The sequence below is a fragment of the Tursiops truncatus genome, chromosome 6, assembly GCF_011762595.2.
Source record: "Tursiops truncatus isolate mTurTru1 chromosome 6, mTurTru1.mat.Y, whole genome shotgun sequence".
Classification (NCBI taxonomy): domain Eukaryota; kingdom Metazoa; phylum Chordata; class Mammalia; order Artiodactyla; family Delphinidae; genus Tursiops; species Tursiops truncatus.
In genome coordinates this window covers 7,427,083-7,689,772 of record NC_047039.1, presented here as the reverse complement: position 1 = coordinate 7,689,772, position 262,690 = coordinate 7,427,083, and the positions used below count along the sequence as shown (strand labels likewise).

The following is a 262,690-nucleotide window of genomic DNA, read 5'->3' as shown; positions in this document are numbered from 1 at the left end:
TGAAAGCTAAAAAGCAAAAGACAGACTGGCTAGAGACCTCTAGACTTGAGGAATGGCAACAAGGTGAGTTCCCTGGGTTTTCTTTTAATTGCTCTCAGATATCCCAAATTGGGTGCTGGAGAGGTCTTTAACACCGAATCACCAGCAGGCGTAGACAAAAACAAACAAACAAAAAGCCTCAAGAATAGTTTTCTTTCTCTGTTCACATGACAGAGAATGGAAAAGCTCAACAGAGAACCAGTAAGGTGCTCCAGCATCTGCTCTTGAGCCAAGACACATGTGGATTGATTCACCCAGAGCAGCAACCTCAAAGACTTGTAGGCCAACCCAAAACACACTCCACAATCAGTGCACTGGTGGGCTGTTCAATCCGCCTACATTGGCAATATAAAATCCCTGGCAGGCCAGCCTAACACTGATTCAATATCTAGGTAACTAACTACCTGATCTGCCTTCAGAGGCAGCAACAAAATCCCAACAATTTGACCCATCCTCAGCTCAACACTAGGGCAGGGAATGGAACCCTATATTGAACATAGCAGTATCATTCATAAAGCCTGATATAGCCCACCCCTTCACCAAATGACATAGGAGACACAGCCTATTGGCTTCTGTTTCTCACATCTCCAGATATGAATATGGACCAGTGACACCAGTTAAATCCAGAACGTTAGAGTAGATCAAGCAGAAGAAAGGACCACTCAGCTCAAAGATGGGTCATTGATAATTATTCAGTTAAAGTAGAAAAAAAGAATAAAAAAGCAAGCAGCTTATAGGACACCGACAAGAAGACCAGTATACACATGATGGAAGTCATATAAAGAGAGAGAAAAAAAGAGAGAGAAAGGACCAGATAGCTTATTTTAAAAAAAAATAATGGCTGAAAATTTCCCAAATCTGAAAAAAGAAATGGGCATCCACATGCACAAAGCCCAAAATGTCTCAAATGAGATGAATCCAAAGAAACCCAGATGAAGACTCATTAAAACTGTGAAAAGTCAGAGACAAGAAATTCTGAAAGTGGCAAGAGAAAACAACATGTCACATACAAAAGAACCACCATAAAACTGTGAGTAGATTTTTCAGCAGAAATCTTGCAAGTCTGGAGGAAGTGGGATGATGTAGTTAAAATGCTGAAAGAAAAAACTATCAACTAAGAATGCTATACCTGGCAAAACAGTCTTTCAAAAAATAAAGAAGACATAAGGACATCACTAAACAAACAAAAGCTGAAGGAGTTTATCACTGTAAACTGTAATAAACTGTAAGGCACTGTAAGTGCTAATGAGATTTTTTAAAGTTGAAAGGATGCTAAACAGCAACATGATAGTGTAAGAAAGTATGAAATATACGTACATATATATTATATAAACATATAAATGTAAACTCATCTATAGATAAAACCAGAATACATTATAACTTTAATTGTGATGGGTAAATTACTTTTAATTTTAGTATCAAAGTCAATGATGAAAGTATTAAAAATAACTAAAACTGAAAAACATGTTAAAGAATACACAGTAAAAATTGAAATATAAGTTGTGACAACAACAACATAAAGTGTGAGCTAAAGAGAAGTTAAGTGTAGAGTTTTTGTATGCAATTGAACTTAAGTTGTTATCAGCTTAACATAGACTACGTTAACTATGATATTTTATGTAAGCCCCAAGGTAACCACAAAAAATATACTTATAGAAGTTACACAAAAGAAAAAGAGAAAGGAATTAATGCATATAAAATACAAAAAAATTCAAAACACAATGGAAGGCAACAAGAGAGGAAAAAAGACATATAAGAGAACAAAAAAGATTGATAGAAAACAAAGGACAAAATGATAATATTAGATCATTCCTTACCAATAATAACTTTAAACATAAATGGATTAAACTCTCCAATTAAAAGACATAGAGTGGCTGAATGGATGTAAAAAAATAAGACTCAATTATATGTTGTCTAGAAAAAATCCTCACTTTAGATGTAAGGAAACACATAGGCTATAAGTGAAGATTGGAAAAAGATATTCCCTATAAATGGTAACCAAAAGAGCAGAAATGACTAGACATATCAGACGGAATAAACTTTAGGTCAAAAACTGTCAAAAGAGATAAAGAATAACATTATATAATGATAAATGGATTAATCCACCAAGAAAGTATAGGAAATATATATACGCACCCAACATCAGAGCAATATAAATATATAAAGCAAACATTGACAGAACTGAAGGGAGAAATAGACAACAATTCCATAAAAGTAGACTTCAATACCCCACTTTCAACAAAGGATAGAACATCTAGACTGAATATCAACAAGGAAATAAAGGATTTTATAGCATTATAGACCAAATCAATCTAAAAGACATATACATAATATCCCACCCAACAGCAGCAGAATACAGTTTCTCAAGATTCCATGGATGTCTCTTCAAAATAGATCACATAGCTACAAAACAAATCTTAATAAACTTAAAGATATAGAAATCATACCAGGTATCTTTTGTGATTACAATTAAATGAAACTAGAAATCAAAGGCAAAGGGAAAAATGGAAAATTTACAAATAGGTTGAGATTTAAAATCATACTGCTAACAACATTGAATCAAAGAAGAAATCAAAAGAGAAACTAAAAAATGCCTTGAGACAAAAATGAAAATGCACATACTGTAACTTATGGGATGCAGCAAAAGCAGTACTAGAAGGGAAGTTTATCATGATAGATGCCTACCTCATGAAACAAGAAAAAATCTCAAACAGCTTCACATTCCACCTAAAAGAACTGGAGAAGAGCACACTAAGCCTAGAACTAGTAGAAAGAGAGAGATAACAAAGATCAGAGTGGAAATAAATAGAAACTAAAAATACAGTACAGATAGCTTATTTTTTGAATAAAAAATAAATAAAATAAAAATATGTGATACACAGACACGCACATCCATTTTCTTGATCCATTCAGCCATCAATGGACACTTAGACTATTCCATGCCTTGGCTATTGTAAATAATGCTGTAGTGAATATGAGAGTGAAGATCTTTTTGGTATAGTGATTTTGTTTTCTTTGAATAAATACCCAATAGAATTACTGGATTATGTAGTTCTATTTTGAATTTTTTGAGGAAACTTCAGGTTGTTTTCCATAGTGGCTATACCAATTTACATTCCTACTAAAGTATACAAGGGTCCCCTTTTCTCCACATCTTTGCCAATACTTGTTATTGCTTGTGTTTTTGATAATAGCCATTCTGACAGGTGTGAGGTTTTGTGGTTTTGATTTGTGTCTCCCTAATGATTACCGATGTTGAGGACCTTTTCATGTATGTGTTGGCCATTTGTATGTCTTCTTTGGAATAAATGTCTATTCACTTCCCACGCTCATTTTTAAATTGGGTTTTTTTTTTAATTGAGGTGTATGAGTTTTATATATATATTGTATATTAACCACTTATCAGATATATGATTTGCAAATATATTCTCCCATTTGGTAGGGTGCCTTTTCATTTTGTTGGTCTCCTTTGATGTACAGAAACTTTTTGGTTTGATGCAGTCCCACTAATTTATGTTTGCTTTTATTGTCTTTCCTTTTGGTGTCAAATCCAAAAAGTTATTGCCGAGATTGATGTCTAGGAGCTTACCCCCTGTGATTTCTTTTAGGAGTTTGATGGTTCAGGTCTTACATTCAAGTCTTTAATCCAATTTGAGTTGATTTTGTTTATGGTAAAAGATTGTGGTCCAGCTTCATTCTTTTGCATGTGGCTGTCCAGTTTTTCTAACACCATTTATTAAAGAGACTGTTCTTTCCCCATTGTGTTTTTTTTTTTTTTTTCTTGCGGTATGCGGGCCTCTCACTGCCGTGGCCTCTCCCGTTGCGGAGCACAGGCTCCGGATGTGCAGGCCCAGCGGCCATGGCTCACGGGCCCAGCCGCTCCGCGGCATGCGGGATCCCCCCAGACCGGGACATGAACCCGCATCCCCTGCATCAGCAGGCGGACTCCCAACCACTGCGCCACCAGGGAAGCCCCCATTGTGTTCTTGAAAACTATGACTATGACTTTGTAATATAGTTTAAATCAGGAGGTTTGATGCCTCCAGCTCTTTTGTTTTTCTCAAGATTGCTTTGGTTATTGTGGGTCTTTTGTGGTTCCATAAAAAATATAGGATTTGTACTATTTTTGTGAAAAATGCCATTGGAATTTTTATTGGAATTGCATCAACTCTCTAGATCATTTTACCTGGTGTGGACATTTTAACAATTTAATTCTTCCAATCCATAAGCATAAAATACCTTCCTATTTCTTTTTTGTCTTTTTCAGTTTCTTTCATCAATGTCTTTATAGTTTTCAGTGTACAGGTCTTTCATCTCCTTTGTTAAATTTATTCCTAGGTATTTTATTCTTTTTGATGTAATTGGAAATGAGATTTTCTTAATTTCTCTATCACAAGTTAATTATTAGTGTATAGAAATGCAACAAATTTTTGTGTATTGATTTTGTATCCTGCAAATTTACTTATTAGTTCTAACAATTTTTGGTGGAGTCTTTAGGATTTTTTACATATATCATCTGCAAATATGATAGTTTTGTTAGTTTTATTTTTTCCTTTCTTATTTGGATGCCTTTTATTTCTTTTCTTGCTTAATTGCTCCGGCTAAGACTTCTGGTACTGTGTTGAATGCAAGTGGCAAGACTGGACATCCTTGTCTTGTTCCTGATCTTAGAGAAAATGCTTTTAGTTTTCAGCTTTTTACCTTTGAGTGTGATAAGAGCTGTGAGCTTGTCATATATGACCTTTATTGTGTTGAAGTGTGTTCTTTCTATACCTAATTTGTTGAGAGTTTTTATCATACATAGATGTTGAATTTTGTCAAATGATTCTTTCCATCTATTAAGTTGATCGTATGAGTTTTATTCTTCATTTTGTTAATGTGGTGTAAAACACTAATTAATTTGTGTATATTGAATCATCCTTGCATCCCAGAAATAAATCCTACTTGATCGTGGTGTATGATCCATTTAGTGTATTGCCAAATTCAATTTGTAAATATTTTGTTGAGGATTTTTACATCTATCTTAATCAGGGATATTGGCCTATAGGTCTAATGTGTCGTTTTAAGTCCAGTGCTTCTTTTTTGATTTTCTGTTTGGATAATCCACCCATTGATAAAAGTGCGGTATTGAAGTCCTCTACTATTTTTGTATTGCTGTCCTTTTCTCCCTTTAGGTCTGTTAATATTTGCTTTATAGATTTATATGCATGCATAAATATTTACAAATTTATATCCTCTTTCAATTGAAGCAAAGTTTCTGTAGGCTAAGTAGTCTTATTTATACCCATGACTAGGAGACAGTGTTACAAAGTAGGCATCAGTCTGAAGCATTATTGCTAGGTTCAAATACCAGGACTTATTCTTACTAGATATGTTGATTAAATTCTCATGGAGTTGGTTTCTTTTCTTGTAAAATGGAAATGAAATGTATATCTTCTGGGATGGTTTTGGTGGTTAAATGAGATAACCCAGGTTAAATATTAGGGACAATGCCTACCATATTAAATGTTTGATAAATAATAGTTTTATTATTTTTAAATAAAACCAACAAATGATTTCACAAGTTTCTAGTTAATTCTGTCTACAAACTATTCTTTCTTTTATACTGAACAGGAAATAACTTTCTAAACAAATGGATTTTCATTAAAGAGTCTGTTTGAAGCAGCGTTTCTGTGTGTGATTCTGTATCTTTAGAAACATCTGCACCTTAATACTTTGTTTCTTTTTCAGCAAGCAAGAAAAACAGAAAATACACACTATGAATTTCCAGCTTTTTCTAAGCCTTTAAGGTAATTTTTGTCATCAATTTTCCTCTAACATTTTATCTTCTGTTTTGTTCACTTCTCTGTTTTTCAGGAGCACAGGATTTTGCATAACAAACTGGAGAGTCACTTCCTTTTTCCTTTGAAATGGATACTTTTCCTGGCTCCTTTAATTTTGGCATAAGTACAAGAGGTATGAAAACTCTTTCAGATTTAATAATGTAAAACAAAATCTTTCTGAGAACATTTGAGTTGAACAGTTTTAAAAGGGAAAACTGCATAGTTTAAAGTCATTTCCCCTGTCTCATTGTGAGGTATTTTCCTTTCAGCTCATCTTTAACAAAAGATCCATTTAGTTAATTCTATATTTCTTAGCCTTGGAGGCATGAACATATGAAATGGGCAAGACAGCTATGATATTTTAATAGTATTTAAAAAAAAAAACGGCTTTTTAGAACAGTTTTAGATTTACAGAAAAACTGCAGATATAGTACAGAGTTCCCATATATGCTCATGCCCATTCTTTCCCCATAAGGAACATTTTACATTAAATGGTACACTTTTCACTGCTGAACCAATATTCACACATTATTAAGGTCCATGTTTATTTCAGATTTCCTTAATTTTTACCTAATGTCTGTTTTTAGTTCTAAGACCCCATCTAGGACACCATGTTATGATAAGACATCATGTCTTCTTAGGTTCCTCTGGCTGTGGCATTGTTGTTTTTGATGACCTTGACAGTTTTGAGGAGTACTGGGCAGATGTTTTGCAGAATACCCCTCAATTGAGGCTTATCTGAGTTTTTAAATGATTAGATTGAGATTATAAGTTTTTGTAAGGAAGGCCACAGAGGTGAAGTTCCATTTCATCACATCATATCAAGTGTGCCTCCTGTCAACTTGATATCACTGTTGATGGTGGTCATCTAGCTTGTTCGTGTTTGTCCAACTTCTCCACTGTACAGTTACTCTTTTTTTCCCTTTTTTCATATTGTACTCTTTGGAAGGACGTCACTTTGCACAGCCCACATCTAAGGAATGGGGAATTATGCACTTCCTCTAAATTCCTAACACCCACTAGTTCTTTTATTGTTTTTTTACTGCCTTTTGCAGAATGTCATATAACTGAAATCATATATTAGGTAGATTTTTCAGATTTTCTTTCACTTAGTAGTATGTACTTAAGGTTCATCCATGTCTTTTTGTTGCTTCATTTCTTTTTATTACTGAATGCTATCCCTTGTGTTGATAAAACCAGTATGTTTATTCATTCACATATTGAAGGTCATTTTGGTTTCTTTCAGTTTTTGGTGATTGTGAATAAAGCTGCTATAAACATTCATGTTCTGGTTTTTGTACGAACATAAGTTTTCAAATTACTTGCATAAATACTGAGGAGTACGATTGTTGGATTTTATGGCAAAACTATGTTTAACTTTGCAAGAAACTTACAAACTGTCTTCCAAAGTGTTTGTACCATTGTGCTTCTACCAGTAATGAATGAGAGTTCCTCTTGCTCTGTGTCCTTACCAGCAATTTGTATTGTCTGCTTTTTGGGTTTTACTCATTCTAACAGGTATGTAGGGGTATTTCATTGTTTTAATTTGCAATTTCCTCATGACAAATGATGTTGAGAATCCCCTCCTCTGCTTATTTGCCATCTGTACATTTTCTCTGAGTGTTTGTTCAGATTTTTTTCCCATTTCTAAATTGGGTTGTTTGTATTATTATTGTTGAGTTTTTAGTGTGATTTGTATTTGGGTCAAATCCTCTATCATATATATGTTTTGTTATAATTTCTCCCATCTGTGACTAACTTTTAAAATTCTCTTTACTGTGTTTTCCACAGAGCAGAATTTTTAACTGTAATAAAATCCAATATGTCATTTTTATTCTTTTATGAATCATGCTATTGGTGTTATATCTAAAAATTTGTTGTCAAAGCATCCAGACATTTATGTTTTCTTCTGGAAGTTTTATAGTTTCGTGTTTTATATGTATGTTTATGATCCATTTTGAGTTAATACTTACGGAAGTTGTAAGGTTTGTGTCTTTGGATGTTCAATATTCTCAACAACATTTGTCAAAAGATGATCTTTCTCCATTGATTTGACTTTATTACTGCAACAAAAATCAGTAGACTATATTTGTGTGGGTTTGTTTCTAGGCTCTCTGTTTTGTTTCATTAATGTGCACATTCTTTCACCAATACCATGTGCTTTTTTTTTTTTAACTATAGCTTTATAAAGTGAGCCAGATAGCATAGTCCTCCAACTTTGTTGTTCTTTAAAATTATGTGGGTTATTCTAAGTCTTTGGCCTTTTTTAAAAACTTTAGAATCTGTTTACAAATATCTACAAAATAACTTCTTGGGTTTTTGATTGTAATTGCGTTGAATGTATAGATCAATTTGGGAAGAATGGACATTTTAATAATATTTAGTTTTTTCAATCCATAAACATGAAATACTTCTCTTTTTACATAGATGTTCTTTGATCTTTTTAATCAGAGTCTTTTAGTTTTTCACACTTAGATCCTGCACATATTTTGTTATACTTAAACCTAAGTGTTTTTTTTTCATCTTTTTGAGCTATTGGCAAATTTTTAAATCTCCAAATATTTGGAAATTTCCCAGCTAATTTTCTATTTTGTTTATTTATTTATTTATTTATTTATTTTTTGCGGTGCGCGGGCCTCTCACTGCTGTGGCCTGTCCCGTTGCAGAGCACAGGCTCCTGACGCACAGGCTCAGCGGCCACGGCTCACGGGCCCAGCCGCTCCGCGGCATGTGGGATCTTCCCGGACCGGGGCACGAACCCGTGTCCTCTGCATCGGCAGGCGGACTCTCAACCACTGCGCCACCAGGGAAGCCCTCTATTTTATTTTTTATTTCTAGCTTAACTCTGTAGTGGTCTGAAAACATACTTTATATGAGAAGTTGATAGTCACAGAAATAGTAAAGACATAGAAAATATGAATGACCCTGATGGACATTGATCTGACACTGATGGAACACTATGCCCTATCTGTGTAAAACACATATTCTTTTCAAGTGTGCATGGAACATTCAGTAAGATATACCATCTATAGGACCATAAACTGAGACTCAATCAATTTCAAAATTTTGAAATAGTTAAAGTATGTTATCTACTATAACAATCAAATTAGAAGTTAATACTAAGATATCTAGAAAAGCCTTTAACATTTGCAAACTGAGCAATACACTCCCATATAATCTATGTGTCAATAAAGAAATCTCAAGAGAAATTCAAAAGCTGTTTCAAACTGAATGGTAATGAATAATAAAACATCTAAATTATGTAGTTTGCAGCTAAAGCAATGCTATTATTAGGAAATACTAGACACATGCTATTAGAAAACACTAGAAAATGCTATTATTAGAAAATAATAAGAAAGACTCAATCAGGGAAGAAAAAGAGTAAATTAAACCTAAAGCAGGCAGAAGGAAGGAAATAATAAAGAGTAGAAACCGAGGAGACAGAAAATTAGCAAAGCCAAATTTTCTTCATTGGAAAAACTAATAAAAATGCTACGCCTCTAGTGAGGATAATCAAGAAATAAAAGAGAAAACATACAGTACCAATTTCAAGAAAGAAACAGGTGATATCACTTCAGACCCTACAGGCATTAAAGGGATAAAAGGGATATTATGAATAACTTCATGAAATGAATAATTTCCTTGGAAACATACAATTTATCAAAAGTAATTTAAGATTACATAGAAAATCTCAATTGCTATTGATCTGTCAAAGAAATTGAATTTATCAAAAGCTTCTGCTCGAAGAAAATTTCATGCACAGAGCATATAAAAAAGTTTCACAGTGGGGTTCAAGACAGCAATGCAAGAAGATGCTGAACTCACCTCCTCTGACAGACACACTGAATATACAGCTACATATGGAACAACATCCTCTGGAAAAAACCTAAAAACTGACTGAGTAGCTCCTAAACATACATACAGAAGACGAACAAATGGCCAACAGGCACGTGGAAAGGTACTCAACATCACTCATCATGGGGCAAGGCAAATTAAAACCACAATGAGATATCACCTCACACTTGTTACAGTGGCTGTTATCAAAAAGATAAAAAATAACAAGTGTTGGCAAGGATGTGAAGAAAAGGGATCCCTTGTGCATTGTTGGTGGGAATGTAAATTGGTCCAGCCGCTATGGAAAATAGTTTGGAGGTTACTCAAAAAACAAAAAATACAGCTACCATATGATCCAGCAATTCCACTTCTGAAGAAAACGAAAACACTAACTCAAAAAGTAGATTCACTCCCATGTTCATGAAGCATTATTTAAGTAGCCAAGAAATGAAAATAACCTAATTGTTCATTGATGGATGAATGGATAAAGAAAATGCAAATAAAGAAGTGTGTGTGTGTGTGTGTGTGTGTGTGTGTGTGTGTGTGTATGCTAAGTGAACTGTCAGCCAGATAAAGATAAACACTACATGATTTTACTTATATGTGCAAGGTAAAATAACAACAAAAATACAGAGGAAAAAAAAAGCTCACATAAAGACAACCGATAGGTGTTTGCCAAAGGCAGAGGGTGAGGGATGAATGAAATCGGTGAAGTGAGTCAAACGGTTCAAACTTCCAGTTACAAAATAAATCATGGGGATGTAATATACAGCATTGTTGCTGTAGTTAATAATACCATATTGCATATTTGAAAGATGGTGAGAATAGATGTTAAAAGGTCTTATTGCGGGACTTCCTTAGTGATGCAGTGGTTAAGGATCTGCCTGCCAATGCAGGGGACACGGGTTCGAGCCCTGGTCCAGGAGGATCCCACATGCTGCAGAGCAACTAAGCCCGTGCGCCACAACTACTGAGCCTGTGCTCTAGAGCCCGCGAGCCACAAGCACTGAGCCTGTGCACCACAACTACTGAAGCCCGTGCACCTAGAGCCCGTGCTCCGCAACAAGAGAAGCCACCGCAATGAGAAGCCCGCACACCACAACGAAGAGTAGCCCCCACTCACCGCAACTAGAGAAAGCCCGCGCGGAGCAACAGAGACCCAACACAGCCAAAAATAAATAAATAAATTGATTTTAAAAAAAGTTCTTATTGCAAGAAAAAAAATTACAGCTATGTATGGTGACCAATGTTAACTAGTTTTATTGTGGTGATCATTTTGCAGGGTTAGATCACTATTTTGTATACCTGAAACTAATGTTTTATATTGACTATACCTCAATTAAAAAAAAATAGTAAAATTTGCCTTGGGTTTCCCTGGTGGTGGAGTGGTTAAGAATCCGCCTGTCAAAGCAGGGGACACGGGTTTGAGCCCTGGTCTTGGAAGATCCCACATGCCTCAGAGCAACTAAGCCTGTGCGCCACAACTACTGAGCCTGTGCTCTAGAGCCCATGAGCCACAAGTACTGAGCCCGTGTGCCACAACTACTGAAGCCCACGCACCTAGAGCTCGTGCTCCACAATGAGAAGCCACCGCAATGAGAAGCCCGTGCACCGCAACAAAGAGTAGCCCCCGCTTGCCGCGACTAGAGAAAGCCCGTGTGCAGCAACGAAGACCCAATGCAGTCAAAAATAAATACATAAAGTAGATTAAAAAAAAATAAAAATAACCTTTAAAAATAAAATAAAATTTGCCTTAATAAAAAAAAGAATATCAAGAATAGAAAATTGAAAGTATTTGAGTATGACAGTACAAAGTGTGTGCTGGGTCTAGGAGATTTCAGGCTAGAGAATGAGTCAAAGGAACACTTGGGGAGAGCCTTGGTTGCTCTGTGGCTTACATTAGTTTCTAATAAATAATTACTAAAACCACAACAACTACTCCTGCAGGAACATGTATGCAGTTAGTATAATACATAGTCGTTTTTGTAACTTTTTCTTTTGATGTCGCTCTATATATATCTTTTAGTACTCTGTCGAAAAGCACCATATAACATATTAATATGAAAAAAAGGTACTACAGTTAAGTGTATAACAATATTACACTATGTAGAAGAGAATTTTAAGGACCATTAACCATTTCTGTTTAAAGTGGCTTCTGGGAGTTAAATATCCTATATTTGAAAATGATATCACATTATCAAATATGCTCTTCACCTTTTTTAGTCTTATTTTAACCTCATTCTTCACAATTTCATTTTGAGCAATGCTATATATTTACCTTTGAAATCACTGCTACTGTTAAAAAAATAGGTTTCTTTCCAGAGCATTCTCATATATAAATCTTGTCTTCAAAGGAAATACAAATCTTCCTTGCTTACAGTGGGGTTATGTCCTGATAAACCCACTGTGAATTGGAAACATCTTAAGTCAAAAATGCATTTAACAGACCTAACCTACCCAACATCATAGCTTAGCCCAGCCTGCTTTAAACATGCTCAGAACACTTACATTAGCCGACTGTTGAGGAAAACCGTCTAACACAATGCCCATTTGCTGAATATCTCATGTAATTTATTGAATCCTGCGCTGAGGGTGAAAAACAGCATGGTTGTGTGGGTAGAGAATGGTGGTGAGTAGGTTTCGGTTAGCTTACCCTCGTGATCACGTGGGTGATGGGTAGCTGTGGCTGCCACTGCCCAGCATCACAAGAGAGGATCAGACCAAATATTGAAAAAAGTTCAAACCTCAGAATTCAAATACAGTTTCTATTGAATTTGTATGGCTTTCTCACTATAGTAAAGTCAAAAAATCATAAGTCAAACCATCATATATTGGGAACCGTCTGTACTTCCTTGCTGGGTTTCATTCATTCTCAGATTACTTTAGTAATATTAAAAATGCCAGAGAGATTTGTAGGGATTCAAACATCTTCTCCTCAAATCATATAGATTCACCCTCAAAAGCCACTATTATATCTAAAGTGGCTGTATTTTCAACTACTACCTACCTGTCCAACTGAGTGACATTTTTAGATAAGAGTTGGTGGCTTTGTCTAGTTGCCCTTGGCTAGCCTCTGAACCATAGCATATAGAATTCATCCTATTTCTGGTTGTTTTGTAAAGCATGAAATGAAGAGGCTTGAGCAGAGAAGAAAAATCCAAAATTCCCCTTAGGTGATTAGGATTTTGGTCCTAAAATCCAGGTCCAGATTATCTCACTCTTGAATTCATTTAACTAAGTCTTTCTGAGAGTGGAAATTGATGAGCTAAAATGGATGCTGGGTGATGTCCTCAGCTACTATCCTTAAGGCGGCATCTTTAACAAGGAAACACATCCCTATTCAGTTTTTGGATAATAATTTGGATTATAGCCAGTAGGCTTTTGTATTCCCAACTCAATATCAGTTGCTGGGGAGCACTCAACGATTTTTTATTAAAATGCCCTCATGGGTTTGTCCAGAAGTATTTTAAATTTTGGGTACCACTCATTAACAACAGGCAATGAAATTTGCTTCCTCACTAACGTTGATTGAATACAGTGGCCAATTTATCCTAGATGTGTGGGTAATATATATCATGTAAAAATTTTCAGGATTTTCTCTGAGGTCACAAGCAGCCACTCTAAGTGTGGAAAGAGTTATTTCCACATAATAAATGGCTTTTTCTTACTCTGGACCAAAGGCTGGCATCATACAGTATTTCATGATATTCTCTTTGAACTTCTCCAAAGTCATGGTCTCTTTTAGCATTGTGAGGTTTGGGATCTTGGTGGTGACTGCCTGTTTGGCACAATGATCGACAAGGTCATTTCCTTTTGCTTAGATATCTCTCTTTGAATGGGCTTCTATCTTGAAAATAGCCAACTCCTTAAAAAAAATTATAGCTATTAAAGTGTCCCGGGAGGGTGGGAGGGAGGGAGACGTAAGAGGGAAGAGATATGGGAACATATGTTCATGTATAACTGATTCACTTTTTTATAACACACCATTGTAAAGCAATTATACTCCAATAAAGATGTTAAAAAAAAAATGTCCCTAATATGCTGGCCATTCTAAACTAGGGTTCCTACTTAGGTTAAGCAGCTTTATTTTTCTCTAAAGCTTTCAGAAATAATAGACTATTTCCAAAGTATTTCTACTATTAGTGTGTGTATAAAACCCTATTCTTTTTATTTAGCCAGGAAGCTATTGGGATCGCAACAAGTTCTGTCATCTGGGAAGATTTTGCCTCTGGAAAGGAGTCATATTCTAGTGGTGAGTTGAGATCTGCTATAATATATTCAGCCTGATATTTTCTGGCTCTGTTATTAAGAGATGACTGAAGAGCAAGATTAAATCTAGATTTCTAGGGATGTTTTAATAAACTTATTAGGAGTGTTTTGATAAATCTATTAGATATTTGAAAAACAGCAATTAGGGAGTCATGAACTTCCCTTCTGTGGAAGAAGAGAAGTAGAATTTAAAGTATTACAAGGATGAATGGAAATGCAGTAAGAAATATGACTTGATAGGAAATAAGCCTTCTTACTGGTAAATATTGCATTGTTTCAGTGGGTGGCAAAGTTTGGCAACTTAAACCATTAGGTTTAAGACAGACTCTAAAAGAAATTATGTTAGCAGAAGTCTCCACCATGTTGGCAATCAGCTTTAAATGAGGAGGACCTTGATACTGGGCTAATACTAGAAAAACAGTTGCCTGGTATTGATCTGTGATGATTCCATAAAGTTGAGTCAGAACACCAAGGGCTTGTCCAAATCTCTTATGTACAAATAGGTAGCGAGATTTATGACAAGGTAGGCCCATAGTGAGAGGCTGTTGAAGAGCTGATTTTTTAAAGCACAAACTGCCTATTCATGCTTAAATTCCCAGGTAAGAGATTTGGTTAACAAAGACATGGTTAAGTCTTACAGTATTGGAGCAATTCCTGTAAATTGGTGTGGTAGGCAGAATGCTTAAAATAGCCCCTCCCCCAGATTCGCTGATGTTCACACCCTGGTATAGTCCTTCCCACTTACATGTAGGTAGGGCCTGTGAACATGATAAATGGCACTTGTGTGACTAGATTTTGTTATATGGCAAAGGGGACAATATTTTACAGGTGTAATTGAGATCCCTAATTAGTTGACTGAGTGATTCAAAAGGGACATTATTCTGGGTGGGACTGACCTAATCAGGTGAAAGCCATAAAAGCAAGAGGCTCTTCCTCAAAGAGAAAGAAACAACCAGGTTGGAAGCTGCCAGTGGAGGGTGCCAACCTCTAGAGCTGAGGACATCAATGCTATAACCACAAGGAACTAAATCCTATCAATAGCCTAACGAGCTTGGAAGAGGCCTTCCAGCTCCAGACAAGAACAGCAGTGTGGCCGATACCTTGATTTCAGCTTGTAAGACCCTGGGCAGGGGGCCCATCTAAACTGTGCCTGGATTCCTAATCCATGGGCATTGTGATATTATAAATGTATGTTGGTTACTAACCAGGAAAAATTCTGAATCGTTACAATTTTTCAGAATTGAGAAATTTGCCTCCTCAACATAAATTACGACCCAAGAAATATACTTTACTTTGACGGAAATTTTACTTCTCTTCAGGAAGTGTATAGCCTAATAGAGAAGAAACAATAAATAGATAGATGGAATCAGTTTTAGAGCTCAGCTGAACTTGAGTCCAAAAAAGATGACCAATATATGAGATAAAAATATAAGGAATGTAACTCAGGTCTTGGTTGAGGACTTTATTGATTTTCCGAAGAGAGAGCAAAGAAATAACTAAATAAAAAAGATGTTAAAGAACAGAAAACAGATTTATAGCTATAACATATGCACCAAAATAAGAGAATATTTGGATTTGGTACTATAAGGAAGTAGGAAATGATTATTAGATTTATACTCCTGAGATTTTGAACGCATCTGTATCCCTGCCCTTTGGATTATTTTTTCCTTTCCTTTTTTAACTTAGAGAATAGAAGTATTACAAAGAATGATACAAGGGTTAATGATTCATTTCTCTGTTAGGTTTTTATCTTTTTGATTTTAGTACTTCTTTTGGTTCTGGTTTTAGAGGGTATGGTCCAAACCTGGGGAGATATTTGGAGAGTTTAGTCTGATAGGTTCAGCTCAAATAATGTTGGAAAATCAGCATAATTTATGCCCAGAAGTATGATTATTCCTTAGACATTTAATTTCTATTAAGAGTACAGGGAAACCAATGTTTAAATTATCTATGACCTGATTATGATCTAGGAGTCCTCATGAATGTCCAAGAATAGGCCATCAGGAGAGCATCTATTTTAAAGTAAATCCTTCATCTCACTCCATTTAGTTAGTGGGTGTGATGTCACAAAGGAGGAAAGAATTTTCTCTCTTGAAGGTCTGAGGTTGACAAGCTGGGCCAGGCAAAGTGTTTGAAGGGTATTGAAAGTACCTAGCACATGATAGCTGTTGGTTCCCTGTGAGAGGCTGGAGAAGAGTTTCAGGAAATATGACAGATGTCATACAACCTATCAGTCAAAAATTTGCAAGATTTTTCTTTAGTATTTAGAGAAATTGGCCCTTGAAATAAAAGGAAATTGGTCACTTGATTCCCCCTTGGAGAAACTTCATTAATTGCCCCACTTTATTTTTTTTTTCCTTTTGTATCTTAGCTAAAAAAACGGTGCAGCTATTTTTCCAATACCCTTTCTGTTCAAAGTGTACACATTTGAGGAGTTAAGGAAGAGTCTTTAAGAAAGAATTTTCAAGGGCAGTCTCCTGCCTTTGCTAAGCAGGATTTAATACAGTTTTACTGTCAAATTCTAGCTTCACTCTTTTTCTATATGAAATTTCACATTTTATTCTTCACTTTTTCTCACCAGAAACGATCTCTCTCTTGCCTCTCTCTCAGCTATATTCCACTTTTATTTTTACTCAAATCTTGTGAGTATGGTAGCTGGTTGCTGGGGCAGGGGGGTGGGCAGGAAGGTCCATTCTCTGAAGTTCTCCTTAAGCTGCAGTCCTAAGCAGGTACTATAAACAGTGGGACCCAGATCTGAGGTCTTCATGAGTGATCCTGGCCCTTCTCGAGAGGTAATGCTGGGCTTAGTATGAGTTCACCCTTCACAAGGGGTAGGGTTTTTTTTCTCCTCGTTTTTCTGTAACTATAGTGGGTTCCCATCTGTGTCCTTGGGCATCAGGTTTTGAGGACCTTGCATATTAAGGCTTTGTTTCCATAGGACAGATAAGAAAGATGAGATGGGTGGACATTAGGTATTTGGTATTTGCATATTGGTATTTCCTGTTTCACTCCCCAGACAGCACCTGGAGGGAAACTTTCTTAGGATTTTTTTCCAGTCTTCCCTGTGAGTACCTGTGGGGTTCCTGGAGGGGAAGTTTGCAGAAGGGTGCAAACTTAATTTGCTCGTGTCGCTCTCAGGCTCACCTATCCTCAGACTTGAGCAATTAGTTAAAATCTGGTTGATTCTTCTTACCAGCTTATATGCCACTCAGCATCTTATGTCTCAACTAAGCAAATTGCTGGATCCTGCGTCTCCCCGAGAGTGCTTTTCACATTCCTGATTTTAGTTAAAATGTTTTCCATTGAAATTTTTATTATCTAATTGAAAAAATTATTAATTTCCATTTTTCAAGGTTTTTTCTTATTGTAAGGGGGGGAACACTATCTATTTCTCCGCATCTCTGAGAAGACATCAGAACCTAGCAGCAGCTGGTTTTTATGCAATTTTCCTACCATTTTGGTTGAATCTAAAGTATTTTCTAGTACTGTGTCTTAAACAAAGCCATTTTCTCTGGAAAGTCAGCTGATCACTAGCTGTGTAGAGTGGTTAGGAGATTATAATAAATCATAGAGTAAATTAGCAAGTAGTGCTAAATTCTAAGCTCCTGTTTTCATTTTTGCATGATTATTGTAATCAATTTTTATGAAGAGATTGCTTATACATCAAAAAATGAACTTGCTTTTTTATTAATTATATGACTCAACACTAATTTAAAAACCAATGAATTTGTTTAGATGGAACCAGAAATAATAATTTTATACTTTAATTCTTCATTCCATATTTGGTAGTGGGTAATTTGTTAACAGTGGCTCTATTTATGAGACTACAAGTCCATATAATAAGTCAATTTTTAAAATTAATATCGCTGTAAAACTGAGAGTTTGACTAAAATCCTAGCCTCAATAATTCATGTTAATATCAGAGGGGAAAATGTCATTTCAGATTAAAATCATTGGTAAGACACTGAGAGATAATTCCCACTGATTCTACCAGTGGGTTTTATTTACATATACATTCGTATCTATATATAAATATCTGTAGCTCTATATGTCAGTTTCTACATATCTATCTGGGTCTTTTTTATGGGTTATTCTCAGGTTAAACACAGTAATTCAAATAGGTTTATATTTCCCTTTTCTTAAATAATTTGAAGTGTAAGAAGTCCTCAGAGGAACTAAAATCTGTCATTTCATTTCTCAAACTCAACTAGCCCACAGGCTTAACTAAAAAGTCAAGGGGAAACAGAAAGGGTGTGTGTGTGTGCGTTTGTGTGTGTGTGTGTGCATGAGATCACCTTTATTAAATCATCAAACCATGTGCAATGTTGGTTTGTGAAGCTGGGGAATGTTTAAGAGGCCAAATATTTTAGTTAACACGGCTATGATACTAAAAAATAGGGTTTACACAAAGTCCCTTCCTTGTTATAATATTTGACCCAGAGTGACACTGAGTATAATGAGCAGTACGGGTTATTTACCTGCATGTGATGTGTTATCCAACTAAATTTTAACAAATCCACATTTAAATTCTAGATGAAAGATACTGGATTTCTTTCTTGTTAAAAATTCACCAGGGCTTCCCTGGTGGCGCAGTGGTTGAGAGTCCGCCTGCTGATGCAGGGGACGCGGGTTCGTGCCCCAGTCCGGGAAGATCCCACATGCCACGGAGCGGCTAGGCCCGTGAGCCATGGCCGCTGAGCCTGCGCGTCCGGAGCCTGTGCTCCGCAACGGGAGAGGCCACAGCTGTGAGAGGCCCGCGTACCGCAAAAAAAAAAAAAAAACCACAAAAGAAACCCCACAAATAACAAATGCTGGCAAGGGACTTCCCTGGTGTCGCAGTGGTTAAGAATCCTGCCAATTCAGGGGACATGCATTCAATCCATGGTCCGGGACGATCCCACATGCCATGGAGCAACTAAGCTTGTGCGCCACAACTACTGAACCTGTGCTCTAGAGCCCATGAGCCCTTGCTCTGCAGCAAGAGAAGCCACCACAATGAGAAACCAGTTCTCTGCAACAGAGAGTAGCCCCTGCTCACCACAACTAGAAAAAGCCTGCGTGCACCAACAAAGACCGAACACAGCCATAAAATAAATTTTAAAAATAAATAAATAAAAATTTAAAAAACAGACAAAAAAACAAATGTTGTTGAAGATGTGGAGAAAAGGGAACCCCTCTACCCTGTTGGTGGGAATGTAAATTGGTGCAGCTACTGTGGAAAACAGTATGGAGGTTTCTCAGAAAACTAAAAATAGAACTACTGTACAACCCAGCAGTTCCACTCCTTGGTATATATTGAAAGAATACAAAAACACTAATTCAAAAAGATACATGGACCCTAATGTTTACAGCATTATTTACAATTGCCAAGATATGGAAGCAACCTAAGTGTCCATCAACAGATGAATGGATAAAGAAGATGTGGTGTGTGTGTATGTATATATATATAATGGAATATTACTCAGCCATAAAAAAAGAATCAAATGTTGCCATTTGCAACAACATGGATGACTTGGAGGGTGTTATGCTAAGTGAAACAAGTCAGAGAAAGACAAATACTCTATGATATCACTTATATGTGGAATCTAAAAGATACAACAAACTAGTGAATATAACAAAAAAGAAACAGACTCACAGATATAGAGAATGAACTAGTGTTTACCAGTGGGGAGAGGTAGGTGGGAAGAAAAATATAGGGGTAGGGGAATAAGAAGTACGAACTATTATGTATAAAATAATCTGTAAGGATATATTGTACAACATAGGGAACATAGCCAATATTTTATAATAACTACAAATGGAGTATAACTTTTAAAAATTGTGAATCACTATATTGTATACCTGTAACATATAATATTGTACATCAACTATACTTCAATAAAAGAAGTTATACCATGAAAAAATAATAAATAAATAGAAGTTAATTACAGGTTTCTTGTGTTGAAATCAAATAATTATAAATTTATAATATGAAAGAGTAGCATCTATTGACACATTATAATCTATTTAAAATTTTCTTATTCTTACCTTTAATTTATTAATTGTAGCTGTTCAATAATTTATGAGGTATTGCAGAGTAATAACTTCTGTCATTTATAATTTCATGTGTAAGCAAAGATAAATAAACTTTCAAAATGTAAAATGAGCTTACAAAATGTGCAGAGAAATGTAAAACATTTCAAGTTTATCATTTTATTTTTGTCACCATTAGTAATTATTTACAAGGTCTAATTCAAAAGAGTTATATGTTACAGCTATGCTTTCTAATCTATAAGAATTTTCGATGAATAATTTCTTAAACATACTTTGAATAAGCTGAGCTTTATCATATGATAAAGTACAGTTATTATTTACCTAAAGCAGTTATTTTATGTTAAGTTTTTGAGAGTCTTACATAATTCTTCTAAATAAATTTCCCATCAATAGGAAATACATTTTCTCCACTTTTATGAGAAAATCACTCTATACAAGTTTATAAGAAAACATTACAAAATAAACTCTACATTTTTGCAACCATACTAGTCAAAATAAACCAATCACAGCACTATAATTAAATTGCAAAAACAAAATTCTGCCTTAAGCAGCCTTCAGTAATTAATGTGGCATTTAGCTTGCATCTGCTGAAATAACTTCCTAGGCCCAGGATGGAACCACCTCTGCCAGAGGTACTGCATCAGCAAACCAAAACTTAGATAACTTTCATGTCCCTGTGAATGCCCCACTTGACCAGAAATGCAGCATATCCATCAGTCAATCCCCAAACATCAAGTTGTAACTTCACCTGTTACATTATTATTATATATTTACATGTGATGACTACAGACAACTTAGTAGTGAGTTGTTATATCCTTTGATATTTAGTCAAGGTTTTGAAAAATTCCACTGCTATTGAACTATAACTAAATCCTCATGATTACTACAATAGGCATGAAAATCTACGTACACTGAGATCAAAGCTCCTTATGACAGGCTAGAAGAGGCCTTCACAAGTCCAGAAGGAGTAATCAAACTGGTAAATGAAGTTGATACTGAAAGCAGGAAACACAGTCAAGAAGCAGTTTCAACAGGCTAAAGTATTGATTATAGAAACTGGAAGAAAACAAAAAAGGATATCAGACAGCATTTTGTGGGGAAATTATAGGGGAGAAAAAATAACAGTGAATCCTCAGAGTAGATCCAGAAAACAGAGAGCTTCAATGATGACCCCAAGTGTGAAGAATGAACAATCATTAGAGGGTGTGAAGAATGAACAATCATGAGAGGGACAAGAAACACGGGTGCCTCATTTGGCATAAAGGGGACCCCCATGAATTGAATATCTGAGCACCTGATGAGCAAAAGTAGTCTGAAATCAGAAGGACTTCTAAAGAAAGCTGTTAACATAATTTTATTCTTCAAATTTGAATGTGAAAGCATTTCTTTGATCTCTTCAGGTTTGTGAATAAAGACTATGTATAAAATATATTTGATTGCCATGTGTAAAGAACCAAGTCTATTGTTGTATTTTACATGGAGTAAGAATGATAGATTACGTAGTCTTTCACTTTCTTTAAACTTGATATTTAACCTTAATATTTGGGGACATAAAAAGAATTAAGAGATGCATGTCAGATTGTTCAGAGCAGAAATAAGGTGAAACAGTATAGTAATGAAATTGTCAATACTATCGCATGCTATAGTCTGCCCAATTATTTTCACCTGTCTTAGCTGAGGCTATTATTAAATACAACGGAGATTTATTTCTCACAGTTCTGGAGGCTGGAAATTCCAAGATCAAGGTGCTGGCAGATTTAGTGTCTGTGAGGACCCAATTCCTGGTTCACAGACAGCTGTCCTCTCTCTGCACCCTCACATGGCAGAAGGGGCCAAGGGAGCTCTCTGGAATCTCTCTGTAAGGGCCCTAATCCCATTCATGAAGGCTCCACACTCATGACCTAGGCATCTCCCAAAGCCTCTACCACCATATCACTGGGGGTTAGGATTTAAATACATGAATTTAGGAGAGACACAAACATTCAGTCTATAGCAACTTCTAAATGACAAAATTGTAGTTTCATAAATCTATACTGCTAGCAGTCATCTAGAATCAACACAGTTACAAGGAATTATATCAAATAACATTATTTCTATGATCTATCACAGAAGGTATATCTATATTTCCTGCTTACATCCTAGAAGGCTAAAAATGAGTGTGACCTTTACACAACACACACACAGATACACACACACTTTCTCCATTCTGCTTTCATTGCTACCACCTACTAATCAAAAATTAGGAACAGGGCTTCCCTGGTGGCGCAGTGGTTGAGAGTCTGCCTGCCGATGCAGGGGACACAGGTTCGTGCCCTGGTTCGGGAAGATCCTACATGCTGCGGAGCGGCTGGGCCCGTGAGCCATGGCCGCTGAGCTGGCGGGTCCGGAGCCTGTGCTCCGCAACGGGAGAGGCCACAATAGTGAGAGGCCGCGTACCGCAAAAAAAAAAAAAAAAAAATTAGGAACAAAAGGGAAGCTAACAGAGTTCAACGTGAAAAATTGAAGTAAATTGCTTCTCAAAAACTGAATAATTTTGTTTGGAGGTCAGTATATGCAGGGAGAAAGACCATTTCCCTTTATTAGAGGATGCTAAATAAACAAATGTCTGCAGCTTTTTCATGTACTACTAGGGCATTTTGCTATGAAGGAAAGAAACTCTGTTATAACTAGGATAGACTGAATAATGTCTCTCTGAAGATGTCCACATTCTAATCCATGGAAAACCTGTGAATGTTACTTTATATTGTAAAAAGGATTGCTGGTGTGTTTAAGGATCTTGATATTGGGAGACCAGCCTGGATTATCTGGGTGGGTCCAGTGTAGTCATAAGGGTCCTTGTAAAAAATAGCAGTTGGTCAGAGAGAACAGAAAATGCTGCGCAGCTGCCTTGACAATGGGGGAAGGAACCACCAGCAGCCTCTAGAAGCTGAAAGAGGCAAGGACAAGTGTCCTACCCTGGAGCCTCCGGAAGGAAACAGCTCTGCTGACATCTTGATTTTATCCTTGTAAGACTCTTTTCAGGAATACTAATTATGTGTTTTGTTCATGATAGAACAACTTAAACCTGATGGTGACTGGGAGTGACACTAATACCAAATTTTTGGTCAATCTCTCATGTATGAGAAAATGACCAAAAAGGAAGAATTGTTAAATTAATTAAACAAGGAGGCCATTAAACTGAGGCGGCTCTAATACGTTGGTGGCTTTTGTGAGTAAACCAAAATCTAAGCCTGTAAATGCCTCAAGATTACGGAATCAAAACTTAAGGACAACCAATCACAACCAAGGAGGCTTTAAGCTAGAGCCAATTAAATAATTTCTTTGCTTCCACATTTTCCTCTAAGTCATTCCCAACTCCTGTCGATGGCATGCTCCTAACCACTTCTGGTTTGGCACTGCACAATTTGAATTGATTTTCTGCTCAAATAAACTCTTCTTTTTTTTTTTTTTTTTTTTTGCGGTACGCGGGCCCCTCACTGTTGTGGCCTCTCCCATTGCGGAGCACAGGCTCCGGACGCGCAGGCTCAGCGGCCATGGCTCACGGGCCCAGCCGCTCCGCGGCATGTGGGATCTTCCCGGACCGGGGCACGAATCCGTGTCCCCTGCATCGGCAGGCAGACTCTCAACCACTGCGCCACCAGGGAAGCCCCCAAAATAGCTATTAATGAAAATATATAATGCCTTTTCGTATACATTTGTGTTATTTATTTTCATTGATATATAAATAAAGAAATGCACCCTAATGCAGTGATAAATGATTTTTACTTACAAGATGATCAAGTGTAACACAATTCTGTATCTTACTGAGTTGCTATTTGTTGCATTTGTGGATTTTTAGCCTAACATCTCATACCACAAAATATTTTATTTATGAACCATGTGATCACTGTTTCACTGAGAAGATTCACAACAGCTAGGTTTTGAAAGATTTCTTTTTTAAACAAAACCCTTGAAAGATAATGGTTCCAGTCAAATGATTTGACATTAGCAAAGTTCCTAACTTTGAAGAAATGTCCAAGTTAATATACTTCCAACTACAATATTTAATATTAAACAGTGTTTGGTATTCAGTGACATTAATTCTGTGATGACTGTTTATTTCTCAATTTGTTTTTTTATAGACTTTCACAGGAACAAGGGAAGTGGTTGAATGTGGTTGTTTCAGCTCTTCAGTGAGTTTTTGTCTATAAACAAATGCATTGATATCCAAGTAACTGAAGGAGAGCACTGAAAGATCACCAACCAAAATATTCTGTAATTTAATCAAAATAAAAAGCAGTTTTTGATACACAAAATACTGTTCCAGTTATGATATTCAATAGTGTTTTGTAGAGTAACATTATATAATAATTGTAGTGTGCTTTTTTCAAAATTAATAAAAATATATTTGAATTAAAATTGTAAAATATAAATAATATATATTAGATAAAAACAGAAATTGCATTGTGTACAGAGAATACTAATCAAATAACTAGATAAAAAATAAAAATATTTAAAATGTTTCAGTTTTTAAAAAAGATACAGTCTCAGAATAAAATCCATAAAATTCACAAGAAATATAGCAAGCCAGGCAGCCAATTAGTTATAATTTAAAAATATTAAATTTTCCTGAGTTCTTAAATTCCAGTGAATAGACAAAACTGTTAAGAAACAAAAATAAAAAATGCATCAGTTTCCTTTAACCTTTTTACACTATGTGTTATGCTTGAAGGGAGATGTTATAATGTATTCTGTGTTCCCATGGGAAAAAAGTCATCAGAAATCCACAGAATTAAACACACTGTGTTTAGCAAGTCTCCAAGTACACAGTGAATGTTCACTAAATGGCACATAATAATCACCACAACAGTGATCATACTGAATAATATCTCAGCCTGATACATGTTTATAGGATACATTTACATGCTAATTTAAATGCATTTAAATTGGAAACTAGAACTTTCTTGTTTTGGGAATGAAATACTACCTTAGCAGTTGCTCATTAGTGGAACTTTAATAAAGATTATAGTCTTGACCTATGATTAAATCTTTGTTTTGTATTGAGTATGGTTTAGTGTTGATGCCAAACAATTGTTACATAATAGGAACACTTTTCAGAAATTGTTTTAACTCCCAAATCCCTGTAATTTTTCAAAGCTCTCAATGTTTGTCTCTATACTTTGTCAAAATGTGAGATAACTTTAAAATATAGACACATGCAAAGATATTAACAGTATTTGTATGTTTGGTATAAAGAAGATCAAACAACTGGGTAAGCATCTGCATTTCTTTTCTTTTTTTTTTTTGCGGTACGCGGGCCTCTCACTGTTGTGGTCTCTCCCATTGCGGAGCACAGGCTCCGGACGCGCAGGCTCAGCAGCCATGGCTCACGGGCCCAGCCGCTCCGCGGCATGTGGGATCTTCCCGGACCGGGGCACGAACCCGTGTCCCCTGTATCGGCAGGCGGACTCTCAACCACTGCGCCACCAGGGAAGCCCGCATCCTCATTTTTTAATTTCGTTTTCTGCTGATATTTTATGTCACTTGGATATAATGATTATAAATTGTTCAGCTAATGTGATTGAGGTCACCGTCTCCATCTATGTATATATATGTGGCACTTAGGAGAGAGTATAAAATAGTGGTAAACCAATTAGTACCACCAGGTTTGGTATGATTATGTTTCCTTTCTTTATAGTATTTCTCTTAATGTACATTTACTATTGTCTACATAATAACTATGACACATTTTACAAACTTACTTAACTAATTTCATACTTTCATACTGAGTTATTTCAAGTCTTATGACCTTTCCAAAAATTTCATATTGTTCCTTTTCTGGGAATGTGATATGGTGATTGCTACCCTATGGGGTCTGTTAAATGTAAAAGCAGCAAATCAAGTTATTTGCACTTAATACATCTTCATATGGACCTTAATATGCACCAGGTACTCTTTTACAGGCATTGAAGATATTATCTCATTTGATCCTTACAATAACCCTGAGAGGTAGATCCTACAATCCACATTTTATAGACAAGGAATGAGAGGTTAAGTAATTTTCCCCAGGTGAGACACTACAAGTAGGTCCCCTACATACAAACGAGTTCTGTTCCTAGAGCAGGTTCGTTGAGAACAATTTGTTCGTTAAGTCCAACAGAGTTAGCCTAGGTACCTAACTAACACAATCGGCTATATAGTACTATACTATATTGTACTGTACTAGATTTATAATACTTTTCACACAAATAATACATAAAAAACAAAGGCAAAAAATAAAACATTTTTAATCTTACAGTACAATACCTTGAAAAGTACAGTAGTACAATACAACAGCTGGCATACAGGGGCTGGCATCAAGTGAACAGGCAAGAAGAGTTACTGACTGGAGGAGGGAGGGGAGGTGGGAGATGGTAGAGCTGAAGGATGGTCAGCAATAGAAGATGGAGGGCAGGCTGCAATTTCACTCACGCTTGACATTGATGGCACAGGTTCTGGTTCTTTGCTGGATTCAATGCTGTCTAACCTCTTGAAAAAAACAATCTAGTGATGTCTGGGTAGTAGCTCTTTTTTTCTTGTTGAAGATGGAATGGTAGCACTGGATTGCATTCTGAACGGCTGCTGCAACCTTCGTGTACCATTCTATGTTCAGGTCCTGTGCCTTAGAAACTAACAGTGCCTCCTCAAATCAAGAAAATCCCATGCCATTTCCTGCGTCGTGAATCTCTTCGGTTCTTCAGTTACTTCTTCCTCCTCTTGTCTCTCTTCGTCCTTTCTCTGTGCAAGTTTGCATCTTTGAAAGTTTGTAAGTAGGGGACTTACTGTAATAGGTGCTTAACCTGGCATTAGGAACCAGGAAGATGGACTCTAGAGATGGTACCCTCCCGCAGTTTGCTGGGCCTGATGTGAGAACCACACCCAACCCACAAACCCCATTCCCACCATCCATGATGTACTTACCTTGTATACGTTTGAATCATCTGTTAAAAAACAAACAGCTGAGATAGGGACCTAGAATAAATAATGAGGGAAAATTATTTTTTTTTGAAAAGATTTTTTTTAGTAACTTTTTAAAATCCCCCTCCTACTTTCCAGTTTGCACCTGCTTATCTGAGTATTAGAGAAATAGTCTACATTTTATTCATTGGAGGATACTTTAAATGGCCTAAATATTCAAGCATCAAATACATACTCCAGTATGTACTTTTACTTAAACAATTTCATCTCTTTTTAGTTCCCAGTTTTTCCTCTTTTCTCACTGAAGTCAACAAAGCTGTTTATTTTCTCTGAACTTTACAAACCCATCTGTTCCTTCATGAATTATGTATTTCCTCTTGTGAATGTCTTCTCTCGCAATACTTCCTGTTCAATTCTACACTGCCTGCCATTGCATCTATAAAAGCTCAGCTATAGGAATTCTTACCTGAGACACAGCAAAACAAGTTATATATATATATGTATTTATATATATATATATATGTGTGTATATATATATATATGTTCTTGCTTATATCTGTGTTTCTGCCTAGTTGTATTACAGAGAGGGAGAAATTTTTTTCCAAATTGTTTTCTTTGTTTTTAATATAATTATGTATACATATATACACTATATATAAACATATATGATAGATACACATATGTTATATATACATAGCACAGATAAACATATAATATGCATATTATATATACATGTATATATTTATAACACACTCATATAAACACACACACAGATACACACAGTTTAACAATCTGTTCACAATATTTCTGAAAATGTTAACAGTCAGCTCTTGCAAGCCAAGATGAGGCTGCCCAAGCACACCACTGATTCTACTACTCTGTTTCCAGTGAGTTGCTGCCACCCGGGGCTCAGATTCCCTGGGCACCTCCATTTGATAGAGATCAGAAATCCCTTTCCAAAGGCAAACCCTCCGTCCAGCATGCCCAGACTCTTAAGGATGGTGAGTAAAGTACTTTCTAAAGATAGTGATGCTTCATCCTACTTTTTTATCCTTGGTGAAGTAAGAAAAATCTGCATATAATACATGTAGCGGATAGTGAATTAGAAGCTATGAGAGAGACTCCATATATTTAATATTCAACAATTCTGAGCTTACAGGATACCTCAGGTATTTAACGTGATGTGGTCTGATTGAATTATTAGCTGGAAACTCAGAATTTTGTTTTTGTTTTGTTTTATTTTATTTTGCGATGTCTTGCATCAGCATCTCACTTTCCAAAGGACAATTTATTTTATATAGCATGCTGACTATTAGGGACAGATAAGTTAATTTTTCTCTGTCATATGTGTCGTTTCTATTTTTAAAAAGCCATTGATATGGTCAAAAGTAGTGAACTATGTTTAAGACAATCTGGTTCTCCCACTGACTCGCTGTGTTACCTTATAGCAAGTCACCTGAAGCAATATTACTCCAATTATCACCAGGCAGGAGATTTCGTGGGGGAAGTCAAGGATTACAGTGTATTCCTTAAATATTCCTTTCTTACTTCTTATAGGTGATAGCAATCTTTAAAGATAAAAAGATAGGTACTCTAAAAGTAAATTTTTATGAAAATGCAAGCAAAGTTTAAAAAACCAAACATAAAAATAGAGCATAGAATGGAAATTATATGTTTAAATTAATACAAATAAAGTATTATATATTTACTTCTAAAATTAGAGCAAATAAAATAACGCCAGGTTTTCTTTGAAATGTGTATCACAGATGAGAAGGCAAAATAGTTTCCTTGAAACAAGAAGTTGACATTTTTATCTCAGACTCCTAGTTAAGCATAAGAGTAAAAAAAAAAAAAATTGCACTCATTATACAGGAAAATGCTGGCAATTAAAATATAAAATAGATCTTCAAACATTATTACTTTAGATACATATGAGTAAAAAGAAAATGTATGTAAACAGAAACCAGGTATTTCATATGCTCATAAAGACCACCACGAAGAAATGTCCCAATGGTTTTGATTATGATCATGATCTTGGTCCATTCAGGCTGTCATAGCAAATTACCATAGACTGGGAAGTTTATAAACAACAGAATTTTATTTCTCATGGTTTTGGAGGCTGGAAGTCCAAGACAAGGAGCCAATATGGTCATAGTCTGGTGAGCACCCTCTGCCTGATTCACCGTGAATGCCTTCTGACTGTGTCCTCATATGGTGGAAGGGGCTAGGTACTTCTCTGGAGCCTCTTTTACGAGGCGCCAGTCGCATCCAGAGGGCTTTGCCCTAATAACTTAAACACCTCCCAAAGGCCCCACCTCTAACAACGTCATCTTTGAGGGTTAGGATTTCAACATATGAATTTTAGGGGGACACAAGCATTTCAGACTATAGCAATCATATTAATTTTAAAAAGATTTCCCATAAATAGAAAAGCACTTAAAATATCTGACACACACACACACACACACACACACACACACACACACATACACACACACACACCAATACAGACTGCCAGACTCATTTTGGTTAATTTAAGCAGAAAATTTTGTAACACTTTGTTTATTGGCAAGAACATTATAAATATTTGTTAAATGAATGACATGTGCACCCATCGTTTTCTATTTCTGCATAACAAATTACCATAAATTCAGTGTTCTCTGCTCAGGGTCCCCACAGACTGACAACAAGCTGTTTGCCAGGACTGGGTTCTTAGCAGGATCTAGGGGTTCTTGTCCAAACTCATTCAGATGTTGGTAGAATTTATTTCCTTGCAGTTGCAGGATTGAGTTTCCTTTTTCTTCCTTGCTGTTGGCCCGGGGTTGCTCTTAGTTTGTAGATGCTGCCTTCAGGTGTTCCGTAGGCCTGCTCATACTTCAGTCTCTCTGAATTCAGGAAATTCTCAGTCCCTTTTAAGGACTCACCTGAACAGATCAAGTCCACCCAGATAATCTCTCTTTTGATTAACTCAAAGTCCACTGATAAGAACCTGATCACAAGAGTGAAATCACATCATATTCACAGGTTCTCCCACACTCAAGGGGAGGGAATTATATAAGAATGCATGCACCAGGGGGAAGGAATCTTGGGGACCAACTTGGAATTCTGGCTACCACAAAGTCTATTGTTAATAATGTGTTCTGCAACACTAATGTCTATAGAGAAATACCGCTCTTGACAAAGCAGGTTTACCTCCCTTTCAGAAATTTTATTAATGGAGTTTGAAAGGCAAATCAGGTCCTTAGGTTGAAGGATCCTGATTCCACAATAAATATGTACAGGAGATAGTCTCCCAGTCTTTCCCTAAGTGACCTCCATCCAATATGCAAAGTAATTGTATATTGTAGAAAGAAGAATTTGAAGATCTTCCTAGAGCCGTTGGAAATAAAGTCTGAGCTAAGTTCAGCCAAAGAAAAACAAAACATTATCATAACTCACCTGTTAAAGTGGGTTGAGGGCATAGACGCCAGATGTTGCATGCCTGGATCCAGTTCATGTACAGTAGTAGATCAGCAGACCCTCTGTGGTCGTCCTCCTGGCTCCTGAGTGTGCTGACATCAATATGCTAAGCAGTTGAGAGAACCCTCATATTGGTTCCCTGTTCTGTGTGTGGGACTGAAACCGAGCAGGACGCTGTGGGGCTCCTGGGCACAGAAGCCTTTCCATGTACCCCGTTTTTTGTAGGGAACAGACTCCAGCCACCATGACCTTCCTTGAGTTCCAAAGGGCAGATTCAAACAGTTGCTAGTCCAGGAAGGGAGGGGATGCAGAGACAAGGGAGGAGCAGCCAAGAAACAATAGTGCAGCCTCGGGGCAGGTCCTGGTTCCACCTCAAGGGACACACATAACAATGTCTTTAAGCTTTCTGTAGAATTAAAACCCAGCAAAAGGAAGATAGATGTCAGCATTGTTCATACCAGAGACGACCACCTGAAGCCAGACTAAAGGAACCAGAGAGGCTCATCAAGATTACTTGAGGACTTCTCTGGTTGTGCAGTGGTTAAGAATCTGCCGGATAATGCAGGGGACATGGGTTTGAGCCCTGGTCCAGGAAGATCCCACATGATGCGGAGCAGCTAAGCCTGTGTGCCACAACTACTGAGCCTGTGCTCTAGAGCCCACGAGCCACAACTACTGAAGCCCATGTGCCTACAGCCCATGCTCCGCAACAAGAGAAGCCACTGCAATGAGAAGCCTGCGTGCCCCCGCTCACCATAACTAGAGAAAGCCTGCCCGCAGCAACAAAGACCCAACAAAGCCAAAAATAAATAAATTTATTAAAAAAAAAAATTACCTGAGGCCAGATTAAAGGAACCACAGAAACTCATCAGGTTACTGGAGACCAGATTAGAGGTGCAGGCCCTGCACACACTCTAATTCTTATCAGCAACCCCACCCTTGAACCATTGCCATAAAACTCAGCAAACTCCCTTGGGTTGGGACACATAGTTTTTGAGGGCAGGAGCCTGCTGGCTGTGTCCCCCTTTGCCTGGGAAATCAATAAAGCTGTTCTTTTCTACTTCACCCAAAACTCTGTCTCCGAGATTCGATTTGGCACTGGTGTACAGAGGCTGAGCTTTCGGCATCAGAATGAGGACCATTATGAAAGAAAAGAATAAGCAGAAATCTTTGATACTGTTTCTTCCTCCTTGTCAGGCTAGTAAATGAGAAGCACAACTGCATTTCAAGTCAAATGGTAGAAATTAATGCCAAACTCAAAAGACTAAAAAATTAAGTTTTGTGATCCTCATTTATATCCTCATTGAATTCAACAATAGCCACATACAAGAAAATTCACATAGGTCATGGCAGGTGACAGTGGAGTTTCACACGTTTAACCAAGAGATAGACCCATTCTCACAGCTGCTGTGCCAGATGTGGTATATTTCCTAGAACAGAGCAACATAGATTCTGCCCTTGATTTTTAGCTGTGGGAAACAAAATAAGGACCCCACAAAGATGTCTGTGTCCCCAGAACCTGTGAATATGTTAGGTTACCTGGCAAAGGAGAGTTAAGTTTGCTAAGCAGCAGATCTTAAAATAGGGAGATTATCTGAGTAACCCAATGTAATTGCAAGGGTCCTTAAAAGTAGAAGAGCAAAGATGAAGACAGAATCACAGAGATGGCAGAGTGAGAAGAACTTGGCCCAACATTGCTGGATCTAAAATGTGGAAGGGGGGAGCCACGTGCCAAGGAAAATGGGCAGAATATAGAAACAGGAAAAGACAAGGTAAAGGAATTTCCTCTACTGCCTCCAGAAAGGAATGCCCTCCACCTGACACCTTAATCTCAGCTCAGTGACATCTGTGTCAGATTTCTGATCTACAGATGACAATTTCTGTTGTTTCAAGCCACTAAGTTTGTGGTAATTAGTCATAGCAGCAATGGAAAATTAATACAGTAGCTATTCATCTACATAATCTGCATTTCATTTCATTCCCCATCAGGAAAGAAAACAGTCCTGCTCTAGACTGTGTTAACTCTGCTGCATTCTGTCAGTATAGTCTGAAGGGGTCTCAATTACCTGAACATTCTGTGGGACATCTCTCTGATTCTTTGTTGAGGACTTAGTAAGCAAGAAGTAGTAAATACTCTGTATGACTTGGTAAGTTGAGGGCTTGCGAGACACATTCATAAAACATTCATAAAACTTTTGAAGTTTTATGCCACATTCGTAAAACTTTTGAAGGATCTGATGATCTGGTACATGCCAAGACATTGGAACTTTCTGCCACTAAGAAAGAGTCACTGTGCTTGGTAGATATTTTTGGATTTTTGGAAGAGCATATACCATACTTAGGAATATTGCTCTAATTCATTTATAGGGTGACTTAGAAGGCTGCCAATTTCAAGTGGGGTACAGAGCAGAAGGTGCTGCATCAGATGTAGGCAACAGCAGGGGGCCCCAACCACCAGGCTGTGGACCAGTGCCAGGGGTTGGGGAACCAAGCCACACAGCAGGAGGTGAGCAGCGGGCGAGTAGGCAAAGCTTCATCTGCCGCTCCCCATTGCTCCCCATCACTTGCATTACTGCCTGAGACATCCCCCCCACACCCCCACCCCCGTCCGTGGAAAAATTGTCTTCTATGAAACCAGTCCCTGGTGCCAAAAATGTTGGAGACCACTAGGCTACAGTACAAAGAGCTCTACCACTTGGGTCATGTGATCTAGTGGATTCGATGATGTTATAGAGCAGGAGTCAGCAAACTGTTTCTGCAAATGGCCAGATGGTAAATATTTTAGGCTTTGAGGGCCATTGGGTCTCTATGACCACTACTAAATTCTGCTGATGTGCAGCTATTTAACCCTGTTATTGTACCAGAACTACTTTACTCCATGGTTGTAGTCCAGATGCAGCCACAGATAATACATAAATGATAGGGCTGTGTTCCAATAAAATTTTAATTATAAAATCAGTCCCTGAGTCAGATTTGGCCCATGGGCTAGAGTATGCTGACCCCTGCTATAGAAAAGAATATTGCATAGAGTCTTTGGAATAATTGAATAAGAGAGTCACAGCACAGACCACTAGGGTTGTGGAATCTGACCTTCCCATGTTCAGCAGGGAACTGCATACCACTTGTGTACAACCTCTGGATTGGGGGCCTTGTTGGAGGCTGAGTGTCTGATTGTGAAACATCAAATGACTATGTGGTTGAAACTGTCCAGCATGTATTGATTATTGTTAGACCCATCACGTCATATGTTTTTGCAGTATTAGCGACAAACCACCATAAGTAGTGAAGAGTAGCAGAATATTCCACCCCAAAGTATGCCTCTTTGGCACAAGGATTATTTTTAGATTATCATGTTTGAGAAACTGCAGACACAAGAGAAGCTCTAAAAACAAGAATAGAAGTTGCCGTTTTGTAAGGGAAATTTACATTTATGAAGGAATCTCCATTTCTGAGGGTGTCTCCCTCTCTGTACCAGGAGAAGAATTAACTCTGTAACACCTGAAGCTCTTTATCAATGGAGAAGCAAATGACTTAACTGCATAACAAACGTTAGCCTTGTTTACCTTGCTTTTCCTTGTAACCTCCCATAGCCCCCCCAAACACACACACCTTTCTTTCGTCTTTAGTTAAAGACTGTATTTAAGTGGATGGCTTGGGCCATCTCAGGGACTTATGCACTTTCCCTGAGTATCTCCTGTGTATGCATGAGTTATACATGTTAATAAACTTCTGTTTGCTTTTCTCTGTTAATCTCTTTTATTACAAGGGGTCTCAGTCAAGAGCTCAGAAGGGCAGAGGGAAAATTATTTCTCCTCCTCTACTCAAGATATGAGCTTTGAACTCCAGAGAGCAAAGAGAAAATGGAAGGAGAAGGTTATAAAAGTAAGAATGGAATTGACCTGCTGTCGATTTCTTTTCTTCCTCTTATCCCTCCTTCCTTCCTGCCTTTGTTTCTTCACTTATACTTTTTTATATCCACTCTTCAATATTAATTAGCTATGGTCAAATAACAAAAAAATTTTTAGAAATTGTTACAGAACTGAACTTGGTCCAGATTTGGCAGCAAAGCCAATCTACTGACACCAGTTGTGGTGAAGGAAAGTACAGCATTTATTTGCAGGGCACCAAGCCAGGAGAATGGGTAGTTAATGCTCAAAAGACCAGAACTTCCAAATGGCTTTCGGGGAAGGGTTTGGAGTGAGGGTTGCAGCATGTGTGATCAGCTCATGGACATTCTTCTGATTGCTTGGTGGTAAGGTAATAGGGTGATGTTTAGAGAATATTAATCATTGACTTTCTGGTTCCAACCAGTCTGGGGTCTACATGTTTGTGGTCTGCATGTAGTCATCATCCTCCACTGGGTGAGGGTCTTAGTCTCACAGAACAACTCAAAGAGATGCATCAGATTGTTATTTATATCCCTTCAGGAGGAACTAGGAGTCCTGTGACTATTGTTCAAGCTATTATTACTTCTCTTGCTGGACTGCTTTCCTTCATTTCTGCCTTTTCCACTTCTCTAATCATGTATTGCTTGAGTCTGCCCTTTGGGACTTGGGGAAAGCCAAACAAGCAGTGGAGGACATGGAGGGGCTTGTACCCAGGAAGACCCCACAAGGTCCTGCTCAGTTTCATAATGAGCTTGATGTCCTTTATTCAAGGGAAAACCCATGGATTGGATGAGTACAGTGCCTCACAAGCAGTGGAGCATTCCCAAGGGATGTGTTAACCAAAATTTCAGAAACAGAGACCTGATTGAAATTAAAAGGTGTTTATTTGAGGCTTGTTAGGATTGCAGTATGGCAGACACAGATTCAAGAAGCACTTGAATTATGTTCCTTCGGACTACAAAATGGGAGAGGCTTATAAAGGCAAAAAACTGCAAGGTTACAGAGAGTTACATGAGTTGTTTACCAAGAATTATAATTGGACCTGGCAAGAAGTGGGGATGCTGGATAAGAAAGAATTGGTTGGGGTCCGAAAAGCTTCCATAGTTATAAGGGGAGACCTTGAGACCACAAGGTTGCAGCTGGCAGGTGTTCTGAATACAGCTGGTGGTGTCCTTGAACGTGGTACAGTTCAGAGAAAGTTCAAGTTCTCAGTGGTGCAGAGGCGTGTCTGAGACCAGATCCTCAATGGCTGCCTGACTCTATTTTTGTCCGCCTGAACTGTGATCACTCCTTCATAATTTAAATTTGACATTGGATGTATAGGAAGAGTGAGTTTTGTAAAGTGTTGGAAGTAGTATGCAGAAACAGGGCGTGAATGGCTAGGAGGTCAGGGGTTTCCTTAAAAGCTAGCAGGCCAGTCAGGAAATAAGAGAGTATTTGGTTTCAGTTGGTTGGCTGGGGTTGCATATCTGACCTTATTTAGAACCAGGAAATCATTACAGATTTTTGGCAGTTGGGAATCGGCTGCCTGGTTACACGCACTGCATTTCTAGTCAAGGGGAGCATTTACAGGGACACTAGAGTTACCTACGTTTCAGTCTTCTGACACAGCACCCCGGGTAGGAGCAGCTCTATCTTGGGCTTAGAAATCTATTTCAACACTACGTTCTGAGTATATATGGAGTGTCTCTCAGTGAGTGAAACAGACGTTAAGTATCAAAACAGTTAAATATAGTATTATAAATTGTCCTAAGTGGTATTAAAAGAAAACAACACTACTGAGAGAAAAGTATCAAAACAGTCAAATATATTATTATAAATTGTCATAAGTGGTATTAAAGAAAACAATAGTACTAAGAGACAAATGTGAAAACCACTTTAAAAGCAGGTTTCTCTGCAAAAGTATCATTTAAGAAAATGCTAAGAAATATTATGAAAAATTAGAGGAAGGCAGCAGTGCATCCTGAAATTGAGTTTTCAAGGGGAAAAAAAAGAAGCCAGGAAAAAAATTCTTAAGGTTCAGAAGAGCTTGGTATGTTCAAGGAATTGAAAAAAGGCTAAAATAAATGATCAGTATGCAGGGACAGGAGGGAAATTTGAGGTAAGAGAGATGAACAGGAGGCAGATGCATTTTACTATCATTTATGGCATGTGTTCTCAACCAGGGCAACAGTGCCCCCAAGGGGACAAAAATTGGTTCTGGGTTGGGAAGGAGGTGAATCTTACTCTGTAAAGCACAGTGACATACACATATAGTAAGTAAACAGATACAGATTATATCTATGGTGTTAAAATTTAATGCAGAGGCTGTGATTAGAAAAAAAAGTCTAAAAAAAAGCTTTCTACGGGCTGAAAATGAAAATAAGTTTGAGAATCACCAACTTAGGGTAACACTAGTCCTGTAAGAAATAAATCTCCAATTTCAGTGGCTTAACATAATAGAACTGCATTTCTCACAAATTTATTCATGTGGCTCTTTCTTCCACTTGACGATTCAGGCACTCAGACTGCTTCTAAATTTTGGCTCAGACAGTCTGCTCTGGGCTCAAAATCCAGGATCTTGCTATCAGGTATAATCATGTACCCTTATCCCCTCACCCATCCACTATACAGCTACAGAGCAAGGACAAGAGATCCATTATATGGAAAAAAACACCTGGACATTCAGAGAAGGGAATCCTGTGGGAAGGCACCACAAAGACCTGCCCTGATAGAGGTGGAAATTTTACTTGATTAGATCACAATTCTGCTCTTGGAAACTAATGACCCAGAACTTTGTTCTCTATGAACCTTGACTATGTTCTGCACAGTTTTTCCTTCTTCATTTTTCTGTAGAGTCACAGGTAGGGTGAATGTTACTTATATACTCCATGCTGGTAACTTTGGCAGACTGCTTTCTGCTTTGGTAAGTTTTGGGATCTGGTGGCAGTTTAAGGAACAAATGTCGAAGGCTTTCTATGCTGGGATTTGGTTTCTTCGGCGATAAAATTCCCTATGACTTGGGAAGGTTTTTGCTTCTAGCCAGTTCAGAGTACCAGGAACCATGCCAAAATTCTTTCTTAGAAATCGTTCTCAAGCCTGTCTTTTCTTGGTTCCTCTCCCCACACCCTTTACTCTATGGAACTTTAGGCCTTGACATTACAGCTTATATAACCTGGCAGATGAGTAAACAGAATCACTCCTTCGGGTGCCTACTAAAATGGAATGCCTTAAGCACTCATCAGTGCTGGTTTCCACAAGTATTTTCAGGAGTCCACATGTGTGTACTGTCCAGCCACTCACATTTGTCAGTCTGTCATTTTTTGGTCAAATTAATGCACACCTCCCACCACTATCACAAATAAATCCCAATATTTCAGTGAGTTAGTATACTAAAAAATCATTTCTCTCTTATCTAACAGAACAACCAATTTTTCCTGTTATCCTGGGGGCTGTCTTTCATGAAGTGATTGAGAGAAACAGTTCCTTTCATTGCATTCTTCTGCCTAATAGAGGTTAAAAAAAAGGGGGGGGGGGCGGGGGGAGAGAACATGCATACAATTTTCTCCTCTGTCTTGGCCCAGAAGTGACACATATCACCTTGTTGAGAACTATGAAAGGTCTGAGTTTTCCCTACTTGTAACTTCACAGCTTAGACTGCCACAACTTCATGGATACAGACAGAAAGCACAAAATTCCTGAGTCAGAAATGATGGACAGTCTATTACTTACCCCGAGGCAGGTAAAGGGTCTGGAGCCATCCTCTGCAGTTTTCAGTAGAATTATCAACGAGATTGATGATCAGATTGTGTTTGTCACCTGGTGATGATTTGTAGACCTAGCAGTCTATAAAATTTTTCGAGCTGCATTGCATGCAGGATCTTAGTTCCCTGGCCAGGGATGGAACCTGTGCCCCCTGCAGTGGAAGATTGGAGTCCTAACCACTGGACCGCCAGGGAATTCCCAGCAGTCAATAAAATTTAAGATGCTAGCAACAGTCTGTGAGAACAAGTGTTAGGGTTCTCTAAAGAAACAGAACCAACTGGATATATAGAGAGATATAAGAAGAGATTTATTATGAGAAATTGGCTTACATGATTATAGAGGCTGCAAAGTCCCACAGTCTGCCATCACCAACCTGGAAGCCCAGGAAAACCAGGGGTTTACTTCCAGTCCAAGCCTGGAGGCCTGAGATCCAGGGAAGCCAGTGGTGACACCCTTGTCCAAGTCTGAAGGCCTGAACCCCTGAGAACCAGGAACACTGATGTCCAAGGAGAGGAAAAGATGGTGTCTCAGCACAAGCAAGGATAGTGAACTTGCTCTTCATCCCCTTTTGTTCTTCTCAGATGCTCATCCAATTGGATGGTGCCCACCACGTGTGCAGGGAATCTCCTTTGTTCAGTCTGCTGGCTCACATGGTAATCTCTCCCAGAGACGCCTCCACAGACACATCCAGGAGTAATGTCTTACCAAGCTGTCTGAGCATCCCCTGACCCAGTCAGGTTGACACATACAACTAACCATCACAGAGCATATCAAGGCATTTTTCTTCATAAGAAAAGTTCCTTGGGTTGTCAGAAAGATAAAAAAATAATAATGTCCTTTTTTCTCCCTCCCTCTTGGGGTCTGTGTTGTTCCTTCCAAAAACGCTGAGGCTTTCCTTCCTTCATCACCCTTGTATTAGGTTTCTATGCTGTATAACAAATTTTTACAAATTTAGCAGCTTAAAACAACTACCACTTATTATTTCACAATTTCTGTAGGTCAGGAGTCTGGGCATGGCTTAACTGATCCTCTGCTCAGGGTTTCATCAACTGAAGTTCAGGTATTGGTCAGGGCTGTGGTATTATCAGAGGCTTGACTGAGGGAAAGTCTGCACCCAAGATTCCTCAAATAATTAGAAGAATTTATTTCTTTGTGGCTGTAGGACTAGGACTTTAGTTTCTTACTGGCGACTACCTCAGCAACTAGAGCTTACCCACAGCTCTTGAAACCACCGTTCCTGGGAATTCCCTGGTGGTCCAGTGGTTAAGATTTCATGCTTCCACTGCAGGGAGCCCTGGTTCAATTCCTGGTCAGGGAACTAAGATCCCACGAGCTGTGGCATGGCCAAAAACAAACAAACAAAAAAAACCCCCACTGTTCCTTGCTACACAGTAGCTCACTTCTTCTTCAAGGCCAGCAACATGTGGATATCACAATATAATCACAGGAGTGATATCTCATCACCTTTGCCATATAAGGTTGTAAAATAATCATGGGATGACATCACCTTTGCTGTCACAATGCCCATGATTAATGGAAAGAGATTATACAGGGGAATGTACACCAAGAGGAAGGAATTATTGAGTGAGCGTCATCCTGTAGTCTGTGCTCCCAGAGTCTGTTTTCTGCCCCTCAGTGATTTGTGTCCCTCCTTACATGCAGCATACATTCAGTGCCTCAAGGTTGTTATTCATCCAGCAGACCCAAAGTCCAAAATCTCATCGTCTAAATAAGGTCCAGGTGCAGAGGAGACTCCTGGTTGTAATGTGAGGTAATTCTTTGTTCCTAGGGCATAATTCTTCTCCATCTGTGCACCTGCAAAACTAGAGACAAGCCGTCAACATCCACAACACCAATATAAAATGGTGAGAATAACATAGAATAAGAGCTAAAGACTGTGTGAAAGGGAAAAAATAATTTTTTCTCTACTCTTTTTGGTTCTGAGACATCCCTCCCCCATAATAAAAGACAGATTAACAAGAGAAAAAATAAATAGAAGTTTTATTAGCATGTATACTTCATGTATACATGGGAGATACCCAGGAAAACTAATTCCCTGAATTGGCCCAAGCCACCAGCTTAAATATCATCTTCAGCTAAAGACAAAAGAAAGAAAAAGGGGAGGGGAGAGGAAATTCACGGGAAGGCCAGTGCAGAAAATGTTTGATAAACAAAGGTTGCCCTGCCCTGCAGATAAGTCTCTCAGGTGAAAAAATTATCTCTGTTAATAGCTGTCTTCCTGATGCCAAAAACTCTGTGCACCGATACCAAATCGAATCTTGGAGACCAAGTTTTGGGTGAAGTAGAAAAGAATAACTTTATTGCTTTGTCAAACAAAAGGGGACACAGTGGGCTCCTGCCCTCAGAAACTGTGTGTCCCAACCTGGGGGGATTTGATGAGGAGTTCTATAGCAATGGTTCAAGGGTGGCGTTGCTGTTAAGGATTAGGGCATGGGCAGGGCCTGCACTTCTTTAATCTGGCCTCAGGTGGTCTTCTCTGGAATGAAGAATGCTAACATCTTCCATTTGGTGGGGATTTTAGTTCTGCAGAAGAGCTCAAAGATACTGTTACGTGTGTATCCCTTGAGGCAGAACCAAGACCTGCCCCAAGGTGCACTATTGTTTCTTGACTGCTCCTCCCTTGTCTCTGCCACCCCTCCCTTCCCTGATTAGCAACTGTTTGAATCTGCCCTTTGGAACTCAGAGAAGGCCGTGGAGACTGGAGTCTGTTCCCTAAAAACAAGAAATGGGGGACACAGACAGGCTTCCATGCCCAGGAGCCCCACAGGGTCCTGCTCGGTTTCATTCCTAGTACAGAACCCCTTTCTAATGTAAAAATTGTTTATAAATGTAGATTTCCTTTAGTAAAGGGTAACCTCTCTGTTTTCAGAGTTTCTCCTGTGTCTGCAGTTATTCAAATGAGTCAGGTCAAAATGATCCTTATGCCAGAAAGTCATGTTTTGGGGTGGCATATTCTGCTATGCATCAACAGTCAAAAAGGAGGGACACTGGGAGGTACAAAGGGGCCAATGGTTCAGCAGTTCTGAAATACAGCTGGGCAAATGTTTCTGCATTTCTTTTTTTTTTTTTTTTTTTTGCAGTGTGCTGGCCTCTCACTGCTATGGCCTCTTCCGTTGCGGCACACAGGCTCTGGACGCGCAGGCTCAGCGGCCATGGCTCACGGGCCCAGCCGCTCTGCGGCATGTGGGATCTTCCCGGACCGGGGCACGAACCTGTGTCCCCTGCATCGGCAGGCGGACTCTCAACCACTGCGCCACCAGGTAAGCCCTGCATTTCTTGATTAGTTTTCAAAATCTGGGGTTAAACCTCCCTGTCATTCAGCTCCACTCTTTGATTTCCTCCTTTTTGATAGAAGGTTGCACACTTCTCAAGCTGAATTATTTTATCAGTCTGCTTCCTGCCAGCAGAATTTTGGAGATCTGACAACTTCTTTTCATCTTACACTCTCTCTGCCCCTTTCAGTCCAATGATCAGTGGGTTTTTGTTTTTTGAAATAAACTTCTTAAAAACTTTGTAGGACTTCCCTGGACTTCAATGGAGTTAACTCCATTTGACAAAATCCATCTCTACAGATCTTTCCAAATTGTTGCCTTCTCTGTTTTACCTTCCTGTGGAGACGGATAAGGGTCAGTGCCCTTAAGCCTCCTGGAGGTTTGATTAAGAGGATCTAAGAGGCACACCCTTAATCTTTTCAAGGGTTTTTTGTGTGAGAATAGATACTTTTTTGCTGAAGTTTTAGCAGAAGTTTATGTAGTCACCATCCTTGGCTTTTTCCCTATGCCAAGATTTCAGAAGTGATGCCTGAACTGCAGCATCGTTTGCCATCTGAACATGTGAGGATTTCCAAATTCATCAAGTCCTCGATCCTTTTTGTTGACCAGTTTACCCTCAATTTCTCTCACTTGTAGTTTTATTATAAGCAGAAGGAAGAAACCAGGTGGCACATTTACCACTTTGCTTGGAAATCTCCTCTGCTAAACAAACAAGTTCATCACTTACAAGTTCTGCTTTCTGCTAACATTGGTAGACAACTTTGCTAAGCTTTCTGTCACCACATACATAAAGAGGCGGAGTTGCTGGGGATCTGTCTGCTACAGTATCTGTCTGCTACAACACAAATCCCTTTCCAGTACCTATAACTGCATCTTTTTTTTTTTTTTTTTTTACCCAGCCATTGCCTACTCACACCCAAACCTTTTGTCTGGAAAACTTAGGTACAAGAGGTACAAGGGAATTTTTATGAAACCTAAAGAAACCCACTGCATTGTCCAAAAGTGCACACATGGGCCACTAAAGAGGAACTTTGCAAGCAGTGTACTCAAGCAAGTAATCATTTCATTATGTTCTATGACCATGTTAATCCAATAAGATAACCGAAGTAGCTAAATCAGAACTAAGTTTGCATCACCTAGGTCCTCTTTTCACTGGATTGCTACCAAGAGGGTACACAAACAAGGCCAGACTAAGGTTCTTGCTAGGGGGGAAAATAGAAGCAGCATACCCAGGAATGGTCAGGGCAGAATCCTGAATTTTCAAAACCGGTCTATATAACCCCCATCACTTTCATCCTGATCATTACCCAGGAAACACCCAAGAGGAAATGATGCATCTCTGGAGACTAAGTCACTGACTAACGTGGTTTTCTAAAGCATGTGTTTCAAGAGGAAGGAAAGAATATAGACTCAAAAAAATTTTTGAGTAAATTTTTGAAGAGTTTATTCCGAAGTTCAGTAATACCAGATGCTTGTGGATAGTAGGGAGTGTGAAAAGTCCATCAAATACCTTGTCTATGAGCCCATTGTTCATTGTAGTTGGTATTAGAAAACAGGCCCTTACCATGAACACTTATAGGGGCAAACTGGAGAGTTTGAACAGCAACTGCAATTTGTTTCTATAGCCTGTAATACCAAAGAAAGGTGTCTTTAATCTGCCAGCTTGCAATGTTTAAAATGGCATGCCTAACAGCTAGGTCACTTGCAACAGTTCACAATCCAGAAAAAATATAGAAAACAATTTACTAAGGCGGGTATTGGCCAGAGATATGAGAATAGCCTTTGTTTCTGCCTGCTGAGTGGAGTGACACCAGTGCTTTTGGTTCTGCATAGTCAGGGCTGAAGTTGAACAGTCCAGTATGCCAGTGGCTACTGTCGACTAAAACATTATTCACAACCTAAAAGTTGAGAGTTAAGTTTTATTTGGTGGGAATTTTTAGGACTTCAGGCTCCAGAGGCAGCATCTCAAGTAACCCTTAGAGAATTGCTCGACGGAGGAGAGGGTGGGGAGAGGGTGGGGGGAGCCAGGATATGTAGGAGTTTTGCAACCAAGGGCGGGTAGTGTGAAAGTCAAAAGATTATTGTTAATTAAAGAAAACCAGATATGTCAAGTTAAGGAATTTAGTGCTTTTCTGTGTATGGGAAGGTGCAAGAGCCTGGGCTCACTGAAATCATTCCTTTGATATGCACCTCAGCTCTCTGAGGGCAGTATCCTGTGTTTTCACATCCTGAGTTTTCTCAGGGCTCACTGTGGGGAGTGGCTGCAGTCTGATGGCTGCTAGATGGTAGGTATTCTTTCCTTCCTGAGTTCCCTCAGGGCTCACCAGCTCACCTCAGGCTGGGGCTACAATCACTGATGACTGTGACGTCCTTTGTTTACTGATATGGCAGGCAATATTCCATTTATCAATACCTTAGTGATTCAGAACCAGGCCTTTAGGGAAACTTTTGTGAATGGTGGGCCCCACTGAGCTAGCAGTTTTGCTTTAGGCTGTAGAGTGGGATATAATGTTTACCCCAAAGGGACAGCTGCCACCTTTTCACATAAAGCAGAGATTCCACTGGAACAAGGCTGGCTGCACGCTTGAATGTGTCACTTCTACTTAACAAGTGAGGCTTGATAGTTACTTCCCACCTTGTTGATCATCAAGGCTGAGTTGAACCACCCCAAAATGGGAATATCAGACTGGAGAGTCACAGTGTAACTGAGCAGGACCCTATGGGGCCTTCCCAGGACAGACCCTTTCCCCATATCCTCCCTGCTTTAGCTCCTCCCTGAAGTACCTAGATAATAGTATTTGATGCACATTTCCTGAGTTGTTTTACAGATGTGAAACCCCCCCACCAAATGGAAGGTGTTAACTACTTGATGTCCATGAGCACATAGCCCCAGGCCTCTAGGAGCCTAAGGAATGATCATGTTAAACCCTGTGATACCACCCTGTTACCTCACCATCAGCCAATCAGAGACCTGTGCACAAGCTGACCACGTACCCTGTGACCCCCATCCCTCACCTGGCTTTTAAAAATGATGTTCTGAAACCCTTTGGGGAGCTCAGGGGTTTGATTTTTGAGCCACCTGTCTCCTTGCCTGGCCCTGCAATAAACCTTTCTCTGCTCCAAACTCTGACGTTTTGGTTTGTTGGCCTTGCTGTGCATTCGGCATAGGAACTTGGCACTAACAACAGTGACTGTATAAGTCAGGAGTTTAGCTTCGACAAAAGCCCGGTACCAAGCTCATAGCTGCTTTTCAAAGGATCTATTCCTGATAGGCACATCAGGCAGGTGATGAATCCAAACCCCCAACTGGCCACTCTAGGTGGAAACCAGAGCCTACGTATTAGTTCCCTAGGACTATCATAAAGTACCACAAACTAGGTGGCTTAAAACAAGAGGAATTTCTTCCCTCACAGCTCTGGAGGCTGGAAGTCCAAAATCAGGGTGTCAGCAGGGCTATGTCTCCTCAGAAGTCTCTAGAGAAAGGTGCTTCCTTGCCCCTTCCTACCTTCTGGAAGCTTCCGGAAATACTTGGCATTCCCTGGCTTCCTGCTGACTCACTCCACTCTCAGCCTCCATCACTGCAAGGTCTTCTTCCCTGTGTGTCTTATACCTTCACATGGTGTCCCCTTTGTATGTGTCTGTCCAAATGTATTTTTTCTTGCAAGGACACCAGACATTGTATTAAGCCCAACTGAATTCCCTGTGCTCTCATCCTAACGTGATGATATCTGCAAAGACCTTATTTCCAAGTAAGATCACATTCACAAGTATTGGTGGTTGGAACATCAGCATATTTTTTTATGAGGATACAATTCAACCCACAGTAGGCTCCAATTGCAAAATCATCAGTCACTGAAATTCAAAGAGCTAGGGTTGCAGTACTCCAGAGGTAGAAGCAACTTTTCTACAGCAACTCCTAGGAGAACCCCCCTGACACTATTGGGATGGGAAGTACATGCATGTAATATACCCGTTCCTACTATACATGAGATGTAGAAGCAGCCAAAAAAAGTACATTGAGTTGGTCCAAACTTCTCTCACCTACTGTGACCCCTATGAACCCTAGCCTAACTGTGTTAGCTATATTTGGACACCTCCTCGCCCCATGGAAGCGAGAAGGTTGGCACTTTGGGTGCCAGATCCAATAGAGTTATAAAAGTTTAAAACCCTCTCCATCCCATAGTTCAGAGTGTATATGGCCTTTGGTTCTCCTTGGGACCAGAGAGATCTGGGCCTTACCACAAATCCTCCTTATCCTTAAAGCAGATGAAATTGGAATAGAAGGAAGATGAGAGTCCAGTGGGAGAAGAGGGAGAACACAGCTTCACATTGGTAAGCATGGCACATTTGTTTTCAGTTTCAGCTGTCGATCACTCAGGGCTCAACCGAATGAACTTTTTTTTTTTTTTATACAGCAGATTCTTATTAGTCATCAATTTTATACACATCAGTGTATACATGTCAATCCCAATCGCCCAGTTCCTCACACCACCACCCCAAGCCCCCCGCCCCCCGCCGCTTTCCCCCCTTGGTGTCCATACATTTGTGCTCTACATCTGTGTCTCAATTTCTGCCCTGCAAACCGGTTCATCTGTACCATTTTTCTAGGTTCCACATACATGCGTTAATATACGATATTTGTTTTTCTCTTTCTGACTTACTTCACTCTGTATGACAGTCTCTAGATCCATCCACGTCTCAACAAATTACCTAATTTCGTTCCTTTTTATAGCTGAGTAATATTCCATTGTATATATGTACCACATCTTTTTTATCCATTTGTCAGTTGATGGGCATTTAGCTTGCTTCCATGACCTGGCTATTGTAAAGAGTGCTGCAATGAACGTTGGGGTGCATGTGTCTTTTTGAATTATGGTTTTCTCTGCGTATATGCCCAGTAGTGGGATTGCTGGATCATATGGTAATTCTATTTTTAGTTTTTTAAGGAACCTCCATACTGTTCTCCATAGTGGCTCTATCAATTTACATTCCCACCAACAGTGCAAGAGGGTTCCCTTTTCTCCACACCCTCTCCAGCATTTGTTGTTTGTAGATTTTCTGATGATGCCCATTCTAACTGGTGTGAGGTGATACCTCATTGTAGTTTTGATTTGCATTTCTCTAATAATTAGTGATGTTGAGCAGCTTTTCTTGTGCTTTTTGGCCATCTGCTTGTCTTCTTTGGAGAAATGTCTGTTGAGGTCTTCTGCCCATTTTTGGATTGGGTTTGTTTTTTTAATATTGAACTGCATGAGCTATTTATATATTTTGGAGATTAATCCTTTGTCCGTTGATTTGTTTGCAAATATTTTCTCCCATTCTGAGGGTTGTCTTTCCCTCTTGTTTATGGTTTCCTTTGCTGTGCAAAGCTTTTAAGTTTCATTAGGTCCCATTTGTTTATTTTTGTTTTTATTTCCATTACTCTAGGAGGTGGATCGAAAAAGATCTTGCTGTGATTTATGTCAAAGAGTGTTCTTCGTATGTTTTCCTCTTTGAGTTTTATAGTGTCCTGTCTTACATTTAGGTCTCTAATCCATTTTGAGTTTATTTTGGGATATGGTGTTAGGGAGTGTTCTAATTTCATTCTTTTATATGTAGCTGTCCAGTTTTTCCAGCACCACTTATTGAAGAGACTGTCTTTTCTCCATTGTATATCCTTGCTTCCTTTCTCATAGATTAGTTGACCATAGGTGCGTGGGTTTATCTCTGGGCTTTCTATCTTGTTCCATTAACCTATGTTTCTGTTTTTGTGCCAGTACCATATTGTCTTGATTACTGTAGCTTTGTAGTATAGTCTGAAGTCAGGGAGTTTGACTCCTCCAGCTCTGTTTTATTCCCTCAAGACTGCTTTGGCTATTTGGGGTCTTTTGTGACTCCATACAAATTTTAAGATTTTTTGTTCTAGTTCTGTAAAAAATGCCATTGGTAATTTGATAGGGATTGCATTGAATCTGTAGATTGCTTTGGGGAGTATAGTCATTTTCACAATATCGATTCTTCTAATCCAAGAACATGGTATACCTCTCCATTTGTTGGTATCATCTTTTGTGTGTGTGTGTGTGGTACACGGGCCTCTAACTGTTGTAGCCTCTCCCGTTGCGGAGCACAGGCTCCGGACGTGCAGGCTCAGAGGCCATGGCTCACGGGCCCAGCCGCTCCATGGCATGTGGGATCTTCCCGGACTGGGGCATGAACCCATGTCCCTTGCATCGGGAGACGGACTCTCAACCAGTGTGCCACCAGGGAAGCCCTGTTGGTATCATCTTTAATTTCTTTCATCAGTGTCTTATTGTTTTCTGCATACAGGGCTTTTGTCTCCCTAGGTAGGTTTATTCCTAGGTATTTTATTCTTTTTGTTGCAATGGTAAGTGGGAGTGTTTCCTTAATTTCTCTTTCAGATTTTTCATCATTAGTGTATAGGAATGCAAGAGATTTCTGTGCATTAATTTTGTATCCTGCAACTTTACCAAATTCATGGATTAGCTTTAGTAGTTTTCTGGTGGCATCTTCAGGATTCTCTATGTATAGTATCATATCATCTGCAAACAGTGACAGTTTTACTTCTTCTTTTCCAATTTGTATTCCTTTTATTTCTTTTTCTTCTCTGATTACCATGGCTAGGACTTCCAAAACTATGTTGAATAATAGTGGCGAGAGTGGACATCCTTGTCTTGTTCCTGATCCTAGAGGAAATGCTTTCAGTTTTTCATAACTGAGAATGGTGTTTGCTATGGGTTTGTCATATAAGGCCTTTATTATGTTGAGGTAGGTTCCCTCTATGCCCACTTTCTGGAGAGTTTTTCTCATAAATGGGTGTTGAATTTTGTCAAAAGCTTTTCCTGCATCTATTGAGATGATCATATGGTTTTTATTCTTCAATTTATTAATATGTTGTATCACATTGATTGATTTGTGTAAAATGAAGAATCCTTGCATCCCTGGGATAAACCCCACTTGGTCATGGTGTATGATCCTTTTAATGTGTGGTTGGATTCTGTTTGCTAGTTTTTTGTTGAGGATTTTTACATCTATATTCATCAGTGATATTGGTCTATAATTTTCTTTTTTTCTAGTATCTTTGTCTGGTTTTTGTATCAGGGTGATGGTTGCCTCGTAGAATGAGTTTGGGAGTGTTCCTTCCTCTGCAGTTTTTTGGAAGAGTTTGAGAAGGATGGGTGTTAGCTCTTCTCTAAATGTTTGATAGAATTCACCTGTGAAGCCATCTGGTCCTGCACTTTTGTTTGTTGGAAGATTTTTAATCACAGTTTCAATTTCATTACTTGTGATTGGTCTGTTCATATTATCGATTTCTTCCTGGTTCAGTCTTGGGAGGTTATACCTTTCTAAGAATTTGTCCATTTCTTCCAGGTTGTCCATTTTATTGGCATAGAGTTGCTTGTAGTAGTCTCTTAGCTTGCTTTGTATTTCTGCGGTGTCTGTTGTAACTTCTCCCTTTTTATTTCTAATTTTATTGATTTGAGTCCTCTCCCTCTTTTTCTTGATGAGTCTGGCTAATGGTTTATCAATTTTGTTTATCTTCTCAAAGAACCAGCTTTTAGTTTTATTGATCTTTGCTATTGTTTTCTTTGTTTCTATTTCATTTATTTCTGCTCTGATCTTTATGATTTCTTTCCTCCTGCTAACTTTGGGTTTTCTTTGTTCTTCTTTCTCTGGTTCCTTTTGGTGTAAGGTTAGATTGTTTATTTGAGATTTTTCTTGTTTCTTGAGGTAGGCTTGTATAGCTATAAACTTCCCTATTAGAACTGCTTTTGCTGCATCCCATAGGTTTTGGATGGTCGTGTTTTCATTGTCATTTGTCTCTAGGTATTTTTTGATTTCTTTGATTTCTTCAGTGGTCTCTTTGTTATTTAGTAACGTATTGTTTAGCCTCCATATCTTTGTGTTTTTTACGTTTTTTTTCCCTGTAATTGATTTCTAATCTCAGTGTTGTGGTCAGAAAAGATGCTTGATATGATTTCAGTTTTCTTAAATTTACTGAGCCTTATTTGTGACCCAAGATGTGATCTATCCTGGAGAATGTTCCGTGCGCACTTGAGAAGAAAGTGTGATCTGCTGTTTTTCAATGGAATGTCCTATAAATCTATCTGGTCTGTTGTGTCATTTAAAACTTGTGTTTCCTTATTAATTTTCTGTTTGCATGATCTGTCCGTTAGTGAAAGTGAGGTGTTAAAGTCCCCCACTATTATTGTGTTACTGTTGATTTCCTCTTTTATAGCTGTTAGCAGTTTCCTTATGTATTGAGGTGCTCCTATGTTGGGTGCATATATATTTATAATTGTTATATCTTTTCTTGGATTGATCCCTTGATCCTTATGTAGTGTCCTTCCTTGTCTCTTGTAACATTCTTTATTTTAAAGTCTGTTTTATCTGATATGAGTATTGCTACTCCAGCTTTCTTTTGATTTCCATTTGCATGGAATATCTTTTTCCTTCCCCTCACTTTCAGTCTGTATGCATCACTAGGTCTGAAATGGGTCTGTTGTAGATAGCATATATATGGGTCTTGTTTTTGTGTGCATTTAGCGAGCCTGTGTCTTTTGGTTGGAGCATTTAATCCATTCACGTTTAAGGTAATTATCAATATGTATGTTCCTGTGACCATTTTGTTAATTGTTTTGGGTTTGTTTTTGTAGGTTCCTTTCTTCTCTTGTGTTTCCCACTTAGAGAAGCTCCTTTAGCATTTGTTGTAGAGCTGGTTTGGTGGTTCTGAATTCTCTTAGCTTTTGCTTGTCTGTAAAGCTTTTGATTTCTCCATCGAATCTGAATGAGATCCTTGCTGGGTAGAGTAATCTTGGTTGTAGGTTCTTCCCTTTCATCACTTTAAGTATATCATGCCACTCCCTTATGGCTTGCAGAGTTTCAGCTGAGAAATCAGCTTTTAACCTTATGGGAGTTCCCTTGTATGTTATTTGTCGTTTTTCCCTTGCTGCTTTCAATAATTTTTCTTTGTTTTTAATCTTTGTCAATTTGTTTACTATATGTCTCGGCTTGTTTCTCCTTGGGTTTATCCTGTATGGGACTCTCTGTGCCTCCTGGACTTGGGTGGCTATTTCCTTTCCCATGTTAGGGAAGTTTTCGACTATAATCTCTTCAGATATTTTCTTGGGCCCTTTCTCTCTCTCTTCTCCTTCTGGGACACCTATAATGCGAATGTTGTTGCGTTTAATGTTGTCCCAGAGGTCTCTTAGGCTGTCTTCATTTCTTTTCATTCTTTTTTCCTTATTCTGTTCTCCAGCAGTGAATTCCAACATTCTGTCTTCCAGGTCATTTATCCGTTCTTCTGCCTCAGTTATTCTGCTATTGATTCCTTCAGTGTAGTTTTCATTTCAGTTATTGTATTGTTCATCTCTGTTTGTTTGTTCTTTAATTCTTCTAGGTCTTTGTTAAAGATTTCTTGCATCTTCTCGATCTTTTCCTCCATTCTTTTTCCGAGGTCCTGGATCATCTTGACTATCATTATTCTGAATTCTTTTTCTGGAAGGTTGCCTATCTCCACCTCATTTAGTTGTTTTTCTGTGGTTTTATCTTGTTCCTTCATCTGGTACATAGCCCTCTGCCTTTCCATCTTGTCTATCTTTCTGTGAATGTGGTTTTTGATCCACAGGCTGCAGGATTGTAGGTCTTCTTGCTTCTGCTGTCTGCCCTCTGGTGGATGAGGCTATCTAAGAAGCTGGAACAAGTTTCCTGATGGGAGGGACTGGTGGTGGGTAGAGCTGGGTGTTGCTCTGGTGGGCAGAGCTCAATAAAACTTTAATCTGCTTGTCTGCTGATGGGTGGGGCTGTTTTCCCTCCTTGTTGGTTTTTTGGCCTGAGGCAACCCAACACTGGAGCCTGCCCAGGCTCTTTGGCAGGGCTAATGGCATATTCTGGGAGGGCTCATGCCAAGGAGTACTTCTCACAACTTCTGCTGTCAGTGTCTTTGTCCTCATGGTGAGCCACAGCCATCCCCCACCTCTGCAGGAGACCCTCCAACACTAGCATGTAGGTCTGGTTCAGTCTCCCCTGGGGTCACTGCTCCTTCCCCTGGGTCCCGATGCACACACTACTTTGTGTGTGCCCTCCAAGAGTGGAGTCTCTGTTTCTCCCAGTCCTGTCAGAGTCCTGCAATCAAATCCCACTAGCCTTCAAAGTCTGACTCCCTAGGAATTCCTCCTCCTGTTGCCGGACCCCCAGGTTGGGAAGCCTGACGTGGGGCTCAGAACCTTCACTCCAGTGGGTGGACTTCTGTGGTATAAGTGTTCTCCAGTTTGTGAGTCACCCACCCAGCAGTTATGGGATTTGATTTGATTGTGATTGCACCCCTCCTACCGTCTTATTGTGGCTTCTCCTTTGTCTTTGGATGTGGGGTATCTTTTTTAGTGAGTTCCAGTGTCTGCCTGTCAATGATTGTTTAGCAGTTAGTTGTGATTCTGGTGTTCTCGCAAGAGGGAGTGAGAGCACGGTCTTCTACTTGGCCATCTTCCAATCTCTTCCATCCTTCTACTCAACCAGATGAACTTCTAACGCTTTCAGTACATGCACACTTCCATACTGTAGAGCAAACTCCTCATTGCCAACATTATTTCAGCTTAGGAGTTCCCTGGCTCAGTAGCCACAATGGTATTACCTTTCATATGGGACTGTGGAGATGGCCACCCCATCTTCCTGATAATACCTCTTCCTCCACTCACCCAGATAAGATGAAAATGACCAAGGCACCATCTGACCAATTTTTTTCAGTCATATATCTCACCACTCAGCCTCTAAACTTTTTTTTAACAGGGAGGGCACTGCTGTCCCTTAGTCCTCCCCACATTGAACACGTGGGTGACAACACTCTCTACTGAATTCCAGGTAATCATATCACTGATCTCAGAGTGTGAGGTCATTGTCCTTCCTCTTTCAGCAGCCCTCCTCCATAGACAAAACCATCAAGAACTGTGAACAGTTTGAGATTTTACCCTACCTGCTGGTTAATCAGAGAAGGGGACCAGAATATGCAACCCTAAAACATGTCACTTTGGCGTAAGGATTAATTTGAGCTAAAGACAACAGAGGAACAGCAGACACAGGAAAAGCTCTAAAAACAGAGCAAACACTTTCTTTTTGTAAAGGAAATTTACATTTATAAAGGAAATTTAAATTTGTAAACATGTCTCCTTCTCCTGTGCCAGGAAGAGGAAAACATCCTGGGGACACAATCATCTGAGATGGTGCTAGATTCTTATGCGTCCAGACTTTCCAATGTGAGGAAATTCTCTCAAGGCTCTTGGCAGGTGAAATGGTACATTCTACTTCTAACCAATTAGATTTAAGATTTTTAGTTTCAAAAAATCATTTACAAAAACATGAAAATATTCTTACTTTTATATTCTCAATTTATTGATAATATTTCATGATGTCCATGTATCATATGTAGATTATACTGAGGTACTATCATTTATCTTGAAACTTTATCATGGTAAACATAATGGTTAGCTATATATTATTAAAACTCAATTATTTATTATTTAAAGTAAAATTAAAATTGTTTCATGAAGTCATTTGAACTACTACCATATTCTAGGACACCAGCTTTTGCTATTTTTTTTCTGTTTTTGGTTATGGACTCACACTAATCCTCAGAGCTCCTTGAAACCAATTAAATATGTCTGTGAATGGCTAGCAAAACACCAACTTGAAATGAAAATTTGTTAGCAGCATAGTTCTTATAGCCTGACTAACCAGCTATAGATTATCATAAACATTGACTATAATTTTAAAACAGAAAAATCAATTACACCTTTCATGACTCTAAAATATATTCATAGGTAAGGCAGTATACCCTGTCTAAAGCAACAAGAAATCAAGTCATCTTCCTCAGCCTTCCATTCAGAGGTGGGTAAGATTTAATTAACATTAAATCTTAATGTTGGTGAGATGTAGGTAAGAACATAGCCTTTGGAGTCAGGCAGCCATAGGGATGAGTCATATCTGCTCTCGCTGTTTGGCCATGAACAAGTTACATAATCTCTCTGTTAAAAAAAACGCAAACATTCAGCTGAGTAAATTTTAAAGATTTTATTGGCTTTATTCAGTGATTCATGAATGGGGCAGCATCTAATCTGGCTGATAGAAAGGGGGGCCAAGGAGCTGTATAAAGTGAAAGACTTTTATGGGCAGAATGGAGCAGGAACAAGGAAGTTATAATAAGCAAAAAGCAGGTTGGTTATTGCAAGGGTACTTTCCTTTGGAGGTTGGCAGGGGTCTATCAGGCAGATTAACTAACTAGTGTTGATCAGGTGATTTCTGATTGACTGGTTTTAAGATTCTATTGAAGCAGAAACTGTAATTAGGTTAAGTCTTAACTTGGTGACACAGGGTTTAGCATAAGCAACTCCATTCTGGGTCTGCTGTCTTGTTTTTAACATCTCTAAGTCTTGCTTTCTTCTTCTATATTATGGAAATAATACTGGCAACTCCTTCATGGGTTCTTGATAGAGTAAATGAGATAAAGTATGTGAAATTTTAACTCAGTCCCTGAAATATAGTACACACACAATTAATGTTTGCTTTTTTAAAAATAGTTTATCAAGTATGTGTTAAGATTATGATGCTTCCCACCATAATGCAAATGTCCTAATTTTATATTAGCTAGGTTCACGTGTCTTTGGAATAAACCCTAAAAAGTAGAGATTTCTTAATTTTTAAAAACCTTCTAGAGAAAAAGTTTAAAGTCAGGCACACAGGGCATCAGTGGATTAAGCAGCTAGGATTCAAAGGGAGTTCTAATGTAGACATCCTAGATGAAGATTCATGCAAAAAAATACTGGAAGAACATGGGAACACAGTATGCATACTATGTCAGTCTCCTTGGGTTAATGTAACAAAATACCACAGACTAGGTAGTTTAAGCAACAGACATTTGTTTCTCACAGTTTTGAAGGCTGAGAAGTCCAAAATGAAGGTGTTGGCAAATTCAGTTCCTGGCGAAGACCCTCTTTCTGGCTACTACATAGCTTCCTTCTTGCTGTGTCCTTACGTGGTGCAATGTGAGAGTTCTGATCTTTCTTCCTCTTCTTATAAGGGCGCTAATCCCAGCATGGGACGCCATCCTCACGACTTCATCTAAACCTAATTACCTCCCCAAAGCCCCACCTCCAAAACCATCACACTAGGGAGCTAGAGCTTCAGCATATGAATTTTGGTTGTGGGGAGAGGAATAGAAACATTTAGTCCAAACACACAGTCTGGTAACTCACATTTTTCTATTTAACGAAGTGTCATGAACATTTAATAAATGTTCTCTGAAAACATGAAAAAAAATTCTGGAAGAAGACATGGCTCAGGGAGTGGGGTAAAAGTCTGGAAGCATTTAGTCAAATTTGTTACAGAGGGGTGCATGAATTAGGGCTGGATTTCAAGTGGTTTGAGAAATTCAGCTGGTTTGAAGTTTGTGATCAAGTTGTTGTTTTAACAAGACATGACACTGGTAGCCAAGATCAAGAGGCAGAAAGTCCATCAAGCAGGCAGGACACCTACTGTGTAGTTCAGGTACAATAACTAAAGCCCAGTGCTTGTGTGAACACATTTTGGGGCTACAGTTATCCCAAACACAGGTCTTGGGAGTGGTAGACTTTGAGCAGTAAAGGTCCATTAAGAGGAAGGAGACCGTGGCTTGCTGCTATGCAGTGCTGTAGAATTGCCATGCATGTAGTCTGAGAATTGGGTATGTTGAAACCTCCACTTGAGCCAAGGACTCTCAGACAGACAGCACTCCTGCTGTGAAAATATGATCTGTCCAAACTTCCAACTCCAGGAACATGGCATACAGGTCATGATTTCCAGTTTGTGGTGTATATTTCTTTTTGGATCCATGACTTTCTGTTGATTGAGGAGGAAAAAAATAAAATTTCTTTCAGTTTGTTAAGGAAGCAGTTGTTACTGTAAATGACAATGCATCACAATCTTCAGGCTAAAACAGTTCTGATATGAGACATGATCACTTATTTAAATTTATATTGTGACTGTCTGTTGTCCTAAAAGATGTGGCTATGCACATAAATAGTAATTCATTTATTCTTTTGATAGTTATACTGTCTTATCCTCATAGGCATAATATTATGCTACTATATTTGCTCTAAAAGTTGAAAGCATTTTTATATATATATATATATATATATATATATATATATATTTTTGAGGAAAAATTAAAGAAGGCTAAAGATTCATGTTTTAATGTGAGCATAGTTGAAAGGAAAGTAAGTATTCATGTATCTGCTATATATAATTTATGAGATCTTTTTGAGCAAGAAATATTAGTTTATAGGTCCTGCCTTATAGATTTATAAATATCATTCTTACTTTCTAGATATAAAATCCCTATTCTCACAGACAGTTTTACAGGAATGTAAAATACATAATGTCATAAATTGGAGAAAATCCAACAATAACTATAATATGCACCTGTTTTACCTAGAGCAACATTGGGAAAAAGAAAATGAGTGAAAAATAAAAGGTATCCTCTTTGTGTTTGACCCTCAAATCTCATCTCTAATTTCAGAAATACCCTTTAGCTATTTCTTTTTTTTTTTTTTTTTTTTGCGGTACGCGGGCCTCTCACTGTTGTGGCTTCTCCCGTTGCGGAGCACAGGCTCTGGACGCGCAGGCTTAGCGGCCACGGCTCACGGGCCCAGCCGCTCCGTGGCATGTGGGATCTTCCCGGACCAGGGCATGAACCTGTGTCCCCTGCATCGGCAGGCGGACTCTCAACCACTGTGCCACCAGGGAAGCCCCCCTTTAGCTATTTCTAAATTGAATTTCCTCTTAGATAAATGTCAAGATTTAACAATAAATTTGATTTTAGGCTTCATCTATAAACATAAAACATAATTTTACCTGAAACTGTTTTAAGGTTTTGTCAGCTCCTAGGTCTTCTAAGAAAATATGAAATTTTTTTTTTTTTTTTTTTTTGAAAATATGAAATTTTAATACTATCTAGGTGCAAGGTATAAGACTTGGATGAAAAATTATGGTTCAACATCATGTGATCCTAGGCCTTGAAAGTAATGCATGGTCTTCAAATACTGTTGAAGTGATTCTCTGTTGAAGTGATTCTCTGTAGAGAGAAATGGTAGATCACATTAACTATATTAAAGTCACTGTAAGAAAGAATATATTCTATATGATATAGATTAGTGTAAGACACAAGAAAACTCACAACCTTACTCACCACAGGTATTTCCACAAAGTAAGGAACAAAAATTTAAGAGCAATGACCACGGTAGCATCTACTCAACATTTATTTGTGAAACTCTGTGACCAAGCTGAAACCCTTTTCTCACAATTGTGAAAAACTGGCATACAAAACCTAAGTAACCACTAGTGGTCTATTGTTTAGGAGTGGAGACAAGAGCAATGCCCACATTCATAGCCAATACTGGGTTGCTAGAAATTTCACTTTGTGCTACAGAAAAGATGACACTCAAATAAAGTGTTTGTATGTGCTTTACCCTGGGGGGAATTTACATAGCATGACTGGGATATGAGAACATTTGGAAAAGTGAGTTAATAATACTTGTCATGATGTTTTTCTACATTAGGTTGCAGAGAACGTGGCTTTGAACTTAAGGCACTCGAAAAAAACAATTTAATTATTCTAAATATCTACTTTTCCCCTAACTTATATGGCTAAAAAAAGAGAACAATTACTTGTTTTAGATTTTTATATTCTCTTGTGTACAGAAAATCCTTAGAGATAGGTGGTGTTTTTTTTTTTTTTTTGGTGTCCTGATTTCTTTCTCAAAGGGACAAATAAATAAAATTAATTATTTGCAGAAGGAAACCTTTATTTCTTAGACCTCATTTGACAATACGAAAAGATTAAAAACAAGTCTGCAAAGTAAAGTTTCTCTGGTACTGTATGTTCTTATTTATTCTTCAGGAAATCCAGCCTCCCCCAGTTTCTTCTTAGATAATTTTGAGAGATTCCTGAAAGTGTCATACTCAGTGCTCCAAGAATTGAGTTGTCTCCATGACTACTGCATGTATTTTAGCACTTTCTCTTTCTTCTTTTGCTCACTGCATATCTCAGTTGTTGCTATCCCCCAAGTGTCAACTGTGCTACCAATACCTACTGGAGACTCAACTGCATCTGCTGCTGCACAGATTCAAATGTCTGGCCCCAGGAGCTGACCTTGGTGCTGACATTTGCACCAACTACTGATGACTTATAATGTTGAGGACCCACAGCCTAGGCCAGGAATACTCCCAAATTTGCTATTTTTCACCTTGGTCTTCATCAATCAGCATAAATGTTGTCTCTGATCTGACTTCTCAAATTTTCATATCTCACATTATAGAAAAACACCTATTTCCCTTCTCTGTTATCTGTCTCTCTTTTTCATTCTCTCTTTCTTGCATCTTAGGACACAGGAAATGCAGATTGGAAGTCAAGGAGGGTATTTACCTCTTGGACCTTACCTTAGGGGAGGAGAGACAGAGAATAAAAAAAAAAATAATAATAAATAAATAATCATCACCTGTGAGGTACATAAAATGGGTGATGTAATAGAAAGTTATAGATATAGCGCCTGCTTTACACAGGCTGGTCAGGAAGGTCTTCCTTGGTGATTATTCAACTTGAGGCATGAAGGACAAGAGGAGTCAATAATGCAGAGAGGAACTATTCAATTTAGAGGCAAGAACAAATTTAAATTCTTTAAGCAAGAGAGAGTTAAGTATATATAAGTATACTGAGGAACTGAAACGAGGCTAATTTATCATTGAATTTACATGACTTGACTCTACTTTAAAATAAGTTTTCCCCCTTAGTATTCACTTATACATGTACATAGACCCCACTGCCTACTTGAAATGCTCTAAATATGCCTGCATCTTAAAATGAATATGATTTAGTCTCAAGCAAAGTCTTCTTTACAGACCAGAATATGCAGTAATTAAAAAAGACAAGAAATCCCCAAAGCTGTGAAAAATCCCAAAAAATTAAGATCAGGTCAGGCTTTTAAAATACTTTAAGACTATCAGAAACTTCAGGTTTCTGGTCCAGCAGAAGTTGCCACTCATCCTAACAAGTACAAAGGTAAGCAAAGTGAAAAATCAACACTCTGCCTAAATTCATAAGAGAGAAGTGAGGTCACAGGGCACACCAGTGCCCCCAAACCCACCCAGAGATAAACCCACGCACATATGTTCACCTTATCTTTGATAAAGGAGGCAAGAATGTACAACAGTGAAAAGACAGCCTCTTCAATAAGTGGTGCTGGGAAAACTGGACAGCTACATGTAAAAGAATGAAATTAGAACACTCCCTAACACCATACACAAAAATAAACTTAAAATGGGTTAAAGACCTAAATGTAAGGCCAGACACTATAGAACTCTTAGAGGAAAACATAGGCAGAACAATCTATGACATAAATCACAGCAAGATCCTTTTTGACCCTCCTCCTAGAGAAATGGAAATAAAACCAAAAATAAACAAGTGGGACCTAATGAAACTTAAAAGCTTTTGCACAGTAAAGGAAACCATAAGCAAGATGAAAAGACGACTGTCAGAATGGGAGAAAATATTTGCAAACGGAGCAACTGACAAAGGATTAATCTCCAAAATATACAAGCAGCTCATGCAGCTCAATAGCAAACAACCAACCAACCCAATCCAAAGATGGGCAGAAGAGCTAAATAGACATTTCTTGAAAGAAAACATACAGACTGCAAACAAACACATGAAAGAATGCTCAACATCATTAATCATCAGAGAAATGCAAATCAAAGCTACAATGAGATATCATCTCACACCAGTCAGAATGGCCATCATCAAAAAATCTAGAAACAATAAATGCGGGAGAGGGTGTGGAGAAAAGGGAACCCTCTTGCACTGTTGGTGGGAATGTAAATTGATACAGCCACTATGGAGAACAGTATGGAGGTTCCTTAAAAAAGTAAAAATAGAACTACCATATGACCCAGCAACCCCATTACTGGGTGTATAACCTGAGAAAACCATAATTCGAAAAGAGTCATGTACCACAATGTTCATCACAGTTCTATTTACAATAGCCAGGACATTGAAGCAACCTACGTGTCCATCGATAGATAAATGGATAAAGAAGATGTGGCACATGTAAACATTGGAATATTACTCAGCCATAAAAAATGAAATTGAGTTATTTGTAGTGAGGTGGATGGACCTATAGACTGTCATACAGAGTGAAGTATGTCAGAAAGAGAGAAACAAATACTGTATTCTAACACATATATATGGAATCTAAAAAAACCCACAATGGTTCTGAAGAGCCTAGGGGCAGGACAGGAGTAAAGATGCAGAAGTAGGGAATGAACTTGAGGACCTGTGGTGAGGGAAGGGTAAGCTGGAATGAAGTGAGAGAGTTGTATTGACACATATACTCTACCAAATGTAAAATAGATAGCTAGTGGGAAGCAGCTGCATATCACAGGGAGATCAGCTCGGTGCTTTGTGTCCAGCTAGAGGGGTAGGATAGGGAGGGTGGGAGGGAGACGCAAGAGGGAGGAGATATGGGGATATATGTATATGTATAGCTGATTCACTTTGTTATAAAGCAGAAACTAACACACAATTGTAAAGCAATTATACTCCAATAAAGATGTTAAAAAAAAATACAGTTGAAGACCCCTTGGTTGGTATTCCACTCACATAATATCTGGTCCCTTCCCTACATAGAAGTAATCATGGTACTCAAGTTGTTATTTATCATTCCCATGTAAACTTTTATTACATATAACTGCATTATTAAATGAATCATTTTCTTTTTTGACTTTAAATTTTGTAACACTATATATATTCTTCTGCAACTTGTTTCTTGTTTTTTATTGAAATATAATTGACTTAAAATATTATGTTAGTTTCAGGTGTACAGCATAGTTGATTTCTGGTCTCGTAGTATTGTGGTCGGGGGGCATGCTTGATATGATTTCAGTTTTCTTAAATTTGTTGAGACTTGTTTTGTGGCCTAGTATGTGGTCTATCCTGGGGCATGTTCCATGTTACTTGAAGGGAGTGTGTATTCTGCACCTTTTGGACAGAATGTTCTATCTATCTATCTATCTATCTATCTATCTATCTAACTGATGATTGACAGGGCCAGATCCTGGGGTAGAGCTTATTTCTTTGTGTACAAGCTGGTACAGAGAGCTCCAGTTCATACACTTAACATTGTGTATAATATTTTATTATTTAAAAAGTACAATTCATTTTCCTATTGATGGACACAAGTTTTCTCTATTTTGTGGGGCTTAAAATAGTGTTGTAATGAATATCATTTCATTGCCTGCATGTGTTAGAGTTTCTCTAGGTTGTATAGTTAGTAGACTAATTCGGGGGTCAAATTGTACATGCATAGTTAGTTTTGATAGATATTACCAAATTGCTCTTCTATGTGATTATTTGAATTTTCTTTCTCACAAGCGATGAATGCCACTGCTTAGTAATGCTAAGGATGTTAATTGTTGCTAGTATATTTGAGGTCAGTAATATTTCATTTTTTATTTTCATTGGAATTCCATAATTACTACTGAAGTTGACCATCTACTAAAATTGAACACCTGTAGAAAAAAACAAAAAAAAACCAAAAAAAACTCCAGAGGACCCAGGATCATGTGAGTGGGTCCCACACTTCTGTGAGTTTTACATCCTGGAGCTCTACCAGGTTCTCAGGGTGAATAGCAGAGAAAATTTCCTCTCATACTTCCAGCAGGAAGATGAGAAAGAAGCCTTTTTTTAAAGACACCAGAGCATTCTGTTCTTCTTTACAAGGTTTGTCCTCAGGAGAAACCATTTAACTACCGCCTAATTTAAACTGCTTGGGTTTTATCAGAGCCTAACTGACCTGAGGGAAGAGAATACCCAACTCCAGACCATTCTAGCCATCTTGTACTGCCTAAGGGGTAAAAAAAAGAAACAACTGAGAAGCATTGGTGAAGTTTACCACCCAGAGGGCATAAGCTTATTAAAAGACTGAGAACTAAGCATAGGAATGTGTAACGCGCCTGCACCTCACCATGGCATTACTACAATCTTTTCACACCAGTTCCACTACTGCAACTGAATCCACTATCAGAATTGGAGATTTCAACACACCTCTATCAGAGATGAATAGATTCAGCAGGGAGAAAATCAGTAAGGACATAACTGAACTAACAACCCCATTAATCAACTGCATATATGGACATCTACAGTCTATCTCCTCTAACGTCAGCAAAATACACATTTTTCTCAAGTTCACATCAAGCAATTCCCAAAATAGCCCACATTTTGGGCCATAAAACACTCCTTAACATATAATAGAAATCATATAATATCTCTTCTCATACCACCATGGAATTAAAATAGAAATCAATAACAGAGAGATAATGGAAAATCCCAAGATACATGAAGAATAAACAACATACTTCTAAATGACCCATAGGTCAAAAAGAAATCTCAAGAGAAATTAAAAATATTTTGAACTAAATGGAAATAAAAACACAGTTTATCAGAATTTGTGAGATGCAGCAAAAGCGGTGTTTATAGGGAAAGTTATAACACTGAAAGAATATATTAGAAAAGAAGAAAGATCTAAAATCAATACTCTTAAGTTTCCACTTTAGCAAACTAAAAAGAAGAGCAAATTAAACCCACAGTAAGCAAAACAAAAGCAATAATAAAAATTGGAGAAGAAATAAATGGAATTGAAACAGTAGGTGAATGGATAAACTATGGTATATCCAGGCAATGGAATATTATTCAGTATTAAAAAGAAATAAGCTATCAAGCCATTAAAAGACATGGAGGGGGACTTCCCTGGCAGTTCAGTGGTTAAGACTTCGCCTTCCAATGTGGGGGATGTGGGTTTGATCCCTGGTTGGGTAGCTAAGATCCCACATGCCTCGTGGCCAAAAAACCAAAACATGAAACAGAAGCAATATTGTAACAAATTCAATAAAGACTTAAAAAAATGGTCCACATCAAAAAAAAATCTTAAAAAAAAAAGACATGGAGGAAACCTAAATGAATATTACTAAGTGAAAGAAGCCAGTCAGAAGTACATGATTCTACCCATATGAATTTCTTGAAAAAGCAAAATTATAGACAGAGGTCAGTGATTGCCCGGGGTTTGGAGGCAGGAAGGGAGGAATGAACAGGTGGAGCACAGAGGATTTTTAGGGCAGTGAAGCTATTCTGTATAATACTATAAGGTACATGTCCTTATACATTTGTCCAAGCGCATAGAACGTGATACAGCAAGAGTAAACCTTAATGTAAACTACGGACTTTGGGTGATAATGATGTTCAGATGTGGGCTCATCAATTATAACAAATGTACTAGTCTGGGGATGTTGATGATGGGGAGGCTATGCATGAGTAGGTGCAGGGAGAAAATGCAAAATCTCTGTGTCTTCTGTTCTCGTTTGCTGTGAACATAAAGCTGTTTTAAAAAAATAAAGTCTATTAGATAAAAACAAAATAGAACCATAAGTACTTATGTTTGCTAGACATCAAACTAATTTAGGATATCAGGGTCAATGTATTACAACAAATCTGAAAAACATTATGCAATGAAAGAAATTAGTCACAAAAGCACACATCTTGTATGATTCCATTTATATGAAATGTCCAGTATAGGTCAGTTTATGGAGACAGAAAGTAGATTCGTGGTTCCCAAGGGCAGAAGACAGGGAAAATAGGAAGTGATTATTAATAGGTATGGGTTTTTGTTTTGTTTTGTTTTGAGTGGTTAAAATGTTCTAAAATCAGATACTGGGAATGGTTGCATAGTTATATGAATAAACTTAGTTACCACTGAAATGCACATGGAGGAATGTGCATTTTAAAAGGTAATTTTAAAGAGTGAATTTGTATAATGTGAATGTAAATTATATTTCAATAAAGCTACTATTTTATTTTTTATTTTTTTAAAGATTTTTTTATGTGGACCATTTTTAACGTCTTTATTGAGTATGTTACAATATTGCTCCTGTTTTATGTTTTGGTTTTTTGGCCGCAAGGCATGTGGCATTTTAGCCACCCCACCAGTGATGGAACCCTCACTCACTGCATTGGAAGGTGAAGTCTTAACCACTGGACTGCCAGGGAAGCCCCAAAGCTATTATTTTAAAAGTTAATAAAATAGAAATATCTTTATACATTAAAATGTTTTTTAAGTAGATAAAACCAAATAGGAATATAGAGTAACAAACTTTTCAGTTAATAATTATGGAAGTTTCAAGAGAAATTCTAAAGAAGTCAGACTTATTTGGAGAAACTGAAGAGGAAAGGAAAATATATAAAATATCATAACTTTAATTTTATAATAAGTAACTAAAGCTAAGTTAGAACAAGGATTTCATCCAAAATAACAAGGAGGTTAAGTGACAATTCTGGGACCTGAATTCAGACCAGTTATATCCAATGCTAAAAATCTTTTTTGGTCTTGAAGTTTCCTTAAAATTCCAGTGTCTCAGCAAATAAATATCTTTCTCACATTAAATTATATTTCTAGAACGCAAATAATGAAAAATCTACAAGGTGTTAAAAATTAATCCTTTCAAAATATTTACACTTCTCACAGATTTCCTCCAGGGCATAAGAAAGGGAAAGTGCATATTAAGTATTTCAGATACTTAGCATTTCAAACATGTCCAGAAAATGACTAATAAAAATTTTTTGCACACAAATAGAATACTAACCATCATGACCACAGATTTGAAACTACAACTGTGAAACATTTGTTTGTATATGTGGCATCAGCTCTGTTTCATTTGTTTTGGGTACCTAATTGAGGAACATCTGTTTCAGTAGTATCTGTTTAATATGAAAAATATCCTTTGGTATGAAAACAGGCTGAATTGGTATGTAGACCATTTATTAGTTCTGTTACTATTAAATGAGGGCAAATCAATCACTCTGGCTAAAAATTCCAACTTAACTAAGAGATGCTACATCAGTTGTTAATAAAAATACACACTTTACTCATTCATTCATTCTAAACATTTGTTTAGCCTGTATTCTGTGTCAGGTATGTAAGTAAGTTTCAAGGCTGTGATGTAGACCAAAGACAATATTATCCTTAAAGGAACTCCCAGTTCAGTTGAAGAAGCAAGCATGTAAATAAAAATTTAAAATATAATAAATTCTATAATTGATATAAGCATACAGTATAGAGGAGGGATATCTAAATCTATTAAGTGGGTAGATGGATGGAGGTGTTAAAGTTTGTCAATTAAGAAGAATTCGTTTTCCGAAATAAATTTGTGACAATTATTAAAGCTGCAACTGTTTCAGTTTTGAAGTAAAAAGCAAGCCCCAGTACATGACAAGGTGCTCAACATCACTAATCTCCAGAGATTTGCAAATCAGAACCACAATGAGGTATCACCTCACACAGGCTAGAATTGCTATTATCAAAAAGACAAGAAATAAAAAGTTGTGGCGAGGATGTGGAAAAATGGAACCCTCATGCAGTGTTGGTGGTAACGTAAATTGGTGCAGCCACTATGTAAAGCAGTGTGGAGGTTCCTCAAGAAATTAAAAATAGAGCTACCATATGATCCAGCAATTATACTTCTGGGTAAGTATCTGAAGAAAATGAAAACACTACTTTGAAGAGATATCTGCAACCCACATGTTCATAGCAGCATTATTTCCAATAGCTAAGATATGGAAGCAACCTAATTGTGCATAGATAGACTAATTGGTAAAGAAAGTGTTTTTTATATATATATATATATATATATATATATAATCATACATAATATAAAATACATATATACACATACAAAGGAATGTTTTTCAGCCATAAAAAGGACACTCTGCCATTTGAAATGACATGGATGAACCTTGAGGTCATTATGCTAAGTGAAATAAGTTGGACAGAAGAAAGACAAATACTGTATGATCTCTCTAGGAATCTAAAAACAAACAAACAAACAAAACAAAACAAAACTCATAGATACAGAGAACAGATTGGTGGTTGCCAAAAGTGGAGGTTGGGAGGTGGGTGAAATGGGTGAAGGGGTCAAAATATGCAAACTTCCAATTATAAAATAAATCCTGGGGATACAAAGTATGGCATGGTGACTAATTTAAAAGAAAAAAAAAGCAACCCTCAGCTACAACCTAACTACTGTGCTCAGGAAAATAAATCAGTATAGTTTCAGATAAGTAAGAGCACAAAATTATGCATGAGTGTAATGAATCACATTATCCCCTGAACAGATCATATATTATGTATAAAACAGAACACTTAAGAGATTGGAACTCATTTGAAGTTTTGCAAAGCAAATTATCATAATTCTTCTGATATTATAGTTTTCACCTAATACACTAGTTAATACATTTGAAGAAGTTAGGCATGTAGGAAAATTCTATTTTAAGATAGAAAAAAACAAATTATTAACTGGAAAATATAATCTGACTGGAGAAAATCTTTTGTAATGAAATTATGATAAAATGCTTTGCCTAAAAGCAAAATTATGAATGCCAAAATAAAGCATAAATGATATCATAATACGAAAAATTATTTCAAAAAGGAAATATATAGTATACATAATCTTATTAAGATAAATGTTTTATAACATCTTTAAGTAAGAGTACTTCTATGTTTAAATTGGTATTATAAAGACAACAAGCATGATATTCTGAGAATAATTCAAATATTGAGGATGAAAGAGTTAAGTACGTAATAGCTGTTTATTAATTCCAAAAATAATAAGGACAACTCACAGGACTTAACAAGTTTTGTTCTCTTATAACTCTCTTCTTCATTTTCCTAAACACTACATAGAATGAGGTGAAGTTAATATTAACAAATCAAAATTTCTAATGGTAACCCATAAAACACATAAAATATCATATTGTTTCTTAGCCACAGAATTAATATCATAAACATTATATATGTGATACAGTAACAAATTTTCAAACAGCAATGTTCTGTGTGACATAGTAAGTATTAAATTTTCAAGCACCAATAAACATGAGGGAACAAAACTGACAAAACTGTACATGTGGCAAAAACTAATTTGATTGGCTGATGTCAACAGATTTTTCATAATTTGAAGAAAATGAGAAAAACTCTCTGTTAGTAACTGACAAGGAAACGGGCCTAAAAATGTTTAATTCAGTTATAGTTCCTCAAAACAAACTCAAGTGATTGGGATACACTTGAGTTTCCTTAAGTGTTTGTGTTATTTGTTCAAGTGGCTTTCTGTCTCTTACAGCAACTCTGCTTTGCTGGCATGAAATGTGTTTGTACTGACTGGATCTTCCTCCCTCTGGCTGTTAGAATCCCTTAGATGGTTTGTTATTTTCTTTATTAGCCCTTAGATCTGGTGGTAGAAGTAAACAAGTGGAGCTTGTTTCTGCAACACTGAGCTAGCTGCGCGGGGCAGAGGGGCTGCAGGTCCCCCGCTGAGTAGCAGGCTAAAGCTTCCCTGTTTCCAGGTCTCCAAGTTTATTCTCAACTTCAGGAGCAGAGGACCTAGTCCAGCTCCCCCATAGTCCCTAAGGTCACACTTATTGGACAAACTTTCATCAATGTCAAAATTTCCTCTAAGAATCTCTGTGCCAGGTTTTTCCAAGATTGTGGTTAACTTTACTCTATCCCAAGGAAGAAAGAGTCTGTACCAGTTCTCTCCATCAAGATCTCCTCTGAGCCTAAACCTTCACCTGTTCCCAGATATAGATCAATTTCAACACCAATTTGACTTGGAAAAGACAGGTAGTCAGGAATTTGGAGAAAAGATGTAGAGAGCCATATTATTAATTTGGTAGGGCTACCATAGAAGTGTAATGCAAATAGGGTGGCTTAAACAACCGAAATTTACAGTCTTACAGTTCTGGAGTGTAGGAGTCCAAAATCAAGGTGTTGGCAGAGTTGGTTTTTTCTGAAGGCTGACAGAGAAAGATTGGTTCCAGGTCTCTTTCCTCGGATTGTTAGATGGTCATCTTCTCCCTCTGTCTCTTTACATCATCTTCCCTCTAAGCCTGTCTATCTCTGTGTCCAAATTTCTCCTTTCTATAAGGACACCAGTCATATTGCATTAGAACCCAAACTAATGAATGATTCATTTTAACTTGATCATCTCTATAAAGACCCTATCTCCAAATAAGGTCACATTTTGAAGTACTGGGGGTTAGGACTTCAAACATATCTCTTTTCAGGGGATATGGTTCAACCCACAACAGCCATATTTAAGTCAACTGTCTATCCCTGAGACTCTACTGAATATATTAATTAAGCTCTAGATTGGTGATGACCTCAGATGCCGTTAAGGTAGGCGTATTGCAACACAAAATTCTTCAGGTAGATAGAATGATAAAAGGATTCTAGTCCAAAAGACCTGAGGGGATCATGAGAGCCAAGAGACAATTATCATAAGAAACTAAAATTTCAAATGTTCATCGTACATATTACCAGCTGAAAAATAAATGAGTATTTATAAAAACACTCAAAGGCATTATTGTTACTACAAACTCTCTTATCTATAAACCACCTTTTGGGTAATTTATTTGCATTTTCACTTGAGTGAACAATAAAGCATAAAATATTGCCTTTGCAATACATTTTTTTTTAAAGCAGAAAAGTAACTAGTGGGCGTAAGAACTTGTCATTGTTTAAGTCTAATCACTTTATTTAAGTGTCAAGTGGGACCCTCTCTAGTAAAACAACTCATAGCCTACATTTCAATTAAGTTTAGTGAAAGGCAGGGAAAATTACAGAAAGTAAAAGAAGCTTTAGTTTGAAGACTCAAGAGTAAAAGAATCAGTGAATCATTTTAAACAATGTCACTTTTTGTTAAATAGGATAGTTACTAACTTCTTAGCTAAGTAGACTTTAAAAAAGAAATATTCTTTGATTCACTTTGCTGTACAGCAGAAACTAACACAACATTGTAAAACAACTGTACTCCAATAAAAATTTTTTAAAAAGAAATATTCTAAAATATGCCACTCAAAATAATTTTTTAGACAATTTTAATTTAAAAGGAGAAAATAGACAATTTCCTTTTGCAAACAAAATACACAACGTGCTCACAACCGTTAGATTAATTGGTATAATATCATGTATATTTTCATTAACACTGTATAACTTCTACATTGATCCACATTCTTGGGACAATTGGTATTATGATTAAACTTAACTTTGCCCATCTTTTGGCTCTAAAATTGTGTCTCATTTAATTTGCATTCCTTAACTACAAATAAAGTTTAACATCTTTAACTTTATAAATGACCTAATTCTTTTTTTTTTTAATTCCTCTTCCTGAAATCTTTCCATATTTGTTTTCTATTGGGTTGTCAGTCTTTATTCTTCTTGATTTTTTAAGAAATGCTCTGCCTACCAGTACTTGACTAATATATTATTATTAAATTTGTGAAATATAAAATTCAAAACCAACATTTTGCTTTCCTGATCATCTATTTCATATTTGTTTTCCATTAAATTATTTTTGTTCTTATGTTTCTTATTCTTTATTTCTACATTTATGAGATTCATTCATTTGTTCATTCCAACATCATAAGTTGTATCTTATTAATTTTCAGCCTTTATTTTATGACCATTTAAGGCTATACATTTCTAATTAATCACAGGTTTATCTTCTTTTAATATGTAGTATTTTTATTTTAAAATTTCAATTATTTATATCATTGCTTATATCCACAAGTTTCTTAATGCATGTTTATTCATTTTAATTTTATTGAATTCCAGTCATGGGTTCATTTTCTGAGATGATAACCACTTCTTTAAATTAGTTGAAACTTATCTATAGCCCACATTATTATGTTCAATTTTTATAGATGTTCAATGCATGTCTAAAAAGAATGCTTATTACAAAATGTTGGGATGTAATATTGTATAACTATTCATTAGAACGAATTTGTTAATTACATATATATTATATATAAAGCATTGAAAAGAATTTTTTCAAAATTCATATCTAGATTTTCTTGTAAGGTTGGTCCAACAGCTACTGAATAGTATATTAAACTATCCCATTATAGTGGTGGATTTTGTTTTTTTTGCTCTACAGTTTTGAAGCTGTATTATTCATTTTTAAGTGCATACAAATTTAGTTTTCATAGCTATTTGGTGAAACTTTTTTCATTATGTAAAGACCCTCTTTCTCTGTACATAAGTAATTTCCTTTAATTTTGTCTAAAATTAGTGGGCTACACCAGCTTTGTTTTTTTTTGGTTCGCAGTTACCTGATGTACTTTCCCCCCTCCTTTTAGTTTTACCCTTCCAGATAGCCTTTAGCTTATTCCTGATTCTTATAAACTATATATAGCTGTTAGTCTTTATTTTCATTTTTAAAAAATAATCTGTCTTTTCTCTGTAGTGGATTTTGAGACCTTCTATTTGTCTTTAGTAATACATAGTTGTATTGACAAAATTTTCTCAGCCTCCCCTGCACTCTTTTCCAACTTGGCCTGACTTTTGGCTTCTGTGTTCATCTATGCATTGTCCACTTTTAGCAAGAATTCTGCTAAGTCATTTTAATCAGAATCCCCTCCCCGCTCCAATATCTGATGACCATTGATAATCTCATCAAGTTCCTCATCCTCCACCAGCCCCAAGGTGGGCTGACCTGCCCCATAGCAAGAATCCTGTTAGGTTGGTTTAGCCAGAATCTTCCCTTACCCCTGTTTCCTCTTAGTAATATTCTAGCCACCCACCCCCACCATGCTCCTTGGCTATAAATTACCACTCGCCCATGCTGTACTTGAAGTTGAGTTTAATCTGTCTCCCCCACTGCAAAATTCCATCTCAGTGGGCTTCTACCTATTGTGATAGTCCCCTTGCCCCCTTGAATAAAGTCCTCCTTACTGTGCTTTAACAATTGGTATTGAATATTTTTTCTTTAACAGTATTAAGATGACTTTAGTTGTAGTTTTCTCTCCACCTGTCCTACTGGGACACTTTGCACTTCTATATTGTGAGAATTCGTGTTTAATCATTCTGATAAAATTTCCAGTTATTATTTTTTCATATTTTACTTACACTCCGTTTAATTTACACATCTTTCTTTTGGGGGGAACACAAATCTAATGTTTGTAAGAAATTATGAATCTCTTTGCTGTGTCTTTAAACCTGTTTTGAATATCTTTTACTCTGCATGATTCATACTGTGTAAATTTTTGGATCTATTTTCTAACCCACTAATTATATTTCATCATATTAAATCCACTGTTTCAGCTATCAAATGCTTTTTTAATTTCAGCTATTGTAACTTTTACTTTTAGATACTCTCTTGGCTATCTTTCACAACTACCTGGCCAATTTTATAGTCCTAGTCATATTTTTGTTCTTTTCACATATTAAACGCACTTATTTTATATTCTGTAGCCATTTATTCAAATGCCTACAGTCTTTGCACTTGTAATTCTGTTTTAACTGCTTTGTTGACTATAACTCATGGTGATTGTCTATTCATGTGTTTTGTTTTTTGATATTGAGCATATGTTCTTTGGACTTTTATCTAAGGAAATTTTTTCAGACTTGGTCCTAAGATATATTCCTCTAGGAAGTAACTATAGTTGTTTCTGCCAGTTTTCTAAGGATATTACATTGACAGCACCAATTAAATACACATTTGTAACTTGCATTTATGTGACCACATGTGGTGTTAATTCTGGCTCAAAACTGTGTGTGAGCTAGTTTTTGGCAAATAACTCTTCAATGAGATTTTTTTCCTCCATTCCAAGCTAAAGCTGGGACAGACAAGTTTCTTTCTCAGAATCCTTTGGGATGTGTATAGTTTTTATCAATTGCTTCTTGTGGTTATCAATTCCAGGGATTTCTGGTTAAAAAAAAGCAAGTCTTTTAGGTCTTTGAGTTCTAGTTCTTGTCTCCAATTCAGTGGGCAACTGGTAAACACTGAAACTCCAGTCCAAGAGGGATCAGCTTGTTACTACTGGAATCTTTTCAGTTTTAGTTCTCATTTGCATTTTTAGCTTCCTGATTTTTCATCAGTTTGGGCCTCTGATTTCTATGCAATCTCAGCTTGCCACTTAGGTTTTTTAAACAAGTATTTTCTTCATACTTTAGGTATTTGGGGGATGAGCTTTTTTTTCTTCGTACTTTAGGTATTTGGGGAATGGGCTTTTTTTGTTTTTAGTTTGTCAAAAATACTAAAAATAAGTCATTAAGAAAATCTTAAAGAAATTTTGGAGAAAGTTGGGAGTGATAATTTTCCTGTAAAATACATATAAATTTGTTCGTTTTCAGAAATTAGAAATTAATAGTCAAAATCATAGAATATTTATTAGTTATATCAATTCATGGATGATAATTGTTTCTATAGAGGTAAATTATTAATTTTTATAGCATATCATTACATATTCTGATAATTGTATATGCACCCTAATTATCTTCTTACTTTATTTCTGACAAAAACTGTAGATGAATATATGCCTTATTATGTATTATCCACCAATAATAGAATTGCAATATTTAGACTTCAAATCACAAGTAATTAAAGTTTAGTAGTAGTACGTGTCCTGTGGCTGACCTATGAATGAAGAAAATAATATTATTTTAGTGATAATCAACAAGAATATATAAAGTATGATAAGGCTAAGGGATTGCTGAAATTTTCAGTTTTTTTCTAACCTGGATATTTAACAATATATATGAATATTCTTCATTTTCACATTAAATCAGAGTTTTGGAGAAAATATTCTATTGGATTTGTTTGGAAGTAGTGTTGTTACTCATTTTGAAAATAACATATTGCAATATATTCCAATCTGTAGTTGACTGCCATAATCAATTTAGCATATCATGACACATATATGATACTGAGAATGAGTATCATACTCATAATTCATCTCAGGTGAAAAATGAAAACATCAGTTAAGGTTCTGGTGTTTGGGGTTTTGTTTGTTTTAAAGCTTTTTATATTTCTTATATTTATATAAGAGGCCTGTGATGAAAAAAATCTACATGATGAGAAAACCTCCTCAGGAGTGTAAGTATGAAATGGAGGTTTTATTGGTTGGTGTATTAACAAGTGGGTGAAGGTATCTCCTTACATTACAACCACATTTACATGTTGTCAACTAACCAGAAAACTTAGCAACAATTTTTAAATTTGTTCATTATTTGACCCAGTATTTACAGTCCTCCATGATACGCCTCTAACTTATTTACCACTATTTTCCTTCAGTCATCCTTTTTTTTCATACCAATAGTATAAATTGTTCAGAAGTTAGATAGTATAAATTGTTTAGAAGTTAGATAAAACTTGGTCATTTCTGCCTTAAAATAATAATAGTGTGATATTGGAAAAGCTTCTTAAAATCATGGGAACTCAGTTTCCTCATTATTAAAACATGGTCAGAAATATGTATACCTTAGAATCTTGAGAGCAGAAATTAAGATAAGACGTAAAATATCCAATACAGTAGTTAACTGCACAAATATTGTTACTGAAATCCTATTTGCCCCACTTTTTTCTGCTTCTAAGCTTTTGAAGATTTTTTTTACCCTCCTACAAAGTTTTTCTGCTATAGTTTCCACTCATTCAAATTCTAAAAATGAACCATGAACTGGTTTCAAAGCTTTGTTGAATATTCCCCACTCTATCAACATTTTCTAATCTACTCGTGCTTTCTATTTTGAAGTAATGCATTTGAATTCCCATAGCATTTCTCTTTGCTTCTTTCAATACTTAACATTCTATGAGATACTATGAATATTCACGTACACCTTACACACTATGTATTATAGTTCCTCTAGGACAAGATTTGTTTCCCATTCACATGTATATCTCAGGAAGCTCCCAAGATGCTGCATATTATAAACCTTATATTTGTTGGTGAAGAAACTGTTTAAGGAAATAATTTGGAAGTACTTTTACAAGTCGTGCCTACTTGAGACCAAATATTCAGAGAAAGAACAAAATATCCAGTTAATTAAGCGCTTCAAATATCCCACTATTTGAAGTCATTTAGGGAATTATGGCAGATTTTCACTGCAGTTCGGAGAAAAGATGACAGTCTGAGAGTTAAAAAAGTAAATATCATAATAGAGTGTATTATATTAATCTTATTTATAAATAAGGCACTCTCAGAGTGAACTGAAGACCCACATATAAACTCAAAGATTACTTTTAGATGGCTAAGGAATATATCTGGCCTGGAGAGAACACTATAATCTAAACAATTTTATGAAGAAAGAATAGGTTAAAAGAGATTAGTAAGAATGGAATCTTGAAAAGAAAGAACTAAAGAGCAGAGAAAGTTTCTGCATTTGTTCATTCAACAAATATTTCTTGCTCATTTACCACCTGCCAGACATGTGCCAGGCATAAGGATGCACATTTCCCCTGCCTTTCAGGAGTATTCAAACAAAGACAAATTCTAGTTTGATTTCTGCAGGAAATAAATCCTAATATAAAGGTTTAGGGGAAATCTTGTTGAAAGAAAGGAAGAGAGAGATTTATACTGTGAGTTAATGGCTGAAAGAGACTAGACATAAGAAGCACAGAGGACGAAAGTTTGAAGTAGAGAAATCATGAGATAAGAAACAGCTCATGTGACTGGTGCATTATGGGGGAAAAGCACACTAGAAAGGGCTGAGGAGATTGTCAGTGGAAAATCATTTAGAGCCAGCTGTGAAGAGGAATGTGGATTTCAATCTGTTGCAATGGAAAGGCATTGAACAGTCTTAGGAATAGAAGTGACATCATTCGGTATACTAAAACTAACAAAGAACAAACAAAAACCCCTTAATATTCACAGTGGAGGGTTAATCAAGGGGAATAAGAGAGCAAGCAAGAGAAAAAATTAGGAGACTTTTGCTGAGATCCATGTGAAAAATTTTGTAGCCTGGAAAAAAAAGAAAAAAAGGAGATAAATCATTGGATATTTCTGCTATTATTTCAAAAAAGGAGGGTCACCTGATCAGCTAACATGTCATTATTATTGTAGTCTGTTCAGTATGTAGATCCCTATGCAAAAGACAAATTCACTAGGCACACATACTTGGTGATGATATCTATCACTGCCATAGGATTAATTCTCCTCTACCTAATTTGTATTAAACATGTGACTTCCTGATTGATTTTTAAATTAAAGCTTTTTTTTTTTTTTTTTTTTTTTTGCGGTACGCGGGCCTCTCACTGTTGTGGCTTCTCCCGTTGCGGAGCACAGGCTCCGGACGTGCAGGCTCAGCGGCCATGGCTCACGGGCCCAGCCGCTCCGCGGCATGTGGGATCTTCCCGGACTGGGGCACAAACCCGTGTCCCCTGTGTCGGCAGGCGGACTCTCAACCACTGCGCCACCAGGGAAGCCCTAAATTAAAGCTTTGTTTCAATCTTCCTAGAGTGTTAATTCAAAGATGTGACTATTCTAATTATTCCAAAAGTGACATTGCCTTTTATAAGTTTTAAAACTGACATTTTGACTCATACACAAGCTTTTGATGAGATGACTAGAATGACCCAGTGCTACTGAATCTGATCGATTCTCAGTAAATAGTTATTAACCCGATACTACATTAACTTCAAAAAAGTAAGTAAAATTTTCACTAAATAACAAATCATTTTAGCAGTATGTACAAAATATTACATATGTTTAGCTCATTGGTAGTAACAATTGAGCATATGAAAAAAGCTTTATCTTTACATTGAAATTGATCTACTTTTCTGTAGCTTAAGTAATATGCATATATCTTGAAACAATAGTGAAAATACACCATTAAAGATAGCTCTGTGGTAGTATACAAAATACTGGACAATGCACCTGAAGCACCAAATTCAGTTTTGATATCTTCAGCTTGCTGAATATGAAGGTTAGTAACCATCACTTAACCACTTTGGGCTACAATTCCTTCCTTGTAAAAGGAAACTATTAAATATGAGGAAGATTAATATCTCATTTAGCTCAGAAGTGCCATGTCTTGTCCAATGTGAAAAATAATCTATTAGTACAAGAAGGAAATAATAAAGGCCTGAAGAAGAAGAGCAGAGATTTGGCTATATCAGAATCCAGCTTAATTTTACATGAATGCTAGTCAGATGCTCATCAGCCATAAAATGGTCTTTTTTCCCAAAAACACATTCATTCACCTACCATACAATCAGGACAATTATTCTCCAAAGAGTAAAATTTACAAGAATGGCTACCACAATATGTAGTTGCATAAAATTTATTTTGACTTTATAGAAATTAAGAATAAACAACATAAACAACATAGACAAGAAGCACTGGGAAATTAATCATCAAATGTTAAAAGAAACAAGACAGTATGACGCACTTTGATTCATTTCTAATTATTTGATCAAAGTTAATCTAGTACCCCACACACTGTAACAAATTCATTCGTTTACTAATTTAAAAATAATCATATTTCTAGTATGATCATTGACACATTCAACAAACATTGATTATCTACTGTATGCTAGCTGCTGTGCTAAATAACAGCCATTATTTCACTCTGGTGGAAAAGTCAAACAAATAAATGAGGGGAATGGTAGCTTGCCATAAGTAATTTGAAGGAAATAATCATGATGCTATGAAAAACAAGTAATATGGGGAGAATTCTCTGGCGGTCCAGTGGTTAGGATGCCACGCTTCCACTGCAGGGGCACGGGTTCATTCTGCGGTTTGGGAACTACTAAAATTCCTCATGCCTCAGGGCGCAGTCAAAAAAAAAAAAAAAAAGCAAGAAATAGAAAAACAAGTAATATGGGGATTCCAGCCATCCTCTTATATGACATTATATTCAATAAACTGATTGACTATATAAATTTGATAAAGTCTAACGTTCCTATGTTTTCGTGTTAATGATGAGATGAAACAGCTAAAATTATCCTGCCTTTTAAGCTATCATGTAACATAATTATCCAGATTAATGTAAACACAGAGCTTTAAATATTATCCACTGATTTGCTCACTTAAACATTCACTGGCTCTCTCCTTTGGGCCAGAGTATAAATCTCAGAAGTCATTTCATTCAGTTCCCTCAATAAATATATATTTTTAAAGATATATTAAGTAAAAGTATTTTAAAAAATGTATTACTTTTCCAAAGATAGTTAGTGATGAAGCAAGGCAAGGAACCCAGGTCTTCTTGAAATATAGTAAGTTTTGTTTTTTGATTGTGTGTGGTTTTTAAAACAATTACTGCTATTAAAAGAATGACCAACTAAAAAGCATTTGCACTTAGAAAGCTTTCCAAAGATTCACTGAAAAACAGCGTTAATTAAAATTATATGACACTTCTCAAGATAGAAACATTCATGGGCAGAATCAACTATATTCCTTAAGAGGCTTCTGGAAGTTTGTGATTTAAGTCAGAAAACCAAATGTGAAAAGAGGCAGGTTTAATAATAATGTCTGGAAATAAATCCAAAATTTCTTTATTTACACGGAATATAAATAAGCTTGTCTACCTAAGAGTAAAGAGAAAGATTTTTTTTTTTCACCGTGCCCTCATTTGGAGGGTAAAAATTAGTGACATACTTTTCCAGTTAAACAGAGAATTATGGGATAATTGATATGTCAATTGCTCTTGGATTTAATTAAGAAGAAAACGTTTGTGAGAAAGGAAAGACATTCTTGGCATGTAGTTTGGTCATTGAGAAAAGTAAGAGATTAAAGTAGGGCTTTCAGAGTAAATACCTGAGGGAGTTTTGGGAAAAAGCTAAGATTCAAGGAGTGAATATTTTGATCCTAGTTGATAGTAAATAAAAGCCACTTAAAGATCTAATAGCCTAAGTTTTAATGATTAAAAATTCCATTATTTTGAGGTGCATGAAGAAGCATAGAAACGTGTGCATGATCTCTCTCTCTCTCTCTCTCTCTCTCTCTCTCTCTCACACACACACACACACACACACACACACACACACACACACACACACGCGCGCGCGCGCGCGCACTCACTTTCCCTTTCCAGTCTTCCAATCCAAGTCCCCATATAAATGGTTAGGGAGGGGTGGGCGAGGGGGAGAGTTGGATGGCAGAAGAAAAGATGAACCATATGACCTAGTTGTCGTTCTCCCTGGAGCTTAATGTTAAGATATGGAAAACGCCTAAGAAAAAACGGGTGTGTGTGTAGCGTTGTCCCCTCAGAAGCCATCTCTTTAGATTTCCCACCTTCATCTTTTTAGAACCCGTATTGTCACTGAAGGAAACTCAATTGACTCTAGTCAACAACGTTTCCCGGCCAGAAGCCGGCCAGGGTTGTGAGACGATTCTAGAAGCAGCTGATTCTCCTCTTCCGCTGGTTTTCAGCACCACATTCTCTGCTCTTCCCTAGACCTCTCCAAGGGTCTGGGTTTACTGTTGACTCTTGCATTTTGATGTAAGGTCAGAGACAGGGTCACATCCGAAAAGACCTTTTATTACTAAATTGCGCCTTCTCCCGGAAGGGAACAATGGAGGGTCCCTCTAGCGCGATTCTGCTACCTAATCCATAAATGCTGCTGACTCCCCCAGTTCTTAGCGCAGAGGCTTCCCCTCACCCAGTTCCTTCCAGTTGCGGTTTAGGCTCTGCACCAGTTACTCAACGCCTTTTTTTTCTTTCTTTTTCTTTTTTTTTTTAAAAGCCTGGCTAGCTAAGCACCGCCTACCGTCGTGAGTGGCCTGTCACTCTGCCCCGCTGTGCGGTTGTGATTGGCTGGCAAGACCGTGTCGTCTGGCCCCGCCCCCGCTTCCCTCTGCCACGCTAGTGGCCCGGGGTTTACCCAAAGGTGGACAGTGGGATTCGGGCGGGCGGCGCTTGGAGCAGGTGCAGACGCATCCTTGCTCCCGCTGTTGCTCTTTCTCCAGTCGTGGGTCTGAGTCAGGAAAGGACTAGCATTCTTCTTTTGCCGCTAGAGCTCCCGTGAACTGCTGCCCAGAACCTAGGCACCTCAGACTTCTCATCTCATCCGTTATTCCGCTGTCACTGTATAAATCACCTGCACATGTGTAATCCTGTGAATCTCCCTTCAGCTCCTGCTCAGAGAAGGGGTCGAAAGGGAATTTCAAGTGTTTGAAAGAGAGGGTCTCCGCGGATCGCGGGGAGCTGTCTCAGGTGCTGAAGCTTTCCAGGCGTTGCTCTCCACCAACACCACACGCAGTTAGACTGCACACTCTCATTCCCGGCTTTCTCCTTCCCCATGCCTTGGCTAAGACTCATTTCAGAGTCGTGAATCTTTCCCTCCGTATCATGGCCTACGTGAGACACTTTCGGACATTAGTTTCGGGATTTTACTTCTGGGAAGCAGCACTGCTACTCAGGTGAGTCCACTTGTATTTAACAGTTGGAGAACTCATTCAAGCCTTGCAACTACTTGTCATGGATGAAACCAAGAATGCAACTCGAAGTTGACTTGTTGAAAGTGTCCCTTAAATCGTATTGTTTTCTATCTAAAGGTATCTAGCAGTCTATCTCTTGAGACCTCTACAACATATAACTTTGCTCTGTTTTCACTAATTAATGTATTTTAGTAACTGGCATCTTATATTATTTGCAGCTGAGGTTACCCTAGCAAAAAAATATTTCCAAAGCCTAGGTCTTCCTTCTCAAATTGCTTTAAGTGTTTCTTTTTTCTAAGTGAATTATAAATTCTGGGTGTTACTCTCTTTTGTGAAAGTTACAAAACATTTAGTAATTAGAAATGGAACATTACTTACTTTTTAAAAGACAAAAAAAAATCTAGAGCATAAACATTTAGTTATCAGAGATATTCTGAACATTGTTGATATATCTAGAGGTTAAGTTCAAATGAATAGAATAATAAAGGCCTTGCAAGTACTATTTTCTAAAGAGCCTGGTTCATGGAGGCAAAATAATAAATAAATCACCAGATATGTTCTATGCCAAGAATAATTATTTTGGAGAAAGTAATAAGAAACCTATTGAATGGTAAAATTGTTCTATGATGTGTCATTTTCTTATCATATCCAGTCATATTTGGTAGGCTTTCTTTTTTTTTCTTTTTAATTAAAAGAGAAGAGAGACTAAACACAGATCAAGTAATTTAACCCCCATTCTTCATCAAACAATGTATAAGCAAGATACTGCTCATGGATTTTTGAACCAACAATATAAATTTTACTTTACTATTATAATTACCTTAAAATTTCCATTTTTTGGCTCACAAGACTTTCAAGAAGATTGAAATCAAATAATGAGAGTAACTAAGTTATTTGTATAATGGTTTCCATTTGAAGTATGTAAATATTCTTTTCTGGGTTGCTATGTCAAGTTTTTATCGTTAGGCACATTAGAAAAACATAGCATATCCCATAATAACTACCTTTAGTAACAGGAACTAGTTGTGAAGGTTATTATATTTCTGAAATTATCCATTTTTTCTGAAGTGAGGTGTTGAAACCATTGTAAATCAGAATATTTTCAGTGAAAAATATTTTAATGACAGTAAATTTTTGTAACTTTACAATTGTTACAAGTTTCATACGTAGTGACCAAAGCAAAGAATGTAGAGCTTTTACATTTATGTAAATTGTATGGAAAGGAGTACAAAATTCATGTCATAAGATAAATTATTTTACCATAATTATTTCTTAATATCTTAGATAATACACATATTTATTTTTTTCAAAGAAATCAGAAGAGCTTAGTTGATAGATACTTAGGTTTAGAAAGTTTAATGTTAATAACTAAAATATTTTGATCGATGAGGTCAAATTTGTATAATGGTAAATCACCATGATATTTGTTATGATATATTCTTAGAATTTATCTTCATTAATATTAAATAATTTAGTTTAAAATGCTTTTTATGAATAGTCTAAAAATGTAATCACTTGAAAAAGACATACCCAATATAGAAGTTTTGGTGATACATATATTCTTCATCAAGTTTTTCTGTTTTCGTTCACAAATCGAAAAAAAGTTTTCTCTATCTTAGACTGGTCTTAGTAGCCATCACTCTATGAAGAACTTTAATCATACATAAAAAAATTAAGTATTTTTATTTTTTAGTGATGGTCCTTGAAGGAAAATTTTCTATAGAAATTTCCTTTAGAAAGTGAAGCTCCCTCTACTGGAAATATCTTGCAAAATACAGTTTCTTTATGGAGACCATTTTTTGTTCGCTAAGCCTATTCGTGAGGTATTGAGCAAAAAAGGAAACATGTAAAGGAAAAACTAAAGTCAAAAAAGTATTTTGTTTAAATTCATAAATATATCTTTTTAATTGAAAAATATTATTTCCAGGGAAATTTGGAAGTAAGAACAACAACCAGAAACCATATATGAAGTTTTAATTAAATAACATACTAGTAGAAGCGTTTTTTTCCCATAGGTTTAAGGTTTTAAAAATTTTTATTGAGATATAAATGCACAAAGAAAAATGTGCAAACAACAGAGTTCCAAATAAAGTGGCACAAAGGTAACACCATGTCAAGAGACCACGGATCAAGAAGTAGAATTGTCAGCATCACACGAGCATTCACCATGCCCCCTCTTACCACCATATCTTTTCCCAAGCACTACTTTGCTGCAAAATCATCTCTATCCTGACTTATGGGACAATAAAACTTTTTCCTGCTTTTGAACTTTATATACTTATTTGAGTCTGCTTTATTTTTATGAAACATATGTGATTTATCTGTGTTATAGCATGTAGCAGTAGCTTGTTTATTCTCATTTCTGTATGGTATTCCATTATATGAAGACATCACAATCTACCCATTGTCCTACTGAGGAATATTTGGGTATTTTTTTGGGTTTTGGCTAGTGCTGCTATGAACCTCCTTGATCATGCCTTTTTTTGGTGAATACATGTGAATACGTGCATTTTGGGGACTATATGAGTTGGGTCCAAGAGTTTCACTAGGCAGAGGAATTGCTAGAATATAGGGTGGATATGAGTATGGTTAGCTTTAGTAGATACTGCAAGTTTTCTAAGGTAGTTTTACCTAGTTAAACTCCTATCAGTAATATATGAGAGTTCCTGTTGCTATTACTAGTACAAAATTTGATCAGTGCAACATTACTATAAAAATTTATAGTGCTTTCGTAGACTATTATTGCAAGTCCACAGATAATATTTTAGTTTCTATCTTGGCATAATTTCTACATTTTAGTAAATGAGTTTTTTTTTTTTTTAATTAGAAAGCTTCTCTCCCCACAGAGATTCTACAAGTCAGTACCACTTTATTTTTTTTAATTAATTAATTTATTTATTTTTGGCTGCATTGGGTCTTCATTGCTGCGCGTGGGCTTTCTCTAGTTGAGGCGAGCAGGGGCTACCCTTCATTGTAGTATGCAAGCTTCTCATTGCGGTGGCCTCTCTTGTTGCAGAGCTCGGGCTCTAGGCGCGTGGGCTTCAGTAGTTGTGGCACACAGGCTCAGTACTTGTGGCGCATGGGCTTAGTTGCACCGCGGCATGTGGGATCTTCCTGGACCAGGGCTCGAACCTGTGTCCCCTACATTGGCAGGCAGATTCTTAACCACTGCGCCACAAGGGAAACCCCAGTAAATGAGTTTTATTAAGGCAAAAACAGCAAAACAAAAACATTTACTGCTATACTATAATTAGGAGTATTCATTATCAGAATACATCAGGTATTAGAAATGTAATATTTAAAGGGAACTTATTAAAGAGGTGAATTCTTTTAATAAATACAAGTCAGACACAGACATAAAAAATCTACCTTTCCTAGTAGTGAAGTTTTTAAAATTTTCACATTTTGCTCAGATATTGCTGTTTTTTGAAAAAATTTTCCTATGGCTTTTGGATTCTACTTCTCATACTAATAAAATAAAGAACAAAACACCAGTGTTCAGCTTTCTTTGAAATGTAAATAAGTGATGATTATGAAGAGCTTACAGAACAAATTCCAAAAGCAGGAGAACTGCCAAAAATATTTCATCTAAATTAATTATTTTCACAACATACAATTTTGTTTTTCATCTTTATAGTTTGATACCAACACAGACTTGCTATTTGAATAAATTATGGTATATTGTGTCAAAACACTGAATGTATGAATTTCATACTTTATGATAATCACAAACAAAATGTTTTCTTGATTTACTTCAAAGCCTAAGAAAAACATTTTGGCATAGAATTTCTTATTTTTTGCTTTTGGTACGTTTTGGAGGATGGGGAAAATTCTTTTTAATGTTGGGTCTATTTTCTTATGTAAGATTTTGAAGAAAATGTACTTCAGGGGATAAAGTCATTATTATGATGATTTCTTGTATGTAGGTACTGTAGCAGGATTCTACATAGTGTTTTTAAATTATGCTACACATAATATATGCTTCTTCCCTTTGTATCTATAAATAATCATATGCTTTCCTAAGTGTAGAAGGATCGTGGCCCAGTTCTCTAGTCAATGCCTCAAGCAGTTTGCTCTGCAGATTCAGGAAACAGCTTTTAAATATTTCCTCTTGTATGTAATTTTTCTCTCCCTTGATCACACAACTATGTACTGAGGCAAGTCAATCACCAAATATGTGTTTAACGTGTAATGTTAAGCAATTCAACAAGATTTCCTCATCACATTCTGTGCACACATGTTTGTGCTAGGTACAGTTTGGCTAGGGATGATTGGGAAATTATCCCCTTTCCCATCATGGAACTTAGAGTCTAGCAGGAAAGAAAATACAAAGGTCCAGTGACAAAAGACAAACAGAAACAGCAATGTTTTAGGCAATGTGAAATAGGGAAGTTCCCCAGAGGGTTGGTACTTGTGCTGGATCTTATAAGATGCTTGTTCAATGGGCAGAAATGAGATATAAAGAAAATATTCTATGCAATAGGAATGATACAAGCCTATCATGTACTAAGGGAATGGTGATGGTCAAATTCAGTTGAAAGATTTCCAATTTATGGTTTAAAATCATATTCTGCTAGCAACAACTATTGAGCTGACTACAATAATAAACCAGCCAAAATGTGGAGTTGCAGCTTCCTTTCATAATGGAATATGGATGAAATTTAGAAGCAAATCATTTAATTATAACTGGATAGTTATCATTATAGGAATGGTCTGGTAACTGGGCTCAAAATATCTCTATAAATCCCTTTCTTTCAGAGGTGAGTTTACCTCAAAATTACAATTAATCATAAGATTGCTAATAATCATCAGTAATAGTAAAAAACTATGTAAACAGACAACAATGACAAGACTACTAGAAGAAAAGGACAACCTGCTTGTTTTAGAGTTTGGAGATCATGTTTGAATTTTTCATCAAAATATGATCTCTTTAAAGAAAGAAAATCAGGTAGAGGATTTGGATTGTTGGAAGAAAAGGGGACAGTGAACTTGGTTTTGAGTTTGAGATGGTAGCAGTAGATCTGGGTATCCTGCTGTCAGCTGAGAAGACAGAGACAATGCTTGAACTGTAGACTGAACAGTTAAACTGTTACAAAGGTGATCACACTGTGTGCAAAGAACAAGAAACAGAAAAAATATTTATATGAGATGAAGGTAGAATATTTAGAGCAGGGCACAGAGACGTACTCAGAGAGAGTCCTGAGCTAAACTATGGAGGTGCGACTGGTCATAAATAAGTGACAAAGTCATAGATTTATCATAATTTTATACTGTCGATCCCAAGGACTTGCTCTTATCAATAGCATATGTCTATCCCTTTTCTATAGAGCCTTTGAATGCTCTAATTTCAACTAATCTCATAAACTAGTCCACAGTCACAGATGATTAAAAACTTAAGTTTTCTCAGGAGACTTTTAGGGAATTATTTTGGAGAAGATGCATCTTTAACTTTTACTTACTACATGAAGCATATTGGATGAATCCTCCTTGATTTTCCCACCAAACCTGTCTCTTAAACTCTTCGCCAAATGATTAGCATTATACTTGGATTAACTGTATTTATTGAAAATGAACTCCTGTGTATGCAGATGTCCATTTTGAAACATGGGTGGTTTGTCTTTCTCCACTAGAAGAAAGCTGTAGCTTTGTCTTGTTGGAAAAATGCATCAAGAAGAGAGATAAGCAAGTTAGCTTCGAGAACTGGTTCTGGAGTGAAGGCAGGCATTCTAAGACAGGACCAACTGTTTAGTAACAAACAGAGTGTGTGAATAGAATGAGCTCTTTCATCCCAGAAAATGAAGCTATTCAAACAACTGCATGGCAACCACACACATTTTAAGAACAGAGTTTGAAATCCTCAGATATTGTCAGAAGAGGAAGCAATAGCAAAAAATAAAATAAAATAAAAAAAGCAGCTCCGTTACAGTGTATTTCTGAAATTCTTTCAGAATCTCCATACTAGAGATATTTTTAGGAGGAAGTATTGCCAGTACCTCTCAGACAATTTGATGCACAGAAGCAGTAACCTCAGTGGTACAATTAAGAATAGCATAAAGTGGAAAGGTTATTAACATCCTCTGAGATAGTTTATTGCATGGAATAACTTCCAATGCAAACGATGAAGCATTCTCTAGGAGTGCATGCAAAATTTACACACTGACAAAAATAACCAATTAGGATTTATAGACCCTGAGATATTTCTGATACTACTTTACAAACATTGCCAATATAGGTTGGTTGGGCTTACATTGGAGGTAACTAGTCCATCCAATATTGTACCTAAATTTGAAAATCTCTCAAAAATATCTATAACAGGGACTTGCCTCGTGGTCCAGTGGGTAAGACTCTGCGCTCCCAATGCACGGGGCCTGGGTTCGATCCCTGGTCTGGGAGCTAGATCCCACATGCCGCAACTAAGAAGCCCGCGTGCCGCAACTAAGACCCGTTGCAGCCTAAATATTAAAAAAAAAATCTATAACAGGTAGTCATCCTGTAAACGTTAAAATTTCCAGCAATAAGGACCTTTTTACCTGAAAAGGAAAATGTTTATCAAATAATTTTAATGAATAAAAAACAAAATGTCATTCTGTTTTCTCCTGGACATAGGAAACTTCCTTTGGGCACATGTGCTCCCTCTCCCCAAATATTTGTTTCTGTATTTTTTCCCTTTTTTTTCATGCTTGCTTCTTCACTTAAAATGACCATCCTGCTTGTGGAGAGTGTGTTTTTTATTTGAGACACAGTTTGAATTGATAATATTTTCCATGTGGTTGCTCCATGCATGAAGCTTGTATACTCCAGTTGCAGGGTGCCTGTAGCAGTCTACCTGAATCTCTTTGTAACTTTATAAAAGTCTATGGAGCAATGACTGCATTTCCAGGCAGTGTGCAATGTGCTAGAGATGCAGAATCTCAACTTTCTATAATATGCCACCGTAGAGGGGGGGACGTGACATCACCTTCAAATGTGTGTTTTAGATTTTCATGCAAGTCTTGTCTCTCCTTCTTGATTGTAACTCCCATGAGGATAGGATTGTTTCTGATCTTGTTTTACTGCCATAATATTTAATTCAATGTCATGCGTGGAGTAGATGCTTGATAAAACAACAGATCCGCACTGAGATGACACCTACCTACCTGTCATCTCTGTTTATCTGTCTATAACTCTAGATTTGAATTTTATTTCAACCTGTGTTATTATTTGGAGTGGAAAGAGAATCTTGTGTTCAAGATACCATAAAGGCTATAAGATCAAATAAATTGCCTCAGAAGATGTTACCAGCTCTGAGAAGTTGTAAAACAGACATAAATTGGCAGCTCCCAGTGGAAAAGTGATAGATTTGCTTCTCCTTATCACCATGAGAAATTGAGATTTCTATTGTATAATGCATTATTTCTCAACTTATTTTCCCCATCATTGCCTCCTAAGGAGCCCTTTAAAGATATTTTTAGACTTTTTTTTCTAATTGCCTGCATGAAATTGTAATATCACAGTACATTGTATATTTGCTCATGTGTAGTATATAGCCATAGATACATAGAGATAGAGATAGATTTGTGCTTTATATGTAAGAAGAATAAGATTTTTCACCCCCAAGATAAAACTCACCCACCCTCCTTGGGTTGATAACACCCCTCTTGAGAATGCATGGTGTAAAGGTTGCTACTTTTTATGATACTTAGACTATGGTTGTATAGTTTCATTGTTTGGAGTCATGACCTAGAAGTAAAGCAATCATTTATCTGTTGACACCGTTTAAGATAATTTAATCCTAAAAGCATTAGGAAACTTTAGTGACATCTTTTTCTGTAAGTACATAAAGTTCCCAGAAGCCACTAGGCTTCCATCAATAAATTTCAAATCACAGTTGCCTCTACCAACATCACTGTTCAATGACTTTCATAATTTCATGAAACTATTTTTTAAAAAACAAAATCTTGGAGATAATATCATTTACAGTTTATTTTTCTATGATTTAGACTCTGTTGACTTTCTTTTGTTTTCAAAGTAAGATAAATGAAAAAGTTCAAATTCCTTTTTAAAGTTAAATTTATAGTTGTTATAGAAAGGATCTCAACAGTTAGTACTGACATAAGGTCTGGATATTCTTCAATTCAGGAGTTCAGGGATATGTACAAAAAGCTGAGAGTAATGTTACCATTAAAATAAAAACTGATTGGGACTTCCCTGGCGGTCCAGTGGTTGAGACTTCACCTTCCAATGCAGGGAGTGCAGGTTCGATCCTTGGTCGGAGAGTTAAGATCCCACATGCCTCACGACCAGAAAACCCAAACATAAAACAGAAGCAATATTGTAACAAATTCAATAAAGACTTTAAAAAAATGGTCCACATAAAACAAAAAAACTGATTGAAAGAAAATAGAGTAACAAGTAAAATGCTACTAATAGAAAAGAAAGTAGGAATGATTATTAATTGGCAGTAAGGTGTCAGCAAATCATCAGAAAACGATGTTTATTTTGCTGTTTGGTTTTGTTTTGCTTTGGTTTGTTTTGCTTTGGTTTGGTTCATACTGGCCATACAATACTTAAGGTGGGGAATTGGGGGAAGATAAATGATGTGAACGTTGATGAAACAACCACTCAAATACCATCCATCAAATGCCTGGGAGGACCATATGCATTCTATCTGTCTGGCTAATTTCTACTCAACTCACTTTACCTTCTTGAAGAATCCTTCTCTGAGCTCCCCCAAGTCTAGGTGAGGATACCTCCTCTGTGCTTCCAGGAATACAGTACCTTTATTATTGCATATGTCCCAGGGCTGTGGTAATGGCCTGAATACTGCCTCTAGTTCAAACTGTGAAGCCCTGGACGGCAGCGACAGTAACATATTTCTAGTTCTATCACCAGGGCTTAAAAGAGTGTCTTGCACACTGACAGGGCTCACTCATTTCTGAAATGAAACACTTCTCCCCACCCCCCCCAAAGCAGATTTACAATTTCAAATAAATAATTCTAGGCATAAATAAAAATACTATGCTGTCTTTCTTTCCTTCTAGCATTTAGGAGGAAAATTAGTGAGAGATTTGGTGCTTTGTTTTTTCTCTTTATTCCCAATTTTATTTGTCTGTGGTAATATATTTACCCACTTGCCTCTTATCTCTCTTTTCTTTCACAGAAAATATTCTACGTTTTTCCATTTCCTCACTACTTACTTATGTCTCACTTGTTCCTATCTGGGATCTATCCCCACCTCTACAAAATGAAGCAGTACTGAGCTTCCATGTCATGATAGCTTCTTCTTTTAAACATTGGAAAAAGGGAATAGCACTTAATATAAAAATGGTTGTAGCAAATAACTATTTCATGTATATATAAAATACATATATACGTATATAAAATATATTTTAAAGCAACATATAATTTTTAATTATCTACTTTTTGTAAGATCTCTGCAGTGAAAAAAGAAGACATAATTAAACGACCATTCTAAATAATAATCAAATAAATAATGCATATTCTCAATGCATAATGTTTGAATTTCTATTATGGCACCTCTCACAGTTCTGGGATCAGAATCACTGACACGTTTCCAATTCCCTAGATAAACTGAGAACCATTGATATCACAGAATATTTATTTTTGCCTTTAATCTGTTTACTCACATACATTTAATGTTTTAAGCCCAAGAGACTCTATAAAGGGTGGTTGATTGACAATTTCTTTTTTGCTGGCAATTGTTGAAAATGTAATCATGAACAACTACCCAAAATAGTAACAATTATAAATACTGGGAAAAGAAAATATCTTTTTTGGAATGCAGAGGAGTATAAAATTTTTATAAAGAGGCAGAGAATTTAAATGGACCGTGAACAGTTGATGGAATGTGAGTGGGCAAGAAAGAGGGAAGAGTGTTTCAGACAGAAAAAGCATCCTTAGAAAAGACAACGGGCCAGTCTCCATGTGAAATGGAGGATACGGCAAACTTGATAGTAACATCTCAACCATGGGCCCCCCAAGTTTTCCTGTCTAATAAATTCATGCTTTATGTTGTTTTAGAACTAACTTCCTGGGGAAAATCTATATGACTATTGTAGCGTGTTAGAAAACATCCACAAATATTTATTCCAATAATAGTTTTCTCTAAACAAAATATTTCATTGTTATCACTTGCTTATGAGGGAAGAGAATATTCACATAAGCTACTTTGTATTCACTAGTTCTGTTGATATCACTATACATATATTTTTTTAATTTGTATCATTTAAATGTGTATCCGAAGTCTGAGTACTGAAACTTAATTATTAGTAGATCAAATAAAACAAAAATCCAAGAAAAGGAGAGAGTTATGACTTTTCATAGTTTTATAAACAATTACATTCCTGACAAGGGAAAGAAGAATGACACATGATAAAATCGTAATGAAAAACTTAAAAGCAATCTATCTCTATAAATTCCTTTCTTATTATAATAAAACACTAATATACATTAAATGATATTTTCCACCAGTTCTTAAATTGCTCCTATTTAAGAAGAGAATTACCTTTAGTCTATTAAAACACTAAGGGACCCAACTTTGTATAGTACTGCCTAGTAAGAAGAAATGCACCTTCCGTGTTTTTCTCTTGCCTCTTGTTTTATTTATTGGGAAGAATAGAGGTAGCAGAGGATTATATGGATAAAACCATTAGAAATCTCCCTTCTGCCTCATGTTGCTTCTTTCTAAAAACTTTAAAACCCTTTAAAAGATTATGAAATCTTTTTTTCCCCTCTTAAATTCCTGAAATTGGGCTTATCTCTTTCTTCCTACAAATCTTAAATACGGTACGTATCATCAAAGACACAGAATCTACTGCAGACCTCAGTTGGTGCCTACTGAGATTATATAGAGAATTAGGTTTTATGTGTAGCCTAACTATCTCCCCCTAAATAATAATATGTAAACTTAAAATTTTGCTCTACTTCAAAAGGCCAAAGTGTATGACATTCTTTGTGTGCTTTTGTACGGTTATATACGTCAACTTACAGCAAAAATTACATCGGAAAATCTTAATCAGTATGAAAAAAATTCAAATTCCTGGAACATATGAAAATTCAAGCTCAAAAATACAGTAGTAAAAGAAGATGAGATTTATACCTCTACAGGAAAGAGCTAGTTTATTTTAGATGGTTTCTAAACTAACTTTTCTTGCCTCAGTCTTCTCTGTGCATGCACTTGTGTGCACATGTGAAAACAAGAAGGAATTTAGAGAAAGACGACTCAGGGTCAGATCTCAGCTCTGTCTTTGAAGGACTGGGTGGCTTTTCTATACACTGAGTGATTGTACTTAACATGCTACTTTAAAAATGTAATGGGTAAAGCTGTATCCATCTATGGAATACATTTTTTTTTTTAAACGAACACAGTCAGAAACGCACTAATCACTCCTTAAGAGAAAATATGTACTTAGGATTACAGCTCTAATTTCTCACTTCACCTAATATCAGTAGCCTTTATTCAAAGAAGCTATTTTTTTTCCTAAAATCCATTGTAGTGGTAGATGTGAAAGATGTTGAGTGGCAGGAAAATAAACAAGGGATAAACAGACTAGCCCTTTATAGCTGTGTTAGTTCAGATTAGGTTCATTTGTGACTGACAGAAAGTGCACAATAATATTGGTTTAAGAAAGATTTGTTTTTCTTTCAAAAAAAAAGGAAAAGAAAAACCATGGAAGCAACCAGACCACATCTGGAATGGGAGTTCACTGATCTTTCTATCTTCTTGTTTTGTCATTCTTAACGTAGGATTTCTTCCTTGAGATCCAAGATAGATGCTCTGATTTCAGAAATCATAGCTGCTTTCCAGCTATCAGAAAAGAAGAAGAGGCTTATCTTTAAAGGCATTTCCAAGAAGTTAAAGATTTCTCAGTTTCACTCTTAGCTTTGAGTGTCCATGTGGCCAAGTTCCGGCCACTAAGTTGCAAATGGAAGTGGCATGTTTGGCTTTTTGGAAGTGCATGTGAAGGGAGGTCCAGAGGCTCCAGCTCATATTTTACGTTCACCGTTATGGAACTCAGTCTTTCAAGTGAAGCCAAAGGGAATTATTGCAAGTAGGAAAGGAGCATGATCAGACTGTGTCTCAGAAATATCACTAAAGAAGTAATATGGATAAGATACAAGGATGTAATGTACAGCACAGGGAATAGAGCCAATATTTGATAATAACTACAAATGAAGTACAATCTATAAAAATATTGAATCACTATGTTTTAAAAAATAAAAATTGATAAAAATAAAATAAGGCTCAGGCAAATTTGATATATAGATTACTAGTAATATGCATATATATGAGTAAAATATTGTCAAGGAACATATTTATCAATACGTATACATGCAAGCATATACGTAATAATGTATACATTTATTGGAAGTGCATGTTTGGATATTTTTGAAGTTTCGGAGTGGGCAATTATAGAAGTTTGGAGAGCACTTGTCTAGACGAGAGATACACAGGAAAGTGATAATACGTGTGTGTGTGTGTGTGTGTGTGTGTGTGTGTGAGAGAGAGAGAGAGAGAGAGAGAGAGAGAGAGAGAGAGAGAGAGAGAGAACTGCTTTAATGAGAACATAGGATTCACTAAGCGCACAAGAGGGCACATAATTGTTAGTGGGGGGGTGCAGCGTGGAGGTAGGACAACTTTTCAAAAGATGTGGTCCTTGAATTGAATTGTCAAAGTGAGAAGCAAAGGTGATCTGGGCAGAATCAACTGCCTGTGCAAAGATGTATGCACAAACCAGCATTAAAAATGTAGGAACCACAGCTGGTTCAGTGTGACTGGAAGCTACATTATATGTCAGGCGCGGGATGACAGACAAGGCTGGAGGGGATGTAGGTCATATTTTTTATATAATTTTCCAGAATAAAGGGAAGTTTCCATTTTATTTTATTTTTTTGCCACACCACGCAGCTGGTGGGATCTTAGTTCCCCAACCAGGGATTGAACCCGGGGCCACAGCAGTGAAAGCACCGAGCCCTAACGACTGGACCACCAGGGAAGTCCCAAGAAGTTTCCATTTTAAAATGTTTCTCAAAATGTTTCAACTATACCACCTTTTACTTTTTGCCAAAATTAATTGTTTTTCAAACATTAATTTTTAAAATTGGGGTTGTATATCTTTTTTATAATATGAATCATTTCCAAATTATTATATAGAAAAAAGGGAACACTTTGATAATTTTGCAGGTTAGTTAAAGTTACTGCAAACACTGAAGAAAACTTAAGACCTCTGAAAATCTCCAAAACTTTTTCAAATGTTTCTAAACATCAGCTTATTCTAAATAGTAGATATCATGGTTGACTCTTCTAATTTTCAGTGTTTAGCATTATTTTTATTTTTACCCTCTTTTTCTTATTTTTTCAATCCTAATATTTGTAGAAAAATGCACAACTTGAGATCATTACCTTGATTTTTTCTCAAGAGAAAGGGGAAATTTATTATTTTTCTACAACACATTATGCTGCTTATATTCAAGCAGAATGGTTGAATGTTTGTGATAAGAATAAATATTCCAGTATACAAATAAAGTATAACTATTATCCAAAAAAAGGAAGCAATATGGAGAACTTAACAGAAAGTATGTTCACAGTGGGGAAGGGAAAAACTGGCCTCAGGGAGAGTAGAAAATGGTTAATGCAATAGGACATCCTAAAAATGGAGAGAAAGAAGCAATATGAGAAATGACCAAAAAAAAAAAAAAAAAGTCTTGTCCGCTGCTTGGACGTGGAGGATCAGAGAGAATGGTCTAGGATAAGCCTCATATTTATACCTTTAGTAACTGGGTGAAAAATAGTGCCACGGCAAGAATAGGGCATAAAAGAAGAGGCATAGCCATGTAGAAAAGTATCATAAGTTAAGTTCCAGATATGTATGGTGAATGTAATGCCTATGAGATATCCAGTTGATGGAAAACTTCAGCACAGAGGTGAGAACACAAGACCTGGGACTAGATAAGATTGGATGGCTAGAATTCTGGGGCAAGGTTTTCCTACATTTTTTAATACTTGAGCACACATGGATGTTTCATCTCATTGTACAAACAAATAAGCCTGGTGACTCTCAGTCCTCAAGCCTGGCTCTAGCTGCACCATCTCACACACTGCAGGCTGAGCTGTGGCTAACACAGCACACCTGTAATCCACTGGGGCTTGCAGATGTCAAAAAGTCCTTCCCTGCCGAGGGCACTGCTGCTCAAAATGTGGTCCTTTAACCAGAAGAATAACCATCACCTGAGAGGCTGTTAGACCTGCAAACTCACCACGACTTACTGAGTCAGAATCTGCATTTTATCCAGCCCGGCAGATGAGTCATAAAGCACATTCAGATTTGAAAAGCACTGTCTTAAAAACACCAGCTTCTAAGGGATGAGCAGAAGGAGAGGTACTGGCAAAAAAAAAAAAAAAAAAAAAAAAGGATGGGGATTATGATAAGAGAAAAATGAGAACTAACACGGAGTGCGTCAGACAACCAAAAAGAAAAGTTTTGGAAATAAAAGAATGATCAATAACACAATAATATCAAATGCCATAAAAACCAAAAGAAATGTGGAAGATTATAAATAGCCTTTTGATACAAAAATACATGTACCGCTATGTTAGAAGATTGAATTGTGCGTTAAAGAAAAATATAGATTCCCTTTTTTAGAAGAGGCTATACTGTATGAGGAAGTAACAGTGGACACAGATGTGGCAGGCACTTCTTCATTTGCTTGTTTAATTTTGCTTTTACAATGAAAGGAGATTTGAGCTTGCTCACATCCTGGAAGAAAGAAGTCAGTAGATTAGGAAATGCTTAGGAAAACACAAGAGAGGTTCAGAAGAGAAAGGGCAAAGTCACTGATGAGGTGAAAAGGAAGAGTTTTAAGAGCAGTCGTTGAGGGGTAGCTTTTGAACCAGAAGTCTTAAGTCTTTCTCTGGGACCGGAGGCAGAAAGTGACAGGTGGTAGAGACGGGAATTGTGATTTTGTTATTCAGTTGCATGCTCAGTTATCTCTTTGAAGTAGGAGACAAGGTCATTAGTCGAGATAAAGATGAACAACGAAGCAGACAGGTTTAGGCTGATTTAACGGTTACAAAACACAGAATATAGCTGAGTCCACATTACCTCTGGTACTGGACAGGCTGTGCTCCCAGCTTTCTTGGAAGAGTCGGTCCAGCCCCGTGAGAGCAAAAGCCCCCATCACTCTGCAGAGGAGCGGGATGAAGCCTAGGACATGATCTTTATTCAGGCCTCGCTCATTTAGGTGGCAAAGTCAGAGGTAGAGCCCACATCACCTAATTCAAATTAACTGCTTATTTTTCCAAAAGAGCACAGTGATTTAGGCTCTTCTACACTAGAAAAAGGAATGATCACATCATTCTTTAAAAGGTGAAATGTGGCTCATTCAGCTAGAATCACAGTAAGTTTTTTTTAATGAATAGTTTCATCAAAAAATATAAGAATGAGACCCACTTTCAAACTTTTTGCTCTTCTCAGGGTTCTATACATGAACACCATGTGTGGCAGTGTAGGTGTGTCCACTCACATCTCTGACCCGTTTCTTTTCAATCTTGAAAATAGGTAGTCTTTTCCTAGGAGGCATTACCTCCAGAGATTTTGTTATGCTTGATTAAAGGAAAACATGTTCTTACAGGAAGAGGAAATAACTTCTATAATCTAGAAGCTTTTACAATCCTTTTGTTTCCTGGGAAACTGTAAATGTCTTGCCCAAAATAGTTTAGGCACCTAAGTAGAAGGAAGGTGGAAACGGGAAGAAAGAATGGAGGTGAGGCAGAGGGAGAAGGGTGTATATAACCTCAGATGAATATTAGCTTTAAGTATGATGTACAGTCACTGATTGTATCTTGCTAAGCTCTTCTCACTCTTAATTTTTAAAAAGAATATAATCCAATAAAAACCTTGATGTGTAGTCTAATTTTCGCTAGAGGGAAATTGAACAACACTATACTCACTGCTATATTTACCTTTCCTTACCACTTCCAATTATAAACTCCTTTTTGCTTTATTGTTTGATTCCCTTCTTTTTTCTGTGCCATTCCTCTCTCCTTAAAGGAATGTAACGAACAGACAAATGTAGGGCTTCCTGCACCACAGGAAGAGAAATGTCCAATAACTCAAATATGCTTAAGTCAGAACACATTCCATTGAAAGGTGACATTAACATAAACATTTGTAGTCACACAAAAGGGAATATCTACCATAATCTGAATAAGTCGGTGCTCTGCTGGTTCAATATTATTACAGAAAACAACCTTAGCATGGCTCCACTTTAATATTCTTTTCAGGTTCAGAGACTCAGAGACTGGTGCTTTAAAAATATCATGGTTTTATGCCCTCAATCTTATTGATTTGGGGATTTATAAAAATGCATTTTATTAGTAAGCATTCATGCAAGCACAATTAGATCAAAATAAAGCAGTACTACTTCTGCTGTATTGTTTCCTTTGTAAATATAACTCAGTTAAACATCTCAAGTAAAAGGATGATTTCTGTATCACTCATTTCTGGCTTGTGGGATTACGGTGCTTTTTTCCCCTTATTTTACTGTATTTTTATGAAATACAGTAGATTAATAGATTAAAATGAAATTTAGAGAATGTGTTTTTTTTGTTGTTGTTGTTGTTTTTGTTTTTCTGCAGTATGCGGGCCTCTCACCGTTGTGGCCTCTCCCATTGCGGAGCACAGGCTCCGGACGCGCAGGCTCAGCGGCCATGGCTCACGGGCCCAGCCGCTCCGCGGCATGTGGGACCCTCCCGGACCGGGGCACGAACCCGTGTCCCCCACATCAGCAGGCGGACTCTCAACAACTGAGCCACCAGGGAAGCCCGAGAATGTGTTTTTTAAAAAGTTTTATGCACATTTTAAAGGTCTAAGTGGTGTTTTGTCAAATAAGATTCAGGAGAGCAGCACAATTCTTTTTTTTTTTTTTTTTTTTTCGCGGTACGCGGGCCTCTCACTGTTTTGGCCTCTCCCGTTGCAGAGCACAGGCTCCGGACACGCAGGCTCAGCGGCCATGGCTCACGGGCCCAGCCGCTCTGCGGCATGTGGGATCTTCCCGGACCGGGGCACGAACCCGTGTTCCCTGCATTGGCAGGCGGACTCTCAACCACTGTGCCACCAGGGAAGCCCTATCCGTCTCATGATATATTTCAAGTACTATTTTTACTCCTCTATTCCAAAAATACTTATATAATATTTCAGTGGTTTTATATAATGTCTCAGTATATTTATATAATATCTCAATCAGTGTTCCAGGATTTGGGGGTATAATAGTAAATAAGCAAAAATCCCTGCTCTTAAGAAGTTATCTTCCAGTAGAGGAAAACATAAAAATAAATAAGTGAATGAATAGTATTTTATCTAATAATATGTTTTATGGAGAAAAGTAAAGCAGAAACAGATAGGGAAGAGAGAAAATGTGAGAAGGGAAGACATTTTCTTTTTTTTAATTAATTTTTATTGGAGTATAGTTGATTTACAATGTTGTGTTAGTTTCTGCTTTATATCAAAGGGAGTCAGTTGTACATATACATATATCCATTCTTTTTTAGATTCTTTTCCCATGTAGGTCATTACAGTGTATTGAGTAGAGTTCCCTGTGCTATACAGTCAGTCCTTATTAGTTATCTGTTTTATATATAGCAGTGTGTATATGCAGAAGGGAAGACATTTTCAAGGAGACCTTTTGAGTGAAGACTTGAAGGTGACGAGGGAGCCATACAGTGGGATCTAGAGGAGATTGGTTTAGGTAGAAGGGGTGGCAAGTGTGATGGCCCTTAGGTGCCAGCATACTTACTAAAAGTTTTCAAAGAAACCATCCAGTAAAATATCATTGCAAATTTCTGTTTTTCAATATAGATAGCCTATGATATTGGATATGTGTCTCTTAGATGTTTTAAAACCATGCTTTAATTCAACAGGTCCAAAATTGAACACATTATCGTAACTCTCAAAGCTGGTCCCCCTTTTCCCGCTGTCCTATATCAGTGAATGATGTTTCCATCCATACAGTTGCTCTAGCCAGAAAGCTGGGTCGACATCACTTAACTACTGCTGTATAACACATTATCCTGAAATTTAGTGCGTTAAAACAACAATGAATGTTCATTGCATGGGTCAGAAATTCAGGAACAGCTTAAGTAGATGTTCTAGCTCAGAATCTTTCGTCAGGTTACTGTCAAGATGTCAGCCATGGTTGCAGCCACGTGAAGGCTTGACTGGTGAAGAGAATCTGATTTCAAGTTGGCTCAGTCAAATGACTGGCAAGTTCGTGAATCCTATTGGTAGAAGCTTTCATTTTCTTCCATGTAGCTACTTGAGTGGCTGAGGGAAGAGTGAATGACCCAGAAGAGAGCTGGGTGGAAGTAGCAATGCATTTTATGATCAAACTACAGAATTCATGTCATCAAGAATTTACATTGTGTAGGCAGCATTCAAGAGGAGGAAAATTAGGCTCCACCCTTTGAAGGGAGGTGTGTCAAAAAATTTAAATAAGCATTTTTAAAATCATTGCAATCACGCTTGAAACATTTTCCTCATTCCCAACCAGTACCAAACCATCACTAAATTTTATGGATTTTATCAGTGATATATATATCTCTTAGATTATTCTACTCTCTCCAACCCCACTGCGATCAAAATTACTCACACTATCCTCAGCTCTCACTTTGACCGCAGGAGTTGTTTCCAAATGGGAGCTGTAAAGACAGAAGTCCAAAATGTGATCCATGAGGCACTGCATGATTAGGTACCTACAGCCGTCTCCAGCCTCATTTGTTATTACGTTGACACTTTCTGTCTCTATTCCAGACACACTAACAATTCCTTTAGTCTCTGTCCTTCCCATGACACCACAGGTTCTAAGATATTTTCTCTTGTATGTCTATTCAGTCTTTTTCTGCCTGAAATTCTGGACTACTATTTCAGCAGCCCCTCCTCCTAGAAGTGTTCACTGAATTTATACCAATTGATAGACTTCTTTTGATTATTTAAAATCTTGCTAGAATACCAGAACTGAAATAAAACTATTAAACTAAAGACAATATAAAACCAGAATTGCTTTAAATATTCATTCAGTAGTTGATTTCTGAAAACTAAATGTCCTGAATAAGAAGTTATTTAAGGAAGAGTGGTAAACAAGTGTGTCAGTTAGGGGCCCTATAATTATACATTTGCAATATGACTTTGAACTTCTCTTACTAAGGTGCCTTCAACCATGAATTGAATTCATAAGCTAGGATGGGTCCATCAGATTTTTTCTTTATGGTGCTCAGTATTTCCTGAGTTTGTTGGTATTTTCTACACTTGGATTTCATGAGATACTATTATACCATTCAGGGCCCTTTTACATTAATTAGCTTGAGTGAATTTCTCTTTATTTCAATTAAAAATATCCCTGACCAAAAGAGTCATGCTATCAAAGGCAAAATCCAAACATTGGCTTAAGAATTTGACATTTTTTGAAACATATGTGTAGAATATGTCATTTGTTTTACTGCAATTTTCTGTGAAAAATGTGTACCACTTTTAAGTCTCCATTTTTATACTGGTTAAAGAATATCTGGCTTGCCCAGCGTGAAGCAACTAGTTAATGACAAAACTAGAACAAAATGTAAGCCTCCTGGCTGTCCATCTGGAGCTTCAGCCATTCTACTATGATGATTTTCATTTAATTATCTTGGGCACTGGACACATAATAGAACTATTGAGTCTATTCTAAGTAATTTTCAATGTTTCTGAAATGCTTAATTAGTTTTCTTTAAAATAAACAAGTCATTAAGAAGCTACAAATCAATGAGTTAATTAGCTGTGTTATGGCCTTTTAGATTTTTCAGTTGAAATAAGCTGATGTCAAAACTATAAAGAAGTAAACTACTACCCATGAGAATAGACAGTTTCCATAGAAGTTATAACAATTAGCATGAGTTTTGAGCACAGCATTTTGAAAGCATTTAGTAAAACTGAGTGACTTTATGATAAAAATAAATTTTGTAGATGAAACGAACAAACTTGTATAACGATGAGAGTTAAGAAACCTCAGATGACTACACTGTCTATCCCTGTCATCTACTTTTTTTTTTTACATCTTTATTGGAGTATAATTGCTTTACAATGGTGTGTTAGTTTCTGCTTTATAACAAACTGAATCAGTTATACATATGCATATGTCCCCATATCTCTTCCCTCTTGCATCTCCCTCCTTCCCACCCTCCCTATCCCACCCCTCTAGGTGGTCACAAAGCACCGAGCTGATATCCCTGTGCTATGCGGCTGCTTCCCACTAGCTATCTGTTTTACGTTTGGTAGTGTATATATGTCCATGCCATTCTCTCACTTCGTCCCAGATTACCCTTCCCCCTCCCCATATCCTCAAGTCCATTCTTTAGTAGGTCTGTGTCTTTATTCCCGTCTTGCCCCTAGGTTCTTCATGACATTTTTTTCCTTAAATTCCATATATATGTGTTAGCATATGATATTTGTCTTTCTCTTTCTGACTTACTTCACTCTGCCTGTCATCTACTTTCACTGGAGTCCTCCTTCTCCACCTGTCCTATCCCTCCACCTCCTGTCCCACACCTATAACCCTGTATTAACCCTTCATATACAAACACGCAAACAATATGTAACTTACCACTGACAACTAGCAAGCATTGAACAGACGTACCTACTAAGTCCTAATTTATGTAAGCACTGAACGTAGACACCACTGCAATCAGGTCTGGCTAAAAAAGCACCCATCACATTCTAATTGACAATTCTCCAGTTCCACCATTAAATGACGATTTTCAGACATATAACTTTGCTTTAATTTTCTCTTTCAGATTTCTATATCCTGATTTTCCCGTTTCTAAATATTTGTTCTAGGTTCTTCCCTGATTATTCATAAGCATCACTCCTAACTTGGGCAGAAGGACAGAAGGATGAAAATGTTGGACTCTCTCTGGTGTATAATGTTTGACCTCTCCATCACTATATTTAGTTAATTCATTTCAAAAATACTTATCCAGTTATTTACTGTGGGTGCTCTGGATTACTTCTGGGGCTATTAAAACACATGCAACAGTCATGAGTTTTGCTTAAATATAAGATCCTATAAAGTCAGAGATAGACATTGATTGATTAATCTTATTAAAAATACAATTACATGGGCTTCCCTGGTGGCGCAGTGGTTGAGAGTCTGCCTGCCGATGCAGAGGACACGGGTTCGTGTCCCGGTCCGGGAGGATCCCACATGCCGCAGAGCGGCTGGGTCCGTGAGCCATGGCCGCTGAGCCTGCGCGTCTGGAGCCTGTGCGGGAGAGGCGGCAACAGTGAGAGGCCCGTGTACCGCAAAAAAAAAAATACAATTGTAACAAGTGCTGTTAATGAGATACAAATTTGATAAATATTGTAACAGGATTTTGCAGAATGAGATAGAATAGGTAAGGCTTCCTGAGGAAATGATGCTTAAACCAAGATCACAAAGATAAGTAGAATTTAATTAAATGAATAGAAGACCAATGAGTATTCCAAAGGTAATGCCTAGCAGTAGGTTGTACCAGAGGAGCTGAAGAGGATATGGTGAGATGTGGTTGGATTATGGATAAAATTATAAGGTAGGACCAACTGGAAGGATATGATATGTGGAATACAAGAGGAGTCAAGAGTTATCAAAAATTTTCCAGCTGAGAAATGTAAAGATTTTGTTACCATTAACCAAGTTTGAAAAGAATGGAAGAGAAACAAGCTTGTGTGGGAATAGCAGGAGTTTAATGTATGTTTGCTTTTATCAGAGAGCTAGGTTGCTAGCAATCTGTGATTATTTTATTCCAGTTTCAGAAATGGAGACAATTCCAAGCTATGCTTAGCTTCCTGCTAAGACTTCTGTATTTGTTTCATTCTTACTCAGCAGCTGTAATTCTTTGCGATCTCAGACCACCTCATAGGAGTTCACGCCTTTTTGTCCCCCTAAAATCCATAAAGCTTTCAAAACTTGTATACAGATTGTTAACCTCTCAGCTGGTACTCTGAAGTTTATTGCCATCCTTAAGGGAAACTCACTTCTGTAAGTTTCCTTGTCTTAGATCTTAGCCATGTGACTTTTCACTGTGTTTTTAGCTCTCTGATGCACAGTTTTTTCTTTTTAACCTTGTCTAGTGTTTTCAGTGGGAAGTTTAATTTGATTTAAAATATTGGCTTATAGGGACTTCCCTGGTGGTGTAGTGGTTAAGAATCCACCTGCCAATGCAGGTGACACGGGTTCTAGCCCTGGTCCGGGAAGATGCCACATGCCGTGGAGCAAATAAGCCCGTGCACCACAACTAATGAGCCTGTACTCTAGAGCCCGCACGCCACAACTACTGAGTCCGCGTGCCACTACTACTGAAGCCCACGTGCCTAGAGCCCGTGCTCCGCAACAAGGGAAGCCACCGCAATGAGAAGACCACACACCACAATGAAGAGTAGCCCCTGCTTGCTGCAACAAGAGAAAGCCCACACACAGCTACGAAGACCCAATGCAGCCAAAAATTAATTAATTAATTAATTAAAAAAATAGAATAAATAAGATAAAAAAATAAAAATAAAATATTGGCTTATAAATTTAATATCTGAGTGGCCTGGGAAAAAACCTCTTTACCTTAGTGTCTTCATCTGTAATACATAGGTAATAATGTCTAACTAGAAAAGTTGTTATGAGAATAAAATGATATCATATATATACATGAATTCTGTGCCTGAGAGATCAGGAAGCAGCTACCATTTTTATTGTTAGGTGAATTTAAAATAACCCAAGCCTCATCAAACTGCAGAGAGAAATGAAATCGCTTTAAAATGATAATCATATTTCACTGGCACATGGCTCACAGTGGGAAGAATCAAGATCCCAGTACCCTTTTAATTTTAAGTTATTTCTCTGAGCCTCCAAGGGTATTCTAGAATAGTCCTTTTATATTCTTCCACTTTGGCCTCCTTTTAAAATAATTAATATTAAACAATCAACTTAAAGCCTGCTTCACTGCCTGTGTCATCATGGTAAACAATCTGTCCTCTTCTAAGGCAGGATGCTTTAGCGTGAAATGCTCAAAACATCACGTATTCTCAGATGTTTCAGTTTCTCTTTAGTTCTCCCATAAAGAGACTAAAGCCATAAAGAATTGGAAAGAATGTTCATCTCTTCAATTCTGGGTTTTATTTTTCAAACTGTGGGCTTGAAATATCAATTGCTTGTGTCTGCAGCTCAGAAAGTTCCAAATAATAGTAACTGTGACAATTTTTTTTTCACTAAGTGTTGTAACCCCATAGGACTGGTTTATAAAGCTAGAGAATACATAGTCAACTGTCTTTCCCCCTTATACCCCAAACCTTCTCTGCCTCAAGAGTCTGGGCACTGATTTATTCCCCATAAGTCACTGTGCTTCTGTGCAAATCAACTCATGAAAATAGATGCACAGAGATTTGTGGCCCTCGTGCCAAGACTCATCTCAAACCCATATTACGTTTCCTAGCTACAGCTTTCATATTTTCTCTCAATTTTAAGGTGCATTTAGCGGAGTGAAATAAGTATGGACAATTATATTAAATCCATCTTTACAGCATCTCTATTTAGCAGTTATTTCTGCCCTCCAAAAGTGGATATATTTTACTTTCTTGTCTCATTAAAGAGGAAGGGAGGGGATAGAAGGGGAGGGGGAGAGACTTATCTTTTTGATGGATTTTGGTATTTGATTTTAATGCTTAAAAAATATAGGCTTCTGCCAGTCTCTCAGAAATTGAAGTCTCTGAACTTTCAAGTGACAAGTCATTATAAAAATAAGAATATATAAGATTCTTAAGTGAAAAATGTGTAAATTGATGGGAATGTGTATGAGCCCACCTAGAGTTTCCAAGAAAGTTAATAGTAAATTCAGTACTTGGCACAGCATAGAAAAGACAAGCCAAGTGTGGGAGCCAGGCAAATTTGTGCAGAGATTGTTTTGAGATTTTCATAAATAAAAGACTTCTAAAATATCCAAAGATGCTTCCTTCAAAAATACTGATCATGAGTCATTTGCTAACAACTTAGTAACTTGCTATAAATATGTTGAAAGACAAGGTTTAGACAAAAAAAAAAATGGACTTCATAATAAAGTTTCTTATCCAAAATCCATTCTAGGGACTTCCCTGGTGGTCCAGTAGTTAAGACTTCTCCTTCCACTGCAGGGGGATGTGGGTTCGATCCCTGGTCTGGGAGCTAAGATCCCACAAGCCTCAGGGCCAAAAAACCAAAACATAAAACAGAAGCAACACTGTAACAAATTGAATAAAGACTTTAAAAATGGTCCACATCAAAAAAAAAAATCTTAAAACAAAACAAAAACCCCCAAAATCTACTCTAAATGCAACTTAGATTTCTTCTTACTGCCTCCCCCTAACCTGAGTTTTTTTTCCTTTTAAGAATTTTTTTTTTTTATACTGGAGTATAGTTGATTTACAATGTTGTGTTAGTTTCAGGTGTACAGCAAAGTAATTCAGTTATGCGTATACATATATCTATACTTTTTCAAATTATTTCCCGTTTAGGTTATTACAGAATATTGAGTAGAGTTCCCTGTGCTACACAGTAGGTCCTTGTTGGTTGTCTATCTTATATATTGTAGTGTGTGTATGTTCATCCCAAGCTCCTGATTTATCCCTCCCCCTCCCCCTTTCCCCTTTGGTAACCATAAGTTTGTTTTCTAAGTCTGTGAGTCCATTTTTGTTTTGTAAATAAGTTCATTTGTATCATTTTTTAAAGTATTCCGCATGTAAGTGATATCATATGATATTTGTCTTTCTCTGTCTGACTTACTTCATTTAGTGTGATAATCTCCAGGTCCACCAATGTTACTGCAAATGGCATTATTTCATTATTTTTAATGACTGAGTAATATTCCATTGTATATACATGCCACATCTTTATCCATTCATCTGTCGATGGGTTCCTTACTTGTCTTGGCTGTTGTAAACAGTGCTGCAATGAACATTGGGGTGCATGTATCCTTTCGAACCATGTTTTTGTCTGGATATATGCTCAGGAGTGGGATTGCTGCATCATATGGTAGCTCCCCCCACCCTGAGTTTTAACAACTTAAGAAAAATGTTTTTGAATATGTAAGTATAGATGATATTGACTATTTAAAGATTAGAGTAAGATCTCAGATTGGTCACACAGAGCCTCATACTGTGTATGTATGTATTTATTACTATAAGCTCTCTTAAATGATTACAGTTGTCTGAAGACAGTCTACCATTTTTCCTACAGTGCTAGTCTCCATGGTGCTAGATATTACTGTAATAGGAAGAAAGTTCTAGGAGAAATATACCAGAGCAAGAGTTGTAGGTGATTAGAAGTCTCCCCATATGCACAGACTCCACCATTTTCAGAAGCGAAGGGATAGCCTGTGTAGAAATGCTTTTTAGCCAAATACCCAATGTAATTTTGCCAACAGTAATTCCTTTTGAGTCAAAACTGTGAATCTTTAGAAATAAAATCAATTGTCCATAAGTCACTGAATGGCTCTCGTGTCACTGAAAGAAATATAACTAGTAAAGAAATCTGGACTATTTCTCTGCTCAGAATTTTCTCATTTATTAATAGGTATTATCATGCAGAGCTTGGTTGTGAATCCGTTATAAAACATGAAGGTTTTGCTCGAAGTGGCAGGAACAAAGGAGCCAGCCTATCATTCTCCTCACTATAATCTCACTTCCCAGCTTCTGTGCTCTGAGCCTTCCCAAGGATTCTCTGTAGAACCCAGATGGGCCCAGACAGAGTAATCTACTGAACTGTGAACACTACAGATTCAAGTTTGTGTTATACATACTTACCATTCCTAACAGAGTGCTTTGCACCTAACAAATTGTATGAGAACTCAGAATTCATTGTTTCAACATTTAACAGATATTTAAATACATTTTGGCATGAGAAGGTATATCTTTACAATTTTATTGTTATAAGTTGCTTTAATTGTATTGTTAGTAAACCTCTCAGCTTATACAAGTCTTTAAAAAGTTTATGTATTATAATTTTAAAATAATTTATCATCTCTTACCTACCTTCACTCCATCTCAGTCCAATGTGTATTTCATGTATTCTTCTCAAAGCTCATTAATCAAATTATATTAGGGATTTTATTAATTTTTAAGTATAACATCAAAAGAATGTCTCTTAATAGAATATTTACTGGTATTTAGTCAATTACAAGTGTTGACTATTTGTTATGGGGAAACCCAGAAGGTAAACTCTGTATCTTTTCTTTTAAAAGCAAATCTTTACATTACTTATGAGAAAAGATTTTTTTTTAGAGTCTTACAAAATAGTATTATGAGAGTTAGCTGTTACCACAGGAGTGACTACAATTATCCAGAGAGAAAGATGGATGGAGCTGCGAGGAGTGTGGCTCTTTAAAACACAAATACAATAAAAACAAATATAAAAAGAAATCTAGGAACACACTGTCAGATCAGTGATAACAAAATTAGTGGAATACCGACCTCTGTAAATTCCCTTCTTCGTAAAAGCAGTGAGAAAACTGTCAAAAAAAGTGACAACTTGTTCAGAACTCTGGTAATTAATCAGAGATGTGCAGTAATCCACGAATTAGTTTAATCAAGAAAAACATCTGAATCTTGGTAAGAACAGTGGGATTTCTGGTGTTATAACTTGCCCTATTCCCATCCCCCTGTCTCGAGCTCCACGGTAGCATTGTAAGCCAATAGCCTACAATAACAGTAAAAACAGCAGCCTGGCAGCTACCAGAGGGGACAGAATGGAGTTTGAATTCCTTTAAAACCATATTCTTGGAAAATTGTCATTATTTAACCTGTCTGGAGGTTTTCTGGGATACCCCACTCACAAGACTTTTATTTGACCTAACTTGGAGCTTACCCTTTCCTGGAGATGTTTGTCAAATTTTTAACGTCATGAGTACCTGAGGCAGTAGAGAACAGTGGGTGCAGACTAACCATGAATCTTAAAAGAAAAAGCAGCAGGGCTTCCCTGGTGGCGCAGTGGTTGAGAGTCCGCCTGCCGATGCAGGGGACACGGGTTCGTGCCCTGGTCCAGGAAGATCCCACATGCCGCGGAGCGGCTGGACCTGAGAGCCATGGCTCCTGAGCCTGCGCGTCCGGAGCCTGTGCTCCGTAGCAGGAGAGGCCGCAACAGAGAGAGGCCCGCGTACTGCAAAAAAAAAAAAAAAGAAAAAGAAAAAGCAGCAGAATGATATGTTCATAGGGGTTTAGAAAAGCTCCACATCTAGAAGTCCACACGTTATGTACAAGGGCATCTAGAAGTCCACACGTTATGTACAAGGCTGTGAGCATTCCGTATGGTGGGCTGAACTGCATCCTTCCAAAATTTCACATGTTTAAGTTCTAACTCCCAATATCTCAGAACATGACTTTATTTGTAGATAATTAAGGTATAATGGAGTCAAATTGGTGGACCCTAATCTGATATGACTGGTGTTCTTCTAGGAAGAGATTAAGACATAGACACACAAAGAGGAAGGACCATGTGAAGACACAGAGAGAAGACGGCCACCTACAAGCAAGGATGGAGGCCCTCAGAGGAAACTAGCCCTGCCAACAACTTGGATTCCTAGCCTACAGAATTGTGAGAAAATTAATTTCTGTTGTTTAAACCACCCAGTCAGTGGTAATTTGTTAAGAGAGTCCTGGCAAATGAATACACCCAGGGCTATATGCATGCTCAGGAAGAACCCAGAGAGACCCTGAATTCTCAACTCTGGAGGCCTTTGGGCCCTGTGTAAATAGGAGGTAAAGGCTAAGGCAGATTTGTCAACTGCCTGACTCAAAGTTGAAGCAAAACCCCATGAACTCAGGACCCCCAGCAAATACTATGAGATTTATTGGTCCTGGGAATTTTAAAAAATCCCTGTCCAATTATTAGCTGATCTCTAAGCTAAGTGAAAAGATATCGCATAGTCATATACGATAAATAATATAGACTTTACAGAATTTGTTCAGAAAATTCAATTACTAGGCAAAGACCGTAAATCAGCTATTTTAAAAACATTCAAAGAGCTAAAAGAAACCATGCCTAAAGAACTGGAGAGAAAGTATGACAATAATGTCTCACCAAATACAAAATACCAACAGAGAGATAGAAATTACAGAAAGAACAGCAGAGAAATTTTGAATTTGAACGGTACAGTAACTAAAATGAAAAATTCACAGGAAGGCTTCTTGTAGTTTCCTCTGACTGCTGTAACAATTTACTACAAACTGGGTGGCATAAAACTGCAGAAATTTACTTTCTCAGAGTTCTGGATGCCAGAAGTCTGAAATCAGTTCACTGGGCCCAAAACAAGATGTGAGGAGGACCATGCTCCCTCAGAGGTTCTAGGGGAGACTCAGTCCCTTCCTATTCCAGCCTCTGTTGACCGCCGGCATTCTTGGCTACGGCCACATCACTCTAATCTCTGCTTCTCGGCCACACTGCCTTCCCTCTTCTGCCTGCCATCAAATATACCTCTGCATCTCTCTTCTAAGGATACATGTCACTGCATATAGGGCTGACATGGATAACCTATGATAATCTCCCCCATTCAGTGCAAAATGTGAGGGAATGCCAATTCAGCATACATAGTTAACTATAATTTTTTTTAAAAAAGTAGAGAGACACAGTATTACTGGTTCAGAGCCAGGTAAGTTGGTTTATTTGTTGGTGAAAGAATGTACTATTTTCTGACAACTGAAAGGAAGGGTTTTGCAAAGGAAATACAGGGAATAGTTTAGGAGCAGTAATATGTAGCTAGGAGAGCTCTGACAATGCCTTCTTCTGCCTGCTGTTCTTGGGCCATGGAAAGTGGACAAATGCTCCTTAAGAGGGCAGGTAAAAGTTACTTAAAACCAGATGGTAGAAGAAAGTTCTGGAGTTACTGAGAGGAGAGGAGTGTTGTTTTTCCTTTCATGATGATGATGATGATGACATTAGAATAAACTTTCCAGGGATCAGCATGGCAAGGAGTTCAACTCACCAGTAATAATCAGAGATAAAGGCTTACAAAGTAATATGGAACCAGAAGAATAGGGAGAGAAGAAGCTTCTGTTTAGAGAGAAAGAAAGAAAGACAGAGTCAAAGTTATTGAGAAGATAAGTGATTCAGAATGTCCAGAACTAGATATATCCTCTAGAACAGGGCAAGAGTTAATAGGTGCTGTTAACTGTGATACTATACTTTCAGAAATATTGTTCTCACATTACCATTGATATTGGATTTTACCGTTGTGATTATGAATTACTGAATATATGTGTGTGGTAGACGATTTAATGGTGATGGCTCTAAGGTTTATTTTCCCTTCTTATTAAACATTCTGGCAGGAGGAATTTAATAACTTGATACTGCTGAGAGTGACCACAAAGGTTCAGGGTTTGGCGATGCTCTAAGTTGAGTGACAGAGCTGGGATGACGTGATGACTGACAATCGCCAGGAAGTAACATCAGGTTGAATATAAATATTTCAAACAGATGTGTGTTCAGAAAGCCTGCTTCACTTTTCTGAGCAAACTCTGTGGATAAAAAGAATCATTTGATATTAGCAAGTAGGCCTAGACCTTCTGGGACCAACCTAGGTAAATGAGGAGCTGGTCGGGGGTTCAGTCATCTGTGGGCTTCTAGGATGAGCAGCTGCAGAAAAAGGAAAATGTTTGAATGAAAAAAATACAATAACCCTTTAACTTTCCTGGACACAGGTTCTCATTCCATAATAGCCGACTGCACAGACCACATTTATGGTAATTTCTCAAACTCCATGCACAAATTTTACGTCTGAACAAAATGTACTGCGTATGAATGACACCAAGTGAAAGCAGAATGAATTGAACTGAGTATGTTACTAATATAGGAAGCACTCACTCTAATTGAAGAAAAGAACATTGTTGTTTAATCTATAGGACCGAAGTTTTATTACTGTTGAGAACAATTGTTAAAACTTGAAAGGTGATGTTCTTTTCCTCTATAAAAGCAATAAGAATTGTATTTCACAGCTGAACTTTCATATTTTCTTATGTCTGAACAACTTAGGATAATTTTAGCTAAAAATTGCAATCAGAAATCAAATTTGGATAAATACAAATTTTGGAAGCCTAATAATTTGGAGTGGCTTTGTTTCCAGAGTTAACTCAAATATTGTCACTACTGAATACATGTGAAAAATTATAAATTCTGACTGTAAATCTATAAATACCTATCTGTTACTATGATAATATTCATTATACAGTATGTAAACCTTTTTTTGTTGTTTTATTGTTTTCAAACTGTATTTTTTTGTGTGTGTGTGGTACACGGGCCTCTCACTGTTGTGGCCTCTCCCGTTGCGGAGCACAGGCTCCGGACGCGCAGGCTTAGTGGCCATGGCTCACGGGCCCAGCCGCTCTGCGGCATGTGGGATCTTCCCGGACCGGGGCACGAACCCGTGTCCCCTGCATTGGCAGGCGGACTCTCAACCACTGTGCCACCAGGGAAGCCCCAAACTGTATTTTTTTGTTTTATTGAACATAAAGTTGCTTTTTGTTTTTTTTTTTTTTTTTGCTTAGCATTTTTATTTTCTATTTCTAGGTAACAACTGTTAGGAAGAGTTTTTCTTTGGGTAAAATCTGTATTATTTTTTCTCATTTGCAGCTTGGTTGCAACAAAGGAAACAGATAGTGCAAGGTCTCGAAGTGCCCCAATGTCACCTTCTGACTTTCTGGATAAATTAATGGGAAGGACATCGGGGTATGATGCAAGAATCAGACCCAATTTTAAAGGTAATTGTTTTACTTACTACAATATATGACATGTGTTTTATTTTTTATTATGTTTTAACATCTTTATTGGAGTATGATTGCTTTACAGTAGTGTGCTAGTTTCTGCCCTGTAACAGAGTTAATCAGCTATACATATACATATATCCCCATATCTCCTCCCTCTTGCATCTCCCTCCCTCCCACCCTCCCTATCCCACCCCTCTAGGTGGTCATAAAGCACCGAGCTGATCTCCCTGTGCTATGCAGCTGCTTCCCACTAGCTATCTATTTTACATTTGGTAGTGTATATAAGTTCATGCCACTCTCTCACTTCACCCCAGCTTACCTTTCCCCCTCCCCATGTCCTCAAGTCCATTCTCTACATCTGCATCTTTATTCCTGTCCTGCCCCTAGGTTTGTCAGAACCTTTTTATTTTTTTAGATTCCATATATATGTGTTAGCATATGGTATTTGCTTTTCTCTTTCTGACTTACTTTACTCTGTATGACAGATGATTAAACAAGATAAATTTTCAAATTGATTTCCCCCCAAATTCTAAAGCTTATTTCCAATAATCTTCCAAGCACTATATTGGTCAAAGATATGTCTTGAAAGAAGAAATATATTCTCATATTAATAGCTCTCACAATTAGTCTTCTTTGGACCATACAACATTACATTAGTTTGTGTACAATCTCATGATTTGATATGTTTATACATTATGAGATGATGATCGCAATGAGTTTAGGTACCATCTGTCACCATACAAAGTTGTTACAACATTGTTGACTATATTCCCTATGCTGTACATTACATCACCATTGACTTATTTATTTTACAGCTGGAAGTTCATAACTTTTAATCTCCTTCACCTATTTCGATCATCACCCTACCACCTTCCCCTCTATTCCCTTGTCTATTTTCTTTCTCTTTTAAAAAATGTGCCTACTGAATCAAATGAACTAATTTAAAGTGGGTATTATATATGCTTTCCCTTCCAATTTGTCAAAAGCCAGGAATTAATACTGTGAGACTTTAGGGGCATGTCTATCAATAATGTGATATTCCACTAGTCTAAGTTTTTTTGAAAAAAATAAAGGAGCAAAATTAACTATATATTTTTTAAAAAAGAATAGGAACAGAAATTTGCCAAACAGATGTGACAATATGTTACAATAACTTAAATGATTTAGTATTCACTTCTTCATGGATTAAAAAAAAATTATTATTATTATTATTATTTTTTTTTTTTTGCTGTGCTGTGCAGCATGCAGGGCCTTAGTTCCCCGACCAGGGATGGAACCCATGTCCCTGCAGTGGAAGCACGGAGTCCTGACCACTGGACATGGATTAAAATCTTAATGAAAAAAAAAAAACAACCTAGAAAATACCTAGATAACTGATCAGACAATAGGAAAATGTTTTTAAAATATAAAATTATTGAGAAAAATCTGTATGTTTGACCTTTCAAGAATTTATAAATTTCATACGAGGAAAAAAAAAATCTTAGTAGAGACATTCGCAGACAATTTGCAGAAGATAAATTAGAATATTCAACCTAATTAACAATCAATGAAGTGCCAATTATAATAATGTGACAGCATTTTCGCCTTTCAAATTATCAACATTTAACAATAATATTATTGATAATTATTTCAGTCTCAAACACATTATTATAAAATTTATTTCTGGAATACTGATTTTAAATTTGTGATTGTTTTCACAAGTACATTTACATTAAAACAAAATTTACCTTCCAGACCATAGAAAAGAACAATTATTAAAAAACTATAAAATGACTTTATTAAAATGTAACTTTGGGGCTTCCCTGGTGGCGCAGTGGTTGAGAGTCCGCCTGCCGATGCAGGGGACACGGGTTCGTGCCTCGGTCCGGGAAGATCCCACATGCCGCAGAGCGGCTGGGCCCGTGAGCCATGGCCGCTGAGCCTGCGCGTCTGGAGCCTGTGCTCCTCAATGGGAGAGGCCACAACAGTGAGAGGCCCGCATACCGCAAAAAAAAAAAAAAAAAAAAAAAAGTAACTTTGTATTTGCTCTTTTATATACTGCTAAGTTTGAAAAACTCTAGATGTAGACATTTTTCTTTAAACAAAATTATGATACTTATTTGTACTATTTTGTATCATTTCTCTAAAATAAGTACACCTTTTAAAAATCCTATTTGTTTGAGAGAAAACACTGCAGTACCAGGCATAAGCCACACAAACTGCAGGAAGATTGTGTTGCACATTGCCAGGCGGGTGTTATTTTGTATGTTTATCTGTTTGTTGTTTTATGATAATAGTAAAAATCGTGTACCTGAATTGGGTAAAAATTATATTGTCCAAAAATATTAGTGATGAATAGCCTCAACAGACCTTCAGCACAATTCTACTTTGAGGCAAACACTGCAAAAGGAAAATTGGTCACTTCCAGTGAGCATCTGTTTAATCTCTTTGATGGCTTTCCAGGCCTTTTACAAAGAAGGTGCTATGAAAGTTCTTTGCACTAACTAGACTGCTAATTGGACGCCTCCATTCTTGCATTCTACCTCTTCTGTTTTTCTTTTCTGCCCAATAGTTTCTCTTTTTTTCCTGCAGGAATAATTATGTTTATTCATCTTGTTTACTCTCTTGAAGCCATTAGTTTTCTTGCATGTGATGGAAATGCTTTGTCATTGAGGAAGGGCTGAGTTGATTTGCCCAGGTGCTGATACATGTTTTGTCTGCTGTGTATGGAGAGAGATAGTTTTCTGCTGTTTCTCTCTCTGGGAAAGGAAATCTGACAGAGATGATACTGCCCTGGGCACAGCTTTGCTTTAGGTGAGTGTTGAGTGGCGAGGCTTTGGTCTGGGGTTCTCCAAATGCCAGAATAGCGATGACTTTCATTTTGAGGTACTGGCAGGAACCCTGTTTTCCCCAGTTACTTTTTTTTTTTTTTTTTTGCAAAGAGAAGTTGAATAAATTCTGGGAATCTAATGTATAGCCTTGAGATTATAGTTAACAGTACTCTATTATAGACTTAAAAGTTCTCACCACAAAAAAGAAACAGTAATTATGTGATGATGGAGGTGTTAGCTAATGCTAAAGTCATCATCTTATTTCAGTATCAAATCAACACGTTGTACATCTTGAACTTACACAATGTTGTATGCCTTTTATATCTCAATAAAGCTGGAAAAAGAAAACATTTAAAAAGTCAGCATTGCTTACAGAATCATATTATTTCCAATCACCTTAATAAGCTATGTTTGCAAAAGGAAAAAAAAAGTTATGTGCATCCTTCAAACCCATGGAAATTCCAGGCCATCCCGGCTCTAGGGGACTATGAATAAGGGAGCAGGGAGCTTCCTGAGACAGGCGTCTATGGCCTCCCCTGCTGCCCAACCTAACTACCCACCTCCTTTCCTGTGGATGATGACCCTGAACTTTGTGCCTCTTAGCACTTAGCTTCCTTCTCCATGCAGTTCTAATCATCATTTATTTTAGACTTTTCTCTGTTTTGTCTGTCAACCATTTTCTTCTGCCTTCTATATTTTATGTGATTAAACCAATTCTGACTTCCCTCTCGTTCTCTTTGGTGTGATATATCTAGTCTCATTTTTATTCAATAATATCATTTTTATGCATTTGGAGAGAAGAAAACTATGCTCGATCCTCCATCCTGAAATAGAAGTTTCCAGGAATCATTGGAAACTGGAAACCAGTTTAACAGACAAAAAGCGATTGCATAGAAAATAAAAGTACATCCATAGACAATAAAATATTATTTCACTAGACTATCTACCAGCTTTTTCTAGATTTTGTTTCTTTCCTTTGACTCTATTGTTTAAGCCCTCAGTTGGTCTTTGATAACCTTAAAACTAATTTGGATTCAGGCAGAAAGTACTCTGTCAGCAATCACCTGTTTGTGTATTCCTCCTATATATTTATTGCATTTTCGTTAGGTTTTTTCATTCTGTCTCCAATGACCATTCTCTTTATCTAGAAATAACATTGTTCGCCTTCACTATGTCTCTGTGGTTTCTGTCTTTTCATCTGTAATATTTCTCTATATTAATCCTTTTCTCCCACATCACAAGTGCAATTTTCATACAGTCTCTTCTGCTATAACTCATTCTAGCCCCAGAATGGAATGTGTACCTATTACTCATTTCTGCACATATTTTTTTTCAGGGAAAGTGTTAGAATCTTCTTTATCCATTTTAATTATTCCTATCCATCCAGACACAATGCATCTTGAATAAAATTCACAGTTATTTTTTGAAAAAAACTGTATTTTCTATTTTCATGTAATACAAGGTCATTTTAACAAGAAAAATCTCTTAAAAATAAGTCTTTCTCGAAATTGAGTTATTTGTAGTGAGGTGGATGGACCTAGAGTCTGTCATACAGAGTGAAGTAAAGAGGAAAACAAATGCCATATGCTAACACATATATATGGAATCAAAAAAAAAATGGTCATGAAGAACCTAGGGGCAAGATGGGAATAAAGATGCAGACCTACTGGAGAACAGACTTGAGGATATGGGGAGGGGGAAGGGTAAGCTGGGACAAAGTGAGAGAGTGGCATGGACATACATACACTACCAAAAATAAAATAGATAGCTAGTGGGAAGCAGCCGCATAGCACAGGGAGATCAACTCGGTGCTTTGTGACCACCTAGAGGGGTAGGAGAGGGAGGGTGGGTGGGAGGGAGGGAGACTCAAGAGGGAAGGGATACGGGAACATATGTATATGTATAGCTGATTCACTTTGTTATAAAGCAGAAACTAACACACCATTGTAAAGCAATTATACTCCAATAAAGATGTAAAAAAAAAAGTTGAAAACTTCAAAAAAAAATAAGTCTTTCTAAAACTGTAGATGAACACCTGAAATGTTCACAGATTTAAATTCTGCACCCTATATTTTTAGATTTTGTTTCTTTTTTTCTTTTTTTTTTCAACATCTTTACTGGAGTATAATTGCTTTACAATGTTGTGTTAGTTTCTGCTGTATAACAAAGTGAATCAGCTATATGCATATATATATATCCCCATATCCACTCTCTCTTGCATCTCCCTCCCCCCCCCACCCTATCCCATCCATCTAGGTGGTCACAAAGCACCGAGCTGATCTCCCTGTGCTATGCAGCTGCTTCCCACTAGCTATCTGTTTTACATTTGGTAGTGTATATATGTCCATGCGACTCTCTCACTTCATCCCAGCTTACCCTTCCCCCTCCCCGTGTCCTCAAGTCCATTCTCTATGTCTGCATCTTTATTCCTGTCCTGCCCTTAGGTTCATTAGAACCATTTTTTTTTTTTACATTCCATATATGTGTGTTAGCATATGGCATTTGTTTTTCTCTTTCTGACTTACTTCACTCTGTGTGACAGACTCTAAGTCCATCCACTTCACTACAAATAACTCAGTTTCACTTCTTTTTATGGATGAATAATATTCCATTTTATATATGTGCCACATCTCCTTTATCCATTCCTTTGTCTATGGACACTTAGGTTGCTTCCATGTCCTGGCTATTGAAAATAGTTCTGCAATGAACATTGTGGTATATGACTCTTTTTGAATTATGGTTTTCTCAGGGTATATGCCCAATAGTGGGACTACTGGGTCATATGGTAGTTCTATTTTTAGTTTTTTAAGGAACCTCCATACTGTTCTCCATAGTGGCTATATCAATTTACATTCCCACCAACAGTGCAAGAGGGTTCCCTTTTCTTCAGACCGGTGTGAGGTGGTACCTTATTGTAGTTTTGATTTGCATTACTCTAATGATTAGTAATGTTGACCATCCTTTCATGTGTTTGTTGGCCATCTGTATATCTTCTTTGGAGAAATGTCTGTTTAGGTCTTTTGCCCATTTTTGGATTGGGTTGTTTGTTTTTTTGATATTGACCTGCATGAATTGCATGTAAATTTTGGAGATGAATCCTTTGTCAATTGCTTCATTGGCAAATATTTTCCCCCAGTCTGAGGGTTGTCTTTTCTTCTTGTTTATGGTTTCCTTTGCTGTGCAAAAGCTTTTAGGCTTCATTAGGTCCCATGTGTTTATTTTTGTTTTTATTTCCATTTCTCTAGGAGGTGGGTCAAAAAAGATCTTGCTGTGATTTATGTCATAGAGTGTTCTGCCTATGTTTTCCTCTAAGAGTTTGATAGTGTCTGGCCTTACATTTAGGTCTTTAGTCCATTTTGAGTTTATTTTTGTGTATGGTGTTAGGAAGTGTTCTAATTTCATTGTTTTACATATAGCTGTCCAGTTTTTCACACCAATTATTGAAGAGGCTGTCTTTTCTCCATTGTATACTCTTACCTCCTTTATCAAAGATAAGGTGACCATATGTGCTTGGGTTGCTCTCTGGGCTTTCTATCCTGTTCCATTGATCTATATTTCTGTTTTTGTGCCAGTACCATACTGTCTTGATTACTGTAGCTTTGTAGTATAGTCTGAAGTCCGGGAGCCTAATTCCTCCAGCTCCGTTTTTCCTTCTCAAGATTGCTTTGGCTCTTCGGGGTCTTTTGGGTTTCCAACAAATTGTAAAATCTTTTGTTCCAGTTCTGTGAAAAATGCCATTGGTAGTTTGATATGGATTGCACTGAATCTGTAGATTGCTTTAGGTAGTATAGTCATTTTCACAATTTTGATTCATCCAATCCAAGAACATGGTGTATCTTTTCATCTGTTTCTATCATCGTTAATTTCTTTCATCAGTGTCTTATAGTTTTCTGCATACAGGATTTTTGTCTCCTTAGGTAGGTTTATTCCTGGGTATTTTATACTTTCTGTTGCAATGGTAAATGAGAGTGTTTCCTTAATTTCTATTTCAGATTTTTCATCATTAGTGTATAGGAATGCAAGAATTTTGTGTGCATTAATTTTGTATCCTGCTACTCGACCAAATTCATTGATGAACTCTAGTAGTTTTCTGGTAGCATGTTTAGGATTCTCTATGTATAGTATCATGTCATCTGCAAACAGTGACAGTTTTACTTCTTTTCTGATTTGGATTCCTTTTTCTTCTCTGATTGCTGTGGCTAAAACTTCCAAAACTATGTTGAATAATGGTGAGAGTGGGCAACCTTGTCTTGTTCCTGATCTCAGAGGAAATGGTTTCAGTTTTTCACCATTGAGAATTATGTTGGCTGTGGGTTTGTCATATATGACCTTTATTATGTTGAGGTAGGTTCCCTCTGTGCCTACTTTCTGGAGATTTTTTATAATGTATGTTGAATTTTGTCAAAAGATTTTTCTGCATCTATTGAGATGATCATTATGGTTTTTCTCCTTCAGTTGGTTAATATGGTGTTTCACATGATTGATTTGTGTATATTGAAGAATCCTTGCATTACTGGGATAAACCCACTTGATCATGGTGTATGATCCTTTTAATGTGCTGTTGGATTCTATTTTCTAGTATTTTGTTGAGTATTTTTGCATCTCTTTCATCAGTGATATTGGCCTTGTTTTCTTTCTTTGTGACATCTTTGTCTGGTTTTGGTATCAGGGTGATGGTGGCCTCGTAGAATGAGTTTGGGAGTGTTCTTCCCTCTGTTATATTTTGGAAGACTTTGAGAAAGGTAAGTGTTAGCTCTTCTCTAAATGTTTGATAGAATTCACCAGTGAAGCCATCTGGTGCTGGGCTTTTGTTTGCTGGAAGATTTTTAATCACAGTTTCAATTTCAGTGCTTGTGATTGGTCTGTGTATATTTTGTATTTCATCCTGGTTCAGTCTCAGAAGGTTGTGCTTTTCTATGAATTTGTCCATTTCTTCCAGGTTGTCCATTTTATTGGCATAGAGTTGCTTGTAGTATTCTCTCATGATCCTTTCTATTTCTGCAATGTCAGTTGTCACTTCTCCTTTTTCATTTCTAATTCTGTTGATTTGAGTCTTCTCCCTTTTTTTCTTGATGAGTCTGGCTAAGGGTTTATCAATTTTGTTTATCTTCTCAAGAACCAGCTTTTAGTTTTATTGATCTTTGCTATTGTTTCCTTCATTTTTCATTTATTTCTGATCTGATCTTTATGATTTCTTTCCATCTGCTAACTTTGGGGTTTTTTTGTTCTTCTTTCTCTGATTGCTTTAGGTGTAAAGTTAGGTTGTTTATTTGAGATGTTTCTTGTTTCTTGAGGTAGGATTTTATTGCTACAAGCTACCCTCTTAGAACTGCTTTTGCTGCATCCTATAGGTTTTGGGTCGTCATGTTTTCATTGTCATTTGTTTCTAGGTATTTTTTGATTTCCTCTTTGGTTTCTTCAGTGATCTCTTGTTTATTTAAGAGTGTATTGTTTAGCCTTCATGTGTTTCTATTTTTTACAGTTTTTTTCCTGTAATTGATATCTTGTCTCATAGTGTTGTGGTCAGAAAAGGTACTTGATACGATTTCAGTTTTCTTAAATTTAGCAAGGCTTGATTTGTGACCCAAGATATAGTCTGTCCTGGAGAATATTTCATGTGCACTTGAGAAGAAATTGTATTCTGTTGTTTTTGGATGGAATGTCCTATAAACATCAATTAAGTCCATCTTGTTTAATGTATCATTTAAAGCTTGTGTTTCCTTGTTTATTTTCATTTTGGATGATCTGTCCATTGGTGAAAGTGGGGTGTTAAAGTCCCCTACTATGATTGTGTTATTGTTGATTTCCCCTTTTATGGCTGTTAGCATTTGCTTTATGTATTGAAGTGCTTCTATGTTGGGTGCATATATATTTACAATTGTTATATCTTCTTCTTGGATTGATCCCTTGATCATTATGTAGTGTCCTTCTTTGTCTCTCGTAATAGTCTTTATTTTAAAGTCTATTGTGTCTGATATGAGAATTGCTACTGCAGCTTTCTTTTGATTTCCATTTGCATGGAATATCTTTTTCCATTCCCTCACTTTCAGTCTGTATGTGTCCCTAAGTCTGAAGTGGGTCTCTTGTAGACAGCATATGTACCAGTCTTGTGTTTGTATCCATTCAGCCAGTCTACGTCTTTTGGTTGGAGCATAATCCATTTACATTTAAGGTAGTTATCAATAGGTATGTTCCTATTACCGTTTTCTTAATGGTTTTGGGTTTGTTATTGTAGGTCTTTTCCTTCTCTTGTTTCCTGCCTAGAGAAGTTCCTTTAGCATTTGTTGTAAAGCTGGTTTGGTGATTCTGAATTCTCTTAACTCTTGCTTGTCTGTAAAGGTTTTAATTTCTCCATCGAATATGAATGAGATCCTTGCTGGGCAGAATAATCTTGGTTGTAGCCTTTTCCCTTTTATCACTTTAAATGTGTCCTGCCACTCCCTTCTGGCTTGCAGAGTTTCTGCTGAAAGATCAGCTGTTACCCTCATGGGGATTCCCTTGTATGTTATTTGTTGCTTTTCCCTTGCTGCTTTTAATATTTTTTCTTTCTATTTAATTTTTGATAGTTTGATTAATATGTGTCTTGGGATGTTTCTTCTTGGATTTATCCGTATGGGAGTCTCTGTGCTTCCTGGACTCGACTGACTCTTTCCTTTCCCATGTTAGGGAAGTTTTCAACTATAATCTCTTCAGATATTTTCTCAGTACCTTTATTTTTCTCCTCTTCTTCTGAGACCCCTATAATTCGAATGTTGGTGTGTTTAATGTTGTCCCAGAGGTCTCTGAGACTGTCCTCAATTCTTTTCATTCTTTTTTCTTTATTCTGCTCCCTGGCAGTTATTTCCACCATTTTATCTTCCAGCTCACTTATCTGTTCTTCTGCCTCAGTTATTCTGCTATTGATTCCTTCTAGAGTATTTTTAACTTCAGTTATTGTGTTGTTCATCACTGTTTGTTTGCACTTTACCTCTTTTAGATCCTTGTTAAACGTTTCTTGTATTTTCTCTATTCTGTTTCTGAGATTTTGGATTATCTTTACTATCATTACTCTGAATTCTTTTTCAGGTAGGTTGCCTATTTTGTCTTCATTTATTTGGTCTTGTAGGTTTTTGCCTTGCTCTTTCGTCTGTAACATTTTTTTGTCATTTCATTTTTTTTGATGGGTGGTGCTGTATTCCTGTCTTACTGGTTGTTTGGCCTGAGGCATCCAGCACTGGAGTTTTCAGGCAGTTGGATAAAGGTGGGTCTTGGTGCTGAGATTCGGCCCTCCAGGAGGCCTCACTCTGATTAATATTCCCTGGTGTCTGAGGTTCTCTGTTAGTCCAGTGGTTTGGACTCAGAGCTCCCACAACAGGAGCTCGAGCCTGACCTCCAGCCTAGCAACCAAGATCCCACAAGCTGCATGGTGTGGTACACACACAAAAACAAAAGAAGGAAAGAAAGAAAAAAAGGAGCAGTACAATATCAAAGAATAAAAAGCAAAATAAAATTAGAAAGATCAAAATATATTAGGGGCTTCCCTGGTGGCGCAGTGGTTGAGAGTCCGCCTGCCGATGCAGGGGACACGGGTTCGTGCCCCGGTCCGTGAAGATCCCACATGCCACGGAGCGGCTAGGCCTGTGAGCCATGGCCGCTGGGCCTGTGCGTCCGGAGCCTGTGCTCCGCAGCGGGAGAGGCCACAACAGTGAGAGACCCACATACCACAAAAAAAAATAAAAATAAAAATAAAAAATATATTAGGAAAACTAGAAATATGATTGAAACAACTGCAACAAGGTAGAATAAAACCACAAGAGAAAAAAAATGGGGGTTCGGAGGGAACAAGCCAAAAGGAGAGAACAATAAAGTATAAAGAATAAAATAAAATCAGAAAAATAAAAGATTTATTAGGAAAAATAAAAATATAAATGAATCAATAAGAATGAATCAACAAGGTAAAACAGAGCCCAAATGTAAAAGAGGAAAAAAGAAAAAAAAAGCCTTGCTAATAGGTGTGGAATTTAGGTAAGGGGTGGAACTTAGGCAGTGGTGGGGTTTAGGGTGGGGCAGGACCTAGGCGGGTGGGGGGGTGATGTTTGAGCGTGGGGCGGGGCCTCTGCTTAGGACCTGCGTGGAAGGGGAGAGGCAGCACGTTGGAAGGAGAGCCTGTGGAGTGTGGAGTTCTGGAGTTTGGAGGTGGGGCCCTGAGTGAGGGTGTGTGGGTGGGGTTTAGGCCCAGCGTGTTGGAGGGGGTCTCAGAGGGGGTCTCCGAGTGTAGAGGTGGGGCCCTGGGTGGGAGTGTAGGGGCGGGGCTTCGGCTCTGCACGGCAGGAGGGAGGCTCAGAGGACAGAGGACGAGGCCTGGGGGCCCAACAAGCTCCGGGTGCCTAAGTGGACAGGGAAGGCATTGGCCACGTTCCGTTCTGTTCCTCTGTGCCCCTCCCCCATCACTCCCAGGGTCTCCTCCATCGCTGCTGGACCCCTATCCATAGGTGGGTCCTGCTGGATGTAGGAATTCCTCCCCTCCCCCAGCCGCCCCTCAGGAGTGCTGTTCCCGTAGGTCTGGCCTTCACATTTGCTCCCCCTTCCCTCCCTCCCACTCCCTCAGGACCCATGCATCTGGAGGGGGCCTAGGTGGGCAGAGGATCATACCTGGCAGCTCAGCAGGTTCCTGGGGGCCCAAGTGGGCAGGGGAAACCTGGCCACGCTCCCTTTTGATCTTCTGCCCTCCCAGTCGTCCCCCAATTTCCCCCTTCGGGCGTGGGATCCCTTCCCCTCCCCAGCCTCCCCTCAGGGACGCCAGTCCTGTCCCGCCTCCACTTCTCCTCCCCTCACTCCCCCCACACTCCACATCCTACCCAGTTGCTGGGGGTTCCTCCCGTCCCCTGAGGTGTCCGTGGTCCCCCACCGGTGCCTGGTAAGTGCCCTAGTTGTGCAGAGACGAGAATTCCACGTCCTCCTAGTCTGCCATCTTGACTCCGCCCCTGATTATTTTCTAATATATTCTTTCTGTAGTACTTATTTCTCTTTTTTTATTTTAAAGCATTCTCAAACTAACAGAAGATTTGCAAGTATAGCACAAACTATTTTTTTGCCCAAACCACTTGAAAGTAAGTTGTTGACCTGATGCCCCAATACTTGGGTGTATCATGCCAAAAAGAACATTATCTTAGGTAACCACAGTCTAATCACTGAAACAAGCAAATTAACATGGATATATTGCTACCATCTAATTTGTAGGCTCCCATTCAAATTTTATCAACTATCTAAATAATGGCTTCATAGCAAAAGAATCCGGTTTAGAATCATGTCTTGTGTTTTACGGGTCATTTCTCATTGTCTCCTTCAGTCCGAACAGAGCCTCATTGTTCCTATGACTGTCATGATCTTGGCATTTAAAAAGATATTATTATTCCTTTATTTAACAGAATGTTCCTCGATTTGCATTAGTCTCATGTTTCCTCGTGATTCAATTTAGGTAATGCATCTTGATAGGAATATCACAGCAGTGATGCTGTGTTCTAATTGCATCTTTTTAGGTTGTGGATGATGTTAATTTTTTACCAAGACTGATGATGTTCACTTTGATTAACTGGCTAAGTTGGTGTCTGCCAGAATGTATCTATATACATACACATATGAGCATAAATAAACATACACATATATGCATAAGTATACATAGATATACACACATATGTATATACACACACACATATATTCATTTAGATCTATGTATTTAATTCTCTATCTGCTGAAAACCATGAGTTCTCCCTGGTATCTCTACTACCATAGGTTTATTCTAGTTTCTGAGTCTCCATATTTTAACTCCCTCATTTGACAGTAAGGCTCCCATTATCCTTAATATAATTACATATTTGATCAATACGTAATGAATCTCCCTTGTCTGCTGCCACTCCCTCTCCTGCACAAATTCCTCAGGGTCCTGTTCAAACTCTCACTCCCCATGCAAGGCAGCCCCACTCAGGCTTCAACACCCCATGCTGTGAAATCCTTCCCCGCTGATGTCCTTCTCACCACACTCCCCACAGCCATCCCCAGCGCGGAAGCCTTTCTTGTACTGCCCAAGAGAATGGCTTTCGGCTACATTTTCAAGAAGGAAAGGGAAGAATAAATTGGATCCTATTTTTATAACATAAATTTCAAACCTTTTTTCAAGTATCTAAAAAATAATCTAAAATATGGATTTACAGCAATCAAATATGCTTTTGTCAATTAAAAAATAAATATCTTTCCTCATGACCTGACTACATAAATATATATATTTATCTAAAATAAAAACAAATCACTAAACAGATTTTTTTGAAATTTAGTGTTTTGATTGCATTCTATGTCTTTCGAAAGGGTGTGGCTTTAAAGCAACATTACATTAAAAGTTTTTTAGAGTCATTTTCATGAACACTTGGGTTATTTTTTGTCTCTATGTTTATTTGCTCTAGATTTGCCTGGTGAACAATTTTTCCCCAACATGAATAACAATAATGTAACTGCCAAGGCTTTGCACTGTACTTTGCCATTTTGCCTTTGTCCATCTCTGAGCTTAAAAGCCTTGTTCTGTTTCTTTTTTTATTTTTATTTTTTGCGATACGCGAGCCTCTCACCGTTGCGGCCTCTCCCGCCGCGGAGCACAGGCTCCAGACGCGCAGGCCCAGTGCCCACGGCCCATGGGCCCAGCCGCTCCGCGGCACGTGGGATCCTCCCGGACCGCGGCACCAACCCGTGTCCCCTGCATCGGCAGGCGGACCCTCAACCGCTGCGCCACCAGGGAAGCCCCATGTTCTGTTTCTTTAAGAGGCATCTAAAAGAAGACATGCTGCTGAAAACATCTGCAACTACTGTCATTTGCTTTTCAGGCCAATGATGGCTAAGGCAGTGAACAATTTTAAAGCACAATTTGCCATATGGATGCTATAGCAGTTATTTGCTCTGTTGCTAAACATAGCAGTATATTAGATGGATATAACAGTTTTTTGCTTTGGCACAGAGAAGTACCAGATTGACCAATGACTGCTAAACAGGTGCTGTCTGTAATGGCAATAGAAGATTTACAATCCTCTCTGAGCTTCATTCCCTACAAAATTTTTGAATATATAATATATATTAATAGTGAGGGTAGAAAGACTACTCCAAGACTGCACCCCTGATCTGATATGGATCAGAATCTTAAAGTGTAGAATATACTGCCTTATAAACTGTATCCACTTCATTCCTTGTACTCTATCTCCACTGTCACTGTCCTTGGTCAGGGCCATTGTATTTCCCATCTAAACTGTTACAATAAATTCCTGTTTTCTCTATGTTTAAGCTTTTGCTATCCATTCAACCATTCACCATGTTGTGTTGGTTTACTACACTCTCATGAACAAGAATCTGTAAAGACTCCTTCATGTTCATAAAGTAAATTCCAAATACCTTGGTATTACATTGAAGAAATTCTATGATCTAGCCCAAGACTATCTTTAAAAAGAGTAGACTTTATTTCCAAATTGCTTCATACCTTAATCTATTTTAAATTTCTTTAAAATAAAATTCTATATATGTATATGTATTTTATATATATATAATATATATATATATATATATATCTCATGTGAGTATATATCTTATATGTATATCTTTCAAGTGAGTGCTCTATTTTTCAAATTTGAAATTAAAGTTTGGTGCCTGAATCCAATTCACCTTTCCTTATGCTGAAGAAGAGAATACATACAAATAAGTAGTAAAATGGAGACTAAATAGCACTTTTGTATGTCCTAATAACCAGGTGAGGAACACGTGTGATAACTGATGGATTAGACAGTAAAGCTTAGGGCAGGCTGACTTTCTGACCTTAGGAAGAGTTTTCTGCACCTGATGGGAGGCATTGGAGAAGCAAGGGCTGGAGTCTGGTTCATACAGTGTGAGGCATCATGTTCCCAACTGCTAGTGAAAGCCTAAAGTAGCCCCCTCTCCTGGGACTATTGCTCTTCTATGGAAACATGTTATTTTAGGGAGAAAACAAATGCATCAGAGGAGTCCTCCTCCTAGCACAGTACTTCATATTGCTCCCTTTCAGAACCTTTCTGGAATCATTAGGATGTGCTGTACAGCACCTGCTCTCAGGGGACCCTGAAATGCATCAGAACAGACATTACTAACTTCAGGTCACTGAAGCCTATGCTGAATTTTCACCTTCATCCTATTTTTCACCAATATTGTCTGTAATTCTAAGCATAATGATTAAATTTAGAAGATGAGACTAAAAAATAAAAGCTCTGCCCCTTGCTGAATTAAAATAAGAAATTCATCCCCCCGCTTCTCTTTATTCCAGCTTCAGCCAAAGAGATCACAGTCAGATAGAGCTGGCAGTTGTGTAGCAGCAGCTTCTTACAGGGCCATGTTTCCCCAACATGGATGTACCTCTAGCTTCATTTTACTGGAAGATGAATTAACCCAATACTAAAACGTTTGCGTTTTCCCTCCTCCAATGGATTTGAGTCAATGACAGAATATGTCTTGAGGGAAAAGATATTCCCCAGATTCATGTTGCTGTTAACAGCAAACGAAAATAGCAGAATTTTAGAGTTCTCAAGAAGAAAGAGAATAGCCTAGAGAATATCAAAGATTGGCTTTTAGTTTTTCAAGATTCCAGTCAGGCTGTGTATATATTTTAGAATTCACCACCTTAGACTTACATTAAGTAAAAAAAAAAAAATATATATATATATATATACACACACACACACACACACACACACACACACACACACACACGTATCTTCTAACAGTTAATTGTGACTTCATACTTCTCTTATGGTGGGATAAAATAATCGTGGAGTACAATACCTGTGCTTTCTCGTCTCTTACGTGGTGACAAGACATTTCTATCATCCTACACATTTTAAAAAAATTGTTAATATTTAGAAATAACATTTTGAAAAAACGTTTTTTAAAGTTAAAAAAGAAACCCATTCTATTAGTAATAACTAATTATAGCACCTCCAGGATTCAGAACTTTTATGAGGTTTTCTTAAATGTCCATCCTTTATATTTCAAACAATGTAGCCTCTGTATCTGTTTGAATGTTATGTTCTAGGCATCTTGACGCAATAGAATTTGGGCTCTTTCTAAGTACATAACAGCCACCATGTTTTGTTAGCAGGTTGACCAAATTTATAATAGTCAACTCTCTTATTAAAATAAATAGCTTTGCATTTTTAATGTTCTAAGTCCTGACTCCCGTCTCTCATTTTCTCTATCTCTAATAAAACCCCAATTCACTTTAGTCCTATGGTCTAATGGCCACAGCTGTTTCCTACTCTGGAATTTCTTATGTTGCACATCTGAATTATGTAGCTAGCTTTTAAAAATACCAGTGCCTTGGTTGCATGTCATACCAACTAAATTAGAAGGTAAGAATCATGTATCAATCTTTTTTAAAGATCACCAGGCGATTTCAATGTACATAGAATTCATAGGCCTATGGATAGACTTTATTTTTTTATTTTATTTATTTATTATTATTATTATTATTTTTTGCGGTACGCGGGCCTCTCACTGATGTGGCCTCTCCCGTTGCGGAGCACAGGCTCCAGACGCGCAGGCTCAGCGGCCATGGCTCACAGGCCCAGCCGCTCCGCGGCATGTAGGATCTTCCTGGACCGGGGCACGAACCCGTGTCCCCTGCATCGGCAGGTGGACTCTCAACCACTGCGCCACCAGGGAAGCCCTAGACTTTACTTTTAAATAATTTTTTTGTTTTTTTTTTTCTGTACCTCATTCTGGCAAGATAAATGCTATCAGAAAATGAGTAGAAAAGCAAAGATGAAACTTGTGCACCAGTAATTAAGTAAATGTAAATTAAAACCTTGAGTGATAAGCTATCTTAACTAATGAAACCGTTTTTTTAAAGAATAAAAATATTGGTACAAAGAGAACATCCCTTTTATGTTGACAAAGGATCAAGAATCAGAATGGCTTTGGACCTTTCAACAGCAATACTAGAAAATAGAAGCTACTGAAGAAAAGTCTTTAAAATTCAGAAGAAAAAACAATTTCCAGCCTAAAATGTGGTACCAAATCTAGGTGTTAATTAAGTGTGAGGGCATAAAAAAGAACATTTGTAAACAAGCAAGTTCTGAAAAGCTTCACATCGTTATGCATCATTTCTCAAAAAATTACTGAAGGACATGTTCCACTAGGAATGGGGACCATGAAAAGAGGTCCCACAAAGGAGAAGGATGAGCATCTCCAGTAGGAGGATTATGGGAAAGCATAAGATGACTGCTGTGCTCCAGGACAACAAATCTAGAATGGAGTAAGCCTGATGGAAGAGAAAGTTAATAGAGTATCTGATGAGTCTGATACAGAAACACAGTTTAGACGTTTCAGAACTTGTGCATAAGTTAATGATACCTATGGAGGAAACTATGTGAAATATATAAAACAATTATCGACCTCAGGAACATGTTCTGCAGGAAAGAGTGATCATAGTATATTATATGGTTAGTTGGAGGTAACATTTACCTTGTCATAATAAAGTAAAAAGTGAATAGTGATCTAACAACAGTGACAATGTAGCTGTATTTGGGTAATGGGAGGACAGAAAAGAGGTGTAAGGTAGCAGGGGTGGGAATAAGGTGTGAAAGAAAGCGAAATCCTTACCTTCTGCTGTGGCCGTCAGAACATATGTCTAAAATGAAAACATCTAAAGGAGTAAAATAAACTTATTGTTCAGAGAAATTGAGGTAAACATCCAAAGAGTTGTTTAAATGAGTTGAAGTGATCATCTCCAGGGAGGGATTAAATGGGGGTATAGGGGAAGGGGCTGCTGTCTTTTTTTGTAGCAAACCTTGTAAAATTAAGTGACTCAATTATGTTCATGTAAAAACAAACAAAATAAATTAGGCTTAGATATCAGCTTTTGTGTGTGATTTTATCTGACTAGCTTAGGCAGAGATTAACTGAGTTATTTTAACCCCTACCACACAATATTTCAGTGTTTTTTACTTGTATAGCTATCAAGTCTAATGACAAAGCTTTATAGCCAGATAATGAAATGCTTTGAATTCTTTTTTTTTTTAAACTACAAATTAGAGGCATGGAGCTACTTGAAAATATTTTAGATCAGTATCTAAACAGCTTTTCTGTTTTAATCTCTTTTTCAGGCTCTCCAGTTAATGTCACGTGCAACATATTCATAAACAGCTTTGGTTCGATCGCTGAGACAACCATGGTAAGTAGGCATGTTGACTTCATAATGAATTTCACACTGGGGTAGTTTGTAATCATGTTCATGGCAATTTTTCTGCTGGTAATATGTAATTGAAAGCCAAAATTCATATAGTGAGATTTTAAAAGATAAACTTAATAGTATAATTAAATTACAATCAACTGCAGTCAATGTTTCATTTGGAGATGGTTAGTGAAAACAAGATTGATTTTTCCCATTTCAGTAACTAAATATTAGATCTCAAATTAAAACTAAAACTTTACCTTATGAATTATTTATTTATTGTCAATGTTCTTTAATAAGCAGACATAAGCATAGGAGTAAATAATGTCACATTTAATTATTTTGTATACTTATAAATGTGTTTATAATGTTATTTTAAGTATTCTGATTACCTTTCCAAATGAATATAATATTTGATCAAATATCATAACTATTTTGCAAATTGTGGTATATGCTTTAATTTAACTGAACTCACTGAACTGAGACTTCATCACTGTGTAATTGAGAACATTTTACATAATCAAGTTATTAAAGCTAAAATATTATCATTTCCAAACCAAATGTATTCTGTTTCGAATTTTATAACTTTCTCTAAAGATCATGTTGTATCTTTTCTTTGCCTTATAGTTTTCATTGTACATTTTAGCTAAAATAAAATAGACACATGAACCACTGAATATTTGTAAGATTGTTTAGCCAGAACTTTTAATTAATTAATTAAATTTTATTTTTTATTATTTTTAGGAACTTTTTTTAAAAATTGAAACTATGTATTGTGGTTCTTAAATTACCTAGAATTATACTCCATTCCTAAATTTAGCAAGTATAATGTGCATTAATTTTCAAAGTTGATTTTAGCTAAAATAAGATATGAAAAGCTTAAAGATTTATTAGCTTCTAAAGCCATTATTAAGTAAGAGAATTATTCTTATTTTACATATATCAGAATGACTTGATAATGAATTTTCTAAGGAAAAATCTAATATGTAAATTATTATGTGGGAGGCTGTGTAGATTTGTGTGTGTGTGTGTGTGTGTGTGTGTGTGTGTGTGTGTGTGTGTGTGTATAGAGGATCTTTCTCAACTGGAAGAGACTTTATTCAGGCACCACTTTTTAAAAATGCTGTTTTCCTCATGTATGCAATATTTAGTCATTTAGCAGCATCTCTGTGGTTCTATTCAAACTCAATATACTATAATTACAATAAAAGCCTCAGTGGAGAAGTACTGAACTCATTTTGGGGGCATTATATAGAATTATCTTCACTGCAGTATACAAATAAACACTAATGTGTGTACCTGTGTGCAAACACAGAGGAAATGACATGATTTGCTAGTATAAGCACAGTGTGGTTCTGGTGCAGTTTTGACCCTGAAGTCACTATAATCCTGTTTCAGAAGTTGACATATTCTGGATTCTGTTTGAATATTTGGTCCTGATTCTTTTTTTTTTAGGATGCTCATATGACTTTTATTTATTTATTCTGGTCCTGATTTATTCCCTGTATTTATACAGACCCAATTCAAATCATATTTATAGACAAAGGAATCTCTACTGGATTTTTTTCTACCTAGACCTCCCAAATTATATTTCTAGCCCTGACAACTTCCTCATTTTAATTGCTACTATACAACACTGTATCATCCTGAAAGCCTGGACATATGCTTATACTTTCTCTTTTGCAAGATCATTTCCGTGAAACAGTTTCAACAGCAATAGTTGGAAAGGTTTCTAGCCTGACTTGTCTTTGTGGGGTGGAGGAAGGGATTTGGAAAAAAGAGAAGACATGGTTGGATTTCCTCATTAAAACCTCAAAGATTGTCATGTTCCTGAAGGTTGCTGCTTTTTATGACATAGTTCATCAGTCTAGCACTAAGTGTTTATAACACACACTCCATAGGATGATGACTACATCTGCTAAATTTCTTACCTTTAATAATTTTAGACAGACTTCCTTTGCAGAATAATATTATGCCAGAAGCTTGCAGAATATTGCAAATACACCCTCCCAGGGACCCTCACTCAGTTTTATTTCCCTTCTACAGCATAGAAATCCTTTCCATTCCTTCATCTTCCATCATAATGTATCCTTTTGAAATCATTTTTAGCATCTATCACTTGCTTCTTCAGAGTCACAAGCAGCATCAATGAACATTAATCAAACACCCCAGAGGTAAAGTATTATAAAATTAACTAAGTCCACCTTGATATCTTTCTTTTTAACCTTCCAGACTCATAAACATGTGACATTATTTCTGTTCACATAATCAGATTCAATATTTGTAAAAAATTTTACTGGTATCAGATAGGATAGCTGCAATATGGTGTCCATCTACATAGGCATAGAGAAAATTCAATTTTTTTTTTATCTTAAGAATCAAAATATTTTGCTACCACTTGATTACTCTGATGTATTTTATTCATAGTTTCCACCATCACAGCTCTGCAACTAAACTTTACCCCATTGTTTTACTTGCCATAGTATTAAGTTAATTTATTTTTACAAAATCTTGCATTTATTTTTTTAACATTCACATTTTTTATACGAATATACTTAATTTTGTTCTTACAATACAAATAACTGAATTCAACTGAAACAATGTATTAAATTGAGAGGATGGAATTTAAATTACTTGTAATCATTAATGGATATCTTTGCATCTGAGAATTTATATCTAATATAAAAGTGAATAATTCTCCCAATCTTTATATCTTTGCTTAACAGAGATCTTAACCATGCTTAGTGTCTTCGTTGACCAACTATATTATGCTCCCTCTACTGGTCTAGTTTCTAACCTATTGTATCTCTCCCCATTTTAAAATAAGCTTTAGTCCCATTTGAGGTAATTATTTGATTCTTGAGAAAATATCTCTAGTAGATATTCTACTTTAGCCATTTTTTGAAAATTAAGTTAATTTGAATCTTTAACATATTTTGCATCTTCTTCTTGCACCAACTTTGTTTTTCTTAATATTTATGTGCATTTTTTCCCCAATAGCTTAAGCACAAATTTCTTTTTAACTGTTAAACTCATCCTTTCCCAGTGTTTGTCTAATTAACTTAATGTAGTGCCAACCATTCTCACTTGAGTACAATTTTATTATTCTTGACATATAGTCATCAAAAATTTTCTATGTATGTTGTGGAAATTCTAAACTTAACTAATTTCCCTCACATTTGAATCATACGTCATTATATATAATGGGGTTCTCTAAGGATTTGTTTAGCCTCCATTACCCCAAGTTCACATTCTTCTTCAGCAGATGATGATTCAACAACTGTTGGAAACCACAGTTCTTAAAAAGATTAAATTAAAAATAAAAACTGGTTTACCATCATCAGTCACTCTTCCATTTTGCAACATGGCCTTGGTGAGAGAGGTGCGTCTATCCTGTCTTTTAAAATGGTGGTGACAAAAGGAACATAATTTTTTTTATTGTTACAATGAGGTGAAGCTTAATATCTCCACATTAAGTGACTCTCAGTAATCGTACTCCTGCAAACCTGTGGTGAGTTGTGGATAAGGATTATATTCTGGGGTGACAGCATTTGTAAGTTGGACTTTTTTAAAAAAAATTCATATGTAACTATATAACAGTTAGGGTGTGTATATAGAGCTGTATTTCAAAGTGGATATATTGTCATAACGTCCTATCTTCAGCAAACAGATGGCTCTCCATCTTGTCACACATATGCTGGAGAGAGAATTGCTCTGCTGTGTGCCTTAAGTCAATATTTACTCAATGAACCATGACTTTTCACCAGAGCCCATAGAATAAATTATTTTTACAAAATAAAAACAATAAAGGTAGGGAGAGACTTTCAAGATGGCAGAGGAGTAAGACATGGAGATCACCTTCCTCCCCACAAATACATCAGAAATACATCTACATGTGGAATAACTCCTACAGAACACCTACTGAACGCTGGCAGAAGACCTCAGACCTCCCAAAAGGCAAGAAACTCCCCACGTACCTGGGTAGGGCAAAAGAAAAAAGAAAAAACAGAGACAAAAGAATAGAAACAGGACCTGCATCTCTGGGAGAGAGCTGTGAAGGAGGCAAAGTTTCCACACACTAGGAAGCCCCTTCACTGGTGGAGACGGGGTAATGGGAGGGAAGCTTCGGAGCCACGGAGGAGAGCCCAGCAACAGGGGTGCAGAGGGCAAAGTGGAGAGATTCCCGCACGGAGGATCGGTGCCAACTAGCACTCACTAGCCCGAGAGGCTTGTCTGCTCACCCACAAGGGTGGGTGGGGGCTGGGAGCTGAAGCTTGGGCTTCGGAGGTCAGATCCCAGGTAGAGGACTGGGGTTGGCTGTGTGAACACAGCCTTAAGGGGGCTAGTGCACCACAGCTAGCCGGGAGGGAGTCCGGGAAAAAGTCTGGACCTGCCTAAGAGGCAAGAGACCATTCATTGTTTCAGGGTGAGCGAGGACAGGGGATTCAGAGCACCGCCTAAATGAGCTCCAGAGACGGGTGCGAGCCACGGCTATCAGTGCGGACCCCAGAGACGGGCATGAAATGCTAAGGCTGCTGCTGCAGCCACCAAGAAGCCTGTGTGCGAGCACAGGTCACTCTCCACACCTCCCCTCCCGGAGCCTGTGCAGCCCACTACTGCCAGGGTCCCGTGATCCAGGGACAACTTCCCTGGGAGAGCACACGGTACACCTCAGGCTGGTGCAACGTCACGCCGGCCTCTGCTACTGCAGACTCGCCCTGCATTCCATGCCCCTCCCTCCCCCTGACCTGAGTGAGCCAGAGCCCCCAAATCAGCTGCTACTTTAACCCCATCCTGTGTGGCGGTGGGGGAATAGATGCCCTCAGGTGACCTGTGACCTACATGCAGAGGCAGGGCCAAATCCAAAGCTGAACCCCAGGAGCTGTGCGAACAAGGAAGAGAAAGAGAATCTCTTCCAGCAGCCTCAGGAGCAGTGGATTAAATCCCCACAATCAACTGATGTACCCTGCATCTCTGGAATACATGAATAGACAACGAATCATTCCAGTGTTGAGGCAGTGAACTTTGGGAGCAACTGTAGACTTGGGGTTTGCTTTCTGCATCTAATTTATTTTTGGTTTTATGTTTATCTCAGTTTTGTATTTAGAGTTTATTATCATGGGAGATTTGTTTATTGATTTGGTTGCTCTCTTTCTTTTTTTTTTAAATAAAAAAAATATATTTCCTTTTTCTCTTTTTCTGACTGTGTATTTGTATGCTTCTTTGTGTGATTTTGTTTGTATAGCTTTGCTTATACCATTTGTCCTAGGGTTTTTTTTGGATTTTTTTTTTTTTGGTATAGTTTTTAGCACTGGTTATCATTGGTGGATTTGTTTTTTGGTTTGGTTGCTTTCTTCTTTCTTTTCTTCTGTCTTTTTTATTACTTTTTAGTTTTTTAATCTTTTAAATTTTTTATTTTAATAGCTTTCTTTTCCCTTTTCCTTCTTTCTTCCTTTCTTTCTTTCTTTCTCCCTTTTTTTCTGAGCCATGTGGCAGACAGTGTTTTGGTGCTCTGGCCAGGTGTCAGGCCTGTGCCTCTGAGGTGGGAGAGCCAAATTCAGGACATTGGTCCACCAGAGACCTCCCAGCTCCACGTAATATCAAATGGCGAAAGCTCTTCCATAGACCTCCATCTCAACGCCAAGATCTAGCTCCACTCAATGACCAGCAAACTACAATGCTGAACACCCTATGCCAAACAACTAGCAAGACAGGACCACAACCCCACCTGTTAGCACAGAGGCTGCCTAAAATCATAATAAGGTCACAGACACCCCAAAACACATCACCAGACGTGGTCCTGCTCACCAGAAAGACAAGATCCAGCCTCATCCACCAGAACACAGGCACCAGTCCCCTCCACCTGGAAGCCTACACAGCCCACTGAACCAACCTTAGCTACTGGGGGCAGACACCAAAAACAATGGGAACTACGAACCTGCAGCCTGTGAAAGGAGATCCCAAACACAGTAAGTTAAGCAAAATGAGAAGACAGAGAAACACACAGCAGGTGAAGGAGCAAGGTAAAAACCCACCAGACCAAACAAATGAAGAGGAAATAGGCAGTCTACCTGAAAAAGAATTCAGAGTAATGATAGCAAAGATGATCCAAAATCTTGGAAATAGAATGGAGAAAATACAAGAAACGATTAACAAGGACCTAGAAGAACTAAAGAGCAAACAATGATGAACAACACGATAAATGAAATTTAAAAATTCTCTAGAAGGAATCAGTAGCAGAATAACTGAGGCAGAAGAATGGATAAGTGACCTGGAAGATAAAATAGTGGAAATAACTACTGCAGATCAGAATAAAGAAAAAAGAATGAAAAGAATTGAGGACAGTCTTAGAGACCTCTGGGACAATATTAAACGTACCAACATTGGAATTATAGGGGTCCCAGGAGCAGAAGAGAAAAAGAAAGGGACTGAGAAAATATTTGAAGAGATTGTAGTTGTAAACTTCCCTAATATGGGAAAGGAAATAGTCAACAAAGTCCAGGAAGCACAGAGAGTCCCATACAGGATAAATCCAAGAAGAAACATCCCAAGACACATATTAATCAAACTATCAAAAATTAAAATCAAAGAAAAAATATTAAAAGCAGCAAGGGAAAAGCAACAAATAATATACAAGGGAATCCCCATGAGCTTAACTGATCTTTCAGCAGAAACTCTGCAAGCCAGAAGGGAGTGGCAGGACACATTTAAAGTGATAAAAGGAAAAAGCCTACAACCAAGATTATTCTGCCCAGCAAGGATCTCATTCATATTCGACGGAGAAATTAAAACCTTTACAGACAAGCAGAAGTTAAGAGAATTCAGCACCACCAACCCAGCTTTACAACAAATGCTAAAGGAACTTCTCTAGGCAGGAAACAAGAGAAGGAAAAGACCTACAATAACAAATCCAAAACCATTAAGAAAATGGTAATAAGAACCTACATATCGATAACTACCTTAAATATAAATGGATTAAATGCTCCCACCAAAAGATAGACTGGCTGAATGGATACAAAAACAAGACCCATATATATGCTGTCTACAAGAGACCCACTTCAGACTTAGGGATATATACAGACTCAAAGTGAGGGGATGGAAAAAGATATTCCATGCAAATGGAAATCAAAAGAAAGCTGGAGTAGCAATTCTCATATCAGACAAAATAGAGTTTAAAATAAAGACTATGACAAGAGACAAAGAAGGACACTACATAATGATCAAGGGATCGATCCAAGAAGAAGGTATAACAATTGTAAATATTTATGCACCCAACATAGGAGAACCTCAATACATAAGGCAAATGTGGACAGCCATAAAAGGGGAAATCAACAGTAACACAATCATAGTAGGGGACTTTAACACCCCACTTTCACCAATGGACAGATCATCCAAAATGAAAATAAATAAGGAAACATAAGCTTTAAATGATACATTAAAAAGATGGAATTAATTGAGATTTATAGGACATTCCATCCAAAAACAACAGAAAACATTTTTTTCTCAAGTGCTCATGGAACACTCTCCAGGATACATCATATCTTGGGACACAAATCAAGCCTTGATAAATTTAAGAAAATTGAATTCATATCATGTATCTTTTCCAACCACGATTGGATATCAATTACAGGAAAAAAATCTGTAAAAAATACAAACACATGGAGGCTAAACAATACACTACTTAATAACCAAGAGATCAATGAAGAAATCAAAGAGGAAATAAAAAAATACCTAGAAACAAATGACAATGAAAACACACGGCCCCAAACCTATGGGATGCAGCAAAAGCAGTTCTAAGAGGAAAGTTTATAGCAATACAATCCTACCTCAAGAAACATCTCAAATAAACAACCTAACCTTATACCTAAAGCAAAAGAAGAACAAGAAACCCCCCAAAGTTAGCAGAAGGAAAGAAATCATAAAGATCAGATCAGAAATAAATGAAAAACAAATGAAGGAACAATAGCAAAGATCAATAAAACTAAAAGCTGATTCTTTGAGAAGATAAAGTTGATAAACCATTAGCCAGACTCATCAAAAAAAAATGGAGAAGACTCAAATCAATAGAATTAGAAATGAAAAAGAAGTAACAACTGACACTGCAGAAATACAAAGGATCATGAGAGATTGCTACAAGCAACTCTATGCCAATAAAATGGACAACCTGAAAGAAATGGACAATTTCTTAGAAAAGCACAACCTTCCCAGACTGAACCAGGAAGAAATAGAAAATATAGACAGACCAGTCACAAGCACTGAAATTGAAACTGTGATTTAAAATATTCCAACAAACAAAAGCCCAGGACCAGATGGCTTCACAGGCAAATTCTATCAAACATTTAGAGAAGAAGAGCTAACACCTATCCTTCTCAAACTCTTCCAAAATACAGCAGAGAGAGGAACACTCCCAAACTCATTCTATGAGGCCACCATTACCCTGTTACCAAAACCAGACAAAGATGTCACAAAATAAGAAAATTACAGCCCAATATCACTGATGAACATAGGTGCAAAAATCCTCAACAAAATACTAGCAAACAGAATCCAGCAGCACATTAAAAGGATCATACACCATTATCAAGTGGGGTTTATCCCAGGAATGCAAGGATTCTTCAATATACACAAATTAATCATTGTGATACACCATATTAACAAATTGAAGGAGAAAAACCATATGATCATCTCAATAGATGCAGAAGCTTTTGACAAAATTCAACACCCATTTATGATAAAAGCCCTCCAGAAAGTAGGCATAGAGGGAACTTACCTCAACATGATAAAGGCCACATATGACAAACCCACAGCCAACCTCATTCTCAATGGTGAAAAACAAACCATTTTCTGTAAGATCAGGAACAAGACAAGGTTGCCTATGCTCACCACTATTATTCAACATAGTTTTGGAAGCTTTAGCCATAGCAATCAGAGAAGAAAAAGAAACAAAAGGAATCCAAATCAGAAAAGAAGAAGGAAAACTGTCACTGTTTGCAGATGACATGATACTATACATAGAGAATCCTAAAGATGCTACCAGAAAACTACTAGAGCTCATCATTGAATTTGGTCGAATAGCAGGATACAAAATTAATGCACAGAAATCTCTTGCATTCCTACACACTAATGACAAAAAATCTGAAAGAGAAATTAAGGAAACACTCCCATTTACCATTGCAACAAAAAGAATAAAAAACCTAGGAATAAACCTACCTTAGGAGACAAAAGACCTGTATGCAGAAAACTATAAGACACTGATGAAAGAAATTAAAGATGATAAAAAGAGATGGAGAGATATACTATGTTCTTGGATTTGAAGAATCAACATTGTGAAAATGACTATACTACTCAAAGTAATCTACAGATTTAATGCAATCCTTATTTAAGTAGCAATGGCATTTTTCACAGAACTAGAACAAAAAATTTCACAATTTGTATGGAAACACAAAAGACCCTGATTAGCCAAAGCAATCTTGAGAAAGAAAAACGGAGCTGGAGGAATTAGGCTCCCTGACTTCAGACTATACTACAAAGCTACAGTAATCAAGACAGTATGGTACTGGCACAAAAACAGAAAGATCAATGGAACAGGATAGAAAGCCCAGAGATACACCCACGCACCTATGGTCACCTTATTTTTGGTAAAGGAGGCAAGAATATACAATGGAGAGAAGTCAGCCTGTTCAATAAGTGGTGCTGGGAAAAGTGGACAGGTACATGTAAAAGAATGAAATTAGAGCACTCCCTAACACCATACACAAAAATAAACTCAAAATGGATTAAAGACCTAAATGTAAGGCCAGACACTATCAAACTCTTAGAGAAAAACATAGACAGAACACTCTATGACATAAATCACAGCAAGATCCTTTTTGACCCACCTCCTAGAGAAATGGAAATAAAAACAAACAAATGGGACCTAGTGAAACTTAAAAGCTTTTGCACAGTAAAGGAAAGCATAAACAAGATGAAAAGACAACTCTCAGAATGGGAGAAAATATTTGCAAATATTTTTTGCAACTGACAAAGGATTAATCTCCAAAATTTACAAGCAGCTCTGTAGCTCAATATCAAAAAAACAAACAACCCAATCCAAAACTGGGCAGAAGACCTAAATGGACATTTCTCCAGAGAAGATATACACGTTGCCAACAAACACATGAAAGGATGCTCAACATCACTAATAATTAGAGAAATGCAAATCAAAACTACAATGAGGTAACACCTCACACCAGTCAGAATGGCCATCATTAAAAAATCTACAAACAATAAATGCTAGAGAGGGTGTGGAGAAAAGGGAACCCTCTTGCAGTGTTGGTGGGAATGTAAATTGATACAGCCACTATGGAGAACAGTATGGAGATTCCTTAGAAAACTAAAATAGACCTACCATATGACCCAGAATTCCCACTACTGGGCATATACCCTGAGAAAACCATAATTCTAATAGAGTCATGTACCACAATGTTCATTGCAGCTCTATTTACAATAGCCAGGACATGGAAGCAACCTAATTGTCCATGGACAGATGAATGAAGAAAGATGTGGCACATATATACAATCGAATATTACTCAGCCATAAAAAGAAACAAAATTGAGTTATTTGTAGTGAGGTGGATGGACTTAGAGTCTGTCATATAGAGTGAAGTAAGTCAGAAAGAGAAAAACAAATACCGTATGCTAACACGTATATATGGAATCTAAAAAAAAAACAACAAAAAAAAGTTCTGTAAAACCTAGGGGGAGGACAGGAATAAAGATGCAGACGTAGAGAATGGACTTGAGGACACGGGGAGGAGGAAGGGTAAGCTGTGACGAAGTGAGAGAGTGGCATTGACATACATACACTACCAAATGTAAAATAGCTAGCTAGTGGGAAGCAGCCACATAGCACAGGGTGATCAGCTTGGTGCTTTGTGACCAGCTAGAGCGGTGGGTTAGGGAGGTTGGGAGGGAGATGCAAGAGGGAGGAAATATGGTGTTATATGTATATGTGTAGCTGATTCACTTTGTTATACAGCAGAAACTAACACACCATTGTAAAGCAATTTTACTCCAGTAAAGATGTTAAAAAAAAACCGCTGAGGTGTTTTGGTATAATGCTTTTTCAGATGCCTGTATACAGAAATGTATGGTGAGGCTGGATGAGAGTGTCTGAACGTGTGCTGTGTTCTCACAGAATGGCCAAACTGTACAGTTCTTGCATTTTCCACAGAAATTAAAGGTTCACATTTAGTTGCAACATGCACATGTAATGTGCATGCACATGTAAATGTTTCTTTGAATCACTGGGTCGTTAGATTCTCCAGAGAAATCTAAGCTAATGTGGCATAAAAAATTGATAGCGTTCCTTCACATATTCTTTTTTTTTTTTCCTTCACATATTCTTAACAGAGTCTTTAAACTCCTACACATTCTTTTTTTGTAAGTGTATTTTTTAATCAAATAAAGCTTTTTTTAATCAAATAAAGTTATGCACTTTTTGCATAGGTAATAAGTAACACTCATGCACCCGTCGCCATGTTAAGAAATTAAACATTACAAATAAATTGAAGTTGACCATGAACTCTTGCCCAAAGCACATTTCTCTACCTTCCAAAGGAAGCTTTGTTCCTGAATTTGATAGACATAAAATTTCATTCTGCATGAATGAAATATAAACAGAGTTGCCACACTGTAGTATTTACATATAACATGATTTTTTGGTTCAAATGTGTATTTTTGAGGTAATCCATGCTTATACTATTATATTCATTTTCATTTGAGTAAATATTGCATAATGTATTCATTCTACATTTGTTGGACATTTTGATTATTTGTAATGTCTTTGCTACCACAAAAACCTCTGCATTGAAAATTGTCACACATTATCTTCTAGTATACATATGCAAGATATTCTGTAGGGTATATACCCAGGAGTGGAATTATTTGGCACAAGGTTATATTCTCAAGAGTAAAATTACTTGGTTCAGATATTAACTAAGTTGCTTTCCAAAGTGGCCAGTCTGTCTTTAAACACCTACTAGCAATTTTATGAGATTTAGAGTTTTACATCTCCCACAGCTAGTATTTACCCACTTGGATTTTAATTGCTTCTTATCATGTACTTCCTTGATTAATAGTGAGGTTATGCATTTTTCTTGAATGATTTTTAGCCACTCTGTTGTCCTTTGTGCGAAACGCTTCTGTGTGTTGCTTCCCCATTTATATTTGTTTGCTTTTATTATACACACACAAAATAACCCTCACACACACACACACACACACACACACACACACACACACACACATACATGTATTATTCTGAAGGTGAATACTTTGTCAGTTGCATGCATTTAAAATACCCATTCTGCTCTTTTCAATGTGTTTATGATGTCTTGGAATGTAGAAATAATTTAAATTTTCATTTACAAAATGTAACCTTGTTTTACTTACTGGTTTGTGCTGCTTTGTCTTAGCAAATCCTTCTTTTACCTAAATTCATAAAGACATTTTTTTATATTTTCTCCTAAAATTTTTTTGCTTTTCCTCTCTGGGTTTTAGTTAACCTGGAATTTTGTGTAGTTCTATATGTTTGTATGATGTGCAGGATGCATTAAGTTTTATTTGTTTCACACTTGAATAATTATTTTCAATAATTTGAAACTATACCTCTGACATATATATTCCTAAATTGAATGAGTCTATTTCAAAGTTCTCAGTTCTGTGCCAGTGATCAATTTGTCTATACCTGTACCAATGACACATTTTTAAATTTAATATAGGTTTAAATTGGACTTGATATTTAATACTTCCCAAACAGACCCTTTATTTTCTTTCAGAGTATTCTTAACTATTCTTCGAAGTTTGCTTCTTCATATAAATTTTAGAATCTTGTCAATTCCACAAAATAAACTTGAATATGCAGAGTGTTGAAAGAATTATCATCTTAAAATATTGAGTCTTCCCATTCATGAATACAATATATCTCGCCCTTTACTTAAGTATTATTTAATATCTTTCAACAAAGGCATATAACTTTTCAAAAATTTCTTACGTATCTGTTAAATTTGACAATTTCCACCTTATTTTTAAAATATATTTTAAAAATTACATTTTAGTAATGTTTTCTAACTCTTCATTGATGACATATAAGAACATGATTGTTTTCACATTGCCCTAACATACATACTCTCATTTCAGACCTAATACTTTATAGCTCCTTCCTGCAATCATATTGTCTAGGAATATTAGCATGTTAATTTTTCAGTCTTTTATAAGCTTTGTATCTTTTTCTTGTCTTGCTGTTTTAGCAAAAACAGTGCTGAATGAAATTTATTTTGTTCCTGACTTTAAAGGAAATACTTCTAAAATAAACATGGTATTTGCTTGAGTTTGGTGTAGATATCCTTTATCAGATTTTAAAGTTCCCACTCATCACGCTGTCTGCAGAACATGGAAATCATTAAATACAAAACAAACCAGAAACAGGTATTAAGTCTTCTAATCCATGAACATATTGTAATGATTTGTCTTCCGCAGGTCCTTTCACCTACATTGTTCAGAAGTTGTCATATATTTTGTTAAATTTATTTCTAAGTATTGATGTATGACTATGAATGTTATATTTTTAAAGTTTTAAAATAATTTTTATTCTACAATAGTTTTACATCCATGAAAAGCTTGCAAAGTTAGTACAGAGTGTTCCCTTATAACCACCTGCCTCGTTTCCCCTATTATTAACATCTCACATTAGTATGATGCGTTTGTCACAACTAATGAACAAATATTTGATACAGTATTATGAACTAAAGTCTCTACATTTTTAGGATTTCCTTAGTAATTACTAATGTCTTTTTTCTGTCTCAGAATCTATCTAGGCTCATACATTGTATTTATTTGTCATGTCTCCCTTACACTTTCCTTGTTTGTGAGGCCTTAACAATTTTGAGTACTGCTCAGGTATTTTGTAGAATGTCCCTCAGTTGAAGATTTTTGTTTGACTAGACTGGGATCATGAGATTTTTGAAGGAGGGCCAGAGAGGTAAAGTGTCATTCTCATCACTTCATATTAAAGCCACGCATTGTCAGTTAGGGTAGTGTGTTAAGCTTGATCACATGGTTGAGGTAAGTGTTTGTCAGATTACTCCATTGTAAATTTACCCCTTTTTTTCATCTTCTCCATACTGTATTCTTCAGAAAGAAGTCACTGTGACTATTCCCACACTTAAGGGTAGGGGAGAGTTATGCTCTACCTCCTTTATGGGGTCATATCTATGCATTATTTGGGATTCTTTGATAAAGGACATTTATTTATTCCTTTCCATTAATTTATTTGTTCAATAATTTATTTATATCAATATGTATTTTGGGTTGTAATTCAATGCTACGCTATACATTTTGTTGTACAAATTGTTCTAGTTTTGGCCATTGGGTTGGCTCATCTTGTTTGCTCCTGTGTCCCTTTGACATATCTGCATCATTTTGGTTTTTGTGTGCTTCCTTGGATTCTGCCAGTATAGGATATTCCAGGCTCATCTTGTATATTTCCTGCCCTAGAATCAGCAATTTCTCCAAGGATCCTCAGTTCCTTTTATTAGAGAATGGTACTAGAAACCCAGATCTTGGTACTAGGTGTGCTCATTGATGCTGAAGTGTCATTGCTTCTAGGCCCTTTCAGCAGACAGAGCTCGGAAATGTGTGTGTGTGTGTGTGTATGTGTGTGTAAATGTTATAATTAAAAACTTTTTCCAATTGTTTCTATGAATCTTTAGACAGACAATATATTTTGGAATATTGTCATATATTCTAAGAACTTGGTAACAAGTAGCTCTAGTAGTTTGCCAGTTTCTTTGCATTTTCTGTGAATATGTTCATGCAAACTGTTAAGACCGTTGTACATCTTCCTTTCCAATCTTTATGCTTTATATCTCTCTTCTTTTCCCTGTCCTTCTCCTTTTCCTCCTCGTCCTCTCTTCATTTCCCCTCCTATCTTACTGCACTAGTTCATAACGCCTGTACAACGCTGAAACAAATGGATGGAGAATGGCCAACTTTGTCTTTTTTTCTGATATTGGTTAAGAAGCATGCAATATTTCACAGTTAAGAAGAGTATTACCTTTAGGTTTCTCCTAAATGATCTTTATCAGATTGAGGAAGTTTTCTTCCATTAATTGGATGCTGAGGGGTTTTTTTTGTTGTTGTTTAATTAATTTTTACTGGAGTATAGTTGCTTTACAATGTTGTGTTAGCTATTTTTTAATCATGAAGAGGCATTGAATTTTACTCAGTACTATCTCAGCAGTCATTGAAATGATTGACTTCTCTCCTTCATTCTGTTCATGTTATGGACCATATACAAATAAATTAAATATGGGTTGGTTTTCAAATAGTAAATCATCTTGCATTCCTTGGATAAACCCCATTTGATCACAATTGATTACCCTTTTTATATATTGCTGGATTTAATTTTTTAATATTTGGTTTGCCATGTCCACTCTGAATATTGAACTATAATTTTCTTTTTCTACAATGTTAAGAGCAGAGTGTGGTAAAAATGTTATGATAGGGCTTCCCTGGTGGTGCAGTGGTTGAGAGTCCGCCTGCCGACGCAGGGGACACAGGTTTGTGCCCCGGTCCGGGAAGATCCCACATGCCCATGCCGTGGAGCGGCTGGGCCCGTGAGCCATGGCCGCTGAACCTGCGCGTCCGGAGCCTGTGCTCCGCGACAGGAGAGGCCACAGCAGTGAGAGACCCGCGTACCGCAAAAAAAAAAAAGAAAAAAAGAAAAAAAAAATTATGATAGTTCAAAAAATTAGGAAGTGTTCCTTCTTCCTCTACTCTCTAAAATAGTTTGTGTAAAACCAGTGTTATTTCTTCCATAAGTATTTGGTAAAACTCACCAATTATGCTTTCTGGGTCAGTCATTTTACTTGTTGAAAGGTTTCAAATCATAGATCTCATTCTTTGAACAAATATAGGACTATTCAGTTTTTCTATTGTGTACATTTTGCAAAAGTTTTGTTTTTCAAAGAATTTGTCCATTTCCTTAAAATTTTCAAATTATTGACATAAACATTTACAATACCTCATCCTTTCATCTGAGGGATATTTGTAATGACTGCGTTTTCATTCCTCTTGTTGGTGATTTAGTTTTAACTCCTTTTTTTTCTTCATTAGCTTACATATGGATTTTTATTCTGCAAGGGATTTTCACTGCTTTCTGAATCTATGATTAATATTAATCTTCTTCTAAGAATAATACTTCTCAACTTTTATTTCTCCATTTGTTCTTTCTGTGAAACCTACTACATTGGATATTCTATACCTCATTCCCTCCATCAGAGTTTCTTTTATATTTCTCTGCTGCATATTCCCTGTCTTTAAGAATTGTGATTAATAAGTGAATTGTAGGGAATTCATATGAGTCTCAAATAACCTGTGATTTCATGTGAATCCATTTTAGATTCCTTCAGTGCAAATAACAACTTACATAAAGGCAATTCATTCACACATTATGATGATGATTTTTTTTTTTTTTTTTTCTGTATGTGGGCCTCTCACTGTTGTGGCCTCTCCCGTTACAGAGCACAGGCTCCGGATGCGCGGGCCCAGTGGCCATGGCTCACAGGCCCAGCCGCTACGCGGCATGTGGGATCTTCCCAGACCGGGGCACGAAGCTGTGTCCCCTGCATCGGCAGGTGGACTCTCAACCACTGCGCCACCAGGGAAGCCCTGATGATGATTTTTTTATGCTACTTTATTTGGCTCCGTTAGGAAGGCATTTAACTCCTTGTACTGCTCTATCAAATAGACTTCATTGACATCCTATATTTTAACCAAATTTATGTTCTATTTATCTTTTCCTTTTTAATATTTTGTTTAACTCTATGGGCATTTATTTAAAATTTTTTGATAATAGGCTCCATGGAGCAGCAGTCCACTCTGATAAATTCATCATTATATCATTAATAATTAGGATAATCTTAGCACAAAGTAGCTCTTAAATATGTATTGTTGAATATACACATACACACACACATATATGTATGTATATTCTTTGTTGCCCTATATATATATTGGCTAACCAAAAGTATTGTTTCTGAAAAGAGAACTTCGCTATTGTGTACTTGACACAAGTGGATAAACTTATGTTTACTGCTTTGCAGCATGATCTGTTTTTGCCATCTGAGTCTTTGTCACCATCTTAAGTTGGTGCTACAGTTGCTAAAATAGGAGCTAAGTAACTATTGTACACAAGTTAATGTTGGCTCATATTGTGCAAATGAACTTGGCTTTTTAATTCAAATCTTCCCCTGGGATTTTAAAATCTGCCCTCAAAAAGTGTTTTTTTCAGCTGTATTGATAGAGAGATAAATTCATTACACATGCTAAAATTTTGTGTGGGTAGTTCACTATGATAAGAAATTAGAGCTATTATATAGTGCTTATGGTAATTGAAGAATAATGTTTAAAACTCAGAAATATTAAGATGCAATTATTTCAGGTATCAATTAGGTTTCACAGTAATGTTTTCTTCATGACATTTGGAAAGAAATGTGTGTAATTTGAAGTCCATTTTTTCTCTCCTTTTGTAACCTTTTCCCCACATGAGTCATGGGTACTTTGTATCTATTGCCAAACAATTCACTTCTTGTAAAAGAACTTATTTTATGAGTGCCATAATGGTATTCAGTGACTAACTCTGTCTAATTCATATTTCTAAATTTAATAACGTTAATATAACATATGATTAGATAGATGCCATTTCACTTACTTCCAGAATAACCCAAAAGCATCTTGCTATCTTTTCCACATTATATCTGTTAACATCTTATCCTCTCTGTCTTATTTTTCTTACTTTGAGTAATAGGCAAAGCCTCACCAAATATAACAGCAACATTGGTATGAAAGATTTTTAATTTCAAGCATGAGTAACCAGTGACTGGCAGCATGAATGTGTTCTGAACTCTTATTTATAAGCATGAATCAGAAACAGGGCATATTTATGGAAGAGGTTGCAGAAAGGTAGGTATGCATGAAGGTTACACATCCTGGTGACCCCATCAGAAATAGGAATAAATCTCTGCCTGGCGTAGTCATCCTCAACACCATCCTTAAAATCACCGTATCTCAAAAAGAGACAGTCTGCAGATCTTGTTCACCCAGATAAATTTTCTTATAAAGGGTATAACAAAGAGTACAATTGTCTAGTTGTGCTACAGTGTTGTTAAAACAAACACAATGTTTGAAAGCACATTTCCAGTTCTGTGGGGGGAAAGTGCCAAAAAGAAACTGATGACAAGAAAACTCTATGCAGGGGCGGGGGAGGGGTAGTTGTCGCGCACATATTTTGCAACTTCTCTCCTTTATTTGAATATATATCTTTGTAGAGTTTCCTTTTACTCTGGCTGAGTAGATTGCAAAATTGTATTTTGTTTAGGCATGTGAAATATTTGAGGTGGGGAGTAAATGAAGAAGATTCTAGGGGTAAATGTAGTATCAAAGATGTATGCACTTAATTTAACTCCGGTCTCTCTACCTTACTGTAAAGCTAATTTGTAATGCAAAGTGACTATTATTTGCATGAGGTCCTCTCTAGAGGAAGACATTTTTTAGAATTCACTGTTACCAGATCAGTTAAGCACTTTTGTTGGCCACCTAACAAGACGTAGAAATGATCTGAGAGTCCATAAATGGTTCAGAGCAATGGTGTTCCTCTTCATGGCCTTTATCATCATGAACCTTTTTCTAAGAGAATTTGATTTTCTGAAAGAATACACTCCAAAATGTCATCTCAACCTCTAAATACAAAATGGGCAGCGAGATGGGGAATTGTGTTCTCTAAGATGATTGGCACTAGTCGTAATTTGTTAGTCATGGATTTTGCATGTAAATTAATGTTAAATACTTGGCAATCAATTTAAATTGCAAATAGCTCTTCAGCTGTGATGCTGAATCTCCACAGATGAGTGAGTTAAAGTTAACACTGACATTCTCTAGACCAGTTAGATGACACATTTCTGTTGCTGGAATGAAACTAACAGCCTAATCTAAAAAAAAAAACAAGCCAACTAACTATGCTTCAGGTGGGCTTCAAACAATCCAGATTGACAGGGACCTGGGGCCGTGCCGCAAGTGTCCTATCAAATACACCAGATCAGGCAACAGAGTCAGTTAGCTCATGTTGCTGGGCAGTCAATTAGAAAATGGAAAATTCCCACTCAACAATGATGTGTATAGATCCCCCAAATGAGTTTAGTACTTCAAGATTTGGTTTTTAAAATATAAGGGAAATCGTTTGCTCTCAATCTTGTCAAGGAGGCTTGATAATGGACTATTTGTCCTACGGGAGAAGCAGCACAGATTGATTAGCACATATGTATTACTATAATCTGCACCAACTTTTAGAAAATCTCCTTAGTAGTTTCTTGGAACATTTCCAACACTCCAGAGACTAGCTAAAGCATAAAACAAATAGTCCTGCCACAAAGGTATATTAAGAGGTTTAATTCACAAAAATGAACTTATAACATATATCAACATTAAGAAGATAAAGTGCAAATATTCACAATCTGTGCTGGGCTGCCATCATCTGCAAAACCCATTCAATTTTTCTGTAGATGATAATAAAGTCTTGTTTTTCATCTTAGGGTAGGGAAGACATTTGGGAGTGCTTGCTTCTTCCTTAAATCTCCCAGCCCAACTGGGACTCTTCTTTTCTTGGAATTAGTGGAGAATTCCCCCTACTTTATCCTACTGAGCTCTTATCTCCCTGTCTCTCCACTGGACTTGCCTCCATTCTCTTTAATGGTGTTGGGCAGTGGTGTTGTTTCACTTCTAGACTTCCAGGAAGTCGGGCACATGACTCTCCCCCAGAGGTAATAAGGGAGCAGCCAGATCCCTCTCCAAGCTGATGAGATGAAATTTAACCCCTTTCCTTGGTGGAAGTTATTTAGTCTGCTTTAGGTTGTTCTTTCACTGGGTTTCTCTTTCCTAGAGCCATTTCTTACCCGCATCTGGTCTTCCCATGGTTTCTGCTCATCCCATCTTTCAATAATCATTGGCCATTCTAACATACCCTGTATTATATGCTTGTTATATACACATCCCAAGAAGCAGCTACTAAAAAGCCTAAAAATTCAGATTCTGAATGTATTTTACTCTTTATCATATTTTAACGAGCTATAAAGATAATTACTGTTCCTCACCCATGCACTGTAATTAAATGTGATTAATCAAAACTTGACAGCAGACACAAAATGAAATGAATATGCTCTGTATCACTTTTTCTCTTTATTTTTTTCTAAGGCAGTGTTTCTCAACCTTTTTTCCCCACTATGCCTCCTTAAGGAGCCTTTTTAGACATCTTTTCCCCTAACTGTCCTCCCCAAGAAATTTCAGTAATTCAGATATACTGTATATCTGTTTATATACTTTGTGTATGTATCTGGATTATACATAAAAAGAGTAAGTTTTTTTCACCCACTAAGAACCAATTTTTGTTCCCTTGGGAACAATATTGTCTTTGTTGAGAATGTATTCTCTAAAGTATGTATTCACGGGGGTGCCCATGAGTGCACTGCCCAAGGCTAATATTTCTCTCCTAGTTGCTTGGTGGATTTGGAACAGCAGAAGAAAATGGGGTAGAAACACTGGGGATTCTGAGGGGGAATGGATACATTTTTATGCCGCTAGCTGTTTACAAAATTGTTAATACATATGGACTGGAGGCCAAACTATAGGCTCCCTTTTATTAATGTATGAATTTATTCTTCTTTCAAGGTTATTTTTCAAACATGATGTGTGAGCCTGCACACACACACCCCTATACAGATTGTAAATATGTTCACATTTGTTTCAGATTTACTTTCTATGTCTGACACAAGGGCCCAATTTATTTCCTTTTCTGCTTCTGTGATGATTTTGTGTTTTGACTTCACTTATATAAACATCGCTGCATCGTATCTTTCACTATTTGATAAAATTGTTCTCAAAATATTTTTCATGGAGTGCATCCCTCATGCCTGCTCCAGTGGCGACAGATCTTTGTGAAACACACATAGTACATATGACATATAATGTTACTATCGTGGCTTAGCCAGAGGAAGGTTCTAGAAAAGCGTGATTTACTCAAAAATAAATCGATTGATAGATAAATAGATAAGCTTCTCTTTTCCTTGTTAAGGTGCTATAAGAGTAATTTTTACTAGGAAGACACTGTACCTTAGTAGATCTCTGAGGGGAAAGTTCTTTTTTTTATTAATTTTTTATTGGAGTCTAGTTGATTTACAACATTGTGTTAGTTTCTGCTGTACAGCAAAGTGAATCAGTTATACATACACATATATCCACTCTTTTTTAGATTCTTTTCCCATATAGACCATTACAGAGTATTGAGTAGAGTTCCCTGTGCTTATACAGCAGGTTCTTATTAGTTATCTGTTTTATATATAGTCGTGTGTATGTGTCAATCCCAGTCTCTCACTTTATCCCTCCCCCACCTGCCCCCCAGGTAACCATAAATTTGTTTTTTACATCTGTGACTCTATTTCTCTTTTGTAAATAGATGTGGTACATATATACAATGGAATATTACTCAGCCATAAAAAAAGAATGAAATAATGCCATTTGCAGCAACATGGCTGGACCTAGGGATTGACATGCTGAGGGAAGTAAGTCAGGCAGAGAAAGACAAATATCATATGATATCACTTACACGTGGAATCTAAGAAAATGGTACAAATGAAGTTATTTATAAAACAGAAATAGGGTCACAGAGGGGAAAGTGTTTCATAAGTCACTTTCAAGAATGGCCTGAAAACTTCCTTAAGAACTTGAAGATCAACCCATTTATTAGTAAAGCCTCAGCAGAGATGCCCAGGGCCCAGTCATGGGCCTCTGTCCTCCTCTCCCTTCCACCCCCATTAACCAGAATGGGGCTTAGGGGTCATCTTTTCAACAGCTTGATGCTGGTCCCAGATGCTATGTTTCACATTCCACATATTTTCATTCACAGCACTTGGAGTAAACTGTTACTCTCAGCCTCACCTATGACCCTCCTCCCACGTCTTGTCTCCCTCCTTAATGTGCCCACTGTTCCCTCTACAAGCCCTGTTTCCCGATTAACAGCTATCTTCTTCCTACTCCTACCTGCTCCTCTGCTGCTGCCTCCCCACCACACACAAACACACCCTTGCCCATGAAGAGTAGCTGCATTTTCTTGATATTACTGAAGGAGGACTTTCTCCATTACTTCCGTCACCTGTGAAGAGCAGGCCATTCAGCCTCCATCGCTCGCGAACCTCAGGTCAGGGAGTATCTCAGTGTCCTCCTTACTTCTTTATTCCACTTCCTGACCCTTCCTCTTCAATTCGGCTTTGAAGCTACTATCTTCAACCATCCACACTCCTTCCCTGCATAGGCTTGTCACACACCAGGGCTGTGGTCACTCTACTCATGCATTTAAGACTTCGGCGGTCCTCTGTCTCCAGGTCGGCCTTAGTTCTAAGCAGGTGGAGCATCCAGCCTCTCCATGCCCCCGAGCTTACCTTCGATAAACATCTTTTTTACTTAACTTCCATCACCCATCGCTATGGATACCCAGCACTTGGTCAAAACATGAAATTTCCTCCAAAGTTGGAACAAATTCAAAAATCTCAAGCTTTGATGTTAATTTCAGATCTCTTTGTCTCCTGTCTTTTGGCACCGAGTTGCATAAAAACAAAACACACTCTAGTTATTTTATGTGGAAATGGATACAGTGCAAAGATGAAGAGAGTTATAAAAGTGTTGGAAGTGTTGGTAGGTTGATTACCGCTCAAAATTCGCATTCTCATGGTTACTTAGTGAACAGGGCAAAACATCATACTCAAATGTGGTATATGTTGTTGCCATAATTCAAAAAGGCCCAGTCAGTATTGTCTCTTTCTTAGTGGGAAGGAAAAAGCTTGTCCTTCATTTTTAAAGAGTTATCCAGTCATGCTCCAATCCCTCTATGCCCTAAAACATTGCTGAAGTCTCCTGGGGCTTATCTCCTACGCTCTGGCTCTTCTAAAGGCATCTGCTATTTTCTACTTACCTATTCTAGCAGCATGATCTCTTCAATATAGCCAAACAGTGGGATGTCTTGTGAAGCTGGGTGATCAACGTTCTCATAGACAATTATGGCACTAGGCTGCAGAATTGGATCCATTTCTTCTTTGCAGAGCAGCAGAGATATCTATACCAGATGAAAGCTAATGATCCTGATGTTCTCTGCTTTAGGATATAGAAAAATGTCTTTAATGCATCAGTCATAAACCAGGTGCTGGTGACAGTACTATTGGTTTGCTGCAATAAAGGGATTACACGTGGAACAACAGCTGTAATTGAAGAATAGCTGAATGAAGTTAAAATAGTCCATTGTCATTTTTCAAGATTGAAGTGTCTGCTGCATAGGCCAAAAGGAAAGTTATATGGAGATGTGAAGGGAATCACTACCCCACCACCATGCAAGTCTTTGAAGGAGTCACTCATTTCATTGGCTCTCCCAGGAATTCAACGCTACTCTTCATTTGCTGTATTGAGAAGAAAAGGGCTTCAGAGAATTCCATATGAGTCTTCTCATCTTAATAATTCTTACTTCACAGGTCAAAGAGATTATGTAAGAATTCTGCAGTTGGTGGGGTTTTATATATATAAACTCTCCAGCCATTCATTTAGGAAATGAGAACATAAAACAGAATGGATTCACAGAATCATTGAAACCAAAGTGAGATAAGTTCTCGTCAAAATTTAATTACTATCTAACTCTCCCATAACCTGCCACTCTGACCAGTTGACAATAGTAGTATTTCGTATGTCCAGGAACTGGGATTAACTGAGATCTGTGGTCCAACATTTTCAGAAGGATTGATCTTTGTACTTCCTGTTTCTCAGCATGCAGTCATAATACATTGCTTCTGAGTCCTGTAGGAAGAAACACAGCATGCATTTGTGATGTACTGAGGGTCCTTCTCCAAAGGAGCTTGAGTCTGTGAACTCACGTCTTCTAATTAAATGAAGTTTGTGTCTCTCTTGGTAACCTGAGTAAATTCTCTATTCGTCAGCCCTAGAGTTCTTTCGATTATTCAGAACAAGTAGGATCTTCCTTAATGAGTTACCCATATATTTCAGACTTATTGACCCCATGATCAACCACCTACCATCAAAGATCGCTGTGGTTCACATGTTCTGAATAGGCACTCCAACTCTGCTCCAGTTATGGGAACTATGTCTATTTTGCCTCTGGGATTAAGTAAGTAATGCTAAGTGATATTTGTCACCCTGGCAACTATCTCACCACTAAAATCTAGGAGCACATTTCAGTGGCAATATCTTACGATGGCAATTGCTTTCAAAGGACAGCCATCGCAGTGCTTTTTAAAAAGATGCTTTTCTGTCACTCTCCAGTGTATTTTTCAAAGCCTTGGTAAATAAGCCCTCTCAGGATACTGAGCTGGGAGGAGTGAATAAACTGGTCACACATTTTAAATCCATTTCTATGTCTCTTATTTCCTAAGTCTTTGGATATCTTCTGTGATTGACTAACAAATGTATAGTATACCAACCTCATTCTGCACAGGTCCCTGCTGTTCCAGCTTTTAGTTAACCAAATCAGCAAGCAACCGGAACAACTCCTAGCTCCCTGAGCTAACACATTAAATCCAGAATCTCAGTAAAGGCACCCAGATCAATAAATTTAACCAATTCTCAAATTTCATTTCACACTCCATGGTCTAGTACTCTCAGAATCCATTCCACATATAAATATTTATGCACATATAAATTAGGAACATCTAGCAATACCTTGGGGTGTAAAACTTCTCCTCCTGGGATTGCCTGTAACTGGCTCACTGGCTGCTTTCTGAGATCTAATCCTAGTTATAAGTCTGGGGGCAACGATGGTTGGTTGAGGTAGAGTACAGTGAGAATATGCATACCCCTCATCACACTGGCCAGAAGAAGAAGCTTTTGCAAACACAGGAGCAGTGGAGCTTTGCTGCTCAGGATACTTGGAGGTTTCCAAATCTTCCTAATTCTAATGCTTGAAGCTTCACCCCTTCCCAGTCAAGGCCCTAACATTCACATATGTCACCCTGCAAAGAAGTGAATCGAAAGTGCTTTCTGGTTTAGTAATCCACAGGTTCATCCTTTGCATCTAGTTCTCAGCCATACAATCTTCACCCAGGAAGCTACAGAAGATAAGACACTCTGTGAAGAAGATCATGAGAAATCCCTGGCTTTCCAGCCATGCCTTCACCTAAGGATTTAAATTCCTGAACTGAATATTTTTTTCTTTAAACTCCCAGTACAATTAGAAGCAAGCAGCCCACTTCTCTTTCCCTGAATCCTATGGCCTTACATTCTTCATACACTTCACTTTGGATGGTCCTGGTTAAAAATTTCAGTTCATTTTCCCACTGGTTTCCATGCACTATTAGTGTCCTCTCCTTTCTGTGGTTGAAATAAGCATGGTCTTCAAAGATAAACAGGCAAATTGAAGAGTCCGTGGTTTCCATTTTTGGCAACTTACTTCTGGTGATAAATACTGATCCAGTTGGTGTTCAGTGGCTGTAACAGGAACTACTTCACAGAAATGGATTTACGCCTGGGAATCAGATGCCTATAAAATTCCTGGAAAGTGGAAGAAGAATTATACTACAGATTTTGCTTGTCAGCAAAGCTGCTGTCAAGATGATGAATCAGAAGGAAGGTGAATCAGGAGGTTCCAGGATCACACTGTCTGCTAAAATGTAGGATTCAGGAAACCATCACAACAACCAAGCCACCACGAGCTACTAGATATGCACTGTTGACCCAATTCAACAAGAATGAAACTAGTGACAAAAAATGGGTACTCCACTGATACTGCTGCAGAAAAAGTCAATGCTATCACAACCCCAGAAACTCAGAATGAGCAGGTTGTGGTCAAGCCAAGAAGTGCACCTGAATGGTGAGACATAAGTGACATCAAGATCGCTAATTTTATGTTTTAATTTTTTAAAAATTTGTTTATTTATTTTTTTTGGCTGCACCATGTGGCTTCTTGAACGATCATAGTTTCCCCAACCAGGGACTGAACCTGGGACCTCTCAGTGAAAGCTCTGAGTCCCAACCTCTGGATTTCTAGGGAATTCCCAAGATGGCTAATTTTAAATGAAATAAGCTAGACAGAGAAAAACAAATACTGTATGAAATACTGTGTGATCACACTTTTTTATAGAATCTTAAAAAAAAAAGCTGAATTCATAAAAGCAGTGAGTAAAATGGTGGCTACCAGGAGTAGGCAGTGGCAGAAATGCGGAGATACTCATCGAAGGGTCTGAATTGCAGTTGTATAGGATGAATAAGTCTAGAGGTCTCTTGTACAGCACGATGACTATAGTTAATAATACCATATTGAACACTTGAAAGATGCTAAGAGAGTAGATTTTAGGTGTTGTCACAAAAAAAAGTTAACATCTCCATGTAACTTCTGTGAAGAGATATGTTAATTAGCTTGACTGAAGTAATCATTTCTTTAAGTATATGTATATACATGCTGCACATAATGTTGTACACCTTAAATACATACAGTTTTTATTAATATCTGTCTATCTGTCTAAAGATCCCTCGCTTTAATGTTCTATCTTTCTGGTGTCTGCAGCACAGGAAGATGCATTAGAAGAAGGGTCAAATGGAGGTTTAGTGTGTGTCTTCCACGCAGACCACACTGTAGTCAAACTTCCAAACCTGTCCTCCCATTCTGAACAGAGGACCTTACCTCTGTCTTCACAGAAAAAGTAGAAACCAGCACACAAAACCCCTTCATCTACCTGCCACCAAACCTAAGAGCTAGCCTGTATCCACACCAATGTTCCTGATAATATACTGAGGCATATTTCGCTCCTTTCACATAAGACTGATTCCCAATTTTTTCTAGATCAAATCCTGAAGTCATTTGTATTCCAGGACCACTTTCACTGTCTTATCAATGCATTATGATCTTGCCTTCTTTGTGTCCTCCCTTAAACTTTTCAATTTGCTAATTGTCTTCTTAAAGTTAAACCTTTCCCTGGATGACGTATCCACTTCTAGCTGTTCCCATATTTCTCTGCTTCCTCTGACAGCTGAATTACTTCAAGTGGTTGTACAAGATCCCATTCTCTAATTCCTTATCTAGTACTCTTTCCTCAATCTGGCTTCTCACCAATCACTTCACTAAAACTCCTATTTCCAGTGTATTCAATAACCGCAATAAATTGCTTAACCCTTGACTTTGTTGACCTCTTTGCAAACTGGCCACTATTGATCATGCTGTTCTTCCTGAAAACTCTCTTGCCTTGGTTTCCTGCTTTTCTGACTCTCACCACTACTTCCCAAATAAATGTATCGCCTTTTCTTCCTTCTGTTTTCCGAATGCTGGGCATTCTCAGGGTTCAATCACAGGCCCTTTCCTTGCTATATTCATTCTCTCTATGTGAGTTACTCCTCTTCCTTGGTTTTAATTGCCATCCACACATGTAGTGGTAATTTTTATCTCAGTAGCTGTAGGCTGTCTCTACATGAAAAGGATGGGAAAGCAAAGAACAAACATAAATAACTTTGGAACAGAGTATTTGAACTAGCCTGTACATATGCTGTAATAGCAAAGATTAAATGAATTGTACACAGATACTGCACAGATAATAAGTTTTTCTCAAATATCTGAACTGTGTATCTTCTGCAATTGCACAAAACCCTGAAGATCACCGTGTCTGAGTCTGCTTTGTCTCCTGAGTTGGCTATCTCATTGCGTTGGCCAGAAAACTGAGGATCCATTTCTTCCTCTCTCGTACCCCAATATCTAATGAATCACAAAGTCCCAGCAACTCACTTCCTAAATATTTCTTCAAATCTGTTGCTTTGCCACCATTCTAGAGATCATCTATCACTGCCATGACAGTCACAGCCACAGCATCTAACTCGGCGCCTGCTATACTGCCCGTCCAGCCTCTACCCTGAAGCTACAGGGATCGTTCAAAATTCAAATAAGATCCTGTCGTTTTTCTGCTCCTTCATTGGTTCCCAATTATTTGCTCTTAGAGAAAAATTCAAATTCCTTTGACTTACTATAGCCTATATAACCTGTCCCACCCCATGTTTCTCTCCATCCCAACTCCTAACCCACTCTGCATTCCAGATAAATCATGGAACTTTCACCTTTTCCAGGCGCCATATTTTATCTTGCCTCCTTCCTTTGCATTTCTGGTCCTTCCTCAGCTATTCTTGCCTCTACTGCTACCCCTACCACCTCACTGTCTAATTTTCTCATATTTACCTCTTAGGTCACATGGCCATTCCTGAGTTCAGAAGGCAGGGATGTATAATTCCACTTCAGAGAAAGAGCCACAAAGAGAAAAGCAAGAATATTGGGTGACTAATAATAGAACATATCACAATAGGATCTATAGCATGTGTAGTTTGGTTATGAGTATGTAAAAGAAATTCTGAATGTAATTGAGATAGACTTAACTTCTTCAAACTTAAGGCTCCATTCTTCCTGTGAGTTCACTTGTCATTCTAAGGTGCTGTCACTTTTAAAACACACCATTGTTTGAATAAGAGTTTTTCAACTTAAAATTATGGAAATACTGACTTAAGTGTAAACATCTAGTGTATGAAACATACAAATTTCAGAAATGACAAAAAGTCTTTAAAATGCCCTAGGGATCTCTGGGAATAATTTTGTATAGCTCTGACTTATAGAACTATGGTAAGGTTTTACCTCAGCAAAAACAGAGAAATGATTGAAATCAGCCAGGATTTGGGGTGGGAAGACCCCAAATATAATGCAAACAGTAACAAATAAACTTCACTGTAGCTTCACTGTGAATAAACATGGCAGACACCACCTTAACTAAATAATCCAGCTTCATATCACCAATAATGATGTATGTCAACATCGTCTGCCCTGATGGGATGCACTTAGAAGAAAATAGTATCCTTTCAGCGATATTCTTGTTACAAACGAACAATACCAATCTAACTGTGAGACAACATCACAAAAACTCAAATCGAGGGACTTCTATAAAATCACTGGCCAGTATTTCTCAAAAGTGTCAAGGATATGAAAGACAAAAAAGGCTGAGAGACTGTCACAGATTGGAGCTAGTGAACAGCTAAATGCAATGTGAGATCTTGCATCAGATCCTAGGCCAAGGAAAAAAAGACATTAGAGGGAAAACTTGTGAAATTTAAAATAGGTTTGTAGGTAAGTTGATAGTATCATATCAATGTTAATTTTCTAGTTCCAAACATTATACTGTTGTCATATAAGATATTAACATTAGGAGAAGCTGGGTCAGGAGGATACAGGAACTCTCTACTATTTGTGTAAGTCAGCAAGTCTAAAATTAGACTGGAGGAAATACCTTATTTCTGTATTTCCCAAAGAAATGCTTTTGTTCCACAACATACATGGAGGTTTGTATAATCACACAGGTGGTTCTTTCTTGCTGCTATGAAATGAGAAGGGCAAGGTAAAACAAAAGAGCCACAGCATGGGCCTTAAGTCATCTGCCATCTCTCTTCTATGGCATCATCCCTTCCCATCAGCTCCACTCCTTAGGATAAAGGTTGGGTTTCATAAGGACCAGGGTATTTTAAGAAGGGGAATGATGTATTCACAGACATTCTCTTCTAGTACTTTATGTCCTTCTGGGAAAGGTGATGAAATGGCTGTAAGAGCTGTCATTTGTCTGCCGTGATCATGGCAACTTTACAACTTGCAAATGACATATTGCTAGTCTGAATTACTACTTTTTTTCCCCTCTTCTCTTGAAACAGAGAGGAAAAAGCAAACATTTCAAACAAAAGAGGTAGATATTTTACCTTCTTAAATTTCTGCATCAGTTGAAGCAGTATTTTGCCCCCTACAAGCCCAGTGGTTATTGGATTTGAAAAGCAATATAGTTCTGTAATCCTCTTTCTTTTCTGGGGCTTCTATTTCTTATAAGCCTTACTTATTAAGGCTAAATTGTTTGCCCTTGACAATTTTTAGTACTACAGTTATTGTGGAATACGTTATAAAACTTAATTCATTCTGACCAACTCAATATTCAAAGCAAGATTTACTGCTCTTACTCTTCAAATCAGATTTTTCAAAATATTTCATATATATTAAAAACACTGAACAATACATTCTCTTAGCCCCAAATGACTTAGATATGCCCCTGGTCAATATGAATGCAAATATGACTCAATTTTGGCTTGTCAGTCCTAACAAAAAATATTTCTTAAAATTTTAAAATATTTTCTTCATATTTTTCTCTTTTAAAAACACAGTCGCTGAGCTGTATTATGTTTTGTCATACTTGTTTATTTTTTAATTTTAGTTTTACAAAAACATGTTATGAAATTTCTAGATCATGCCGATTATGATGTGTGTTGAAAAAAGAAAAATTTTACTTATTTGGATCAAAGCTGAACAAAACTCAGAGATGAGCAAATAATCTCTTACCTCATGCAGTGTTAGATCTCTTCTACCTAGGTTCTGCATCATAAAAAGATACCATTCTTGTAGTTTTAAAGTAATACTTTATTAAATTCAAAATACAGAATTCCCTTGTTATATGGCCCTCCCTAGGTTTTTTTCTACATAGCCTTTAATTATGATGTATTTGTGATTTTTAGGATATAAATGGGCACAAGAAATCTCTGTTTTAAAAGTACTTTATGTGATCCTTCTACTCGTGAGAAAGTTGTCTAAGTCAGAAAAAAGAAAAGTAGTCTATCTACTGTTTTTAAGAGCAAGTCTGATTAATTTATAAATTTTCTTTAATAATATTTTAAAAATATTTTACTACTATGACTTAAAGCAGTGATATCTCTGTGAGGTATGCATGTTGGAGAGAAATACAGGCCAGCTTTTCCTTTCACCTGTTGTGGTCTTTTCATTATAATGATTTTCCATCTATTGCCCTGATGCCTTATGGTAGATGATTTGCAAAGATCACTGCCATAACTTTCCGTACCTCTTTGCATGCTTCTTTGAAATGTGAATTTCCTGCTTCTTTCATCAAAAGGGAGAATGAATCTTATTTTTCTTCTCTTTGAACCTGGATTGGTTTTGTCACTTGCTTTAATCAAAAAGAATGTGGCAAGGACTTCCCTGGTGGTGCAGTGGTTGAGAGTCCGCCTGCCGATGCAGGGGACACGGGTTCGTGCCCTGGTCCGGGAAGATCCCACATGCCCGTGAGCCATGGCCGCTGAGCCTGCGCGTCCGGAGCCTGTGCTCCGAAACAGGAGAGGCCACAACAGTGAGAGGCCCGCGTACCGCCAAAAAAAAAAAAAAAAAAAAATTTAGCTCACTAAAACTTTTCCAAAGTGGAACATTTTTCTTTTAATATTCAACCTCTACCATTTCATAGTAAATAATATACAGTATAAGCCCTCATAAATCAAAAGATTTCCAAAGGTCATAAGGAGTTTTTTCAGAAAAATCACTGAAAATTTAAATATCAATTAAAATATAAAAGTGTCATATTTTAAGCCTCAGTGTTAACAATTTAAAAATACTGAAAACATTTATTAGAATAATTTGTTTACATGACTGACTTTTCTACTGAGGACAAATGTAAAAGCACACAAAATAAAAATCCTTTGCCAATAATATGCATTCCTTTGTTTTTATTTATTAAACTATGTCTTTTCCCAAATCCAAGCTGTGTTAAAAGTTCATTAAAATTATGAAGGAAAGTGTGAACATTGTTGCAAAATAATATATTAAATTTAAAAATTATGTTAGTGTATAACTAAAAAATCTGTATTTAAACTGGGAATACCTTAAGGTAAAGAAAGGATTTGCATAATTTATTTACTTTAGTAATGTTTGATGTTATATAGGTTCAGAATAAATCTTCCTTTGTTAGTCTGTTCTGTAACATTAATCCCAAATTACAGATGGTAGTAAATTAAGACCTGATCGGTGGGAAAAGACTAGCTATGCTCTGTTAGTGTCAGACTCTGCTATCATACTCAATATTAATGATATGATATCAGTATCATTGAAAAATACTTGTAACGCAAGGTGAGGCTGTTAGTCATTTATAAGATTAAATATATTCCTGAAAACTTATACGCAAGGCAGATTTTAATCAATATTTTTTCAATTACAAATTTTATTTAAGGTATCTAGTTTCAAGCCTGAAAGTAATCATTCAATTAAAAATACTGTTTTCATCTTTTATGTTCTTGTGGATTTTGATTATATATATATATATGTATATATATGGCATATATGGCATTCACTTCTAGAAACACATCTTTAAAATTATATCACCTTGTATGTATAATTATCTCAGTGAGACCCTTCAAGTTTCTGTAAATTAAACAGATGATGTCTATGTATTTTTAAATACACTTTAAAAACACCCATATTATAAACCTTGGGAATATTATGCTAAGTGAAAGAAGCCAGACACAAAAGGCCATATATTGTATAATTCCATTAATATGAAATATTCAGAGTAGGCCTGTCTGTAGAGATAGGAAACAGATTATCAGTTGCCAGGGGCTGGAAGGAAGGGGGAATGAGAAGTGACCACTTAATGGACACAGAGTTTCCTTTTAAGTGATGAAAATTATCTGGAACTAGAAAGTGTGATGGTTGCACTATATTGTGAATGTACTAAAAGTCACTGATGGTAAATGTTATATGTATTTGACCACAATTTAAATTAAAGAAAAAGACACATAAAATATAACACAGTTCACATCAGACATTCAAGGAAACACTAGTTGGAAAATCTTCAAAAAATTATTATTATGTGGTGCTATTATCCATCTTTTAAACTGTGAAGTGTCTCTCAGCTATCCTCAGAAAAGTTTTCTTCCTAATAGTGGGTCCTTAGAATTTCTTTATTTGAGGAGCTCTTATAGTATTGATTGACCATAGGATGTTCTGAAGACCAAATAATAGTTCATTTTCCAAGAGACTTTGGGCTTTTTGTGATCCAAATCATACATTCCAGTAGTGGAACAATTACTTACTGGAAGTCCAAAAAATAAATAATAAGCAGATCACTGCCCACATGTCATTCAATATACAAATTGAAAATTAATAAGTGCTATGTGTAAAGGGTTAGGTTCATTTTAATGTGTCAGTTATGTGATTAGCATTAAGTAGAAATAAACAAGTGAGCACATTCTACGTTGGGTATACATTTTGATACAAACTTGGGGTCATGAATGGAAGTAGTGACAGAATTTCCATATCTATGCTGCTTCAATCATGAGAAACATATAAACTTCCTCTTCCTACTTGGTATAATATAAAATGGAGTGAGCAGATGTTATGAAATGATTTGGGCAGAAAGATGAGGCAGGAAATGGTGCCATTTTCCCCCCCTACCTATAGGTTTGTTGGCAAAACTTGCAGTGAAGGAGAAAAAGCATTCCACCTGACTGTTTAGCCCAGTTTGTGGGAAGCCTGAGCCCTGGGCAAACAATTTGCAGACACAGGGGAATCAAGTAGGAAGGCAGGTGAGCACCGGAGGCAGAAGGGCATCGCTGGATCGATGGAGCCTGTGGAGCTAGGAGCACATGAAGGCAGAGGATCATCTGTTACCTTACAACCAAAGAGCAACGTAAATTACTGATTTTCATTGAAAGGAAGCAGCTACTGGAAGTAGTGGTTTTGTGTAGTCTTTATCTCTAAAGCCGGGCACGCCCAAACTGAATGAACTATATTAGTTGGAGTAAACCTCCATCAACTTCGGAAGAATGGTCCCACGGACTAAGCTTCCCTCACCAGAATTTCTACCCTTAGAGTGTAAGCACAGGCAGTGTTCTAAATGAATGTAGCCTTTTATTGTTTTTGCCAGTGGTTTAATTTTCAGTCTTGCTATTGTCGGCATGTTTGTGTCCCCCACAAATTCATACGTTGAAACCCCAAGGTGATGGTATTAGTAGGTAGGACCTTTGGGTGGAACCCTTATGAGTGGAATCAGTGCCCTTATAAAGAGATCCCCCAGAGCCCCTAGCCCTTTCCACTATGTGGGGACACAGTGAGAAGTCTGAAACCAGAAAGAGGGCCTTCACCCTGATGCTGGCATCCTAAGCTCAGACTTCCAGCCTCCAGAACTATGAGAAATAAATTTTTGTTGTTTATAAGCCACCCGGTCTATGGTATTTTGTTATAGCAGCCTGAACAAACTAAGACAAATCTAAACAGAGGTTACTGAATGAATAACATAGTGTGTTAGTTCACTGACTCAACACACATGTTCTGATCAATCCTGATAAATCATATGAATTTATATAACTATTTCCTTTAAGTACCTTTTTTTTTTTTTTTTTGGCTCAGTTGGGTCTTCACTGCTGTGCGCAGGCTATCTCTAGTTGCGGCGAGCAGGGGCCACTCTTGGTTGTGGTGCACAGGCTTCTCATTGCAGTGGCTTCTCTTGTTGCGGAGCACAGGATCTAGGCACGCAGGCTTCAGTAGTTGTGGCACGTGGGCTCAGTAGTTGTGGCGCACGGGCTTAGTTGCTCTGCAGCATGTGGGATCTTCCCGGACCAGGGCTCGAACCCATGTCCCCTGATTGGCAGGATGATTCTTAACCACTGTGCCACCAGGGAAGTCCTAAATACCATTCTTATAAGAAAATACCTCTCAATTCCTGAAAAACAGGGATTGATTTTATGTTTCATTTTCCATTTATCTTTGAAAGTCGACTCAGTTCTTGGGAATTCTTAACTTAATGTTTCCAGCATTGGTACATAATTAAGTTTCCTCAAAAGTTATAATTTTAAAATAATTCTGCCCTTTTCTAGAGAATAATTAAACATACGGATAATGAAGACGTCAAGGGGAGATTTGAAATAATCTTTCTGAACCTCTAAATTGTTCTTATAAAACTGCTTTCTTCCCTGTTGGTATAGTGAGAATGGAAAAGCACTTTCCCAATGGGCCGTTATTTCAGAATCAGTGGACCCAGACAACCACCCTCCTTGTGGTGGGGTTTGTAGAGCAGATGGTAGGAGCAACAAGGGCTGACATTACGAGTAATTACTCCACCATTGACTATTGTGTTCTGCGCTTTGTTGAAGCACAGCAACCTATGTTGTACAGTACTTCGGAGTGAGAAAATCTTATAACACTAAACCAGCGAAACATTTATTAGGAAGTTTGCACTTTATCCTTGTTTTTTGAGCAAGGAAAGTTATTTTCTGATCATTTTGAAATTAGGATCTCTGAGTACTACTCCTACAAACAGGAAGCATTCTGGGTTATTTTTTTCCATTTGTCTGTAAATCCAGTGATTTTTGCCTTAAATGTTCTACCCTCTTGAATGACTAGCAAAAAAAAAAAAAAAAGCAACTATTGTTCTAGAAACTTCTTCAAAAAATGAGAATGAGAATGTATGCAAATCAATTTTAAGAGGTATATGTATCCATTTCCTATTGCTGCTGTAACAAATTGCCACACACTTAGTGGCTTAAAACCACAAAAGATGTATTTTCTTACAATTTTGGAGGTCAGAACTCCAAAGTGGGTTTTAGTGGGCTAAAATCAGGGTGTCTGCAGGGCGATGTTCCTTCTGGAGGCTCTGGGAGTGAATTCATCCCCGTCTTCCACAGCTTCTGGAGGCTGCCTGCATTCTTTGGCACATGGCTCTCTTCCCCCATCTTAAACCAATCCAGTCCCACATTGTATCACTGACACTGACTCTTTGCCTCTTTTTCACTCATAAGGATCCTCATGATTACATTGGGCCCACCCAGATAACCCCATCTCTAGGTTCTTAATCACATCTGCAAAATCTCTTTTGCCAAATAAGGTTAACACATTCACAGGTCCCGAGGATTGAAATTTGAACATCTTTGGGTCATCACTCTACCGACTACAACATCATGTAAGATGGGCATAACAAGATGCTAATAAAAACATGTTATAAATCATAAAATATATTGCACAAAGTATATAAATGACAAAACACTACAGTGTGTAGGGTATTTCCCATGAATGAATAGGGTAGTTCCAGTGAGCATTTCCAGTGATTAATTTCATATTCAGATATAATATTTTGGTATGTAATTGCATAAGTAATATATTTAAGTGACAAGGTATAATTTAATAACACAAACACTGTGGAAACCACCACCTAATTTCAAAACTAAAATATTACCAATATTAAACATACCTGTATAATCCATCAAATCCCATTCTCCTAATATCTCCCTAGGTAACCACTGTGAACTATTTTGTGTTTATAATTCCTTTGCTCTCAAAATTTTATTAGAGAGAGGGAAAGAGAAATAGATAGAAATAGATAAATGAGAAAGAGAGAGAGAGTGGGATTGCTTGGTTTTGAATTTTATGAAAATGGTGCTATAACATATCTTTGATGCTTTTTTCTTTTTACTAAATTTAACATTTCTAAGATTTATCCTCATTGCAAATAGTAGTGTTAATTCATTTTCACAGCTATATGGTATCTGATTTTGTTGACATAATTTATTATACATTTTCCCGCCAATGAATGTTTGGATTGGTTCCAGTCTTTGTTTTGTTTTGCTTTTGTTTTTCACTATCACTAATGGTGCTGCTATAAATATTTTGTATATGTCACCTGGTGCACATGTGGAAGGGTTTCTTTAAGATTTATACTTAGAACTAAAATTTTTGTATCTTGAGTATTCACATATCAAATTTATAATACAATGTCAATTTTCCCCACTTTTTCTATTTTCAGCTGCAGTATATAAACTATCATTTTGCTCCATATCCTTGCCAAATTGCGTATCATCAAACTTCTTATTTTTAATAACCCAGTGGGTATAAAATGGTACTCAATATCGTAATTAGCACATCTTTGTTTACCAGTGAATTTGAACATTTTTTCACATATTTGTTGGACATTTGTGGTCTCTGCCCAGTGAAACATGTCTTCTTCTGACTATATTCTGCTCAGTTTTTTGTCTTTTTCTCATCCATTGGTATGAGATTTTTTATAGTCTGGCAGTAGCCAATTGTCAGTTATACCTGTGTGGCAAATACCTTTTTCCACTGTGGTTTGTTTTTCCATTTTCCTTAAGTGGCCTGTTGATGAATAGAATTTCTTAATTTTGACATCATAGAATTTATTAAAGAATCTACCCTACCTCAAGGCCATAGACTACTCTGCTATATCTTCTATTTTTAAAAATTTTACTCTTATACTTGAACTTTTACCCAAAACTTGCTTTCTTGAGCGGTGTCACATTGGGATAGAATGTGAACTTTTTGTCATATACAGAAACATTTATTAAGCACCCAATGCTAATCTGCAAACTACTTCCTTTATATATCAAATAAGGGTTGTTTTCAGACTCTTCATTTTGTCCCATTGGTCATTTTATCTTTGCACCAATATCATAATGTCTTACAGCATTTTAGTCATTTTAAGTATCTATTACAGGAAGTCACTCTACTTTTGTTCTTCTTTTATAAACATGCCTTGGCTATTCCTGAAGCTTATAATTTGTGTAATTAATATAAATATATATTAAAGATTTGCTTGTCAATTTCCTCAAAAAATTTGTTGGACTTTGACAAAATTGCACTAAATCTAACAACTAATTTGGAAACAATTACTCCCTTCATAATATTTAATCTTTTTTGTATAATCATGGCATCTCTCTCCATTTAAGTACTTATGCTGTCAAGAAATTATAAAATGTTCTGCATAAAAGTCTTTAACATATTTTGGATGTATTTCTACATACAATTTTAGTCTTAGTATATGATATTATCTTTCCAATCTTTCAGTTCATTTAAACCCCATAAATTATGTATTCATAGCAACATTTTTATATAGAGTAAGACTAGTTGAATTTATATCCACTTTAATCAGTTTCTCATCATTTCTTTGAGGGTTTTTTTTGTTTGTTTGTTTGTTTTTGCGGTACGTGGGCCTCTCACTGTTGTGGCCTCTCCCGTTGCGGAGCATAGGCTCCGGATGCGCAGGCTCAGCGGCCATGGCTCACGGGCCTAGCCGCTCCGCGGCATGTGGGATCTTCCCGGGCCCGCGCACGAACCCGTGTCCCTTGCATTGGCAGGCGGACTCTCAACCACTGCGCCACCAGGGAAGGCCCTCTCATCATTTCTGTTTGCATTTCGGAACAGGATTCTGTGGCTTTTTTTTTTTTTTTCTGTCTTTCTGAAGTAAATTGATTAGAAGTCCACTTTATAAATGTTCAAGATTAAGCTGTGTATTTTTCTTTAATGACTTTCTTTCATCTTCAGTTTTGAAAGATTATATTACTGAGTACACTATTCAGAGTTCACTGTAATTTTCTCTTAGTATTTTGAGTAAATAGACCCATTATATTGTGAATTTCATTATTGATGTTGAGAAGTCTGCTGCCAGTCTAAGTATTTTCCAGTATAGGTGATAAGTACTTACTGTACACATGCCATACAATTAATCTAACTAAAGTCTATAATTAAGTGATTTTTAGAATATTCACACAGTTGCACAACCATCATCACAAATATTTTTGGACATTTATCACTCCCTAACATCCATGTCACTCCCTGCTTCCCCTCAACTAGGAATCTACTTTCTGTCTCCATAGGTTTGTCTGATGTGGACATTTTCTATAAATGGAATCGTACAATACATGGTCTTTTGTAATTGGCCTCTTTAGTGTAATATTTCATTCATGTTGTAGCATGTGTCAGTACTCCATTCCTTTTTGATGAATGAATAAATGAAATGTGATATTCCACACAATGAAATATTATTTGGCAATAGAAAGGTGATTTTTTTAAAAGGTATTTTCTTTTCCTTTGCTATTCTGCAGTTTTCATATAATGTCTTCATATAAACTTATTTTTACATACCTTTATTGATATATTTTGAGTTCTCTGAATCTGAGCATTAGTTTCTTATGTTTGTTCTGAAAATCCTTGTCATTTTCTCTGACTATTGGCTTTCTCTACTCTAATTCATCCTTCTTGGATCCTAATTAGATGCAGATTACTTCAGGTTTTTCCATTTTATCCTTAAAGACTCAACTTTAAAAAAATTTTTCTTTCTCCCTTTCTCCCACTATTTTAATCTGGGATATTTCTTTAGCTGTACATTCTGTTCAAGTCTCATTTCAACTGATTCTTATATGCTTTTACACATTCATTAAACTTTTAATTTCAACAATTATATTTTCATTTCATTTATTATTCTATTCGATTATTTAAAAACTATTTCTGGTATTATAGCTTCCTATTATCAACTTTATCTTTTATTTCTTTAAATACATTTTACATGTTTATTTCCCATTCTTGATCTGGTATTTCCATTGAAGTCCATGTCTGCTCATGTCTGGTTTCTTTTGTCTTTAGTTAAAGTATTGTCATTGTTATGAGCTCATATTTGTTTCAACCTAATCTATGATAATATTGAGGGTCTAATTAATTAATCCTCAGTCACAAGTTCTGTTTTTCTACCTTGTGGTGGCCCAAGGCTCAGTCTCCCAGTTTAGGCATTTGTGTTTGTTTATCATTCCTTTGGTTTTAGCTCACTCTTATTTTTGCTACTCTTTTTGTCTTTGAAGAATCCTCTTCTTGTCTTGTAAGACAGCAATACTTTTAAGAAGTATATATAGTTTGTACCTTCATCCAGAAAATAATTTGCAGTCATAGGGCCCCATATATATATAAAAATTATAATAATTAAGATTCAGCCAGATTCCTATATTAATCATACAAAAATCTAGTGGTTACTGGATTTTCTGTCCAATATTTTACAGGACACGTTTTATTATGGCCCCAATGTTTGCCCAGCTAAATTTTATTTCATTTTGAAAACGAAGCCCAATTAGATTTTCCTCAGGAAGTCTTCCCCAACCACTCCACCTTGGTCCCTATTAGCTAGCCCTTCTTTGTGTTTTCCTAGCTTGCTGTACATGCCTCCAACATAGCAATTATAATGTGAAAAAAATGATCTGTTTACAGGCTATCTTCTACAATATAGTGAGCAATTGGAGAGCAGAGATTATCTTTCACTATTGTATTATCAACACTAAACTAAATTCCAGGTTGGCAATATATGATAAAATAAGCATTTGCTGCATAATGCTAAATAACTTTGAGAATAATATTGATCTTTTAATATTTGAATAAATTCTGTTGAGTTTTTAGCTAAAAAAATATAATCTATCTCAACTTTTCAATGTACACGTGCTCCAATATATGTATATACCATTAGGTATTCACATCTTACTTTTTACAGACAGTAAATGATTAATGATATACTGGGGCAAAATTTGTATCAAGTTAAAAACCACATGACTCTCAAATAAATTTCCAATAATTTAATAAGGTTAAGTACCACTTCCTAACAATAGCTTCAACAGTATCATCAATAACTTTAAAAATAGGGGTAGAAACTGAATTCTTTAACCTGGGAAAGAGCATCTTTTTCAAAAGATTAATTAGTATACTGAATGTTGAATTCGTAAAACCATTCTCATTAAATCAAATTATAAATAAGAAAGGCAGTGATAATTGCCACTACAAACCCCATTTTAGATGAAAATTTTTACAATCAACTGGAAAGCATTCAAGTGGTCCAGAAAAAATACTGTACTTGGTGGTTATTGTTGTGCTGTTTTGTGATGATTATTTTTACAGTGCCATTTTCAAAGAGTCTTGTTTTAGACATATTACCTTCTGATTATATGCCTGGCACATTCTTTTTTAGAAATACTTTATACTCCTAATTCTTGCTCAGATTTATTGAGACATAAAGCAAAAAAATATATTTGGTTATTGAAAATAAATGAACACATTTCAGTTTTTCACAAACTGCGTAATTCCATAGGCACTAGACCCTTTTCAATCACATGAAAAAGTATTTGTGTAAGAAAAGTGCATCATATAGCCACTGGAATGATGATTAAGAGGATTACCAGGAAATGCATAAAATACATTAAGTGAAATGAAGGATGCATAGAGCAGGTATGATAAATTTCAACTGTGTGAAAATGTGTAGGAAGGAAAGAAAACAAAGGTATTAAGGTATCAACAGTGGCAGCATTGTAGATATATATTTTCTTTGATCTGTAACAATACAATGTAAAAACACCTGCCCACAACAACAAAATAATAATTTGGCAGCAGGTTTTAAAGAGGCAGAGGGGGCAGGAGTGCTGCGGGCAGGTTTGTGAGTGAAGGGGAGGAGGAGAGAGGGAGACAGAGACACAGAAACAGAAAGGAATAGAGAAGGAAGGAGAGGAAAGGGCACAAAAGTGCAGAAATGAGGGAGTGAGAAGGCAGGGAGAAAAGGAAGGGGGAAGGGGTTGGGGGTAGGCTTAGCTACTGGATTAGAAATTGCCTGAAAACACTAAGGAATTTAAAAATTAACTGAATTATGAACCAAAGAAAAGAGAAGTACTTAACTTTCTTTGTTAACTTTAGGTGATTCTTTCTACTTTTTTTCTAATTGGTCATTTCAGTTCATTTCTAGCAATCCTATGCTTCCCTGTAAGGCAAAATAAGACAATAATATTCTATATGTCATTTTAGCTGATACATAGGGTTGTGCTCTCTACTAAATTTGGTCTCCCACCAGGGTACCCCTAAGGACAAATGACAATGTGGCAACAATTCGATTTAATCTGGGAACACTTAGTTTTAGTGCTTGCAATTTCCCATCAGCGAGCATGTTGATCAGTAAGTCCCCAAATTCCTTACCAAAAGACCCCACCATAAACCACATAAACCAGAATCTGCGTTAGTTTAGAAAATGTTTGTTTTGCATACAAAGCAATCATGAGTGGCAGTGTATTATGCAGTCAGTATATCGTTAAAACGCTGAAATCAGAACTTCTGGTCTGGATTATAGCTCTTTCATTTATTAGCTCTGTAATCCCATTGAAGTTACTTAATGTGTCTTTGTTCCTTTCTCCACATCTGTGAAGCTAAGCACACATAATAATCACACCTGCCTCACAGATTTGCTATGAGAATAGTAGAAGTAACCCATGAAGCACCTAGTATAACATCTGGCACAAAGTGAAACGTGAACAGCTGTATTTGCTATGAGGGAAAAGGGCCTTATATACTCAAACAAATTTAAAATGTATATGTATGTATGTTTATATATAAAGAGGGAGGAGGGGCAATTGATTAAAGACAAAATATAAAAATACAGAAATGTTGAAATACAGAAGTCAACGATAAGCTTATCATAATAGTTCTGCAAATTTTCAAAGATATTATTCACCAGATTTCAACATTACAATTATCTGTCCCATATTCTTCTATGGCAAATTCAACTATCCCAGATTCAAATCAAAATGTCCCTAGTACTTCAAAACTAATTTAGAAACAGAAAATGCAAGCAAATTTCTATCTAATATGGCTTCTAATTTTGGGGGTCTAACATTTAATGAGTGTGGTTCTACGTACTTTATGTGGATCAATCCAATGTTCACAAGAACTCTATCAGAGGATGTGCTGTTATAACCATCCCTATTTCACAGTTGAACAAACAAGGTGCAGGGAGATTAGAAAGCTATTCACTGTGAGAGCTGACATTTGATCCCAAGAAGACTTACTTTTGAGCCTGGTATATTATAATCATTATAATATTCGCCTAATAGAATTATTATTTATTTGTACCTCATAATGTAAGAATTTCAAATACTAGGTCAGAAAATTTAGTGTGGTTCTTCTTTTACTATGTGACATACAGATGGAATTTAAACCACGTATTAATGGATACTTATTTTCGAATCCAAACATGATATATAATTTTACTTGGTCAACAAAATATTTTCCTACACAATTAATTTAAAGTGATTAGAATAGCGTGATACACTCTATTCTAATAATAATAATAAAATTTGAATGTCAAAATTAGTCTTTCTATATTATGAAATAATGATTACATTTCTATCACTGTTGTACAAGATTAATAATACACTTATATAACATTTAAAATAACTCATTAATTGTGTAACATGCAAAATGATGAAAAAATAAAATTAACTTCTGAAGGGTTTGCAAAAATGTATATTACTACAAAAGAAGTTTCTAGGGAAAAAGAATCATTAATGTCTCTGTTCTAAAATATAATGATTCCATACACGTAAATGTCAATTCAGCTGCCTTATAAGATTTATGAATGAATTCAATACATGGGTGGATTTTAGAAATGTGAGATACAAATATTGATTTCATTCTCATGATGTATTATCTCATATTTATTCTTCTTCTTTTTTTACTCACATATAAGCTTTCTACATTTTCATCCTTATAGAAGCATAGCCAGGGCAAACAGGGAAGATTCCTTTAATAAAACACTTACACCTGAAACTAACACAACACTGTTAATAAAAATAATAAATAAATAAATAAATAAATAAAACAGAAACCTCCCCCCAAAACAAACAAACAGAAACACTTAGTCTTTAAGTATGTCCAAGGAATGACTGAATCTTTAAACTGGCTTTAGTAAGTCCACTTGACATTTTTTTTCATATGCTGCATACACATCCATTTGTCTCTGTTTTGCAAAGCTCTTTCCTTCTTTGGTCCATGGCCTTTTATTATAAGCAAGTTATTTCAACTTGAGTTACAAGGACTTTTTTTAGAGTGGTATTATTTGAATGTTTTTTATACCCTTTTCTTTGCACATTTTCACTTATGATCAGGATTCAGAAATAATATAATCGGTTGCTGAGCACAGATGGGAAGCTTCCCATTACAATGTTCATTTGCAGGCAGGTCAAAACCCAAATTGTGAGGACTGTTGAAACCTAAGTTTCTGGGTTTTCAGGAAATGGTCATTTTTCAGTTTTGCTTTGAACCTTGGCTCTAAACCGAAGACCTCAACATGTTAGTAAACAAAGATAGTCCTGGTTATTCACAAAAAGAGCACAATGGATACAGGATAACATTCGGCCTTGGTGACAGATGACAGTTGATGTTTTCCTTGTGTGATTTAGAAACAGAAACTGAAGTCTACTTGATGTCCTTTTTCAGCTCCTTCTTGGAGCAAAAAGCATTCCTGGAAGATCTGAGATTGTGTCTATAAAGTTTATCAGTAAACCAATCACATAAAGATGGGGAGAGTCTACCAAATTTATCACATAGACTACAGCTTAAAAGGACTTTTTATTTTAGCATCACAGAGTGTTCTCAATCAATAAATTTGTTACAGCATAAAAATACTTCACCTTTAAAAATATGTCTTAAGAATCAGTCCAAAAGGAAATTCTTTACGAGTCAGTTATTTTTCCTGGCAAGTATCATTATAACTTGTCTTGCTTTAGTCCTCCCTAGAGGTCAGGCAGAGGGAAACTGACTTTAGTCCAATCATTGGACTAAATGTGTTTGGTGGTAGTTAGGGTGGATGCACAGATTACAGGACAGCGAGGGATGCAGGAACTGGCCACCAGCCATGGAGCTGTGCTTCTTGGGGCTCTGAACCCTAGTCTAGGAGAGGATGACCCGTCCTTGTCTGCTAGAAGCTTGTTCATGTATCCCCGTTTATAAGTTCTGCAGATTCTCGAGGCTGGTGAGATTTCCACATTATCGTGAGCTTTGTGGTAGAAAGCTGAAGTGACCTCTGCTCCATTGTCACTTTGGAAAATACATGGGGCACCTAGAAAGCAGAAAAAATACTATCTGGTATGTAACCTTAGTTACAGTTAGAAGACAGGGATCTCAGTGCACAACTAATGATCAAGGCCACATATACATTTGTAACATTCACTACAAACTCTGAATCTGACCTCCTTGCAAGATAACCAATCTACGGGTCTGATATTACGGAAGCATTCTTTGTGATTGCTTGGTCACTGTATTCTGACTACTGGTAATTTGGTATTCAAGGAATGAAAAAATAGACGAAAACTGATATTCAGTTTCTCTGAATATCTCCAGCCCTGGCTATTTTTTGTGGAAATGAAGCTTTCTTAAAATGTTCACTTATACTTATAATGAAGTCTGCATGTTTATTTGCTCGTTTCAAAAGTCTAAGGGGAAAATTGTATTTGTAAAGTCATAGATAGTACTTATATACTGTGTAAAAATACCACACATACACGTAGCTATCAATCTTTGTCACTCTATACATTAGTCTGGAAATCGTGAGCAAGACTTTGAAATCATTGATTCTTCTTTTAACTTAATTATGAAAGGTCTAATTGGGAAATCTCTTAAGTCAAATCTTAAAGGATTTGTCACTTTGGAAAACACATGGGACACCTAGCAAAAGGTTTCATCCCTTATTTGAAAACCACCTTTTATTTTTACCAAATCACCAATTTCATAGAACTTACATATTATACTAAAGATGAGAAAATGTGCCTTTATTGTAAAGAAGTACATATGTTCATTTTTAGAAAATAGACAGCTTTCAAGAAAATTTCACTAAATGCATTCTGGATGCTAAAGGATACCTACTAAAAGAAATGGTTCTAGAAAATAAATGCAAATCCGAAAATATTTTATTCTGAGTGTCTAATAGCAATCCAATATTTTATTCGGGCAAGCCAGGAGAGTAAAATTCTAATGGAACAGCAAAATACAAGCATGATAAAATTGTGCTCTTCTATGGCCTTTTCTTTGGAGGCATATAGATCACAAAAAACCTGGGCAAATCCTCAGAACTAGAACGACTCTTGGTGGTAACAAGTGAGGATTGAGGGGTATGGAAAGCTCACAAGGATGTCAGTGGCTTTTGCTATAATTCAGAGCAGCCCAAAGACTAACACATACAAGTCTAAATATTTTAAACCAGGCTTTTTTCACCCTTTCTTTCTTTTGTCACAGGATTACAGAGTGAATATCTTTCTTCGTCAGAAATGGAACGATCCTCGACTTGCATATAGTGAATATCCTGATGACTCCTTAGACCTAGACCCTTCCATGTTGGACTCCATTTGGAAACCTGATTTGTTCTTTGCCAATGAAAAGGGAGCCAACTTTCATGAAGTTACTACAGACAACAAATTGTTAAGAATTTTCAAGAATGGGAATGTTCTTTATTCAATAAGGTGAGCCATAGGCTTAAATCCCTGATTTCAGTGAAACAGAGCAGCAGGTTTTTTTTAGTTTTTAGTGAGTGTTTTAAAATTTTTGAGTAAGTGCTTTCATTGTTCCACTTAAGTTCCCACTATACCATTTCCCAAATATATTTAATCAACAATAAGACACCAAGTTCCAGATCCAAGAACTATATGAGTAACTCTTGGAAATCCACTTGTTTAACAAATGGCCCAGGTTCTTACATCAGCCAAGTTAGTGGGTGGTTTAAAGGCAAATTGAACGTAGCCTGAATCATATGTTGTGATTGTATTTTTATGTATGCATACTTCCTTTAAATATTTATACGTGAAGAAATATTTAAGTTTTCTTGTCTGGGATTCATTTCCCATAAATTATTTATCAGGTGTATGTATTTTTTAAGATGTCCTTGAGCTTCTGTGGTCATCCTTTAGAAAAAGATCTTACTTACATTTTAGTTATTTATTATACATTTCTCAGAAGACCATGTAGCCTTTTAAAGCTAATATCAAAACATAACAATAATACCAAAATATAAATACAAAAAATAACATTTCTTGACAGTTGAACTTTAGAACTCATTTAGCTTTGGCTGTTCATTTAATAGCAAACAGGTATAGATTCAGTAAATAGCTACACTAATCTACTTGATGACTTGTGTGCCATCTGAAAACTATTCTAAACATTCTAAAATAAAATGGTTATCTTAAATTTTCCATAATTATTTTTATCACTTAGTTCAATTTAAAAAAAAAACAGGAAGTTAGGACGAGAATTCATGTCATATTTCTTAGAGGAGACAATATGCTCTATTTATTGTAATAGGCAACTGCTTCAAAAATATTTGTATCATCAGTAACATGTTTTAAAGGTATCAAGGTAAACTTAATATTGGAGCTGTAGCCTGAATATTAATTCCTTAGATTTTACCTCTCTATTTTCCCTTTTGTTAACTTTTCTTCTCATCAGGAATGGGTATATTTGATTTTGAGTTCATCTGTTCAATATCAGGGATGGTTGCTATTTTTGCCAGGTAATAGTATAAAATAGAAATAACAGGAATGAAAATTTAATCTTAGTAGCTTAGTGATTTTGAAAACATTTTTCTACAAAGTGGTTTTGTAAATAATGCTAATATCTCTATCCCAGTATATTATATCTGTTTTGCATATTTTTCTATTCCATGTGAACAAATTTCCTTTCAATACATTTATCATTTCCTAAGAATGACAAGGTGACATCACTCTATTGTGAATTGACACTTTCATCAGATTTCTGAAAACTAGCTAATATGTGTTAATATAATCCTGAATCATTAATTGTTGCATAATACATAAAGGAAGATTTCAGGTCTCATTCACTAATTAAGCCCTGTGCTCCCATATGAATGAATAGCTTAGTGGTGAATCCTAGGTCTAAGCAAGAGAATTTTGAACCTTTTTGGAAAATTACTAAAAAGCATAAGTATAAAAAGATAGTGGGAAGATGGAGCAGATATAGTTTTCCCTAGTTCTTCTGCCAAGTACAACTGAAAACCCTAGACACAATGTCTATCACAAACTTGGGGAGACTCCCAATGGTAGTCATAATAACATTGACTGAGTAAGGACCTTGGAACCCAAGAAACAACATGGAAGTGAATTCGTGGGATAATTTTTTCTTTATAAATCTTAGACTGGGATATGAACTGGACTTCTACCTCTACCTGGAAGGAATAAGGTAGCACCCACACCCCCTTGCCCTGACAGAGCAGTGTCAGAGAAAACCAGTGCAAACAGAAGGTTTAAATAAGATCCAGAGTCTCATAAAATATTATAAACATGTCTAGGCTTCAACCAAATATCATTCACCATACAAAGAACCAGAAAGTCCTGAAACTGAATGAAAAAAGAAATCAACAGATGCCAACAGCAAGATGATGAGGTTGTTAAAATTATCAACAGACGTTAAAATGGCCATGACAAAAATTATTCAGTGAACACTTACAAATATGCTTGAAAGCAATAAAAAAATAGAAAGCCTCAGCAAAGAAATAGAAGGTATAAAGTGGAACCAAATAAAAATTTTAGGACTGAAAAATACAATAATTAAAATAAAAACCTAGTGGATGGGCTCAGTAGAAAAATGGAGAGGACAAAGATTCAGTGAACTCTAAGAATAGTAAAAAAATTACCCACTCTGAACAACAGAGAAATGATAGATTGGGGACCAGGGGAGGACAGAGCCTCAGGGACCTCTGGCAGTATAACAAAAGTCTAACAATCAGATGGAGAGGGAGAATAGGGTATAGAGCTACAAAAAATACTAGAGGAATTAATGACTGAAACTTGCATATACATTTTGCAAAAGGCATAAACCTGCAGATTCAAGATATTGAATTAAATCCCAAAGATATTCATACCAAGTCACATCATACACAAACTTCTGAAAACTAAATAAAAATCCTGAAAACATCCAGAGAATAACAACAGCTTATCTATAGGGGAAAAATAATTGAAATGAAAAAAAATTTCTCATCAGAAATGACAAAAACCAGAAAGAAGTGACACATATTTTTCAAGTGCTGAAAGAAAGGAATTGTCATCCTAGAATCTTGTGCCCAGTGAAAATATCCTTCAGGAATGAAGGGGAAATTGAGACCTTGGATAAAGGAAAACTAAGAGAATTTGTTACTAGTAGAACTCCCCTGAAAGTATAGCTAAAGGAAGTTTTCTAAACAGAAAGGAAATAATAAAAGAAGAAACGTTGGAACGTCAAGAAGGAAGAAAGGAAACTGTCTTCAGAAATATGAGCAAATATAATAGATTTTTCTTCTCCTCTTAAGTTTTCTAAATTATATTTGACAGTTGAAGCAAAAATTATAACATTGATGTAAGGGAAAATGAAAAATAAATAATAAAACATTTTTTATAAACATATTGGCAGAAATTAACAAGATGTAATAGTCAGCATTGTCTAATACCCTTTTGTAGGCATATGACTTGAAATTAACTGTTGGGGAAGATGATTTCTTAGTATATATAAAAATATAAAATACACTTATCCTTCACCTCAACAATTCTGCTTCTAGGAATTTACATTACTTATGTGTTCACGTGTACACAAGACACATTTACAAAGATGCCCGCTGCACCACTGAAATAGCAACAAAAGAAAAGACCCTATATATTCACAAATGAGAACAAGACAGAACACAATGATAGCCCAACATCAAGAAGTACCCTGCATGAGATAGACCTAAATGTATTCATAAGAAAAAGACTCCAAAATATCTTTAAGGTTAGAAATGTTTCATGCTTATTTTTGTTTAAAACATTCTATATATTTAAGCCTAAAAGTGTATGGAAAGATACACGTATATCTAATTCCATACAAGAAGTGCAGAAGGATGCCCACAATTGGTTAAGAATAACCAGTTATGGAAATGAGCTGTAAAACTTGGGTAGAAATAAAGATGAACTATAAATTTCACTATATGTAAGTTAATATTGTTTGACTTTTTCAGTAAGAGTTATATATTACTTATGAATTAAATACATATGTTTTAAGCGACAGAGGCTTTTAACCTGAAGTCACGACCCTTGACTCCTCTGTGATGTGGATTTCTGATGGCTATCAGGGGATCCATGCCAGGTGTAAACAAAGCAAATTTACCTCTTTTCCTGCTAATTTGAAAATTAACTTTGTGAAAGGTATAATTTATTTTTAATTGTAAGGTACCTTTTCATTTCAGACAGATTTTGGGTGTCATAGGTTGCAAGAATATATCACCAGGTAGCATGAAATAATCATTCTGCAAAATAATAATGTCTAGAAGATTTCCATTGATAGAATATTGAAATGCAATGTGTGTGTGTATTCTATTGTATCCTATATGATTACGGCTATTTAGTTGTTTATATCAAGTCATTGGACTTGGAAAATGGTGCCATCCATTATGAATTTCCCACATTTCTTCTAATATTTTGAGAAAAGTTATAGAATAATTCAGAACTGCATTTTTCGTCTTTCAGTATGAGTTCAGATGAAACTGATGATGTCTCTTGGCCCCTGGTTTTTGTTTGCTCTATCCTGGCTCACATGATCAAAGACTAAATTCATTTTTTTGTGAGTTGTTTTTGGAAATCTCACAGGACTTTGAAATTTTCAAATGGCAAACAGTTTCTTTGTTAACAAAAGTTGTGCTAGGAAAAAAAAATCTTGTTCAGTTTACAAATGGAGCATCTGTGATGTTTCATGAGAGATCTGCTTTCCTGCCTGTTCAAAGAAAGAAGCAAAATATCCTGGCAAACCTGACTCATTGAACTTATCCATTTCTCACTACTTCCTTCTCTTTTTTTGGTACATGTTTATTTCTTCATTTTCTCTGCCTTAAAATTCTTCATATTTCCTAGCACCTTGGTGACAGCATTTTAGCTTAATCTGTGATTACTTGAACTACCATTAGGAGGCCAATTTACTTCAATTGATAATCATCTGGAGACAGTATAATTTGCAATTATACTTTCTGAAATCTCTTTCCTCCTTTTAAAATATTTTTCTAATTATTTTTTAAATTAATTTTTATTGGAGTATGGTTGCTTTACAATGTTGTGTTCGCCTCCACTGAACAACCAAATGTATCAGCCGTACACATACAGATATCCCCTCCCTTTTGGACTTCCCTCCCTAGTGCACCTAGTGCACTAGGTGAGTTCCCTGTGCCATGCAGTGTATTCTTGTCAGTTGTCCATTTTATACATAGTATCAATAATGGATATGTGTCAATCCCAGTCTCCCAACTCCTCCCACCCCACCCCTTTCCCCCTTGGTATCCATACATTTGTTCTCTGCGTCTGTGTCTCTATTTCTGCTTTGCAACTAAGATCATCTGTGCCATTTTTCTAGATTCCACATATATGCATTAATATACGATATTTGCTTTTCTCTTTCTGACTTACTTCACTCTGTATGACACTCTCTATGTCCATCCACATCTCTACAAATGACCCAATTTCTTTCCTTTTTATGGCTGATGTACTTCCTTCTTAAAGCCACTAAAACAAAGAAATAAACTGAATAAGGAATGAAATGACATTAACACACAGGAAGATGAAAGTAATGGGAAAGAAAACAGTGACAGATGAGTAATGACAAGATATTTTAGGAAACTTGAAAATGAATGCACTTGTGAAAACTGACTTCACAGAGATAACCAAAACCTAAGCCAAGGTGGGGGAATGCAAAAGGAAGAAAATAATATCCTCAAACTTTTAGAAATTCGAGGCAGGTAGGACTTCAGAAAATGGGGTCTAGGGGACTTCCCTGGTGGTCCAGTGTGCAAGACTCCACACTCCCAATGCAGGGCGCCTGGGTTCGATCCCTGGTTGGGGAACTAGATCCTGCATGCGTGCCGCAACTAAGAAGCCCACATGCCGCAACTAAGACCTGGCACAGCCTAAATAAATAAATAAGAAAATGGGGGCTAGAAAGGAGATAAAGCAAAAGAGTTGATGTAACCTAAGCAGGAATGACAGTGAGTCCTTTATCCTGATTTTCTTGCCTGTGTTCTTCAGACTAGGATCTAACTTTTTGCCTTCTGAACTGGGCAGAAAGCAGGAGAACAGAAAACCTCCACAAGTTGGGCCAAGAACTTCTGGAGAGTAGAGACTCCAGGCACACCTGGCATCTGTGGTGAAGCATCACCCCAAGAAAATGAGGGTTCTGTGAGTTTTGCACACTGAATGGTGATATCCCTATTCCCCCTAAAATGCCCAAGAGGAAAGATGTACAGACAGTTGGGGAACCACCAGTGAAAAATCTGGGCAGCCATCCTATGGTGAAGACCATTACTCAGTGAATCATCTGCTGTTAGTTGCACTCCAAATAGTTTTTAGTACCTCGTTCTTCAATATAAACAGACATTGGAGGACATCCTGCAATAGGACCAGTAATGAAAAAAGAAGCAGAGGCCAGAATACACATGCAGAGGAAATAAAGAGCAAAGAGAAGAAAATTAAAGAAACAAAGAAATGACTCAAGGGAAAATTCAGGGAGCAGAAAAGGCCATAAAGAAAAAATAAAAATCTCTGGACAGATGATGCAACAGCAGGCATGAAATACGAGACATTTAGGAAAGGAGAAACGGAGTCATTCAGAGCATAGAAAGTGCAAATAGTAAACCAAAGTGGAAAAAACATCAATCAAATATTTGTTCTTGCAAAGAACAAATGAAGTGAAGAAATCTTCCAAGAAGTAGAATCAAGATATTAAGAAATAGGAAATCAGAAGGAAAGGATATGAAAATCAGAGTATCAATACAGAGGTTCAATATCTGACCAGAAAGGGAGATGAGAAAAAGAAATGAGATTTCTATGAAAAGCAAGGAATTGATCCATTGCCTGCCCTGTTTAATCACTGAGAGGGATTTGGTTCTGAAAGGGAGTTTGTTGAGTGTGAAGTAATAGTAGGGAATAGAAACGGAGGAGATGATTAAAATGAGACAATTGTTAACACTAGGGAAAACAAAATGCTATCCAAGCACTATAATTACAGCAAATGACTAAGCTTCACCATGAACAGTAATTACATATTCACAACATGTAAACACTGCATATTAATTTAACCATTAATGTTTACATAACTGAATTTCGAATTCTGCTGGAGAGTTGTGTACACAGAGTGTGGTATAAGGGCAGTAAATTCTTATTTTCCTTTGTAGCAATTTAATAGACACCTTCGCAAATTTTAAAAATCAAGCATAACGTGATAGCAATTTAAATATATGAATGTAAGTTGCTGACACATATCTAAAGAAGGCTGCCTCTGAGGAGCTAGAAATGAACTGGGGATAGGGATGGGCAGGGCAAAGGTACAGCTGATTTTGGTATGTTTTATATAACTGTCTGAACTTCTAAATGATATCCACGAATTATACTGATATTTTTTAAATGAAGTGCTTTTCAAGTGAGGGTGTTGGGGTGAGACACATGACTCTAGATCGTCAAGTTTGGGATTTGATTTTATTCTACTTATAAAGTTAGCCTATTATGTATCATATGTATGTATGTATGTATAACATGTTACGGAAAAACCTGAACAAACTTTTTGGCCGACCCAATATTTCATGAGTGCTGACTGCAGACACAGGACTCCAGCGCCAGAGACAAAGGAATTTATTCCTTATTGCCAGCAAGCAGCAGGAGCCTCAGGGTCTTTGCTCAACTTCCCCATGATCCTCAGGTCTCGTGGGAACAGTACATCAGGCTCAGGTGGGCACGACACACCTGCGGGTCTGCCTCACAGCTGTGGAACACTGAGTGTGGGGAATCCACTGCTTTTATATAGCAAGCTGTAAGCAAACCTTCTCTTTGTCCAGGGGAATGTTATCTCATCTCTCAAAATTAGCAGCTACACAAACAGCCATGAGAAATGGCTCAGGTGAAAGTATTGTCAGGGCCTTACCATCTTGGTAGACCCAGCAGGAGGTAAATCTGTGATTTACTAGCTGTGATTTTGGGCAGGTCTCTTTACCTATGAAAGGCTCATTTTTCTTACATGCATGATGGTGAAAATACTAATCACCTTGAGCCTGAAATAATCTATGTAAAACACTCAGGATAATGCCAGGCGTACAATTAGCACTAAAGATTTTAATTTTTATCTTTCCAAAGAGAAAACAAAACCCAAAAAAGCTTAAGTTCTGGTCTTTTCCAGAATCCATAAATTAGCAAATTTGAGGACTCTTGCAAATTACAATCTATCTAAGCCTTGGTTTTATCAATTGAAAATGGGGATGGTAACATCCTATCCACAAGATAATGGAAGCACATCACGGGCAGTTAAATATTATCTGCTGCTTCATTTACTGATACTACTAACATGTACCAGGACATCCAACCCTACTACTTACAGTGCAGAAGCATTATTGTATTAACCGTCAAATAAATACCAGGAAGAAACTTTACATCAAAAATACCAAACACGGCGAGTTGTCAAAGATCATAACACAATTTCAACTTTTACTTAAGCTAAATACAACCACTTTCTTTGAAATTCAGTTGTGAAAATAATTAAAGTTTCCTTGTACAATATGTACTTATTTTTTGAACTTTGACAGACATTAATTTTTTAAAAGACAAGGCAAACTGATTTCAACAGATGCTTTTTAAGAGGCTGTTTATTCAAAGGATATCAATTTACAATGCCATAAAATATATGTTGTAAGGAGATTTCTGCATGTGTGTGATTTTATATATTTTTCTGAAGCGGTCCACAGCTTATATCAGCTTCCTGAAGGGACCATCAATAATACTGAGTTTGCACTGTGATGGGTTAATAAGCTTTATGATCGTCTCTATCATCGGATGACAACAGAACTCCAATTAGAACGCTAGTACCAATGTTCCTTCTAGTGCTCCAACAATCTCATCTCTCCTGTAGAATTATTCATGATAAAATATCAAATCACTCAAGCAAATATGTAAAATCCATGGGCAAATTCCTTATATTTTCTAAAGTGAACTGATTTTTGGGGGAAGAATCATTTATGTATTTTTTTTTTTTTTTTTTTGCTGTACACGGGCCTCTCACTGTTGTGGCCTCTCCCGTTGCGGAGCACAGGCTGCGGACGCGCAGGCTCAGTGGCCATGGCTCATGGGCCCAGCCGCTCCGTGGCATGTGGGATCTTCCCGGACCGGGGCATGAACCCGTGTCCCCTGCATCGGCAGGCGGACTCTCAACCACTGCGCCACCAAGGAAGCCCCATTTATGTATCTTTTACTTTAAATTTAATAACGAATAGTGTGTGAGATGTATCATTTCTTGTGTTATAGAAATATATATTTTAAAAGTCATATTAATTAGATAACTCATTTTCATGAAAAATGTTCTGATGCCTTTGAAAGGCAGTAGACTTAAATGTTAAGGGCACAGAATGGACAGCTAGACCCCCAGAGCGTCTAATTCAGCTCTATCAATTTCTGCTTTGTAATATCAGGTGAGTTAACCTCTTAATATCCTCATCTCTAAATAAAGGTAATGTAGCTTACCTGTCTTATAAATTCATGTTAAGAAATAAATGAGTTGAGACAGATATAAAGTATTTAAAATAGTGCCTACCACATAGTAAGCAAAAGCTGTATTACCTAGTATGATATTACAGGTAATACTTCAAAGCTGATAGCTAAGAGGCAATTGTCCTTATAACACTAAATTTAGAAATATTAAAAACTATTAAAATACTTATCTTTTGCATAAGGAACTTAAAGTGGAGTCAGAAAGCCTTTTTTAATACTTCAATTAATGGTTGAGATAGACAGCATACTCTGGGAAATGTTTGTTTGAAAATGGGTAATACCTTGATTTTAATGAGGTGAATTGTTTGTCATAGATTATAGTCATCTTTTTTTAAAATTACTGCTTCACTAAGCCAAGAATTTTTAAGGGGAAAATTAAAAAAACGCACATCCTGTTTGTGTGTCTTGTCTCAGAAAAGAGAACTCTGTGTCCTCTCTTACACAAGAAGACATTTCCAAAACAGGAGAATGCGATTAATTACCTCTTGATTTAGTTTTCTTTTGATGTGGTCAGGACAAATCTTTAATTTATATGTAATGTTTTGATAAAGAAATTCAGGATCACAGTCACCAAGGCGACGCATTTTTTTCATCCCTGTGCTGTTAAAGAAGCAATTGTATTGTACCTTAAACAAAAAGAAAGTCAATAAATAGACTTTTTCAGGATATGAGTTATGACAGAAGTTCTACAAACAGTGTTTTTCTTTGCCAAATAATTCCTTCCGGGGTCTTTTTTTTTTTTTTAAGAATTATGTAATATCTTTTTTTTTACGCCAGAAAAACAGCTAGGATATGAATTTGACATCACAAGCATGGTGAGATCTGGAGAAGATTCTGAGAATGCTATTTACTTCCATACAAAAGGTCACAGAATTAATTCTCTAAGCCAACATTTGAAATTGGCTGACCAGAGAGCCTTGGATGTTTGGAAAATTAATGGGTGTACGTTCAAAATGTATTTGTTCATACACTTCTAATAAACCCTTTTATAAGACAGAGAACATTGTGTCCAGCTGATTTTACAATTGCCTTTTGAAGAGAGAACTTTGCAAATGGACAAGATCACACTTACAGGATCACTTAACCGAGCTGAGTTAGGAGAAAACTGCTTTTGAAGAATAAATTCTGTGAATTATTTTAGTGTGCTCTGGACTCTGACTTGAATGAATTGTCAGATGATCCCCTGGGACTCTTAAAAATCCAGCAGCTTCACATCTGCCCATTTATGTCTCTCAAATGATGTCACTGGGGCCCCACCAAGAGTATTCAATGTCAAACATGCACCATTATAACTTTATGTCTATGGGCTACATAAAAATGTCACTTTGGAGAATGGGGTTACATTTAGTGGAGCTGATGGCCATTTTTTTGTTCAAACTTTAAATAGTTTCTTACCAGTGATTTAGTTCAGTCATCTTCGTGTGCATCCTATATATTTGGGGGAGGAGAAGATGGGGAAGGCTGGGGTTGGGAGAATGTACTAGTAATCCTTAATAACTAATGTTGATTTAGTGTTTACTATGTGTCAAGCACTCATCTGAGCGTTTTATATGTATTAACTCATGTATTGGTCACAACATGTCCCCAGAGTACTATTCTTACCTTCCTTTTGGAGATGTGAAAACTGAAATAGAGTGAAATGAAGTGATCTGAGACCATAAACTCTGTGGTCACAGAGTCTATGTGAATGACTCAGCCTAGGTGCCCACTAATATATTGCATTTCAATGGGAAGACTTTCAATAAAAGGGGCTGGCTAGAGAGTTCTCCGGAAAGAACTTCGTTTGAATAAACTTAGGTTTGTTTGGATCTGGGCCTCTTTTTCTCACGTCCGGAAACTACAAATCTTGGTAATCCTTGAAGATATCTCAGTAATATACTTTTCGAAGAAAAAGACATTCAAGAGTAGTGAATTATCTGGAATGCCGACATACTAAAGCTTTCTGGAAGGGGGAAAAGTGGGTGGAACGCTGGGGTGGCCATCAGATCATCTCACTTTGTGGGAAGCCACATCAGAAGTTCAATTGTTGAGCATGGAATTGTGTCCCACGTTTTCGAGAGGGCTGTTTCGTGGCCCTGATAAGATCTGGTGAAATGCTCTAATTCCATGACAGGGAAGCCCTCTTTAATACCGAGAATTTTGGAGACCTCCAGATTCTGAGTGTTTTATCTGGGTGTTCACTGAGAAGTTCTTCAGTGTAGTTACAAAGACGATGAAAATTGTCAGACACACTGCTTCCCTGCACCCAGCCTCTTGCACACTCATACTCCAAACCCTGGATCTCCTTCCCTCCTCAGGAGTGCTGTCCCAGTGATTTGGGAGAAGTGTGTCTTTGGCCTTTGGTATTCGTTTTATAAAACTCACACTCAAATATCTTTTTTAAGGGTCTCAGACACCTCTAGCCCTCTCTGAAGGAAAACATAAATAGATAAATAAATAAACGTGATTGCACGTTTATATATACAGATTTTCTTTTCCCCCAGACCAGATTGATGTAAAAGAATACCGTTGTTTTGCAGTAAATGACATACCCAAGCTGGAAAAAATTTTATTTGAGTAGATGTTAGTCATTACCAAAGCAACATGGTTTTCCAATTGTACCTTGAACAATAGAATATTAATATGATATTATAAATTTCTTTTAAAATTTATTACTTTGAATTCTTTCAGATTGACATTAACACTCTCCTGTCCAATGGATCTCAAGAATTTTCCAATGGATGTACAGACCTGTACTATGCAACTGGAAAGCTGTAAGTAGGAACAACTTCCTTTTTCTGAATACTTTAAAAAAAGAGAGTAGATGTATATTTGATGAGCTATATAGATAATTTATTTTGTCATTGTTTTTGTCTAACATTTACTAAATGGGCATGTTATCCTCTACATAGTATGGAAAGGAATGATGTCTGTCAGCACATGCACTCTATACTGTTATAAAGAAGTAAATTCAGGACTAGAAATAACATTTTTTAAGCTTGAAAAACAGCTATTCTCTCTATAGAAATCAAAGATAAAAAGGATGATGACCATTAAAGACAAACTACCATTCTTTTTAATGGAGTGTCTGCTGTAGTCCAAGCATTTTGAATATATTATTTCTCATACTCACAACAAAGATGTTGTTATCCCCATGTTTCCACATATGGAAATGGTCACTTTGAGTGATTTTGCCCCAATTTATGGAGGTGGTAACAACAAACCATCTGGCTTCAAAGGCTGTGTTTACTCTGAACCGTTTTGTTGACTCCTCAGTATTTACTCAGAGAGTACACTGCTGGCTGTGTTGTGTGTTATCTCCGGAGAAAAGACATTTCTCACACTTTATCAGAGATTTATCCAAGCTTATAGGCGTTTCTTTAAATTTCTTCTTTCAAAGTGGATCCGTGTGCATCACGGATTAAATGTTAACACACGAAAACTTAAGGTCCTTCTGTTTTTCTGCACTTATCTATAGAATCAGCCCAAACTTAACTGGTTTTCAGTGTTTAATGCCATACGGAAAGTAAGCATTATGCAATATTTTTCTTATACTATGTTATATCAAGAAAAAAAATGTGTGTTTGACATATTCCTTGAGAAAAAATTTGCAGGTGGATCTTCAGACTTGCAGGCCTCAGAGGCCAGGTCTGTAGTGCGGGGGAGCTGCCACTAGATGGCGTGCCTATGTCGTGGGGGGATGCAACCCGCCCTCCACATTTGGTGATTCTTATTAAAGTGAGGAAGTGGAAATACCCGTTTCTCTGATATCGCCTTCTTGTTAAATTCAAATGCATTACTTTTATACGTAGTTCTTAAATATTAATCATATTCATGGACAAATTACTAAATTAAATGAAAGGAAAATAAAAATCTAGTTTTAGTTGGGGGAGTTATTTATCAAAAAATGCGGGGTGGTGGTGGGGAGAAAGACAGGATTCCCAGCAGTGTGCATTTCTAACTGTTCCAGGAAGGCATTTTTAAAAATTAATTAATTAATTCGTTTATTTATTTTTGGCTGCATTGGGTCTTCGTTGCTGCGCGCGGGCTTTCTCTAGTTGCCGTGAGCGGGGGCTACTCTTCATCGCGGTGTGTGGGCTTCTCATTGCGGAGGCTTCTCTTGTTGCGGAGCGCGGGATCTAGGCACAGTTGTGGCGCGCAGGCTCAGTAGTTGTGGCTCACGGGCTCAGTAGTTGTGGCGCTTGGGCACTAGAGTGCAGGCTCAGTAGTTGTGGTGCACGGGCTTAGTTGCTCCGCGGCACGTGGGATCTTCCCGTACCAGGACTCAAACCCATATCCCCTGCACTGGCAGGTGGATTCTTAACCACTGTGCCACCAGGGAAGTCCCCAGGAAGGCATTTTGAGGACAGGCTTCTTGGTTGCAAAATTAGGTACATGGGAGAGTAATCGAGAAAAAAAATCGTATGAAAAATAGTCTAAGCCACACTGGGTCCCTAATTTCTAAACCAAGGATGCTGGATGTTATCCAATAGTGAGGAGCTATTCAAGATGTAGGAGCAAGAAAATGAGTTGGTCAATATTATGCTGTTAAAGATTCTCTCAGCCAGAGGAACCAAGGTTATTTAAGAAGGTTTCATAATATTCCAACAAAAAGAATAAAAGTAGGGACAAAAAGGAACAATGTGGAAGATAGGAACAGTACAGGTTGATGCTGTAGAGAAGGCAAAATGTTATCTTTAACTTCTTAGGCTCTTCAGGCTGGGCCTGAAAATTAAACGGAGATAGGATAGATTAACAGAAGAAAAGGATACCCATTTATTTAATATTAAGTTTTACATAACATGGGATCTGTCATAAGGAGATGACTAGTCAAGGAAGTGGCCAAAACTAAATGCTTTTATACCAGGTTGAACAAAGAGAAGCAATTGTGGAAAAGTACCTAGACTGTGTGGGGAAACTAAAGGAAGATGAGAATTATTTTAAAAAGTCTGTGTGTACAGAATTCTCTTGGCTTTGATTCCTGGTACGGGGAGCACGTCTTTCATGTGGGAGTTTTTATCTACAGTTTTCAGGAAGAAAAGGGGAGATTAGAATGGTCTTCTTGCATCTGCTGTTTTTCAGGTGTCTTTAGCTCAAAATAATCCTTCTACTAAAGTGGCATATTTAGGGGGCGCATATTCCACCATTCTTCATTCACTTCAATACAAAGTGGATGCAAAGGCTCTGGGAATGAGTGAGTCAGAGCTAAAGAGCTTTCATAGGTAGAATCGTTTTGGAAATACTGACAGAGAAAGAAAACATAGAATAAGTAAATGTTAAAGGGAATATTGATAAATCCAATCTTAATATATTTAAAGTTCAGGAAATTTAGGTATAAAGCAAAGGGAAGAGTGAGACCTGAAGACATACTATTAACAGCCATCTACAGAGTGGTTCAACCATAACGAAATTTTTAATGGAGAGAATGCACAGATGAAAACAAACACACAAAGAAGAGCCAACGCTTAACAAAGGCCTTCATTTCGAGGTTGTTGGAAGGAATTCCAGTCAAGGGGTTTTCATAGATAGCAAATTAAAATCGCAATCATGCAATCTCAAAAGAGAAGGGGCAGCTGAGGAGATCTGTTTAAGAGCATCAAGTGCTGTGAAATGGTGTTTTTTTTTTAAAAGTACTTGAAAAAAGTCATTTTTATTGATGATAAAGACAAATGTGATTAGAATGATGAGGCTCAAAGCTGGATTCCAAGAAGTTTTAAGAAAAAGGGGGAACATGATGAGCAAGTGGTAGCTGTGAGTGAAATCCATAGTTCCATGAATGTTCGTTATTACAGATGAGAGGGTACAGGGCCTAAGGACAGCTGGCTCACTGGACTTCGTTAGAATAAGGAAAGCTTCCTGGGCTATTTTGCAGACACACATGCTCATGTAACAAGACCTTTCATCTTCCTGCCTTTCCCAGGACATTTCCAATCAATCAAAAACCCAATGCGGGAAAGCAAAGCCTCTTGTTGCCTCTGCCTTCTTTCTTTCTTTCTTTTTTTTTTTTTTGCGGTACGCGGCCCTCTCACTGTTGTGGCCTCTCCTGTTGCGGAGCACAGACTCCGGACGCGCAGGCTCAGCGGCCGTGGCTCACAGGCCCAGCCGCTCCGCGGCACGTGGGATCTTCTCGGACTGGGGCACGAACCCGTGTACCCTGTATCGGCAGGCGGACTCTCAACCACTGGGCCACCAGGGAAGCCCCACCTTATTTCTTAATTTCTTTATCAAGAGTTGGTAGACTGCCTCAAGTATCCCTTTCATATTTCAGTCATTAAACACTTCCTGCCCCCTTATTAGAAATTAATTTAGCTAACAATAGAGATACTGTTTGTTAAACTCTTTTAGCAGATGCTAAGAAAATCCTGTCAAAGTAAAAGCTACTGAAGTCAAATTCTTCAAGGTGTTTTTCTTAAACTGTTCTATTTATTTATTTATTTATTAGCATCTTTATTGGACTATAATTGCTTTACAATGTTGTGTTAGTTGCTGCTGTATAACAAAGTAAATCAGCCATAGGCATACATATATTCCCATATCTACTCCCTCTTGCGTCTCCCTCCCACCCTCCCTATCCCACCCCTCTAGGTGGATACAAAGCACCGAGCAGATCTCCCTGTGCTATGCGGCTGCTTCCCACTAGCTATCTATTTTACATTTGGTAGTGTATATATGTCCATGCCACTCTCTCACTTCGTCCCAGCATACCCTTCCCCCTCCCCATGTCCTCAAGTCCATTCTCTACATCTGCATCTTTGTTCTGTCCTGCCCCTAGTTTCATCAGAACCGTTTCTTTTTTTTTTAGATTACATATATATGTGTTAGCATATGGTATTTGTTTTGTTTTTCTCTTTCTGACTTTCTTCTGTAGTCTTTTAACCTATTTTTAAAAAATGACCGAAGATGAAATTTTTTAAAGATGATAATGGAATACATTTGAATGATGTGTTCAAAATCAGCAAATTTGTACTAGAAAATTTGAACAATAGAAAAACAAAGAGGGACATGCTTTAACCTTGACTCACAACTGTCCTCACGTGTATTAACCCTTTTGGAGTTTGTCTCATGACCCTTTTTCCTTTACTCGTGTGTATGTGTGTGTGTGTGATTATGTATATATGTGATTATATGTGACCAAATATGATTCCAGTTCACTTTTAGAACTAAATGTGAATCTATAATTTACTAATAAATCTCAAACTTGTTTTGAACTTAAATGTATGCTCAGCCCACATTTTCTCTTTAAATAAGTATTACTTTTACGATTTCCTCCTGGTATAAAGTATACCTGATGACAGGGGTGACCATATAATTTATCATCAAAATGGGGACACTTAGGAGAATAAATGAAGGGCACCACATGTATTTAAATTTTTATATCTTTGTAATATGTATTTATTAACTGACATGATTTTTATATTAGTGGATGAGTATCGTTCTAGGTTTTTAAATATAATCCTTCCTAAATCAAACCAAACTAATTTGGAATCATCTTTAAAGCTGCAATTTTGGTACTAAATTTGAAATTGTTGACACCATTAGTGGATCTTGCTATATAGACTATAATGGTTTTATTAAGAAAATAATCTGTGTGCAGTTGAGATAGCTAAAGTACTTGATAATTTTAGAGCTTAATTTTACTTTTCTTTGTATTGAAGTAGGTAACTAGTTCAGCCCATATATTTTTACAGATATTGTCTCTGTCTTTGTCTTGAGTACCTTTTATCAAAAAATGTTTTTATAGAACAAAACTCAGTCAAATTAGTTGCTTTTATTTAGGAATCTTTTAAAATTCTTCACCTAATTCACACGCTGGAAAATAGGCCTTCTGAATTCCATTGAATTTCAATATAAGTTATCCAATTAAAAACAAGCAGTCCATCAATGTAATTTTCTCATAAGATATTCCAAAGCACATTTATTAAATAAATAAATAAATATTGTACAGCATTTGAGACTTCAGTGTTCTCCCTTAATATTATAGGGATTAATCTCAATGTGTACCTGTCTAGAAACATCATATTTATAATTCCAATCTGATAAAAAGCTTCAGAGTCTAAAATTTTAGTGCTCCATTCATAACATAATTTGATTAAATATTTCCAACTGATTTTGAACAAATGCAACCGAAATTTAGAGAACCTTTTTACTGAGAGTTCAATACCATTGCAGAATATATAAGTTCATTTTTAAAGTACTTTCTAATGTTCAAATTTAAAAAAAAATTTATCTGATGGCAAGCAGTAAATAGAGAAATGTGTTATGCCATGATGAAATGTAATTTTTAATTCAACATCTGCTTTGTCACACAGAGAATTATAGTTCACTTAACTTGACGTTCCTATAAAAATGTAAAATTTAACAACTATCACTTCTCTTCAATTGATGGAATGGAGCAGAGCTTATGGATGTAAAATAAATCATATATCCATCGTTACTAATTTCAAGAATACTGCATCTCCATAGATTTTTCAATTTAGTAAGAACATAATTTTTAACATGGTGATGAGTTCCAACAAATATTTTATTCAGATCCATCACAAACAAGTGACATTTATTTTCAATGCTGAACTTTTTAAATGAATTTAACAGACCTTACAATAGAATTTACAGTGACATCACATACTTCATCCTCAACACATGTAATTCCAAAAGAATTAGATTTAAAAATCAAACTCATTTAAAATCATTTTAACCAATTTTCTCTTTGAAGCAGGAAATGATACTGAAACAAAACTGCCATCATTTAATTGCTTGCAAATTTCCTGTTATGCGCTTTTCCAAGAAAACCTGAAGTCAAAAAAGAGTGAAATTAATTCAGAAAAATAATCATTCGATCTAAATAAAAATTCAGTTTTCATAGAGTGATACGTAAATGCTCCCCCTGCAAACACACTTATCAAATGATCATCTTTGGGCAGTATTCCAAAAATGACTGTATCTTTTGAAATAGATGCTGGTATGTTTTCAGCTCATTTGTGTCTTGTGGCTTTTATGTGGACAGTGCTATCCTTGTAGCCCCTTTCGTGAATGGTAAATATAAACAACATTTTGTTCAAGTTGCACCTTCACCATCAACTTTTTGTGTGAAATGGAAATTTGGTGCTTGCTTTTTCAGTAAATATTGAATTCTTTTAGCCATTGCAGCTAGGAGAGTTTATTACAAAATATGAGTGTTGCCAAATAATAAAATAAATGGTTGTAGGTTTTAAAGCATTCGGGTTACTTCCTATATGATCCTTAGCAGTACTAAGCTAGTAGTACTAAGCAGTACTCAGCTTTCAGTTACAACTAACATAATTTTCTGTGACACTTAGGCACTTTGACACTTCACACATGTCCCAGGTTTGTACACCAAGTGCCCAGAGGGGGGAACAAAGGTGAAAACTACTGCCACTACTGCGATCAGGAGTTAGCTGCCCTTGAAATGTTAGTTACTGAAGGGGTCTGATAAAGATAGAGGGACCATTGCTGAAGCGGGCTGTTTTACAGGTTTAACCTAATATTTCATACTCTATTATACTGTGGGAGAATCTAGAAGTAAAATTGAAGATATACCAAACCAATAATGATGTATTTTCGAACAATGATTAATAATGATACCCAATCTAAAAATGAAGAATCTAGAACAACTGATAAGTCAGAGAGGACATAGGGGAGGAAAAAAAAGGTAATCTAGGGCTGTTTTGGCAAACGAAGATGTACGGTTAGAATTCTTGTAACCAATTGACTCCTTTACTAAGAGAAAGGAAGAAAAAGGGAAATCCTGGAAGACTGAATATTTTTTCTCTTAAGACACTAAGCTCTCAAAAAACAACTGAGTCATCGTTTTAAAAAATAAATTTATTTTATTTATTTATTTTGGCTGGTTTTGTTCGTTGCTGTGCACAGGCTACTCTTCGTTGTGGTGCGCGGGCTTCTCATTGTGGTGGCTTCTGTTGTTACGGAGCACGGGCTCTAGGCACGTGGACTTCAGTAGTTGTGGCATGCGGGCTCAGTAGTTGTGGCTCCTGGGGTCTAGCACTCAGGCTCAGTAGTTGTGGCACACAGGCTTAGTTGCCCTGCGGCATGTGGGATTTTCCCAGACCAGGTCTCAAACTCGTGTCCCCTGCATTGGCAGGCGGATTCTTAACCACTGTGCCACCAGGGAAGTCCCTGAGTCATCTTTAAGTCTACCCCAATCAGATGGGATGGAGGCATCATATTAAGATACAAACAGTTGTAAATAATTGAAAACAAACACCCCTCTATTTTTCACATCTGAGAAGAGTAAATTTTTAATTTAACACTGCTACACCTGAATACTTGTTACAGTCTTTCCTCTGGAAGACTTTATCTGATTCTCCTTCTGCTCCCGTACTCCAGCTTAGTTTAGACCCCTTTCTGCACTCACATAGAACTCCACTTATTCTCTATCAGACTCTTCACAGTCTGTTTATCTGTTTTATTGTCAGCTGCCACTATTCTACAAGCATCTTGACTGGAGCTGGGCAGTTCCAGCCATTTACCTAGGTACTTATATAGGGTAGGAACTCAACAATTATTTATTAAATTAATGAACTAGTTAAATTAAGTCCAGGGCAACATTTCGGTAATAAAATTTTTTCTTGTTGGTAATATTTGAATATTTTTATAGATGAGATTTTTTGAAAATAGAGTTTTTAGAGCAGTTTAAGGTTCACAACAAAATTGATCAGAAATTGACAATTTCCCTTACACTTCCCTACCCACCCCGCACATGCACATCCTCTGCTAGTGTCAACACCCCACACCAGAGTGGTGTGTTTATTACAATCCGTGGACCTACATTAGGGTTCACTCTTGGTGGTGTGCATTCTCTGAGTTTCGACAAATATGTAATGACATGTATTCCATTGTAGTATCGTACAGAATAGTTTCACTGCCCTAAATATCCTCTGTGCTCTGCCTATTCACTTCTTCCTCCCCCAGATCCCTGGTTACCACTGATCATTTTCCTGCCTCCATAGTTCTGCTCTTTCTAGAATGTCATGGAGTTGTAGCCTTTTCAGATTGATTGACTTCTTCCATTTAGTAAGATGCATTTAAGGTTTCTCATGGCTTGATAGCTCATTTCTTTTTAGTGCTGAATACTATTCCATCATCCGGATGTACTGCAGTTTACTTATCCACTTACCTGCTGAAGAATATCTTGGTAGCTTCTAAGTTTTGGCATGTACAAAGCTGCTATAAATTTCTGTGTGCAGGTTTTTGTGTAGACATATGTTCGACTCATTTGGTTTTCAACTCCTTTGATTGCTAGATCCTATGGTAAGAGTATGTTTAATTTTATAAGGATCCACCAAACTGTCTTCCAAAGTGGCTGTACCATTTTTTCATTCTCACCAGCAGTGAATTCTTGTTAGTCCACATCCTCTCGTCAGTATTTGGTGTTGTCAGTATTCTAGATTTTGGTCATTCTAATAGGTGTGTTGGTTTCTTGTTGTTTTAATATGAAATTCTCTAATGACATAACAAGAATTTTTTAAAAGATTATAAATTTATATCTCCTGATATCTTATACAAGCCCCCTACCATTTCTTATGTTTAATTAGAGTTTTTAAAAAACTATTTTCTTGGGCTTCCCTGGTGGCGCAGTGGTTGAGAGTCCGCCTGCCGATGCAGGGGACACGGGTTCGTGCCCCGGTCTGGGAAGATCCCACATGCCGCGGAGCGGCTGGGCCCGTGGGCCATGGCCGCTGAGCCTGCACGTCCGGAGCCTGTGCTCCGCAATGGGAGAGGCCACAACAGTGAGAGGCCCGCGAACCGCAAAAAAAAAAAAAAAAAACAAAACTATTTTCTTATCTAATGTCAGAGAAATTGGGAATTTGCATGAGGGCTTTTTTACAGAGGGCTGGAAAAGATCGCAAGGAAAAATTACAATTCTTTCAAATATTGCAAACTTCCACAGCATATTAACTGCATATCTATTGAACCCATTTTTTGGTGCTTCAAACTATGATTCTTTATTTAAATATATATCAGGAGTGTATTTTCTAAGATATTTGCGTGCACAAAATTATACACATTTAAAAAAATTCTGCATACATCCATTGCAAGCTCTCCACTCGCCAAAGTTGATGAGAAGTCCAACATCATAAATTCTTCAGGACGCCCCCTCTTTCATAGTGTTAGGAAACAGTGTCTGGGTTTATGTGAGTCTTGAACCAAAGTCTGTGAGGCTATTATGGCCATGCTGCCGCTTCTCCACATGGACATCAGTGTCGTCACCAGATGCTGAACATTGGGCTGCGTTCTGCTATGGCCTACTCTCGACTAGCCCCAGAGGTACCACTCAAGAAGTTCAGGCTCCAGAAGCTTTTTCTGCACCTCAAGATTATACCTACATCTTACTTTCCCGCCCCACAGGTATTCACACTGCTATGGCCCACTTGATGTTCTACACCCCCCTCCCCCCAGTTACAGTGCCGCATGCAATTGGCACAAGTTTTTGATGTTTATACATGCTTAGATAGCTTTCTACACTTTAACTTTGATTCCTTTGATCAGCCTGTCTGTTTCTTTAACAGTAACTAATCCTTTCCTATTCTTTTTTTTTTTTGCGGTACGCAGGCCTCTCACTGCTGTGGCCTCTCCTGTTGTGGAGCACAGGCTCCCAACACGCAGGCTCAGTGGCCATGGCTCACGGGCCCAGCCGCTCCGTGGCATGTGGGATCCTCCCGGACTGGGGCACGAATCCACGTCCCCTGCATCGTCAGGCGGACTCTCAACCACTGCGCCACCAGGGAAGCCCTCCTATTCTTTTTTTATAGTGTATTTTAATTAGATTTATAAGGCTATATTCAATGATATCATAAAATCAGAGGGCTGGAAAAGGCTTTGGAGTTCATCTATTTTAACTAACACAATGATTAAGGGTCTCATAACATTCCTGACAGATCATTTCCTAGCCTCTGCTTGAGGGAAACTTGTTACCTTACCAATTCCACTGTGAAATTCTTTTAGAACATTCTCACTTACACTTATTTAGCTGAAATGTGCCTTCTTGAACTTCCTGTTTGTTACTTTTCTGTCTTCACCTTTCTCTTTCCAAGGTGAAAATTCTCTGATCCCTCCTATAGCTTTTTTTCCCTTTATATATTATCTCCCTTGATAATCTCAGATAGTCTATAATTTTAATATCATCCTTAGGTGACTCTCAAACTTATAACTACAATCCTGATCTCACTTTCAATGTATAGGTCCGTGATTTCAACAATTTTCAACATATAAATCAATGTTCAAACTTGTTAGCCACACCTGCGTCTCCTGCTAGCATCTTAAATTCAGTGTACCGCCAAGTAAACCCATCAGATACAAACACACAAGCACATCTTCCTCCTTTCCCTTTATCTATTTCTAATTCAAACAGTCAACCTCCTCGTACATGTTACATACTATTTTAGGTACTGGAAAAATATGTCAGTGACTAAAATACAATAATCTCTGCTTTTATAAAGTTTAAATTCCAGGAGGCTAGATAAAAAATAAAAACTTGATGACTATATACCATGGCAGGTAAAGAGTAGTTCAAAGGAAAAAAATAAACAGGAAAGGGTAATGTAGACTCATTGGAAGAAAAGTATTTTATAAGATGGTCAGAGAAGGCTACTCTACTGACATGACATGTAAGCAAAGACTGTGGCATAGCTACTTGTCAGTGACTTAGACTTGAAACTTTGAAAAGTTCTTTAACTTCTTATTTTCCCTTAACTATATATTTAATTAATTTCCAAGTTTGACAAAATGATCTACTGAAGTATTACCTCTACCTTATATTCCTGAAGAACCATTGAGGAAGAATGAAAATTTTTTCTTTACCTTCTCAAGAATGCAGATAAACTTGTTAAAATTTAATTTATTTTATTGTGTTCAAAACACTTAGCATGAGATCTACCTTCTTAACAGATTTTTAGGCGTACAATACATTATTGTTGAGTGTAGGTATGATGCGATACAGCTGATCTCTAGAACTTATTCATCTTGTTTGACTAAAACTTTATGCTTGTTGAGTATTCTCATTTCCCCATCCCTCAGCCCCTGACAGTCACCATTATATTCTTTAATTCTATGAATCTGATAATTTAAGATGCCTCATACAGGTGAAGTCATGCCGTATGTATCTTTCTGTGGCTGGCTTATTTCACACGGCACAATATCCTTGAGCTTCATCCATGGTGCCGCAAAAACTAAAAATAAGACTACCGTGTGATCCAGTAATCCTACTTCTGGGTATTTATCACAAGAATTGAAATGAGGATCTTGAAGAAATACTAGCACTACTGTGTTCATTGTAGCACTGTTCACAGTAGCCAAGATGTGGGAACAAGCTATATGTCCATTGACAGACGAATGGACAAAAAATGTAATATATACATACAGTGGGGTACTATTCAGCCTTTAAAAAGAAGGAAATTCTGTAATATGGGGGGAAAAACCCTTAGTTTCTGAAGGTGGTAGTTTCTTAAATCTTGGTTGCAGTGTGAAATTGGAAACCATAGCAATGAACTCTTCTTTTTTTGTTGAAGTATAATTGATTTACAATATGGTGGCAGTTTCAGTTGTATAGTAAAATACAGCAAAATAATCTGAAAAAAATATGAATATATAACTAAATCACTTTGCTGTATATTTTTCAATGAACTCTTCATGCTCTTGTAAATTAAAATCTGTTTGTGTCTTGAACGTTAAATGGATCTTTTGCCTATGCATAATTTTTAACATCATGCTTTGATCATTTGGAAAACATTAGCTTAATGACTTATTCAGATATTCCAAACATTGACACATAACATTATACAATATTGAAAAGTCACATCTGTTAATATCACCACTGAGCTCATCAAAAAATCTTTAAGTATTGGGAAAATAATTTTTCCAAAATTTAATGTTAAATAGAAAGCTCAAAATCTACCATTGACAACAAATACTGTCAGTTGTTTCCCTCAACACGATAGGTTCACTCACTTCTTTTATTTTCAAGAAAATGATTGGCCATATACCTAATTGTAATAACCGCAGTTTGCCAGTCATTTTTTTTTTCAAGTAAAAATGGTGTTTCGAGCAAAACCAGCTGGTTTACTTGCAAATCAATCACACCAGTGCTTTCCCTTAAAAGAACCATCGTGTTACAACGTGCAGCTGAAGTGCTTTATCCGTACTTCCCATTTTGATACCCAGAATAGTAAAAGGACATTTATATAAGGGTCAAAATTTACTAAGATTATAATTGTTATTGGTTCATCAAGGATTGAGGACATTCTTAAATAAAATGGCATTGTTTATACTGCAAGATACGGCAGTAAAGAATACAATAACCACTAGCACAGTCTGCAGCCACCGCTTTTATTCTAAAGCACTAGAAGTTTTACTTACTGTGTTTTCACCATCTGGACCAATGTCAACACAAGGAAAAAGGCAGATAATGTCTTATGAATATGAAAGCAGTTGGATTTTGTGAATCCCATGAGAAGGTTCTACTAGAGTAATGTTTCTAAAGCACAATTTTTGTCATGTCACTCCCCTGCTCAGAAGATTTCAATTGTTTATCATTGCCCACAGGGAATTTTAAAAAATCAAACTTTGCAACCTGGAGTGTAAATTTTACATAATCTTACATTAATTCATCTTTTCATTCCATATGCTTCTTCATGCAAACTGGCTCTAGATAAATAAAGTTATTGCTATTCCTATTATAAACCTTGGGAGTTTGTGGTTTCTTTCAACCAATTATACTGTTTCCTTTGCCTGAGTGCCTCACCGTCTCTCACGTTCTTTATATGCTGGTCTTGCCTTTTTTCAAGGTGCAACTCAAATGAGGCTTAAATGGCTATTATAGATCCCTCTTCTGAAAGCACATAGCACTTTGAACCTCCCCCGTGCCACTTATTTTCTACCTGGTAATAGCACCTCACATCCCATGAAACCCAGTAGGATGCCTTATATATGGTCTGTGCCGAACAAATACTTGTTGAAGAAACAGGTGTTTGCTTGCATTGAGTCATTTGTTTACACGTTTCCCTGCAGCTACCCTATAAGATTGTTGGCTGAAGGTAGGGTTAATGCTTTTGTTCCCTCAATGAACTATTCCTTGTTGTGGAACTCATTATGGTACAAGGCCATTCAGCTCACAGCCTCAATCTCATTAGCCGGTCTCTTCACCTTGGCAATTCTCAGAATTGTATAAAGTTCTGCCAACCAAAAGCATAAGGATGCTAAAACACTGTGAACTGTGTAGAAAAGTACTGATTTTTTTTTAAAGTTATGTTTGAAGGCTTATTGAGGCAAAATTACCATTTAGTTAATTTCCTTGAACATCCACTTAGTTACTTAGAATAAAAGCATTACCACCTAAAATTGTCATTTCACTATTTTCCTTCTGGTTTCAAACTTAAATATTTTATGGACCTTAAGGAAATAGCATAGCTTGATTAGGATATGCCCATGCCTAAATCACTTAGTGTGCATGATTATTTGACACAAGAGCAAGCTGAGTATGCTGTCTATAAATTGCATCAGAGACTAACTAAGCCTTGTCTTTGAGGGAATTTCAGAGAGCTACTTTCTTTTCACAGAAAACCCTAAGAAAAACTTAGAACATAAAAACAAAACAGGGTTTCAGTTCATTTCTCCATTTATCTGTCTAAATTGGGAAATATCTCACATATTTTTGTCTTCGGGGATTGCACGTATGGAAGAATAGGGTACTTGTCTTACCTGGAAGTAAATAAGAATCAGTGCCTATTTTCCTTTTGATCCTTGAGAAATGTGCATCTGTTTTCTCTTTAGGTAAGATGGTATAGACAATGGATATATCAAAAGACTTACAAATAAAAGTGAAAGCCTTCTATTATTAGCCACCAAATCATTAATTGCAGGGTTCAATGAAATGTATTCCAGTGTAAGCAAGTCAAACATAAGTCCTTGCTGTGCTAAGTCCAATGGTCTAGAGGACAGTCTTGCAGGTCTTCTTATCTGTCCTGGAACCAGAATTCCCTTCAGTGTCCCCTTCAGTCTGGAGGACTTTACAACCTCTACCAAAGAATTCCCTTCAGTGTCCCCTTCAGTCTGGAGGACTTTACAACCTCTACCAAATAGCGCTTGCTCCGTAATGAGCCATCATACGGATGCTGCTGCTGCTAAAGCCACCTTCCCCGTAGCTAGTGGAGTGGATGTCGTGAGGTGTGCCCACGGGTCAGGAGGGTGGGCTGGGCATCTGGCTCCAGTCACTATCACCACAGCTGGATCAGATTCAGCTCTTTCGGAGATGTCCTCCAGGTACTGTGGGAGGAAGAAGGACGATCAGTTCCCTTCCAGACACCTCGCCCTGCTCAGCCTAATCTTCCCCGCGCCAGCTGTTTCTAATCATGCACACAGCCCCTTGTCGACAACATTAGCTACCAGAGAATTTGTTTGGGACACTTTCCCTTGTTTGCCGCTTGCTTCATGCACCTAGAGCTTCTGCTTCCTTTACCTGGCCCCTTGCCTTAGTTCAAAGGCCAGACTGTGCTTCCTTTCTTCCTACCTCCGGGGCAGCTGTGAACTCTGACCACCTGCAATCTTCCCCGCAGGTGAAGTTCCCTTGACTCCTTCTCTGCAACGGCCTTCAAGTGCACCTTTCAACAGCTTCTCACTCAGAGGGAAGAAAAAGATCAAATTCTGCTTTCCTTAGATACCATTCCTATAGACAGATGACATTTTAATTTGCTAAAAGATGCTGGCTTATTACAAAATATATTCGTGAATTCTAGTCAGAATTCACTCATGCTATGTGCAAGAGTTTATCCCTCCACAAACGTGGATTTTCTTTGTATACCGATTTTCCCTGAACAGCAGACATTTCTATCTAAAATATCCTTTTGTCCATTTTGGGACCCGGGACGTAGAAGCAGATGCCATAAACTGAAATAGTTAATGATTAAACCAAGAAAGGTATCAGCTCTGGTTTGTTCCCTCCATGGATGTTATAGTTTAGGTCATTTCCTAACCCGTGACAATTTCAGTTTTTGTTGAAGGGGTCCTGAATAATTTGAGAAAAGGTGAGGAGAGATCTAATGCAGTGGAACCAAAATGAATTGCTGAGTTAATGCAGTAGCTGCCCATTCCAAGGAAAGAATGTATATGCCTATTCTTTAAGGTTCCTACATGCCATGCCATACTTATTATTAGCCTACTACATTCTCTTACATTATTTGATAAATATTCTGTATGAAAAGACTTCAGTAGACTGGAATTGTGCCATGCATAGCTCAATCAATAGAGTTAAGGTGACACTGTTTGGTCTTCCCATCCTATGGGAACACTACAAGTGATTATTTTAAATTTCACTCCTTTGAATGCCCTTTTCGCTATAAATATTTTTATTATGTTTTGCCTAGTTGGGTACACAATGAATGATCTCATTTTTGAATGGCAAGATGAGGCACCTGTACAAGTGGCAGAAGGACTCACTTTGCCCCAGTTTCTGTTGAAAGAAGAGAAAGATTTACGATACTGCACTAAACATTACAACACAGGTAGGAGTTGAATGTTCTTCATTACACTTATGACTTGTGGTTTTATGATATTCAGATGTTTCTTAATTATAGCGCTAGGTTAATTATTTTAACAATTTATAGCTGAATTTTTTTTATAGTCATAGAGCAGAGAATGGATGTCTTTGAAACTTACGGAAGCTTTGACTCATCACATCTTGTTATATAATTGGTTTGTATGGAAAAAAAGAAATGCTTGGTGTTCAGTTATATTTAACTAATTTCTTTTGTTGTGAAATGCCTATAGTTACATAGTAATGATGTTTCCAAAAAAGTTCCTTTAATTTCTATGTGAGCGATAAAATGTACTTTTTAACTGTCCTGTAGCTGTAAACATTGTGTTTGCTTAAAAAATGAAAGAGGTCGCTTTTTTTTTAAGGCTCCACTTGCCTAAATTTTTAGTTTAGCCACAATGTCATGCATTTCAAGATATTGTTACTAAGCACCTGCTACTCACATTGACACAGTAGCCTTTTACCTTTGAGAATAAATATCAGATACAGTCATCAACATCAAAGACTGCAAGATTTGTACGTTCATGTTATTTGTTCACTTCTCTCACAACTGGAACTGGCTATTTCCGTAATATCTCTTCTAATTGCCTAATCTACAAGTTCCCTTAAACTGCCCACAGATGATGCATCACTCCAAAGTGGTGAGCGCGTGGCCTCCCACTAGCATCTGTGGCTGCTCTTATTATTTCCATATAGTAACTATGATTTTTCTTGGGCTCAACATTTCCAGAATTGTGACCTGGCCTTTCACTATATAGTCAGCCCTCCATATCCATGGGCTCACATTCAAAGATTCAACCAACTGGGGATTGAACATATTGGGAAAAAAAATTCTAGAAAGTTCCAAAAAGCAAAGTTCTCCCTGTACCATTTGTTAAGGAGACCATGCTTTCCCTGTTGAATAGTCTCAGTCCTTTGTCTAAAGTCAATTGACCATAAATGATCAGTTCTTGACTTTCAATTCTATTCCATTAATCTGTATATCTTTACTTATGACAGTACCATATTTTGTGATTATCGTAGATTTGTAGCAAGTCTTGAAATTGGGAAGTGTGAGTTCACCAAATTTGTTCTTTTTTTCCCTCAAGACTATTTTGGCTATTGTATGTCCCTTGCATTTTCATGCTAATTTTAAGATCAGCCTGTCAGTTTCTGCATAAAAGCCAGTTGGGATTTTGATAGAAATTGCAATAAATTTGTAGATCAATATGGGAAGTATTGCAATCTTAACCATATTAACTCTTCTGATTAATGACTACAAAATGACTTTCTATTTATTTTGATCTTCTTTAATTTTGTTCAACTGTGTTTTGTAATTTTTAGTGTAGAAGTTTTATACTTTTTTGTTAAATTTATTTCTAAATATTTTATTTTATTTGGTTCTTATAAATGGAATTGTTTTCTCAATTTAATTTTTGGATTTTCCATTGCTAGTGTACAGAAACACAATTGCTTTTTGTATACTGATAGTGTATCCTGTAACCTTGCTGAACTCTTCAGCTCAAGTAGATTTTTAGTGTATTCTTTAGGATTTTCTAAATACAAGGTAATGGCTTCAACTTATAAAGATAGTTTTACTGCTTTCTTTTCAGTCTAAATGACTTTTATTTAATTGTTTGCCTAATTACCCTGGCTAGAACCTCAAGGTACAGTGTTTAAAAGAAGGCATAAAAGCAGACACGAATCAAGTGAAATAATAGACATTTTAGTACTTTGCAAGTATGAAGTGCTAATCAAATGTGAAGTAATAAGATTATATATTATTTCCTGAAATAGTACACTGTTCTATTACATTGCTTCTAGGTGCTAACAGAAAAATGAGAAAACTATTTTTCAGAAAACAATTTGCATATATGATTTGGGATCCCATTTCATTATAACTTTATAATTATACAGAAATAATAGTTATATAATTTCATTATAATTGTATAATTATACAGAAAGGTGTAGGGCAAAATTATGATGAAAACAAAATTGTGACATTTGCTGCAATAACAAAGACCTATTTTTACCAATTACTGCATTTATTTCACAACCAATTAGGAAAGTTTACATGTATAGAAGTGCGATTCCATCTTGAACGACAAATGGGCTACTATCTGATCCAGATGTACATTCCCAGTCTCCTGATTGTCATTCTCTCCTGGGTTTCATTCTGGATCAATATGGATGCTGCTCCAGCCAGGGTAGCCTTGGGAATAACCACCGTGCTGACTATGACTACACAGAGTTCAGGATCACGAGCTTCCTTACCAAAGGTAAGTGCGCTGAATGGGCACACACGCATATTTGCACTAATATGTATATATATCATTATCCATTTTGGCCAGATCTTTTTCAGTAGTATTTACAGTTGGTCCCTGATTTACCATGGTTCGACTTAACGATTTTTTTGACTTTTATATGGTGTGAAAGTGATAGGCATTCAGTAGAAACCACACTTCGAGTTTTGAATTTTGATCTTTTGCTGGGCCAGTGACGTGTGGTATCTGCTCTCATGATGCTGGGCAGTGGCAGCTACAGCTCCCGCCAGCCACGTGATCAGGAGGGTAAACAATGATACACTCACAACCCTTCTGTACCCAGACAACCATTCTGTTTTCCACAGTCAGTACAATATTCAATAAATTACATGAGACAGTTAACACTTTATTATAAAATATGCTTTGTGTGTTTTAAAGATGTGCTGAAATAAAACATAGGAATACCTTTTTATGCATTTAGCAACATAGCAATAGAAAATTATTTTCTTTTTCTAAATGAAAAAATTTCTAAGAGAGAAATTTCTACTGTCTAAATTAAGTAATCCTGTCTGACCTCCAACAAGCTTCACTATTCTTTTCATTACAATGATGTACGTTAATGTAATAAAATCATATTCACTTTCCTGGTGCGTTTGATGCTATCTCCCTGCCATGCCAAGTAAATTATAAATCTGCTGTCATGGCTTCCTTACCCCTTACTATGAATTGCATCCTCTGGCTCAATTTATTCAATTAAAAATGTCTAAATAAATAAAAGTTGATGGCAGGATATTTTATCACTAAAAATGTTACTTACTATCAGGAGAACTTGATATTTAACAATGCTCACTGTGCCTTGCTAAGATTTAATGGTTGTCTTTCAAAATAAGGTTTACTTTTATTAACACATAATTGTATTTTCAAAATGATCTGTATCAACTAGTGTTTTATAAGATATCATCCAAATGAAAATTGTAAATCTGTTTATAAGATTAAATGCTTTTCTATATACGGATAAATGTCTCAAGGGCTCTGAGTAATAGTTGAAGTTCCATAGTCAATTTGTAAATGAAATTGCCAGTTTACTCATCGATTTTTTTCTCCACGAGCTAAACAGAAATGAAAGCTCATTCATTCCGTAAGTTGTTATCCAGATAGTGGGGCACTTTAGTGATTCATTTAAGGAAATTACAGTTTCTGTGAGGCAGAGCAAAAAGGCATCTGGATACAGAGATGAAAGCAGAATTGGGAGAGCATAAAGGTTTGTGTGGAGGAAACAGAAATGAAGAAAGCAATAAATTAAAAAAACAGAACAGAGACAGGAGTTTTTGTTGTTGTTGTTGTTTTTAAGGAAAGAAAGGTCTGAGATGACTTCGTAGTTTTTCTCAAGAAGTTTTTTTTAAAGGCATTAATTTCACCGTGATCTCAGGGAAGGAATAAATTTTCAATCATTAGCTCAAATACACACATAGATATATACAAAACCTCTCCATCTCTCAGATCATAGAGACACTGGAAATATGATAACAGATTTAAAGAATTGATTAGCAAACAGATATCTTAAGAGTTGGTGATTATATCATCTTAGGCTTTGTGATAGTTAAGGAATGGGTTATGTACAGACGTTATGTACATTAGAATTCAGGATGACAGATGCTGAAGTCCCAGAATAAACAAGAATTATCCTATTGGATGAGATCATTCAAAAGAGTAGAATTCTCTTGAAAAACGCAATCTTGATTCTGCGATTTGGAAAGGCAAGGGGCGAGGGCTCACACTTGCATTTAGGAATAGGAGTCTGAAACCATGCACCTTAAGATCTGCTCTTCTCAACCTCACAAAAGAACCCTCAAATGCCTGAAAATCTTGCCACAGAAACATCCACCATTCTCATACTGACAAAAATCCAGGAAGGAGGAAAACAAAATTAAATTCAGGAAAACAATAGGGGATTATCAGACACAGGAGGAAGAAACAATAAATCACTAATTTATGATAATCGCTTAGTGTTCTGTCCAGGCTCTCTGCCAATGCATCTCTTGTAGATAAGAAGGAGCTTGGAAATTGGTCAAGTAAGACCCAAAGTAGAAAATCTCAGAGAATGTACTTGAGCCAACGCCTTGTGAACTACAGACCTGAGATTCCTCGCTGATATTTCCTGTTGCACTGGCTTCTGCAGTGTCATAGATCAGACATGTAATAGCCCACAGCCAGAAGACTCCTGTGATTCATTTCTTGGAACTTGGAGCAATCTGGCATTTCCGCAGTGCCTGCATTAGGTGGCCAGAAGAGGGTGACAATGGATCCCGTGGCCAGCATTTTTTCAAAGTTGCAAAACTTAGGAGCACTTCCTAACATTGTGTATTTGGAGGAGAGTGAGTGAGAAAAAATGGCAGTGATCATAGAGCCATGTCGTGGAGGGTTTTATAGAAGTTGGTAAGGATTAAGTTTATTTTGGATGGAGTTTGGAAGAATCTTAATAGGAAGAGGTAAAAATGGAAACAGAGATACTACCAAGAAAACTATAGCTCAGAGCAGAGGATGGTCTGGCTAGATTGGTAGTCGCAGAGATGGAGAGTAGCAGATGGATTTAGAAAGAGGTAGTTTTTTTTTTTTGAGAAAATCTCAAATAGAGATGAAATAGACAGGGTTTGCTTATGAACTGGACTTTGAGGAGTAAGGGAAAGGTGGGAGTCAAGGGTAGCCTTAGGCTAAGTAACTGGGCAAGTAGTGGTAATAGTTACTCATGGGGAAGGCTGGGGGAGGTAAGAGTTCTATGGTTGAACATGTTAAGTTTGAGATGTTTATGACGGTCACATGGAATCATCGGAAAGGACACCCAAGGCTCAGACTTCAAGGAGTAAACTACAGATGCATAGGGAAGCAGACCAGAGATGGTTCTTCTAAGAGTAAAAGAAAGGGGGAAAGAAGATGTATTTGTGGTTGGCCCTCCTCCTCCAGTTGGAAATGGACCTGCATATTCAAAGTCCCTTCTCTCCTTTCCTCTTCTAGGTCCATCTCTCCCCCACACGCAGAATAGGTTAGACAGCTCAGTTAAAAGCTAGACGCACTCACCCCAAAACTTTCCCCCAAACTCGTTGAGATTCCTAACATTTTGTGATTTTTTTTTTTAGATGTGAAAAGCAATCCTCCTTGGGAGAATTAGATTTTAATCAGGGGTCAAAGAGAGGATAGTATTAGTCACTGAACTATATTTGAGTATGTATTTGATTTACACTGATACATAGTTAAGATCCTGGCACTGAGGGAATTATATTTTTTATTAAGTGTAGGGATGGGTAAGAATAGAGAAAATCATAGGAGGGACAAAATATCATTTTAATTTGTAAACTATGATTCTAGAAAGAATTGCTTTAGAAAACTCTGGGAAGATCTGGGTATACAGCAATATTTTTCCCCATTCAATTTGTTTGTGAAACCCACCAGGAGTAGCTTTTTGAGAGGACAAACTATCTCTTACATATTTTTATCCTCAGAGCCTAAATCAGTACATGATATGGGTCTATTGAGTAAATGTCATGCAGATAATTTAAAGACAGTGTGAGCTTTTAAACTTTACTCCATAGTTAACTTGAAAAGCAAGAATATGCCATTTTTTCATCTCTCTCAAAAAGAATGTAAAAACTCAACTGAATTACTCTTATGTAGAATCATATATTCCCCTGAGAATCACCAAATTAATGAAAAAGAATTTAAATATTGCCATGTATCTACTGTACAGTGTAATAAAAACATTGGTTCTTAGAAAACATAACAATAGCTTTCACATTGTTTTTTTTTAACATCTTTATTGGTGTATAATTGCTTTACAATGAATGGTGTGTTAGTTTCTGGTGTATAACGAAGTGAATCATCTATATGTATACACATATCCCCATATCTCCTCCCTCTTGCGTCTCCCTCCCACCCTCCCTATCCCACCCCTCTAGGTGGTCACAAAGCACTGATATTAAGTTTTTATTCTTCATAAAGACACCAACTATAGAAGTGATTACAGCTGTCAGAACATATAAATCTAACTGCTATATTTATATTTGGATGCCATGATTGTGTGGGCACACAAAGATCTACATGACATTACACAGAAAAGACGGGATGGGAAGGAAAATGAAGTATTTGTATTCACTACTCTGTTCTTTTCTAATTAGCTCTCATTCTTCTCAAAAAAAATACCCTGCAGTTTTAAAGGAGAGTAAATTGTAAATATCAGCGGTAATTAAATTGGGCAACGGGCAATGGATTCCAATCTTTATAACCAGGATAGTTAATCATGATAAAATCCAATATACACATATTCAGGACACCAGAAGCAGACTTTCTCTGTTTTCTAATAACATTGCAAAGTAGAATAAATGCAGATTTTTCTGGAAAAAAAAACTTTCTTCTGGAAAGAAGTCTACAGAACCTATGATGCTTATATTCCTTTCCCTACATTATAAAACTTAATTTTTAAAAAAATTATTTATTTTTGGCTGCATTGGGTCTTCGTTGCTGCTCGCGGGCTTTCTCTAGTTGCGGCAAGTGGGGGGCTGCTCTTCGTTGCGGTGCACGGACTTCTCATTACGGTGGCTTCTCTTGTTGCGGAGCACGGGCTCTAGGCGTGCGGGCTTCAGTAGTTGTGGCTCGTGGGCTCTAGAGTGCAGGCTCAGTAGTGGTGGCGCACGGGCTTAGTTGCTCCGTGGCATGTGGGATCTTCCCGGACCAGGGCTGGAACCCATGTCCCCTGCAATGGCAGGCAGATTCTTAACCACTGCGCCACCAGGGAAGTCCCTAAAACTTATTTTTTAGAATGAAAAGGATAAAGCCTTGCAGTAAACCAGCTCTGCACATTCAAGTGGTAATTTATCAAGCTAATCTGGTCCCAGATTATCACATGGCAAGTAGTCAATGGTCTCCCAGCTCATAAAAACACTTCATTATAGTTAATGTGAGAATGTTGCTGGGGAGACTTTCATTGTATTTCTGAGGATACAATGTTTCCCTGATCTAGTTTTGCTTCTGCAGAGCAACTATTTTGTTTTTATGCGGTAATTACTGTGCTCATAACTCCTTTTCTACATTGTCTTTTAGGAAGCTGATTGCTAGATTTTCGGATCAGAACCAACAAACATATAGGACCTTACAGCATGTATTTTATGTGCTGACTTCACTCTTAACTCTCAGATAAAAGTTGAAGAGGCTGGAATATTAAGATACAGAGAGTTATTTCTACTTAGTGTGTTCACAGTTGTTAACTTACGGTGGTAGCTTCAGTAGAAGCAGCCTAATAACCAGGTGATATATTGATACAATAGTAGTTGAGTTTATGGCTCTTTAGCCAGATTAGCTGTCTTTCGATCCTAGCTTTGCAGCTTGGTAGCTGCCTTAGTCTGTTCAGGCTGCTATAACAGAATACCATAGATGGGCTGGTTTATAGACAACAGAAACTTATTTCTCACAGTTCTGGAGGCTGGGAAGTTCAAGATCAAGGTACTGGCAGATTCAGTGTCTGGTGACGGCCTGCTTCCTGCTTCATAGCTGGTGATCTACTAGCTGTGTTCTTTCATGGTGGAAGGGGCAAGGGAGCTCTCTGAGGTCCTTTTTTTTTTTTTTCCTCGGTACGCGGGCCTCTCACTGTTGTGGCCTCTCCCGTTGCGGAGCACAGGCTCCGGACGCGCAGGCTCAGCGGCCATGGCTCACGGGCCCAGCCGCTCCGCAGCATGTGGGATCTTCCCGGACCGGGGCACGAACCCGTGTCCCTGCATAGGCAGGCGGACTCTCAACCACTGCGCCACCAGGGAAGCCCTCTGAGGTCCTTTTTATAAGGGTCCTGATCTCATTCATGAGGGCTCCACCCTCATGACCTAATCACCGCTCAAAGCTCCAGCCTCCTAATACCATCACTTTGGGGGCTTTAGTTCAACACTGGGACTTTGAAGGGACACATTCAGTCTATAGCAGTAGCTATGTGACAAGTTATTTTACATGTCCCAGTCTCCTCATCTTTGAAATGGGAATAGTTTCCTCAACTATTCTGGGGATTAAAAGTGTTACTACTAAGAATACTCAGTAGTTTCATGGACACTACTAAGAATATTCTTGGCATGTTAGTTATTATAATTATTTCTGTAATAATAAATGGCCGATGATGGCAAGTCACTTCACATGGTTCAATCAGTTGAACATTATCTGAGAGCCCATAGTATAACGAGCACTGTGTTGGGTCCTAGAAATACAAAGGCAAATAAGATCTGGCCCTTGTCTTAGCTCACAAGATATATTAGCCTAAAAGGAGAAAGATATGTAAATAGATAATGTTGATACAGTGGGGCCAGGTCAGTAATAAGATGAATTGTTTGTTGTTTGCTATCAACACATAGTTTGCTAAAATATCAATATAGATCTTTCACCTTGAAATCCTCAAGAACATACTCATTTTTGAATCCTCCTAACCAAAGTTTTTGGAAAATAGCCCTTAGGGATTGTGGAACAGAGTCATTGGCTGAAGGGGGGACATTTAAATGATGCTATCCAGCAGTCACCTTATAAGAACTACCCACAGATAAACATCGTTACAACTGTGATGAGTGACCTGAGACAAGGGTTCTAGGAGCAAAGCAGAGGTAGGAAGGCAGGAAGGGGCTGTACGGTTCTGGGCATTTGTAGAAGGTTTCCCTGAGAATGTCGTTTTTAAGCTGAGACCTGAAGAATTAACCAGTAGTTACACAAAGGAAGGAATGTTCCAGACAGAAGTTAACAAGGAGTTCAAAGCTGCTGAGTCAGGATGGAGCTTGTCAATCGCTTTCAGGTGCCAAGAACTGAAGGAAGGAAAGTAGAGCACAGTAAGCCAGTAAGAAAGTGGCCTGAGATGGTAACTGTCAGATCTGCAGAGAGGCCTTTGCAGATCATCCCCAACTAACACAGCCCCCCTCGCACTGTCCTTCTCTTCCCATTACCCTATTGCAGTTTCATTCTTGCAGTTCTCTTAAATTATCTTTATTTATGTGATTATTTTTTACTGTATGTTTTCCCCCACTTGAATGTAGCTTCAATTAAAGATGTATCTTGTCCGTCTTCCTCATCTCTGTAACTTCAGCACTAGGAGAAACTGCGAAACAGGTTATTGTGGTGGAGATCAGTGCAATGGCAGTAGGAGAGGACAGAAAATGATACATTTGAGAAATAGCAAAAAGGTAGGATTCCCAGGCTTGGGTCTTTGATATGAGAGAATCCTAGATTTGGAGGTGAACAACCACGAACAGCATACCGCCTTTTCACCAGGAGGAAGTGGCCGTTGTGTGTGTTTGCTGTTCATTTGGCTGAGTCTGGTAGGGATTCATAGGTTCTTTTTAAGTCAGATTAAGTCTGAGGTGCGTGTGCCATCCAGAAGGTACTGTCAGGTAAGAACGTGGTTAGAGAGGGGTTCAGTCAGGAAATGGAGATTTGCGGCCCAGAGCACAGAGGAGGAACTGAATCCATGGAAACAGGTAAGGGCTAGAAGTGAGAAGTGTCAGTGTGAGAATAGAAGGGGCACAGGCCATGTCTCTGAGGATCTCAGGAAGGGGAGGAAAGGCCCGCGGAGCCAAGTGGGGTTGGGTGGAGGGAAGAAACCCGGAGAATGTGGGTCAAGGAGCCACAGGAAGAGCGTGCTTTGAGAGAAGGAGGTGGTCTTCCACACGTGGCTTTGGATTGGTTTCCAAGACAACAGTCTTCCTGCCTGGTGCATCTAATTAGCAGATATTCAGGTTTCATTTTCTCATACTCATATGTCCAAGGAGTCACACTGAGGAGAGATGGTTGCTTAAAATAGAGTCAGGGTTCCAACAGCACGGTGGACAATGGGACTTCAGCAAGGTGGTCCAGAGGGATGGGCTGGCTTAGAGTGAGACTGCCTCAAAGGACAGAGGTGACAGTGGGTGGAAAGAAGGTGATATTCTGAGTCACAGAGGGAGTGAGTCGTGTGTTGTGAATACATCGTGAACGTGTTGGCGTAGGAACTGCTGCTTTATTTTGAAGTTACTAGCGCTAGAGTTCCAAACTTCCCAGGGCCTGTGCTTGCTGTCCGTGGAGGGGCAGAGACGATGGAGGAGAAAGAGAGTTGAAGTTGGTGATGGGAGTCAGGAGAGGATGAGGAAAATAGACTTTTCAGGCTCAACGCTCAGGTACGGATCACAGGCAGCAGAAGGCTGGCTGCACAGATGATGTTTGCATAGGTCTATTGTCATTGAAAACAGTCATCGGGTTCATTTGGAAGTTAAATATCTGATTTAATCTCTTTGGTCATGTTATTATAGATCCAGGTTGTTAAAAAATGCACACACACTCTATGAGTTATATTCTTCCAGGAAGGGTGTAGCTTGAGACTGTGCCTTTGAAAGCTGTATTATATCTTCCAGGACTGTATGTATCTGAGGGCAACCAGAAATTTCTGACATAATTGCAGAGCTCATGAGATTTAAATCTACACTTTACAAAGAGCTGGACACTCAGCACAGCACTAGAATAAATTGAAGGCATACATCTCTTTGCTCAGTAGAGGTCATTCTGATCAGTAGAAATCACACTTAAGATGCAGGAGGACTGACATGGCCCGCCTGAGCTGAGGTGTTGGCAGCAGCCATTCCGCACTAGTAACTCCGGTCAGAAGAGCTGGGTGCAAGGCCTCTGCACGTGGCCCCCTGTGAGCAAGTGAAACCTGACTAAGCACAAAGGGGGAAAAAAAAAAGCCATCACAGAGCTGTGACTATTTTCAAGGCTAATCTTTTTCTCTGTGGAACACTGCCTTTGGGGCAAAACAAGGAAGAAGCAGGTGATTCTAATGTACAGCGCAGGACAGCCACTGCAGGCCAGCTTCTCCAACTCTGAAGGCATGCCAGTCATGTGGCTGACAAGGTCTTGATGATCCGGCTGGGTGTCAGGCCTGAGCCTCTGAGGTGGGAGAGCCGAGTTCAGGACATTGGTCCACCAGAGACCTCCTGGCCCCATGTATTATCAATCAGCGAGAGCTCTCCCAGAGATCTCCGTCTCAACGCTAAGACCCAGCTCCACTCAACAACCAGCAAGCTACAGTGATGGACACCCTATGCCAAACAACTAGCAAGACAGGAACACAACCCCACCCATTAGCAGAGAGGCTGCCTAAAATCATACTAAGTTCACAGACACCCCAAACACACCACCGGACACAGTGCTGCCCAAGAGAAAGACAAGATCCAGCCTCATCCACCAGAACACAGGCACCAGTCCCCTCTGCCAGGAAGCCTACACAACCCACTGAACCAACCTTACCTACTGGGGGCAGACACCAAAAACAACGGGAACTACGAACCTGCAGCCTGCGAAAAGGAGACCCCAAACACAGTAAGGTAGGGAAAATTAGAAGACAGAGAAACACACAGCAGATGAAGGAGCAAGGTAAAAACCCACAGACCAAACAAATGAAGAGGAAATAGGCAGTCTACCTGAAAAAGAATTCAGAGTAATGATAATAAAGTTATCCAAAATGGACAAATTTATAGAAAAGCACAACCTTCTAAGACTGAACCAGGATAAAATAGAAAATATACACAGACCAATCACAAGCACTGAAATTGAAACTGTGAATAAAAACCTTCCAACAAACAAAAGCCCAGCACCAGATGGCTTCACAGGCGAATTCTATCAAACATTTAGAGAAGAGCTAACACCTATCCTTCTCAAACTCTTCCAAAATATAGCAGAGTGAGGAACACTCCCAAACTCATTCTATGAGGCCACCATTACCCTAATTCCAAAACCAGACAAAGGTGTTACCAAAAAAGAAAACTACAGGCCAATATCCCTGATGAACATAGACGCAAAAATCCTCAACAGAATACTAGCAAACAGAATCCAGCAGCACATTAAAAGGATCATACACCATGATCAAGTGGGGTTTATCCCAGGGATGCAAGGATTCTTCAATATATGCAAATCAATCAACGTGATACACCGTACTAACAAATTGAAGGAGAAAAACCATATGATCATCTCAATAAATGCAGAAAAAGCTTTCAACAAAATTCAACACCCATTTATGATAAAAACTCTCTGGAAAGTAGGCATAGAGGGAACTTACCTCAACATAATAGAGGCCATATATGACAAACCCACAGCCAACATCATTCTCAATGGTGAAAAACTGAAACCATTTCCACTAAAATCAGGAACAAGACAAAGTTGCCCACTCTCACCACAATTATTCAGCATAGTTTTGGAAGTTCTAGCCACATCAATCAGAGAAGAAAAAGAAATAAAAGGAATCCAAATCGGAAAAGAAGAAGTAAAACTGGCACTGTGTGCAGATGATATGATACTATACATAGAGAATCCTAAAGATGCTACCAGAAAAATACTAGAGCTAATCAATGAAATTGGTAAAGTAGCAGGATACAAAATTAATGCACAGAAATCTCTTGCATTCCTATGAAAAATCTGAAAGAGAAATTAAGGAAACACTCCCGTTTACCATTGCAACAAAAAGAATAAAATGCCTAGGAATAAACCTACCTAAGGAGACAAAAGACCTGTATGCAGAAAACTATAAGACACTGATTAAAGAAATTAAAGATGATACAAACAGATGGAGAGATATAACATGTTCTTGGATTGGAAGAATCAACATTGTGAAAATGACTATACTACTGAAAGCAATCTACAGATTTAATGCAATCCTTATTTAAGTACCAATGGCATTTTTCACAGAACTAGAACAAAAAATTTCACAATTTGTATGGAAACACAAAAGACCCCGAAGAGCCAAAGCACTCTTGAGAACGAAAAACAGAGCTGGAGGAATCAGGCTCCCTGACTTCAGACTATACTACAAAGCTACAGTAATCACGACAGTATGGTACTGGCACAAAAACAGAAAGATCAATGGAACAGGATACAAAGCCCAGACATAAAGCCACGCACATATGGTCACCTTACTTTTAATAAAGGAGGCAGGAATGTACAGTGGAGAAAGAACAGCCTCTTCAGTAAGTGGTGCTTGGAAAACTGGACAGGTACATGTACAACTATGAGATTAGATCACTACCTAACACCGTACACAAAAATAAGCGCAAAATGGATTAAAGGCCTAAATGTAAGGCCAGAGACTATCAAACTCTTAGAGGAAAACATAGGCAGAACACTCTATGACATAAATCACAGCAAGATCCTTTTTGACCCTCCTCCTAGAGAAATGGAAATAAAAACAAAAATAAACAAATGGGACCTAATGAAGCTTAAAAGCTTTTGCACAGCAAAGAAAACCATAGACAAGATGAAAAGACAATCCTCAGAATGGGAGAAAATATTTGCCAATGAAGCAACTGACAAAGAATTAATCTGCAGAATATACAAGCAGCTCATGCAGCTCAATATCAAAAAACCAAACAACCCAATCCAAAACTGGGTAGAAGACCTAAATAGACATTTCTCCAAAGAAGATATACAGACTGCCAACAAACACATGAAAGGATGCTCAACATCACTAATCATTAGAGAAATGCAAATCAAAACTACAATGAGGTATCACCTCACACTGGTGAGAATGGGCATCATTAAAAAATCCACAAACAGGGCTTCCCTGGTGGCACAGTGGTTGAGAGTCCGCCTGCCGATGCAGGGGACGCGGGTTCGTGCCGCGGTCTGGGAAGATCCCATATGCCGCGGAGCGGCTGGGCCCGTGAGCCATGGCCGCTGAGCCTGTGCGTCCGGAGCCTGTGCTCCGCAAGGGGAGAGGCCGCAACGGTGAGAGGCCCGCGTACTGGGAAAAAAAAAAAAAAAAAAGAAAAAAAAAATCCACAAACAATAAATGCTGGAGAGGGTGTGGAGAAAAGGGAACCCTCTCACCCTGTTGGTGGGAATGTAAATTGATATAGCCATTATGGGGAACAGTATGGAGGTTCCTAAAAAAAGTAAAAATAGACCTACCATATGACCCAGAAATCCCCCTTCTGGGCATATACCCTGAGAAAATCATAATTCAAAAAGAGTCATGTACCCCAGTGTTCATTGCAGCTCTGTTTACAATAGCCAGGACATGGAAGCAAGTTAAGTGTCCATCGACAGATGAATGGATAAAGATGTGGCACATATATATAATGGAATATTACTCAGTCATAAAAAGAAATGAAATTGAGTTATTTGTAGTGAGGTGGATGGACCTAGGGTCTGTCATACAGAGTGAAGTAAGTCAGAAAGCGAAAAACAAATACCGTTGGCTAACACATATATATGGAATCTGAAAAAAAAAAAGTTCTGAAGAACCTAGGGGCAGGACAGGAATAAAGATGCAGACATAGAGAATGGACTTGAGGATACGGGGAAGGGTAAAGGTAAGCTGGGACGAAGTGAGAGAGTGGCATGAACATATATACACTACCAAATGTAAAATAGATAGCTAGTGGGAAGCAGCCGCAAAGCACAGGGAGATCAGCTCAGTGCTTTGTGACCACCTAGAGGGGTGGGATAGGGAGGGTGGGAGGAAGACACAAGAGGGAGGGGATATGGGGATATATGTACATGTATAGCTGATTCATTTTGTTATATAGCAGCAACTAACACAACAATGTAAAGCAATTATACTCCAATAAAGGTGTTAGAAAAAAAAGATGCAGGAGGAGACCCAGAGGGTCCCTTTGTTGGCATATTTCACATGTAAGTTGACACCATTGGATGTGGTGTAAGTTGACACCTCTTTTGAAAAGAAAATCAATTCATTCCAAGGTATTACCAGAGTGTCCCTCCAGAAAGTGAATTTCCATATGAATCATCACCTATGGCTCACTTTTCCCCATGTTTTGACATTTTACACCTTCATTTATCTGCCCATTCACTCACACATGGGTCAAACAACACTGTGGCGGAGAACAAAACAGATGCCATCTGTCTTCAGAGACTTCACACTCTAAACAGAAAGAGAACAAGAAACAAGCAATTACAATGCAATGTGTTCAGGTAAGCGCAGGTTTCCTGGGATTCTGAACCGGATTTGGGTGAAGTTTAGTGTGAGACCTGAAGGGTTAACTGGGTGTATGTAGGAGAGTGTCCTTTTTTTTTTTTTTAGAAAAAACACATAATGTTCAGGGCATCATGTCTGCATATTACACTCAAATAATTCAGGCAGAAAAGCATATAAAGATGGAGATGAGAGGGAGAGAGGGAGGGAAGGAGGGAGGGAGGGAGAGAAATGTAACTTAATGTTAACAACTGCAGAACTTGGGAGTTCTTTTTACTGTTCTTGCAAAGTGTCTGTAGGGTTAAAATTATTTCAAAATAAAAAACATTTTTCATGAAGAAAATAAGGAGCTACAAGTTCAACAGCATTATCTGTTTCAATATTACTTCATACTTTTTCAAGCATTCTGCTACCCTAAAGGTATATTTCAATGTTACTGCACACTTACCAAGCATGATACTATTCTACCCTGAAGGTAAAATTACATTTCATCTTATTTTCTTTCATCATACATTTGGTCTAGCGCTTCATTTGAAAAAACTTATTAGGAAAAAATACACATTTTAATGTATGACTAAAACATAAAACTTGCAGAATTAATTTCTGAAAAATTTTTAAGTAAAAAAATGTTTTAAGTAAAAAAAAAAAAAAAAGAAATGTTACTTCATTGCTTTTTTTTCCCAAGCTGGTATATAAATATTATAATTCATTATTGTGCTCAATGGAAGTGACAAGTCAATTTTCTCGCTGTTTCTTTCCTGGCTAGGTTTCGTATGTCAAAGCTATTGACATTTGGATGGCAGTGTGTCTCCTTTTCGTGTTTTCAGCACTACTGGAATATGCAGCTGTCAATTTTGTATCGAGACAACATAAAGAACTTCTGAGATTTCGACGAAAGAGAAAGAATAGGGTAGGCAATTAAATGCATTAAGTTCTCTGGGATACAATTCTCCCTGGAAAGTGAATTTGGCATATTTAATAGGGAGGTACAGAGAGGAAATGGGGACAGGGACTAAATGAACTGATGTTCCTTTGGTTTTGTCCAGCTGAAACTTACATTGTCAAAAATAGCCTCAGGGAGAAAATGGTAACATCGAACTATACACAGCAGATCTGGTGACATGAGAGTGTTATCAACTTCTTTCTAATGTATGTCCTGGAACAACACCATTATTTGTTTCCACTAACAAAATCTATCATTTCTTATTGGCAAGGTTGCAGTGTTTCTGATGGTTTTACTTGACATAAGTCAACAAATATAGCTATTAAAGTTGTACCTTTTTTCGAACTAATTCCTTTGTTTCCATCAAATATCACCTATTTATTAATACTATGATGTTGATGTAAAACTCTGTGGTCTCCTTTTTATGTACACTTTTATGTTTTTAAGACATTTCTTCTGAATCCCCACTCGAAACACAATAAGGTGTATTTTTGCCTTGCTATCACTTGATAAGTCAAACCCAGAAGAAATTTTATTTAGAGCATTTTTGGGAGACCACATGAAATTGTAGGAGTAATCTCCTAATTGGATTTGTAAGTACAGGATGGCAGTTGTTCACCTCTATTAAGACTTGTAATGTCATCTCTCTTTATAGTTACATAATTTCAATTAGCCCCTTTCCTTTTCTGCAAGGGAGAGTCTCTATCAACCAGCATATCTTTGAGTTTACTTTTAATGTGGATGTGCCAACTGACATTTTGAAAGCAAATGGTCTCTTAATCAAGAGAAATATCAAAGTTGTATATTACAGGAGAAATTGTGGCCAGAATCCAAAATACTGTAATATTTAAGTCAAAACATTCTCAACTCTTAAAAGTAATAGTCTGGTTTATATGTAGTGTGCATTTTTAAGGATTTAATTTTTTAAGGAATTTCTTATGGTTTCTGAATGACTGACTGTGATTTATATATTTTATAAATTTTTTTAAGAAGCTCTAAGCCATGATCTCCCAGTGCTAAGCCTACTCAGTATTAAACATATTCTAAGGCAGTAACTTATCCAATCATGTCTAATTGACTCCCCAGAATCATCACCTGCTCCAATAAATACCCCAATTCACTGTAGCATGGAAGGAGTTTCAGCATTGCAATACTCTGGGTAACACGGTGGACAGAAGAAACAATGCCAGGGCTTGCATTTGATCAAATTTTTATAAATATTAAAGCACATCATTTATACATTAACATATATTTTCATGGAGAGATTAACTTTTCTTTATCTCCTGCCCCCCACCTCTCCCAGTCTGCTGGTTTCCTTATACTTTTCTCACTCTGCCCAACCCTCCCTCTCTCTCTTTCCTCCTTCCCTTTCCCTCCCTTACTGCCTATTTGCTCCTCTCTTTCATATGATACCTGGCACAGGCTGAAGCACTGTAATAGAACAAAGCATTCTGTATCACAGGGTGAAGCTGTTGTCTTTTTTTCCCATTAATGACTGATTAAGACTATTTTTTCCTTCTAACATGAATCAGAAGTAAAGCAACACTTATTTCCCCCTCTAATTTTCGTTCACTTTTTTACATTTATTTTTCATTTCTGTACCTTTTTTCTCCTTCCTACATGTAGGATGTATCAGCCACGTGCTGCAAACACCAGAAATGGGAAGTCGTTCACATGTGGTGTCCAAAGGGAGGTCTGAGAGCTCACACATTTTCTGCACCCATCACACATCCAGCAGTCAGAGTAGCTAATGGATAACATAACAGGCTACAAGTTTAGATACTCAATTCTGATTTCTCCTTAAAAAAAAAAAAAAAAATCCTTACCAAAGCAGCTCTTTATCCAATTTTACCACCTGCAAGTGTATTGGGATAAAAATATTTGACACCCCTTATTCTTTGGCTCACAGAAAGACAGCAAGATTAATGTTTCTAGTGATTGGCACTCTAGAAAAGTATCAAAATGCAAAAATAGTTACACCTGATTATTTTCTAATCACTATTTGAAATATTCAGGGAGCAAATAGTGTAATTAACATTTAGTGCAGGAAAAAAAATCCAGTGTTTTTTTTTTTTAAGTTCACTTCATACTTTGGGGGGTGGATACCTTGCATATGTGAAAATCTATTAATTGATACATATGTATGTTAAGATGATCTATGCAATTAAAACCAATTGTGCAATTATATTTAATCATCTATGACTTTAATCATCTATCTCTGGTTTCTCAATCCTTTTTGGTCCACTTTACCTTCCCACAGACAGAAGCTTTTGCATTGGAGAAGTTTTACCGTTTCTCAGACACGGTAAATTCACTTTCTTAACTCTAAGTAGAGGAATGTGGTCATTGGTAGAAATGCAGACAGCATACTGTGCACTCAGGCAGTGTTTGGTGGGGAAACACAGCCCCTTGCACACTTAGAGCTGAACAACCACCAACCCCCTTCAGCTAAGGATACTCTCTTTTTCTAACAATTCCCTTTGTCTTCCCTCGCTCAATCAAAAGATATTGAAATATTGTCTTTCATCCTATTAACCAAACTGGTCAAAATGATTTTAAAATATATATTAAACAGAAATATCACATGTATCTTATAATAGTCTCCATAGAAGAAATAATCATATGCCTTGACAAAATTAGTTTCAAAATAAATGGGAAATTTATTTATATAAATAAGTTCTGAAAACAGCCCCTCTTGCCAGAAAATAGAGACCTAAAAATAAGGCAAAAATAAAATGCTTTGTCCGGCCTGTGTATCTTAAGCATCCTTTCTTAATGTTAAAACATGTTGAGATTCTTTAGAGTAAATGAATGATTTTGGTTTTGATAGCATCCTCGGAAGTGTTCGATTAAAAAGAAGTCACAAGGACACATGTCCAATTATAATGGCTAAATATTTAGAAATGTAATCTACAGTAGAGCATATCAGTAGCTTGACTTGGAGGTCCATAATATAGCACTCAGTGATTAAATTTTAAACATACCAAAAGCCAAGAATTTAGCTTGGGAAATCATATACAAACAGTCCAGTCTACTAAATTAAAATTTCTGGGATACAGTGTATTTTAAAATACCTCCCCAGGGACTTCCCTGGAGGTCCGTTCAGTGGTTAAGACTGCGCCTTCCAATGCAGGGGGTGCGGGTTTGAGCCCTGGTCAGGGACCTAAGATCCCCCATGCCTCATGGCCAAAAAAAACAAAACATAAGACAGAAGCAATATTGTAACAAATTCAATAAAGACTTTCGAAAAAAAAAAAAAGCTCCATATCAAAAAAAACAAAACAGAAAAACCTCCCCAGAAGATTCTACTACACACCTTAGTTAAATAATCACTGAACTATTTTTCTTTTCTACTAAAATTGCATAGTTGTTCCCAATATAGCTAGCTACTTCTTCAGTTTTCATCCCTGGTGGAAAAAAAATTCACATGATCCAATTACTTTTAGTTGATTATCCTAACGGTAATTTTAAAAAAATTAATTGCCTTGAATTTGCACAATAGCCCATAGTAGCCTCTTTGGGAAAGGTACATATTTAAATTTTCGGTAACTAAACAGTTCATACATATAGTAGCATTAGTATAAAATACATGTATTCAATTAAATATTGCCTTACAAAACAATGCAAAAAGAGCTCTGATGAAAAAAACCAGATTTCCTTCACCAACAGTCAATAAATACTTATTTTTTAAAAAAGAAACAGTATGGTTTTTTACAATATCGTTTAAAATGCAAACACACTCTAAAATACAATAAATGCAAATACATTGATTAGAAATCCGTGCACGCCATTTAGTTTTATAATATTCTAATCATCATGCAAATTTGGGGTTGATCATTTTCACTCTTTGAAAACGATTTTTGTCAACCTAATAGCCTTCTGGGCTGAATGAATTCCTCATTTTTTTTTTTTTAAACTATGCACTTTGCTTAGAAACAATCTGAGCAATCAAAATCTTTAAATCAATATAATGAAAAGGAGGCTCAAGGTGGATGCCATGCCCTTTGTCATGAGTACTGACTTGCATGAGTTCTTCTTAGTACTTTAGTTTGGCAAAAGGGGCGATAACTAAAATCACCCCCTTAGAGAAAGCTTGATCACAACAGAGGGCTGTACACTGATGTACATGGTATTCCAGGGAAAGTTTTAAGTTGGTTCAGCATTGGCTTAGGCATTGCATACAATCTTTTACACCTTTCTTTTTCCTCTATGAAAGTACCAGGGAACCTTTTATATGCTGTGAAAGGATGCACATTCACTCTTGTATCCAAATTTCCCCACCCCACACTGTCGTAGCCTGCTGCGTGCTGATCACCCACCGCTGCACCTTGTCATAAATGCTTATCCCTGGGGCTGTGTGTGTGTGGGTGCATGCATGATGTGAAAGTATTTTGGTTGGAAGTTGCTCTTCCCGTGTATGATATCATTACTTGAGTCCTGGAGGGTTATAAAGTCTTCAAAATATTTCCGAACATATGTTATTTGTTGAGCAATATGGATGATATGGGATTGCTTTAATGCATTTCATGCAGCTTCTGCACTGCAGTAGAATACTGCAATGGTTTGCTGAGTGAAAACACATACACACGGTGTTCTAGTACCTCTATCTTCCTACTTATTACTGTACATTAATTATTATTTGTGTACACAAATGAAATAAGAATGGACCAGTAGTTCTAGATTCAAAAAATAATTACCAAGTTTGTATTTTGTTAGGCGTGATAGTTATCTTTTTTAAATAATTGACTGCATTTTGACTATCAGTACAAAAACTTCCATTTATATATGTATTTATATCCTATCTTACTTCAAAAATAACTCAAGGTAACGTTTAAGAATAACAAATAATTGATTTTTCTGCCTTGAACCTTTTGTCAGCTCTACAGTCTTAGGACAATTGCAAATATATACGTGTACTATTTTGGTTGAAGGGATGAGGCTCCATGCTTGGAAGCAACATGGTACCCATATACACTAAATTATTCAATAAAGTTTCCATTTGAGGTCAGTGTATGCTATATTCTAGAGTAGAAGATATTCTTTCAGTAGGTAAGTACTTCCTACAAATTTCTTTGATACATACCTGAGAAAAAAGTAGGTTCTCAGTAATTTCAAAGTAAATTCTATATGAGTGACTCTGATACACAGGGGTTAGAAATTTCATTTTCTCAAGTAAAACAAAAGTTGTAAGAATTTAATTATTTCCTGCCAACAAATATTTTGAGTTTATGTTAAACACAACTATTTCTTAGAACTATATCCCCTCTGAAATATCTCTTTAGGAAAATAATATTCAATAAAGTAATATAATCTCTACTTAATTTAGTGACACTTTAGTGACTTCCATCACAAAGTTAACTAAAAAAGATACACTGCTTTTTATATATGCTGTCCACTGTAATATAGTGTCTTATTTTGCCCCATAATTATGAGTTGGCAGTGAAAGAATCTAGCACATTAAATAGAAGTACAGATTTTAAAAAATACTTCATTGACTTCTCAGCAATTCCCCAAAATATATGTATTACATTTTCATAATATTTCATCTAAAATATTCATCTTTTTAAGCTTACATTTTACCATTCAATAATCTCCAAACCATTCTGAATCTAAATTCAATATGCCAAGCATAAACTTGGCTAATTCATAATTAATTCATGTCATCTATAAGAAATGCAAGGTTCCCCTGGGATTTCAAGGAATTTTATATTGACAATAGACTTGCAAGTCTAAAGTATTTTTAACCTCATATATAGTTATATTTTTTTAAGCCTTCCATTTTTAAGTGATATAGAAATGTATATAGTTGTCTAAACTGAGGATTTTATTTTAAGCTGATACTTATTTCAGAAAAATAACTTTTAATTCATTCACATACTTCGTCTTACCTTAGAATTTTCTAAGTGATGTTGATTTTTTCTCAACAAAACCAAGCCATTGTTTTGTTTATTAATAATTTTTTCAAAATCTACACACTTTGAAATCATATAAATGGGAATTAATAGCAATTCACTTTTCCTCCCTTTGTCATTTTCCTACTTGACAATGAAAAGTTACAGAAAGTTATTTAAACAAAAAAACCTTTGGGATAATTTACTTAGCATCTTGATTGTATAAAGAACATCTCAAAGGTATCCAGTAGGGAAAAAACATTAGGATGAAAGTAACATATTTAGTGCTGTTGTATCTCAGAGCAATTCACATAATTAATCATCACTCACGCTGTTTTATATAATTAATGTTTTGTTACTGCTCACTAGCAATCTTCATGCTTTCACCAAGCCTGCAAACAATATTTTTTGTTATTGTTATTTTTGAAGACTAAGAGGATAGGAAATTAATTCTTGTTTCATATATATGTTAGTTTATTATGTTTGATGATAAAGATGAAGCAATTCAACTGAATGACTATATTTACCCTTGGGCTTTCTTTCTGTAATAATTCTAGTTATAATATGCATGTTACATGAGTTAGTCTTTGGCATAATTCTCTAATTAAAGTGAAAAGCACTTAGAATGTTTCACAATATGGTATTGTTGCTTAATTACTGAAACATTTTTCTCACTTCCATATTTAGTGAAAACAGGTCCTCCTGTAGAAAGAATTATACACTAACAAAATGGCTTTTTATATTTTTTTATTGCCTACCCTTCTAACTTGCTTGAAGCATAAGAGGATTGACTTGTGGGTAAATGAAGCTATTTCTTCAATTTTACTTTTTTAATCAGCCACGTTCTTTGGTTCATTTTAATTCATTCTATTTAATCTTTATTATTGTCTGTATTTTGAGTTGCGAAGTGGCTTAATTTTATGAACGTTGAGCACTGGCTAACGTATAGTGCCTGAGTCAAAAGTTTTAGATGTTTGTCTAAACCTTGCTTTTGTGGCCTTTAGTCCCTTAGAAACCCAAGCGAAAGACCTCACCAGAAAATTGAATTATCTCAAAAAAATATTTGAGTGTTAATTTGAATAAAGAATATCACTGCACCTCTGAACATATATAAACACGGGATAATTTTATGACTGAGTTTTACAAAACAGAGAAATTAGTTGAGTCATAAAATAATTTAATGCACCTTCTAGTATAGCAATCTATTATTAATGATGAGCTAATAGAAAAACTTCATTCATGCTTAAAATTATTATTTTAAGTGTAGCCCTTCAAAAAGATCCCCAAAGTCAAGTCATTTTAAAAAAATCATAAGATCGTTTTGGAGTTCAGGGATCCTTGCTTCTCTCATCCTCTCTCCGGGGTAGCGACTGGAGTCTGGTCCAGTAGAGCTGAGATCCTGTTGCTGAAGAAATAAGATGACTCCATGTGCCTCATCTCATGGGCTCACCCCAAATACCTGTGCTGTTTCATGGAACATACCAACAACACTAAAGCCTCCTTGATTGCAGGAATTAGATCTGCAAGAATCCCAGCAGTTGTAGAGCAAAGCCCATCCATCACAACAGTAAGACAGTGAGGCAGCCAAGTGATCCTCCTAGTTTTATGCTGTCAGTTAATTTTTAGTGAAAAGTCTACAAGTGTGAGGCCATCTGGGGAGTCAGCAATTGGTAGGCCTGTTTTATACAGAACTTTAGTGCTCGCTTAGTTTCTGTAGATTTACAATATCTAATGGTAAAATTGTTTAAGCTGTATTTTTCTTTCACATTGTGTATTATGTGATGTCTATAATAATACAATTATAACAAACAAAATATTGATAATACGATAGCAACAATTATCGGGGGTTGTATGTATTTTTCTCACCCTAAAAAAATCTGCTATGTAGTGCTATCATCATCTTTTCCTAGAATAAGAAACCAAGAATCTGAGAATTAAATAACTGGAACTATCCAGACCCCGGCAATAAATGATGAAGCCATGGAATTGCTTAACTACGATAAAAACATTTGCATTTTCAATGTCAATCTTGAGTCAGATTTTAAATTTGGACCATCGAATATATTTGTGTGACTATATAAAATAGTTGAAAACTATTTCCTATAGCACAGACATTTTTAAAAAATAATGCAGATGCCCAATTTATTTTCATTTTTTAGAACAAGAATCCTTGAACATCTTGCTTTCTATTACCTTTGCCAGGAAATAAATATTTGAATGAGACATTTTAATAAGGGAAATATTTTTACTTAAAATTAAAGTTTCTATTTTTTCACCTCCAAAATTAACAGGAAAGCCACTGGCGGTACATTTGTTAGTGAAATCATATTCCAGATGCTTTTGAAAAAACAATACTGCACCAAGTCACATTATATAATGTAATTGTCCAAAGTCTATTCCTAAAGTATTCCTAGGTCTGTCATAAATTTAAAAATGAGTAGAGATACAGGTCATATAAATAGCCTTACAGATAGCCTCTCCTAGAAACAGCCTTACTTAAAAACAGGAATTATTAAAAAATAAAATAATACCTCCATACTAACACAGAAGTCACTACAGAGTATATTTTCATAAGCTACCACTTAAAATTTAAATTAGAAAGTGTTAGAGGTGTTCAAAAAATGTTATATCACCATGAATTCAGGCTAACTAGGATAGCTGCATTGTGCCTCTTGGAAATTTTTGTTTCCACAAATTGTGCGTTATGATCACCTAGAGAGCTTGGAAATGCAGATTACTGGGACAACCTAAATGTTAATGAGTACAGATCTCCGCAACTGAGATCCAGAAAACTGGATCTCAGCAGTCCCTCCCAGCGATTCTGAGACAGCTGCTGAGTGGACCACAGTGTGAGAAATATTGTCCTCGTCTGGACTGTCATTATTGCATGTACATAGAATGTGGTCATTTTACACGTTGCCAGCTTTTATGATGGACGAGTGCTGTATGAAGATGATGAAGTTTAAATTGTTCCAAGTGTCATTTTCTATTTAAACACATATCCAGAGTAAAGTGGCTTTGTCAGTATAACTCCATAGCTCTGATTACAGGTTGAGGAGACCAACTTACTTGCACGACAGAAATAAACTTTAATCTCATATGTCATTTGCTCAGCTTTACAGTAGGATAAAAAGCAGGAGAGAGAGCAGATAAAGCGTCTTCATCTAAGTGCGAGGCCTTATAGCTTCTCAAGCACACAGGACTCTTAGTTCCCTCACCTACAGAGGGCATGAATGGCTTCCTAGTCTAAAGAAACAGATACAGTATCCTAAGTAGCAACGATCCTTTCAGCTAGACAATGCAAATGCAGTCGTGGACCCAAAACCATGCTATCAGGTAATACAAAAGAAAAACCTGTGAGGTGGGACGGAGTTAAGTCACAGCCTTGCTCTCTATCCCCCGACACTTCCACTACCAGAAACCAGAAACCTCTGTAAAGGTGTTCCCCCTTACTGTCGCTCATACCCACGTGGTCTGTGCACTCATCCAGTGAACCAACCAGCTCTTCATGTCCTGGCCATCCTGTCTTTAGTAATAATGTTTTCATTGCTCCTTCCAATTTCTGTTTAAACCTCAGCTCTGTGAGATGCCCTTACTATGTTGTGTTCTTCGGCCATTTTATACACTAGCCATTTGTAAATGTGTTCCTTTCTCCAAAGGGATCTATTCCAGGGGCCCAGACTGATATAAAAGTGCCTGTTCCAAGCCATTAATAGTATTTTCAGCTATGGCTTCTGTTACAGTGTAAACAAGCCCAATATGGACCATCTATTTCTGCTAAAATCCATTGAATCCTCCAAGAGACTTGGGCAAAGACCCTAAGCATTCTATCTGCCAGCTGTGTGTTAGCTCTTGTCCTCGGGAGATTCAACCCAAAGGCGATTTTCAAGCAATTCTTTATCTTGTTAATATTCCAGACAAGCTCTGACCACATCAGTGGCTTCATTGGGCACAGAGGGACATGTTCTGTCCATTGCTGCATGGCCTGGACACCACCATGACTACATCAAAGACCAATCCAAGACATGTGCCTTGGCGCTGTAGTCCCCTTCTGAGCTGGTAATTAGATGGGGACTACATGACCTTATTAATTCTACCCTGGGATTTCTATAAGGAATTGCATCTCCCACCTTGGAATGTTCCTTTTTTTCAAGAAGAAATTGTTTTTTCGTTTTTTTTTTATATAAAATTTATTTATTTATTTATTTTGGGCTGTGTTGGGTCTTGTTGCTGTGCATGGACTTTCTCTAGTTGTGGCGACCGGGGGCTACTCTTCGTTGCGGTGCACGGGCTTCTCCTTGCGGTGGCGTCTCTTGTTATGGAGCACGGGCTCTAGGCACACAGGTTTCAGTAATTGTGGCATGCAGGCTCAGTAGTTGTGGTTTGCGGGCTCTGGAGCGCAGGCTCAGAAGTTGTGGTGCATGGGCATATTTGCTGCCACAGCATGTGAGATCTTCCCGGACCAGGGCTTGAACCTGTGTCGCTTGCATTGGCAGGCGGATTCTTAACCACTGCACCACCAGGGAAGCCCCCTTGGGATGTTCTTAACTGCCCAATTAAGGGCTCATTTGCCTGACCATAACGCAAGGCCACTGGCCAGGACCCAGGAGTCTCTGAATATCCAGATATAAAGCTATAGCTTTGAGATCAAGAACCGGTTCTTGTGATACTGCCACATTCACTGCTTCTCAAATCAGCCCATTGTGTAGACTTACCTACTCATTCCACTGCAGGTACGCTGTGAGTCCTGACCATCCATATGAGGGTTTCCATTGGTGAACGAAGGGACCTGTTTTTCCTCAGTGGGAAGAGAATCACGAGGTTCATACCACTCTGGGTAGCTTCCATCATGGGTCCATTGTCGAAAGGATACATTTTCATATGATGTACTTCACCCAAGTTACTCCTCTTAGCTTGTTCCTGAATATGTCATTTTCATTTTTATCAGGGAACTTGAATGGAGATGCCATTTTGACATCACGCATGACATGGTAGATATCTTAGACCTAAATAGAGTCTGGTATTCTTCAGATTCCTTTAGTCTAGGGACTGTCTCTACCAGAGCCCAAGAGAATGCCAGTAGCTGTCATTCAAATAGGTTAATCTGCTCACGGCATTAGAGCGTTTTCTGGTGTAGAATCCTAGCAGCCACCTTAGGGTGCTATTATTGAGCTTTTCCCAGAAACTCCAGTCTGCACGTTTTAGTAGCAGATACCTCTACAGTTGATGACTTTTAAGGCCTCAGAGAGGCAGCTTGGGTTATTGCCTGCCTCAGACGTCTTACAGTTGGCCCTTGTTCCCCTTTCGAATTCAGTCTGTCTTGGGACTTCCCGGGTGGTCCAGTGGTTAAAACTGCGCCTTCCAATGCAGGGGGTGTGGGTTCGATCCCTGGTCAGGGAGCTAAGATCCCACATGTCTCGCGACCAAAAACACCAAAACATAAAACAGAATCAATATTGTAACAAATTCAATAAAAACTTAAAAAATGGTCCACATCAAAAAAAAAAAAATCTTAAAAAAAAAAATTCAGCCTGTCTTTCTGTCACTCTGTACACCATGACCAACAGAAACCCAGAACGTATCTGCCAGATTTCAAATAGTGCTGCACGCTGTTTTCCTTGTCGTGGGATCCAGGAGAATAGCAGTGGGTCCTTTACTGTTTGTGAATTGTCTCGAGTGGTTTTTCCAGGATATTTCCAGAAATTTCACTGATGGCACTGGGCTCTGACTCTTGGCTGCCTCTAGCGTGAATCTTAAGCTTTACCTAGTCACGTGTGCTACTACACTTTCCAAACCTTGCCTGACTTTCTCCTCCAAGAGGAAAGTTCTCATTCATCATTAACCAGCTTAGTCTGACAATGATTTGGACCAAACTGCTTCCAACCAGGTTGTGACACATGTTGGAGAAGTCAGGTTTCCTTAAGGGACAAAGAATAAGGTGACAGTCTACCCCACATGAAGACTCACTGTGTTTGAGGGGTTTTTTGGGGTTTTTTTTTGTGTGTGTGCGGTACGCGGGCCTCTCACTGTTGTGGCCTCTCCCGTTGCGGAGCACAGGCTCCGGACGCACAGGCTCAGCGGCCATGGCTCACGGGCACAGCCGCTCCGCGGCATGTGGGATCTTCCCGAACTGGGGCACGAATCCGTGTCCCCTGCATCGGCAGGCGGACCCTTAACCACTGCGCCACCAGGGAAGCCCTGTTTGAGGTTTTTTTAGATTGGGATTGAGAGGAAAGATGTAGCCAAGTGGACCAAAGCATACCAGCCTCCTCTGTCCTGAAACTCCTAGAGAGGTTTTACCATGTCTACCTCGTGGAGGCAGTTGTAGGGACTTCCTTAGTGAACCCATGTAGTCAGCAGTCAGCCTGCAAGACCTGCTTATTTTTATCATAGTCCAATCAGGACTATTCCAGAGAAAATTAACGAGGGGCTAGCACCCCTGCTGCCATCACGTCCTTAATCAGAGCTGAGTTTTCTTTACCTCCCTGGAATCTTGTGCTGTTTAATAGTTACTACAGCGGAAGGTTTAGGCAATTCTAAGGGCTCCCATTTTAGTACATCCAATTACAACTGGGCTAAGGAACAGCAGCCCAAGATTAGGCTCACGCCAGAAATGGCAAGGTCCTTCATCCACAGTCGCATCCTTCCCAGTTATACATTTAGCCAGAGGTGATACTGCCTACTGGCTACGTCTTAGTCCCTTCTTTTCCTATCTGCAGTTTTCACTACAACCATGATACCTACGAATGCAGCGTCACTCTGCCTCCTTCTCTGCTCCACCAGCTTTTTAACATTGCTGTTAACTTCGCCTTCTCATTTCCCAGCAGTCTTACTTCTCATGGTGCACTGGCTTCCACAATCCCAAAAAGCTGTGTTCACCACCCCTGGCCATTCTCCATTAACCATGGCACACAGCCTGGGACCCCACTCAGAACTGGACAAGGAGACCCTGGCCTTCGTGGGCAGGCTTCTTTGTGTCTTCGCAGATGCAGTCAATTCAGCCACCGCGTCAGCGCCTTTTGTTTGCATTCCCATTGGCACCACTGGATTAACTTCCGAGATGAGAGTGCCAGATTTAACAGGGTTCCTTAAGGGAAGCAGCTGCCGGAACTAGAACAGATTTTCTTCCCCCCCGGCTGGCGACAACGTGTCAGGAAATCTTTCATAGGAATCCTGTCAGTTTTCGCTCTTTTCACTCTGTGTCTTGAAAGCCACCTAAAGAGAGCTGATAGAGTCTTCTCTGGCCAAGTTCTTTCTTCTGAATGGCCCAGATTTTTTTTCCTTCAGTGAAACCCAGCATGTCAGCTGCAAGAGTAAACGTGTCCATGAATTGTATATACTCTCCTGCCTCTCCCTAAAGAGAGCCACCTGGGAACCCAGGCCTGGGGGACTCCCCGAATCACCGTGTCTACCAGAGTTTAGCTCAGAGCATGTGGTTTGGGGAGGCTCATTTTTTTTTCTTTTTGCATTATTATTATTTTTTTTTAATTACTGTATGGCCAGCCCAGGTTTGCTACATCCCTTAAGAGAGCTGCGTCTTCTTCAGGGCTGTTCCAGTACACAGCAGAAAGACAACAGGCGGCTTTCCTTCTCAGCATAGATTCACATCACCCAAGGCTTCACCCACTCCAAAAGCGTCCTTGAATTTACGCCTGCCAGCAATTCCCAAACGGCAACATTGCAGCAAGTTAGGAGTTCGCATTCACATCAAACGTTGTTTTTCAGCTGCAGCATGCAGAAAAATGATCAGCTCTTATGTCAATTAACCTAAAGATCCTGGCAAGTGTGAACCGCCCAGATATCTGCTGGTTCTTCTCAGCAAAGCGGCCCAGCTCCTATTTACTTTGTCCCGTGTGGTGTCTACTAGCCCCATGAGGCTGTTGAGCCCTAGAAATATGGAGTCTGAATTGAGGGGTGTTACAAATGTAAGGTGCACACTGATTTCAAGGACTTAGTATGCAATAAAGAACACAACATTTCTCCTTTAATTTCTACTTGAGTCAACGTTTGAATAATATTTAGGACGTATTAAAATTAATCTTGCCTATTTCTTTTAATTTAAATGTAGCTAATGTAAAGTTTAGATTTAAAATGACACACATAGCTTTCGTTGGTGGTTCCCATTATATTTCCACTGGCCAGGGCTGCACTGTAGTCACTAGTTTCCAGTGTCATTTGCCTGGGGTGGCAGAGGAGTGACATCAAGACGAAGTGCGGTGTCCCTCCAAGTCCCCGCTGGACTTGTGCTTTCATCGTGAGCACAGGCTGCAAAGCTGCTTGATGTACGTGCTCTGGTTTCTCTTTCCCCCAAGTGGTTTTAGCTGCACAAAGCTAATCGGTTACTAGGAGACAAAGCCGCTTTCTCCTCAGTTTTATGACCCTGTTTCCCTTCGGTTTTATCTCACTCATCATCCATCTGCCAGTTCAACGGGGCATATGTGTGTGTCATCCATATCCCAACAGTATGATTTATCCCCAGTATTTTCTGTGGAGCTTTTGCAACCTCAAAGCCAGGGAGGGTCAGGGTCACGTTCTCATCAGAACTCCCTCCCAGAACCTTTGGCTGCATTGAGTCTGAAAGGATCTGAAAGCCAGGTCTCCTTCCGTCACCACCACTGAGGTTTTAGGTTCAAACTGTCAATCAGACCCTCCAGACACAGTAGGCTTTAACCTAATATTGCGTTTACTTGGTCCTCTAGGAGCATGCGAGGCAGGTGACACGCCAGACACAGCATCTTCATTTCATGGGGAGGTCCAACAGCGACTCAAGAGCTTCTTCCCTCCGCCCCTCCAGGCTTCAGGCCACTGAACTGCTCCCCCAGGGCAGGTGCCACAGTAAAGGGAGAAGACTCCACATTCCTGTTTTCAAGGAAATCATGCTGGAAAAACTAGGTCTTTCTCTGCAGTTCTCAACAGCCAGGCCTGGTGTTACCCCTTTACTCACAGTTTGCTGGAAAGATCCAACTGAGAAAATATAGTTGTTCACTATGTATGTTAAATCTTAAATCTCAAATCTCTGTTTTGAGACAAGTGTGTATGTGGGAGGCTCTCTAAAGGTCTGAAAATATTCAATTCTCCAGAACAGATGGACAGTGGAGGAAGGTGGTTAAAATGTACAAACTTCCAGTTTTAAATAAGTTCTAGGGACATAATGTACAACATGATGACTTGAGTTAGCACTGCTGTAAGATATATCATGTATGATATAGTGGAAAGTTATGAAGAGAGTAGACCCTAAGAGTTCTCATCACAAGGAGAATTTTTTTCTTTTCTTTTTATTGTATCTATACAAGACGATGGATGTTCACTAAACCTATTACGGTAATCATTTCACAATATGTGCAAGTCAAACCATCATGCTGTATATCTTAAACTTATACGGTGATGTATCGATTATTTCCCCATAAAGATAAAGACAATAAAAAGAAAACAGTTACTTAGCCTTAACATTTCCATGGTGGCTAAAAACATTGGCAGTATAAATGAACATCCCTATTAAAGACCACTAGAAAACCAATTTCCAATTTTTGTAAGACTGCAACAGTTACATGTAATTTGGATCATCAGCTTTTATTTTAGACTTGTTTCCTCAAAATTCAATTGCTTATACATCTTACAGTTGAGATATATTCCAGTAATTATATCTTTCTGTTTTTCAGGTATAATTGCCTTATTTCCTAATTCCCCAAAAAACTGTTTCATACATTATTACATCAACTTTGATCATCCTCTCAGTTTTAGAATCCATTTAAATTTCTATTTTTCGCTTTCATATTTTGTAATATACTGTTCATTAGGCCTGTACTATCACAGACCTAAAATAAATTTTCAAGAGTTTGAGCCAGTTAATTACTTTTAACTCTTATGTTACCATCACAGAGTACTTTCATAGAAATTGAGCTGTAACAACTTTTTAAGATGTCATCTTTTAAACATTGAATTTTAGTAGCAAAAATCCAATTATTTGGCAGTTATCTACAGTTACATTCCAAACAAATGCATTAAATTATTCATTAATGAATTTCATTATAAAGGATTAAATACCATATTTTCCTATCATGAACACATTTCATTTATCATTTGTTAAAATTAATTTATTTATTTTATTTTTGGCTGCGTTGGGTCTTCGTTGCTGTGCGCGGGCTTTTCTCCAGTTGTGGTGAGCAGGGGCCACTCTTCATTGTTGTGCACGGGCTTCTCACTGCGGTGGCTTCTCTTGTTGCGGAGCACAGACTCTAGGTGCGCGGGCTTCAGTAGTTGCAGCGGGCGGGCCCTAGAACGCAGGCTCAGTAGTTGTGGTGCATGGGCCCAGCTGCTTCACAGCATGTGGGGTCTCCCCAGAGCAGGGCTAGAACCCGCGTCCCCTGCATTGGCAGGTGAACTCTCAACCACTACGCCACCAGGGAAGCCCTATCATGTTTTTATTAAGTAATTTTTTCTTTAAATTTTGTTTTTTTCATATATATACATGGAGAATTCTCTTCAATTTGCAAAATTTTAGAGAAAAATAACAATACTTTTAGGACCATGATAAGTTATAATTTTCTTTAACATGAAACTTCTGCCAGATTTCCTTCATAATTTCAACAAAACCAATGTACCTTATAAGTAACAGTATATGAACTAGAATATCTGGCCATCTGATAGTATGCCAAATGGGTTAGTATAAAACATCAAGTGAGAATAACAATAACCAAGCAGTGTTGTCGATCTAGATTGTATTTCCCAATGAAGTAACATGAAATTGTAGGAAACAGGCATTAAAATGTTTGCCTCCATGAAAAAGAAAAATTCAAACTATGATCATGGTATTTTCCCTTTGACATCATATATGTACACATTTAAACACATGATGTGAAAAAAATCTAGTACATGAACATATATAATATCCAAATAGATTTTTTTCTTGCTCAATTTATTTAGATATTCTAGCAATATGTAGACAATACCAGAATATTTAATTTTTCCATTAAAACATAACACTTGAGTGTTTCATTGAATGAACACGTCTGTATGATGCAGCGGGATAAATCAATAAAACTTGAATAGGAAAGAAAAGCAACTCACCTTTATATGTTTTACCTTTTCATTATAATAATGTTATCATTTATCATGATAAAGCTTAAGTTATGGTTCTGAAATGCCTGGTATACACGCCCTATTCCATGACTAAAGTGCTTTCTTTTTTAACATCTTTATTAGAGGATAATTGCTTTACAATGATGTGTTAGTTCCTGCTTTATAACAAAGTGAATCAGCTATACATATACATATGTTCCCATATCTCTTCCTTCTTGCGTCTCCCTCCCTCCCACCCTCCCTATCCCACCCCTCTAGGTGGTCACAAAGCACTGAGCTGATCTCCCTGTGCTATGCGGCTGCTTCCCACTAGCTATCTATTTTACGTTTGGTAGTGTATATATGTCCATGCCACTCTCTCACTTTGTCGCAGCTTACCCTTCCCCCTCCCCATATCCTCAAGTCCATTCTCTAGTAGGTCTCTGTCTTTATTCCCGTCTTGCCCCTAGGTTCTTCATGACCTTTTTTTTTTTTCTTAGATTCCATATATATGTGTTAGCATACAGTATTTGTTTTTCTCTTTTCTGACTTACTTCACTCTGTATGACAGACTCTAGGTCCATCCACCTCACTACAAATAACTCAATTTCGTTTCTTTTTATGGCTGGGTAATATTCCATTGTATATATGTGCCACATCTTCTTTATCCATTCATCTGTTGATGGACACTTAGGTTGCTTCCATGTCCTAGCTATTGTAAATAGTGCTGCAATGAACATTTTGGTACACGACTCTTTTTGAATTATGGTTTTCTCAGGGTTAAAGTGCTTTCTAATGTTTTTCTTATGACAGGATGATGAGGTAAGGGAAAGCCGATTCAGTTTCACAGCCTATGGAATGGGACCGTGTCTGCAAACAAAAGACGGTGTGACTCCAAAGGGCCCAAACCATCCTGTCCAGGTAATGCCAAAGAGCCTGGATGAAATGAGGAAGGTCTTCATTGACCGGGCCAAGAAGATTGACACCATCTCCCGAGCCTGCTTCCCATTAGCCTTTTTGATTTTTAATATTTTCTACTGGGTTATCTATAAAATTCTTAGGCATGAGGATATTCATCAGCAACAAGATTAAGTCTCTGGGGGTGTGCAAGTGTGCAAACTGTCAACTCAGAAGGAAGGTTTTTTGCCATAGGGCTGTGTGTGTGTGTGTGTGTGTGTGTGTGTGTGGTGTACAAATGATGACCATTTGTCATATGTGGCATATGGAAAGGTATTATTATGATTTGCTATGCAAAGTCATGAGGCAGTTGAGTACTTTAATGGATACAAAATATATATATTATAGGGATTCTATTTCATATTAATTTAAGATTATCTGTTTTTTCACAGTAAATCGTACAAGTGGAAGTATTACTGTCAACGTGTTCATATCTAATATATCACATAATATAGTACATGTGAAAACTACTTTGGAATTCTTTGATTTTTAATTCAATATTAAATATCACAAAAGTAAAATTTGCACAGAAAACTTTGGAAAAGGAAAAAGGGGAAACGTTGAAGATAAAAAATCAGTAGTTTGAGGCTTTAAAATATTTTCTTATACTGTAGTTACAAAATAGAAAAATAATCAGATAAGTCAGTGGGAAACTCGCTCAATAATGATAGAAGATTATACATACACATGCTATAGAACCAATTTAGGGAATAAAAAATTTAAATTAGAAGATTAAAATTAAAAACTTTGTTGTTTAGATACTAAATTTAGTTGTTTAAAATACCAAATTTCCCTCTTTGGAAATTTTTTTAATGGCCTAAGCGATCATATTATATACAAAATCTACTTTTCATAACTTTATATCTCTATGAATGAATGTAGGTATACTGAAAACATTATTGTTTTTAAAAAGTGTTATAGCTGTGTATTTTTAATTTTTTAAATAATTTTAATTATTGCCAAACACTGAAAAATTCAAGCCAGCATCTTTGTTTTGTTAGATTTTTAATAGTTGCTTAATTGTCTGTAAGTAATTATGTTTACTGTTTTGATATAATTGAATAAAGTTCAGTAAGGCTTTTATATTTTAGGCTAGAATGAGACTTTAAAATTCAATGGGATTATAGTATTTACATTTTGATAAAAATGAATTTACTGAAAACAAATATGGATTTAGAAAGATTTTTTCATAAGAACAGTTTTCACATCAAAGTTATATGGGTTCCAACTCCTAGCTCCAAATGTAAAGATGGAAGATTTTAATTCTAAATTATATAAATAAGTCATTTCTACAAAGTGAGGATTGATTATTTTATATTTCTGAATTAATGATCTCAATATATAAGCCATCCACTAGATGTGAATAATTCTAAATAAAATTTTTACTTAAAATTTATCAGCATCCCCATGGAATTATTTCAACTACAATGGGGCATTAACTCATTTCGTGCAGTGTAATTAAGTGCAAATATATGATAGAGTTCTAGGTTAAACTGAACCAGATTCTGATTCTTTTCCAGTTTTGCCACTTTTGCATTATTTTTGTCATTAATGTTGTATTTTTAAAAAGCTCTAGAATGCTTTTTAGGAATGTTTAATTACTGGTCAGATTCACTAGATGGAAACTCGTACCAGCTTATTGACAGAGAAAAGTTTAACCGTTAAGAAAACGATTAACTCAGATTTAAGAGGGAAAAAAAAGCCAGTTCTTGAAATGGATGGTACCAGTTACTGCCCTTTAACCACTAGCAAACTAAAAGTAAGAACTGCCATTTAAAGCTAAAATGTCTCAATGTTATTGAACTTTGGTCTAATTGTATTTTTTTAAATAACTTTAAAAAATAATGTATGTTTAGCAATTTTTGCTAGTAAAAGACCAAATTACCCTCCTTTATAAGTAATTTAAAACTATTAGGAAAGAAAAATGTTTGGCATTAAATGCAAATGCCACAGCCGAAAGCAGTTATTGCTATGTACTTTACTTATTTTGAGGACTGTTCACCCCAGAGTTAAACATGTCCTTCTTCACTGAGGATTGTATGAACCAAAACCATGAAAATATATTCTTGTACTCAAGATAGATTAGACCAAGATATGCTGTTGGTGTTCTCTGAGGGTAAGCTAGTTGGTTTGAATTAATGATAAACTACATTGTCTCAATGTGTCTCTGAAATACTTGAATACATTTTTCTGTACTTCACACATCTTAGTTTTAAAGTTCTTCATCATTGCTTAAATTAAGTGAATTATGCCAAAAGTAAACACAAATACAATGGACCTATGCTCCCAAAGAAATTCATGGACATCACTTGTTTTCGTATTTGAGAATATTAAAAATGTCTCTTTTTAAAGCCTGAAACTTGGAATATAAGAATACTAGCCACACAACAACTTTTTCAGCAGGGGCGTTGGTATGGTAGAAATCTCCCTATCTCAGAAGGATTACACTTTGCTTAGGTATATATAGTTGTCTCACTATACTAAGAAAATACATGGACATTTCTCTCATATGGCAACAGTGACATTACAAATATAGCTGAATTCAAAATGTTTAAAGGAATCTGTCCCCTCTAATGAACTCTCATAGACCCTTTAAAATGGGAAAACGACATTATAATTAACATCCCGAGATGGTATTTGCCTAAATAAGCCCTGTGTCAAACCCTAATATTTCAAACTAAACCAGACAGAAATCTATTAACGATGAGAAAATTAAAATGTGTGCACGTACCCTGAGTACCCACACATAAGCTGGAATTCTAGTCTGGATATTCTGAAGCATTTTGAAATAGTCACATTAGAAAGTTTGTAATTTTTCTACATGCCGTTTACTTCACTTTTTTTTATAATTATGTATCTCAACCATTGACATCTATGGTTCCATATGAATTTTTAGGAAACCTTGTACCTTAGTATATATGTGCCATCCTTCTCTTTCTTTCCCAACTATTAGAACTGGAGTTCAATTACAGTGAGGACCTAGAACTTTCTTTACTATTTAAGAGATTCCAGAAAGTTACTGTAGAAGCAAGAAAGCCAAGGGTCTTTAAAACTTCTCCATACTTTCTGGATGTTTCTGCATAACAGTGACTCACCTGGAGAGCCCATCCAACTCCCAGTTGCTGTATTTAAGGGACTGTCATGACTACTTATCTTATCCTACAGTCAACTCCTATTCTATGGCTATATTCTAATAATTTTTACTTTAATTTTGATTTATAAATGCTTTAAATCTGTATACCCCTAAAATATAGATACATACACTGGGTTTATAAACTCCCAGGATCTTATGGAAGATACTGGAAATTTTAGGGAAAAATGTGAAAAAATAAGCCAACATGTTTTATAGAAGAGAGCAAGATGTTAACTACTTCAGCACTCTGTGCGACCTAAGTGGTTATAATTTTAAGAGAATAATACGTGTATCCTCCATACTATACATTCCCTTTTCTGAATGTCTTTCATCCCATTTAAAAAATATACTTTTCTATTCTTAACATGATATACCTCACCTGCTAGTCACTTTGGAAGACTGAATGTTATACTGGCAGCTAAATTTTTCTTTCATCGATAAAGTACACATTCCATGAAATGGACCGGAGGAAATATGGGACTTGCCAATATTAAACATAGAAAATACTCTCAATATTAAAAGTAGGAAGCTGGCAATACTGACATCCACAGGTGTCCCCTGACAGCCACTTCGAGCCCTCTCAGAATGAAACTCAGAAGGAATATAAGCCACAGTTCTTAGACCAATCAATCATTAACAATCTTTGAGGTCATGTGTCCGACTCTAAAATAGATTTCACAGACCTTGAAATATAGACAATAGCAAAAGCTCTCAAAATTTACGGGGGTATACCATCTGTATTTCTCAGCTAGTTGATGCTGACCTAGTAAAGAAAAGCAGACCACTCCTAGGACACAGCACTAACTTTTATATAGTCTGTATTCATTCATGCTGACAAGGTGAAGACTGCAAAGTAATGAACTTGATTGAAACACATTAAGAGAATAAGTATGGTTTCCACCTCAAGGCACTTTAATTTTAACAGTCTATCCAAGGCAAATATCATCAATGGAAATATAGTCTATGCACTTATAATTATCTTAGTTCACTGAAGGGATTAGTTGGAAATTGTCTTAGTGACTCAGAGAATAGTTTTTGCACCTTTATAATTGCAAGCTTGCCTTTTGAATTATACTTACCTTTAAAGCACATTTATGATAACGACAGTTTGCTTGTTCATTTGGGTATTCGGTTTTTGAACTCGATAATTTTATTGCCTAGCCTTGGCTTTTGGACTGAGTTACACGCTATTATAGCAGTGTTGGAACTTTTAGCACCATCAGCTCTGGCAGACTATGAAAACTTGCTGGCATCATATGCATTTCAGAGAAGAATTTAGTGGCAAAAACTGCACCATTTATTAAAGTGACAAATTTCAATATTTCTTAAAACTGTATGCAGAAATGTCTAACTTGTTCAAGCAACATTAAAGGACTTTCTGGTGCAGTTTTTCCAATATTTTTGACAAGGCCACTTTCCCTAGCTGAACCTATCTGAACAATGGGCAGTGGAAAAGTACGACCATGAAGATTAGAATTCTATAAACGACTGAAATTTTGAATATAATGGCGAGCAAGTATTGTTCTCCACAATGCCTCCGTAATTCCTTACTGTATCCTCTGCTTGGGACCATTCATAGCAGTGCAGAAACAATCATGTCCATCCCAATTGAATTGAGCATTGAATATCAACCTTTAACTAAGCAAACACTCACCATCTCTCGTTTCCAAGACATATTTTAGACCTTAAAAAATGAGGTTAAAGGGATGCTAAAAATGATAAGAAGAATTACAGTTTGTGGCTGTAAGACAATGGGGTGTTTTCAATGAAATATTTTAGAAAATACAGTGTATATGAACACACACATTCCCTCTTGATTGAATACAAACAAAACACCCATAATACCTGAGCTGTCTTCCTCAGCAGATGCATTGGTTTTTATTTCCTGGTTCATATACTACAAAGAGTGATAAAAAATAACAATCCCATTTTATTCTCATTGCTATATAAATTCTTTGTGAATAAATACGTAGCACACCATAGGAATTGTGTTAAGTTAATTAACTTTAAATTTAAACTTTTATCCCAGCCCCTGTTCCTCTATAAGAATATACTGAACTTCCATAGGGAAACAGCTGTTGTTCTAATTACTTAAAAAGTAAAGTGATGCATATTCTTCCATAACCAGGATGCTTAGAGCCCATGCATAAAATAGAGCCCCCTAGGATTTGAAAATAACTAGGGCAGGGAAAATATTCTGGAGAAGCTTCTACCAGAAATCAGCCCAAAAGACAGAGTCCTGAGCTAGTTGCTAGGATCCTCTTACTCATTTTTTCTTCCACCTTTTTTATGTTGCCTTAATCTCTTTCCTTTTCCCTCTCTTACACATACACACACACCCACCCATACACACACGTGCACACACACTTCTCATTATATATTGTTCATGGGGTAAATTTCTTCAAATTGGAAATGCAAAGGAAGTCAACTTTTCTGGGCAAATGTCCATAATCCTGTGATGTGTTTTGCAATATCAGTGATTCCTGGTGGGAAATATGAGCTGTGCAGTCATTTGATTTGGCCATCCCTTATTTATGAAACCATAATACTTTGTTGCAACAGCTCATGAACAAAGCTATGTGGATCAAATTTTCTCCAACTATTAATGATAGAATTCTAAAACACTGCTCGGACTGTCTTTGAAGAATGACCAAATATTTGTCAAACAGTGCTTCCAAAAGACGATCAGTAATAACTAGTACTATTGGATGATTTCACAGTGTCTTAACCGGCAGTTTTCTCAGTATTTTTTATGGCTCACACATAAACAAAATAAGAGAATTTTAAAGGTGGTGGAGTAGTATTTTAAAAAATAGTGATTCTGATTCTTACCTGTACATCAGAATCCCTTACACACATTTTTTTTTTTTTTTTTTTTTTTGCGGTACGCGGGCCTCTCACTGCTGTGGCCTCTCCCGTTGCGAGCACAGGTTCCGGACGCGCAGGCTCAGCGTCCATGGCTCACGGGTGCAGCCGCTCCGCGGCATGTGGGATCCTCCCAGACCGGGGCACGAACCCGTGTCCCCTGCATCGGCAGGCGGACTCCCAACCATTGCGCCACCAGGGAGGACCTCTTAAACACATTTTTAAACATGTATACATACTAGTGTTCAGCATAAGAGATTATAATTCAATCAGTGATTCAACAACTATTCCTTAAGCACCTTCTAGGTACCTGGCACTTTTCTGAGTGAAAAGTGAATAAGGTATGTTCAGAGTAAGCATGACATTCTGGATTATTGATAAAGTTCCACAAGTGAGAACAATTGACATAAACATACACAAACCTATTCTTCTAATAATACTTGATTTAACACTGAAAGCTTTTTAATCTTTTCTTTCTTCAAATTCATTTTAACTATTTCTCTTTTATGTCCTTAAAATTAAAAATAAACCTTTGAGCTGTTTCAGTTCAGCTTCCCTTCCAGTGTCAGAATCTTCACATCCCTGGTACATTCTTGATACAAAATTATCCATATTCTCCTGAAGCTCTTAGAGCAACAGGTAGGTCATTATTCTGAAGCCAGCCTCTTCTGCTGTGACACAGCTGTAAGTGATTTAAAAAAAAAAGTTTATCTTCATCAAGAAATGACTTTTACTCAATAAATTCCAACTAAGTCTCCTCCATTCCCTTAAGGCAGCTCATCGTGTGTTTTTCCATATCTGCTGCCTGTGTGCAGGCTCCATCAATACACTTTTTCAATCCCTGATCATTAGCTTTATTCTCATTTAAGCCACTCATCAATACACAGTGTGTTAAACAATGATGAGATGTTTTCAGGTTCATAAAATAATGAAAAATAATGTTTATGTAAATCATTTGCAGTAAGTTTATTTTTTTCTTTTTTAAATTTTATTTTATTATTTTTTATATAGCAGGTTCTTATTAGCTATCTATTTTATACATATTAGTGTATATATGTCAATCCCAATCTCCCAGTCATCTCACCACCACTCCCCCTCCCCCGATTCTCCCCCCCCCCGCCATGGTGTCCATACTTTTGCTCTCTACATCTGTGTCCCTATTTCTGCCTTGCAAATCGGTTCATCTGTACCATTTTTCTAGATTCCACATATATGTGTTAATATACAGTATTTGTTTTTCTCTTTCTGACTTACTTCACTCTGTATTACTCAGCCATAAAAAGGAATGAAATTGGGTCATTTGTAGAGATGTGGATGGACCTAGAGACTGTCATTAGTAATTTTAAATGTCTTCCTATAATGACACAATAATTTTAAATTAAGTATTTAACAATCTATTTCATGATATGAATATATTATTAAAAAAACCTACAAAGTAATATGAGTTAAAGAACTATCAGCCACACATAATATTTTTAGAGTAAAGCTATAATAAAAATATAGTGATTTAAGTTGTTTTATTTTAATAGATGGTTTTTCTCTGTGGTGGTTTTAGCCAACGTGCCTTCTGGCAACCCCTCTACAGACTCATTATCCAATCTGGTTTGTAATGTAAACAAAGGAAAAAGCTGTGGGTCAAAGGCCAGGAAAGGATTCGGGCATGAGACTGTATTGAACGTGCCTGAATAATTTTGCACGCCTTCACTTTCATCTCTATGAATTATGCAATGGCTTTTCCTTCAGTTTGTATTTTAATGTATGATAGATGATGATATTGGGGAAAAATAGAGAGAAGTAGCCTGCCCTTCTGTGAATATTATATAACCTGCTGTGGAAAACAAAATGAAAAGAAAATGTGCCGTATATTTTCAATGTACTATGGTAATGTCATATACAGGGATTTATTATTAGTGAGTCAAGATGTTTAAAAGACTACCAAAAAAAGTATTGCTATTCTATGGTGTTAATTATTTTTCTGTAGTTTTAAAACACGTCTTCCTGAGTTTGATGTCTCTCTGTCTTCCTGTCCAGATGATGTCATATTTTTCAGGAAACTATGCTGAAAATATATTTAAAATTGTATGCATGGTTTTATCAACTTGTTTCTCTCTGTATTACCTTTAGTTCAATTCTGCAAGTGACAAATTCTCAAGTCAGAGTCATTAACTCATATATAGTATATGGTATTTATCATGCAACTGCAGATTATTTGATCAAAAACAATAAAAATGAACACTTTTCAAGAATATGAATAATTCTTTTGTCCCATTTTATCAAATTTTATCAGGGGGTCATGTTGTTTTCCTGACAAAGGTCATACATTTCTGTTCTGATGGAAAGGATTATACTGAGATTACAAACCCAGTGATATATCATTCAGAGAAGCCTTAACATACACCTTCCATTATAGGAAAAGTACAGTAAGGAAGCTGGTGAATGGAACTTTTCAACTCAGAATAGAATGAGAGAAGATGTGTTACTATGTAGAAAATAATTTGACATTCTTTATAATTTTTGTTTGCTTGGAAGTCTTTTCCTTAAAATCTATTTATTGAATAAACCACTTTTATTTAACTTGCCCATAGAGACCACTTCAAGATAGAATGTTGGTCTTTTTTTTTGTTTTTTAGAATTTAGGTATGCTTTTTTTTTACTTTACACAATTAGGCTGGAGTTCAGTGATGGTACAATAGTTGATAAAGAAATAAGAGAAAAATTAATGTATAGGAAATTTAAGAAAATATTGCAGTATGGTCTATGATAACTTGCTTCTCATTTTTGGAGTACCTATAATTTATATGTATTTATGTATTTATTGGCTGCACAAGGTTCAGGAAAATTGATTGGAAATTCCTTGCTAAATTGGCACTGTGTTTTCCTTGATGAGCTGGCCTTCATCAGCTTCTTAATTTGCACTTGAATGGTTCATCCCATAATGTCAGTGGAAACTCTAAACTGAAATGCTGCCCTAGACTCAAGCAAGGTCATCTACAAGTGCTAGAGGTATCAAAAGGTGAAAGATACTTAACCAAAATGTATGTGAATAAGCATAATGTGCATAACTTATTGGTAAACTATAACTTTAAAAAAATCAATGTTTATTTTCATGGTTTAAAATATTTTCATTATTCTCATTCTATTCACCATTTCAGTACCACTAAATTAGTTGTTTTTCTCTAGGTATTTTATCCTAATTTACTCTTGCTGTCTGTTGCTTTCTTCCTCGATAAACTTATATTCTATGTATATATTCCTTGTTTATAAGTTTGTACAATTTACATTGTTAATTACCCATTCGTGGAAAACTTAAATTGCAATTTGACCATAGTTACTGAACTATGGTATACTATAAATATGTAGCTATTTTGCTTTTCTCTTTCCCTATATAATATTTGACCCCATGTGTTGTCTTATCAAGTTATCTCAGTAGGCGGTCTTTACCCAACAGTGTGTTGCTCCAAAAAGCCCACTCAGGACACTGGAAACTGGAGGCTGGGCTCACTCATCATCCTTGCTGTGACATGAGGCAAGAGGGTCTGAAGACTTGTTCTCCAAACAATGAATCCTGGTTAGAAATCAAATGACAACATCTGCTTGTGTAACCTAATGGCTCCTGTTCTTCCAAATGGGTCTCTGTGTTTAAGTCATCCATAAAAAATCATTCTTTCAATCTTTTGAGACGATGTTAGATTCAATTTTCTTTGGAATACATACATACGTACATACATAAATACATACATAAATAAAAAGACTTCCAAATAACTAGTTACAGAAATAATTGTATTCCTAGACTTAACAGGGTCTTTTTTGAAACAGTTACATTTCTTCCAAAAAGTAATTTCATACAGATTGACCTAGCTTGAAATACTTGTTCTATGCAAGATCATTCAAAGTGTAGCCTTGTATTTGCTAAGTGACTAACCAAAAAAACATGGAATGAAATATAAATAGGAAACAAAGTGGATTTTTTTCAAATTTCCAAATTATTTGAAACAGAGTAGAAAATCCAAAAGCATAGATTTATTTTTTTTTAGTTACCAGAAAGTTGCTGATAGAAGGTTGATAATGGATTATTAAACCCCTTGAAAGAAATATAGTTTTAATCTATTACAGTGTATTTAATAAACACCAGAATGGGCACCAGAAGTCTACCTGGAGATATTATCTCTGGGCTCTTCCTTTGTTCCCATCATTACCACCAACAAATCTTTCTGAGTCCCTCCTGCAAGGGGCGGCAAATAGGAAAGCTTCCTACACCTTCAGAAGCAAAGCAAAGGAGAAAAGAACATCTGCAGGAACCATGTGTCGTGGACAAGAGGCTTATTTTATGCACACTTTATGTGAGTACCATTTCTGAGCAATCATTAATCTCTATACAAGACTCAACCTTTTCTAAAATTACGGAATTTAAATTGATGTGTTGCATATAGCAAGTTAAAATATTTTTGCAATTCAGGTTATTGATTCAGTTTTTATCCATGTTACATGAAAAAGAGGAAGAATGAGAAATAAATGGAAATAATATATTCTCTGTAATTTACTTTGAATCTGAAAAGTCAGCACCCATTTACTGATGCTGAATTGCTTATGTTAGAAATGTCTTTTTGCATATTGTCTGTGAAAGTTAACTACTGAAAATATTGGGATAAATGAAAAAAGTTGTTTTATTTATATAAAGAAATGCACCTAGGGAAAATATGTTCATACGACTTATTTACCTAACAATATAAATTAGTTTCTAAAAGGAAACGTTAAAAAGTAATATTAATGTGATAGTATTTAATATTATTATCATATTTTTATTAACTGCTACATTGGTGTTATTTATGCTAAACATGCATACCTTTTAGTATGTGTTATATATTGTATTATTAAGCAACAAAATATGGCGATCTCACATGCCATTATCGGCATGTTTAACTCTCTAATTGATCAATTAGAGAGTTAATGTTTGATTCTAGAGATCAATGTTTGATTCTTATGACTCAGAAAAGTAATTACAGAATATAAAGGTAATATGCAATTGTCTTTTTCGTATCATTATTCTGTCTTCTGCATTATTTCCTAAGTGAGATGGGCCAAACCCCTTTGGCATCTTCAGTAAGCATTACAACTACTAACTCAGTACCTACTGAAACATCTTCATTAAATAAGAAAATAAATCACAACATGGTATGTGCTATATACCCTTAGTTTCAAACAAGTTCCCAGAATTGTCTAAAGAACAATTACTCATACCCAGAATTGAAGGGTTTTTTTAATTACCTGTAAGTTAAGACTTTAGATCACATTCATAAACTATCTATCATTTATTATTATATTTATTATATTATATATAATGTTATATATAATATTACATTTTCAAAGGTTTCACATTCTTTTCTCTTCTAAATGTAAGCTGCGCTGGGCCTAAACCACAAGATGGCTCCCTCCCATTGGTTTGGGAATTTTAAATGTCATTTCACTGATGACTTAGGGCAATATTTTGGCATACAAGAGTGTATTAAAGTGAAAACAAGTTATACACGTCAGTATAATCCTACTCTTTAACAGTTTTATTAAACAGAGTTTTGAGGGATGACCTACTCAAAACCCTCATTTTTCTAGTGATGAAATGGAGCCTAAAGATACAGGCAATCTTACCCCATGCTTCGGACTGCAGGGCTCCCCTCTCAGGTGGACCCTGATGTTGATCTTGATTGAGGTAAGAGGGCCCTGGTTTGCTGGGATCAGAAGTTCCAAGAAAAATATTAACGTCTTTCTAGAGTGACAATTTCACTATAAAGTTTGAGAAAACTATATCATGAAAGAAATATAAAGTTAAAATAAGTAACAAATAAAAAAGAGAAACAGAAGAGAAATTTCAGTGTTATAGAGGGAAAGCTGCCATGGTGCCCATTTTGGTTTCTAATTCCATTCCAATTTCATCAGGGATTCTTGCTGGGAGCCGTGCAGTTGCTCCTGAGCTAATTTAAGAAGTATAAATACAGAGTCAGCACTGCTGAGGATATATACTAATTCTGAAAGCGAGAAAACATATGCAGGGCTGTCATCATCATCTACATCCCAGCAGTCATGTTCCATTTCTCTGTGCTTCGTTTCATGTCAGCTTAACTCTTCCACAATCGACTGGATCCCAAAAGGTTGGAAACGCAACATGTAGAGACAGAAAAGGAAAGGAGAGAACACAAAGATTCTTACTCTGTCTCTCCATCATCCCAGCATACGAAGAACCTCCATCTTAAAACACTGACACGACTGGTTTAAATTCTCTGACTGGGTGAACTGGCCACTCATACTGTAGAAGATGTAACCCCACAAATATTTAAGAGATATGATCTATGGAAAATTAAAATATGTCTTGAGATGACCAAGTTTTAGTCCAACCATCAGTCATGTTATTTGCCTGTTTCAATGTATGATTTAAAATCTATACTTTCAAAATAGCAATAGTGTCCTAAATTGTTCCTTAAACCACAAAAAAAAACTTCGTTAATTCAGATGTTTCCTTTTACTATTTCTTTCTGGCTTTCAATACGTGGATAAATTTCATTTCTAATTTCAATTTCTATTTAATAATTAAAAGAACTACTTGAATTAGACATTAAAAACATTCATCTCATGCATGAATCCCTGGGTTTGAAAAGCATTTAGATAAAATTTCTTTATTCATCTCTGCTCTATCTATGACATCCTAAAGAAAAATAAAATATATTGTAAACCACTACTGTACATGGTAAAATTATAATTTAAGAAGAAAAATTACAGATAATCTACTCCAACTTCAGACTAATTTAAAAACATAGGAATTGACAGCAGCCTTGAAATACTATGCTAAATCTGCTAAAATTGTAACATATAGAAGCATGCATTGGAGGAAGAAAGCAAACATGAAATTATTTGAATTGAACTAGTGTTTGAAAGTTAATTTGGGTGTCTCTGTGCTTTTTATTATTCACCCTTATGTCTTTCTTTAAGTATGTATTTATTCTTCAATAGATCTATGACATTTTTATTGCTTGTTTAATGGTCAGTGTAAGATTGAAAGTATGAGTTTACTCTCACTTTCTGTACATTTATTAATAAAATTTCCTTAAGATATTGTTGCAGTTTATAAACTCTGCTTAGCTGCCATTTTCAAAAACGGAAAAGCAAGCACAAAAATCAAACCATAGTCATGGTTTAAATAAATCAATTTTTATTGAATTTTCAATGAATAAAATTTTCAGTGAATTTTCAATGACTAAAATATTTTTTATATGACTCCTTCTGGCAAGTTACAAACCATTACAATAAAGTCAGGTTGAGTTTCATTGAAATGTTTCAAAATAAATAAGTTGTCTGCCCCTTCGATATTTATACCTGCCTATGTCATCATCAGCTATTAGAATTTAGGGGAGAGTAAGAAGGCTCAGGGTCCTGCTCAATATGTACCACAATAATGAGATCACTGGTCCACGTAAAAGCAACCTAAACCTTGGGGGTGGCCAAGCAGTAGTCCGGCCACCTCTGAGCCAGATTAATTTTCTCTAGTCTTCTCTAGTGAAAAAAAAACAAAAAAACCCACAAATGGGTGTGAAAAAAGAGTGCTCGAGGGCAAAACTATGTGGATTTGCCTTTGTTATAAATGCTGAAAACCACAGCCTTCCACCTAGTATTAGATGTGTTTCCCTACACCTTTTCCTAATCCTAGTGTCATTCCATGCATGAAACCATGAGCAAGCTATTCCTCAGATATAACAAGACTAATATTCTTTACAATCTGTTGATGGAGTTAAAAGTCTAGTAATGAGGGTCAGGATCAATAGAACACACACATGTTCTCCCCAATTCATATGTCTAATACCACGTGACTATAATTCCTCTCTTTACACGTCCCTGTTAGAATTGCATTCTTTAGGGACCATAGGTTATTTTTGTAACCTCAACATCAAGCACTTACTAGTAAGTGATCAATCAATATATGATTGTTTTATAAATAAATTAATGAACTAAAGCAAAGTACCAAATGTTGGTTATTATAGAAACTGAAGCATGTAATGAATTGTCAGAATGCTCCTAGCCTAGCTTCCTTTAAAAAAATTAAATATAAATATTCTGACTACATATAAGCACCAATCCACAAACTGGGGACACGTGCACAAACCGGGGGGCACGTGAAAAAGCAAGTCGGTGAGACGTTTAGTAACATTTGCCAAAGGTTTCTTTGGTTAACAGGTACATGCCTCAGGGGATAAATCTGAAAGTCACCTGCAGCATTTCAAACATTTTAAGCCTTTTGCGCTAGTGAATTTCAAGGGCATATGTTCAACTTTGAATTTCAACAAACGTTGCTCCACTGGGGCTCCTAGGTGTATATCAAAAACATTTGTGGTAGATTTGGGAATCTTGGTGAATGACACCAAAATTCAATAAATCGAAAGAAAAATGAGAAGATAGATGATATTCAAAATATGTTTGTAAGTAATTTAGTGTGAACATAACAGTCTGTGTTCTGGGTCAGCACTTCTGTAAATTGCGGAGTCAAGAGTGAGGCCAACCGGGGTTGTGTAATCATTCCAAGCGTCTGCATGTTTTCAACCATTTCACATAATTCCACAGAATAAAAGTATCTAAAGAAGAGGCAAAAAATAATTGTACCTGAACCAGTAGAGGTTTACCATGTAGCAAAGGTGAGAATCCTATGGAAAACTTTCTCAATGATAGTTGTGGTGCGTGGGCTTAGTTGCCCTGCAACTTCTTCCCGGACCAGGGCTCGAACCGGTGTCCCCTGCATTGGCAGGTGGATTCTCAACCACTGTGCCACCAGAGAAGCCTCTAGGAGAAAATTTTAAACCTTGTTTTAGGTGAAAACTTTAAACCTTGTTTTCCCCTTCATTGCCTCTTCTGTAAAATTGATACTTTTAGAATTATCAAGAAAGGTTAATGCATTAATATTTGTAAAAAAAAACCACTTTAAAATAATGCCTGTGAAAATGAAACAGAAAGAGATAGCATTTTTATTAGACTCTTTCAGACTACAAGGGAAAAAGGCACACTTGCATTAATTCAGGTGATAAAGGTTTATTATAAAGATATGGAGAAAATTATGAAAATAATCTTATCTGCTGGAATATAAACTCCACAGGGGTGAGAGCTCGCCTGTTCATTAATGAATATGCACTTGGCATAGAGCAGTTGATAAGTATCTGTGGACTAGATAGTGACGAGGCACTGCCAAGCCAGTGTTCCTAGACCTTGAGAAGCCATCTGAAACACACAGCAGAACACAGGCCGTAAGTCACTACCTGGTCACACCCTCAATGGCAGGCACACGCTGCTTCCTACTCTCGGTGGCTCACTTATTCCAAGGCTCCGAGTTTCAAACATACTCCAGCTTTACTTCAACTCCCCCCATGAATAACGACTGAGTCTCCCCTAACTTTTTCTCCATGTATAATAGCTGCTCCAGACTTGTCATGTCTCCACACTGTTTTTCAGCTTCTGCTCCCATTACCAACTACTAACTTCCTCATTTGATCTCCTAGTTACCATTACCAACTACCAACTTCCTCAGTAGGTCCCCTAGTTCAACCGCCCCAAAAGCAAGAATTTAACTGGTCCACCTCGTCACGTTCCAATATAGTCTGCTTCTGGCGGCCAGAGTTTTGCATCTCCGTTAGGTCTTAATTTGTCACCCACTTTATTACTTCGACCTAGTTTGGTTTAGGTAACCATTTCTGGTTTCATTAGTTGTGGTCGAGATAAGACAGTCATCTAGTATAGAGATAGTAAAGATAGAACATGCAATCTGTGTATAAGAAAACCTTGAGGAGACTGTAAGAATAACATTCATTTGGAGGCTCCCGGAAAGGGACCATATAAATAGCAAAACGCTTACTTACCCTATCCAAGACAAATTCATAAAACATTATGGTTTCATTTGGGAAAGGGGGGAAACCCAAAAGTATACTAAATGATAAACAGCATCATTGGTGAGATGCAACCACGTATATGTAAAGTATAAGTATAAGGAGTGGTTTATAAATTATTACATCCACCAGGAGTAGTTTTAAGAGGAATGAAACATCCATTTAGGAGGACTTATCCCGTTATTCACCAGTTGTGTTGCCAAAATAAAATGGGACTAGGTAGAAACTTGTGGAAATAGCACCAGATGTCAAGGGTTGGCTGTTCCTTTGCTGACCCACTCTTGTACATATGCAGATCCTTCAAGCAGAGCCAACTGCAGAATGTGGAGTAGTATTTACATAGACATGGGACATAAACTAAGTCCAGCTATGGCATACATTGGTCTACTAAAACTCCCACCATGGTCACTTCATACAGCACTTCTATTTTATTTTGCACATGAACATAAATCAAATCATTAACCATACATCACATCACTAATAGCACTTACTGAAACAGGTCATCATAACCCAAAACTACCACCGGTATCATTCCTGGGGTGTGTCTCAAGTTCAGTTTTTCCTCAGACTACATCAATTATAGCCTAATTAAAGGGTTTACAATTCACACCACTTTAGAACTACGATCAGCACAAGAAAAACATACTTTTTTGTCTGTTTGTTTGTGCTGTCCTCCTTTCTTCATGTATTTAAAATTTTTATGGGCATACAGTTGATTTACAATGTTGTGTTAGTTTCAGGTGTACAGCCAAGTGAAATCAGTGCCCTGGATGTTTCTGATTTGAGCAGAGAAGTTTTAATATGAGAAAATAAAAGACACCTATGCTCTAATAACTAAGATGGCATTTTAGAAGCATAGAAGAAATCCCCGCATAATCTTCCTATTTCCTTTATATTACTTTTCACCAAGTTATTTACTGTTCATGTATCTATATTTTCCCAATCCTCCAGCTCCAGTTTTCTAAGCCTTTCTTTTTTCTTTTGTCTTACTAGATTCTTCCCTCACCCCCAGTTTAATTGAAGTATAAAAAGTGTACAACATGATTTGATACACATATACATTGTGAAAGGATTTCCACAATGGAGTTAATTAACACATCCATCACATCACATATTTACCTTTAAGAAAAATACTTTTTTTTTTTTTTTTGCGGTACGTGGGTCTCTCACTGTTGTGGCCTCTCCCGTTGCGGAGCACAGGCTCCGGACGCGCAGGCTCAGCGGCCATGGCTCACAGGCCTAGCAGCTCCGCGGCATGTGGGATCTTCCCGGACCAGGGCACGAACCCGCGTCCCCTGCATCGGCAGGTGGACTCTCAACCACTGCGCCACCAGGAAAGCCCGAAAAATACATTTTTAAGAATAAATTGCAAAACAGGCTAAAAATACACTTTGAATTAATCCATGCTTAGTAGTCAAAAGGTGAAGACTTAAAGATGTAGCTAATTTTTATAAATTTGAATTGAAATATCATTCACATACCACAAACTAAACAGTACAATTCAGTGGCTTTTAGTATATTCATGGTTATGTCACCACCATCAGTATCTAATTCCAGAACATTTCATTGCCCTAAAAAGAAATCCCACACCTGTTACCCATCACTCCCCCATTCCCCCTACTCCTCCCCTACCTGTCGGCAACCACTGACCTATCTCTATAGATTTGCTTCTTCTAAACATTTCGTATAAATTAAATCTTACAATATCTGACCTTTGGTATCTGGCTTTTCTTATGCTCATCATGTTGTAGCAAGAATCAACATTTTACTCCTTCTTATGGCAGAATGATAGTCCATGGTATGAATATAAGAGTTCTTGTTGATTTTTTGTTAAGAGCATTTAGAAATACAATGAACAGAATTGCTGAGACCACATAGTACAGAGCACTTTTCAGTCCAAGAATAGCTGGTAAAAATGCCATCTACAAGCAAACATGGCTCAACTGTTTGGGCTAAAAAGGTCAGTCAATTCAGTTAACAAGACTCTAAAAATAGCAGCTCAAAATTGGATTCAACTGAGCACACATCTCAGAAATGCATTCAATATGGGTATGATGTCTTCAAAAGGTAAGATCTGCAGTAATAGTGGATTCTTAACCTCCTCATATTTTTGAAAATTGTGTTCTGTTGTATTTTCCTTGTTAAACAGAGCCTTTTAGTTGATAAGACGACAATCTAAGATACTGTGGATCTCACATGTCTTCCCACTTGTGATCTGGACATAATTCAGTCATCAAGTGCCTCAGATTCTTTGGGATTGAGTCTTATCTGTATTATTAGTCAAATTACAAGACTGTAATATTTCAACTTTTTAAAAACATATTTATTGAATCCTGGGGATGTACTAGACTTTGTCCATGATGTAAATATATCCACTGCTACTTGATATGGCCATTCTAAGGCAGTGACATATGATTGTCATGTATTAAAATTATTACATACTTTACTAAGCAAGTATTCTATATACATGTCATAGTTAAATTGTAATCAATCTATATGCTTGGAGGATGAATGTTCTTGTTATTTGACTTTTTAAAATTGAGTATTAATGTAAGGACCTATTCAATTTGAGTACTGCTACTGAAAAATTTTCCAAAACTTGGTAATTTACTTTTCTCCTGTAGTAAGTATAATATAGTAAGAAAGTAAAATTATGTTGTTTGAAAATATGATAATTTAAATATTGAAAAGCAATTATTCCAAATACAACTTCTGTTGTGCTTAGAGAGAGATACAGAAGTATACAGGTCACAGATATAAATGCTTAATTTATTTTTCCTCTTGAACATCAGTCCAGAAAAGTAAATCCAATTATATCCCATTAATTAAGTCTTCTTATTACTTGGTTACAGGTTACCTTAGGTTATTTATAAACTTTATACTTTAAGTTTTTTGGATTCAATCTTTTATTTTTAATCACCTTGCCCTTTCTTGCCATGCTACTCATGATATGGTGACTATGGTAACTACAAAGATTTTTTTTTTTTCTGTGAGAAATTTGTTCCATGTATCTGTTCCGGTATAATATCCAAAATCAGAAAAAGCAGAACAAATAAATGATGGAAGGTTCTAAGTGTACAAGACATTCACTGAGAAAATAAAAGTTTCCATGAAAACAGATGCTAAAGTCAACTAAGAAAGATATGCTTAGAACAAAGAATTAAGACAACAGAAAAAAAGTGGAATAAATTAATTTGAGACTTTGAACATAGTTATTGCTCTCGGATGTTTCATGAAGACAAACAAGAGTGGAACTCAAGAAACACAACCAGCGGGCTTCCCTGGTGGCGCAGTGGTTGAGAGTCCGCCTGCCGATGCAGGGGACATGGGTTCATGCCCCGGTCCGGGAAGATCCCACATGCCGCGGAGCAGCTGGGCCCGTGAGCCATGGCCGCTGAGCCTGTGCGTCCGGAGCCTGTGCTCCGCAACGGGAGAGGCCACAACAGTGAGAGGCCCACGTACCGAAAAAAAAAAAGAAACACAACCAGCAATTACACTCAAATTCTTTTTATTAATATAAATTAATTAATTAATTTATTTTTGGCTGCATTGGGTCTTTGTTGCTCCACGCGGGCTTTCTCTAGTTGTGGTGAGCGGGGGCTACTCTTCCTTGTGGTGCGTGGGCTTCTCATTGCGGTGGCTTCTCTTGTTGCGGAGCACGGGCTCTAGGCGTGCGGGCTTCAGCAGTTGTGGCACACAGGCTCAGTAGTTGTGGCGCACGGGCTTAGTTGCTCCGCAGCATGTGGGATCTTCCCAGACCAGGGCTTGAACGTGTGTCCCCTGAATTGGCAGGTGGATTCTTAACCACTGTACCACCAGGCAAGCCCTCCACTCAAATTCTATGACTGGAAAGAAAAAAATGCCTCATCCACTTGAAAATCTATTAACTTTTTCATTGGTCAGGAAAGCTGATGAAACTTGCTGTTCTTCTGGAAAATTTTTATTTCTTTTGGAGCAGAGACCTCTTCCACCCAAATCCTTATGAGAACTTTTGGATTTTGAAGTTAAGTCCTCTTGCTGTAATATAGAGTATCTCCAAAATAGCGTGCTTTGTCACTTCTCAAATCAGCCAGTGTGAGTTCACCACTCATATACTGATTTACGTTTGGAAAACTTCTCGTCCCCATATGACTAATATGTTTTTGAGAGTCATTCAGTTATTTACATGGAGTATGATTGGGTGATCTCTAAGACATAAAACAATATCATTGTCATATTTATGCATATAATTTACTCACTTATCAAAATGGCATTGTATCCCCTTAAAATAAAAGATTTTAAAAAATGATTGTTACATGTCAATACATTATTATTATCTATATCACACTATGTCTGGCTCTAACCCCACATATTCTAACTAAATTTATCTCCCAAAGGCAACCTTAATATGGTCAACCCTAATGGACACTTCTATGCCTTGATTTTCATGGGCTTCTCAACAGCAGCTGTCTTCAATTTTAGCTCTCGCTCTTTTTTTTTTTTTAACATCTTTATTGGAGTATAATTGCTTTACAATCGTGTGTTAGTTTCTGCTTTATAACAAAGTGAATTAGCTATACATATACATATATCCCCATATCTCTTCCCTCTTGGGTCTCCCTCCCTCCCACCCTCCTTATCCCACCCCTCTAGGTGGTCACAAAGCACCGAGCTGATCTCCCTGTTCTATGAGGGTGCTTCCCACTAGCTATCTGTTTTACATTTGGTAGTATATATATGTCCATGCCACTCTCTCACTTCATCCCAGCTTACCCTTCCCCCTCCCCGTGTCCTCAAGTCCATTCATTCTCTAGTAGGTCTGCATGTTTATTCCTGTCCTGCCCCTAGGTTCTTCATGACCATTTTTTTTTAGATTCCATATATATGTGTTAGCATAAGGTATTTGTTTTTCTCTTTCTGGCTTACTTCACTCTGTATGACAGACTCTAGGTCCATCCGCCTCACTACAAATAACTCAGTTTTGTTCCTTTTTATGGCTGAGTAATATTCCATTGTGTATATGTGCCACATCTTCTTTATCCATTCATCTGTTGATGGACACTTAGGTTGCTTCCATGTCCTGGCTATTGTAAATAGAGCTGCAATGAACACTGTGGTACATGACTCTTTTTGAATTATGTTTTTCTTGGGGTATATGCCCAGCTCTCTTTTCATCTCACACTTTGTGTGATTCTCAGACAATTTCATCCAAACAAAAAGCTTCAACTATCACCCGTGTGATAACTACTCTCAGGTCAATATCAGCAGCCCAGTTCACTGACCTGGGTTCCAAATTCATTAAACTCACATTAAACTCATTTCTAATGCCAGACTTAACTAACCACAACTTCCTGTGTTCTGCCTCTCAGAAGCATCATTAGGTTTTGCCCTAGACTTTCAAGTTATCTGAAATGTCTTGCTCTCACCATCCACCCTTTGATTTATTGGTCTCTGTGTGTTCTGGTAATTTTGTATCTGTTCCCTCTGCCATTATTATAGTTCAGATCTTAATCTTTTCTCATATGGATTCCAAAGAATTTCCATACTGCAGGTTTTAGTCATCCTCAACCAGTCCAAAAGGCTAATTCTAAAAAGAAAGATACACTTTTGATCATGTCACATCACTGCTTAAAATTCTCTAGTGGAACTCTATCACTGACTTTTGCAGTCTGGAAATCCTACTACTCCAGCCATATCCCTCAGCTGGGACCTACATATATCTTTTGCTGCAAATATATTAAATTACTGAAAAATTTCTAAATATTACCATATGTCAGGGGCACCTTTATACCTGTTGTTCTCTGAGTTTGGCATTCTAATATGTGCAGTTAATATCATGTCATCATCTTACAATACTCAGCTCCCCTTGGAAAACAGTATCAAGTAGATTATAGAAGCATGTTGACTATAGTAAACTCAGACTTTCCTTTGAGTCACTTTTTCTTGACTTCCAAAATACTCTGTGTATACATCTATTAAACAGCTATTCTCTATGTTATTATTGTTTTTCCTGACCATCTTCCCAAATTTACTGAGTTCTTTGAGGTGAAACTTTATTTTTTATGTCTGTGTACCTGAGACTAACACATCAACTAACAGCTAGTTATACTCCATAAATATTTCTGAAAAGTAAAATGGTGAACATATTAGAGACAAGCATAGTAGGCCCTCAGGAAAGGCAAAAGTATAACATAAAATGTCCACCTCACTCACCCTTATAGCATATAACCTATATGTTAAATAGATATATAAAATACTTATATATTTATATTATTTCATATTATAACACTGATCTTAAGGTTGAGTGAAGTAGGCATTTTATATTATACTTTTGCCTTTATCTATAATATTTATAGATATTAAATATGTATATTTAATATTTGCAGCAGAAAAGAAAACTTTCCATATGTTTGAAACAATGTGCTTCCTTTTTAGATTTGATTTAGTATATGAAAGCATTAAACAGGCTAAACATGTGTTAATGGCATCTATTAATTCTTCCAGCAGCATGGAGACCAAATTTAAGGAGAATATAATAGCAGAATAAATTATAAAACCAATCTTCCAATGATGGTACTGTCACAACACCCAGTCTCTATTGTACAGATTTATTGTACTTTCATTTGGCATTTCCTTGTCATTAGAACATGCCCAGTGGGGTGTAAGCCTCCAGAAGCTCATTACTTTAAACAAGCTGACAAGTTATTATGAAATTTACTGTGATCCTGTTTGAAATTTAAAGCAGGAACTTTTTGTACCAAGTTGAGACAGTCTTAAGCAAACAATAACTCTGGTGTACACCTTAAAGGAACTTATGACATACTCTCTTTTAAAATTTATTTTAGTGACGTATAGTTGATTTACAATGTTATGTTAATTTCTGCTGTACAGCAAAGTGATTCAGTTATATACATGTATATATTCTTTTTCATATTCTTTTCCATTACGGTTTATCAGAGGATATTAAATATAGTTCCCTCTGCTATACAGCAGAACCTTGTTGTTTATCCACTTATGACATACTCTTGTTTTCAATATTTAAAATCAAAAGTGTATGTTCAGTACTATAACATTCCATGTTCCTTTTTTTTTTTTTTTTTTTTTGGTACGCAGGCCTCTCACTCTTGTGGCCTCTCCCATTGCGGAGCACAGGCTCTGGACGCACAGGCTCAGCGGCCATGGCTCACGGGCCCAGCCGCTCCGCGGCATGTGGGATCTTCCCAGACCGGGGCACGAACCCGCGCCCACTGCGTCGGCAGGCGGACTCTCAACCACTGCGCCACCAGGGAAGCCCCCTTTTTTGTTTTATAAATGGGACATTGTTTTCTTTCATAAAAATCATAATACATTGAATGAATATTAGGCCATTCGAGTTTTAATGTATATGTATGACAAAAAACAGTTTTACTGTAGCTCCAATCATTACAAAGAGAGACCAGAAGACTGAACTTAGAGACAGTTGAGAGAGCAAATGATTGAAAACTCAGACGCTGAAGTCCACCAAGATCTGCAAGTGACCATTCATGCCTTGGTTTCCTCAACTATAGATAATAACAACATTTTTCAGAGGGCTGTGAAGTATAAATGAGATCATGCACATACAAGCTCAGTCCAGTGCCTAAATGGTAGCGTTGCATTTGTTTTTGTCTGTTCATTTTATCAGATAGATTACAAAAACATACTAAATATGCATAATACAGCTAGAAAAAAATTTTTTTATTTAAAAACTTCATTAACTTCTTTGGTCATTCTTTCTAGAAACAGTTCTGGGAGTCTATTCTGTGCCCTCTGCTGTACTATTACTGCAAATGTGATGACAAGTCAGTTCCTGCCCTGCAAGTAGTTTACAACTAGTAGGGGACACAAGCAATAAACGATGAGGTTGCACTGCAACTGTGAGCTCCTTGAGGATAGGGACCCTTGGCTTCCATTTAACACACCATCTGGCACAAAGGGTACACTCCAAAAATATTTGTTGTGATGAAAGCAATTTTCACATATTGAGGTCTAGGGAAGTCATTCTGGCTTATACACAATTTCAGTTGAATTTTATGCTAACTAGAAGAGCCTGTTTGTGGACTATCAAACATACATTGCACATCTACTTTAATTATTAAAGAAAAGGGTGCATTGACCAGAAGTAAAGAATGTCCATGTTAAAAATAAAAATTAAATGTCTCCCTTCCTGGAACACCAATGCTTGTACTCCCTCAGTGATAAGACTTCCTTCCCAGGTGCCAAGGCCATACTGACTTGCTGTGTATGTGCTGAGCTGTTCTGTTTTTTTTTTTTTTTTTCTTTTTCGAAACCTTGAAGAAACGTACACCTGAATTGTTTGAGATTCTTTGTTCTGACAAGATCTAACACTGTTCTGAAAACCATGCTTCTCTGGAGCATTTCCTCAGAGTTATCTGAGAGGCTGTCTCCCGGGCTACAGTCCTCAGCTGGGCTCAGATAAAACTCTTTTCTATTTGTATTATAGATTGTTTATTATTTCTGTCTACAGTTGAAAGAATAGAGGGAAAAGAAGAGAAGGGTGAAAGGGAGGAGAGGAGGGTAAGAGCAACTATCAATGAAGGTATAAAGAAAATGCATTAAACGTGAGTGAGCATTTCAGAAAGTCAGTGTGGGAAGAAGAGGTGATCTTTGACAGTGAGCTGTAAAAGATGAGGTGAAGAAACAAAACTACCCTGGGCTGAGGGAATATATGTGATTTTGACAAATCAGAAAATAACACAAGTGGTTTGAAGAAGTACTGTTAGATGGGAGTCTAGGTCCCCAGGGTGGAAACAAGAGTGATGGATAGTGGGCGGTGAGGCTTGAATGATGGTGTTGGAGCAAAGCTGTGAAGATCCTGATAATCGAGCTTGGACTTCGTAGGGATAAGAGGGTTATCTCTTAGATAATGGAAAGCAAGAAAAGAGTGTCATTGGAGGAGAACCATACTTTTCTTACATGTTTTTTTTCTTGTGGTAAAAGACTCAATATAAAACATACTCTTTTAACTATATTTAACTGTGCAGTTCAGTGGCACCAAGTACATTCACATTGTTGTACAACTCTCACCACCGTCTCTCTCCCAAATTTTTCACCTTCCTAAACTGAAACTCCGTCCCCTTTAAACACTAACTCTCCATTCCCCCTCTCCACTCCCCTCCCCACAGCAGAAATAGAGACACAGACATAGAGAACAAACGTATGGACACCAGGGGTGGGAAGGGGGTGGGATGGATTGCGAGATTGGGACTGACATATGTATACTCTATGTATGAAGTAGATGGCTGGTGAGGACCTACTGTATAGCACAGGGGGAAAAAAAAAAGAACATACTTGCTTTGTTTTAAGAAAGAATCATCAGGGCTTCTTTGTGATAGACAGATGAGCTACAAAGACTGGCGACAGAAAGGTCACTTGGGAGGATAGTACACAAATTCAAACAAATTATGATCAGCCAGGCTAGATTTGGATAAAAGTATGTAAGAGCCGAAGGTTTGGGGAAGCAGTTACCTTCTCCCTTTAGCAGACGCTTCTCCTTCTTCATTCACCCCAGGGACCGCGCACACTACTTCTTGGTTTCTTTGGGCTGCCCACGGCGGGGCTTGAAAAATCCACCCATCCGTGTCCCACGATCCAGGAAGTGAGTCATCACACAGGCAAAACTTACGAGTTGAAACCAGCATCAAAGGATGAACATAAAATCAATTTCTGGATAAACATGGGAACAAAAGAAGATGAGAAAAATAACTAAACTGAAAAGCAGGCAATAATATGAACGGACAAGAAGAAACCAAGAGAAAATACATGCGAAATGAAATTGGTCCCTGGAAGATACGTCAAACACTCAAACATGCAGTAGGAAAGTATCCAAGCAGATATGGAGAAATAAAGGGAAAAGTAAATAAATAAATGAAAAGAAAAATAGGAAATCTATGCAAAACTTTGGAAAATCAGACAGCAAGTGCATCAAGCATCAGTGACTGAGGTTTTAACGACTGATAGTTCCCTATATGTTTCAGTCTGACTTACCTATTTGCTTACTGCTGGGATAAGTGTCTATCTCGTCCAGGTTCTTGTAATGCACACACCCACATCCAAACACCCTCACATTCAAACACACACACACACACACACCACCACCACCACCACCACCACCACCACCACCACCACCACCACCACCACGGCTTACCCATAAGAGGAAGTAATAAAACAACAAAACCTGTTTCAAGGAATCGACTGGAACACCTTAATCTGCTTCTCTTATTGTCTCCTTTGTCCTGCAGGGCTTGGCTCTGAACGCAGGCTTTCAATACTATTTGCCTCTCTGGCTCTGTGGTTCCAGGTATCTTTCACCTTCCTGTATGGCTTTCACATCCCAGGAAGGTCTCCCTGCAAAATCGAGTCCCAACAGCCCCTTCTGGCTGAGCACCCCTTCCCAGCTGCTTCTAGTGTCTTCACTGGGAAAGTTCTAGAAGGGCAAAGCTAAGTCATGAATCTGGGAGCAAGAATGTGAATGCAGCTGGCTCAGGTGAAGGAGTAGACCTTCCAGAAGGAAAGCGTCCATCAAGCATATCTGGACAGTTCAGCCTATCACTGCTGCTCGAAACGATTTGCACTTGTTTCTACATTTTTTACTTGGCATGTTTTAGATGACTTTACATGGAAGCCAATGTCTTTAATGATAAACCCATCTACTACATTAATCTGTAATAACCCTAGGAAACATTTTATAAGCCACATAGAAGGAATGACCTTAGGACAGTTGGTGGGAAACAGGAAGTTCAGCTCCCAGCGTCCCGTCCTCCCACTTCTCCACCACCCATGTGAACATCGGTGAGTTCCTGAGGCCTAGGTGCCTGCCATGAGCACTGATGTTTTATGAGAAAATGATGTCAGTGATATCCTTTTTCTCTTTTCTACTTAGTCGCTGTGTCCTCTGCAATACGATTTTTAGTGCTCGCTTTGGCGGCACATATACTGAAATTGCCATATGATTTTTAGAGAATTGAAAGAAACGGTTAGCCTAGAGACAGAGGACTGTACTAGGAATGCCACGTATATGCTATGCTTGCCAAAGATTTTATATGAAAGACGGCTTAGAAGGGAATCCAGCCACCTCTAACGCGGTTGACGAGAATTCTGCCCAAAAAAGACACTCTATACCAGAAGGCCAGAAACAATTACAGTAAGAATGATCATTTTTTAGTTCCCACTATTGCAAAGTATTGTACTTAGTTTTCAAAAATATATCTTCTCATTTAATCTTCCTGATATCCTGTGAGGTAGGTATTGGCTCCAGTTTTACAGACATGATAATGAAGGCTTTTAGAGACGTTAAGTAAGATGACTGAGATAACATAACAAGAACACATATAATAACATACTGATAATCAATACGTGTAAAAAGCAAGGTGTAGTTCTGAAAAAAAGAGAACTTATAAATTGTTCATGTAGATCGGCCTTTCATTCATTTAAGTTCACAGTGACAGTCATAGCTCTGCTTGGCCGTAAGTAGGCATCTAACTGGCAACAGACCTCCTTAAAAATGAGAAGCAAAAAGCTCATGTTCCACTTTCTCTTGTCAACTTCTTTCAAAAAAAGTGAAGAAGACGATAATATTGAGTATTGTCGCCTCAGTAAGTATTAGAAGGTTATCCTTCTCAAGTACAGATTCCTGATATTTACAGTTCAATGTAGTCATTCTTTTTAGCAAAATATTTATTGAATTCCTCCCATGTGGCCCCCATCAGCCTA

At 37.1% G+C, this 262,690-nt stretch overlaps 1 protein-coding gene across 2 annotated transcripts; it reads left to right on the top strand.

Annotated features, from left to right (window-relative positions):
* Window positions 1–78,482: 78,482 nt before the first annotated feature.
* GLRA3 (glycine receptor alpha 3) lies at window positions 78,483–235,186 on the top strand. Of its 2 annotated transcripts, XM_019932312.2 has the most exons (10): window positions 78,483–78,568; window positions 109,226–109,353; window positions 127,313–127,380; window positions 173,162–173,385; window positions 185,122–185,204; window positions 200,823–200,960; window positions 203,036–203,250; window positions 216,969–217,112; window positions 219,406–219,450; window positions 234,908–235,186. In XM_019932312.2, the coding sequence occupies exons 1-10, from the start codon at window positions 78,498–78,500 to the stop codon at window positions 235,184–235,186; spliced, it is 1,395 nt and encodes a 464-aa protein (XP_019787871.1). In that variant the 5' UTR covers window positions 78,483–78,497. The 2 variants fall into 2 exon arrangements, with proteins under 2 accessions (XP_019787871.1, XP_019787872.1); XM_019932313.1 differs by lacking the exon at window positions 219,406–219,450 and having other exon boundaries at window positions 78,498–78,568.
* Window positions 235,187–262,690: the final 27,504 nt, after the last annotated feature.

Excerpts from the sequence above, each read along its gene's own strand:
- GLRA3 (XM_019932312.2), top strand. The coding sequence starts at position 78,498 with ATGGCCTACGTGAGACACTTTCGGACATTAGTTTCGGGATTTTACTTC. Across the intron at positions 203,251-216,968 it reads CACGAGCTTCCTTACCAAAG|GTTTCGTATGTCAAAGCTAT; the intron begins GTAAGTGCGCTG and ends TTTCCTGGCTAG. Across the intron at positions 217,113-219,405 it reads GACGAAAGAGAAAGAATAGG|ACAGAAGCTTTTGCATTGGA; the intron begins GTAGGCAATTAA and ends ACCTTCCCACAG.